The sequence below is a fragment of the Elephas maximus genome, chromosome 1 (genome assembly GCF_024166365.1).
Source record: "Elephas maximus indicus isolate mEleMax1 chromosome 1, mEleMax1 primary haplotype, whole genome shotgun sequence".
Taxonomy (NCBI): domain Eukaryota; kingdom Metazoa; phylum Chordata; class Mammalia; order Proboscidea; family Elephantidae; genus Elephas; species Elephas maximus.
The window spans coordinates 198,588,588-198,876,945 of NC_064819.1; the positions used below are offsets into that span (position 1 = coordinate 198,588,588).

At 38.6% G+C, this 288,358-nt stretch overlaps 2 protein-coding genes across 14 annotated transcripts; one reads left to right on the forward strand and one right to left on the reverse strand.

The window, feature by feature from the left end:
• Positions 1-47,299: 47,299 nt before the first annotated feature.
• On the forward strand, positions 47,300-171,634 carry L3MBTL3 (L3MBTL histone methyl-lysine binding protein 3). Of its 8 annotated transcripts, none has more exons than XM_049900565.1 (24): positions 47,504-47,892; positions 49,201-49,384; positions 50,906-50,979; positions 70,896-71,013; positions 78,230-78,341; positions 78,707-78,781; positions 80,219-80,378; positions 81,520-81,652; positions 83,471-83,555; positions 85,547-85,638; positions 88,018-88,122; positions 100,248-100,383; positions 101,576-101,667; positions 105,002-105,153; positions 114,611-114,687; positions 119,262-119,347; positions 122,492-122,602; positions 130,811-130,925; positions 132,551-132,653; positions 138,213-138,368; positions 154,620-154,705; positions 165,956-166,125; positions 166,345-166,407; positions 169,825-171,634. In XM_049900565.1, exons 4-24 carry the CDS (start codon positions 70,912-70,914, stop codon positions 169,966-169,968), a joined length of 2,355 nt encoding a protein of 784 aa, XP_049756522.1. In that variant the 5' UTR covers positions 47,504-47,892; positions 49,201-49,384; positions 50,906-50,979; positions 70,896-70,911; the 3' UTR covers positions 169,969-171,634. The 8 variants fall into 8 exon arrangements, with proteins under 8 accessions (XP_049756513.1, XP_049756522.1, XP_049756541.1 ...); XM_049900584.1 differs by having other exon boundaries at positions 47,504-47,715; XM_049900575.1 differs by lacking the exon at positions 47,504-47,892 and adding an exon at positions 48,142-48,207.
• Positions 171,635-173,944: 2,310 nt separating this feature from the next.
• SAMD3 (sterile alpha motif domain containing 3) lies at positions 173,945-242,477 on the reverse strand. Of its 6 annotated transcripts, XM_049900625.1 has the most exons (12): positions 227,513-227,552; positions 227,196-227,295; positions 226,293-226,482; positions 222,543-222,650; positions 210,406-210,510; positions 210,108-210,293; positions 209,766-209,850; positions 203,386-203,553; positions 183,241-183,441; positions 175,462-175,633; positions 174,672-174,754; positions 173,945-174,444 (listed from the first exon to the last, which is right to left on the reverse strand). In XM_049900625.1, the coding sequence occupies exons 2-12, from the start codon at positions 227,272-227,274 to the stop codon at positions 174,166-174,168; spliced, it is 1,656 nt and encodes a 551-aa protein (XP_049756582.1). In that variant the 5' UTR covers positions 227,275-227,295; positions 227,513-227,552; the 3' UTR covers positions 173,945-174,165. The 6 variants fall into 6 exon arrangements, with proteins under 6 accessions (XP_049756582.1, XP_049756595.1, XP_049756573.1 ...); XM_049900638.1 differs by lacking the exons at positions 210,406-210,510; positions 227,513-227,552 and adding an exon at positions 242,189-242,477; XM_049900616.1 differs by lacking the exons at positions 227,196-227,295; positions 227,513-227,552 and having other exon boundaries at positions 226,293-226,624.
• Between the last annotated feature and the right edge of the window lie 45,881 nt (positions 242,478-288,358).

Below are 288,358 nucleotides of genomic sequence, written 5' to 3' on the forward strand. Positions count from 1 at the left end.
ATGATCACAGTTCACCCCTTGTCAACAGGGCATCTGTACACATTTCCTTAAACCATATATAATCTCTGAATAAAGGCAACTATAAAGTCATACTTGTGCCTAACATGACACAACTAACACATACACAACCCAAAATGTACTAGCCCTGTTTACATCTTATATTTACATCTCATGTTTACATCTTATATTTATATTTATTTATATAAATATAAAGTATATTTTATATTTCTGTTGTATGTGTGCATCAAATATTTTTGTTTTCTTCACTTATATTTCACTAATATTTATAAGTGAAGAAAACAAAAATATTTGATGCACACATACAACAGAGATACAACAATTACAGTCCTCATTTCTGCAACTGGTCACGTGGTGGTAACTGGTATTTAGAACTATCTTCTTCCAACACCCATTCCATATTCCCTTGGCCCTCAGCAAGCACCTCAGCTGGTCGTGGTTCTTAGCCTAGTGGGGTGATCCAAACCTTCATTTCTGAAGGATTTGAGCCATTACTAGTCATGTTGGAATTGGGTTGCTGTAATTTTCCATTAACTTTAATCACACAGCATGGTAGTACTAAGAGACGCCTGAAGGGATCTCCTGCATTTCAGACATACTCTTCTTTATCTTCATTATGTAACACCAATCTGATTTTCACTTGATAATCAGGATCAGTCACACCAGCCAGTATAGTAACTACCTTCTTTGCCTGTTGATCAAGAGCCATAAGGAGCACAAAGTGGCCAGGTAGCATTCTTAACATCCAATTCAATGGAATCAGTGATGTGTCACTAGGTGGGAGCATTCCCTCCTTTGGAACTAAGACCTCTGGACCCACAGAGCATAAAGTCACAGGGACAAGAAACAAAAATTTTGTGAGTGGGTCACTAAAGGATAATAGAGTGAGTGGTGCCACTGCCGTTTCTACCCCTTGATTCCTGGACTCATGAATCCTGGCTATGCGAGAAACAGCACCATATATTGGAAGCTGGTTCAGAGCATATACAGCTCCTGAAGAACACTGCCCCAACCCTGAAAGGTATTGTCACCTCACTGGCACTGTAATTGTGTCTGTAGAAGGCCATACCATCATTCTATCAAGCCAGCTGCTTCAGGATGATGGGGAACATGGTAAGACCGGTGAAATCCATGAGCATGGGCCCACTGCCACACTTCATTTGCTGCGAAGTGAGTCCCTTGATTTGAGGTGATGCTGTGTGGGATACCATAATGGTGGATAAGGCATTCTGTAGGTCCATGGATGGTAGTTTTGGCAGAAGCATTGCATGCAGAGAAGGCAAATCCATGTCCAGAATGTCTATTCCAGTAAGAACAAAATGCTGTCCTTTCCTTGATGGAAGCGGTACAGTGTAATCAACTTGCCACCGGGTTGCTGGCTGATCACCTGGAAGGATGGTGCCATACTGGGGACTGAGTGTTGATCTCTGCTGCTGGCAGATTAGACATTCAGCAGTGGCTGTAGCCAAGTCTGCCTTGGTGAATAGAAGTCTATGCTGCTGAGCCCGCACATAACCTCTATCCCTGCCATCATGGCCACTTCGTTTATGAGCTCATTGAGAAATGATGGGAGTGGCTAGTGAAGGAGGATGACTGGTTTCCACAGAACATGTCATCCTGTCCACTTGATTATTAAAATCCTCCTCTGCTAAAGTCACCCTTTGGTGAATAGTCACATGTGACACAAATATCTTCACTTCTTTGGCACATTCAGAGAGGTCTATCCACATACCTCTTCCCTATACCTCTTTGTCACCAATTTTCCAATCATGTTCCTCCCAAGTCCCTGACCATCCACCCAAACCATTGGCCACAACTGATGAATCAGTATACACTTGCACAACTGGCCTCTTCTCCTTCTAAGCAAAGTGAACGTCTAAGTGCACTGCTCTAAGTTCTGCCCATTGGGATGAATTCCCTTCACCATGTCCTTCAGGGAGATCCCAGAAAGGGACTGTAGTGCTGCCACTGTCCACTTTTAGTGGCACCTGCATATCATGCAGAACCATGTATTAACCAGGTACTAGTTTTCTCTTCCTCAGTCAAGGATCATAAAGAACTCTCCATGAGGCCATAGGTGCAGACTGGGAGATGGAAGGTAATGTGACAGAATTGGCAAGTCAGACAGGAGGGCTCTGGCTTATAGGCTGCAAAGACCAACAAATCCCAAGATTGGCTGGAAAGATGGCAGGTAAGCTGCTAGCTCAAGTTCCAAGAACTGGAGGTCCAAGGAACAGGAGCCGGCTGCAGGATTCAGAGTGAGCAAAAGTCCACAAGCCTTGCCAGAAAGTCAATTAGTGAATGCAGGCAACGCTGCCCCGGAAGCTCCCTTTCAACTGATTGGCTACTCACAGCAGAATCCATCATGGAGGTGACCATATTATATCAAATTTCATCATGAAGGTGATCACATCATCATACAACTGCCAGATTATATCATAACTGCCAAACAACTGAGGATCATGGTCTAGCCAAGTTGACCCACAACCAAACGATCACAATTCCGAAGCTAGAATGTATAGGATTCACTGAGAGGTTGTAGATGGGTGTGAAGAAAATGATTCAATGATGACTACAGGTTTTTTGCCTAAACACCTCATTAAATGGAGGAACTCTTTATTGAAATAGGTAAGGCTATAGGAGAATCAGGGTCTGTGGAGAGGGTAGGGTAGGGGATTGCTAAGATTAAGAATTTTATTTTGGACTTGTTAAGTTTAAACATCAGGAGGAAAAAGTGAGCATGCAATTCTATGTAAGAATATGCGGTCAGGGAGAGGCTTAGGCTGTTGATATACATTTAGCAGTCACCCGAGTTTGGATGATATCACCACAGGAGTGAGTAGAGGAGACTGAAAAGGGGCAGGCAGCAGAAAATTGAGGGAAAATCAGGGGGATTTGGAAGCCAAGTGAAGAAAGTGTTTTCAGAAAGTGAGACTGATGAACTGCGTCAAATGCTATTGAGAGATTAAATAAGATGAGACCTGAGAACTGACTATTGGACTTAGTAACATGAAGGCCATCAATGGCACTGACAAGAACCATTTCGATGTAGAGGACAGCGTACATTCAGGAGAAAATTGAATGTGAAGAAGATGAGAACTAGTATAGGAAACTTTTTCAGGGGGAAAAGAGAAATGAGGTCAGATGCTGGACGGAGATGTGAAGTTAAGAGTTTTCTGTTCTTCTTTTTTAAAATTATTGGAATTATTACAACATATAGTTGTGGTTGATTATGATGCGAATGATCCAGTAGAGAAGAGAAACTGAAAAGAAGAAATTTCAGGAGTGGGTAAAAAGAAATGGGATTCTATGAACAAGTGGAGAACTTGGCTTTTGAATAGAGCATGGACAGTTCAGTCACAGAGGAAAAGGCAGTGATTGTGATCCAGATCCAGATAGCATTGGGAGACAATTCTCCATGGGTGTCTTGTGTTTTTGCACATCTTGCAGGCAGTGGCTGCCTTTGTTTCCACTATCTTTTCAAGGTTGCTGGTATAACAAACAGCCTTGGAAGACAGAGATAGTGTCTTCTTTTGGAGCAGAGAGTAGGCATGCTGACTGCCCATTATAAAAGATATAGAAAAGTTATAAAATAAATTTGTATAAAAGTGAAAATGTGATACAGGAAGATATACAAATATGGAAATAAATTTTATAAAAGGTCCCTAGTTTCAAGATTCCTCTCCTCTTACACAACATATAGCATGTGCAGGCATTTGTCTGTATCGCCCCTGTGGGATTTGGGGTAGGGGAAACCAACAGCAATTATACTGATGCTCATGTTGCTTGATATGCCGTGAGTAATACAGTTCTTTTGTCTCTAACCCAAGAGTCTTACGTCTCCTGTCAGCATCCATGAAACTGTGGCAGGCTAACATTCTGGCTTACAAAGTAGGGTAAAATCTCAGGCCATTCACAGCTTTTAATACAGGCTGTTGTTTTTGTGTGCCGTGAAGCTGATTTTGACTCACAGTGACCCCATATGACAGAGTAGAACTGCTCACGGGGCTTTCTAGGCTGTAATCTTTACAGGAGCAGACCACCAGGTCTTTCTCCCACAAAGCTGGGGTAGGTTAGAACCACTAACCTTTCAGTTAGCAGTTGAGTGCTTAACCATTGTGCCATCGGGACTTTTTCTCTTAAAATATACACTGGTAAATCTGGCTATGGAATAGTGCATAATCTCCCAGCTGGCTAAAATAGGAAGCAAAGTCATAAGCTAAAAGTGAGAATGGGAAAGACATCTTGAGAGGTTAAGAGACAGGTGGTGAAATAGACAGCAGTGAGAGTGAAGATAACAGGGAAATGTAATAACATTGCTGAGTCTCAGTGAGCGCATATATCAGCATTTTTTGGCATAAATATAAATTCACCAAATAAAGTGCCATCAGTTGGTGTACTAGTCATTCTTTCCCCAGCCCTGCCCCCAGCCATTTTCAGTCACTGGTGTCCAAAGGAAGAGACAGAAAATTAGATTTAGCAAGGGGTTGGGGTTTTAACCAATGTGAAAATGTTGATGGAAGATCCTGGTGAGCTTGAAGAATTGTTGAAATAGGTATACTAGAAGGTATGAGCTGAAAGAGTAAAAAGGGAGTGGCTTAAGAGTAGGATGCTTGATATTGAAATTTTTGAAGTGGTAATATTATTGTTAAGTAGCCCCTATGTGAATATTGAAGGAGCCCTGGTGGCACAATGGCAAAGCACTTAGCTGCTAATGGAAAGATTGGTGGTTCAAGCTCACTTAGGGGCTCCCTGGGAAAAAGACCTGGTGATTAGCTCCATAAAGATTACAGCCTAGAAAACTCTACAGAGTAGTACTACTCTATCACATTGGGTTGCTATGAGTCAAAATTGACTCAACAGCACCTAACAACCACAAGAACATATGGATATTGAAGTCACCAAGAATGATAATCAAGGTAGTAGTGAAGAAAAAATAGTCAGGGATAAAACCTCTAGTGAAAGAGGGGAGTACGGTAAATGACTACAATAAGAAGGTGATATAGTCTGGTCAGGGTGCCGCTAGTCTACAGTGGGTGTCTTCACAGAAATTAGAAAAGTCACCGCTGAGTGAATGTGCAGCCTTACCTCAAGCTAGGTTTGGCAAATGCCTTGTGCCTCTGTGCAAATTAGAAAATGGCACCCTTCCTCTGGCCTGAGGCCTCACCCATGCAGCCTTGAACAGGCTATCCCTGCCCAACACTGTGTGGTAGCCCTGAATCAGATGGCATCTGTTTCTGAAATAACAGATTTTTTTTTTTTTTCGGTAATATTTGTATGTTGTAAGGAAGAAGGGGAGTTTTTACCAGAAATGGCAATGGCAAGCAAGAATGAGGACCTCTATCTTACCTCAAGACCAAGTAGTCTGTGGGGCTCAGGAGAAAAAACAATCATCACTTGTTAGGTATATGGGGGAATCAAAGTCCTAAAGAGAGTCAGGCTATAGGCAGAGAAAGAAGATTCACAGAATTAAAAGGTACAGTGTATATAACTGATGGCAGACTGTATTCCAGAGAGTTAAAGCGGTGGGGATCCTGGGAGGAGTGAAAAGCTGGGCAAAATGAGAGAGTCCTATGAAGGAGATAAGAACCCCAGAGATGGTAACAGATGATCTAGAAGGCTTAGCAGCGTGATAAGATGTAGAGCCTAACAGAATTATTCTTAATGGTCTGTTAGGGCTTTCAAACCTTTTTGACTACAGTAAAAATACATTTTACATTGTGACCTAGAAAATACATACACACCTGCCAAAACAAGTTCAATGAAACTGTACTTATCTTTTCTATATGCGACACACACTGATATTTTCTATTTGATTTTATACTATTACCAAAAATACGCCAAACTCTCCCAGACGTCTATAGATGGTCAAGAGCAGAAAACTGTAGAAACTTTGGGTGAGATGAAACCCAGGCATAGAGAGAGAGATGAAATGTAAGCATCATGTCAATCTATAACCGCCTTCCAATCACTAGAGCTTTTGGTGGCCACTAGGGTTACTGTCAGGAGCCCTGCTGGTACAGTGGCTAAGCACACCACTGCTAACCTGAAAGGTCAGCAGTTCAAACCCACCAGCTGCTCTGCAAGAGAAAGATGCAGCAGTCTGCTTCCAAAAAGATTTACAGCCTTGGAAACCCTAGGGAGCAGTTCTCTTCTGTCGTATAGGGCTGCTATGAGTCAGGATCTACTCGACAGCAACGTGCAATTGGTAGGGTTACTGTTGGATGCTCAACTGTAGTAAATGCTTCCAGCCGGCCTTCATGAGGCCAGCTGAGATTGTTTCTTGATGTTCCTTCCTTTCTTCCTTGGTATTTTTTACAGTAAATTCTTATTATCTAATGTAGGGACCAGGCAGCACTTTGCTCCATTGTGCATGGGGTTTCACGAATCGGGCTGACTCATGGCAGCTAACAAAAACAAAAATCTAAGGTACATCAAACATATCTATGACCTTTGAAAATGGAAATAACTAATTATCAATGACTGTGAAGCACAATGCCTGACACATAATGGCGGTCAAACAATGGCAACATAAACACAGTAACAAAACAGGCTTTGCCCTAGAATGAGACTTAAACCTCTCTGAAGAATGCTATCCCAGCTTTCCTGTGCATACACATCACCTGGGATCCTGTAAAAATATAGATTTAGATTCAGTAGGTTTGGAATGAGGCTTGCAGGTGAGGCAGATGCTGCTGCTCTGTGGACCACACCTTGAACAGGAAGACTCTAGAGCAGAGGGCCAGACTGTAAACATTCTAGGGGCTTTGGAGACTGTATTAGTTTCCTAGGGCTACCATAATAAAGTACGACAAACTAGGTGGCTTATTAAAACAACAGAAATTTATTCTCCCAGCATTCTGGATGCTAGAAGTTCAATCAACATCAAGGGGTCAGCATTGTTGGTTTCTACTGGAAGGCTCTAAGGGAAAGTCTGCACCATAAGTCTTTCCTAGCTTCTGGTGGTCCCAGGCATTCCTTGGCTTGTGGCAACATACCTCCAATCTCTGCCACCATCTTCACATGACCATCCTCCCTCTGTGCCTGCCTGTCTGTGTCTCTTCTTCTTTGAAGGACACCAGTCTTATTGCATTAGGGCCCACCATACTCCAGTAAAACCTCATGTTAACTAATTGTATCTGCAAAGATAGTTTCCAAATAAGGTCATAATCATAGGTGCCAGGCTTAGGACTTGAACATATCTTTTTGGGAGACAAAAATCAACCCACAACACTGCCATTGTAGTATTAAAGTAGCCATAGTCAATACATAATTGAATAAGCATGACAACATTCGAACTAATATTTATGGACATTGAAATTTGAATTTCACATAGTTTTCATGTGTCAAAAAAGATTTTTTCTTTTTCTTTTTTCCAACTATTTAAAAATGTAAAAAACCATTCTTAGCTCACTAATACAAAAATAATTTGGCAAGCCAGATTTGACCCACAGACTATAGCTTGCTGGTCCCTGCTCTAAAGGACATCTATTGGTTTTCTTTGGAAACCCTGGTGGCATAGTGGTTAAGTGCTACAGCTGCTAACCAAAAGGCTGGCAATTCAAATCCTCCAGGTGATCACTGGAAACTCTATGGGGCAGTTCCACTCTGTCCTATAGTGTCGCTATGAGTCGTAATCGACTCAACAGCAATGGGTTTTTGGGTTATTGGTTTTCTTTGCCCAGAATCCGTTGCACTTTCCTGTAACAATAGCTCATTTTGCATGGGCAGGGGGCAGGAGGGGAACTACCTTGGTGCCCATTTCATGAAGTTTTAGTAGGGCCATCAATCAACCATTATAGCCTGAGGTACATGACTCAAGCTAGACAAATTACGTACTTTCTCCCAACAGTTTGGCTCTTGGGTGAAGTGACCCAAGGACTTTAGATGCTGATTTCTCCCATGGTGGTGCCCAAAAGAGACTATCCAATAGGCTATCCTAGACCCAGGAAGCAGATGAGATAATCTACAGAATTGTTGCCCAGCAGCAGGGTATATCCATATGAAACTTTTCTAGGTATAATCTATGCCAGTTTGCTTATTACCTCTTAACTCCAAAGTCAACCTTTTTGTCAGCTCAGCAAAACTGAATCTGTGTGCTATAAAAAGTTTTCCTTTGCTATCTGGTATATTGTCTGGTAGTTTGTTGTGTCTGTCAGTTGGTCGTACTGTAGGGGCTTGCATGTTGCTGTGATGCTGGAAGCTATGCCACCAGTATTCAAACACTAGCAGGGTCACCCGTGGTGGACAGGTTTTAACTGAGCTTCCAGACTAAGATAGACTAGGAAGAAGGACCTGGTACACTACTTCTGAAAAGAATTAGTCAGTGAAAACTTTATGAATAGCATTGGAACATTGTCTGATATAGTGGCAGAAGATGATCCCCTTAGGTTGAAAGGCACTCAAAATACAAATGAAGAAAACCTGCCTCCTCAGTGTAGAGTTGACCTTAATTGACATGGATGGCATCAAGCTTTCAGGACCTTCATTTGCTGATGTGGCACAACTCAAAATGAGAAGAAACAGTTGTAAACATCCACTAATAATTGGAACCTGGAAGGTACAAAGTATGACTCTAAGAAAACTGGAAATCGTCAAAAATGAAAGAGAAAGCATAAACACTGAAATCCTAGATACTAGTGTGCTGAAATGGACTGGTATCAGCCATTTTGAATTAGAGAGTCATAGGTCTACTATACTGGGAATGAACACTTAAAGAAAAGTGGAGTTGTATTTATCATCAAAATGAATATTTCAAGATCTATACTTAAGTACAATGCTGTCAGTGATATGATAATATCCATATGCCTACAAGGAAGATCAGTTAATACGACTATTACTCAAATTTACACACCAACCGTGAAGGCTAAAGATGAAGAAATTGAAGATTTTTACCAACTTCTGTAGTCTGAAATTGATCAAACATGCAATCAGGATACATTGATAGTTACTGGTGATTGGAATGAGAAAGTTGGAAACAAAGAAGGAACAGCAGTTAGAAAATATGGCCTTGGTGATAGGAATGATACCAGAGATCTCATGATAGAATTTTGCAAGACCAATGACTTCTTCATTGCAAACACCTTTTTCCACCAACATAAATGGCGACTACACACATGGACCTCGGTAGATTGAATATACAGGAATCAAATTGACCATATCTGTGGAAAGAGACGATGGAAAAGCTCAATATCATTGGTCAGAACAAGGCCAGGGACAACTGGAGAACAGACCATCAAGTGCTAATATGCGAAATCAAGTTGATACTGAAGAAAATTAGAAAAAGTCCATGAGAACTAAAGTACAACCTTGAGTAAATGCCACCTGAATTTAGAGACCATTTCAAGAATAGATTTGATGCACTGAACACTAATGACTGAAGACCAGACGAGTTGTGGAATGCCATCAAGGACGTCATATATGAAGAACGTAAGAGATCATTTAAAAGACAGGAAAGAAAGAAAAGACCAAAATGGATGTCAGAAGAGACTCTGAAACTTGCTTTTGAATGTCAAGTAGCTAAATCAAAAGGAAGAAATGATGAGGTAAAAGAGCTGAACAGAAGATTTCAAAGGGTGGCTAGAGAAGACAAAGTAAAGTATTATCACGACATGTGCAAAGACCTGGAGATAGAAAACCAAAAGGGAAGAACACACCTGGCATTTCTCAAGCTGAAAGAACTGAAGAAAAAATTCAAGCCTTGAGTCACAATACTGAAGGATTCTATGGGGAAAATATTAAATGATGCAGGAAGCATCAAAAGAAGATGGAAGGAATACAGAGTAACTATACCAAAAAGAATTGGTAGACATTCATCAATTTCAGGAGGTAGCATATAATCAGGAACCGATCGGAATGAAGGAAGAGGTCCAAGCTGCATTGAAAGCTTTGGTGAAAAATAAGGCCCCAGGATTTGATGGAATACCAACTGAGATGTTTCAACAAATGGTTGCACTACTGAAGTGTACTACCTGGCCAACAGACTGGAAGAGATTCATATTTATGCCCATTCCCAAGAAAGGGGATCCAACATAATGTGGAAATTATTCAACAACACCATTAATACCACACACAAGTAAAATTCTGCTGAAGATCATTCAAAAGCAGCTACAGCAGTATATCAACAGAGAATTGCCAAAAATTCAAGCGACATTCAGAAGAGGACATGGCAAGAGGGATATCATTGCTGATGGATCCTGGCTGAAAGCAGAGAATACCAGAAAGATGTTTACCTGTGTTTTATTGACTATGAAAGGCATTTGACTGTGTGGATCATGACAAATTATGGGTAACATTTCGAAGAATGGGAATTCCAGAACACCTAATTGTGCGAATGGGGAACCTATATATAGATCAAGAGGCAGTAAGAACAGAACCAAACAAGGGGCTACTATGTGGTTTAAAGTTAGGAAAGGTTTGTGTCAGGGTTGTATGCTTTCACAATACCTATTCAATCTGTATGCTGAGCAAACAATCCAAGAAGCTGGACTATTTGAAGAAGAACAGGGCATCAGGATTGGAGGAAGACTCATTAACAACCTGCGTTACACAGATGACACAACCTTGCTTGCTGAAAGTGAAGAGGATTTGAAGCATTTACTGATGACAGCCTTCAGTATGGATTACAACTCAGCATAAAGAAAACAAAAATCCTCACAACTGGACCAATAAGCAACATCATAATAAATGGAGAAAAGATTGAAGATTTCATTTTACTTGGATCCACAATTAACAGCCATGGAAGCAGCAGTCAAGAAATCAAAAGATGCATTGCATTGGGCAAATCTGCTGCAAAAGACCTCTTTAAAGTGTTCAAAAGCAAAGATGTCACCTTGAAGACTAAGGTGAGCCTGACCCAAGCCAAGATGTTTTCAACTGCCTCATAGGCATGTGAAAGCTAGACAGTGAATAAGGAAGACCGAAGAAAAACTGATGCCTTCGAATTGTGGTGCTGGCGAAGAATACTGAATATACCATGGACTGCCATAAGAACGAACAAATCTGTCCCGGATAAAGTACAACCAGAATGCTCCTTAGAGGCAAGGATGGCAAAATTACATCTCACATACTCTGGACATGTTATCAGGAGGGATTAGTTCCTGGAGAAGGACATCAAGCTTGGTAGGGTAGAGGGTCAGCAAAGGAGAGGAAGACCCTCAGTGAGATGGATTAACACAGTGGCCCCAACAATGGGCTCAAGCATATCAAGGATTCTGAGGATGGCGCAGGACCGGGCAGTGTTTTGTTCCCTTGTTGCTATGAGTCAGAACCAACTTTACAGCACCTAACAACACAACAAACCTGGTATATTATTAAGCTTTATCAACAGAGGGTGATACAGAGACACTGCAAGAGGATAGAGTTTTGCTTCTTGGTTTGGTGTGCCTATTTGGCAACTCCTGCAGTGTGGACAGCTTTTTCAATGCCAGGCTTCTGCAGCACAGGCAGCTTCTCAAGCAACAAGCTCCTGAAGTGCATGACAGTCAACAGCATCCAGCACACAGCAGCTTTCCCCAGCACACCCCTCAGGTGGCTTTGTAGCAGAGTGCCTCCGGTAAGACACCGCACCATGAATGGTTTTCCCCAGCAACCTAGAAGGGGGATTTCCAGTAAGTAGCAAAGTGCAGATTTCCAGCAAACTTCACCAGTGTGGCATCACAGTCACTTCTGTGTTATCTATGAGCCATGGCCATACTGTCTTTGACACAGTCTGGGTCTCAGTCTATGGAGTGGAGGCTCTTCCTTGGGTGTCTTTCTCAGCCTCAGAGACAGTGGCTGTTCTTTATACCTGCTATTCCTGTATTCTTTAGAGTTATCTTCAGTTCTTACTGCTAATACCTTGTCTCTCCAATTCCCTGTTAGAATGAACAATCCTTTATATTAAACTTTCCCTGTTCAAATATCTGTGTGGTTTTTGCTAATTGGACCGAGACTAATATATAACAAAATTAATCTCCACAATCATTATACCAATTCACCATTTTACACCAAGAACATATGGGTTTTCATTTCCTCAACCTTTATAATTGAAGATTTTTTAACGACTGCCCATTTAAAGTGAGTATTAAATTATATCTTATTGAAGCATTAATATGTTTTGTTCCTGATCCTAACCCCTCTTCGATCAATCTCCTAAAGTATTACCTGCACCATGTTCTAGTATACAACCAGATGCCTGGCTCCTCTGGGATTTAGCTGATCATACCCTAGACACACTGCACACCATGAAGCAATAGGCTCTTTCTTTATAAACTAAAGATTCTAGGCCCAAAACTGATTACCATGTCAGTGTCTCTCAGATTCCTATGGCCTATAATTTCGAAAACTCAGATTCACCAATTGTTAACATTTCTCCTTATTTGCCTTAGCACACACACACTATCTTTCCATATATGTATGTTTGTATATGCATAAATATGAAAAATACATATGCATATATACATACTTTATTGTTATTTTTTGAAACACTTAAGGGTAAGATGCTGACATTATGCCTCTTTGTTGTTGTTAGGTGATGTTAAGTCAGTTTCGACTCATTGTGACCTTTTGTATGACAGAAGAAAACGCTGCCTGGTCCTGCACCATCTTCACAATCGTTGCTATGCCCGAGCCCATCGTTTCAGCCACTGTGTCAATCCATCTCACTGAGGGTCTTCCTCTGTTTTGCTGACCCCTACTTTACCAAGCATAATGTCCTTCTCCTGGGACTGGTCCCTCCTGGTAACACGTTCAAAGTACGAGAGATGACGTCTTGCCATCCCTGCTTCTAAGGAGCATTCTGGATGTATTTCTTCCAAGACAGATTTGTTTTTTCTTCTGGTAGCCCACAATATATTCAATATTCTTTGCCAGCACCATAATTCAAAGGCATCAATTCTTCAGTTCTCCTTATTCATTGTCCAGCTTTAACATGCACATGAGGCGATGGAAAATACTATGGCTTGGGTCAGGCGTACTTTAGTCCTCAAAGTGACACCTTTGCTTTTCAACATTTTAAGCAGGTTTTTCACAGCAGATTTGCTCAATGGACTACGTTGTTTGACTTTTTGACTGCTGCTTCCATGGGTGTTGATTGTAGATCCAAGTAAAATGAAATCCTTGACAACTTCAATATTTTCTTCGTTTATCATGATGTTGATTATTGGTCCAGTTGTAGGATTTTTTGTTTTTTTTATGTTGAGGTGTAATCCATACTGAAGGCTGTAATCTTTCATCTTCATCAGCAAGTGCTTCAAGTCCTCTTTGCCTTCAGCAAGGAATGTTGTATCAGCTGCATATCACAGATTGATAAAGAGTCACCCTCCAGTCCTGATGCCATGTTCTTCATATAGTCCAGCTTCTTCGATAATCTGCTCAGCATACAGATTGAATAAGTATGGAGAAAGGATACAACCGTGATGCACACCTTTCCTGACTTTAAACCATGAAGTATCCCTTGTTCTGTTTGAACTGCCTTTTGTTCTATGCATAGGTTTCGTATAAGCACAATTAAACATTCCGGAATTCCCATTCTTTGCAATGTTATCCATAATTTGTTACTATCCTACCAGAATGGTAAAATATAAAACAATGAAGACACCAAATGCTAGTAAGAATGTAAAGCAATAGGAATTCTCATACATTGCTGATAGAAATCCAAAGTGGTACAGCCACTTTTTAAGACAGTCTTGCAGTTTCTTAGAAAGCTAAATATAGGCTTACCATATGATTCATCAATCATCCTTCTAGGTATTTATCTAAATGCATTGAAAACATATGTCTACATAAATCCTGCATATGAACATTAACACCAGCTTTATTCAAAAAGGCCAAAAACTGGCAACAGCCAAAATGTCCTTCAATAGGTGAGTGAATAAACTGTGGTACATCCATACAATGGAATACTATTCAGTGATTTAAAAAAAAAAAGAGCTATCAAGCAACAAAAAGACATGAAGAAACTTCAAATGCATATTGCTAAATGAAAGAAGTTAATCTGAAAAAACTGTATACTGTGCTACATAGGATACTATTCGAACTATATGACATTCTAGAAAAGTTAGAAGTATATACAATATAAAGATCATCGGTTGCCAGAGATTCAGTGGGAGGGAGGGAGGAATGAATAGATGAAGTACAGGGCATTTTAAAGGCAGGGAAACTATTCGGCCTGATATTGTAATGGTGGATACATGACTTTGTATATTTGTCAAAATCCATAAAAGTGTACATCAGAAAGTGCTAAATCTAAAGTAAACTACAGACTTTAGTTAATAATAATGCATTAATATTGGTTCACCAATTATAACAAAGGCACCACACTAATGCAAGATGTTAATGATAGAAAAATTGTTAAAAAAAAAAAAAAGGTTTAATTCCGAATGTCCCAGTCGACCCTATAATTGTATTCATATTTCTCGTATGAGGCACTCTGATCTTTTGCTTAAAAATAGGTGATTATGTTTATAAAGCAAGCAGCTTAAAGGTTTATTTCACTTTTGTTACTAAGTTTAAAAGTTGGTAGTCACTGGGTTAATAACATTTACTGATCACCCATATGTGACAGGCACTTTTGTAGGCTCTGTGGATACCACTGGGGTGAGTGGTTAGGTAAATAACCAAGATGTTTTCAGTTGGTGATACAGATACTCACTGAATAAATCTTAAATAGATATAAACAGGTGATGAATTTAAAAAAACTGATGGCAACAGGTTTTATACACACATGCATGGGCACACGCGCACACACACACACACAAAGTGTAGTGAGCCTATACACAATGTTGTAGCATCTTGGAGAATTCTGCATGGTAACAAGACACTAACTTCCTATTCCAGCTCTGCCAAGACTGGTGTCATATCGGGCAAGTAAATTAACAGTTTCTCATCTATAAAACAAGAAATCTGAACTATTATGCGTGTAAAAATGTCTAAACTCCCTTTCTAATCTTCAAATTATTCACTACATATATTATTTCTTCCAAAAACTCTGGGTGGATATTATCAATCAATTATAGATCTTTAGGTGAACTACCATTTCAATCAGAAAATGACTCATTCATTTATTAGATGTCTACTGAGTAATCAGTGAACACTCATTAAATGTTTATTAAATAAATACACGGAGCCCTGGTGGCACAGTGGTTAAGAGCTCAGGCTGCTAACCAAAAGGTCAGCAGTTCAAATCTACCAGGAGCTCCTTGGAACCCTATGGGGCAGTTCTACTCTGTCCTATGGGGTCACTATGAGTTGGAATTGACTCGATGGCAACGGCTTTTTGGTTTTAAGTAACTACACTAGGTTCTAGGTATAAAGTCATGATCAAAACAATCTTGGTCCCTGACCACAGGGAATGTACTAGATGTAAGGGGTAAGGAAGACATTTTCTGATTTATAAAGAGAATTAAAAATTCCATTTAGACAGGTTAAGTTTGAGATGCCTGAGAGACATCCTAATGGAACTTCCATTTAAGATAAATTAGGAAGATTCCATCAGATGGATAATATTTAAAACAACGAGACTGATTCAAGTCAACCTGAGAGAATGAGTACAATGAGAAAAACAGAGATCCCAGGTCTAAATTTTGAAGTTAAGATTTAAAGGACTGGGCATACGAAGAGGAGCTAATAAAAAAGATTAAGAAATGGGGAAGGTAGAATAAAAACCAACAAGAGTGTCGTATATCAAGAAGAGGGAATGATCAACTGTATCAAATACAGCTGAGAAATTAAGTGAGCCAAGGATCCATTAGAGTTGGAAAAACTAATTAATACACTTAGCTAGATGAAGTGGAAGCAAGATTGGAATGGTTAAGAAGTTACGCAGAGTAAAAAAGTAGAGACTGTGTATAATATTATAAAGAAAAACTATGCTAGTTGGAAGACAATACAGATTTGACAGGTTTTTTTGCTTGTTTGTTGCTTGTTCTTTGGTGTGATTGCTTTATTTGTTTTAAGATGGGTAATACTCACAGGATAAGTAGGTTTACATAAGATGGATAAAGGCAGAAGAGGTTAGGAGCACAAACTATGGAACGAGGCTCAAATCCAACTTCCTCCATTTGCCAGCTTGATGAAATTACACTCTTTCTGGGAGAAAAGAGTATATGACAGTTTTTTATGTGGATTTTTTAAATGAGTTAACATTTATAAAGTGCTTGAAAAATATCTGACCCAACCAAGCACTATATACCAAAAAAATCCACTGCCATGGATCACTTCCAACTCATCGCAGCCCTTCAGGATGTAGTAGAACTGTCCTATACGGTTTCCAGGGGAAACTGGTGGGTTTGAACTGCCCATCTTTTGGTTAGCAGCCTGAGCTCTTAACCACTGGGCCATCAGGGCTCCAAATGCAATACAGATGGTAGCTATTACTGGACAGTAGCTAAGAACACCATTATTATATCAGGTTAGGATGATTAAGAAGGTCCTTTTTAATGACTTCTATTTTCTCCATAAAATGGGATGAATATGAAAAAATCGTCGACCTTTCTAAAATCTAGAGTCATGTAAATAAACAACGAGAAAAACTTTTCCATCAAATTGCCAAAGATTTTAAACCTATAATGCCCACTATTGGCGATCTATTCCTCCACTCCTGGTGAAAACATAAATATGACACCCCAGGAGGCAATTTGGTAACGTGTATCACAAGGTTTTACTATGCCAATAACACGGAGGTCTTCACAGGAGGGGTGAGAGCTGTAAAGTAAAGGTAGAAAGTCTTGCCCCTGAGAAAGGTAGTTACTTTTGACTGTTTCCATTGCCCTGGTTGGTAAAATTCAAGTTCTCCCATGTTTCTGTTAATTCCCAGGTGTATCTTCTGTGGTGTAATCAGCCTCAGGCTCCAGTATCTGTATGTAGTCATTGTTTCTCTATATAACAATTCGATCTCAAAAACAAAACAAAAAAAACGATTCATTCAAAGGAAGGAGATCCATTCCTGGAGCACACAGTCTACACCTTATTTCTCTCTCTCCCTCTTCATTGTTGTTGTTAGTTGCCAGGGAGTCTATTCTGACTCATAGAGGCCCCATGTGTGCACAGTAGAACTGCTCCGTTGGGTTTTCAAGGCTATGACCTTTCAGAAACAGATTGCCAAGGATGTCTATGGGTTCAAATTTTTCTCTATTGTGCAGAACAATTCAGTTCTTCCAAATTTCTAATTCCAAACCTGCATATTAAACCCTTGAAGGCTCCCAGGAGAGTATTCTGAGACCTGCTCTTTTTAGAAGGGTTATCAATGGCAAAATTTTACAAAATCTGACTCAGCAATTCCACTTCCAAAACTCTATCTAAAGAAATAATCAAATACTCATTGCAGTATTATAACCGCCAAAACATTATCAACAATTTAAATGTTCAACAATGAGGGTTAATAATTTACCAATGTGTCATATGATGAACATACAATTTTTAAAATATGACTTTGAAAATGATTTAATTTGGGAAGCTTGGGAAATTTTTTATATACTGAGGTACGAAGAATAAAACAACCAAAAAAAGGATAGATCTTAAGTCTCTCTGTCTACCAATAAGTTGATAAACAGTAATACATATATAAGATTACAAAATTTAAACTATACAGAAAGTCACAAAATAAAAAGTGAAAGGCCTCATTTTCCTCTTTCCTCTCCTTTCTCCTCTCTCCCCCACCACCTTCTCAAAGTGAACAATTTTTATTATACTTCCTAATTTTAAAAAACGTAAATCTGCATAAATCCACATCTATCTTTAATTTTATTCAAAAGGAAGTATAATACAAATATTTGCACCTTTTTTACATTTGCTTATGACACATTTTAGAGCTTTTTCCATATCAGAACATATATGTATATATCCATTTTTTTAATGCGGCATAGATAATATACCATATTATTTCATTATATGAATACACCAAAATTTATTTAACCAGTCCTCTATTTTTGGAAACTCTAGTTGTCATATTTTCCTCCAAAAGATTGCTCCAATTTACACCCCAACCTACAGGGTTTTCCCACATCTTCGTTGCATTCGTGCTGAGTGTCATTAAAATGGACAATATAAATAAAAAAGAAAAAATAAATACAGCCCAATATACAAATGTAAATAAAATCCTTCAGCTACCACTTAATGAGGGCCTACTATGTCAATAAAGAACCATGGCATGGCACTGAACTATATATAAAAGTTAGAAAGATGAATAAAATATGGTTGTCTGGCCCTGTCTTCTATCTAATAATCTAGAGAGGAAGAACATATAAACAACTGGCAATAATAAATGAATGAATGAAAAATGTCATACAACAACTAAAATAAAGGACAGAACATGGAGAAAGAAATAATTTATTTCAACTATGATTAGGAAAGTCTTTGAGATAGAGGAGCCATTTTACTTGGAATTTAATAATGAAGCAGCTACCATTCGCTAATGTTTAATAAGTACCAAGTACTATGCTGACTTAAGGTACATTTCCTAATTTAATCTCCATAACAGTGTGAGGTAGATATGATTTTCATAGACATTTCATTGATGAGAAAACTGAATCTGAGAGAAATCAATTGCCTAACCTCACAGCTGTTACCATACACCTTCTATCTACAACAGCTCATTTAATTCTCATGACGGTGCTAGGAGGTAAGTACAGTTAATACCCCTTTAACAGATGATGAAAATAAAGCACAGAGGGTTTAAGTAGCTTGCCCAAGGTCACACAACAGGTAAGTGGCAGAGCTGGGACACAAACCCAGGCAGCCAGACTCAGAACCCAAGTCCTTTACAGGTTCCTTGTGGGGGGGAGCAGGATGAGGGAAGGGCACCCTAAGAGTTGAAGAAGCAGTGAGTGTGAGGACTAGAGTGGATGATCCAGACTCTGGAAGCACGGTGACCAATAATTGTTTTGGGGGGGCTGTACTGGGGCAGTGGGAGTGAGAATGGAATAAAGTGAATGGTAATGAGATACGATGCAGAGGTAGAATAGAGAAGGCTTGATGGCTAATTGGATGCTTCAGTCACAGTCCTCTCAGCCTTCACCTCTCTTAACTAAAGCGTTTTACTCCTTTTAGTCAGAGCTCACAGCAAGCCTTTTATTCCTTTCCTTTTGATTATTTTAGAGGCCTGTTTCGGATGCTTCTGTGAGAAATGTGATCATTCTTGTGCAATGTGGACTTGAGAAAGGATGATGCTAATAAGCTCTGCAGTTCAAATAGTACTTCTCCATTCCTCAATAATGGACCAATCAAATAAGGTTAGGACAGTGGTTATCCAGCAGGATGCAACGAGAGAAAAGGCATCTCACCCTCCAATGGTTTCTAACCTGAATGAAGAGATATGTCCAACTGACATTGTTCAGTTATCTGACCACTTCTTCCTGCAGCATTTGACACTGCTAATTTTTCCCTCCTTGAAATTCTCTGAGCCATTAACTTCTATAATACCACCCTTACTGATTTCCCTCCTACCTGACTTGCCTTTCCATACTCTTTACGTGGTATCTCTTCCTTTGTCTGCACTTTAGAGGATCACGTATCCCAGGTTTTCCCACAGCTTCCTTCATTTCTTCCTCTGTTTGCATGCAATGGAAACCCTGGTGGAGTAGTGGTTAAGTGCTACAGCTGCTAACCAAAAGTCCACAGTTCAAATCCACCAGGCATTCCTTGGAAACTCTATGGGGCAGTTCTACTCTGTCCTGTAGGGTTGCCATGAGTCAGAATCGACTCAACGGCACTGGGTTTGGTTTTTTGGTTTGGTCGCATCCGATACAATCTCAAATAAGCTAACTTCTAATCTTTCAGCAATCCATCCCCAGAAAAGAGAGGACCTGGATCTTTTATTTCACTGTTTCTATTCGGGAGAACATCATTAAACTTACAACATCTTTACAGCTTTGAGCTGTAACTCATTTCTGAAAAGGTCATGCAAGTCAACTTTACCTTGCCTCCTTATCCTTAGCAGATCTGACACTTAGGGCTCTTCAGTTCTGATCTAAGACTGATCTTTGACTATATTAATGCCTAGTCATTTGACTATACTACTTCAGCTGCTGTGTGTGAACACTTCACTTGGCCCAATCGATAAGTAATATACATCAGTGGTTCCACCTGCACGTTGGAATCACCTAGGGATCTTTAAAAAATACTGATGTCTGGACACCAACCCCAGACATTCTGATTTAACTGGTATAATAAGATGGGACTTGGATATTGGGGGGGGGGGGGGGAGGGTTAAAAGCTCACCAGGTGATTCTAATGTGCAGCAAAGTTTGGGAGCTCCTGCCATATTCTGTGGTTCTCAAACTGAGTTACTCAGCAGAGTCACCTGAGGGAATTAAAAAAAAGTTTCTGGATCTTATCTTAGCCCTGGTGACGCAGTGGTAAAGGGCTTAACTGCTAACCAAAAGGTTAGCGGTTTGAATTCACCAGCTGCTCCTTGGAAACCCTATCGGGCAGGTCTACTCGATCCTATAGGGTCACTATGAGTTGGAATCAACTCTACGGCAGTAGTTACTACTTTAGACCTCAGACAGCAAGCCCAGGAATATTTACTTTTTATAAGACTCCAGGTGACTGGAATGTTAAGACCTACTGCCATATATGCAACTTGGAGTGACCCTTGATGGCCTAGTCACCTCTGCATTCATTCCAGTCCTTTGAATGGCTGAATGGCCCCTGACATAACTTCCGCCTATATCTGGAGGATCTAGGTCCCATTAAAATCTGGCTGCATTCACTTGCACTTCAAGTTCAACATGACCAAAATTAAACTCATTGTTTAATGAGTTCTTCCCAGTGAATGTCACCCTTACCCACACAGGGGTACAATCCCCAAGCCTAGCCACCATCTTTTTGACTCCTCTTCTCATTACCTAACCCATAGTCAACAGTTACTAAGTCTGCTACACTCTGTTCTATCCAGTTGATTCTGTCATGCAGATTATAACCTTAGTAAGATCCTATTATCTCCCATTTAGAATGCTTCTAATAACCTAACCGGTCTCCCTGCTACCAATCATTTTCCCTCTTCCAATTCATCTTCTTTACGCTGTTTGACTGATCTGTCTAAAATGCAAATCTGGTCTTGTCACAAGTCTGTGTAAAATCCCTTAATGGCTCCACCTGGCCTCTAACATAAAATTTAAACTTCTTAGCATACATGGCCCTCCATGAGTTTTGCCTCCAGCCTCATTCCTTGGAACAAAGTTTCCCAGCTTTGCCCTTTCATGTGAATCACCTGGGCCCACTACAGACCTACAGAATGAGGTTCCCTGGAGGAGGTACCCCAGATACGTAGATTTTAGCAAGCCCTAGGTGATTTTAATGAACACCTAAAATCATGAAGAACAGCCCTCAGACATGCCCATTGAACTGGTCACTGTAGAAAGCCAACTTGTTTTCAATTTTAGGCCTTTACTGTCCTTGACTTACACCCTTCCACCTGGCTCAATTCTACTCATTCCTCAAAGTCTTTCCCACACCCTCTCCTTCCCCCACCCTCTGTGAAGTGGAGTTTCCTGAATCCTTTCAAATACCACTGTTCGGCGCTCTTTGTATTTCTATAACACAGAGTGCCCATCCCTATTGTACCATTTGTTACTGTTGTTAGTTCCCTTGAGTCAGCTCCAACTCATGGCGACACCATGTACAGCAGAAATAAACATTACCCAATCCTGCACTATATTCGAGATCACTGGTATGTTTAAGTCTGTAATTTCAGCCGCTGTGTATTTTGATTGCCTTCCAGTCCCTAGGAGTCAGAATCAACTTGATGGCAACGGGTTTGGTTTGGTTTTCCAACCTAGGGGGCTCATCTTCTGGCACTATATCAAAAACTACTCTGTTGTAACCAGAGGGTTTTCATTGGCTAATTTCCAGACACAGACCGCCAGACCTTTCTTTCCTAGTCTGTCTTAATCTGGAAGCTCTGCTGAAACCTGGCCACCATGGGTGACGCCGCTGGTATTTGAAATACTGGTGGCATAGCTTCCAGGATCATAGCAACACACAAGCCACCACATTATGACAAACTGAAAGACAGCTGGTGGATTATACCATTTATTACCTTGTTGTTTTCTTATCTTCCCCACTAGAATATGAACTCCTTGATGGTAGACTCAGTGTCTTGTTTTTATCCCCAGATCTCAGCACAACACTTAGTACTATAAATGTTTATTGAATGAATTCCTAGAAAATAAAAACTGAGGAGTCCATTATTAAGTTCATAAGGTTTTTCAAAAGCATAAGCAGAATTAGCAATTATCAGATTTTTAACTTAAGGCTGGAGATCCTATGCCAATAATTTAAAATACAAATAAATATACACAAACAGAATCACAGCGTAAAAAGTATCAAGGGTTGTATTAGTCAATGTGGTGGTTAAGATTATGTATCAACTTGGCTGGGCCATGATTCTCAGTGTTTTGGCAGTTGTGTAATGTTGTGACTACTCCCCTACTGAGATTTAATATGTGATCACCCCCCTGTTGGGATCTGTTATGAGTAGCCAATCAGTTGAAAGGGAATTTCCTCGGGCATGTGGGTTGCATTGAATATACGTGAATGTTGTGGCAAGGCTCAGGGGCTTTTGCTCATTCTGGTCCTGCAGCTGACTCCTGTTCATCTGACTTCTGATTCTAAGGACTGGACCTAGCAGCTTACCTGCGATCTTGCCTCTGGATCTTGGGATTCGTCAGTCTTCGCAGCCCATAAGCAAGATCCCTGCTCTCCGACCTGCTAATCTTGGGTTTGCCAGCCCTTCTGGCTACGTGAATCAGGAGAAGCCTCTATCCTGACTCACAGACTTGGGATGTTCCAGCCTCTACAACCACGTGAGCCATCTCCTTGACATAAACCTCTCTCTCTATATATATTTATACACTTTACTGGTTTTGCTTCTCTAGAGAACCCAGCCTAACATAGTCAAAATTTTTAATTACAAGCAATAGACTAACTCAGGCTGATTTAAAGAGAAAAGAAACTTATTTAAAAGTTGGTGAGTAGGCTACAGAATTTCCAGGAAGGCTAAAATACTAGACTTTGAAAACAGGCGGGAACAAAGGAAAGCTAAGCACCTAGAATCACAGCCACAGGTGAACAATGGAGACTGCAGCTCACCCACCTATCTCCACCAGTTCAAGACACGGGTGCTGCCATTGGCACTGCTTCTGGTAGCTGTGGCTGCTGCTACCAAAATGAATTCTCTGCTTACCCTATTTCTTTGCATCACTCACTCTAGATTCAAATCTCGGACTGGTTTAGGGGACTGGGCAAGTAGGTCTGGGTGTGCATGCGAGATGGGGTGCTGGGAAAACACACTTCTGGACTTTTTAGCTTTCATCCCCACATAGAGCAAAGGTTCTTACCTTGGGGAATTCCCCCAAACAAAAGTAAAGTTTTAGATGCTAGATAGCCAATAAAAAGAACAAATGTGGAATCTATTTTTTATAGTGTCATAAGTATCATTATTATTATTAACAAAACCTATGCCGTCGAGTTGATTGCGACTCATAGCGACCCTATAGGCCAGAGTAGAACTGCCCCATAGAGTTTCCAAGGAGCGCCTGGCAGATTTGAACTGCCAACCCTTTGGTTAGCAGCTATAGCACTTAACCACTATGCCACCAGGGTTTCCATTATCATTATTATGGTAAAATTAATTAAAATCTTGGTACCCAAGTGGAAAGTCAGAAAAAATAAATATTTCTAAATGGTCACAAAATACAACTGTGAACAAACCCTAGGGCTCAGTTAATTTCTAGTAAAATAACAACAGTCATTACATACTGTCACATGAAGCTGAAAGGAGGGAGAGATGTCATTAGGTAGCAAAAACTGGAGCACGGGTTTCTCCAGGACACTTGGAGAATGAACACAAATCCAAGGGAAAAAGTGAGGAACCAAATATTGGGTAGAGAGAAGACAGGAGTAAGACTCAAAATGGGGATTGCAGAGTCAAGAGTTTGTACCTGGGGAGATGAAACTGAATCATAAGAATCTGAAAACAAGCATAGGTTCTGGGTGATTGCCTAATACCCGGGTGTGGATTCAAGGTTAATTCAATTGTTCATTTAAGTCATTTAAAGAAAAATCTTAAAGTAAATCCTTATTCAAAAATTTAATAATGAAGAATGCAAAAGAGAAAATTTAAACAGTCTCTTCCAATCCTGCCACCCAGAAACACCCATTGACGCTAGGGGACCATCATTCTAACCAACCCTCTACATATACAGGCAGTCCCCAGTTTAGGAATGTCTGACTTACAGACCACTTGTACTTGCCCTTTAATATTACATAAATTTGCCCTACCTTTCAAATATCTGAACCAGCCCCTACTGGGGCAAAAAATTCTTCATCACGATCACCTTCACTTCCTGGATACGCAGCTTTTAAATCATTAAAAAGGCTTCGAGCCTTTTCTTGCACTAACCAAAAAACCAAAGCAAACTCAGTGAGTCGATTCCAACTCATAGTGACCCTATAAGACAGAGCAGAACTGCCTCACAGGGTTTCCAAAGAATGGCTGGTGTTATCCAATTGCCAGCTTTTTGGTTAGCAGCTGTAGCTCTTCACCAGAGCCTCAGAGCTCCTTCTTGCACTAAAGTAAGGCTAAATAAGAACTGTATACACCTGTTCTGACTTACCTACAAATTCAACTTAAAGACTTAATGATATAGTTAGGATCTCCTCATAACCTGGGGACTGCTTGTATAAACACAAAGAAACATAGGGGTTGCCACACTGTACAATTCCAAGGAGCACCATTCAAACCGAATACATATGAGAAGGTAAACAACTGAATTGATGAATGGATGGATAAATGGAAAAAATGGATGGATGGACTTTTGTTAAAAGAGTCTCATTTTAAAAACAAAAAGTTAATTTTACTCTTATTTGATAAGAGGAAAAAATTAAAAGGATGGCTGAACTTCAAATATTTTTCTTCTCCAAAAAATACATTATTTCCTTTGAAAACATTTCTAGCATTAAGAATAAATTTATTTTTAAAAAAATAGGCAGTTGGGATCATTTTTTATTGTTGTTTCAACTAAATGTTTTGGTTTTAGACAGTATCAACTGACTCACTGCTATGAAAAATAAGGACATGAGCACTCTTACATTTCTTACCACCTCCCCCTCCCAAAGTTGCCATGCTTGTGTGTTATTTTACTTTTACACTGTCAAGATTTATTACAGTTATATTCAGTTGGTATTAGCCAGTATTCCATACGGAAACAAATTAATTGCAAACCAATGCGTTCCTCTGCCACCACTTACCCATTCCTGTTTTAAATTTTGATTTATTTCTTCATCGGATGGATTTTTGTTATCAAATCTTTTTTTCTTTTCAAGTAGGACTCAGTGTCTCATATTCCCTGAGTTTGTTCTTGTTTAAGAATGTTTCATTTACTTACATGATACCATGCCTGGGTGAAATATCCTTTGGTCCTACTCTTTCCTTCCGAAGTCTTGCTACATTTCTCCATTTCTGGCTTGGATACTGCTGTGGAGAGAAGTGGGAGGCCAGTCTGATTTTGCCCTTTGGAGGTGATCTGTTTTTTCAGCCTAGATATTGGACTAACTCATTTTTTACACTTTCTATAAGTGAAACAGGATGTGTCTTGGGGCTGGGCATCACTTATCTAATTATTCTTGTGATCTGAGGTGCAATTATTGCTCTCATGACTTTGGTGGCCCTGGGAAGCAGTCTTCCAGCAACTTTGAAAAGTTAAAGAGTATGAATGTGTCAAGAAGAATGCTAGATAGTATCTCCAAGTCTGATTTTGTCTTCTAAGTCTACTGCCTTTAGTTTTTGCTTCTTGTCAGGTTGAAATAAGTCCTATAGCTCTTCTTGGGCAGCTTGAAGTGATTGATTTCATATACTCAATAGCTGCTGAAAAAGGGCAATGCAAAAAAAAAACAGGAATTGAAACCATTTTTACTATGGAGGAGAGTGCTCTTGGAGATTTTGTAGTGAATTATATACATGAATTCTGTAGTAGCAGGTGTGGTAGACCAGACATGTTGCCAGGAAAATAAATTTTGAAAGATTGTCTCTGCCTGGAAAATAAGTTTTGAAAGATTGTCTCTGCCTGGCCAATAGTCTGCGATTTGCTGTACATAGGTAAGTAGGCAAAAAAGAAAAACAAAAAGCTGTTGTTTAGTCAATTGCACATCATGGCAACCCATGTATATCAGAGTAGAACTGTGCTCCATAGGGTTTTAAATGGGTGATTTTTCAGAAGTGGATTGCCAGGCCTTTCTTCCAAGGTACCTCCGGGTGGACTCAAATCTCCAACCTTTCGGTTAGTAGCCAAGTGGGTTAACTGTCTGTACCACCCAGAAACTCTAGGTAGGTAGGTAGGAATAAAAGGGTTTGAACCTAACTTTCTAGAAAGGGTAAAGTGACTGGGTAAAGTCTGAGGAGGCAAAACACTTCTATGGTGAATAAAGAAGCATTTAAACCTCCCATGAAGAGCTAACACGTTATTTTGGTGAGAATATCTACTTCTACTGCCTCCATATATGCAGGTGACATACCCAACCCAGTGCTGTCAAGATTGGAATTTCTATTCTGAATGTTAATACACCAAAGGCAGAAATCAGAAATTCTAGAGTCACTTGTTTTTAGTGGACCACAGTGACCTTGTCTAGCAGAAGCACAACATTTGTGGGCAGGCAACCCCTGTCAAGACATATATTTGATCAATCTCATTAAGAAGGCCTCTCTTTCATCTCTATACCACACTACCAGGGGCAACCCGCAAGGTGGCTCTAGATACTGACCAAGTGCTGTGCATATGGGCATTGGTCGGCTTTCCTTGGATTGTCTTTCTTAGCTCTAACCAATGCTGAAAGATTGCAAATTTTTGCTTTGGGATATTCTGGTGATGAGCTGGTATTGTCCTTTACTGATAAGAGTATGGATGTGTGGGCGTCTGTGCTCCCATTTTTTACTGAGAACAAAACAGAACTCCCTTCATCTGATGCAAGCAGCAGTTTCCAAGTTTACCTGAGCTATTCACAGCCTTTGAATGTGGTGCTGAGGCCCTTTAATTCAGTGTACTGCCAAGGGTCCTTTAATTGTTGCCAGTTCTTTTTCCCTGAGTGGGGAGTTAGTCTTGGCTGGGATGAACCGCCCTGATGAAGAGAAACAGGTCTGCTGCGTTGGAATCCTCTTTGGGATCAGATGGTATTCACTAAGATATTAGAAAGTTAATTTGTATCAGAGAGGTCAAGCTATAAGCTAGGGGTCTGCAATCAGCCCACAGGCATATTTTCTTTGGCCAACGTATTGTTCACCTGTGTACAAAGATTGCATTGTCTTTAAAGAATTTTTTTTTCAATTTGTTGCCTGTTTTTAAAAATTGGGAAAGGTCCCATGAAAATTCAGATTTCCATTTTTTCTTGCAAAATGGAAGATATGACAATAATACTGAGTGTACATTTTCAATGGCAACACCCAATCCAAGGCTGCTAAGGAGAGCCCAGAAGCAGGTGCCCTCTTGACACAGGCCTGTTCTCTCCAGCTCACTAGGGTCCCCACTGGTTATTATCCTTATAGGCAGCCAGTTGTCAGTTTCCATTTATTAGCACACCTGAGATTTTGTTTTCTGGTGGTAGAATCAAGAGGAATGACACATGTTTTCTATACCAATACCTCTACCATATGCAGGAATGTGAAAGATACAGAGAGGAGCATAGATTTCTTTTTCTTGACCTGCCTTATTCATTGATATTACCTGCTGATGGCAGCTGGGCATATGAATTTATACTCCTGTTTTAGGGGCAAGTAGGCCAAGATTAGGGTCAGAGGGAAATGTCTCACCTTCAGTGCAAGAAGCCTGGGCTCGATTCCCAGCCAATGCACCTCACATGCAGCCACCATCCATCTATCAGCGGAGACTTACATGTTGCTATGATGCTGAACAGGTTTCACCAGAGCTTCCAGACTAACACAGACTAGGAAGAAAGGCCTAGAGACTTCTGAAAATCAACTGATGAAAACCCTATGGATCACAATGATCTGATCCACAACCAATCATGGGTATGGCGCTAGATCAGGCATGGGGTTGCCATGATTCAGGGGCCTACTCTAGGGCAGCTAACAACAATAAAAACAAACATGATTGTTGGTTTATGGAAAAGGGAGGCCCTTCTGTGTACTCAGTGCTTACCTTTCTTATGTAGGGAAATGGAATATGATTGTTGGGGGTAGAAACATCAATGTTACTCAGAGACTACTGGATATCCTTAATCATTTACAGTCACATGTAACTTTCTGATTTTCCTCCCTGTGTATTATTATTATTATCAGATTGTGGCGTGATTTACTGCCTGTCTCCTGCTTACTCTCCAGGCCTGACCTTCCTACTTTGCTAACTATCAGCTTGTGTGTGAGCCTAACCAATGACTCTAGGCTAAGTATCCCTATGAGCCATGGTTCCAGAATCATCTCAGTACTGTACCGACAAACCATTGTGGAACTATGCATCCTTTATAAATCTAAGTCATTACCCCCACTGTCCTTGGTCCAACTTTCAAATTTCTTATGCATTTTAAAATCCTTTTGAAATATATTTATTTTGGAATGACTGACACATTTTCTTGGCTCATGTTCAAAAAGTAAAAAGAATATATAGTAAAACATCTTCCTCCTACACCTGTTCCCCCAATTACCCAGTGTTCACTGAAGGCATAAAATATTATCAGTTTCTAATATATTAAAAAAAAATTTTTTTTTAATATATTACTCCAGGAATAGTTTATGCCAATGGTTCTCAGAGTGTTCTCTGTGGATCCTTGGTAGCTCCCCAAGACACTTGCAGGTGGTTTGTGACATCAAAACTATTTTCATATAGTACTCAGACATCATATGCCATTTTCACTGTGCTGGCATCTACACTTAGAATGCAGAAGCAATGGTGGATAAAGCTGCTGGCACCTTGGCAATAATCATTATATTCTTTCTGCCATGTAGTCACAAGTAAAAACACTCAAATTTCACTTAAGAATGTCCTTGATAAAGCATTAAAAACTAATGTATTGAATCTTGACCTGACCATGTGTCTTTTGAATAGTCTGTCTGATGCAATGGGAAGTACACGTAAAACACTTCTATTGCATACCCAGGAGCTGTGGTCGTCTCAAGGAAAAACACTTGTGGGATTGTTTGAGCTGCAAACTCAACTAGGCGCTTTGTTCACGGATTACCATTTTTACTCGAAAGAATGACAAACTATGGTAATTCACACTTGAATATCTGCCAAACATTTTCTTGAAAACAAAGTGAGCCTGCTACTTAAAGAAAAACAAATAATATGAGATGCAAATGATAAAACTGAAGCTTGTAAGAAAGAACTGAATTTTTGGAAAACTTGTATCCACCACTGTGAACTTGAGAGCTTCCCAACACCTAACAGCATTTCTGATGAAATTGGTGGTGATATTTAAAAAACACATTTTTTTGATATTGTAGAATGAAATGTGTTAATGTTTGGCATATCTGCATAGCTCAATAGACCAACATTTTCCAAATGACCAATGCATGATCTAATAAAATCATGCATGGAAAAAAAAAAAAAAAACACCCATTCAAAATGGAAGACCGACCAATGGACTCTAATGTAACAGAGGAGGAAATGATCACTGATAGAGTTTCAGGTTTCACATTGCAACCAGATTTTAAGAACCTTGATGTTAGACGCCGTCGAGTTGGTTCCGACTCATAACGACCCTATGCACGACAGAACGAAACATTGCCTGGTCCTGTGCCATCCTCACAATTGTTGCTATGCTTGAACCCATTGTTGCAGCCAATGTGTCAATCCCTCTCATTGAAGGTCTTCCTCTTTTCCGCTGACCCTCTATTTTACCAAGCATGACATCCTTCTCCAGGAACTGATCTCTCCTGACAACATGTCCAAAGTATATGAGATGTAGCCTCATCATCCTTGCTTCTAAGAAGCATTCTGGTTGTACTTCTTCCAAGACAGATTTGTGCATTCTTTTGGCAGTTCATGGTATATTCAAAATTCTTTGCCAACATTACAATTCAAAGGCGTCAATTCTTCTTCGGTCTTCCTTATTCATTGTCCAGCTTTCACATGCCTATGAGGCAACTAAAAATACCATGGCTTGGGTCAGGCACATCTTAGTCCTTAGGGTGACATTTTTGCTTTTCAACACTTTAAAGAGGTCTTTTGCAGCTGATTTGCCCAGTGCAATTCGTCTTTTGATTTCTTGACTACTGCATCCATGGATGTTGATTCTGGCTCCAAGTAAAATGAAATCCTTGACAATCTCAAACTTTTCTCTATTTATCATGATGTTGAAACTACTAGTTGTCAAATACTGATGTAATATCAAAGAAGAGCATCCATAACTATATGAAAAGGATATATTCTTTTCCAAACTTATGCCTGTGTGAGGCCATATTTTCTTCATGTACTTCAACCAGAGCAACATATCATAACAGACTGAATGCAGAAGCAGATATGAGAATCCAGATGTTTTTTATTAAGGCAGACATTCAAGAAATTTACAATAATATAAAAATATGCCACTAATAAACTTGTTCTGGAAAACCTAGTTATTTTTCATAAAAATGTTGTTTATGTTAACGTGTAACAGGTTTATTGCCATTTTTAAATACAAAAATACATATTCAAAATTATTTTCAGTTTTAACTTCTTACATAGTAAATATTGATAGATATACCCCATGTAACAAAAGTTCTTTGGAATTCTTAATCTTAAGGGTATAAAGGGGTTCTGAGAACAACAAAAAAAAATGAAATATGAGAACCATTGGTTTATGTATACATAAATTACGTATTTCATATATACATTTGTATACATATACCCATTGCTGGTGATTAGGTTCCAATTCAAAGTGACCCTACAGAACAGGGTAAAACTGCCCCATAGGGTTTCCAAGGCTGAATCTTTATGGAAGCAGACTGCCAAATCGTTCTCCTGCAGAGTGGTTGGTGAGTTCGAACTGCCAGCCTTTTGGTTAGTGGCCAAGAGCTTAACCATGGTGCCACAAGGGCTCCTTCATATACATATACATATGTACATATACACGTACATACATACACATTTGACATTGATGTAGCCTATTTTTATAAAGGTGCAATAGATTCTTTTAAAAAAATGAGCTTATAGCTTTTGTAATACAGATCAAAATTATAAATGTACTTAAATATTTCACCCAGTATATATAGAGAAAGGAGCCCTGGTGGTGTACTGGTTAAAGAGTTTGGCTACTAACCAAAAGACTGGCCGTTCAAACCCACCAGCCACTCCTTGCAAACCCTATGGGGCAGTTCTCCTCTGTCCTATAGGGTTGCTATGAGTTGGAACCAACTCGACGGCACCTAACAACAACAACATATGTAAAAAATATATTGCCGTTAGCTGCTGTTGAGCTGACTCCAACTCACAGTGATCTTAGGTACAACAGAAAGAAATGTTGCCCAGTCCTGTGTCATTCTAAAAACTGCCAGCATGTCCAAGTCTATCATTTTGGCCGTTGTGGCAATCCATCTCACTGAGGGTCTCCGTCATCCTCATTTGCCTCTACTTCGCCAAACATGATGTCCTCTTCTAGCAATTGATCCCTTCTTATGAAAAAAAAAAAAAAAAATTTTTTTTTTTTTTTTATGACATGCTCAAAGCAAGAGAGCTGGACAATGTTCTGTTGTGATCCATGGTTTCATTGATTAAGTTTTGGAAGTAGATCACTAGGCCTTTCTCCCTAGGCTTAGTCTGGAAGCTCCACTGAAACCTGTCCACCATGGGACAAAGCGCTGGTATTTGAAATGCTGGTGACACAGCTTCCCACATCATAGCAACACAAAAGTCACTACAGTATAACAAACTGACAGAGGTAGTATAGTGTATATATACACTACGTACAGAATATATGTATGTAGTACATAGTACATATAATGTGTGTATATATATTCATATATATTCTCTATGATATATGCATATATATTCTTGATGTATTCTTATACAAGGCATACTAGACTCATTAATCCTACACCTTACTTTCTTCACTTAACAACGTGTCTTAGGAATTGTTTCATATCAATACATACAGAGCTTCCTTTTTATAACTACATTATCTCCTTGTGAGAATGTACCAGTTTTCTAAACCAGTTCCATATTGATGATTTTTTTAAGTTATTTTGTCCTTACAGGCAATGCTCTAGTGAATAACCTTGTACCCATGTCATATCACACATGTGTGGAAATATCTGCAAAATAGAAGTAAAAATGCTAGGTGAAAGATTAGGTACATTCATAATTTCGATATATATTGTAACACCTATAAGATCATTTTTTAAAACAATCTATTGTAGCTTTCTACAAATAGGCTACGTCAATGTCAAGTGTAACTGTGGTCAGGTGAATGCAGTAGGATAGAGTCATGAGTATGCTCATACCCATGCACATACAATTTACATGTTTGGTAGCAAAATTGACTTTACCAAAAAAAAAAATTTTTTTCCTTTAATTAAGAAAGCTGCAGAATCTACTGTAATATATAAGATGTATTGTTGATTGTCAATAAAAGTAATATATAAGATGTATTGTTGATTGTCAATAGATCTCCTATATTACAAATGTTATTGGGGAGAAGTCATAAGTTTTTGGCATTTGTCTGGTATATGGTTAAAACAATTTGGCAACTTTTGCTAGAGGCCCTGAAGCAACTCACACTAACTGTATTGTGAACACGAGGTCCCAGCATTTGTAAATTTCACATTCATGGTGGCCAGAGAAAGGCATGGTGCTTATTACAGAGGTGAGGTTTCAGAGCCAGATGGAGATGGGTTCCAGGCAAAGTCCAAACTGAAGTCTTGTTTGGATGCTGCTGGTAGGTCTATAGATAGGGCTGGGAAGGTGACATAATGAGGAATCTGTTTACGGTAAGGATTTTTAAAAATTCTATAAACATTTTCAAATAAAAGAAATGAAAGTCCTTACTTAGCTATCCCCTTTTCATCCCCTGGCAACCATCACTTTTTTTTTTTTTTTTGTATTTATTGATCTTTCGCTCATTTTAGCATGTCTCACGCTCCCCCAGACTATTGTCACATATTAATGTAGATGTCACAACCTCCAGAAAACCTCATGGAATTCCCTAACATTCCACAAAATTCATTTCTTTCATATTTCCATAGGACTTTGTATTGTCATGATCATTATATTGGCTGTTTATTGACAACATCCCCACTATACTTTAAATCCTGAGAAGAGTGATGATATGTGTCTTATTCAGTGCTTTATTCCCAGAATTTAGTACCTGGCATATAGCAGGCACTCAATAAATATTTGGCTGGAATATGGGCACTGGATAACTGGAAATTTTAATTTAGAAAAAAAAAATCCTAACCCTCCTGGTACATACTTCAAACTGGGACTGTTTTCATGTAATTTATTCACTGCTTCGTATAAAATTCCTAACAACACAGATACACAAAGTACTTCTGGTGTGGATGTACTATGATTTGTTACGGTAGAGTGCTATTTCCTCTCCCTTACCTGATAATCCTCAATGACGTCTTGGGCCCAAGGAAAACACGAATTCTCCGAGGAACAATAGGATAAATTTATGTAACAAAAGTAGCAGTCAATAAGCGACTATAATACATACATAGTAGCTCAGTGAAAAAAATGCTTTAGATGATACTATTAAGTCTGAGATTATTTGTCTATATTTTGAACAAAATTTATTTTTCTTGGTTTCTATATTGCCCGAGGCCAACCACAGAAAACAGAATCCCAAGATGTGAGGTAATTTATCATCCTTTAATTATGAAAAAGCTTAGTGTGTTTCCACTTACCCCAAGCAAGGATAAAGTGAAGAGAACTCACTAAAGGATAGAGGCCCAGGAAGGCTCTCCCTCTCTGCATCCTAACACCTCCTTACTCTTACTCCTTAAGGCAAAATCCTACTCATGTCCTTTTGTTATCTTGCACAGATTACATAATCTCTCTAAACCTTAGTTTCTTCGACTGTAAAATGGACATAATAATAGAAGCTACCTGTGGTTGGCAGAATTCAAAGATAGCTCCCTGGTATACAAGCCCTGTAGAAACTCTTCCAGTGTGGGAGAGTCTTCTGATAGAATTTTACTCATGATGAGGTTATACCATGTGACAAAGGTGAAAGGATTTTGCAGGTGTAATTAAGGTCCCTAAACATCTTTGAGCTCATCAAAAGGGAGAGTACTCCAGGTGGGTCTGACCTAATCAGATGAGCTCTTTAAAAGAAGGTCCAGGCCTTCACTGAAGAGAGAGATTCCAAATGAGAGAAATTCTCTTGCTGGCCTTAAGTTAGTTGCCATGCTGTGAGAAGCCTATGACTAGAATCATGTGGCAAGAAATTCAGGAGCCTCTAGGAGCTAAGCACAGGCCCCAGTGGGGAGCCAGCAAGAAAAGAGCACTTCAGTCCTATAACCCACAAGGAACTGAATTCTGCCAACAACCATGTAAGCTTGGAAGAGGGCTGAAAATCTCAGATAAGACCTTCATTGTTGTTTGGTGCCATTAGTCAATTCCAACTCATAGTGACCCTATATACAAGAGAACGAAACATTGCCCAGTCCTGTGCCATCCTCACAATTGTTGCTGTGTTTGAGCCCATTGTGTCAATCCATCTAATTGAGGGTCTTCCTTTTTTCGCTGGCTCTCTACTTCACCAAGCATGTGTCCTCCAGGGACTGGTCCTTCTTGATAACACATCCAAACTTTGTGAGATGAAGTCTCGCCATCCTCACTTCTAAGGAGCATTCTGGCTACGCTTCTTCCAAGACAGATTTGTTCATTCTTCTAGCAGTCCATTGTATATTCAATATCATTTGCCAACACCGCAATTCAAAGACATTAACTCTTCTTCAGTCTTCCTTATTTGTTGTCCAGCTTTCGCATGTATACAAGGCTATTGAAAATACCATGGCTTGCGTCAGGCACACCTTAGTCCTCAAAGTGACATCTTTACTTTCAACACTTTAAAGAGGTCTTTTGCAGCAGATTTGCCCAGTGCAATACTTAGTTTGCACTGTGGATTCAAGTACAATGAAATCCTTGACAACTTCAATATTTTTTCTATTTATCATGATGTTGCTTATTGGTCCAGTTGTGAGGATTTTTGTTTTCTTTATGTTAAGGCGTAACCCATACGGAAGGCTGTAGCCTTCGATCTTCATCAGTAAGTGCTTCAGGTCCTCTTCACTTTCCACAAGCAAGGTTGTGTCATCTGTATATCACAGGTTGTTAATGAGTCTTCTTCTAATCCTGATGCCCCATGCTTCTTCGTATAGTCCAGCTTCTTAGATTATTTGCTCAGCATACAAACTGAATAAGAATGGTGAAAGGATACAACCCTGATGCACACCTTTCCTGATTTTAAAACATGCAGTATCCCCTTGTTCTGACCTTAGCCCTGGCCAACACCTTGATTAGAGTCTTATGAGACAATGGACAAATACCCAGCTTAGCCATGACCCATGGAAACTGTGAGATACAAAATGTATGTTTTAAACTACTACATTTGTGATAATGTGCTATGTAACAATAAAAAACAAATATACTACATTATCAGGAAGACTTTTAGGTTACTTCCAACTGATTCAGGCTAACGTTAAATAAAAAGAAAAATTTATTGGAACAAAATTTGGTATGTCACAGAATTAAAGGAAAAGCTAAATAATCAGGACTTGGGGATAACGGGAGTCCCTGGGTGGTATAAACACCTTGCTCAGCTGCTAACTGAAAGGCTGGAGGTTCGCATCCACCCCAGAGCTGTCTCAAAAGAAAGGCCTGGTGATCGACTTCTAAAAAATCAGCCACCAAAAACTCTACAGAGCAGTTTTTCTCTGACACTCGGGGTCTCAATGAGTCAGAGCCTACTAAATGGTAACTGATTTTCAACTGGGGATATGTAACCGGGATACTTTGGGAATATCGGGAATTTTGGGTGTGCACTTTGAAGTATCCTGCCTACCCCTGTCCCTTGCTCCATGAATTCTATTCTCCTGACAAAGTTTAACTGGCCTCATTTAGGTCACCTACCTATTCCTAGATATGAGGAAGATTTAGAATTGACAGGCACCCAACACCACATGGAATGAGGAGGTGGAGTTCCCTAAAGGGAAAGTGCGTTACTGTTATGGAAAGAAGAGGAAAGGGATCTGGGGCAGGCACACACAAAAGAAATCCACATTGCTACCCCATAGAGTTGGTAAGAAGAAGACATGAGGGAATACATACAAAGGGCTTAACACAGTTCTTAGCACACGGTAAGTGCTCGGTAAATTTGAGCCTGAATTATAAGCATCAGGGGCCTATGCCTTTACTCTTGAAGATGAAAGGAGAGAAACCCCATATTGATGAAGGAAAAGTAGTTTTCCTAGTGCTTAGGAAGGCAGGTTTAAGTGTCCGTTGTAACCTAGATGATTTATAATGAGGAAGGTTACCAGAGGTTAGGAATAACAGATTCCTAAATGCTACTTTTGTTTCTTATGACCTTGTACTCAAAACCAAACCAGCTTTGAGAGAGACTCATCTAAACTCCGGTGGATCAGGGAAGAAACCCAGTCTGTTGGAGGCTATATGTCTTCACACAAAGCTCTTAAAGGTTGGCTCACAGATCTGAGTGAAAATATGCTGGACATTTAAATTGTGACTTTAAATTTGTAGTCTTTAGAAAGTTAATTCAGATATGAGATGATAGCCATATTTACCATGGATCATAAACAGAATTCCTAATAGTGAGTACCTGGTATTGAGAGAAGTAGCTATGTTTGTGAGATGAGGCTTTCCTTTGATTTTTTTGTTGGAGGATGCCATCGGTTAGTACAACCATTCTGAGAAAGGCCTGTCTTTGAGTGGTATCATTTCTAGCCCAGAACATTGTTTATGGCTGAAATGAACTTCCATTTCATTCTGTTCTAATCCACGAGTATTTACTGAGCTCCCATTATGTGCAATGAACTGTACTAAGTGCTATGATAGATACAAAAAGGAAGAGATAAGACAGAGCTCCTGACCTTTGGGTACTTTATTATCTTAAAAACAGGCAAACATTTACAAGGACTAGACATGATACGGAGCCCTGGTGGTATAGTGGTTAAGACCTCAGGCTGCTAACCAAAAGGCTGACAGTTCAAATCCACAAGCCACTCCTTGGAAACCCTATGGAGTAGTTCTCTGTCCTGCAGGGTAGCTATGAGTCAGAATCGACTACACTGCACACAACAAGATATGATACAGAACCGGATGTGACAAGTGCTAAAATACATACAAAGACAGAAGAAATCTTTAAATTTCATGTTTGGTTACCCGGAATTTTTCATAGTGGAGAGAGAACTTGAGCCCTTCTCAGTTAGATGCCTCTCTAGGGCAGCAAGTAGCATTTTACTTGTTTCTGTATTCCCAAGTACCTACCACAGTACCTGGTACTTAATATATGTAACTAAAGATGGCATATTTTGATAGGTCAAGAAAGGGCAGAGAGAGGGCATTTCAAGCTGAGGAAACATCAACAACTAAAGCAAAGATGGGTGACAATGCACTGTTCTTGCTTGGTATGGCTTACTCATGGATTTGTGGGGTATGCTGGCTGAAGACAGAAAGGTCCATCTATTCCAGTGCTTGAGCAGCACTAAGTATCACGCCAAGGAGGCACGCTTTTTCTAAAGGCATGGGGAACCATTTAGAGATGTGGAGCAGGAGAATAACATTACCAACTGTATATTCCAGGAAAAAAATTGCCGTGACAAGGAATGTAGTTAGAAAGCGAGGGTAGTAATTCTGGCAAGAGGCAAAGTATGGCCTTGGCAAACAGAATACTTAGAAGTGGGAGAGAAGAGTGGTGGAGAGATATTAAGGAGGAATAATTAATAGAGTCTGGTGATTAACTGGAAACCCTGGTGGCATATTGGTTAAGTGCTGTGGCTGCTAACCAAAAGGTCGGCAATTCAAAACCACCAGACACTCCTTGGAAACTCTATGGAGCAGTTGTACTCTGTCCAATGGGGTCGCTATGAGTCAGAATAGACTCGATGGCAATGGGTTTGGGGTTTTTTGTGTGTGTGTGTGTGTGTGTGATTAATTGGATTGCGTGACAAAAAAAAAAAAAAAACAGGAAGAAGAAATTGTTAAATCAATGCCAGAGAGCACAGTGATATTATAACCTGAGATGAAGAATGCAGATGGAGGAAGAAACAGGCAAAAACAAGTTACCACCTAACTGAGCACTTACATGTTAAAACCCCGTGCATATACTATCTCATTTAATGATAGTGCAACAGTTAAGTGCTCAACTGCTAATTGAAAGGTTGGCAATTAGAACTCACCCAGTGGCTCCATGGGACAAAGACCTGGCAATCTGCTTCCATAAAGATTACTGGCCAAGAAAACCCTATGGGGTTGTTCTACTCTGTCACATGGGGTCGTTATGATTTGGAATCAACTTGATGGCACCCAATGACAACAATAACATCTCATTTAATCTTGATAAAGGCCCAATAACCTGAGGAATATTGTACATGGGAGGAAATTCAGTTAAGGTAGATTAAGTTTCTGTCTAATATCTAATTAAGTGATAGAACTGGGACTCAAACCAAGGTCAAATGTCAAAGTTCAAGCTTTAAAACAACATATCATTCCATTGTCTTCAAACACACAGAATATCCACATGGATTTATCCCTCAAGAAATTGGAAATGTAAGTCTAAAGCTCAGTAGGATGCTTAGGATTAAAAACATAGTCTAGGAGTTCTTTACGCAAAAATAAGATCAAGCTAAGTTGAGGGAGAACATGAGTTCACTCAGGAGAGAATGTATACAAAGAAGGGCAGAACTTAATTCCGGAAGCACATATATTTATCAGGTAGAACAAAGAAGAGGGGCTCTTGAAGAAAGAACCAAGTGGTCTGAGGGACAAAAGGACAGCCAGAACAGTGAAATGACAAAGCGATTATATGAGAGGGTAGTTTCAAGGAAGGGATTGGTCAACAGTGTCAAATGCTTCCAAAATCTTAAATAGGAAGTGGACTGTGGCCACTAGATTTGACACTTAGGAAGTTATTCGAGAATTTACAGAGAAGAAAGCAGGTACAGCAGCAAGTAAAGCAATGAATAAGCTGTAGGAGAATGAAGAAAGTGGATGTAAACTACTTTTTTCAAGTTTGGTGGCAAAGAAAAGGAGAAATTATGGTGTAGTGTTTGAAGGAATATAGAATTGAGGAAAGATTTTCTTTTTTAGAACTAGGGAGATATGACTTTTTCTTTCTTTCTTTTTTTGTCTGTGAGGAAAACGCCAGTAGAAAATAACAGACGAAAAAATATTGGAAGAATGAGGAAAATAGAGATAGGGTATGGTCAAGAGCATATTTACGAGAGTTAGTCTGGGAATGATATTCTTTCCTCAAAATGGGATAAGAAGAGGGAAAGATTTGGAAGTCAAAGGGAAGAGCAGGAGTTTGCATTGGGATACAGTCAACCTGTGGAGGCTGAGAGAACCTTGAGTGGGGGTGAGGGAACCTTGAGTTAGAGTCTGGCCTTGAGACTACTATACAGCTGGTGTGGACTGCAGAACAGGGAGCCAACTAACTTTAAATTCATGGATTGTCTAGCTTTATGGAGGGCCCCTCTGAGTTAGGATTGTTTTAATTTGTAGTGAAGCCAATCAGCTGAAATTGTAACCTAAATTCAATCTCTTTTCTGTCCAAATACATTTTCAGACTTCCCTGAAATTCCACAGGGGCACCTGATTGGATTTGGGTATTGCCCAAATCCTCTTAGCCCATTTATAGGACCTTAAATTAGATTACTCTTGACTGATTTCAGAGCCCTGGTGGTGTAGTGGTTAAGAGTTTGACTGTTAACCAAAAGATCGGCAGTTCGAATTCACCAGCCTCTCCTTGAAAACACTATTGGAGCAGTTCTACTCTGTCCTATAGGGTTGGTATGAGTCAGAATCAACTCAACAACAAGTTTGATTTCACTGATTTCAGCAGCAAAGGATTTTTATGCCGACTTTGGCTGCTAACCAAAAGGTTGGCAGTTTGAATCCACCAGCCACTCCTTGGAGGCCTTTGGGGTAGTTTTACTCTGTCCTATAGGGCTGCTATGAGTCAGGGTCAACTTGGTGACAAGTCTGGTTTTTCAGTTTCTTTATGCTGATTTTTACCAGTTTTATTCTTCACTATCAACAATTTCTAAGAGCACCATACAGAAAACCCTGACAAACCGACTCTAGAAAGGAACTACTTCCTCTAAGAACTTTTCATAGAAAGAGATTGGGAAATTACTGAGATATTGAAAAGATTTTTTTAATACAGAATTTCAAAATTTTGTTTTTTAAAGACTTCAAACTCATTGAGAAACCTTAGTTTAAAAAATTTTTCTATTGATTCTGAAATAGAACCAAGTGCAAGGCAAAACTAGTATAATTTAGTGTAACAGATTGTCTTCTTCTCATACACCGACATTCTATTCACCATTCTACGTGAACACTGTGCCGTTCCAGATTTCATATGTATGTGTATATATATCTACACAGTTAAATTTACTGTATTTATGTGACAAATTCTATTCCAGGTATAGGTATTAGCGACTGGAACCATGCTTTAGCTCCATCCCCTATGAAAGATAATGTAGGAATGTTATAACAAATATTTAGTTAAAAAATTGAAAAGGGCTTTGAAAATGTAAAAGCGTAATATAAATGCTAAATAAAGATAATATATTCTGAACGGTAGGCTTCTTTGAAATAGGTCCTATGAATTCTATTAGCACTCTCTGTTTACATACTTTGAGGAACTTTCAAGAGGACATTGCCCGTGAGATTATGTGTGATGTGACACCTATGGCCTAGTAACCAGCTGGTGAAAGGAGTAAATAAAAGAACTGATGTAATAACTCTCATATTTCTTAGTCTTCAATAAATTATTACAAGCTTATTATGTGCAGGTACAGCTCTGGGTGCTAGGAACACTGCAGAGAACAAAACAGGTGTAAGTCTCTACTCAGAAGCTAGCATTTATTGATGACTTACCATGTGCCAAAGATTATTCTTCCATTAACTCATTAAACCCTCCTAACAACCCCATGTACAGTTAGTGTCCTCATTATACAGATACAGAAACTGAGCAAGAGAGGTCCACCCAGTAACCTGCCCAAGACCACACAGTAGCAAGTCGTGGAACTGGGATTTGAACTTCTGCTGTCTGGCCTCTATATTCCAATAATGAGAAAAAAATGATTGGGCACTGGGTTCATTAAATTAGCTGTCTAACTTGGTCATATTTAATTTTAAAAGACCAAAGAGAACACGTTATACACACTTGCTTACGTGAGTCTTTTGTTTATCTTTGAAAGATACTAAGCACTTAATTTTCTACAAGGGATAAGAAGTTATTGTAGGGATACACGAATGAAGACAGGAAAGCAAGCTACACAGGTTTCTTCATGGTAACCACCGAGTGGCCAGGCCTCTGAATACCTGGCATGACATTTGGGAATAGGGAGTCATGAAGAGTCCGGTGCAGCTCTGGTACCTGAGAAATACCTTTATCTTTTGCTCCTCCCGCTAGCTAACTTCTGCTCTTCTCTACCTATGGTTTCTACTTTTGTATGGTTTCTAATGCCTCATGGCTAATGCAACCTTAAGGCAACTGCATTCTATCTTTTTCTCTCTGTGAATCTTTTAATTTTTGCAATGCCTACTTTGGTGTCCTGGTGCTACAACAGTTAAGCTCTTGGCTGCTAACCAAAAGGTTGGTGGTTCAAACCCACCCAGCAGCTCTGTGGGAGAAAGACCTGGCAATCAGCTTTCATAAAGATTATAGCCAAGAAAAATCCTATGGGGCAGTTCTACTGTCACATGGGGTCTCTGTGAGGCAGAATCTACTCAGTGCCAGCCAATAACAAGAGCAACCAACTGACTTTATCTCTGGTATCTTCAGTTAACATGGTCAAGTCTGAGGATGTGACTGGTCCATTTCACTGCATTCATTCACACGGCGGCGGGGGGAGGGGGAGAGGGAGGACACTCCAAGATGACTCACAGGCACCTCCCTGCCACTTGATTCCATCCTTGGATTAAATGCCCACTCCTGGGCCAATCAGCTGTGGGTAGAGGCTGGGTGAAATGGAAGGGATAGCTTAGAGCCAGGGAAGGGTATTGGCAGAGATAATGATCTGAAGTTTGGCTTGTCTGCTCTAATATTCTCCAGTCCCTGGGAAGGACATCACGTTTGGTAAGGAGAGAGGAAGGTCCTCAACAAGATGGACTGACACAGTGCCTACAACAATGGGCTCAAACATAGCAATGATTATGAGGATGGCACAGGACCGGGCATTGTTTCATTCTGTTGTACATAGATAGGATCACCATGAGTCAGAACAAACCTGACAGCACCTAACAACAACAATAATGCTTCTCAATTTAGGTTTTAAATAAGTAAATGTGTTATGGAAAATTAATATAAATTATCTTTTGCTTTTTAGAAGTTATTTTATAGTCCCATATTATCCCACTCCTTTGAAAATTTCTGTAATATTTCAATCTTTATTTGATATCTTCTTCGTACCTAAATGGAGCCCTGGTGGCACAGTGGTTAAGAGCTTGATTGCTAACCAAAAGGTTGGCAGTTTGAATCCACCAGCCGCTCCTTGGAAACCCTATAGGGTCGCTATGAGTTGGAATCGATTCAATGGTGACCAGATTGGTATTTGACTTTTGCACCTAAATAAAATGATAATAAGTATTCACATCTATCCAGAACCTCCTTATATATTTAATTTCCTTGAGATGTTTAGAATGTGATACACATCATAAGTCTTTCCTTACCTGATTAGTAATATACCCTTTTCCTTTCACCCTCAGCATTTCAATTACATTTCACCATCACAAGCTCTTTGCTAAGAATGTACACAGATGTGTCACAGGAAAGGTAATCAGGATTCAGATTAGAGTACCTATATGAACATTTTGGTGTTATCTAGAACACTAATAGGAAGATTAGACTCAGCTCTTACAAATATCAATAATAAAAATCTTGGTCAAACCAACAGTAACATCATTTTTATACTTAGAAAATCACAGAGTACATATTAGGTAGGTAAAAAATCAATTTGACTCATACTTAAAAAGTAAGATAATACATTAAAAGGATGATTTCAAGTATTGTTCATTTAGAAAATCCTTACGGATAGATTCAATTTTACCTTAAGACTTGTGACCAATAGCACACATTGCAACATGGGGGACTGGGTTAGCAAAGTTCGTGGCTATGAAACAGATCAAAACTAACTAGCCATTAGGGAATAGAACCCATGACCTTCATCTCATTAGTGTCAGGGTTAAACCAACTAATTGAGCTATTCATTGATAATATCCTGGTATCTAGCAGATAAATAGGATTTTACTCCTTACTTAAAATTCCTTCTGTGGTTCTATGTTATTTGTACTAAAATGTGATGGTGTTCCTCCAAATGGATTGGGTGGGCATGATGCTCAAAGAGAACTTAGAAATCAATTATTCTCTTTTCTTTGTCTTACAGTGAGAGAACTGGGGCCCTAATATGTGAGGTGACCTGCCTAATGGTTCCCAGCGGGTGGTGACAGAACTAGATTAGAATGCAAATCTCTTGGACTTCACTCCTGGCACTTTCAATTTGTGAGGGGCTGGCTCATGGAGAAGGACCTCCATGAGTTGTACCAGGTTAGGGGAAGTGACAATGGAAGGCAAGTGGGAGAAGTGTGTCCTAGGAAAGCAGGACAGGCTTAGTGTTAGGGAAAGGAAATGAGGGTTTCTAAATTAAATTATTGCAGAGTGGAGGTTCCAGTATGGAGTGCAGTGATAGGTTCTGAACGACCTTTGTCTGGGGAGGGGGGGTGGTAGTGAGGAGCAACCTCATAAAATCTCTGAAGAGTGCAATGATTCGTTTAAAACACTTACCATGTGAAATGATGTTAGCGTCAGAACACACACACGCATCTGTATTTACATACATACGTACATATGTATATAGCCATCAAGTAGATTTTGACTTATGATAATCCCATGTGCATAAGAGTAGCAAGAATAGAACTGTGCTCCATAGGGTTTTCAATAGCTGATTTTTTTTCCCCAGAAGTAGATCTCCAGGCCTTTCTTACAAAGTACCTCTGAATGGCCTTAAACCTCCAAGTTTTAGGTTAGCAGCTAAACAGTGCACCACCCACAGACTCTTCAGGGTATATAGGCCCGGAGTTATTGGAAATAATTTTGGGAGGAACATGTTTGGGTATAAAGAAAAATAAAGGAGTGAGCTAATACATTATTTGGGACATCAGGGAAGTTATAGACCATCGGACCCTGGATCTGAAAGATAAATTTGGCATGTAGTGTGGTAGAGTAGGACAGTGTAGGTTGGTGAGTGGGGGAGTGGTAGAGAATGATGAAATCATGTGATGCTAGAAAGAAAGAATTCATCATGAATTATTAACTAGCGACTGAATGGTAGAAGGGTGAAGGAAAGTCAAAGAAGCTTCTACTATTGTCTTAGCATTTAAGGCACTGGTGGAAAGGGTCTTGTAATTAGTATCTGTTTATAAGAAGAATAAAACAATGTTATCTAGGTTCTAATACTGCATTCTGCCTCTGTCTCAGATGGTGGCACCAAAGGATTCTTTGTAGAAAATTTGGCAGCAGTCTTTAGTCTTTAAAGTGACTATTCTTACTGGTGAGTACCTTCAAAATCTTTCTTATCCTGTACCACAACATCTTGGGAACAAGTGAGATGAAATCTTTGAGGTTTTAATGATGATATAAAAAAAAAATTTTTTTTTTTTTTTATCTGGAAGAGAAAGAAAATGAGTTGTGGAGACCTCAACTCATGTTTATTTTTGTTAGTGAATCTTATTAAGCTTACAGTTCCCAGGGAGGCCTTGCTCTCCACAGCCTTGGGCCTTGACTAAGACTTTCTAGGACTGGACCACATTCCTCGGCACCTTCTGGGAACGAGGGTGGGCCCATAAACCCTGGGCATTTGTCCTTCAAGAATCAGCTTAGCTATCACTTTTTCTTGAAAGCCTTTCCTTATTACCATAGGTATTCTTTGATTGTGCTTACTTTACATACCCCTACTATGGGGCAGTTCTACTCTGTCACATGGGGTTGCTACAAGTCGAAAATCAACTCAATGACACATAACAACAATGACAATTTAGGAGTTCTTCGGTGGTGCAAACAATTAAGCGCTCAACTACTAGCCAAAAGGTTGACCATTCAAATCCACCTAGAGGTGCCTCAGAAAACAGGCTTGGTGATCTGCTTCTGGAAGACCTTGAAAGCCTCATGGACAGTTTTACTCTGCGTACGTGGGGTCCCCGAGCCAATACTGATTCAACAGCACCCAACAACATCAACACCTATAACGTCTACCTTCCTGAAATGCAGTGGCTGTTTGATCAGACACTCTCTCTCTCTCTCCAGACTAAGTGTCTTGTGACCAGGCTCATGATTTGATCATCTGTTTAACCCCAATACCTTGATAGGCCTTGAACATATGTTCATACAACGTTGAACCGGTATCTCTGAAAACGTGTATGCAATAAAAAAATCATCTCAAAATTATCTAGTGAGAATAAATCTAAAACATTTTTGGAAAGAGGAATCTAAAATTAATTTTAGTTTTTTGGGAGGCAGGGTCTTAGATTTGCACATAGTTCATGGCCTTTCTTACCTTCTCCTGTAGTCTGCCATTGGTCATTTCACTGCTCATTATTCAAGAGCTAGGGAGAAATGAGGGAGAGAAGCTGAAATTCAGATCAGTTAATTAGGCTGTTGGGGAGCAGCTCTGAAAAGGCTGGACATGGTAGGTGAAATCAATAGTTACCGGAGGTTAGGGAGTATCTACAGTTCTCCCCAACCCAGCCTTCTCCACTAAACCAAGGGCTGCCCGACATACACAGCATATTTTATAAGTTCATTTTAGCATCACAGGGCTTGTCCCTTTGTTCCCAAGTACATGTCAAGCCATATGTCCTGATTTTGGGTTTGGAGAATTCAGTCACTATATCAGCAGAACAAACAGTCGGTGGTCGCTTCTCTAGCTTAATTTCATGCTTCTAAGGCAAGAATTTAACAGTTTGTTTCCTGAAACTGGTTCAAGGAGCATTCTTTAAGTGAAAAAATCCAATCAAGATAATAGGACTTACATTTTGGAGAAGGGTTTTTAATACAAAATTTCCATCTGTGATATATTTAAATTGCTGCCTGAGGCAGCAATTTCAGAAAAAGGGCCCCTTTACTCTTTATTAGGTGCACAATAAATAGTCCACTCTGGAAATGGGGGGTTTTCCTTACCTCCCGACCCCAGCAAACATAAGACTTGCCTGCACCATTCCTGAAATGACCAAGCTACTTTTGGTTTTTCCTCGCACAACAAACTGTTATTGACATGAAAATGTTTATCACAACTTCAGTCACTTGAATTATTTTGTAAGTACTTGTACCTCATAGAAAAGGAGAATGACCGAGCCGTCAAAAGGAGGCCTGCAGTCAATAAGTGAGTGGAAAGCTGTCAATACCAAAATACGATACTCCCTTGATCTAGTTTTGATTTGTTAACAAAGACAGGTTTTGACGTTTACAATGGCTCAGCCATCTTGACTGAATACATTAGAAGGATACTCCACCTGCTTACTGCCAAGGTGGTTTAACACGGATTTCTGGGTTGATCTGGGAATCTCAGCATGTCTCCTAACGAAGGCCCAACATGTTTAAACTGTCAGTAAAGATCCACACAGAAGAAGAGGAAAAAACACGCAAGTTTTAAATCCATACTTCTTCACGCATTCTTCGAGTCCTAAAAGAGGGGGAGTTTTCTGCTGCGTTAAAGCTTAAAACTTTATTTCTTTATATTTTATGACCTGTAGCACAGGTTTAGCCTATAGGTAGGGTTTGTGTAAAGACTATAGGCCCACTCTTTAATGGCTGAATGCATACATTCCCCAGCACATGGTGGATTAGCTGCTCTACGAATGGCCTTAAAAAAAAGTAAAGTGGAAAATAGACAAAGAAATCTATAACCTTTACAGTCTTTCATGTTTGTTTTGCCTGTTCTTGAACCGGCTTTGAGTCGGTGACGAGGATATTGAAAAGATGCACCTGAAACGGTATCTGCCGGCAGCTGCATTTGCCAAGCGGCTCTATTGCTGCTTTCCAGCGGCGAAGGCGCAGCAGCAGTAACAGGGAAGCCAGCGCGAGCTTCCCCGGCGGCGGCGGCGGCGGCGGTGGCGGCGGCGGCACCGGCACCAGCGCAGTTTCCCCTCTCCCCAGCCCTGACTCTACGCGCACATGCGCACTGCGCCCGCAGCCCTGGACCATTTGTCAGGACTACTCGTGAGACGGAGAAAAAAAAAAGAAAAATTTTGGGGTAAGAAGCGGTTGATCTGATCTAATATCTAATTAATCTGAAGCTGTGTACATGCAAAAGCCATTCATTTATTTTTCTGGGTGAGGATGAAAGTTAAGAGCCCTACAGAGGGAAGGAAGCGCACCCTCCTCTTGTGAAACAGATCGGGGAGGGGAAAGGACAGAAGGGGTTTCTCCCCCACTTCTCTCCGCCTCTGGGAAAGAGGCGAAAACTTAATCCCGGGGAAAAAAGTGGGCAAGTGACTCTGAAATGGCTGGAGGGGGAGTCTCTGGGCATCTCACTCTGAAGTAGTGAGTGTGAGTGTGAAAGAGGAACAAAAGAGAGAGAAAAGAGAAAGGAAAAAATGGGGGGAGGAGAGACTTGTATTTTTTTCTTTGCGCGCACACGGAGAAGGGTGTGGGGGGCTGTGCGGAAGGGAGCCGGGCGAGGCGGCCGCGTCGGGCTCTCGCCCGCGCGCAGGCGGCTGGATGCGTGTGAGCCCCCTCCCCTGCGCCCCCCGAGAGCTTGTCACTTTGGTCTCTTTCATGACACCGGGAGCGGGGTGGGGGAGCGCGGCGGCGCTGGGCTCCGGGTGCGTGCCCGTGTAGGCGCCGCGGAGCCGCAGCCTGGGCGGCGAGCGCGGCCACCGAGGCTGGGGGCGCCGGCGGGGGGCGCGGGGGCGGCCGGGGCCGCGGATCGGTGCAGCGGGAGGCGCGAGCCCCGCGCGCCGCCCCTGCGGCCCCCTCCGCCCGTGTGGCCTTTGTGCCGGCGCGCACCGGAGAGCGAGCGAGCGAGCGCGAGAAGTACAAGTACGGGAGACCGAGGCAGTGGGAAAAGAGGCCGGGGCACTTTCTCGCCACTCGGGCTGCGGAGAATGGACTGGTTGAATGTGCAGGCGCGTCTTCCCGGCGTGTGCTGTGTGTGTGCGCGGCGGAAAGGCCTCTCCGACTCCCACCGCGCACACGCACACTCACACGCACGCACACACACACGGACCCACGGCAGGCTCCGCGGCCGAGAGTTTGCGTTTTCTTCTTCGCCTCCTCCCCTTTCCCGACCGAGTGTGTGAGAATTTAATATAGATCAGCTCCAATTTCCGCCATTTTGGGAAAGTTGCACAAAAATAAACCCTCCGGTTTATTTCTGCCAGAGGCAGGAAAGTGCTTGGGGAAGCGAGGCGGCGGCGCGGGCCCGCGGCTGCCGTCCGCGCTGGGGAGGGCTCGGGCACGGGCCGGGCCGGCTCTCGTGCCGTCGCGGCCACCCCGCGCCGTGCGGCGCCGGCCCGGGTGCGGGCGTGTGTCGGGAGGTGGCGGCCGCGGTAGCGGCGGAGGCAGCGGCCGCGCCAGGGCGTCGGGCTGGGGCGGTGGGGGGGGGACGCGGGGTGCCTTTTCCTGCAACTTGTTTACGCCTTTCTTATATTGGGGAGCCAAAGGGGTTCGAACAGGGGCCGCTGCCAGCCTCACGCCGCGTGCGTGTGCAATTCCGGAATAATGGGCTTTGCACACTAGTGTCCTGGGCCCGGCGGGCCATCCTCGCGCCGCGGCGGCCGGGCGGGTGGGGGGGGAAGTAGAGGCCGGCGGGGGTGGGGATCGGGAAGCGCAGGAGCCGGGGCATCCGCTGCGCGCCCCGGAGCTTGAGGTGGGGGGGAGGGAGGAAAACTTGTGAGCCCTTGGAGGGGTGGGGGCACGGTGACATGGGCGGGGGGAGGGCGCAACTTTTGTGCTAGTGGTAAAACTTTAATTACCTTGAAAGAAAAAAAAAAAGGCCCAATGATTTTTTTTCTCCCCCTTTTCTGGTCAAAGCTCGGCCCACAGCGTGACCGTGAGAGAAAGTTTAAAAGCGGGTGGTTTCCTCCCTGCTTTCCCTTCAGAGGGGTAGAGGTGTCTGTCTGTCCGTCTGCGCTCAGAACGAGGTAGGGGTAACGAGCCGCCCACCGGGGTCGCGAGGACGGTGGCACTTACCCCACCCTGTCACGGGGAGACGAAGGTAAACGTCGCTTCGGTTTCCCTTCTCCTCCCCCCAACCACCCTGCTTCCTTTTCCTCCCCCTCCCCGCCGATTTTTTTGAGGGGACCCGAAAAAACGGAGTCTCTTTCCTTATGCAACTTCCTTGGGCGCAGTGAGCACAGCCCTTCCCCCTCCCTGCATCCCTTGGCCCGCTTCTATACCACCTCGGCCCTAAACCCCAGAAACATGCATTAGAAATCTTTCAAAGTGTACAGAAACAAAAATAGATTTTTAATTGTTTTAAGTTTAGGAAAATGAGATGAGAAATAGGAATTTTTTCGGGGGGGGGATGGCTGGGGCGAGTGCGTCGAATTTTAATTTTGATTTTCCTTGAGCATTGTTCGTGATGTCTTTATTGGTCTTGGAAGCTCGAGAGACTCTGTCCTGCCTATCTTGGTCGCGTGGATTTTTGCGCAAGTTTTTTGAAAAACACTGACTCGAGGAGAGAGCATTTCTCCGTAAAGTTTCAAGTGCAGCAAAATAGCGAACGTGCAAAACTGGCCAAGGGGAGACCTCTAGTGGTTAAACGCATCTTTAAGTTCGGAAGGCCGAGAGCAAAGTTTGGCCTGTACTTGTAGCTACGTAGTCCATTCAGACGTGGAAGTAATTAGACGACCTGAGTGAGCAGCCAGATGTTGTGTGAAAGGATGCTGGTCAGGAATAGAAAGTTTAGTAAATCGGAGAGCAGTGAATCCTGAGGACTCAGACTATGTAACTTCCATCCATCATTAGTTACATGGAAAACCACTTCGCTTTTATTCTGGGATTTGAGGTTGGTCACCCCTTGTATTAGGAACAGTTGTTTTTATATTTGTGGTTGTCTGTACAACAGCAGACTGGTGTACCTTTGATCACGAGGAGTGGATAATCTCATTTTGAATGTTTTTAAAATTACAAAGTGCAATATTTGTTTCAAACTTTTAAAAAACGAGAAAGGCCTTTGGTTGAAATTTGCATTTCAATGAGCTGATCATTTTATTCTCTAATAAATGTAACTGAAGGGTAATATTGAGTTTCTTAACTGCATAGCTGTAGGAATAGATTTAGTATATGTACTCCATTCTGGTTCTGAGAGCCTGTTATTTTGTTTCACTGGGTAAGAAATTGTTTCTGAATACTTTGTATAGATCATGCTTTAAATACTTAAATATATGGGTAAAAACTGCTTACATAATATCTATTCTTTTGCCAGTGTGTATTCTGTAAAAGGTCTTTTAATTTTAAAGGTAAAAACAATAAAGAAAATTAAAGTTGAGTCAAATGATCCCTCTTTCACCTGTTTATCCCGCAATTGGAGAGACTTTATTGGAGGAATTTAGGATATGGGAATGATTAAATTCCATTTTACCTCATCCCAAACTAGTTTATTTTAATATATGGTATGGTTTGAAATTATGCATAAGTGACTCCAAACTTAAGCTGTTATTGTGTGTGGATTTTGAAACCTTTTTTGGACAACAGTGCTTTGATTTTACCTTCCCTCTCTTTAAATCAATGCTAGACCTTCTGAAGAGGACTTGGGGGTAAACGACATTCGTAAAGGCCACCAGAAATTTCTCTCTTCAAGGCCACAAGGTAAGATTTGCTTGTTGAAACAAATTGCTTGATATTCTTGCAAATGTTAAAAGCCGTATTTGAGAATCAGGAAGAAAAGTGTGGGACAGAGTTTAGAAAAATCACCATTTTGAGGGCATTGATTTGAATATATGAAAGTATTGACCTCAGGTGTGATTGAGGCTTGAATAAAGCATTTGGAAAGGTTACTAGATTGTCCTGGATAATCTTTGGATCGGAACTGCTTGCCAGATTCTTAGTTAGCATTTCAATTATACCTGGTTTCTACTGAAAGTAAATTGTTTTATTCTTTGGAATTGAAAAAATGGGAAAGATGGACCAAAAGTGATTGTAAATTAATTTAACAGTTATATAGATACACAGAAATATCATGGAAGATTCTGGAACTTTAAATGGCTTTGGAGCCCAGTAGTAGAATTTTGTAGGTGAAACTTATAATAATGAGAACTTTTGGGTATTTAAGTAAATTAACTCCTGTGACTTCAATCCAAGGTGAGCCAACTTGTACTAAATATCAGGTCATAGTGTGATAGTGAAGTTCCAGGATGTTAGTATAGACTTGTCAACCTGAATGCATCTCCATAGGGAATACAGCTATTGTTCAATAAAGTCCAATAAAGTAACTTTGGAGGGTGCTGACTTGTCTTCAATAGTCTGGGACCTCCTATCAGGACCAAAGACATTCTCAGGCAGAGGGATGAGACATCTCTGAGACAGAGCATATAAGTACATTTGTGTCACGCTAGCACTGACACTTCACTATTTATGCCTTTGTTTTGTTTTTCTTATCTTAATTTCTCCTTAATCCTTCCACCTTTTCTGCCTCTTTTCATTTTCCTTCTTTCCTTATCTGGAGTTCTAAAGGATTGCTGATTTTTGTTTGGATAAAACAAAAGAAAAAAATTAGCCTTTTATGAGCAGGACTAATAATCCTGACTGGGTCACCTTATAATCAAGGAAGGTGTGGTCTAGAAGTGCAAACTAAACAATTACAGGAATAAAAATGATTATTAAGTTTATTTTCACTTTCTGCTTGTGGGTCATCTTGAACAGTACATTTAGCAAATTAAAAAGATGGGTTCTTATAGATAATACAGCGGAGACAATGGGACAAGAACATCATGCAGGTGGAACAGAGTTCAAAGAGTGAAGTGCCTGTCTTGGGATGTCAAGTTCCTTGTTTAGACATGCTAAGTTGAAGGCTAGGGTTATTTTTCTTCATTTGGAAGGTCATCATGTTTATGGATAGAATGCTAGACTAGAAAGCAGAAGACTGAATTTAGTCAATAGATGTGTTACCTTGTGTAAGTTATTTCACCTCTTTGAGCTGAGATGTCCCCATCTGGAAAATGGGAGCAACCTTACTTGCCTTGTTTTGTTAAAAGAGACAAGTAAAATAATGTTTGAGAACTATCAAGAGTTATTCAAATGTTTGTTGGTTATATTATCATTTTTAACTTAGGCAGGCTTTGTAGAAGATAAAAGGTAGGTTGTCTAGGGCCAAACATAGTGATTTAATTCCTGGCTAAGATTTTGAGATAGGTTTCTGGTATGTATATTATATGGACTTGTCAGAATACTTTCAGGAGATAATTCTTTTCTTGAGGAAAAAAGTAATTTTATCTCTAATAAGGTTAATGTTGAATTTCTTAATTGTTTAGCTGTAGGAATAGATTTAGTATATGTCGTCCCTTTTAGTTTTGAGAGCCTGTTGTTTTGTTTCACTGGGTAAGAAATTGTTTCTGAATACTTTGTATAATTCATGATTTAAACACTTAAATATGAGCAAAACCTGTTTACATAGTATCTATTCTTTTGCCAGCATGTATTCTGCAAAATATCTTTTAATTTTAAAGGTAAAAACAATAAAGAAAATTGAAATTGAGTCAAATGAGCCCTTTAACTTTTACCTGATTATCCTACAATTGGAGAGACTTTACTGGAGGAATTTAGGATATAGGAATGATGAAAATCAGTATTTTACAGTATTGGGCTCTTGAGGGAATGGGTCATGTTTTATCATGGTCCTGAGTGCAAAACCTTACATTTATTTATCCCAAATTGGTCATTGAATAAGTAGGAGTAAATGAAATAGATACATCAAGTTTAAAAAGATGCCTAATTGTAGAAATAGTAAAATAGTAGGGTGATGAAAATAGAAGGAATTGTGTGAGGGGAATTCGTATACTGTAATTAATATTTCAGTTGCATGAGCCTGCTGGGAGATGAGCATGAAAAAATAGGTAACTGGGGTAGTAAAAATTTTAACTCTAGGGGCTAGAGAAATGAATCCTGTGAATGACAGTGGATTTAGGGAGAGGCCCATGTGGGGCTTTTTTTTCCCCCTGTATGTTTTCTAGACCCTTTTTCTACTTTATTCTAATTATAGCCACTGATCTATAATCTATATTTAAAAAATTACAAATGCTATGTTATTATTTTCAATTTGATGGTACTGAACCTGACAAAATAAACATGTCAAGTTCTAGTTTTATTTCATCTCTCTTGTAGGTTATCGGTCAATGTTCTAAGAATCCAAAAACTCAGTAGGTGAAGGAAGGAAAAAATATGCCCTGCTTAATTAATCATATAGCAAAAAATATATGCCCTGCATAATTAGTCCCTGAGTAATTGCGAGTTGGCTCTTACTAGTTTGTTTGGTAGTTTATTACTAATAATTATATACTGCAGACAAGGCTGTTTAGAGTAGATGGAGTTAGCATGCCAAATTTATAAGAGAAGTTATTTTATGTGATCTGGGACAAGGGCACCCTTGGGGTCCCAGGATGGGGAACCTGTGTGACCTCTTCAGCAATGTTTCTACTATTGACTTAACCAGTTTTCATTGAGCTCCTACGGTGCTGAACACCCTTGAGAAGTTCGCTAGACCCTTAACCCAGGAGTACACACAACTCTGAACTCTACCGGTAAATAATAGCATAACAGTTGCATCTTCTACCAGGAGAAATGAATAAGGGCTCTGACATTCTTTGGAACCAGTGAGCCAGGAAACATAGATTTTGGGTTAGCTGATGCAGGACCATGGCATATAATTATATACCTGTAGCATAATGCATTATATTCTTTTCTAATACTGAGACTTCAGAGATTAATAAGGAGCTGTTCACCCACTGTCACGAGATACCTGATTGTATATCTATGGAGGGTGATGGATTGGGGTTGATTCTTTCTTTGACCAGTGTGTTCACAAGGTGACATTCTGGTGAAAATCTGATCTACCACCAATCTCGACTTGGTATTGTAGAGGAACTCACTCCTTAAAAGAATTTGAGGTTATTGTGGTATAGGTGGAGCTACTGTATTTAGAGAGAACTCTTTAATGCCTTTTTTAAAATTTTTTTTATTGTGCATAAGGTGAAAGTTTACTCACCTACAGAGCAAATTAGCTTCTCATTCGATAGTTGGTACATAAAATGTTCCAGAGAATTATTTAATGTTTGTGTGTGTGTGTGTTTATGTATGATGTCTTGAAGTTTGGGATCATTAAAAGATAAATTTTGTAAAAAGTCTTCATTGTCCAATGGGAATATTCTCCAGTTATCTCTCTGTTGTGTTAAGTGAAATTGTTTCATTGACACCTGCAAATGAGAGTCAATAGTGGCAGATTATGGACTAGTATGTATTGACTGTGGAGCCAGTGGATGGGTATAAAGTAAAACACCAGGAAAGGGTATCTTTGAAATTTTGATTTATGAAGTCATGTTGAGAAAGAGCCCTTTGGAAGTCCCCATTTAGGAGATTGTTTGTTGGAGGTAAAAATAAGGACCTTTGAGAGGAAATTGGATAAAGCTGGGTCATGTTGGATGAGGGACTTTTTCTGATGATCCTCAGTCTATTCCTTGGGTGTAGACGTAGAATCACTGATCTGAGAAGTGACTGTGAGGGTTACCTGTGTATTGTATGTAATATGTATGGTGCTTTCTGTATTGTTATTCTTTCTCCCATTTATACTGCAAGACAGTTTTCTCTTGTGTTCATTCAGCAAATTTTTTTTCTAGAACAGATATTGAGCATCTATTTTGTATAACTGTAACTAGGAAATGCTTCACATAGTCAGCACTTAGAACAGGTTTGAATGAATGAATGTATTGGGCTACAAAGAAGTAAAGGAGCAGTCCTTGGCTTCAATGTATTCATAATCTAGTTTAGTGGTAATTAATCTAGTTTAGTGGTAATTAACAAAACAAAGCCATCATTAAATGGGAGTGAGTGGTAGAGATAAAGGTAGTAGGTCAGTGGTACAGCTAGATGTAGTGGTAAAACATGCTGTGGCGATAGAGACCTGGGAGATATGGTGCCCTCTGCAAAACATAAGTGTTAATACATTAGGTACTATAGCATATTGGGAAATCCTGGTGGCGTAGTCGTTAAGACCTACGGCTGCTAACCAAAAGGTCGGCCTTTCATATCCACCAGGTGCTCCATGGAAACCTTATGGGGCAGTTCTGCTCTGCCCTGTAGGGTGGCTATGAGTCAGAATAGACTTGAAGGCAACTTTTTTTTTTTTTTTAAATAGTATATTGAGTACTTTCAACTATCAAGCACTAAGCTGTATTCATTTATTCACTATTATATTCATTCATTCAGCCAGTACTTACTGAGCATCTTCTCAGTGCCCAGATACTGTTCTAGGCACTCAGTATTAGCTCTAATACTCAGTAATCTTGAGCATTTGCTGTTATTACTTTTCTATTAGCTTAAATTGGTGCTCAGAAATACTAAGTAACTTGTCTGACATCATATCATGCAGTTCAAAAGAGGTGGAACTGTGGGAAATGATACTGATTTATGATTATTTGGTCAAGTTTCTGATTCTCATAATAGTAATTCCTAGAATATTTCTGAGAAAACACATTTTCAAATTAATGTATCTGTTCTTAAGCACTGGTTTTCTGGTACATGAGCAACAAGTAAATACAGGAAAAAATGGTAGAAGGAAAACTTTTACCTCCTATCTCTCTTTTTCTTCACCAAGAATTGGGAAAAGACCTAGTTATTGAGTTAAACTGGACAGAAAACCTTGCTCTAGCTCATGGCCTTGAAATGATCATAAACTATTAACAAAATATTACTTACATTAGGTTTGTGAGTTAATGGGATTATTTATGTAAAATATTTCACTTGCTCTTTGTAAAAGAGACCTGTTAAGGCAGTAGAGTTAGTTTTCAAAAAAAAATAAAGGACAAGACGTGGATTTCCATAAGTGGATTCAAAAGATCTTGGAATTTACTCAGAAGTCTAGAAGGAAAGAAAAAAATTTGCATGACAGATAGAGGTAATGGAAGGGGGAAAGAGGAAGGGAAAGTAGTTTTCTAGAGTCAAAATAAAAAATTGAAACAGGGAATATGACTAAGAAGATAGTCGACAACAGTGCTGCAATTACTGTTGTAATACTCTATACCCAGAAGAGTATGCCCCATGTTTGTAAAATGAAATGAAGGTTTTTTTTGATTCATTGGGTGATTCCATGTTGCAGTGGGAGTTACGTGATATCTCTGTTGATACAGTTCGTACGGCAAAATTTTAACCTGATTTAGAAGTATGCGATTGAATACACTTATTATAGAGCAAAGTACTGCTTCTTTATTAAAGCCCTATTATTCAGTAAAGGAACCCTGGTAGCACAGTGGTTAAAGCACTTGGCTATGAACCAAGAAGCCGATGGTTCGAGCCTGCCAGCCTTTCTGTGGGAGAAAGGTGTGACAGTCTGCTTCTGTAAAGATTAACAGCCTCAGAAACCCTATGGGGCAGTTCATTGTCCTTTAGGGTTGCTATAAGTTGGAATTGACTTGACGTCAGTCAGTGAGTTTGGTTTTTTCTTTTTTGGGGACGAGGGTTAACTATGTGCCAGGCCTTTTCATTATTGACCCATACCTCTATGTGTGTTAATTTTATGGAATGAAATTAGTTCAGTTACTAGAAAAACATTTGAGTAGGATTATTCAGACTCCAAAAATCAGTTATTTTTTGTCAGCTGTAACACTGGTTGAACCCTGAACAGTGAATTGAAATTCTTAAGTGGTCAATTTTGTCTGGTTGTTAAATGAGCTAAATAATTTATCCTATTGCTTTGTGGTCTTGTTTGGCAGACCTCATTGAAGCTTAGCTGTTCAATCTATTGTTATGGAGGTTAGCTACAAATGGTTATCGAGATAAGCCTGTAGACATGAGAGAAGTAAAATCTGGTCAAACCTAATTTATTATATACCAAAGAGAAATCCAGTGTTATATAAAATAAATGTCATATAAAAACTGTATGTTATATGAAAATAGGAAGTAAAATAAGAAAAAAGAACAAGATACTACTTTTTTTAAAAGCTGGAGTCCAGGTGGCACAGTGGTTAAAGCGCTAGGCTGCTAACCGAAAGGTCAGTGGTTCAAACCCCCCCCAAGCCTCTCCACAGGAGAAAGATGTGGCAGTCTGCTTCCATAAAGATTACAACCTTGGAAACCCTATGGGTCAATTCTGCTCTGTCCTACAGGGTTGCTGTGAGTCGGAATTGACCTGATGGCAATGTGTTTTTTTTTTATTTTAAACTACTTATTAAAAAAAAAAAAAAAACTTACGAAGTGAAATAAGAAAAAAGAACAACAACACTACTTCTAGTAATTTTTTTTAAAACTAAGTTTATATTTAACACAAGCGTAGAAATATCTGTGTCTGAACAGGTTCTTGGTCTCTTATGGCCTCTGTGAATCTCTCTAAGGGGTATAGAATTTCTGTTATTATCCTTCTAGTGTAGAATGTCGACGATATGGTAACACTTTTAAGGATATTTCAGCTTCAGATTGAGGTATTTTTTTTTCTAGTCCGTACATTGAACATGAGCTTCAAATAAAAGCATTAAACAAGAGTATAGTAAATATGCCGTAGACCCCGTTAATGTCAGTTTGTGATTTCAGTTTCTATGTGCTCTCTAACGTGTATATATATTTTTTTTTCTTGAAAGGCATTTTTCATTTTCTGTTCCTACTTGAGAGGAAGTAGGTTACGCCTCAGAATCTCAAATAATTCATCCTTCTTACAGTAACAAACGTAGGGCAGGAAGTTGAGATTTTGTAAAGGTTGCCTCTGGCGACCTTTGCATATAATCTCTATGGCAGAAAAAATAGCAAATCAGATAAACCATTGGTACGATGTAAATAAGGTAGTTCTCGTTAAAATATGACCAGTAGATAAAGGGGAAGTGTTTCTTAGAAAATGTAAATAAGAAGGAAACATCTTAAAAATGGATTTCATGTTTCAACAAAGGATGAATTAATTGCCACTCAAGTATCTACTTGATGTGGACAGAAGGCCTAGACTCTCACGGATGTTGTTTTTGTTGGTACCAAGCTTTCAGTTCTCAAGTTGAAATGACCTAGAGTTTTGCCTACCTCAAATCTATGAACTTGGACCCTCGGCAAAATTTCACATCTCTCCAGAACAGATTTCAATTCCAATATGTGTGCAATTCAGGGTTCTTATCAGGCAGGGTGAGTAGAATATCAAAGCTGATATCTGTCATGCTTCATTTGAAAGGAAATTTTTTCTTCGTAGCAATATATGTTTGTTGAGAGATGCTTCAAGTGCAAGTTTAGATTTTTCTCTTATCCTTATTGAATAAGCCTGTTTAAGAGGTTTGAATTTAACTTCTTTTGATGTGTTCTACACTGATGCTTAAATAAGGAGAGTTTCTTGGAGCGGTAATGTTATGCTTCTGCCAAAGAGGTAAATAAATGCTTAGCAGCCTAGTTGTTAGTTAGAATTTACACTGGAAAATATGAGATAAGTGGACAAATGGGGATCTTTCTCTGATTCCTCCTCTTCCCATCCTATCCCCCAATTAGTCTGTTGCATTTTGCCATCTTTTTTATTCTTTCATTTGATAAATTTTATCGATACCTATGGTGGCTATTCAGAGAGGAGGAAGAAATTACTAAATCATAGTTTCTTCCAAAGCCTCTTGTATGTAGATGATCACAATACAGTGTAATAGGTATTCTAAGGGGGTGCAGGGTTACCCAGCCCTCTCCAAGCATCTTACATGCGGGTATTTCAGGGTCTCTCTCTCTGTAGTATTCTAGCCCCTTTTTAGGGGAGGCTCTGTTGCTTTCATCTCTCTCCCTCCTCTCCTATGGGCCTTTTGGCCCAATCTCTTACAGTGCTTTCTATTTGCCTCTGTACCAAGCATTCTTGAAAGCAGGTCTGTGAACCACAGTTGGTATGTGAGGAAGTTTTTTTATGCCTCCTCAGCAGAAATACCCTAGTAAGGTTGCCAATGGCTTATTCTTGGGCAGTTATTCAGAGATGACATTCTTCTTACGTTTTGTGTTTGTTAAAATGTTCTTTTCTTTAAAATTACTTGGCAAAACTAAAAGTTACTGACCTTACATCAATCTCCCAGATTCCATTTTGAAATTTTTTTTTTGTCTGTTGATCCAAGTCTTGGGTCGTCCTTAATCCTTGTTTTTCCTACCTTCATCCTGGGACTCCTAAGAAATCAAATAGGGCCTTTTGGAGCAAAGGTATTGGAAGTTATAACCTGCTATCCAGTGTGATTGCTTTGCTTCTCATACCTCTGCCTCTGGGAGCTTCGGACATCTGGTAAGCTGGTGCTTGTTGGGAATGTGGACTCCACAGAGCAGCTTGTTTTCTTTTCTTCAAAGTAACTGTAGCTCTCATGTTCGGAGTGTCCACTGTTTACAAAGCACCGCAACATACATTATTTTTAAAAACGCTTACGTCTCCATGAAGTAGATATTCCTATTCTGTTTTACAGATGAAGGCGCTAAGGCTGAAGAGAGGTTAGATATCTTGCCCAAGGTTATACAGCTAGTAAACTGTGAAGCCAGGATTGAAATCCAGGCACTAGCTTCAAAATCTATGCTTTTCATCATTATATATATGTTGATTAAAATACAGCGTGTTGGGCACTGTAGCATAGTCCTAAAGGGCAGTGTCTTTGGAGGTTAAAGTCTGTTTCTTAGCTGGGTGACCTTAGTTTTCTCATCTATAAAATGAGGGTAAGAATACCTATTAGTTTTAAAAGGTAGTTGTGAGGGTCAAACCGGCTAATATTGATGAGATCTTTTTAAAATGATAAAGCAGTGACGAAACCATTCTGCTAGAGTATGTCTGTATCCCTTTAACGTGTGTTAGGCTTATTGGCTTTGCATGATTTCCTCTCCATGGCTTTGTATTTGTGGATATTTGAGTTCTCTCTTTAGAGCCTGTGTACGTACCTCTCTGGTGTCCTAGAGGTATTAGAGAGCAAACTAGACAGCACTAAACAGCAAAACAGAAAACAGTAGGCAGGCCTTAGGAGGCAGGGGCCACTGTCTTTTTCAAGTCTGGATTTAATGTCATAAGAATATTCCCAGTACTCAACACTGCAGGTCTCTACACGTGGAGGCAGGCTGGGATCTAGGTCAGAAGATAGCATCCCTGTAGTCCATCTAGCCTGAAGCTGAATCGTATCTTATCCTGTAAAACGCTATCTACTTTCATGTCATTTCCAGAATTTATTTTCCATGGCTTAGCGTTTTCCAAAAAGCAGTTCTAGGGAACCTGACTTATAGTAATAATAGCATCACAAGTTGTGGTGTGGGAAACACCAGCTTCGAAAGCAGCTCGCAGGTTGCTTTACTCCACCAGCACATTCTGTGCACCTCACAGTTCTCAGAGGTTACTGTGGTATTACACATCTTTTTCATTACTGTCATGGATTGAATTATGTCCCCTGCAAAAATGTGTGTATCAACTTGGTTAGGCCATGATTCCCAGTATTCTGTGGTTGTCCTCCATTTTGTAATTGTAATTTTATGTTGAGAGGATTAGGATGGATTATAACACCACCCTTACTCAGGTTACCTCCCTGATCCCAGGCCTGCACCACCTTTTATCTCTCAAGAGATGAAAGGGAAGCAAGCTGAGAGTTGGGGACCTCATACCACCAAGGAAGAAGTATCAGGAGCAGAGCCCGTCCTTTAGACCCCGGGTTCCTGCGCAGAGAAGCTCCTAGTCTAGGGGATAATTGCCGAGAAAGACCTTCCTCCAGAGCCGACAGAGAGAGAAAGCCTTCCCCTGGAGCTGATGCCCTGAATTTGGACTTTAGCCTACTTTACTGTGAGAAAATCAACTTCTCTTGTTAAAGCCATCCACTTGTGGTCTTTCTGTTATAGCAGCACTAGATAACTAAGACAACTACCAAACCTTTTTTTCATGGGGCACGAATAAATGGTCTGCTAAAAGTTATGTTTTGGGGAGCGGAACGTTGCCCTGGCCATTTAATCAGGTCTTATTTAAATACCTTCGCCTGGCCTCAGCCATGCAGTGTGATGATGTGGGGGTAGTGTGACCACTCGTGAGGCTTCTCCAGGAAGGAGCACCCCGTCGACTGTAGGTCCACCTCCCTCCCCACGTGCCAAATTCTTCTCCATTACTTCAGAGGTATTGTTTTACTATGAAAGCTGGCAGTCCTTTCAGGAGCCATGTAAATATGATGAATTATTATCATTATTAACAATAAAATATTTACTTTTCATCTAGCAATCTTGACATCTTGTGATAGATATGAACAGAAGCGGTCTACTATAAGAAATGTTATTGAAATAAAGTGAAAAAAAAAAAAAGCCACTGCCTAGTTTTTTAAGGTCACTCAGGGGGTCTCATCAACTTGAATAATTGTTAAACCAGCTATTATAATAAATTAACATTTTATTGACTGATTACTACGCGATAGGCATTGTGCAGAGGTATTTCCTGGCTTATTTAATTCTCACCGTTGCCCAGTGAAGAAAGGTACTGTTACTCTTCACATTTTATAGATAGATAAATTTTCATTTTGAGAGACTGATTTGTCCAAAGTCACCAAATAGGCTCTTGTCAAACTTTGTGGTGTGAAATGAAAAGGAGGAAAGGAAGGAAGTGGTTTTAGGGAAGGGTAGGGGAATGGAAAGAGGAACTCCTGAGATGTGGCAAGTTTTGAAGATAATCCATGGAGTATTTGATTTGCGCCTATAGAAGGGTGATGTGGAGCAGAATGGGTGGTGGTGGTGGGATTCAAAGCAGTTTATATGCCACATTAATAAGGTCATTAGCAGTGGGGAGAATCCTTTTAGGTGATATTTCCAAAGAGTGACATTTAGGACTTTTGAATATATGCCACTCTGCACCAGGTACATAGTTACCTGGCTAACCAAACCAGTTCCCATAACGTTTATTCCAACTCATGACAGTGATTCCATGTGTGTTGAGAGTAGAAATGTGCTCCGTAGGGTTTTTAATGGCTGATTTTTCTTAAGTTGATCACCAGGCCTTTCCTCCAAGGCACCTCTGGGTGGACTTGAACCTCCAACCTTCTGGTTAGCAGTGAGGGCATTAACTGGTTTTACCACTCAGGGACTCCTACCTGCTTAAATTGGTTGATAATTTCTACAAAGTAGATGAAAAACCAGCTTAAGTTGATGGTGTTAAAGTAGGTGTCATAGAGCACCAAGACATTGGAATCCCACGGTGGAGATTGACTTTTTTCATTGCTCTATTATTCTTTTGTCTAGTTATCATTTCTATTTGGTTCATTACTGTGATTCTAGGGTTAGTATTTCTAACTCAGTCTTGATAAAAGACACGTTGCCCTCCTAACTGAAAACTGATAAACTTTTGCCATTGCCATTAGGTGCTGATACCTCCGTCATGTCATGTGAATGACAGAATTTTAATCTGATACTCGGATGGTATTTTGGAAGTAACCCAAACTCAGTTACGATTTCTGTACCTTATTTTTAAAAAATGAACCTGTTTAAAACCATAAAATACAACTATAAGCCCAGAAACTATAAGAGCAACCATAAATTATTAAAACTATTTAATTTGCCTTGATGAACATTATTCAGACATTCTTTTAAATACATATTTTGAAAACAATTGTTTGAGCAGAAATGGCCCAGGCTCCTTTCTCACTAATCCTTATTCCTCCTTTTAACTGCAGGCACAGACTTTTGGGCTATAGGCAAAGGCCCACTCTTTAGCCTTGTGTATGAGCACCTTCAGTTGGGTTGCTTATCTTTCTAAGGACTGTTATCTCCTGTTCGTCTCAGCCCTAGGCTTGCTCTTCACCTTGAATATGCTGTAGGAGCTCAGCGCCAAGGTGTTCCTCTGAACCTCAGTTTTATCCACTCATGGCAGATAAGAGCAGAGTTATATGAAAAGAGGATTATGGAGGTTGCACAAACTCTGTTTCTAGTGAAAATGAGATACAGTTTATTCTTGACATATCTTGATACATCCCAAGACCGTTGCAGATTTTCAACTTGAGAAGATCATTGTTGCACATAATTCCTTCCTTAAAATTACTAAAGTATAACTCAAAAATTTAAATGAACTCTCTAGATCCTTAACTACATATCTCACTTGATGAGCAATTTTTGTACTGTCTGAAGTACTCATTGAAACAAATTCACACATCTTTTCTACTTATTTCCTTTTGGAGCATTTGGTAGTTTTGTTCACAATGTGTCTGAGTCATCAGTGTATTTGACATTTCAGTCTTTAATTTATCTGAAATTTCTATTTTGTGGCTAGGACCTATCACTTTCGGAAACATTTCCATATTCCCCTCATTCTGTCATCAATGCTAGCATTGAATAGCAGTTAATTGTGTTTGTTTTTTATTTCCTAAAAGAACCAGAGTTTTTAACCACCTTATTTACCATGGTCAGGGCATACCTGACTATGCGCATCCCCGGACCTTGGCCAGGCCAGGAGACCTGTCCTCCTTAACCCTCCTCTGCATGGCACAGGTGATTCAGAATCATGTCTCTGCAAAATGACAAATTACTAAATGTCATAAGAACTTTAGGTGGCACTCAGAAATGGCAGAAGCCGCAAGTATTCAGTCTGTGAGTGCAAAGGATCTACTGTGTATTTCTGATACCCGAGCTGTGGGGGAGTTTACATCACTCTGCCCCTTCTGCCCATCTGTTCAGCTGATATATTTGCATATACAGGTAAACTACCCAGCAGGTATGGGAAAGTTGATTTCCCTTAATAACTTCTTAGCGATAGGTTCTTGCTGGTGTCAGTGACACATGGAATATTATCACGGGAAGACATAGTTTTCATAACAAAAAAACTTAAATTTGAAACAGAACTTTAAAAGTACTGGCACAGTGGTTAAGAGCTAGGCTGCTAACTCAGAGGTCAGCAGTTCGAATCTACTACCTGCTCCTCCGAAAACCTATGGAGTAGTTCTGCTCTGTCCTATCGGGTCGCAATGAGTCGAAATTGACGGCAACAGGTTTGATTTGGTGGTTTTTCTTCTTTTTTTTTTTTTTCTACTAATCAATAGGTACAAAAGTGTGTCACAGAGAAGGGACGCTTCCAGGACTGTCCTTCAGCAAATGATTGCCCTTTCCTAGAGACAACCAGTGTTAATTCATTTCTGATGAATCCTTTAACAGATAGCCTGTATATATGTACCCAATGCACAGATTTATTTATGTATGCGTCCTTTGGTTAACACAAAGGGTGGCACACAGTTTGTGTACCTTGCATAAAATCAGTAGCATTAATATTATCTTGGAGCTATTTCTGTATCAAAATGCAAAGACTTTCCTCATTGTTTTTTTTACAATAGCTTTGTATGTCGTTGTATGGATGTTGTTGTATGGATGTACCGCAGTTGTCTTCTGTTGATGGTCCATTGTGTTGTTTCTGATTTTTTGGTATTACAGACAATGCTGTAGTGAGTGAATAACCTTTTACGTATGTCCTTTTATACGTATTTGCAAGTATCTGTAGAATAAATTCCTAGAAGTGAAATTGCTGAGTCATAGGATATGCTGTTAAAAATTCATCTCCATAGAGGCTGTTCCAATTTATAATTCTCCCATCAGTATATGAGAGGGCCTGTTCCCTTATATACTCATAAGATTTGAATTTTGAACATAGAATGTCAACTAATTTTATCACCATCTGATGTTTCCCTGGAAACCCTATGGTGCAGTTCTACTCTGTCCTGTAGGGTCGTTATGAGTCGAAATCGACTCCACAGCAATGGTTGTTTTTTTTTTTTTTTAATGTTTCAAGATGACTAGTGATACCTGGTAGTTTGGGGCTGCCTGGGATTTATTTACAGAGGAGTGAAGAGGTTCGTCCAGTAGATCCAGTATCTGAAGGGAGAGTCGGATTGCACAGCCGTTGTTCGGAAACAAGGAACAGTGCAGTGCAGAGGTAGAGGAGGGAATTCCGAGGACACTGTTATATGTCATTTGGAGGCTTGCACAAGAGGATTATAATAAAAGTGAGTAAAAGTAAAACAAACTATTTTATTGAAAGATGACTTTGGGAGCATAATACAAATTGCATTGGTGCCAGCAGCAGTGGTCTCTGCCTTCTTCTTGATGGTCCATCCACAGTTGGCATTGGCAGAAGCACATTGGGCGTCAATGCCCATGATTTAATTATCTACAGATGTGGCATATACGTTAATGGGAATCAAAAGCCACTTTGGTGCTTTTGGTGGCCACCTGGATCCAAAAGCTGCCCCCTTTGATATGAGCAGTGGCTGAAGACAATTAGAACTTGGGGGTTAGGAGGAAAATGGTGTATCTTACCTGGTAGCACAGAGCACCAGTCATGGTACACTTTCAGATTCTGCTATAGAAAATTTTAGCACCATTAACAAGAGATTGGTGTGGGATTTTTCTACAGAACAAGAGATACTGTTTGTGACTTGTCTTGTGAGTGACTTTTCCCCACCTGGTTTTTGTGGCCGATGGTATACAGGCTGTATTTGGGATTATGGAATACTACCAGGGAATAGTTAAAGAAGAACAAACAAGTAAGAGAATTTCTAAGTACTAAAAACAAAATTTTCTTAACTCTTACCAATGTGATTTGTTGACGTGAAAAGACTGTACATTTGTGTGTACACAAAAACCAGGGAGGAAAGACTTGGCAGTGTTGCAGAAGCATCCGTTATTGTTTAAATAATATTGGTTCCTGTCCTGCCTGATTAGTAGATGGTAGAAAGACACCTAATCTGTTGTAGACTTTGGTGATACTAAAAGTAGCCACTGACTTCAAAATTTAGATGAAGGGAAGACAGCATAATAAATACCTTGGTGTTACAGTATTTTATATAAAATGTCCACAAACCGTATGAAAACAATTTTTACAGATTTTACATACCAGACTACAAGCAGAGTACACTATGTAACATTAGCAATATTTTGTATAGGGAAAGTATGTTCTAAGTATTTTCTAAAACATATAATGACCACATGCTGCAGGTTTTGTACAGCGCTAGCTTTTCGATTTCTCCTGTTTCTGCCCCTCTTCCTAGACATAGACAGGATTGTTGCTATTGTAAATTTTATACACTTAGGATTTTTAGATAGGAAACTACAAAATATATTTGTATGGTATGTATCTCTTGATGACATTTTGATAGTGTTTAGGATACATGTTGTACTGAAATGCATAGAATAAGTTTGACCCTAGTGAACTGGTTTCTGTGTTTGCCATATTTCAGTGTTTTAACATAGGGGAAAAGTAAGTTTTGCCAGATTCTCAGAGGAAACAAGACCCTAAAAAGGTTAGACACTTTTTGAAAAAAAAGCTCAGGGTTGGGATCAGAATGACCCAGGTTCACTCACGTCCTGACTTTGCCGCTAAGTATCGTTTTGGGTAAATTACCCAAGCTCTCTGTACCTCACTTTAGTCAATATATACACTATACTACCCACTGCCACTATACTAGAGGAGTAATAAATAGATTCTTTCTTTTTGTGAGAAAGAAATAAACGATATAATGTCTAAATTCTCTACTGCTTTGAATCCTTCTGTGGAAGAAGATGGGCTAGAATTAAAAAACAAAAAGTGTTTTGTATTATGTCTGACACTTAGTAACTGGTGAGCAAATGGTATCTATTATAATTATAGAGAATGTAACAACCAGGATAGTCACAGAAGGCACAGCCGAGGATTTCAGAAAATTTCCTTAAATTTCACTTGCCAAAGAAAATATTGGAACTGAAACTCTGGTTATCTAGAGATTTTACCAGAAATAACAGTATAACTTTTCTTTTTGAAGGATCATTCAGGTTTTATCTAGTTCATCCACTGGGGGAAAATCACCCCATCACTCTACTCTATCAGGAAAAAGCTGCCACTCCTGTACCACTTAATAGAGCAGTCAGTTTTGTTGCTAATCTTTATTTAGTGAGGTAGAAGCATACAGAACTTAAGTACAAGTCTTAATTCATTTAACATTTTCACTGTTTCTTAGATTAATTATTCTTAAGGACTTCACATCCTACTTTCTGTTTGAGGATTAAGTCTTAACACTAGTGACATCTGATGTGTCTTCAAATTCAGACTATAAATTTTGAAATGATGAGAAGTAGATTTTATAATTATCTAATATTTGGTGTTTTCTTGATGTAAAAGGAAGGAAGATTATTGAAGTATTTCATAAATGTCAACAGAAAACAAAACAAACAAAAAACCTCAAACTCATTGCCATGGAGTCCATTCCAACTCATAGCAACCCTATAAGACAGAGTAGAACTGCCCCTATAGGGTTCCCAAGGCTGTAACCCTTTCAGAAGCAGACTGCCACATCTTTGTCCTGCAGAGCAGCTTTTGGGTTCAAACTGCCGACTTTTTGGTTAGCAGCCGAATGCTTAGCCGTTGTATAACCAGGGCTCCTTAATTTCAGTAGGACATAGCCATCATTAACAAAAAAAAGGTTCTTTTCTAGTAATTATTTAAAAATCAATATATATCATATATGTAGAAAGACCACTTAAAAAAACAAAAACTTTTTATTATACAATTTTTCAAGCATATTCCAAACTAGAATATGACATAGAGAACCACCATGGACTTTTCACAGTCTTGACATTTACCAGCTCGTTACTGGTTTTACTTCACCCTACTTCCCCCCTAGAATTATGTTATAGCAAATTCCTCACATTATATCATTCATCTGTCAATTTCAATATGTATCTCTAACATATGAGGAAGATTTCTCCTTTTAATCATTACTCCCCTAAAAAAAGCCAACAGTATTTCTCTAATATCATCAAATACTAGTTAGTATACATTCTTCTCTTCCTGTCTAATAATACTTTTTTAAGTGGTTTAAGCCAGAGTCCATACAAGATCTATGAATTGTGATATTGTGATTGGTTAACATAGTCTCTTAAGCCTTTTTTTAGTCCAGATTTCCTCTTCCATCTCCCTATTTTTTTATTCCTTGAAAAAAAAATTTAGTGGAAAAAAGTTATCCTGTACAGCATGATTTTAAAATATTTTTATTTAAAATAACAGTAATTAAACCTGTCATTAGTATACATAAGCATAATTTTTTATGAAACAAAACCATAGGTTCCAAAACAACAAGAAGAACAGAAGTGGCATGGTTTCACATTTTTGCAAATTTCTTTAATGTCTGGCTTAATAGAATACAGCTGAATATCTGATAGTCTGGATTATGTCTTCATGGTGTGATACTCCTTTATCTTTGGTATTTGTTGTAAATAGGCTTGATCAGATTAGGCTTGATTTTTTTTTTTTTTTTTTCCTGGCTGTACTACTTCATAGATGGTGTTCTTAGTTGTGTTTGTGTTCTTAGTAGCATTAATGATCCATGTCTAGAGCCATTAATTTACTAAAGGTTGCAAATGGTAACATCCTAGTTCCTCATGTGTTTGCTGGAATCCTTCCTAAAGAGAAATTTCCTCTGATCAACTACTTGGTTACCCTGAGATATGATTTGTATGGGCAAGACATGATAAATCCTTGATTCTTTTTGTTTTTCCAAATAATGAGTTGGTACCCTTGAATGTTCAAAAGGTAATAACTATTGTGGGTTTGAGTGTCATTATGAACTCATGGATTTACAATTAATTGAAGTTTATCAGTTCACAGCAGCTGTTATCTGTACTTTGGCCAGCAGGAGCCTCTTCAAGTTGGCTCCTGCGTTCTTTTGATATGACCTCTGTTGTCTTTGAAAGATCCTTTGCTTTCTGGTTTGATAAGATGTTCCAAGCTCATCTTGCATATTTCCTGCCACTGACCAGAAATCAGCTCTTTCTCTGTGGAGACTTGGTTCTTTTAGTGAGAAATGGTATTTAGAGACCACAGTCTGGGCATTAAGCTGTTCATTATTATTGATTGGTCATTGTTTCTAGACTTTTACAGTGAGGAAATAGGCATTTTTAAAAAAGAATGAAATATATCATAAATTGATATTGTCACTTCCATTCATACCTAGGACCCATGGATCTTATATCAGTTGTTGGTGACGCCAGCATAATCGCTCCTTTCTTTTATCCCATACTGCACAGACAGCAAGGAACCCTGGTGGTGTAGTGGTTAAGTGCTCAACTGCTAACCGAAAGGTCGGAGGTTCAAACCCATCCATTGGTTCCTTGAGAAAAGACCTGGTGATCTACACCCATAAAGATTGTTGTTATTAGGTGCTTATGAGTCGATTTTTGACTCATAGTGACCCAGTGTGACAGAGTAGAATTGCCACATAGGGTTTCCTAGGCGGTAACCTTTACAGGAGCAGATCACCAAGTCTTTTCTCCTGTGTGACCCACTGGGTAGGTTCAAACCTACGACCTTTCTATTAGCAGCCGAACGCTTAACCATTGTGCCACCAGGGCTCCTCCTAGTGAAGATTACAGGCTAGGAAACCCTGTAGAGCAATTTTACTCTGTCATATAGGGTTGCAGTGAATCGGAATCAACTTGACAGCAGACGACAACGAAAACAGAATCAGAGTATAAATACTGCTACCAGTGGTATGATTATAGGAAACAATATAAACTGCAATTTTTAAAACAATGAAAATTAAAAGCTTTATCACAGTTAAGCTACCCAAATTTATCATTTTAACATTGGTGTTCACGGTACATTTTGAGACCATCTTCTGACTTCACAAAACAGCAGATTGGCAGATATCTCAACTGAATTGAATAAACAAATTTACTGAAAGAATGAGTCACATCATGCATTCCTATATCGATAGAACAAACAATTCATAAATTTGGTGTAGGTGACAGCCAAAAACGGACGGAAATTTCTTGATATTTTTATACAAATATCTCTTTTGTTTTACTGTCACAATTTTATATTGATTCTCTATCTTATTCCTACCAACTTTCTTTTGGGTATCTTAAAACTGGAAAAAAAAAAAAACTACAGAGAGGGCAAGGAATTGTACCTGTTTGGCATCATGATTTTTTTTGTTTCTTCATTTTAATATGCTGTGAAACACTGAATTCTTTTTTAAAAATATAGAATTTTACCATGACACTTTGTGTTTAACTTCAAAATTATATTAAGATTTTTTTTTTCTCATGTAACTGCACTGGGAAAAATGTAAATTATATATATTTTAATTTTATGGTGTTTTTGGTGAAAGTTTACAGCACAATTACTTTTTCTTTCAAAAACTCGTACACAAATTGTTTTGTGACATTGGTTGTAATCCGTGCAATGTGTTGGCGCTCTTCCCCTTTCCCTTTCTACCCTGGGTTCTCTGTGTCCATTCGTCCAGTTTTCCTGTCCCTTCCTGCCTTGTCTTTGCTTTTGCACAGTTGTTGCCCATTTAGTCTTGTCTACTTGATTGAACTAAGAAGCACGTTCCTCACGTGTGTTAGTTTTATAGGCCTATCTAATCTTTGGCTGAAAGGTGACTTTCGGGAGTGGCTTCATTCTGAGTTAGCAGAGTTCAATCGTATTTTGAAGCATTTTCAGATCTATAGATACAGGATATTGATTTTAGGAAAATTATATAATTTAGGGAACTTAAGTAATGATCACTTAAATAAAAACTGATTTGTATTTGAAATAGTAGTGATACGTTTTTGTTTTGTTTTTTTCTCCCTTTCAGGTTAAAAAAAAAAAAAATGACTGAATCTGCCTCTGGCGCAAGCGGTCAAGAGTTTGATGTGTTTAGTGTTATGGACTGGAAAGATGGAGTAGGCACATTACCAGGAAGTGATTTAAAGGTAGGCTATCTGTATTATACATAATTGTATGTGTGTATGCATCTGCGTGTGTGTTTTATTTAAAATAGATTTGAGGACATATGATAAGATTTAAAAGCATTACAATTTAAAGCATTGTGCATAGTGTTGTAGGTTTTGTATGATGTTTAGACTTATAAAATAAACTCTCAAAACAATTCGAAATCCTGATGGATTAGCAGGAGCTTTTGTCACTTGGGTTGGGGATTGAGGAATGTTTCTACAGTATGTGCCAGTTAGCAGAAATTGATTTATAGCTTTGAGGAGGGTTGTCTCAGTTTTGACTGTATGACGGTGGGCGAGAAATACAAATGGTAGACTTAGAAGACCTAGCTTCTTATGTTTCGTGGTCATGGGGCTTTGTAACTTTAAGTGAATAATCACACTTCCTGTGTCTTATTTTTCTCGTTTAAAAATTGGATAATGTTACAATATTGAAAAAACAAGACTGTTTACCTGCCTTAAATTATTTCTACTGTAAATGTGTATTTTTGTATAATCAATTGTTTAAAAGCAGTTCCCTCCTAGAAATTAGACTGCATTTGTAAAGATGAGAACTTTCTTCAGAGAATGATGGCCGCAGTCTTCCGTTTTGTATGTACTTGTCCTGCATCTTTTTCCCAGGACCCCTGAACCCACTCCAGGACCACATCTGCTGCCCCATGAAACATGATTATGCAAGCACCCACCTGGGAAGTCAACTGCCCCCATCCCTTATTTCTAATTTGCTTTTGCTGTGATCCTGTCTCTGGGACCTTGACCCTATCTGAGGCCCTTTAGACTTTATGTTTACACTTGGTCGTTCAGGTGTTTGAACTTCCGATTGCCCTAACAGGCTGTGACTTGGCTTGTCTCTCTAATGCATTTTGTTCTAGGCTCTCTTGAATAGAAATTCCTGCCCTAATATTGACTTCTTGGAATTCATTCCCTTTTAGTGCCTACTTGACGTGTATCTTAGCCAAGCCTGCCCTAGCTCATCCTCAGTGGTGAGATTTGGATAATCTGCCTGTTGTTAGAAAAAATACTTAGATTTTAGTTGGATTAGGTTTAACTACGTACAGTTGCCAACATATCTACCTTAGTCTAACAAAAATATTGCAACAAGGTTTAGTGAAGTCTGGAGAAGAGATTTGGTTTTTCGTTTTAGTCTTGTGTGGCCTTGAACAAGTCAGTTAATCTTTTTGGACCAAGATTCCTCTTTTTTTTTAAATGAGGAAAGAAATGAATACTAAGGGTTTCACGTACTCAGACATTCTCCAAATGTCCACATGGTACAGATACAGTGCTGAAACTCATACATTTCTTGAGAAAAATATTTTTTGAGAAAGAGAAACTGTTTCTCAAACTCTGCTAATGCTAGCCAATGTACTTCGTCAAGTTACTTAAATTCTCTAAGCTTAGAAATCTTTATCTGTAAGATGGGGATATTAGAATCTGTATTGTAAGGTAGAAATTCTGTCTTTCTGGTTTTTCTATATGTTATTTAAATGCCTTTTTTATTGCTTCATTCCTTTATTTTTCTTATACATTTTTTACCCTTTTTCTTATAAATGCCAGGTGGATGATAAAATTTGTAATTTTTGTGCAGTCACCTTAGACAATGGAATGAACTTTCCATCCCTAAGAAATTTGGATTGCCTTAAAGTTTTTCTAAGCAATGGATTTTAGGAATTAGTTTATTACTTTTGTTAAAGTAATCAGGTGTTTAAGTCATTTAGTGGGTGTGTTATAATCTGAGCTATTTGATACACTTTTAGACTCATCTAATTACCTGGGTAATTGCTGTATTTCCAACTCCGTGTGCTGTAGACAGTTTGACATGCCATCTTTTTAAAGTTGATTTTTTGAATTGTTTTCTGCTTTATAAACCTTTTTATCTGAGGAGATTCAGAGACTAGCCAGTTAATTATTACTGCTTAGGATTTTTAATTCACTTGCTCTTTATATTAAAATTCAAGTTGCCTAAGAGGTCTTCTTGCGAGATTGATCTTTCACAAAATTAAGATACTAGAATTTGAATAAATTATGAAATTTCACATGATGCTTTCCCTGTGCTACACTATTGAGGCTTCTGTTTTTGATAGGTATAAACCAAAAACATAAAAACCTTTGCCAATGAGTTGATTCTGACTCATAGCGACCGTATAGAACAGAGTATAACTGCCCCACAGGGTTTCCAAGGAGTGGCTGGTTAATTTGAACTGCCCATCTTTTTAGTAGTAACTGAGATAGGTATAGATGTGTGGATTTCCTAACAAACAGCCTATGTATTATCCGAATACAAACAGCTGAAGTTAGTTGAAGAAATTGGCTGGCACATAGAAGTCCATTTCTCATCGTGGGAGCAAGTGTTTATATGCTTCAGTTCGTGTTGCTGTTTTGAACGAGTTTTTCTCTGTAAGGGCTTCATGATTGCCAGCCAATTGAGTTACCTTACTCTTCTGCCTAAAATTCTTTAGCAGTTGCCCGTATCTTTCATGGTGAAGTTCAAACCCCTTAGTTTACCACAAGAGTTTTTTTGGTGGCCTGTGTTCTGCAGTTCAGATCCACCAGCCGCTCTTTGCAAACTCTGTGGGGCAGTTCTACTCTGTCATTTAGGTTTGGTATGAGTCGAATCGACGCAATGGCAACGGGGCCCTACTTTGATCTGTTGCTGCCTCTTGTTTCAGTCATCAGTGCCACCCTGTTTTCTACCCAGCCTAAATTTGCTAGTTGAACACTTCGTACCTGGGCCTTCTTTTACTGTGCCCTGTTGCTAGAATCCCCTCTTTTCCACAGGAGACTAACCATCTCATATAAAGCGCCATCTTTGGATGCGTTAAAGGGAAGAATGGGGAACTTACTCTGCGATCAGCATTTTACTTGCATCATTTTATTTAAGCCCCCCTCTTTTTTTTTTTTTCTTTTTTTAATCCTTTTGAGGTTGTTTCTATCACTGTCTGCAGTTTTCAGAGGGGAGAAATGAAGGTTCAGAGTGGTTAAGCCATTCATTCAAGGTCGAAGAGGTGATTATTGGTAGAACTGGATCTCAAACCCAGACTTTTCTGATCTTAAAAATGGATTCTCTTAGCCACTACTATACTGTGGTCTAAAGTGAGAAAAAAATTTCCTATCAAAAGAGATGCAAAGAAAATTTTACAGGGATTTAGAGGAGGTAAAATTGATTTCAGCTGGAGGACTCAGTCAGGGTTTTGAAAAGCAGATGTCATCTGAGTTTCAGGTGCCTGAAAAATAAGTGGTTTGAGTGTAGACCTTTTGGGGGCTGGGACCAAGGAGGGATAAAGAAGTGCTTCCATAAGAGGGAATCCCATTGCCATGGAGTCAGTTCCACTCGTATAAAGAAAAGAAGAAAAAAAATTTTTTTTTATCCACTCGTATAAAAAAAAAAAGTATAGCACACAAAAATACAGGGTGTTAAGGGAGAATGGCAAGTGTCCACAGGCATCCTTGAAGATATCATGATCCTTAACAAGACATTTTTGCTTAAGCTAGGTTTGTAACTTTACTATTGCCTAATTTGTTTCCTTCAAATGCAAGTTAGTACGTGGAGATTAATGTCTCAGGGCCAGCTGTAAGGATTGGCAGGCAACTAGGTAAGTGGTAGTGGAAAGGTGCATGGGAGGGTTCCCTACCCTAAACAACTTCTCTACCTGAAATTCTAGTGGTATCTAAAACTCACCGACAGGGATTATTTTTTTTGCATTGTAAAGATGTAGTCTTTAGGAGTCCTTTCATTAAAATGCAGAGTACCTGGGTGGCGAAAATGCTCAACTACTAGCCAGAGGCGCCTTGGGAGATAGCCTGGTGATCTGCTTCCTAAAGGTCACAGCACTGAAAACCCTAGGGAGCAATTCTGCTCTGAACACATGGGATCGCCATGAGCAGAATTGACTCGACAGCAACCACAACAGTTCAAAGGCGGATACACTTAAGAGAGCAGTGACATCTCGTCTAGTAAGAATAGCTGCCGCTTAGCAAAGAGCAAGACCGTGCAGCAGGGATGCAGAAATCCAACTATAAAATGGACCTCGTTCTTTGTGCATAGTTTTACCTTTCTTGATTTACGTTAAAAACAGTTTAGTTACCAAACTATATTTGCCATTAAAACAGATTGCTGGAACTAAAATTTCAACATTTAAAATAATGAAAACAACCTCAGCAGTGTCTTTTATTGATTTATTATTAGGGTTTTCAAGACATTAATTTTTATGGAAGTAGACTGCTGTATTACCTTTTTCCTGAGGAGTGGCTGATGTGTTCAAGCCACCAACCTTCCGGTTAGCAGACAAATGCTTAACCACTGTGCCACCAGTTGCCCCTTTAAAAAATTTACCTGGACGAACTAGGCAAAAGATCCTCTATAAGCAAAGGTAAAGAATTGAATCAAATCAGCTAAAGGCAATTTTAAGTCAAACCAGACAAACAAAAACCTTTGCAACCCCTTATACATTGCAGGCATGGTTGTAAACTGACTTTAATACTTTAATTGACCGAATACATCCACCTCCTGAAAAAGCTACAATGTCAACGGATGTGGTCGATTTGCTTAAGAAATCCATTTTGTGAAGTTTATAACTTAGATATTTTTGGTTGTAGGACTGAGTCACTTGATGAGCTTTTGGAGTGCTTTTTAGCATTGTAATTAAAAGAAAAAGTCATTTTTTTAAATAAAGTTGATTTTATCAAATTTCCATGCTTCCAAAGCCAGTCATAAAAAAAAAAAAAGTCATGAAAGCATTACCAAAATTCAGAACCTGAGTGTTTTGTTGAGAGAAAATGTTAGAAAATGTACTGGTCTTTGTGGAATTCTCTTTGTGGAACTTCCGTACTGGTGTAGAGTTTTCAATATCCTATCTTGTCTAATATTTTCAACAAAAATAGTAATAGAGTGGAAGACACAGTAAGTCCTAATCGAGATGCCAGACAAAAATTTGATCCTTGTATCTTTAGTTAGATGATAGGATACTTTGAAAAAGCTTTTGGTTTTTAATTTTCGAAATAAAGTACCTTTGGTTAGGGCAGATGTTCCTTGTCAGGGGTATAGGATGTGTTTGTGAATATGATGAATCCTGTGAAGCCTATCCCCTGAGAAATTCATATGTGCAAGTAACATAATTTTGCATATAATTTCAAAGGATTCGTCAGTGTCGGAAGCCCATGCAGGATCCCTGGGCTAAAGGAGTTATCTGTGTCCCTAAGGGGCGTTATGTCTTTACTTTGTACTTAGACCTTATGTTAGTTATTGGTAATTAATATTAGGAAAAGGGAAAGGTGATTGGGATTAAGTGTTGTATTGTAGGAATAAGCTTTTCATTTTGAAAATATTTGAGTTTAAAGCTTCCAGATGTTACAAGTCTGAAATTTTATGTAAAGATTCCACTCAGTGGTGTTACGTTTGTCAGTGTTCGAAAAGCAGGGTGGTTTGCAATTTAGCAGCAACTTGAAAACTTATAAGCCACTGGTGACTTTTTGTCTAACGGAAATGTTTGGTGCTGCTTTTCACATTTTGTATTCATAAAAACAAATTCACATAAAAAATATACAATAAAAGTAAAATTACTTACGTGAAATGTACCTATTGTTTTTCTTACTTTCATTATATTTAGTATTAATTTCTTTAATACCTTTAATAATTATTGTGATTGCTTGTTTTTTCTACTCTTGCCCAGTAGATGGTACTGTCAGCCTTATTTTGAAACATTGTTTTCAGACTTGATGGTTTACATTTTTCTTTCATTTAAGCCTTCTTTTTCTAAGAAAGTGAAGTTATTTTAGCCTAATTGCTTCCAATTAACTTTTTACCACTTCTAGACTAACAATTCTAGGTGTGTATTGTACTAAATATAATTGCCTGGGAACTTGTATCTGGAAATGTGGAGTTGTGAGAAAATATTCTCCCTTAGTTTAGAAAGCAAGTGCTTTCTAATTATGGAGCATGTGCAGAAAATTGTGTAAGGTACTATTTTCATTTGGTGGAAAGAATAATTTAAATAATTGTGCTATGTTTTGCTTAAGTTTTTTTTTTTTTTTAAGCTGCATATAGGTTGATAATGTAAATAATTGTGTTGACATAGACCAAATAGATTATTTTGATTGGGAAATGGAGGACTTTATTTAAATAATCTGTATTTGGATGCTCATGTATATTTTTGTGAAAGACATAAAACTTTAAATTGTATTATCTTTTTGAATTTTGAGCTTTCTAGCTCTTCGTCATTTGTTAAAATTAGTGGAGCCCTAATGTCATTCTGCTTTTAAGGAAAAATAGAATACAGAAAACTGTTTGAGGACCAGGCTCTTGCATAGATAGTGGCTGAGCCTTCCATACACATGAAAGAACAAGATTGTTGCAGAAAGATACTTAGTTTGCAGCTTCCCATGAGGTGACAGGGAATGTTTAATTATTTTGAACTGAAATGGCCACAAGATCAAAATGTGCTTACTTTTTGGTGGTAAAATTTGTCTATAGCTAGTAGACTTATTCAGATCTCACAGATATTTCCAGCATTCTAGAGAGCAGTGAAAGAAAAGAGTATGTGTGAAGCCATGGGGTGACGTGGCTCATGTTTTGGCCTTCCAAGTTCAGTCCTGGAATATAAGGGTATGGATGTTGTTGTTAAGTGCCATCGAGTCAATTTCAACTTATAGAGACCCTATTTGGTGTCGTAGAATTGTCTCATAAGGCTTTCTAGGCTGTAATCTTCATGGGAGCAGATTGCCCTGTGTTTTCTGTCGTGGAGCTGGTGGGTGGGTTCGAACTGCCAACCTTTGATTATTTCTCAGATACTCCTTTTTTCAGAACTAGATGAGCTCGGATGAGCAAAGGTGATTCCTGGAAAAATAGTGTTTCTCCTTTTACTAACTTTGATTATTAGTTCAGCAGTAATGTGAAATGTAAAACAGATTGTATCAAAAAAAAAAAGTGTTTGAAATTAAGGCCATATAAGCAGACTGACAGCTCTACAGGACAGCAGAGGGTTATTTTATCTTTACATGTTTGTTCTGTTCCCCCTTCCCTGAATTCTCAAATGAGTAAAATATAAAGGTCTTAATATTCGTAGGAGGCTTACCTAGATAAAATTGTTTAAATTAACTTTTAATACATAATTTACTTAAAATCTCTCAGTGTCAGCCATTAAATGATGACTGTTCTGAGCACTTTTGTAAGTTTTGCCTTTTTCTACTGTGTTGACACTAGTTTCGGGTAAATGAGTTTGGAGCCCTGGAAGTGATCACAGATGAGAGTGAGATGGAAAATGTTAAAAAAGCAACTGCCACCACCACTTGGATGGTGCCAACTGCTCAGGAAGGTAAGAAAGGGCCGTCTGCCTTTTAATTTCTTTCTTTTGAAAGTTTTAAAAGGAGGACATTTAGCTTTTTATGATAGGATGAAACTCTGAAAATCCTGGGTGATTTTTGTGTCAAATGTTCTTATGTAAATTTCTATAATGAAACTGACATGAAGCCAGCTTTTATTTTAAAATAGCTATTAACTGTCTTCTTCCCGAATGCCAGATCTGTGATAGCATGAGGTTAATTGGAAATTATCAAGTAAAACCATGTTATAATAGCCTACCCAGGTGATTTAGTCAAACGTCTGCCACTTTTTTCTCATCTACTGCGACGGTTGTAACTAACACCTATATGCTGATGACTCCTAAATCTATATCTCCAGCCCCGACCTCTCCCCCGAGCTCCAGGCCCGTATTTCCACCTGCCTACTGGACATCTCCACCTGGATGTCCCACAGGTACCTCAAACTCCACATGTCTGAAATGCGATTCATTTTCTATTTCTCTCTCCCCTCTCCCCAAACCTACTCGTTCTTCTGTATTTCATACTTCCGTTGACAGTTAGCACCATCCACCCAGTGTACAAGAAATCTAGGAGTCATCCTGAATTTGTTCTTTCCCACTCCCATATCCTGTTACTTAATCCTCTTGGGTTTTGCTTCCTAAAAGCTCTCAGATCTGGCCTTTTCCTACCTGTTACCACTGCCATTTTCTTAATGTAGGCCCTTATCAACTCTCACATGAGCTATTGCAGAATTCTCTTAAATGAACACTCTGCTTCTGATTTCACCTTTTCCAATTCATTCTGCACACTGAAGTCAGAGGAACTTCTGTCGATCGCTTATCTGACACTTCAGTGATTTCTTTTTGCCTCTTTAGCAAAACATACAAAGATCTGGGTGACCTGCACCCTTCTGCTTTCTGTGCCTGCTCAATCTCTGTTCTGTTCTTTGTACATCGGATTCTGGCAGCGCCAGCAACACTGAATTACATGTAATTCTCCCAACACATCCTGTGGTTTCATGCTTCTTTGCCTTTGCTCATGCTGTTTCTTCTGGCCTGAATGCCATTTCTTCCTTTGTCCAGTTGATCAATTCCTATTTGGCCTTCAAATCCCTGCTGAGGCTTTATAGTAGAAGATCTTTTCCTGACCTCACCCCAGGGTGAATGAATCACTTCTTCCTCTGTACTACTTCTGGAACTTGTTCATGCTTCTATGGTTGCATGTATCACATTTTATTATAAATACTGGTTTTCTTGTCTGTCTTCTAGACTGTGAGCTCTCTTGGGCAAGGTTTGTACTATCATTATCAGTGTCTAGAGTAAATTGGTGCCTAATGAGTGTTTGCTGAATGAATGATTAGTCTAACGATTCAGGCAAAAGGAAATGCGAGTTCCTAAATGATGTGGATCATTATGACTCAGGATATCTGCCACTAGGCATTAAAAGTAAATTAGAGGGATGCTGACTTAGCCAGTTAAACAGATTGACTCATCAAAAGGTTATAAACATGAAGCAACGTAGATGACCCTTTTTAAATTTTTTAAATTTTGTCAAAAATCTTTTGAGAAGGATTTTATTGTTTTCATCTTCTGAATTTAGTGATTAATGAAATTTTTTTCGTTTTACTTTGAGCTCTGTAGAAAAAGATTTGGACAAGCTTTCCTTTATCTTTTCTGCAGAATATATGTTTTTGGTATGTGAGCAATTCAAGTGGTTCCTGCTAAAGCCTACCCCCGACTTTCTGAAATGCTACAGTTTAACCATTCATTCATTCAACAAGCATTCTTTTGTTGTATTGCTAACAAAATTATTAGAAGAAAAGGTTTAAATGTATTTTGGAAAGGCTGTGTCATGCTTTTAATTTAGTATTGGTCTTCTTTTCACCTTCTAGTCTTTTCAGAGAAGACTGGGATGCCTTTCAGGTTGAAGGATCCAGCGAAAGTAGAAGGGCTTCAGTTCTGTGAGAACTGTTGTCAGTATGGCAATGTAGATGAGTGTCTTTCTGGAGGAAACTATTGCAGCCAGAATTGTGCTCGGCATATCAAAGACAAGTAGGTTTTTGCCATATTCCTTTTAAAAAATGGGTTTTAGAGTCGAAGATCACAGTGCCTGGGATTACAGAGGTTTTGTGCTCTACGACCTCTGTCACCATTTCTTCCCTATTTCAGAGATGTTCCCCTTACCTGCACGTGGACCCTGTTCCCTTTACTGGGTTTAGTGATGTCTGTCATATCTGGCCTGACTTGGACTGCTAATGTTCTGCCTGCGATATAACCCCTGCCTCTGTTTTCAGCCTTTTGTTTACATTAACTGAATTGCATCCTAGTTAAGAGTATGTGGGTTTTTCTGGGCTACATGTTTTGATGATACTGATCTTTCTGGAAATGCAGTTTGTTTATATTTTGGGTGTTTCTTTAAGTCAGCTGAAACTCCCTATTTGGAACAAAGCTCCCACTGATTGGGAATCAACTGAATGAAGATGACCAGGGTAGATAGTGTAGTGAGTCTCCTTACTGCTGATCTCAGTGCAGATTGAGGATTATGAGACTGGTCTATCAGCTGTGACTGGCAGTGGTATGACTGACAGTGCCATTTGGGGAATAACTGACAAAATGCAGTTCATCACCAAGAAGGTGTATTTCTCGCATGTCATTGTGTACTACAAATAAGTGACTTGACATTTATGTTTTAGTGGAGTTTCCTATGTATTTTAATCAGCACAAGCTTGGGAGTCCTCTTGTTTTTATTGGCCAGCAGATGTTTTACAAAGCTGTACTTGGCCTCTTTAAATTGGACTTGTCATTCTTAATAATTGCTAGATCCTTGCTTTAAAATCGCCCTGAAGACTCAGATATCTCTAAATAATCGATTCTTTTATTATGTCGATGGCAGATGGAAATGAAAAATAATTTGAAATTTGTTAGAACCTGTTTCACGTATATCGCTAGTCCCCTTTTGAGATGAATATAAGGTTGTTTCCACTTTCTACCTTGACAGCTGTCATATATAATAGTGTTTTTTGAGTGTTCCTTATGTATGATGCTCTGATGCCTGTGTATTTCTCCTTGTGGTTAAATGTTTTTCGTTTGAAAGGTGATTTTTTAAAATAATTTTTCCATTAGTAATCAACGACATGTAGTTATCTGATAGGTATTGCTTCCTGTCACTATTTTGGGTTTATAAACACAACAGAGATCAGAAAGAAGAAAGGGACATAAGAGATGACAACGAAGAAGAAGATCCTAAGTGTAGTCGGAAGAAAAAACCAAAATTATCTCTGAAAGCTGACCCCAAGGAGGATGGAGAAGACAGAGATGATGAAGTGGTCAGTATCTCTTATGCAGCTACCAGTGAGCACAGGGATGCATGTTAAATGGGTAGCATCGTGGTCATAGCGCTGGATCTGGAGCCAGTGACTTGAGTTCAAGTGCTGGTTCCATGCCTATCTGTGTTATCATTAGCAAGTTACGTAGTCTCTCTGCCTCACTGCCCTCTTGTACAAAATGGGAGTAATAGTATCCCTTCCTTGGGCGAGAGAGGCAGCAGGCATATCTTCCGTTTTGCAGATGAATCTTAAATTCCTCTTGACAGCAAAATTCTCATTCCTCTTAGGTAAATTGCAGACAGATCTCATAAAACTCTGGAAAGGCTTAGAAAATGACAGATGAATATCAGGTATATTTGGGGAGAAATAATTCAAAATGTGCAATTTGAATATCTTACACCAAAAGTATAAATTAATAGCTCTGTGTGAAAAGAAAATTTTGAGGTCATGAGGTATTTCCCTTTAGATCAATATTGAACAACTCCTATTTTGTAGTTAACTGTTCTGGGGCTACAGAGATGAATAAGAGAGAGAGGGCAAAGTCTCTCCTTTCAGGTATATTACATTCTTATTGGGGGGGACGTAGAAAAAAAGACAAACAAAATAAACAGTTAAAAAAAAAAATCAGATAGTGATAAGTGCAATGCTAAAAATTAAAATAAGAGTCTTAGGATTGGCCTTAAAGCTAAGTTGGGTTATCAAGGAAGGCATCCCAGAGAAGGTGACATGAGCAATGTGATCTGAATAATGAGACGGAGCCAACCATGTAAAGGTAAGAGTGAGGAGCTCTCTGACTCTAGGAATCACTTGGGAAAAGTTCTTCAGGTAAAACTATGGGTAGCATGTTCTGTTCAAGGAATTCAAGGACAATATAGTTGAACATTGACGTTAGGGGAAGAATGGGGTAAAATGAGGTTGTGTCGGGCCTTAGAGTAAGGGATTTTCATTTTATTCTGTGATGGGAAGCTACTGGAAAGTTGAAAGCAAAGGAGTACTTCAATTTCTGTTTTAAAATGATCAATGTAGCTCTGATATGTGGGAGCAAGAGTGGAATCAGAGAAACTAGTTAGGAGTTTAGTACAGTTAAAAAAAAAAAAAGGTAAATGGTGAAGACAGTGTGGACTAGGAGATAGAAGTCAGTGGATTTGGAATGTATGTTGGAGATAGGGTTATCAGGACCAGCACAATCCAAGAAGTATGAGGGGAAAAGAAGAATCGGGTAATTCTTAGATTTTTGGCTTGAAAGTTGACTGGATGACCATGCAATTTATTGAGAAAGGTGGAGTACAGAATCAGGAGTCCTTTTGGCCATAGTGAGTTTGAGATGTTAATTAGGCGTCCAAGTGAAAATACCAGCTAGGCAGTTGGATACACAACTGTAGAGTTCAGATAAAGAGGTCAGGGTTAGAGATTGTGATTGGGGTATTTGACATACAAATGATCTTTAAACCTAAAAAGAATGGTGAATGGCTAGATAGAGAAGAGAAGGGGGCCAGGGATAGAGAAAACATCAGCAAAGGAGACAGAGTAACTGGTGAGGTATCAGGAAAACTAGAACAGAGTGGTCATGGAACTAAGAGCAGAAAAGAGGAGGGAGCAGTATCTGTGCTATTCCAAAGTGTAATTCTTGGAAACAGTCTAACTTTGTATTGACCTCAGGCCAAAGCCAACACAGTTCTCAAATGACCTATGTTCTCATTTGCTTTAAAAGTTATGAAGTGAAATTGAAGGAAGGTACAAAAAAAAAGAACTCTCTGAGTTTTCATTGGTGTCAATTTCATGAACTTTTAAAGTTGTAATTTTTCTTTCTTATTGTAGGAGAACAAACAAGATGGAAGAATCCTGAGGGGTTCACAAAGAGCCCGAAGGAAAAGACGAGGTGATCCAGCTCTGTTAAAGCAGGGTGAGTTGACAAAAGGGAAGTTTTACTTGTAATGTTACGAAATGGAAAATAGTTCATATAGGTAGAAGTTTTAGCCTAATTGTAATGCAAACTATTAAAATATGGCTTTGAGTTTTTCTTTGATTAAATTTAGTCAATAAAAATTAGAATTTTAAAGAAGTAGATAAAGAAATAAAGAAAAATTAGTAACTTTTAAGTCATTTCAGGGCAAGTGTGAGATCACCATTTAGTTTCCATCAAGTGGACTTCTACTTCCTCACCTTTACTAAAACCCCTGTTCTTGGGCTCTGTTTCCCAAAACTTTAGGCTTTTAATAATCCTCTCAAACCAGAACCTCCTAATGTGGTACATTTTTTCCTTTCATTGTTCCTCAGGCAGCATTTGGTTCTCATGGGGAATCTAGTCCGTAGGCCCTTTCTTGTTCTTTTGTACTTGACTGGATAAACTCACTGTCTTGTCCAGTGTAGACCTTACGTTATTCCCCTAGAGGCCTCAGTGTCCTCTCCACCTGCCACATCTGCTGGCCAGTCCTTAGTTTTAGGTCACTCTACTTAGCTCAGCCCCACTGTCATTCCATGCAGTTATCCTGTCTCTACAAATCAGTGTCATGAATCTAATTCAGCCCTTCAGTGCTTGTATGAGTCCTCTCTTATTTATCTGTATATTAGTTTCCTAGGGCTGCGATTACAAAGTACTACAAAATCAGTGGCTTATAAGAACAGAAATGTATTGTCTGACAGCTCTAAAAGCTAGGATTCCAAAATCAGGGCATTCGCCATATTGATTCCTTCTGAGAGTACTTGCCTCCCTCCTAGCTTCTGGTGATGACTAGTGATCCTCAGCATTCCTCTACTGTACATTGCTCCAAATTTTTGCCTCCCTCTTCACCTGGCTATCTTCTTTCTGTGCATGTCTCTGTGTCTCTTCTCCTTTTTAAGGACACCACACAAATTGAATTAGGACCCACCCTACTCAGGTATGATTTCATGTTAACTGAAAACCAAAGATCGTATTTCCAAAGTCATGTTCACAGATGGGAAGTAGGATTTTAGCATATCTTTTGGGGGCGGGGAGGGACACAGTTCAGTCCATAACAATATGTCAATTGCTCAAAAAGAGTTGTAAATATTTTCTCCTGCCTCAGGCACACAAGCCTTACTTTTGTCTTTTGGCCTATGACCTTCTATTTTAATTCTCTGACATTAAAGACAGTAAATTCCTCAGCTACCCTTTACTTTCTCTCTAAATGCCTATTTCTTTCTGCCTCACTCGATGAAATTCTAGGACCCTGGCTCTTCTGGGACCTTTTTCCTTCAGTCATCTTTTTTTTATTTCTTAGGTGTTCAGATTTTTTTTTCTTTGTGAATTTTATCTTTGCCTGCTAAATCTCATTCCCAAAATACCTTCTCCCAACATTGTTACCCTTCAAGCTATTACATTCTTTCCTTCGTTCTCATCATTTGTTAAATTAATCCGATAAAATGGATTTTAGCTGCCTCCATATCTTTATCACTGACATATTCTTTTGCATCTCAGAATCTGACTCTCGCTTTTGTTTGATTTGTTTCCCCCTCTTCAAGATTAACGGTCATTTCCTACTACTCAGTGCACTGGGCTTTTCTTAGTCCTCAAGCTCTAGATTGCCCAGGAAAAAAAAAAATGGAGCCACCCTGCTTCTAGAAGCTTTTACTTCCTATAGTTTCCATGATTCTGCTCTTCTGTAGTTTTCTGCTGTATCTTTTTCATGTACTCCAAGTTTTTCAGCTCCTTTCTTCTGCACTCATAACTGTGGATTATAGCACACTTCACTTCTCAACTCTTTTTTTTTTTTTTTTGGAAGAGGAGCCAGGAAAAGTGACAGAGAAATACCAGGCATGGAAGTAAGAGAAGAACCAGGCATAGTAGTAGTCAGGGAAGAGAGAGCTTACAAAATATATCTTCGATTTCTTTGATTTGGAAATGATATCATTTTAGTTTCACTTGCCTTTCAGGTTTGCCTCCTAAAGGAAAGAAAGCCTGGTGCTGGGCATCCTACCTGGAGGAGGAAAAAGCTATAGCCGTGCCAACAAAGCTGTTCAAGGAGGTATGGGCCTTCTAGAAAGCATTGTTTGTAAGGGCGGAGGAGCCTAGAATACTGATCTGAAATTGGTATTGTCATTTTCATTGTCTGTTTAGGAAATATGGCTCGTTGTAATTTCTCAAACATACTGTTTTTCATGTGTGTATTTATGTGGAGAGATCCCCAGGTGGCACAAATGGTTTGTCCTTAATAAGTAACCTAAATGTTGGTGGTTTGAACTCACCTAGTGGTGCCGTGGAAGAAAGCCCTGGTAAGCTGTTTCCATAAAGATTACAGCAAAGAAATCCCTGTGGAACAGTTCTACTTTGTAACACACAGGGTCACCATGAGTCGGAATCTACTTAAAGGCCATGGGTTTGGCTCTTTTAGTTTTATTTAGGTGGTAGAGGCATTTCTGAGGGCAGCTGACCTTAGTATATGCATATCTTCCCCTAGTTCCAGACACATGGGCACATGCCCACACACACACACACTTTTTTCTCAGTATCTACTGGGATTTCACTTGTTAATTTTAACAGGGATACTTCTATTACTGAAAAACTAGTAGATGAAGAAAAACTGGCATGAAATCATGTCAATACTATGGCTTTGGGATGATAAAAATGAGTTATTAAGGTGTAGATGATATCACCACAAAACATCTAAAGTTGGGTTACAACATTGTATCATAATTAAATATTTCATTATAAGTGATTTAAAAATTACTTAAAAGTATAGACATCAAGTGTAGTTCTGACCAGGCGCTCCTCTCCCTGGATTAAAACAGGTCGACAAACTTTTCCTGTGAACGTCCAAATAGTAAATATTTTAGGCTTTGTGGGGCATATGGTCTATTGCAACAACATAATTTTGCTATTGTAGGGTGAAAGCACCATGGACTCCACCTAAAAGAATGTGCATGGCTGTGTTTCCGTAAACGTTCATTTACAAAAACAGTGGGCCGAATTTGGCCCCGACTCAAATTATTAAAGTACGTTTTGTCACGGTATGTGATAAATCTGTCATGTTGTTATTAGTTGCCAGAGTCAATTCTGACTCATGGTGACCCCAGGTGTTAGAGAGTAAAACTGCTGCATAGGGTGTTTCTTGGCTGTGGTCTTAATGAAAGCAGATCACCAGACCTTTACTTCTGCGATACCCCAGGTGGGTTTGAACCTTTAGGTTAGCAGTTGAGTGCAAGCCATTTGTGCCACCCAGAGACCTAAATCTTACCTGCATACCTTTTTATGTATGGATGAGCATAAGGAGTTTTTAAAAGTGATGAATAGGAAATGTTAGGATGATTACATCTACATTAAAAATATTTAACAATTACATATGAGTTTGTTCTATAAAATCATTTTCTGTAGCTTTGGTCCTTTACAGAATAGGCTTTTTCATTTAAAAAAAAAAAAAAGTTTGTGTAGAGCTAATTACTTGAGTCGGTAATACATTCATGTGATTCAAAATGTAAAAGGTACTGAAAGAATACGAAGCATGTCCCTAGGCATCAGGTTTGCCTCTCTGGATCAGTCACTCTGTCCAGTTTCTTACACATACATCCTTCCTGGGAAATTATTTTGGCAGCTAACCAAAAGGTCGGCAGTTCAGATGTGCAGCTGCTCCTTGGAAGCCTTATGGGGCAGTTGTACTCTGCCCTGTAGGGTCACCGTGAATGAGAATCAACTCAACAGCAACAGGTTTTACAAGCAGCATGTACACAGATCTCTCCCCGTCTTAAACCAAATGGTAACATATGTTACATACTGTTTTGACTTTGCTTTTTTGTTTTAACTTGACAGAGATTATTCCATTTCAGTTCATTAATACCTTCATCATTCTTTTATGCTGGTGCATAGCATTCCATATTAGGTCCATTCCATAAGAATTTACACATTTCCCTATAGATGGGCATATATATGTATACACACACATATTCAAATCTTTCACTATATAAATGTTTCAGTGAATAATCTTGTATACCTGTCATTTTGCATGTGTGACTATCTCTGTTGGATAATTTCCTAGAATGAGAATTGATGCATCAAAAAGAATGTTCATTTTTTAATAGATGTTATGAAATTGCCAGAAATCGTACCAATTTATACCCTAAATTGTGCATGTCCGTTTCCCTACAGTCTTTCCAAAACAGTGTGTTGCCCAACTTTTTGATCTTTACCAACCTCATAGGTGAACCGTGTCTTAGTTTAATTTTACTTTTTATGACTCTTACAGCTGAGGTTTAGCATCTTTTCAAATATGTAAAAGACTTTTAAATTCCCCTTTATGTAGCCTGTTTTTAACCTTTGTATTTGGTTAAATAGTCTTTAAGAATGGTGATTATTCACGTTTTTAACTTATGCCCACGAGGTAAAATAGTGTTGTATTTATTTTGTATTTTAGCATCAGTCCTTTCCGTATAACAAAAATGGGTTCAAAGCTGGCATGAAACTTGAAGGCGTGGACCCTGATCATCAGTCCATGTACTGTGTCCTCACCGTGTCTGAGGTAAGCTTTGCTTCACCTTTTTTTTTTTTCTTTTTTAAGTAGAAGGGTTAGTATGGGGTTGTAATAATTAGAAAATGTGCCATTTGCTCACTTCATGCCAGGCATGATGGTTAGTATTTTCTACACTGTATCTCATCTAATCATCACAAGAATCCTATGCAAGCCATGGTTTTTAATCCTGTTTTAGAGATGAGGGAACGGAGACTCAGAGAGGTGAAGTGATGTACACAAGCCCACACAGCTTCACAAGTAGAACCAGAATTTGAACTCAGGCCCAACTGACTCCATAGGTTTAGCAAGACCGTGTTCCTTAATGTTACATAGAATTTAAACGTATTATTACTTTTTTAGTATTTGAAGGTGTCATTGTGAAATGTTTCAGGAAAAGATACAAAAGTCAGTCTAATACATTAATAAAGAGCATTTCTTAGAACATTTTTCCTCCTGTGGTAGTCTCCTAAACCTGAGAAATGTTTTTTTCTTTCCCCCTTTTTTTTTCTCTGTTACTCCTTCCTACCTCCCTCCCTTTATTCTGGGGAAGAAACTAGAGAATTTTGAAATTCTGAAGAAACCATTGAGGAGTAGAGTGTTAGAAGGTTCAGACAGCAGATAATTGATAAAGAGAAGATGGAATCCAGAGTATATAAGGAGACACAAGCCTTAGCCAGAGAAAGGAGTCGATTTTATTAGGTGGAATGAGGGAAGGGATGGGTGCAGGCAAGTTTGTCCGTGTGGAGGCAAACATTTGAGGGAACTTCTTTAACATAGAAGATAAATATTGGCCGAGAGTGAGAATGGAAATAGTAGGTTTAGAAGCTGAAGAAGGGAGAGGATTTGAAAAGGCTGTGAAGAACAGGGCATTGTCTTAGTTATCCAGTTTTACTGTAACAGAAGTATCACAAGTGGGTGCCTGTAACAAACAAATTTATTTTTTCACTAGAAGTCTGAATTTAGGGTGCTGGCTCTAGGAGAAGTCATTCTCTCTAGGCTCTGGAGGAACATCCTGTCTCTTCTGAGCTTCTGCTCCTGGGAGATCTTCATTGGCTTGACATCTCTCTTTTCTAATCTCTGCTTCCTTAAACTCCTTCTCTTATATTTTATAAGAGATTGACTCAAGACACACCCTACACTAATCCTGTCTCGCTAACATAACATGCCAAATGACATCATAACTGCAAGCATACAGGTCAGGATTTACAACACATATTTTATATTTTGGGGGATACAGCTCAATCCATAACATTCCACCCTTTGGCCCTCAAAAGGTTATGTCCTTGCCATATGCAAAATACATTTACCCTATCACATCACCCAAAAATCTTAAATCAACTCCAAGTACAAAATCGCATCTTCTGAATCATCAAAGTCAAATATGAGTGAGGCTTTAGACGAATTCCATCCTTGGGCAAAATTCTTCCTCATCTGTGAACCTGTGAAATCTAGACTACTAGACTATCTGTTTCCAAAGTATAATGGTGGAGCAAGAACAAGGTAGACATTTCCATTACAAATCGGAGAAACTGGAGGGAAAGAAGGGATGACAGGCACTAAGCTAGTCCAAAACCCAGCAGAACAAATTATGTTAGCTCTCAAAGCTTGAAAATAATCCACTCTTCTCTGAGACCATCTGGGCAAGGGCCCTGCCCTCCAGACTCTGGGTATTGGCTAAGCCCTCTGGATTTTGGGTGGAGGCCCCTCGTCCCTGGGCTTCAGCTTTGCCTCCCAGGCCCTCTGGAATAGCAACTTTACTTGCTCGGCTTTAGGTCATCTGAGTGGTGACCCCACATCCTGGGCCCTGACAAGCCCCATTCTTCTACCCCTTAGCTTTGGGTGGTGGCCTTATCTCCCTGGCACATCTTAACAGTAGCCCCACCGTCTATAACCAAGTTGGTGAAGATACGACTCTTTGAAATCTAGGAGGCTGTGGCACCACCCTTTGAAGTCCTGGAAACTGTGGCTCCACGCATTGGAACGGAGAATGCCTTGCTTCCCATACTCTTTCCAGCAGTTCTGGAGGACAACATATGTAGCTCCTTTGGCTTGTTTCCTGCTTGTAGATTTCCAGGAGGCAGACGGCGTTCTTCCCTTTCGTTCTTTCTCCGTCCCCTTCAGTCTAAGCTGATGGGTTTTATAGTTGATTAGATCCATCAGTCACAGGCTTAATCTCTTTTAACAAAAGATTGTGTAGTGTAACCACATCCTTGGTGAACATTCTAGTACATGTGTACTTAGTTTGTATAACAGAATTTTACGAATCTTTAGGTTCTGTTTTCATTTTGGACAGTTCATTTTTAAGTCTCTTTCTTTCATCTCACATTTTACTATAAGTGGCAAGGCGAAACCATGCGGCCCCTTTAAGACCTGGCTTAGAAATCTCATCAGCCAGGTATCCAGGTTCATCACTTAAAAATTCTACCTTCCAACAGATATTTGAACATAATTCAGACAAGTTCTTTGCCACTGCATAAAGAGCATTGCACTTTCTCCATTATCCAGTCATGTTCATCATTTTCTTTTAAAACCTCTCCAGAAGCACACTTAATGTCCACATTTCTAACAGCATTCTGTTGCTGGTACCATATGTATTCTCTAAGACAATAGAGACTTTTCTCTATAGCTCTCCCCACATCCTTCTGAGTCCTCACCAGAATGGCCTTTGACGTCCATAATTCTACAAATAGCCTCTTCAAGGCAATCTAGTCTTTACTATTAGGCACCTTAAAACTCTTTCAGCCTCTACCCATTACCCAGTTCCAAAACCACATCTACATTTTAGGTGTCTGTTAGAGGAGCGTCCCACAATTCTGGCACCAAATGTCTCAGACTGGGTTCTCTAGATGATCAAAATTAGTGAAGCGTATATATAGAGAGAGACATATAAATGCAAACACACACACACGTCTACAAATTTCTTTCAAGGAAATGGCTTGCCAGTTGTGGAGACTGGCAAGTCCCAATATCATAGGTCAGATGTCAGGCTAGGGTCTTCTTATAACTCACGTGGTTGCAGGGGTTGACATACCCGAAATCAATAGGTCACATGACAGTCTGCTGGCTCATGGGGCTCCAGGAGCTGGCGAATCTCAAAATCTAGAGGTCAGACAGCAGGGTCCAGGCTCACATCCCCAAAACTGGAGACCATAGAATGACAAGTGGAATGCAGGACTGAGACCAGGAGAGCTTTGAAACATCCATATGTATTGGATGAAGACTACATACCCGCAAGGAAACTCCCCTTGCAACTGATTGGCTGCTCATGTCAGATCACAAAATGGAGGATAATTATGTAATATCTGCCGAACCACTGAGAATAATGGCCTAGCCAAGTTGACACATAACCTTAACCATCACAGTCCATTCCTTGTCAACTTGTCATCTGTACACATCTGCCTTAAACCATACGTAATCTCTGAATAAAACAACTATAAAGTCATACCTGCACCTAACCTGGTACAAATAACATGTGTACAACCGAAAATAGACGACCCTGTTTACAGCTTATATTTTATAATAAGTAATGGGATAAGGAAGAGAAGAGAACAAAGATATTTGCTATGTGTATATATCTGTGTATCTATATAACACACACATACACACACATATATAACAAAATAAGGAAGAAATATTAAAAACAGTTAATAGTCCTTGTTTCTGCAACTGTTCACGTGATTGTAGCTGGTATTAGAACTACCTTCGTCCACCATGCATTCTGTAGTCCCTTTGCCTTCAGCAAGCACCTCAGCTGGCCATGGTTCTTTGCCTGGTAAGGTGACCTAAACCTTCATGCCTGAAGGTTCTGGACCATTAGTAGTCATGTTGGAATTAGGTTGCTGTAGTTTTCCATTGACTTTTATCACAGGGCATGATAGTACTAAGAGACGTCCTAAGGGATCGCCTGTATTCCAGACATACTCTTCTTTACCTCCACATGTAATAGCAGTGTAATTTCCCCTTGGTAATTAGGATCAGTCACACTAGTGGGTATGGTAACTCACTTCTTTACCTGTTGCTTGAGGGGCATGAAGAACCCAAAGTGGCTGGGTGTCATTCTTAAATTCCAGTTCAGCAGAATCAGTGTTGTGTTTTCTGGTGGGAGCATTCCTCCCTTTGGAACAAAGACCTCTAGACCACAAGAGCATAGGATCATGGGGACAGAAAGCAAAAATTTTTGTGAGTGGGTCACTAGGGGTAATAAGTGAGTGGTGTCACTCCCATTTCCACCCTTTGATTCCTGAACTTGTGAATCCTGGCTAGGGGAGAAACAGTTACCTCATTGGATGCTGGTTTAGAGCACATATACCCTCCCTGGAGAACATTATCCCAACCCTGCAAGGTATTGCCACCTAACTGGCTCCATAATTGTGTTTTTAGAAGGCCATTCTGTCAAGCCAGCTACTTCAGGATGGTGGGCAACATGGTAAGATCAGTGAATTTCATGAGTATGGGCCCCACTGACACACTTCATTTGCTGTGAAGTGAGTTCCTTGATCCAAGGCAATGGCTGTACCATAACAGTGAATAAAGCATTCTGTAAGTACACAGATGTTAGTGTTGGCAGATGCATTGTGTACATGCAAGCCAAGTCTGTATCCAGATTAAGTGTCTGTCCCAGTAGGACAAAATGCTGCCCTTCCATGATGGAAGTGGTCCAGTGTAACCAACCTGTCACCAGGCTTCTGGCTGATAGCCCCTAGGAGTGGTGCCATTTTGGGAACTCAGTGTTGGTCTCTGCTGCTGGCAGATTGAGCACTCAGTAGTGGCTGTAGCCAAGTCAGCCTTGGTGACTTGTTCATGACTTTGTTCATGAACCCATTGGGCAATGACAGAAGTGGCTGGGGAAAGAGGCTTTCTGGTATCCATAGAACACATCACCCTATCCAGTTGATGATTAAAACCTCCTAACCCTTTGGTGAGCATTCACATGAGACACAAATATCTTCACTTCTTTGGCCCATTGAGAGAGGTCTGTCCACGTGCCTCTTCCGCATAACTTCCTTGTCACCGATTTTTCAATCACGTTCCTTCTAATTACCTGGCCATCTAGCCAAACCATTGACCACAGCCCATGAGTCAGTATACAGTCGCACATCTGGCCATCTCTCCTAAGCAAAATGACAACCAGGTGCATTGCTTGAAATTCTGCCCACCAGCAGAATTTTCCTTCACCATTGTCATTCAGGGAGGTCCCAGAAAGTGCTGCAGCTGTCCATTTCCGAGTGGTACCTGCATATCACACGGAATAATCTGTAAACCAGGCAGGAGTTTTCTCTTCTTCAGTTAACTGATCTTAGGGCTCATCCCCATGAGGCCATAAGCACAGACTGGGAGAAAGAAGGTAATGTAACTGGAGTGTGGACCGTGGGAATTTTGACCACTTTCTCATGTAACTCACTGGAGCTTTCACGTCCTGCTTGAGCCTGATCTTGTATGTACCACTCCCATTTAACAGTGGAGTGCTACTGTGCATGTCAGATAACATCCAGTTCGGATGGGCGTCTCAGGCCACTGCTGACTTGGTGGCCCATAGTTAAGCATTCAAAGTTTACTATGGGCCAGTAACAAGCCAAAAAGCTGTTTCTCAAAAGACTAGTTACCTGCAGAGGATGGCAGAGCTTTACTACAAAATCCTAAGGGCCTGTGTTTGATTCACCAGTTGGGGCCTGCTAAAGACTTCCAAACAGCATCTTTGTCTGCCACTGACATTTCAAGAATGATTAGCATCTTGCATGGCGGCCCGAACCTGTTGCAGAGCTCCTTTTGTTCTAGGTCCTACTCAAAACTAGCAGCTTTTCTAGTCACTTGATAAGTGGGCTGGAGTACCACACCCAAGTGAGGGATATGTTGCCTCCTGTTACAGACTGAATTGTGTCCCCCCAAAATATGTCAACTTGGCTAGACCATGATTCCTAGTATTGTATGGTTGTCCTCCATTTTGTGATATGATGTGATTATCCTATGTGTTGTAAATCCTGACGTTTGTGATGTTAATGAGGCAGGATTAGAGGCAGTTATGTTAATGAGACAGGAAGCAAACCTACAGGATTAAATTTTATCTTGAGTCAGTTACTATTGAGATATAAAAGAGAAGATCGAGCAAAGAGAATAGGGACCTCCTACCACAAGAGAGAAGAGCCAGGAATGAATGCATCCTTTGGGCCCAGGGTCCCTGCACTGAGAAGCTCCTAGACAAGGGGAAGATTGATGACAAGGCACTTCATCCAGAGCGGACGGAGAGAGAAAGCATTCTCTGGGACCTGGTGCCCTGAGTTCAGACTCCTTGCCTCCTAGACTATGAGAGAATTAAATTCCCATTTGTTAAAGCCATCCATTTTTGGCATTTCTGTTATAGTGGCACTAGATAACTAAGACACCTCAAAATCTAAAGAGGTACACCAGGCATTGTTCTTCCTTTTTAGTTGCAGAAGGGGCCAGATCTAACAATTTATCCTTCACTTTAGAAGGAATATCTCGACATGCCCCACTCCACTGGACCCCTAGAAATTTCACTAAGGTGGAAGGCACCTGAATTTTTGCTGGATTAATTTCCCACTCTCTAACATGCAGGTGTCTTACCAATAAGTCTAGAATCATTGATACTTCTTCCTTACTGGGTCCAGTCATCATAATGTCATCAATGCAATGGACCAGTGTGACGTTTTTTGGAAGGGAATGGTGATCAAGATCCCTGCGGACTAAATTATGACATAGGGCTGAGGTGAAACAGTGAAGGTGTATTGCTGGCCTTGCAAGCTGAAGGCAAACTGCTTTTGGTGTTCTTTTGAAACCAGAATTGAAAAAAAGGCATTGGCCAGATCAATAGCTGCACACCAGGTACCAGGAGATGTATTAATTTGCTCAAGCAGTGAAACCACATCTGGATCAGCAGCTGCAATTGGAGTCACCACCTGGTTAAGTTTTCCATAATCCACTGTCTTTCTCTAAGATCCATAGGTTTTTTCCACAGGCCAGATAGGCAAGTTAAATGGGGGTGGGGTGGGAATCACCACCCCTGCATCCTTCAAGTCCTTAACAGTGACACTAATCTCTGCAGTCCCTCCAGGAATACGGTATTGCTTTTGGTTTATTATTTTACTAGATAGGGGCAGTTCTGATAGCTTTCACTTGGCTTTTCCTAACATAATATAGCCCTTACTCCATTTGTCTGGAATCCAGTGTGGGAGTTCTGCCAGTTGCTGAGTATATTTACTCCAATTATGCATTCCTGAACTGGGGAAATCATTACTGAACCTACTGTAAGATGGACATAAGCTAAGACTTCATTAATAACCTGTCCTCCATTCACCCCCATCTCTAATTGTTCAGCTACAGTGACATTTTGCATCTCCTGGAATTAATGTCAGTACAGAACCATTGTCCAATAATCCCTGAGATTCTAATTATCCCCTTTTCCCCAGTGACCAGTCATTCTCTTAAAAGGCTGTAGATCCATTTTGGAAAGGCTGAGAATAAGATTAACAGTATAAATTCTTGATAATGTATTGGGTCCTTCCTCAGGGGGACCTGGCCTCCTCTTTATTCACGGGTTTGTGGGTCTGTAAATTGGCTCAAGTCTGGGAATTGTTTGAGGGACTGTGACTGTATTCTGGTAATTCAAGTTAGACTGTCATTCACTTGACCTAGAATCCTTCTGCTTATACAGATCAAGTAAATGTTTAGTAAGTTTCCTATTTATTCCACTCCTGTGGACACCATGACTAAGTAGCCAATGCTGTATTTCCATGTGAGTCAGTCTGTTCTGATTACTGCTTTGACTCTTATGTCCATTGAGGTAACCACCCTACCTTGTCTTCTGTTAAGTGTTGCCACTTGGCCCCTGCCACCACGGAGTAAAATCAACCCCATTGTAGTTAGGTATCTCAGTTCAGTTAGGGCAGTTCCCACTCTCAAATCTGACTTACATAAAATAGCAATCACAGCAGTCTTCAAGGATGCTGGGGCTTCCTTCACAAATTTGTGCCTCACCATTATGGTAAAATGTGTGTCGTCTCTATACTCCATGAATGGGTCTCTGGGTCCAACCTCATAAATCCACTCTAACATGCCAGTTTCCCTAAGCTTTTGGATACCTTCTTCTACAGGATACCAAGGCAAGTCTGGCATTTTACCTTGATTTAGTGTAGGCCACCACTTAATCCATGCTTCACTGGATGAACCAAATAAACTATTAAATCCTTTTCTAACCTCTTGAGCTAAAACATTGAATGAAGAATCTGTAATTAGTGGGCCCATATCAATAAACTCAGACTGGTCCAACTTTATGTTCCTTGCAGCATTATCCCACACCTTTAATATCTGTTCCTACACATATTCCCCAGATTTCTGTTTGTATAAAAAAAATCAACGAGTGCTTTTGGAGTGTAGGTACCTCTTCCTGGATCACACTTTTTACTTTACCTCTTGGGACTCACTGGGACTTTAATCTACTTATAGGTCTAGAACCAAAAACTGATGGTGGGATTGGGTCCTGGGGACATCGGCAATATCTTATAAGGCATCTGCCTCAGGTGCTGCCTCAGGCAGTGTATCACAGACTCTTCAGGCACAGCTGGGTTAATCTCATCAGATGGGTGTAGAAGGGACCATGGTTTTACTGGGGAGGGTGGCTTAGCAGACGAAGATGGAGTAATCTCTTCAGATGGGAGTTAGATGGCTGGTTCTGTTGGCAGGAGTTATTCAACAGAACTTAGGAGCTCAGTGTCCCCAGCTTCTTGATTATCTGCCCATATGTCCCCATCCCAAGTTTCAGGATTCCAATTCAATTGGTGTTGTAATGTACCACTCTTACCATAAGACTCTGAGTCTGGTTTTCAGCAATATGAGCTCTGTTACTGCAAGAAATAAGACTTTCTTTCAGGACACAAGTGGCAGCTTTCAGGTATTGTATGTGGTGCCTGAGCTGTGACTCTGAAGCTTTGAGCTTGTCCCTTTCTTGGGCCACTTTGTCTAGTGAAAGTAGGACCAAGCAGCCAGCTTCTCATTCTGACGGTATTATAGAAAAGTATCAAATATGCAGTCACCCAGAGCCTTGTCTCTCATAAATATTTGATCCATTGGTGGTAATAGTTCATATATTTCTATTGCCACCTCATGCCATGGATTAACAGTGCTCTCTTTACTACTGGAGGCAGTCATCAGTACCTTTAAGGCTAGATGGACTGGAGAACCAATTCAGAAAACTCATCTTTATGATTTTCTTCCTCTAGAACCACTCTCAGTACCAAATTATGTCTTAGTTATCTAATGCTGCTATAACAGAAATACTATAAGTGAGTGGCTTTAACAAACAAATTTACTTTCTCACAGTTAGGAGGCTAGAAGTCTGAATTTAGGTTTCCATCTGTAGGGGAAGGCTTTCTTTTGCTGTCGGCTCTGGGAGAAGGTCCTTGTCTCTTTTAAGCTTCTGCTCCTGGGTGATTTTCATGTGGCTTGGCATCTTTCCCCATCTCTGCTTCTTTAAACTTCTCCTTTTATATTTCGTAAGAGATTGATTCAAGACACACCCTACACTAATCCTGACTCACTGACATAACAAAGACAACCCATTCCCAAATGGACTATAACCACAGGTATAGCGGTCAGGATTTACAACACATATTTTGAGGGAACACAATTGAATCCATAACAGACATGTAGGAGGCGTGTAGGAGGATTGCCCTGTAGCATGAAGAGCCCAGTACATAGGCACAGCATGTTTTCTTTCTTAGCACCCTTCACTAGACCAGGTATAGGTGCAGCATAGGTGGTTAGTTACGTTGATGGGATTTTGCCAGTGACTTGTTTGAAAAGGACCAGAAAACCTGTTGCTGTCAAGTCAATTCCAACTCATAGTGACCCTGTAGGACAGAGCAGAACAGTCCCATAGGGTTGCCAGGGAGTGGCTGGTGGATTCAAACTGCTGACCTTTTGGTTAGCAGCCGTATCACTTAACCACTGCACAGCCAGGGCTCCTTTGAAAAGGACATCAGGACAAAAATCTAGAAATGTAGTTAAATGTTGAAGAGATTGCTAAAGAAGGATGACTTAAGGTGAGGGGAGCTGAGAAGGAGAAAGGAGAAAGATAAATGTGAGATACTAGAGTTTTCACAGAGGTTGAAGAAGAGGGGTATTGGGAGTCACTGGCTTAGCAAAACTGGAAGAATAGAATGATCTCTTTCTAGGGATGGATGTTTAATATTCATGAGGCAAGCAGCTTCTGATGGGGATAAGATCCATGTGAGTGTGTGTTTGAAATGGAGAGGAGAAGAGGGAGCAAAGAAGTCAGGGCATTGAATGAGTCATCCATGTGGATGATGACATTACTCAGGATGGAAAGAAAGAGGGCAAGCAGGGCTTACGTGTTTGATGAGTGAGCGAAGATGTCTGGAAGGTTAGCATGTGGAATGTTGAGCAGGAGAGATGGTGCAGCCACATGGCATGACCTCAAGTGGGCCAGGGCCGAGAACAGTCCTTGGAGCAACCCCTCCTCAATCCTCTGGTAGGTGGGTGTGTGAGAATGAGCAGCCTCCACTTGAGGGAAGGCTTGAGAGGTACAAGTCAGGTATGTCTTTGGGCAAGGAAGTCGAAGAAGTAGCAGATTATTTATCAAAGCATAGAGTTCCAGAGATCATAAGGCATAGTAAAGTGTGGTGGATGCAGAGACTGATTCGTGGAAGCAGAAGCTCAGAGCAGTGTGACCATGAGGAGACCAAGTGGTCTTATAGGCATTGACCAGAGACACCTGCATAAAAGGCAAGGTAGGATTGGCTAGCTGTAGGGCTGGCAAGAGAAGCAGCCCCAGAGTTCCTGCTTGGAATGAGGCGGACATAGAACATGGGACAGGCACCTCCCCTTCCTGAGAGATTGCACTTCCCAAGGATCCTCCCAACAGAGAGACTCTAGATTTTGAAGTTAGCTTTCTGTTTTGTTTTAATTTTAAAAGTAATTGTAAATTTTATATAAGTATACATCAATACATTGAAATTGAAAGAATCATATGTAAGATAAAGTGTAAAAAGTCTATCATTCCATCTTTGACCCGCTCATCTCACTGCCACTTCTCAAAAGAAATCATTAACAGTTTGACATATATCCTTCCAGACTTTTTTCTTTACCTTTTTTAATGTATATATACATACACATGTAAACATATACATATATATGTGTATATATGCACGTGTAAATATGTGTGCATACATTTATAAATGTGTGTTTATTTGTATAACTATGCATATATACGTATGTACACACACGCATACATTTATATACACACACGTAAATACACGTACAGACTCAAAACTAATTTTATTCATAAACTGACCTACACTATACAGTTCTGCCGCTTGAATTTTAACAATGTAGAGAACATTCCATGATAGTAGCGATGCAGCTACCCCAGTATTTTTGCATTATTAATGGCTTTGTGCTGTAGTCTCAAGCGTCTTCTCCGGCTTCTGCAATGCAGGTGCTCACGGAGTGATTAGAGATGTGGTGCGTGCTTCCACTTGAACACATCTGCTGTGCTGGCATTGAGGCTAGTGGGAGGAAAGAGTCACAGGCTGAGCTTACTCTCTGGGAGATTAGGGGAGACCTTTTCTTTCTCCCAACCTAGCTACTGTTGGCCTCTCTCCATGTCTGTACCATCCTTGGCCTGGACAAACAGACTGCCAGGTGCTGAGTTTATAAAAGGACAGAGAGCTGGCATTCAGACAGTGGCCAGCACAGCATCCACTTGGGGGCCTTGCTGGAGCTGTCTGCAGTGTGCTAGTCTGGCTGTTTCTCTGCTGGCTCTCCTTGGTGCCACACAAGCTGATTTGGTAAAGGGAATGGAGAGAGGATATGTCTATGTGGGAAAACTATTCTTTGCCCCGTATCCATGTGCTCCCAATGTAGCTGGGGTTGTTGCTAGAACACTGTAGCTCAGCTCTTCCCAATATAATGCCTTTGCTTTTAGGTTTTGCCATTTGGTTGTTTTTGTTGCTGTTAAGGCAGGTGGTTTGGTTAACATAGGTTGTATCATACCTGATATTCGTGTTAATTGTATTTTTATTTGTGTACATGAGTATTCTGGGGTTTTTTGTTTGTTTGTTTATTTTCTTTAATCAGTCAGCCTACTTTACCTATTGCAGGTTTCTGGATACCGGATAAAGCTTCACTTTGATGGGTATTCTGATTGCTATGACTTCTGGGTAAACGCAGATGCTCTGGATATTCACCCAGTTGGGTGGTGTGAGAAAACCGGCCATAAACTTCATCCACCAAAAGGTGCTGTCATTTGTTTGTTTTATATTTTAAATTCAGTTAAAGGCTAATTTTCTTACGTGCTAATTTAGAATTTTTAGGAATTCAGACTGTGTGATACTTCGGATGGACCCAAATTCAAGCTTATTGTTCATGAAGGAAAAAAAAGTAGATAAAAGTGAAAGAAATTTAAAAAGAAGAATCGTACTTAAGAGAATAAACTGCTTGTGTGTTTGCATATAAAACATTTGGATGTTATTTTCCTTTGACTACAAATAGCGTTTAGCTGTAGATTTCTATTTTTATTTTATGTGTATATCCTTGAAAAAAACTTATTTCAAGAAATTATTCCTTGTAGTTTACACAGTCAACTGATATTTAAGTACATAGAAAATCCTGAGAAATTATACAGCTAACTTGCTTAGTATTTAGGAGTTTGAAAAGGAGACTATAACAGTAAAATTTGCTTAGGTGGGAGTTTAACAATTACTTTTTCTTATAATCTGAGTCATAATATTACAGTTTGCCAATGATTGTTCCTGTTTCATGTTTACGTAAAAGTTCAAGAAAACAGATACTGTCCATCTTTTTCAGTCCATCATTTGTGTTTAATACTGTCTTGTTTCTTCATTTTTAACTGGTATATATAGTATTATTATTTTCTTGAGGTAAAAAATTTAGGTTACTAGTTTGATAGTTTTTGGCCTGCATCAGGAATATTGTTTTTTAATGGACTAGCTATCCTCTGGTCTTTGAGTGAAAAAGTTAAGGGCAGAATGATATTTACAGAGGGCTGAAGGATTAAACAAAAACAATAGGGAAGAAGAGTGTGAAAATAGGAAAGCCATGAGCCTTTCTATAAACTGAACTCATATATGGTGAATTATTGACTGTTCTTTCCATGCAGGCTTCTGGTCTTTAGTGGAAAGCAGCTCACACGTTCACAGATAAAATAAAATGCTCAAATTCCTTTTGTAAGGAAATGTTGGCTTTAATGAGATTCTGAAAATTAAAAAAAAAAAAAAAGAACATTTCCCTTATTGAAATTTGCCAACGTGCTTACTTGATAATCCTTGATTATTTAAAAAAAAAGAAATCGCTTGGTGACTTGATTTGGGGATGTACATGTAGGAGTTACAGATAAAAGTGGGAGTAGAAAACAAAGTATAAAATACTTTGATATTTCAATAAGTTTGTGGTTGTGTGCTTGCTTTAGGATATAAAGAAGATGAGTTTAATTGGCAGACCTATCTCAAGACATGCAAAGCTCAAGCTGCTCCCAAGTCATTATTTGAAAATCAGAACATAGTAAGTATGTGCAAAATACTCTTTTCTTTCAAAGGAGGTGATTTATGCATGCTTTATAGGATAAATTACAAGTGATAACAAGGAACTGTATTTTATTGCTTTGGTAAGTGGAGTAGCCTTATCTTATTGTCAGGTGCCATTGAGTCTTTTCTGACTCAATGTGACCCCGTGTACAACAGAACAAAACACTGCGCAGTCCTCCTCCATCCTCACAGTTGTTGCTATGCTTGAGAACATTGTTGCAGCCACAGGTCACTCTATCTCGTTGAGGGTCTTCCTCTTTTTCGCTGACCCTGTACTTTTCCCAAGCATGATGTTCTTCTCAGGGACTGGTCCCTTCTGATAACATGTTCAAAGTATGTGAGATGAAGTCTCACCATCCTTGCTCCTAGGGAGCAAGCATTCTGGCTGTACTTCTTCCAAGACAGATTTATTTGTTCTGGCAGCACATAGTATATGCAAGATTCTTCGCCAACACCGTAATTTAAAGGCATCAAACGATGTATTGCTTCGGGCAAATCTGCTGCAAAAGACCTCTTTAAAGTGTTAAAAAGCAAAGATGTCACCTTGAGGACTAAGGTGCACCTGACCCAAGCTGTGATATTTTCAGTTGCCTCATGCATGCGAAAGTTGGACAGTGAATAAAGAAGACCGAAGAAGAATGGATGCCTTTGAATTACAGTGATTGATGCCTTTGAGTCTTCTCTTAATTATACTTAAAAATTAGTTTAAAATTCTCATGAATAAATATCCTTTCTTTAGCCGTGTCATGGTTATCTTTTTTTTTATTGAATGGTAGGAGGCAGCATAATACAAAACCCAAGTCTAATTTACAATTAAGGTGCGTAAAAATTAAGTTTTCTGGGATATTTTATTGTCCCTTATTGAAGAATGCTGTTCAGATGTGATTCACACAATGAGAGGAATGTAGACCTGTTTAGATTTGCATCTAAGATGTAGCTAGAGACTATGATTAACCTTTACTCCAGCTTACAGCTTTATCTTGCAGTATAACAGAAACAAAGACTGGATATATATGTATTTTCTATCTCTTGGGCTGTATTCCTACTTTCCATTGCATGTTCTCTATTGGCATCTCTGAGAGAAAGTTACAGTTCTTTGCCCAAGTTCTGATCTAATTGGAACGAAGAAAAGAAAGCAAGGGGATGAAAAACCAAAATATCATCTGTTTAACTCATAAGGGCTAGGTTAAAAGACATGACCCATATCTGCAGAAAAATGAGCTTCTCGGTTCTGAGCCCAACAGTTTAAGAGATTTACTGTCCCCCCTCCCCCACCCCCACCCGCACGCCATGGCTATCACACCAAGCCCAGAAAGCCCTGGACCATGGCAGACCTGCCCTCCTGAAAGTGGCAGAGTAGAAATCACATGCCTTGCAGGCCAGCTTACCTCAAGACTATGACTAGTTTCTCCTGCCACATTTATTAGGTTACCAGTGAGTGAGGGGGTGGGAAAAAAACCCAAAACCAAACCCAGTGCCATCGAGTCAATTCCAACTCATAGTGACCCTATAGGACAGAGTAGAACTGCACCATAGAGTTTCCAAGGAGCGCCTGGCGGATTTGAACTGCTGACCGTTTAGTTAGCAGCTGTAGCACTTAACCACTACACCACCAGGGTTTCCGAGGGGGTGGCAGATGCCAGAAATGTTTCGCTAATGCGATTCCCTCCAAATGGAAATAAATATCAGGAGTGGGGAAAAACCATCTCTTTCATTCCAAATACCCTCCATTGGGAAAACTATGTTAACCAGTTAGTTGTTGGGAGGACATCAGTCCAACAGGTGAAACATTCTCTGATGAAATTGACCATAAACAGAGTTGAATTAGAGAACGAAGAAGAGTGTGTATGTGTGTGTGCGTGTGCGTGTGTGTGTGCTTTCATTTAGAAAACCAATGGAGATAATGTTCCAGGTTATTATTTTAAAATTAAGGTATTTAATTGAGAGGATAGCTTAACTTCTAAAATATAAATTCTGTGTTGTCCGTAGGTCTTCTCTGTCAAGGTTTGCCCCAGGGGAGAAGATCAATTAGGTGGGAACGCAGCAGCCTTCTGTTGGTGCTCCAAGTTTCCCAATCCCTGTCTGGTTCTCTGATGATGAGTTCAGTCAGGAATTTGATTACCTGCCTTGAACTGTTTTCTTAAATTCTGTGCATTGCTAGCGCACAACTTAATCTTGGGCTGTGAGTTCAGTCTCCAAGAGGCAGTTAATTTTCCTATGTCTAGATGCATCTACCTCCAAATACTCAAATATTGAGGATCAGAACTTTGATAAATAATTTCAGATTTACATGTATAGTGAAGAAGATTTCTGGGTAGCATTAGTGCCTGCTCCTTCAGTTCAGACAGGACTTGTTCTAACATTTCTGGATATATGTGGCTATCTAGAGTTATGCAGTCGTAACTGTGCAAGTACAGTTAACAGATAACATCTATTTGCTCGAGGTAGTTAGAATAGTGTTTACACGTCAGTCTGAACAGAAGGATTTTTTTTAAGAAGGGCGGACATAATTTATAACGAATTAAGATTAGCATAATTGATATCCAAATCCACTACCCTGAGATTAGGATATTTTTCCCCACAAAAGATTGTAAGTGTAGATTTTATTGTACCTCAAACACTAACTCTTACTGAACTTTTATTGTTTTAGTCCAAAGTCCCGGATGACTGATAATCTGTGTATTTCCTTAAATTACAGACTCTTTTGTTTGAATGGCTTTTTATATTATCTTTTTTTTTTTTTTGCTGCTGTTGTGAATAAGAAGCATCTGTAGTGTTCAGTAAAAGTTGAAGTTGTAATAAGTTGCAGCCTCTCATAGAGGAAGATGACCAACTTTCAGTAGAGCACTCTTTGAAAGAGCTTTTTAGAAGTGGCCGTGAATTTGTATTACTGACTCATGCACATTTTTAACCTGATTAAGTGCACATTTTGTACGAAACAATTTTTAATAATTGTTAAGTCTGTAATCAAGGAAATGAGGGAGAAAAAGTGAACTATATAGTGAATAAAACTTGCCTAACTGGTATAGTTTTCTAAGGTATGAAAACATGCTAAAATTATTTTAAACTCTGTGAGGTTGTGGATGTTTTCATTTTGAGCCCAGATAGTTAACTGAGTGCGGCAATAGGGCATTTTTTTTTTTTTAATTGTTGCTTTTGGGGAAGCGACCATGCTGTGAAATTGGCACACGATTTTTAAATTATATGAATACAGTAATGTATGCAGGCCTTTGAGCAGAAGGTACAGGGAGGGTGGAGGTGTTGCTGTTAAGTGTGTGCTTATCTCTAATTAAATCTGTATGTTTGTGTAGACAGTGATCCCATCAGGCTTTCGAGTTGGCATGAAGCTTGAAGCTGTAGACAAAAAGAACCCTTCATTCATCTGTGTTGCTACGGTAACCGATATGGTGGACAATCGTTTCCTGGTGCATTTTGACAACTGGGATGAGAGCTATGACTATTGGTGAGACCTTTTCCATTGGTGTACACTTTTTTAATTTAATGTTTATACAAGCAAACCAGGTACATGGTTTTAAAACAATAATAATGTAAAGCTTACAACAAATAGTGACAGTACTCTGCCCCACCCTTTCCTATTCCAGATTTTTAACTTTTTAACTGTTTCGTATGGCATATATTTCTGTTGGGGGGGGCGGATTACACACAGCAAAGCATACACAGATTAAACAAATTCTACATGTACAATTCAGTGACATTGATCACATTCTTCAAGTTGTGCAACCATTCTCATTGTCCTTTTCCAAATTATTCCACCACCATTAAGATAAACTCAATGCTCCCTAGGACTCTCATCTAACCTTTCACGTTACTGTTGGTCAGATTGATCCCATGTAGATAATCTTTGAAAGAGAGCACGAGGCAGACTGTCTTTACTGATTAAGCTAAACTATTGGCTTGGTTTAAAGATGGCTTCAGGGGAGTTTTGGTTTAAGCTTTAAAGATTACATCAGAGCAATAGTTTCAGGGGGCCATCCAGCCTCAATGGCTCAAGAATGACTGAATTCCGTGATAATTCGAAATTCTGTTTCACATTTCCTCCCTGTTGTCCCGGATTCTCCTATAGATTGTTTGATTAAAATGTTTAGTTAACGGTAGCCTGGCACCATCCAGTGCTTCTGGTCTCTGGACAAAAATGGCAGTTGCTCGTGGAGGCAGTTAGACATGCATTGCAGTTCCTCCTCTGATTCTTGACTCTCCTTCTTCCTCTGCTGCTCTAGGCAAATAGAGACCGATTTTTGTGCCTTGAATGACTGCTCGCAAGCTTTTAAGACCCCGGGCACTACACGAACAACTAGGAGAGAAAACAGAAACACTAACAACAGTATTAGGCCCATATGGCATATGTATCTAAGTAACATCCTTCACTTCAACTGTATTGTTTGTATTTTAATTGACTTCCTGTTATAGAGGAGCTCTGGTGGTATAGTAAGAGCTGCGGCAGGCTATGGCTACTAACCAAAAGATCGATAGTTCAAATCCAACAGCTGCTCCTTGGAAACTCTATGGAACGGGTCTACTCTGTCCTGTAGTATCCCTATGAGTCGGAATTGACTTGATGGCACTGGGTTTTATTTTTATTATAGAAGTGAGGTTTAATTCCTAGACGCTCACATTCCCAACATATACTCACATGCATGTGTATGCACAGACTCACACTTTCCCCCTCATTTGGTGTGCCTTGTATCATTTTCTAGGAAATTATTTTAAGCTTCCGTTCATATTTTTATGCCCAGTAGCTGATTTAACCAGTCATAATGTACATGTACGTATTTATCAATTGAGGAACATTGTTTTTAATCCTCTCAGTTTTTAGATATACTGCATGAAGTGGTTGGAGTGACCTTTGTAAAATTATATAATTACAAAATAATTATCATAATCAAAGCCCTCATACTTAATTAAATATTTGCAATAATGGTTTTCCATACCTAATTCATGCTCAGTGATTGCTGTGATTCAGTTTCCTGTTGAAAGGTACTTCTGAAGTATTTTGTTCTTTATAGAGAATGCTTAGTGTGAGAAAATTTTAGAGAAAGGGAACAGATACCTTTTTGAAATGTGGCTAATGTTACAGCATCAGATGAATATTCACTAAAATAAATGTTAAATCTCAGGTAAGCTTATTTCTTGACCTTAATTATTAGTGTGCATACATTTGAATATTCAGCATACCCATCAATAATTTTCTTTACTTCTGAAATTGAATTTTTAGACACTCATAGATTTTACTTTCATTGCTATAGGAGGGAGAGATACCAAAAGCCATTTGCTATCCAGATTTTTAAAAACTTCGTATTATATGTATATACACTTTTACAGAATTTTTTAAAAGTATAGGCAAGTAGTTACAGTATTAAATCATACAGAGTCAAGTACATATTTTTGTGTGTTTCCACCAGGCTTTATTCTGTAAAGCAGAGTGTGTCTTCATTGGATATCTTTTTATTTGCAATAAGGGATTTCTGTTGAGATAAGACAATTTCAAGCATATACGAAAATAGAAAGAGCAGTAGTGACCCTCATATAGCCATCAGTTAGCACCAACAATTTTCAGTTTATTTCCAGTCTTGTTTTCTCTTTATTCCTACTCCAGGATTGTCTGGAAGCAAATCCCAGATACCATAACATTTCATCTGGGAATATTTCTGTGTTACAGAGACTTTCTAGACATATCCAAACACCTTGCTGGATTGATTTACCAGGTTAAGAGGCTTAGGACTGCAGTCTCATGGGACAGCTCAGTCAGTTGGCATAACATAGTTCATAAAAATAATGTTCTACGTCTTAGTTTGATGAATAGTGTCTGGGGTCTTAAAAGCTTGCTGGCAACCCCCTTAGACAACCAGTGCTCTACTCATCTGGAGCAAAACAGAATGAAGGAAGCCAAAGATTCAAAGAAGAAACTAGTCCACAGGACTAATAGCCCATATGAACCGCGGCCTCTTCTAGCTTGAAACCAGAAGAACTAGGTGGTGCCCAACTACCACTACCAACCATTCTGACTAGGGAAATAATAGAAGGTCCCAGATAGAATGAGAGAAAAATGTAGAACAAAATTCAAATGCCGAAAGAGACCAGACTTACTGGACTGATAGAGATTAGATGAACTCCCGAAATTATCACCCTAAGATACTCTTTGAACTTGCAACTAAAACCACTCCCAGAGGTCACCTTTCAGCCAAATAATAGATTGGTTTATAAACAGTGTCACCCGTGAGTAATGCGCTCCCTTAAACAATCAACTCCGTGAGACCAAATGGTCAACATTTACCCAAAAGCAGAGATGAGAAGGCAAGGAGGGACAGGGAAGCTAGAGCAATGGAAACAGAACAAACAGAATGGAAATAATGAGAGTGCTGACACATTGTGAAAATTATACTCAGTGTCACGGAACCATTTGTATAAAAATTGTACATGGGAACCTAATTTGCTGTGTAAACTTTCACCTAAAACACAATAAAAAAAAATTTTTTTTTAATGGAGAAATCTAGACAAATTTGCCATGCCTATTTCACTGTGATGCCAAATTCCCAGTAAAGAGGATTCTGGGTTCTTTTTTAGGAGGAGCAAAAGAATGGATCTGTTTTAGCTCTGATTTTACACTGTGATGAGCACAAACTAATTTGTAGGATGGAATATGCTTGTAGAATTTACTTATACTTCTAACTGTTAGCATGAAGTCATATTTTCTCGTTTGTCAGAAGGAGAATACAGCACATTTTCAAAGGGTCAGCAGTTTGAATCTGCCAGGCACTCCTTGGAAACTCTATGGGGCAGTTCTACTCTGTCCTATAGGGTCGCTATGAGTCAAGAATTGACTCAACGGCAATGGGGGGTAACATGCAATTAAAGCACATTGAAAATTGATTAGGTGCACTGGAATTTCTCCGGTCTTACTAAATATTTCTTTGATCTTTGAATTCTGGAATTATTTTCATCTACAAAAATTACTTAGGTATGTAATAAGGTTTACAAATTGGATTGCCTTTCCCAGTTTAATATACTATAGAAATAGGAATTCGTTTCTCTGAATTTGGATAGTCATTTTATATCAGTGGGAATTTGAAAACAAACATATGTATGTCTTTGTAAATTTGTGGTACTGCATATTTAGTTGCAATAAAAATTTTCTTCTTAAAAAGAATATTATGAAAATGTTCTACAGGATTAAAGAAGTAGTTTTTTATTAAAAGAAAATAGTAAATGTTGATATAAAAATATGTTTTACCTCTTGGTTTCCTTTGTGCTTTGGTTACTGGTTTTTTGTAGCTGTATTAAATTATCTCTTTGATGGTCATAAGGAGTCCATAGGTGCTTCAAACAAGCACTTGACTGCTAGACAAAAGGTTGGCGATTTGAACCAACCCAGATCTTCCTCAGAAGACAGTCCTGGCAGTGTACTTCCAAAAGGTCACAGCCTTGAAAACCCTATGGAACGGTTCTCTGCACAAATGGGGTCATCATGAGTGGGAATAGACTTGAGGGCAACTAACAACAAGAGACTTAGAAATAATCCTAAGTATCACAGAATATTAGAACTCAAAAGAACTTCGAAGTTCTAGAAAAAAAAGCAAGACTGTTGGATATTGTCCTGCACACAGTCATTCTCCATCCCGGTCTCTCACTGCCTGAGGGTTGGGCTCTGTGGCAAACACACAACGAGAGCAAGTCACCACCTCTTCTCCCCCAGGCACTGAGAAGTTCAGCCCTGAAGGGGAAAGAGGATTTAAATTGATTCCTGAGGGAAAGTTAACTTTTGAGAATGGTTTGCAGCACCTAGGGTTTCGAGCTTGGTTGTAAACTAAAGGAAGGAGACCACTGGGAGGGAGATAATCTGAGATTATGGATAAATGGTGACACCAAATCCCATAAGAAGGTCTAACCTTGAGGACTGCGTTCACTTTTTTATTGGCTTGGAGAATATGAGAGGAAATTTTGACACCCGAGTAATGAGATGGCATCACCCCAATCTTTTCCAGGTAGGTGGTGCATTAGTAAAAATCAAGTTTTAGACTTAAAGCAGATTAATAAGATTTAAAACCATGACTATGGGCAATGGAATTGGAAATTAATTTGCGGATGAGGAGGAGAACTCAACCTGATCAAGTATAAGGTTCAGTAGTGTTAACTAAAGCAGCTTCTGCCCAGGCTTCTCGTTAGTAAAGAAAAGACACACCAAGGTGAGGAGGGAAGTAGAGTGTTTATTGCAAGCACACAAGCAAGGAGGTGTATGCCTCAAATCAAGCTCCCCAAATAAAGGGAGAATAGAACCTTTTATATGGTCTCTCAAAAGGAGTACATACAAACATGGACTACATAGATTGTCAGGGCAAGCAGAGGCAGTAAGACAAATTGGATTTTTTTCTTCAGCGTGTGGGCTAGTAAACTGGGTTTGACTGGCTTGAGCCACACCCAGTGCTTTGAGGACAATGGACAAGAGGGGCAGGTTCTGCTTTGTCTGAGCAGCTCCCAATTGAGCCACACCCAGTGCTGTTCACTTAAGGCTTTGTTTGATAATGGCTAAGCAAGTCCTGGCTGCTTTGGTTATCAGTAAAACACAGATTAATGGAGGCCTTGACTAGTTAGCACATAATGGGGATCCAGGAAAATGAGGTACTGAGTAATAAATCAGCAGAGTCCTCATGCTCTGGATTTAGGGAGTGAGAAAGGCCAGGTATTCTGTATTTGTGCAAAGAATCTGAACCACTGTTGCTTGAATTGATTTTGATGTTTTCTTTTAGGGTTTGTTTTTTTTTTTTTTTTTTCCTCCCAGTTGTTGTTGAGTTGATCCCATCTCATGGTGACCCTGTGAGTGTCAGAAGTAGATTACCAGGCCTTTGTTTGAAGATGACTCTGGGTAGACTCAAACCACCAACTTTTCAATTAGTAGCCGAGTGGTTGTACCACCTAGGGGCATTTCTTTAAGTAAGCTTCTTGAATGTTCTTGTTTGACTCCCTGCCTAGACCTGCAGAGCCGGGCATCTGCGCATTCGTTTTATTTAGCTTTGCCTGTGACTGATGAAACAAAGATCTCATCCTTTTCAACCTGAGAACTTGGTAAAATCACTTAGCCTCTGTGCTGCCATAAAACCAGGATCTTAATGTTTGCTTTCTTTATCCTTGTATCATAAATATGCATTTTTCATGCATCATTTCTTTGGTTTCTGACCCTTTGAAAAATCTACCAATCTAGGTCTGATTTTATCTTAGCAGCCTTACTTGTGAAGTCCAGAAAAAAACTATGGATTTCTTTCTTGACACACATAAGAACCCAAAAGAAAAGAACAGAAAAGTGCAGTGATCAGGTGTTTGTCACATTTTCACCATTAGTTCTTCATTATATATGTTTTGGGGGTTACATTTCTACTTTTGAACGCTAGATGGGACTAAGAGATGACTTCTTTTTCAGTAGTAGCAGAAAGGATTTCACAGCCTTCAACTTTTAAATGCGGGGTTGTTTGTTTATGGAGAAGAATTGCCCATTTTTATCTTCGCTATTGAGATGGCTTTGTTGTTTATATTCAATGGCAACTTTGACCAATATTTATATGTTATTAAAACCTTATTTAAGATTCAGGGAGTACAGGAATGAGTGGCTATGGTATGCCACGATATTTTCCTCAATGACTGTTCATGGAGAACTCCAGTAAAATCAAAAGAGCTCATAATGTCTAATGTTCTTACTTTAAAATAACCACTATGAGGCTGAAAAATAATTTAAAAACTATAAATGTGTGTATAGTAGCTTTATTAGATTGGGAAGGAAACCATTAAAACAAGCATTGTATTTGTTATTTTTTTAATTTTTAATGAAGCTGTGTATAAATTAACACCTTTCCCTAAAATAAAGGCAATGCCTCATTAGTAGTAATCCATAAGCAAAATAATTGTCTAGGAAAAGATATATATATATAGCTTAAAATAAAGCTCCACAACCTTGTTTATACAGTTTATAGCAGAATACATCTTAAGGAATTGCATATTGAAATATCTTTCATGAAAATATATATTGTAGGAAATCTGTTGATTGCTATTTGAAATCAGCATTGACCTGGCAGTGCTTATTTTTCTTTTACATTTCTAGAATAATGACAGACGCATGTATCCCTATTATATAGTTTAAAGGAAAAAAAACCAGTGTTGGGGACGGTGAGTAGGAGATAACAAGTGAATAAAGGAATAAAAGAAGAAACCTTTAGCTACAAAGTTAAAGGTATTTTCTACTGAAATAAGTTAGGAGAAAATCATCATTAAATTAGACTTACATCAACTCACCATGTGTTACTGTCCAGAGCTGCTAACTGGAAAGGTTGGTTTGGAAATTGGTGACTATGTGCTAACCTCATTCACTTAGAACATTTCTTAGAAAATTCTGTTTTTTACTACACATTAGATTTCTTTGTTCACCAGAAACTCCAACCACTGTTACCTTCCTGGCTTTCTAGTTGTCGTTTCCCATCAAGAGGGCTATGTTGAGATTTCCCGATCTCTCAGCGCAGACTCCATGGATTTTGTTAATAAAACCCCAAACCCATTGCCATCGAGTCGATGCTGACTCATAGCGACCCTATAGGTCATAATAGAGCTGCTCTGTAGGGTTTCTAAGGCTGTAAATCTTTACAGAAGCGTACTGCCACAGCTTTTTCTCCTGTGGAGTGGCTGGTAGCATTGAACCTCTGACTTTTCTGTTAGCAGCCAAGGGCTGAACCGCTGTGCCACCAGGGCTCTTGACCTGATTAATAGGGCAAGACATTTACCAGACACTGTGTTCCACATGTTGTTAATAGATTGCCCCCAAAACAGTGTTTTATAATCAAGGGTCTTTAGGAAATGCTTGTATAAATGATTTGAAACTGGTTTGTTTACATTAGAATTTCACAGTTTTTAATATGCTAATGATGTATACTGTAAATCTCTAAAAGGGAGATGTCAGATGGCTGTGTTTTTCTGAAATTTTTTGACTGTTTTTTGTTGTTGTCTGGTTTGTTTTTTACTTAAGCATGCCTGTTACCCTAGGGCACACGGCTTGAGAAACATTCTAAATTAACTTTTTAGTTTTTTAAGATTTTAATTATATGGTATATCTCTAAGTACTTACATATTTTATAATATTATGATAACTTCTCACCTCCTTAAGTTATGTTTGCCTGGCAAAACCCCAACCCCAGTTGAGTCCAACTAACTGCCTACCTTATCCCTGTACCTGAGCAGCTGAACGTAGCAGGAGAAGGACGCACAACATGGTGGTTGGTCTGTTCGCATTTGCAACTGCTGACCTCAAGTGGGCCCTTAGTCCTGCCCTACTATCCTACTATAGCTCCCTTGTCTGTTCTTCCAGACCATTAAATTTCACAGTCCTCCTTTTTTTTCTCTCTCAAACCTCTCACACTTCCTTCCCTATCCTCCCTGTCATCTGATAACCCTGCTACCTATTGCCGCAACCGAAGAAAAAGCCAGTCAGAAGAGACTGCCACAGGCTTGGACCCCCACGCCTACCTGCTTCCCTGATCTGTAACAGACCGTACCTTCTTCTCCCCTGTAACTGCGGCTGACGTGCCCCTGCACCGGACTCCATTCCCTCTCACCAGTTCACGTCTACCCTCTTGTGCGTCATCAGTCCATCCCCCTCTCTTGGACTGTTGCTACCAGCACACAAACATGAGAAAGGGCATAAAACACATAAAAATGTGTTTTGATGCCTGTTGTATCCTCTGGTCCCTATAACAGTGCCTTGCGCATGGTAATTGCTCAGCATATATTTCTTGAATAAATGAAGTGTTGTTTTCCATCTTTTTTAACATTTATTTTGAACCAATTTTAAACTTAAAGAAAATTTGCAAAGGAGTACCGAGAATTTCCATGTATCCCACCCCCAGCATTTTCTAAATATTTCCCAACTTAAATAAATAAAATTTCTTTTTTGGAGTCAAATTCCCACTTCTCTTCTTCATTTTATAACCCAAACCCATTGCTATAGAGTTGATTCTGACTTACGGGACCCCAGGTGTGACAGAGTAGGACTGGCCTGTAGGGTTTTCTCGGCTGTAATCTTTATGGAAGCAGACTGAATGAGTAAGTGAATGAGACATTTCTTACTGAAGCGAGGGATACAGAGAACAGTTTTGCTTAGGAGCTAGATGTGCCAGATACGCATGATTCTAAGAAGGCTTTGGAAACCCTGGTGGCGTAGTGGTTAAGTGCTACGGCTGCTAACCAAGAGGTCAGCAGATTGAATCCTCCAGGCACTCCTTGGAAACTCTAGGGGGCAGTTTTACTCTGTTCTGTAGGGTCGCTATGAGTCGGAATCGACTCGACAGCGATGGGTTTTTTAAGAAGGCTTCGAAAAAACAGCTGTTTGACTGAAATAAAGATAACAAGGATGAGAAGAGCAAGGTGAGGAAAAGGAAGGAGTTCTCCCTCTTAATACCTGGTCTCTGCCATTCTCATGAGTGATAGAGAGTATGTTTGTTTTGTGAAGGCAATTGAACTTCTGCTTGTGGGCATTTGTTTGCACTTAGGGATGCTGGAATAATTTTAGCTTTCTTGTGTACGGACAGTGTAAGTTTATAATTCTGAATTTTAATAACACTACCTTGGAATTTTTGCTAAATTTGAAGTTACATAAGAAATTTTGGCGAGGAAGAAAACTGCTTGGTGTCAACCACATGTGATAAAAATCACCTAATAAAGATCTTCTAGGTATTATATGTTGGAAAAATGAAAGATCCTTTGGTTTAGCAATGTTTCAGTGTTTTTTTTTTTTCACAATTAGCTTGATTATAATAAACAGAACTCTATGTAATGTGTTCACAATGTCTAATTAACCTTTTTTTTTTAATTTCGTTACTATTTGTGAATTTATCCTTACAATTAGAATTTTTGATTTATGTATCCTACAGGTGTGAAGCATCTAGTCCACACATTCATCCAGTTGGTTGGTGTAAAGAACATAGAAGAGCCCTTATTACCCCACCAGGTTTGTGTTTGTTATGGTTGTGTCTGAGAGTATTCACATACTTCAGGAGTTGGCAGACTTTGTAAAGGGCCCAATATTTTAGGCATTGCAGACAATATGGCCTCTGTCATATCTACTCAACTCAGCTGTTGTAGCACAAAAGCAATCATAGATCATATGTAAATGCATTCCAATAAAACTTGGTTTACCAAAACAAGAAGCTGGCCTGAAGGCCATAGTTTGCCAGCCCCTAATCTAGCTTAAACTATTTTAAGCATTGGTCTAGCTCATAATAGAGTCTCAAATTTTGTCTTTGGAAAAATAAGAAGTTACGTGTTAAGAGATCTTGAATTTCTCAACTTGAAATTCATTTCTAGACTTTGTATTACTGTGCCCACATAAATAATGCACTCACACATATAACATGCAAAATAATGGTGCCAGCGTTGCATGATCGGCAAAACATATAACGCATGTTATTTGTGTGAAAATACAGTAGTGTACGTTTAAATATATTGCATAACCATAGAAGTGAATTGTCTAAATCTATGACAAGTATTGACGAAGATACAGGGGACAGCATTTGTGGATTGAGCCATGTCTATTTGTGTCAGGTTCAGTTCTGGCAAAAGCATAGTGTTCATATTTAAATGAGAATTTGGGATTTTAAATTTTTACCTGTATGAGAACTTATATATTCTTTTTCTTTTTTCTGTATGATTTGGTATTCTAAAATAGATTTTGCACCTTTATGCTAGGAGTACCTTTCTGTTCTCTGAAGTTTGCAAGCTCTTTACCTGTCTACCTTTGGCCATAGAGCCTTCCCAGCTTATTCACTTTCCCTTTGTTGGCTACCGCTATACCTGCTGATTGTCTGTTTTCTCTCATTTTGAGTTTATTTTCATGTATTAAAAAGCAGAGTCTGTGGCTTCATCATAATCAACACTTTTTTTGAGCACATCACTCTTTGCGGTACCGTGGCTACTACTGATAGGAAAAGGCAGGGTTATCAGTTAAGAGAACACATAAAGTGCACTATAGGTGGTTTCTTGGTGGATACTGTGTCAGTAACGAAGACTATTGGTATTGCAGGAAAAGGATGAGAGAGTTAAACTTCTAACACCTTGGTTTAGCGCGAGTTGTTTTGTGGACGTAGTCTGTAGAAACCACTGAGGTTGGAGTTTCAGATACTTTTCTTACTCCATTCTAACAGCTGGTTTCATTTTCAGGCTTGTCCCTAGTTCCTCGTTACAGTGTTTGAGTGTCTGATTGGGGAACCAACCATTCACGTGGTGGTCATGGCCAAGTCTCTTCTCTGAGTTTTCTCATATGCTAAAGGGAGAAAAGTGCCTGTCCTGAGTGATTTATAGAACTGTTTTGAAGCTCAAAAGAACATTTACATAAACCCTAAAATGTTAAGGCAAGAGAGTTTAATGGTTTCATGGCCAAAATGTGGTATTACACTCAGGACAAATTGCCTGGAAGATTTCTGATGTTAGCCCACCTGTGTCCTGTCACTTGTATATGTTACAGCTGGTGAATATTGATTGCCCTATCCCCTCTTTGCTACTTTCACCATCTAAACTGCTGTGAGGATTCCCTTAGATTTCCCAGGTTGGTATTAATTCCCTTTTGTCCCTCAGCGCTTTTATTGGCCATAACCAGGGATCTGGTAAATAAACAAAGAACTAACGATAAGCAGACTCCTGGCCATACCTTCACAGCATTGTGTTAGATACCCTGGAAGGGGTGGTGTGAAGTATTATTACTGACTTCTGTGAGGCAATCTGATCAAGTCATCTATCCCCTTTAATGAATTTTTATAATTCAGTAGAAGAGGAAATACATTGTTTTTTGAAAATTTAAAGAAAAAAGCCATAATTGTGTGTTATTAAGTGCCACATAATGAGGCTGATTCATGGGGCACGTACTGATGTATGTATACTCTTTGGCTTCATGATGAAAAAGATACCCTTCAGCCCCCTCTGTCAGCCCTCTCCTCTTGGCTCTTGCCTTCTGCCTTCTAAGCACAGGTTTTTGACTCAGTTCAGATCTACTCTCTTAAAAGAAGTGGTCCTAATCACCTAGTCTCCCTAGGCAGCAGTCCTTGTCATGTTCCAGCTACCTCATGGATCAGTCCCCCTGACCAGCCCTGCTGGCCAGCACCATGCTAACATTTTCTCTAAACATGCAGTTTATTGTTCTTTTTCTAAAATTAAAATCTTGCAGATACGTATTTTGAATTATCCAGTTTCAGTTATATATTAATTATACATTAATACACGCTTCTTTTTAGAAAATGAGTGAAAATAGAGATAACCACTGTTATCCCTGTTAATAGTTTACCATTGTATCTTTCTAGAAAAACCTTTTGCCCATATGTATGCATGTATACACAGTGTTTTATTATAATGTTTTAAATTGTGTAAGTTATGATCCTTAAAAATATGTAGTAAATTTTGGCTCAAGTGAAGACACATGAGACTATGTGAGCTGCTCCTGTCTGGAGGCAAGATGAGAAGGCAGAGGGAGACAGAAGCTGGCTGAATGGGCACAGGGAATACAGGGTGGAGAGGAGGAGTGTTGTGCTGTCTCATTAGGAGGAGAGCAACTAGGAATACATAGCATGGTGTATATAAGTTTTTTTATGGGAGACTGACGATTTATAAACTTTCACTTAAAAAATGTAAAATGTTTGTATGCATGGAAATATATTTGCCTATTTATTTAAAAGAATTGTTTTGAAACTATTTCAAATGTTGAGAAAATTTGTAAGAATAGCACAAAACTCATCTGTATCCTTGACTCAGAGACCCATTCAAGTTTTGATAATTGCCCTAATGATGTCATTTATAGCAAAAGGATCCAATCCAGGATCAAGCATAGCACTCATTTGTCATAACCTTCAGTCTTAATGTTCATGACCTCAGTATTTTCGAGGATTACAGACTAGTCGTTTTGTAGAATATGAGTTAATTTAGTATGATTGATGTTTCTTAATGATTAGACCAGGTTATGCATTTTTGGCAGGCATATCACATAAGCAGTGCTGTACTCTTGCAGCATCTTCCCGTGTGGCACCTGATGGCAGTTTGTCTCATTACTGTTTGATTCTTTTACTATTACTTAGTCAGAATAGTGTCTAACAGTTTTCTCTACTATATAGCAGTTCCCCCCATCTGTCGATGTTTCTAATATGAGTTAATTATTACTCTTTCAGTTGCTAAATGGTAATTTTTCTAATTCTGTATTATTTTTACATTTATTAGTTGGCATTCTGCAGAGACTAACTCCTCTTCCCATTTACTCATGCAATTAATTACTCATTCAGTGTGATTTCTGTTTTCATCAGTTGGTTGTAATCCATTACTATGTTATTTATTTTCATGTCCAGGTCCAGATTTTCTCAGATTTGACCAGTGGGAACTTCTTTAATTTCTTTAAGTTGGTTTCTGTGACATTTTTACATGTTCTTAATGTATTTTGAAAATTCTTCTTTTCTGGCACAACTTTTCTTATTTTCTGCTTTCGCTGACTCAATCCAGTAGTCAGTCTTTTCTCCAACGATCCATTCTTCTTTTTGGTGGCAAACAGTATTTAGAAACTAAGATATGACCACTAAGTGTGCTCATTGCTGCATCCAGGCCCTCTTAGCAGGCATAGCTAGAAAGCTTATGTATGTAAATATACACACAAATTTATATTACTTCATATCTATTTATTTATGTATATTGAAAACCTAGAGTTTACACCATTACTTTCAGGGGAAATCCAGTACGTAGTTCATTCTAGTTTTTTTCTTTCCATACTTATGCCTCTCTTCATAGTTGATGAGAAACCTGGTTTCTATTATTTCCAATATATTTACTTATTTTCTCTGTTGCTTTTATGTAGCCCGTGTCCACCCCACTGAGCCACCATTACAGGCTGCCAGTAATTCTTGCTTGTGCCTACCTAATGGATTTTGGACTCTGGGGGAAACAGAATGTGGGAGAAAAGACGAAGGATAGTTGGTTTTACACATTTCAATACTGTTCAAGAATTCATTTTTGTTTTTGACCTAACAATATGATGATGTGGAACATTGTACGTGATAGTATATACAAATCTGCCTCCCTTTTAATAAATCCTGTAGATTTCATAGGTACTGTGTGTTTTTTGCACATTTCTGTATTAATGGTCATTAAACTTTTTTCCACATTTTCACTTATAAATTGGTGCTCTGTCTTTGCACACATAAGAGATTTTTCTAAATTAGTGCAGATAAAATTGCTAGATTTGAAGGGTTTTTATGGTTTCTTTTTATTATTTGTCTTGTGTGTATCACTATCCTTACCTGAAGATATAAATTATCTACATATTATGCGTGTGTATATATACATACATATATATTTTCTTAATTTTCATTTAAAAACTAATAAGTCATAATTGAGGTGAAAACAATTAACAGGGATAGTTCTGAATATGTAACGTTTTAAATTCTTACGTGTAATATGAATGGTTTCTTAGATTATGAGTTTTTGTAGGTCATTTTATGATTCTCACAATCATTTTGGTTAAACCTCTTAGGATTTACTTTTTTCTTTCTATTTTAGGTTACCCAAATGTGAAACATTTTTCTTGGGATAAGTACTTAGAAGAAACCAATTCTTTACCTGCCCCTGCAAGAGCATTCAAAGTGGTGAGATAATATATTTTACATTATTTGATTAATTTGCATTGAAGATATCATTCATTCGTTGACATGTAAGAACAGAAGGATATGGTCCTGGTGAGCCAGAATAGGAATGGGAGGGGAACAGAAGGCTAAGTAAAATGTTTTTGAATTTTTATAATTTTGAAAATCAAACTCTTGCCAGAGTCTTTATTGTGACACCTAAAAAATACTTTCATTTTGCACTTTAAAGCTTTTTGGAAAATAATCTTGCTTGAGGCAGCATGGGGTAAGTTATTGTCATTTTACAGTAAACCTCTTTTTTTCCAGCTATTCTGGGAGACCAAAGTAAGACGGGGAATTGTTGTTTTTTTAAATAAGAATTACGTTTACTACTTCCTTTGGATTTTTTATGGCAAGCTGAGATGCTATTTTTTATTTTATTCCTGTAAATCAGTGTGTTCAGTTACCAACATACAAGTTCATTTGCTTTTATTATAGTATTTTGCTAAACCAGGGTCATTGATAACTAAGATTTAGAGTAAACTTCATCCTTATACAAGGAAAAAATCAGAAATGAAATATCTTTTTTTATCTCAAATAGTTTATAATTCAAATTTTCCTATGAATTTAAAGGAAAAGAAAGATACATTAAATACTTAAGATTGTTTCCTGGAGGATTTGAACTGCCGACCTTTTGGTTAGCAGCCGTAGCTCTTAACCACTATGCCATCGGGATTTCCTTGGCATAATTAAATATTAGTCTAGCAGAAATACTGCTTTTCATTAACTAATCCTTTTGCATATAAATTACTTGTATTTTAAGTGATAGAAATAATTAGAAGATATGGGCCCAAATTTAGAAGAAAAGATTAAAAAATTTTTGAAAGAAATGTATTAAAAAAAAAAAAAGAAATATATTACATGAAGAAAAAAAAAACACATGAAAGAGTACGTATGAGCCCATCTAAGAGTAAATTCCAGATTTAAAATGGAATAATTTTTAGAATTATGCTGTATTTACGAAACAGTGTTACACAAATCATTACACAAATAGTTGGCCCATAAAGTAGGTTATTGTACAGGATTCAGTAAAGATGTTTTATACCTTCAAGTGTTTGAGTAATAATCCCCCTTCCTACCCTGAATCAATATGTAAGGGGGGATTGAGATGTTCCTATAACTCAGAATAAAGTCACACTGACAGTGTGGAGGAATCAGTTTGTGAAGGGTGACCTCAGCCTCCTCTAAAAGTAGCACAGTCACAGAGAGGAGATATTCTATGTGTGTTGCTGAGATCTACGTACTAATAGGGTATAGTTAGAGAAATCTGATACTGTAACCTATTGTATGAAACTGATGTGAAGAGATAGTACGTTAACAAGATGGAAATGTTCTGCATAGAATGTTTAAAAACAGGCCAAAGAAGAATGATTTGTTGGTATTAATCAAGCAATGCCCAGAGAAGAAACCCGATAGTCATGAGTAAACATCCTTTGGATGCCATCCAGTGGCTTCTGACTCATGGTGACACCGTGTGACAGAACCACCCCATAGAGTTTTCTTAGCTGTAATCTTTACAGAAGCAGATCGTCAGGTCTTTCTCCCTGGAGCTGCTGAGTGGGTTCAAACCACCATTCTTTCATTTATCAGCCAAGCACTTAAATATTGTGCCACCAGGGCTCCTTAAACATCCCTAGAGAGGTTTATTCTTTTTAAGGACTGGGACAGTTCTTTAAACTCACCCTTGACTAGATGACTTATCCCTCACATCTGCTCATTTTCCTCTGCTTGGATCTCATACTCACCAAGGAACGTTTCAGTTATTAGCATGGCCTCCCAGGTGTTATACTCGGAAGGGGGTGCAGTGGTGGATTTTGGCCACTATAAATAATCTAATCAATTATTGTCAGTTTAGATAGCAAGTCAGACTTCAAGAGCCAGTCCATTCTGAATATGATCATATCAAGTTTATAGGTCTATAAAACTAGGGACTGTACTTTGAAATGCCCAAGGCCTTCTGATTTGAAACCAGGTTGCATCCCTTCAGGAGATTTTTTTCTGACTTTCTCTGACTTGAACTTTGTCTAATACAAAGCAGAGCTACATTACCCCCAGCTTTGAACTGGGCAAAATTACATCAAATAGGTCTACATATATAGCATCTTTTATATCAGACACAAAACTAAGATTTCTCTGGTTTGGCCTCTTAGGTCCCTTGCATTGATTGTTCTGCATTTTTTACATAGTTTTTAGAGCAACAATTTTATTTCCCCCATTTTACAGAGGAGAGACCTCTGTTGAATTGGCCCAACATCACCAATTCAAAGGTGTTTTTTTTTTTTCATACTAAACAATTAGCTTGCCTCCCAATGCCTCTAACTTTCTTGGTGGCTTAAGGGTGTCTACTGAGTATTGAGATAGCTGTAGGTCCTCCTTTCTCATTCCTGTTCCATCTTGTATGCTTTGATTGCTGATTTTCTTTTTTACAGACATCTGCTTTTTGCCTTCATTACCATTTTTAACTCTGTGTCTCCTCTCTGTCACATTAATATTCTTCTCTCTTTTAAAAGTAATTTTCGTGCTTGTTGATTTTTGCCAAGTCACCACCGGCCAAAGAAAGATTTCTTCCCTATGGCTAATCAAATAACCACAGAATTTTAAATTTCATCTTAAGGTCTTCTGCTTCAGCCTTTCTTATTTTCTCTTACCACTAGGTGCCTGCTTGTTTCTAGTGCCTGAGAGCCTGCGCATGTGTGTTGGGATTGTGTTTTTTGATGGAGAGGGTGAATACCAGAGCTCCTCTAGGAACTTGAAAGTTCTGATAGGCTGGTTCTCTAAATAGCGCCTTTTTTTTTATTATTCTTTGTAACAGGGAGCCCTGGTTACGTAGTGGTTAAAGCGCTTGGCTACTAACCAAAAGGTTGGTAGTTTGAACCCACCAGCCACTCCGCAGGAGAAAGATGTGACAGTCTGCTTCCTTAAAGATTTACAGATTTGGAAATCCTATTTTTTTATGGGGCAGTTCTACACTGTGCTGTAGGGTGGCTATGGGTCCGAATTGATTCGATGGCAGTGGGTTTGGGTTTGGCTATCTTTATAACATTAAGTCCCCTTTTTGCACTATCATTTCCTCTAAATATCACTGTATACAATTTTATGTTATGGCAGAAACCTCCACATGGATTCCAGAAAAAAATGAGGCTTGAGGTTGTAGACAAAAGAAATCCCATGTTTGTTAGAGTAGCAACTGTTGCAGACACCGATGATCACCGAATAAAAGTAAGTGTTCTCTGTTGTGGTATGCTTTTGTTCTGTCTATTGTAAGATATCTTGCATGGAGAAAATTTTTGCAGGTACTGAAATTGCAAAGTCTTATAATTAGTAAAACCAAAGGAATATGTAACTTAAATTGCAGTGCCATTTTTATAAGATGGTATTCATCCAGCTTGCTTTTTTCTTCTGTGTAAGAAGTTTTCTCTTTAATTACAACTGACGTAATATTTTGAGTATGTGTTTGGGGAAAGAAAGGAAATTAAACACATTAAAACAATATTTCATTCAGAAAAATTATAATACTTGATTCTCTGATACTCTTGTCTGTTTTAAAAAAAAAAAAACAACTTGTTGTTAGGTGCCATTGAGTCGCTTCCGACTCATAGTGACCCTGTGTATGACAGAATGAAATGCTATTTGGTCGTGTGCCATCCTCACAGTCATTGTTATACTTGAGCCCATAGTGGCAGCCACTGTGTCAGTCCATCTCGTTGAGGGTCTTTCCTGTTTTTCCTGACCCTCTACTTTCCCAAACATGATGTCCTTCTCCAGGGACTGGTCCTTCCTGATAACATGTCCAAGGTCCATGAGATGAAGTCTCACCATCCTTGGTTCTAAGAAGCATTCTGGCTGTATTTCTTCCAAGACAGATTTGTTCATTTGCTGTTCTGGCAGTCCATGGTATATTCAATATTCTTTGCCAACACCGTAATTCAAAGGCATCAATTCTTCTTCAGTCTTCCTTATTCATTGTCAAGCTTTCACATGCATATGAGACAATTGAAAATACGTGGCTTTGGTTACTGTTTTTCTGAAGTGTGTCAAATATAGACTTTTCTGAAGAATATTCTGTGTTAATACAGGAGAAGTGAAAATCAATAATTTTATAAATAAAATGGGATTGTAATCAGAGTTGAATTTTAAAGTCAGATCTTCTCATAAGCAAATGTTTGGGTAGATGGGTTCAGTTTGTTATTTTCAAGCGTGATAAAGTGAAAATGAAGTAGAGAACTTCCAGATAAGGAGCCAAAAGGCTCGTTTCAGGCTTCACCATTAACTTCACTCTCAAACCGTAACAACACCCATTCTGCTTACTTCATAGGATTGTTAAGGGTTTCTATTAGGAATAATAATTTTATAATAACAGGAAAATATTGGATTTACATAGTGTTTTACAAAGTAACAGTGTTCTCACATTTGGTATTTGTGGTAATGGTATGGGAGGTTTCTATTACTAGCACCGTTTTATCAATGAGAGACTAAGGCACAGAAAGATTGAATCGATTAATTATTAATTGCTGGCAATGGCAAAATTAAGTCTCAGTTCTAAGCTGTAGGAATCTAAGTTTATATACTTTTTTGGAAGAAAAATCACATCCTTAGATATCTAATGAAATAATATCTAAAAATAAAAAGCATCATCAAAAACCTATAAATGTGGTATTGTTATACAACAGAATTTTAACATTCAGTTCACTATTTTTAAGATTATATAACCATATAACATTTCAGAAAATTTTATGGTAATGCAAGGCCAGCGTTAACAATGGTAAAGTACATTTTCTTGTTAACTGCCCTTTATCGTTACTGGTGCCGTGAGTTTGGACTCATAGCAACCCCATGTGACAAAGAAGAACTACTCCATAGGGCTTTCTCGGCTGTAATGTTTATGGAAGCAGATTGTCAAGTCTTTTTCCCCCAGAGCCACTGGGTGAGTTTGAAACATCAACCTTTGATTAGCAGCTGAGTACTTAACTTTTGCACTACCAGGGTTCCTTGTTAACTGCCCTACCTGGTAGTAACGTAAGTCATAAAGCTATCATTGTATTTTAGAATTAGAAGTATTTTTTAAAAATAACCTAGACTAATAGTCAAAGAACTGTAGGATTAAGCAAGATGATACTGTTATAAATCAAGTTGATATAGAGAAAAGAAAAAACTTGTTTTGGGTTTGGTGCAGGGAAAGGTTATTTGCATATGCTGCTGGTAGGAATGTGAAGTGCCTCAGCCTTTCTGAAGCACGGTGTTTGGCTGTAGTTATCAAAAGCCCTAGAATATTACCCTGGTTTTATAGTGGCTAAGTGGTACGGCTGCTAACCAAAAGGTCAGCAGTTTGAAACCACCAGGCGCTCCTTGGAAGCTCCATGGGGCAGTTCTACTCTGTCCTATAGGGTCACTATGAGTCAGAATAGACTTGATGGCAACAAGTTTGGTTTTTTTGGTTTTAATTCAAGATTTTCAGTCCTAGCAATTTATGTTAAGGGAAAAACCAAAAGAAATACTCAAATTAAGTTGAATATTCCATTTGGTTTCTGGTGCCTTTGGGCCTGTGCATGTGTGTTGGGATTCAAAGGTAAACGTTCCAAGGAAGATGTGGCAATGCTGTTGATAGGATTTACCATTGGGAACAGCCATATTAGGAGATGAGTAAAATAAATTACTGTCTATTTAATGTTAAAATTAAAATTTTAGGAGAATATTAAGTACTGGTAAGTGAACAATTCAGGTTTAATATTATGATATCTGATATTATTCTTTAATATAAGCATAAACAGTTCTGGAAAGAAATGTTCCAAAATCACAGCAATGCCCCTCTTACGATGCTGGGACTATAGGTGATTAGGGTCTGTTTGTGTGTTTAGCTTCATGAACACATATTACTTTTGTAATAGAAAAATACTTAGATTCACTCCTCTATTTTATGTGTGGGGAAATAAGGGCCCCAAAAGATTGAGTACTCTAAAGTGGGATCATTCAGTTACTGGCAAAGTTTAGTCCCCCTCTTTTTGCTGCTTGCTGAATTTTCCCTCCAATATAACATCCTAGTGAGTCCTTAACAGCCAAAAAAGAGCTGGCCATGAGATGTACAGTGGACGGTCATCTTTTTATAACTACCAGAATGGTTTTCAAAGCAAAAGGTGAACCCACAAAGAAATATCTGAGTGTTTATGAAGTTTTCAAAAGGTCAGTAACCAGGTGACAATGACTCAGTTTCAGGATTTGTCAGAGACCTCTGACAATACAGAAAAGCTTTCAACAGAAGTTCTTCTGATAATATGGGAGATAATATAACAATAAAGCATATTTTTCTTTCTTTGGAAGGAAGAAGAGGAGGGTAAAAATAGGGTCTATGTTATTAGCATAGCTTAATATTTTCAGTTTCTCAGGGATTAAACAAAATACATGTCACACTTTGAGCTATTACAGTTTAAAAACTTGAAGACGGTTGCCTGTTTTGTCAGATGTTCATGAACGCAGTTGAAGAAAAACAACCAGAATGTTTTTGCCCTCATCCTGTGTTTTTGGTGTCAGCTGTCCTCTTACTAAAAGACAACAAAGACTTTGCCCGTAGATCCGTATTCTTCCATGTATCACCCACCTCTTCCTAATATTTATAAATTCTAGATTTTTTTGATGTAACACATAATTAAGAAACTCAACTGCCACTGAAAGACTTAGAATATAAAACCCTGTCCGTCCTCAACCACCAGTTTGACTTCCCATAGGCAACTAGTTTAAACCCTTTTTGGCTGTTGCCTATGACATTTTATCTTTAATTTTCTTGATAATACCCATATACTGCTGTTATTCAATTCATCCATTTTAAGTATGGTTTATTAATTTCCTGTTACAATAGTTCTGAATTTAGGTCTTACAACCCCCCCTGCCCTTATCCTTTCATTAGTTATTTCACATTTTTTTTTACTCTTCTCTGTGTGTACCGTTATGAGTATATAAATTATTCACTGCTCAGCAAAGTAGTCTTTTTCTTATGACTTTGTGTTTTTCCTGGTGTCAGTAATTTCTTTGTATTTTGATTTGTTTTATTGTGTATCTTCGTATTATTAGATTTTTGCAACTGTGTCAGTGGATTCGATTTTCTAAAAGCTCTAGTATATTTTAAAATATTTTGTGTCTTGTTTTTTTCCCCTTGAATTTGTTTCCCTGCAGGTCAGCAGCCACTTACACCAGTCTGGGTGGTTGTACTTTAAGCCTGGTACAGAGCTTTCATCCCAAAACTTCTCTTTGCTGACACACTGTGTTATATCTTTTCTGGATCCCATACTTTATTTTCCTTAGTTTATTTTTGTATTTTTCTGAAGTGAATCATTTTGCATCTTCCTAAGAAAGAGTTGGAAACCCTGGTGGCATAGTGGTTAAGTGCTACAGCTGCTAACCAGAAGGCCAGCAGTTCAGATCCACCAGGCGCTCCTTGGAAACTCTGTGGTTCAGTTCTACCCTGTCCTATAGGGTCACTATGAGTCAGAATCGACTCGACGGCAACAGGATGTTCACGGATTAGGAAAGAGTTATGAGAAGCATATTTTTTAGAGTCATCGTACATCAAAAAATGTCTGTTAGCCTTCCATTTGATTCATACCGTGACTAGGTGTTGAATTCTAGGTAGGACCCATTTCTCCTCAGAAATTAATAGCATTGGCCTGCTGTCTTTTCACATTGGTGTTGTTTTTCTAGTCATGTAAGGCCATTTTGATTGCTTCTTTTGGGGTGATGTACTTTTTTTCTTTGGCAGCTCTCAGGATCATCTCTCTGTTCTTGGCATTCTCATGTCTCATAATGCTGTGCCTTGGTGTGAGGGTCTTTTTCATTTACTGTACTGAGTACTAAAGCCTTTTCATTATGGGGTTTCATATCCTTCAGCTTGGGAAACGTTCTTGCATTATTTTTTGCTGATTTTCTCTTTTTTTCTGTTTTCTTTCTGGAAGCCCTGTCACTCTGGTATTGAACCTTTAGATTGACCCCCTGATTTTCTTGTATTTTCTTTCTTGTTACACGTTTTTCATTTTTTTAATTCTGCCTTCTTAGAGAAATCTACTTCATCTTCCAAACTTTATATTGCATTTTTAATTAAAATTGATATTTCTAAATTTTCAACATTTTTTTTTAATTTTCTGATTTCCCCCCCCTTTTTGTTTCCTGAAGCAATACCACTTCAAACTTCCCTGAGGATATGAAAGGTAGTTTTTCTTCTGTTCCCTGCTTGTTTCTGTTTCATCCAAATTTCTCTCTCAGCTAATTAATATGGCCTTCTGGCTTCGTATTGGAGGCACTCCTTCCACGTCAGGCAGTTGTGACTGTCACTTGCATTTAGAAAAAGCCAGTGAAAATAAGCTTTTTTTGTGAGTGGGACTTGTTGACTGGTGAGACTCACTGTAGGATAAGAATGCAAAGAACCAGATTTGCCACAGGGAGATCCCCATTTGTCAGCCTCAGAGGTCCTTTCTCTGGTGTCTTTCCATTTCTGCCATTCTGTCTCTTCCCTGGGGAATCGTGAACCTGGTACCTGCTGTATGAGACAGGTAAAGAGCCTGGTTGAGCATCTGCAGACTGTTGCTTAGCCGCCATGTTTTTAGTTCACACATCATTGCTTTCTTTTTGCCCTGGAGTTCAGAGCCTCACTGATTGTATTTCTCCAGAGCAGAGCAAGAACCTGTACTCTTCTGCAGGGTTGTCGAAGGGCTATTTAGCTTGGTGGGTGGGGTCAAGGAGCAGATCTAGGGATCTAACCACTCCATACTCAAACATTGAACCAATCCTGCTGTTTTGCAGTCCCTTGTCGTCGTTCCCCCCACCCCGCCCCCTGGTCTTCTGCAGTACCCAGTCCCTCCAGAGTGAGCTGATTTGCTTCTAGTCCTGGTCTCCCTTCTCTAGGCACTTAGGTTTCAACTCACTCTGGTCTTTTAAGTAGTTTAGTACACTTCTAGCCGCTTTTACCCTCCATAAACACAATTGTCATTTCTCAGCTGCTGTTGCTACTTTCCTTTTCTGTTTGCCCTTTCTGATTTATAACTTTTTAAATACAATTTTAGTAGAATTTCAGAAGAAAGTGGAGATAAACATCTGAGCCTAAAACATCTTTCACTGATTTGATTTTTATATGAACAAAAAATCCAACCAGATTATTTACAGTACTGGGCGTTTTATTTATTACCTTCTAAGCTTGAGAAAATGGATTCATTGCAAAAGAATATTATCTTGACCTGACAGTGTGGGTAACAAGAGTGAGAGTTTCATAGATAGGTGCTTAAGAAGCCAGTAAAAATTACGAGAGGGCAAGGGATAATACTATATACAGATAGTCCGTGAGTTATAATGGGGCCCTGTTGCTAAGTTTGTACCTCTTTTTTAGTTTTCATTATTATTGCCTTTTATTATCAATAGCATTATAAATTTGATCTTTATTTGTCTTTGGGGGTTGGAAATATTACACATAAACTTAAAGATAAATTTTAATGCATTCATACATAAAAAATACACAAATCATAAAAATTTACTCTGATGATGAAGGCAAGTTTGATGCCATTGGCAGTTTGTCAGGTGTGGTAGTAACTCCACTCGTGGAAGATCATGGACCGTCTGGATTTTTCCTGGGAATAAGGATAGTGTTTCTAGTCAGAAAATTAGTGAGAGTTGCCTGTATGGTCCTTTTCTTTTTTTCTTGATCTATTTCTGGGTAACATCTCACTGCTTCCTGAATCTGCCTATCAACTTTAGCAAAGCGATCAGCCCCTGATTTACTTTAAAAAAACCTCACCTAATCCTTTCAGTGTAAATCATGGCATTGAACATCTACAAGCGAACCTCTGAGACTGACGATATCAGCAAATTGTGCACTGTGTCATTTAGTACATATTACCAACAATAAGATACACAGAAAACAGAGTTGTAAGTACAGTGTGTTGTAACTCAAATACGTCGTAAATCGGAGACTACGTGTGTTAATAGGTATAGTTTTTTAATTATAGTCTCTGTAATATAGAGAAATAAGGTAAATAAGAGAAGATAGCTCTTATTTTCACTGGTAACCTATTTTAAAGAATACAAGCAAGCATTTATAGTTAGAAAATTTAAACAGTATGTAAAAATACAAAAGGAAAGGTCTTCTACCCCCAGCCATCCTCTAGTCCCTCTCTGTAAAGATAACTACTTAGGAATTTTTCTAGAAAAAAAATTTTATGCACATTAGGTCATATATACGTACTTTTTAATATCTACGTACTATTCTAGCATATGAAAATAGCATAATTTACTTATTTGGTCTCCTGATTATAAGTTAAATGATCATCTTTTCATTTGTTTTCTAGCCATTTATATTTCATTTCTGGGTTTATGAGTCATTTGTATCTATTTCCCATCTTCCTGCTGGGTTTTCTTCTTTTTCATGTTGGTATATAAGGGTTTTATAAATTAAGGAACAGAATGCCTTCTGACATGCGTAGCAGGTGTGTTTTGGGGGTCTTGTTGTGGGTCTTCCATCCTCCTTGTGGTAATATTTAATACTCTGAAATTTTTAATTTTTATGTAGCCAAATTGATCACTTTTTTTCTTTTATGACTTTTGAGTTTGGGGCATTGTTTACAAAAGGTACTCCATTCTAAGATTACAAATAAATTCACTCATGCATTCTTCTAGAACTTCTATGGTTTAGTTTTTAAATATTTCAATTTTTTTTTTTTTTTTATCTGTCTGATATCTGTTGTCTTGTAAGGAGTAGAGATTCATAGACCTTAAAGAAATCTAGCTGGAGAACTTGATTAAAAGGTAAAATATATATAGCGTTAGCGGCTTATCCTTTCATCCTGAAAGATAAGAAGCTGATTTCTGTTGACCATGCCTAAAAGATCAATTGCCTTTTCATGTGGTGGCCAGTAAAGATTGTAGCACTAACCTCTCTATAAAATCTCTGAGAAGTATTGAAATTATTTTAGGAAAAAAAAATACTTAAAAATGTGTTTGGTGGAAGAATATTTTATAAATTGGACGTGTTTCTAGTAAGGCATTGGTTAAAAAAAAAAAGCGTTTTCAGCACCATTCTAGTAGATTTGACCTCACCTCCTCATTTGCCTGCCACCCTCCCTCCCTCCCGTTATATTAATTCAGTGATATTTATTGGGTGTTTGGTGTTGCGCATGTGAAGATGTTATAACACATGCCTGCGCTCAAGTTGCTCATATTGTTAAGAGATACATGTAATATATCTATAGAACTATTGCCCAAAAAAAATGCCTTTGGAAGGCCTTTTCTTTCATAATACTGTGCACAAAATATTTAAATAATTAAAATAATTTATTAGGTACTAAATCTATAATTTAAAAAAAGAATAAAAATGGTTACTGTGGGCAGAAATTTTACTGTAGGAATTATTGTGACCTGCACTGTACTGTTAATTTCCTTTTTCCTTTTGTCCTACAGGTTCACTTTGATGGCTGGAGTAGTAGTTACGACTACTGGATAGATGCAGACTCCCCTGATGTTCACCCTGTGGGCTGGTGTTCCAAAACTGGGCACCCTCTTCAGCCTCCTTTGAGTAAGAGATACAGGATAATTTAAAAAAATGTCTCCATATTGTTGTATAGTGAGCTTAATATTTCCTTGCCCCCGCCCCCCCCCCCGCCCCGTACTTCTCTCTAGTGTATGTTTTCTTCTCTATGTAATTTTTTCCTTTTTCTACATTTTCAATTACCTGGTAGTCACAAACATATAAAAAAAAAAAAGTAATGCCTGAAGAAGTAAAGTGGTGTATAGCCATTCTGTAACTTTTATTTTTTAAAAATTTGGAAGATAATTTAGCAGACTTAAATTCTAATGTGCTGATGGTATTACTGCCAGTATATTGATTTTGATATTATACTATAGATTTTCAGAATGCTGCCACTGGAAGAAATTGGACAAAGTGTGCAGAGTCTCTCTGTATTATTATTTCTTAAAGAAAATCTACAATCTCAATAGAAATTTCAGTTTAAAAAACTTCAATTTCAATTCAAGGGAAAAAAAAAAAGTATACAGAGAACTTTGGGTACCATGATCTCAGTTTTAGAAGAAAATATGCATATTATAGAAAAAAATTTGGTGAAAATATAATAAATTATCAGGGTTTGAAAAAAGTAATGTGCCTCTTGTTACAGTGTGCTTTCTCGATATAGCAGTGTCATTTCTTGATCTTAGATCCTATGTTTACAGCTGCATAGGGACACAAAAATACATGTAGATGGATGGTGTTCATTGCAGCATGTTTAAAATAACAAAACTTAGAAACAGATATTGGTTAAATAAAAGTACACTTGTACTTTAAATATGGAAACCCTGGTGGCATAGTTGTTAAGTGCTACGACTGCTAACCAAAAGGTCAGCAATTCTAATCCACTAGGTCTTCCTTAGAAACCGTATGGGGCCGTTCTACTCTGTCCTGTAGGGTCGCAATGAGTCCGAATTGACTTAACAGCAGTGGGTTTTGCGTTTTTATACTTCAGTAGATGCTATGCAACAGTCATAAAGAGTATTGAGATGGGAAGGTTTATAAGAGGTTATGAAGTTAAAAACAAAAGAAGAATGTTTCTGAACAGGACGTATCTATGTTACTCTTTTTATGTGGCAAAACAAAACCAAAAACATGATGCATCTGTACATACAAATATAAGTATGTATCTAAGTGCTTAGAGCAAGGACTGAAGGGTTTGCATTAGCATAGCAGTCAGGGCTGAGGAGGGTAGTGAAATGCAGAGGGAGGAGCAGGAAGGTGCCTTGTGCTGTGTTACTCTGTATTCCACTGTATTGGTTGAAATTTTCCCAGTGCTCAAATATATATCACTTATGATGTGTACTTCATAAAAATTTTTTAGAATCTTCTCATTAATTAGGATTTAGGTAACTCAAATTTGTGACAGTTTGAAAAAGGATTAGATCAAAGTTAACTATTTCACTATTGGAGAAAGATAAGTTAATAGTATGAACAAAGTCATAGGAGAAAACCAATAAAAGCAGAAATTGTTCAGATATTTTTAATTTTTATAGGATCTACTTGTTCTGTATATGTGTTGATACAAAAATTGGATTTTTAGGGATTTTTTCTTCCCTATTCTGATTCCACACATTTGACTCTTGAAGCACTCTGGTTAATTTTTTGCCCTTTTTTTTTTTTTCTTCTTCCCATAGCCCCTATGGAATTAATGGAAGTTTCAGAACAGAGTGGATGCATAACACCAGGATGTAAAGGAATTGGCCATTTTAAGAAAGGAAGGCAGCCAGCCCCTCAGAGGTATGTGGTTGCTGCCACTTACATTACACCAGGATTTGGTCAAATAGAGGGTTTTTATCCCACTTTTATGTGTAAGGTAATGCTTTCCATGCATAATAGATAGATGTGAACTTAATATTAAACTCAGATCCATACTAAATGTGGTTACCATGGTGATCATGTAAAAATGAAAGGGAATATCTATATTTGAAAATCTTCCTGGGAGAAAATACATTCACAATTCCTAAAATAGATAAACTCTAGCTCTCTTGCAACCCAAGTAGTTTTGAGTATAGATTCTGAGGGAGTCATTTTGGATTGACCACTGGTAGTGAGAAGGAGATGGCCCTGTTCAAAGTATTTGTTTGGTAAAATATGATATTGGATAACTTGACAGGTTGAATAATTGACATTGCTGTAGAATAGCAGCCAGTGTTGTAAAAAACACACATGTAGTCAAATGTGAGAGTGCATTGGTCAGAAAAATATTTTCCAGTATGTTTCTCTTATCCCTAAATAACTTTTAAAAAGAAACCAAATATATGCACTAGAAATTGGATATATTGTTCAGACAATTTTGGAGGCTTTGTAGAAATTTAAAAACGTTATTGAAATACTAAGAAATTCCTGTTACCTAACTGGGATTTTTAAGAAAAGTATTTATAAAATAAAATACCTTAAAAATAGTTTAAAAAAAATTTTTTTTTAGAAAAATGATACCTATTTAGGTATACAATTCTAAAACCCCAAACTTTTAAAAAATGATTTGGCAGTATTAACTATCCTAGCTACAAGTTAATTGGATTGTCCAGTAAGAAAAATGATTCTTTGTTACCTGGTTAGTATAGATTGTGAATCTAGGTCATTTAAAAAAATCTGAAGATTGCACTACCTTTTTGCTCTAAGTTGACATTGCAAAATTATTGCAATTATTTTCGTCTGGATATAGTTTCTCTCTTTCTTCACTGCAACCTCAAATGCTGCTTATCTTCCTTATGCAACACTCTTCCCTAGTTTTCTTTAATGAGGTTGAGTATGTTCCAGAGTAAAAAGTCTGAGCACAGACAGAATGATGATTCTCTTTGCAAATATTCATTTAAAAATCCTTTGGTTGCTTGTATGACTGCAAGCCAAAAGTTACATGATTAATTTAAACTGGGTTAAAAGCCCTACATCTTAGAGTTATTAAATATTGGCTACCGAAGGCAGCTGGGTTATTTTTCAGACATTATATAAATCTAAATGCCAAAAATAATTCAGTAGCATGCTGAATTTCCATTATATGTTCATAAGTTCTTTTGTTCAATAAATATTTTTGAGCAGCATTTTCTTTTCAATGATAACAAACATATTGAACATTTATTAACTCGGTGCTAGGCATTGTTTTAATTGCTTTACAAGTATTGCATAACCTTTAAAACAATCATGTCATAGAAAAGCTATTATTTTCTCAATTTCTGATGAAGTCACCATGGCATACGAGAAGTTGAATAACAAGCCTGACTTGACAGCTATTGAGTTGGGGAGCTGGGAAGGGCACCCAGTCTAGTTCTTGAGTGTGTGCTCTTAACCTCACCTCTCTGACTCCCGTCTCAAAGCAGTTCCGTGCTGCTCCATGAATTCGTCACAGACCCAATTTTCAGAGAACTCACAAACTAATAGAACCATAAAAGCTGTATATAATCCAATTAAAATATCAGCTGCAAAGAATAATAAGGAAACTTTACAACCCCAAGACATTCATTGGGCTAAAGGCAATTTATTCAGATTGGGAAGAAAAAGAGCACAAGATTGAAAAATGGGTATATATGTTGTTAAGGTGCAATTGGAGTTTCAAAAAAATTTTTGACCTTCTGGGGAAAAAAAAGCCACAGTATAGCGTTGTCCATTGTTCCTTTAATGCTTTAGGTTGGAGTGGAGAGACTTGCCTATCCCAGCAAGCTCTATGGTAACAGCCCTGCCTCCTTCCCAGTGACCCCAGCCATTTATCAGGATCACCCTCCCCAAATGCACAGTGTGCTTCTCAGGGTCCCTCAACTGGGCTGCACCCATTTCCCAGAATGTCAGCTCTAGCCTGGAATGATTATCTTTGGAGCATTTGTTCATAGATACAGTATTGTGTTTCTTAAGAGAAGGAAGAAATCATGGGATGAATCATGGAAGATATGGAGAAATGTGGTTAAAAAAAAAAAAATTCTTTCAGTATAATTGGACCCGTTAGTAGAGAATTACTCATTTTCTTGGAATGAGGCAGAAGTAGACCTTTTGACTTAAAGGTGTGCATTGATAAAGAAGCTATATTTTCTTTTCACGTACAGGCTGTAACAACTAGCAGTGTCTGTGCGTTGGGCAGAGTTACTGGTTGACTAGGACCTCAGAAATGAGGGATGCCTTTCAGAGAATCAGTGGAGGATGTCACCTCCTACCTGAGTGCTGACTTCTCCTCAGCCCTTTGCCTTAGTCTCCCTGCCACCACCTTCCTGTTGACAACTCTCAGAACTCTTCATCTGGCAGGATATTAATCCTTCGCAGGCATAGCCTGTTTTCCATTTCATTAGGAGACTTGTGGAGTAGCTGCTGTGTCATGGATATTCTTTGAAAGGTTCATTTCACTGGCATTTATTTTTGTCCTTGCTGAGAATGCTGTGTTCAGAAAAACATAATGAGAAAATTCTCTTTGGATTAATTTACCGAGAAACAGCATAAATCAAAACATGCGTTCTTTGCTTAGCTAACAAGGAAGGTTGCCCTTAAGCAGGAATAATCAGTTTTGTGAAGACATAAACAAAAGACTGTTTGGGCTAGCATTTATTATTAGCTTCTCTGAAGATTACCGTAGTTTAATTTGATCTAGAAAGTGTTAGAGAGTATGTGCCTCAAAGATGAAATTTGAGGTTATGATTTTTTTTTTTTAATGTTAAAATGTCCATGATCAGAGAGAAGGTTGGATATAATATTCTGATCTCTAGGGAAGTCAGTGGCCAGATTGCTTAATTCTACCTTTCCAGCAAGGGGACATCGTACCATGGCATTTCCCTTTGTTTATTCATTCATTTGACATATAGAGAGGTCAAAGAACGGAGATGGATTAAAGGAGAACGAAAACCAGTCAGCGCTGACTCATGGTGGCCCCATGTGTGTCAGAGTAGAGGTGTGTTCCACAGAGTTTTCAGTGGGTGATTTTTTGGAAGTAAATCACCAGGCCTTTCTTTGGAAGCACTCCTGGATGGATTCAGACGTCCAACTTTTTGGTTAGCGGCTGAGTGCATTAACCATTTGCAACTATGATTACATAAAAACAGGTATTCCACATACTTAGTGTCATCAGAAATAAATCTTTCCTAGAAGAAATTAAGAAGAATAAGTATTTCTAACAACCTCTAAAGGATATTTATAAAGTACACATAAAGTTTGAAAAATTTAGTGACTTTGGATACTGTAACTGTAAACATCATTTTAATTAAACTTCCATGCATCCAGCAAACACTGAGCACCTGCTTTGTGCCAGGCCCTGGGATAGGTGATGGGCTATACAGAGGAGCGGGCCCCCTATTTTTAAGAAGTCCACAGCCTGGTATAAACCGATTTGCATGGAGGCTTGAATGGAGCACCATGTGGAGTAGCGCTTAGAAGGAAGCATCAGCTTTTCCTCAGGGAGGCAGAGTCTTCATAAAGAAGGAATAGTTGAAGTTTTTAATGCTTGCTTGTTTTTTGTTTTGTTCTTAAGGGTTAAGTATTACCATTTTTAACCTTTTTAAATAGAAGTAATAAAAACCAAAAAAACCCAAACCCAGTGCTGTCGAGTTGATTCCAACTCATAGTAATATGTAACATTTGTTGATGACTTACTATGTTCCAGGCATTGTTCTAAGTACTTACATGTATTATTTAATATTCACGTCAACACTATGGAGTAGGTGCTGTTTTAATCACTTTTACTGATGAGAAAACTGAAGCTTAGAGAGGTTAAGTAAGTGCCCAAGAAAATATAGTGGCAGAACCAGGATCCAACCCAGGCAGGGCCTGTATTGCACTTAAATCAGTGCTCTTAGCGGCTAGGTTCTCATGCAAAGCACAGTAGCATGATAAAGCCTGCCTGGTGTTTTATTACAGGCTTCTGCCCTGACAAGGGATGAAAATGATTATGTGAGCACCAAGAAAACTGAAAATGTCACCTTAGTGTTTAAATAAATGTATTTATAATTAAAAGGGTTTTAAAGTTGGCACTAGGGTGCAGTGAACAGGGCAGTTCTTCCATTTTCCCTAATGAGTTAGACCAGCCTTTCCTAGGAAAAACAGCCTCCTTAGAGGGGCCATTGGGAGTATTTGTGTGTGTGTATCTATGCGTATATATATATGTACATATGCATACATATATATGTGTGTGTGTGTGTAGCCCTGGTTGCTCAGTGGTTAAGCGTTTGGCTGCCAACTAAAAGGACAGCAGTTCAAATCCACCAGCTGCTCTTTGGCAACCCTATCCTCTAGGGTTGCTATGAGTCAGAATAGACTCGCCGGCAAGGGTGTGTGTGTGTGTGTATAACCAAACTTGTTGCCGTACAATATGTATATGTACACACATATATGATACAGAACAATTTGCTAATAGAGTACCCCTAATAAAGCCCACACAGTAGAGAACAGTGTAATCATATGCAAATCTATCCCTCTGCTTTCCAAGGAATTAAATAAAGGTAAAGAGGTGTATGTGTGGGTGTGTATATACACATGACTAATGTATTGTCACTGGAAACATGTCATGTCACATGAGAAACTAAGAATGATTCTAAGAAGTTTGATCAGCACTGGTGAATTCATAAAGTTCGTGTGTACTTTTAATGTTATTAACTTCGTATTTATACAAATTTTTTCATCACCCTCAACAGAAACTCAATGGCCTTAAGCAATAACTCCATTTCCCCCCTCCTGCCTGCCCCTACAAACCACTAATAAACTTTGGACTCTTATCTATATGAAATATCCTTTGCATGAGACATGAAAGACCAGTAAGTGGGCACAGGTGGAAGGAAAGTGAGTTAGATGAGTTGTTATCCGAGTTGGCTTCTGCCCCTTCATATTAGGTGCAGAATTAGCTGCAGATGGATACACATACTTGCCAGAATATCAGGTATGCTGTTGGGCTAAGAGACGGGAACATAGGAGAACCAACTTCCTTTGGAGAGCAGCACCTGGAATAAAAGGAATTAAAGAACGAATGGCGGCCCTGGGGCTGGAAGATCACAATAGGGAACAAATGTGCTCCATTAATCCTTGCCTTGGACAATACAGAGAATCCTTCAGTGGCTGTTGCTCAGTTTCAAAGATTGTACCATGTCGCTTCTTAAAATCTAGTGCAAAGAGATACTTCTTTCTGAATATACTTAAATTATGTTTTAAAGATAAAATAGTTCATACCATATGTTTATTTAATCATGTATATGCGCCCTCACACATAAAAATATATATGATATATGCATTTAAATTTTCAAATTTTGTATTCTGTAGGCTGTCATTTTAATTGAGAGAAGTGTGTTCTAATGGGAGTGTTCCTTTCTTTTTTTTTTTTTTTAAACCTTCTAGTTTTTCCAACTGCCCCTATTCAGAAGCCAATTTGAGTAAGGACCGTGTTTTCCCAGACCGTTTAAGTGGTGAGATGTCGCCAACTAGTCCATCATTTCCAAGAAATAAAAGAACAGACACAAATGAAAGCTCTTCAGCTCCTGGTCCTGAAACCAGGTAATTAAAGTGATAATATTAGTGTTGTTTATAGTTCCCTGATTGAAAGAGATTTTCTATTTTGATACTGCATGATATATTTTAGTTTTGAAAATGGGCCTGATTTAATGTAAAATGATCATGGGGCTCAATACTTAGAATTTAAAAAAAAAAAAAATTGGGCAGAGGGATTATAAAAGCGTGTCTAAATCAGGCAGAATTTCCTCTTTCTTGTTCATCTTTCATTTGAACTTGTTTGGTGTCAGAGGTTTAGAAATTCCAGCCTTTTTACTGCGTGCCAGTTCACATTTCTGAATGAAGTGCTCAGTGTTTATGAAGAACCATCCTTTATTAAATATATGACAGACTCCTTGGGAAGGATGGCCATTATTTTGTTTTAGTGCATGCTCTATGCCAAGGACTTTTATACACATTATTTCATTTAATTATTAATTGTACTGTAAACCCAGCCATTTAGTTTTGGTTACATTTGTAGAGTTGAGTTAGAATGTCGTAACTTCAGAGGATCCTGAGGCAAAGAATTACATTTTATTACATGTAGCATCAAGTAATTAGTTTGTACTCTTACTTCAGCTGAGGGTTGTACTAAAAGAAAGGAAGAATTAATAGATGATCCTTTAAGTTTTGGGGATTTTGTTTATGGAGTACTATAAAATCTAAAAAAAATTTTTTTTTTTTTTAATAAAATCTAAGGTAACAGTTCTCTGTTTATTTTCATATTCTATAACTTCCATTATTTTGGATGAATCAGGTAGACATTTGAATGATTAATAGTAGTGATGATCTTTTTACCTATAAAACCTATAAACCAAATGTAACAAAGACTCATTTAACAAATTGCAGCACCCTAAAATGAGGGTATTATCTTTTGAAGAAATTTAACTTTGGCAAATAAAAGTAAGTATTAATTTACGTAGTAGTAATTACAGATACAGAATTCAAATTCAGATCTTCAGTTTAAGATGAATGATCCAGAAAACCTATGTCAGAGAACAGAAAGCAGGCTATGGAAGGTATATCTCCTTTCAAGAAAACTTGCTGCATAAAAAAAAACTCATCTCTTATCTCAGGGTACATCTAGGTCAATTGGCATAACATGGTTCATAAAGATAATGTTCTACATCCTAGCTTGGTAAGTAGCGTATGAGATCTTAAAAGCTTGAGAGCAGCCATCTAACATACAACTGTTGGTCTCCTCCCTTCTGGAGCAAAGGACAGTGAAGGAAACCAGAGATTCAAAGAAGCAATTAGTCCACAGGACTAATGGCCCACAGGAACCACAGCCTCCTCTAGCCTGAGACCAGAAGAACTAAATGGTGCCCAGCTACCACTACCGACTGCTCTGACCGGAGACACAATTGAAGGTCCTGGTTAGAATTGGATAAAGATGTAGAACAGATCTCAAATTCATGAAAAGACCAGACTTGCTGGACTGATAGGGACTGGAGGAACCCCCAAGACTATCACCCTAAAATGTCTTTTAACTTGGAACTAAAGCTACTCCTGGTGGTTACCTTTTAGCCAAATAATAGATTGGCCTATAAAATACATTTTTATTCAAATAACATATGTCTTTTATGTTTGTTTGCCAGTCACTTATTCCCCCCACAAGGTATTTTCGTAAGCACCACTATGCTGTGTAAAAAAAAAAAAAAAAAAATTGGCTTGCAAGGTGAGGGAGTGGTTGGCAAACAAACACAGAAGGCATGTGTTATTTGTGTAAAAATACAGTAAACAATATCATCTGTGAGGAATGTGCTCCTTAGAACAATCAGCTATATGAGACAAAATGGGCAACATTTGCCCAAAAGCAAAGACGAGAATACAAGGAGGATTAGGGAAACTGGACGAATGGAAACAGGGAAGGCTGGGTGGAAAGGGCGAGAGTGCTGACAAATTGCAGGGATAGCAACCAGTGTCATGGAACAATTTGTATATGAGTTGTTGAATGGGAATCTAATTTGCTGTGTAAATGTTCAAAAACAGAATAAAATGTTCAAAAACGAATCTAGATAATTTCTGCAGCTTTTTCCTCAACTTTTTATATTGATTATAGCATATTAAATTAAAATGAACACCTTTATTTCTCACGTCAGATTCAGCCATAATGTTTTGCCACATTTTATTGCCTCCATACACACAAACACATGTGCATAGATGTATTCTTTTTCACTTGAACTAGTTAAAGGTAGATTACAGACTTCGTGATGCTTCATACCTAAATATTCAGTATGTATAACCTAAGAAGAAGGGTATTTCACATAATTATAATACCATGACCGCACCTAAAAAAATTAATAATAATGCCTTAATGTCAGCCGGTGTGTACTCCATGGTCATATTTTTCCACTTACCACAAAAATGGAACACTCATTGATCTTTTATCTAATGATAGTAGTGTCCGTTGCAAAATACTGGTTATCTTATTCAACGTTTCTTCTACATTATTTAACTGTCATTCTGCTTTAATGAAAAGCTTTTCTCCTCTCCCGTGGTCATTTTTGAAATTTGAATAATACTACGGACTCTTGGATTTTTTTTTTTTAAGTTTAATATGCTATAATCAGTTACAGCCTATATGTATATATACACACACATTTCATATAGATATAAAAGGTATGTGTGTATACATATATGTATATGTATCTATATATAACATAATACATGTGTATGTATATATATACATGTGTATATATATGTATAAATATATATATATATATGTATACATATACACAATATTTTTTACACAAATAACATGTGCCTTCTACGTGTGTTTGCCAACTGCTCCCTTCCCCTACAAGGTATTTTCATAAGTGGGGCTATACCAAGCTGGAAAAAAAATAAAATTGAGATAGCAGCGCTCACGAAAATACCTTGCAGGGGGAGGGAGCACTAACAAACTTGGAGGGCATGCATTATTTGTATAAAAATATAGTGTGTGTGTGTGTTTTTTTTTTCTTTTAATGTTCAGTGTACCCCAGATTTGGCCAGTGGGCAATCCTTTAAGCTGGCTTTTCTTTGATGTCTTTCAAAATAGTTGGTTATAAAGTTAGTTGCTTAAGTATAAATAGGATATGCCAATTAAACATCTATTTCTGTTTGCCTGAGAATTTTACAAATACATCATGTAGGCAAAGAGTTGTATCCTTTGAAAAGAAGTTGCATAAGATGGAGGAAGCACTACCAAGTTTTTTTTACTCAGTCTCACATTTCACAGGATGGGGAAGTAAAGGGAACTGGTCCATTCTGTTTAGAATTTACTGTTAAATCTAGGATAATATAAAATACTGTATGTCTTTAGGAAACCCAGGTGGTATAGTGGTTAAGAGCTGTGGCTGCTAACCAAAAAATCAGCAGTTCAAATCCGCCAGGCGCTCCTTGGAAACCCTACGGGGCAGTTCTACTCAGTCCTTACAGTCACTAGGAGTCATAATCGACTCCGCGGCAGTGGGTTTGGTTTTTTTGGTTTGGGTATGTCTTTAATTTCTACAGTCTTACTAGCACTGTTTCAGTATACAGTTGTAGAGAAAACTTTTCCCAGAAATTATAAAAAGCAAAAACAGAGCAGAGAGCTTCTTTCTCTTTTCAGGAAAAAGCATGTTTTATAACTCTTGGCTATTTTTGGATATTCTTATGAAGCTAAAATTTAAGTAAACACTTGTGTTCACAATGCTGCAATTTCTTTGTGAGGTGAAGCTGCTCAGAAGGGCTGGCTGTTTCATCTCTCAGGCCTTCATACCTGGGGCCATACTCTCCTCATAACAGAAACCAGCAGTTGGTTTGAGCGATGTCTTGGGTTCCCTTATAGTTCTAAATCCACGTAAGAAGAGAGTAATTCTTATACAGAATCTAACCCATGTTCTGTCTTCTGTTAGCATATTGTTACTGTTCTTCATATCATTGCCTGTGATGAAGGAATAATTCCAGTCATTTTAACTTTTCTATGAGTCCATTGAAAATATTTTACATTTAAATATTTTTTAATTATACATAATTTTTATGAGTACCACCTTTTGAATCAATTAATTCTGTACCTATAATTATTAGTATGTGAATTAATACTTTTATTTGTCTTAAAGTTAAATTTCTTCAAGTATTATGTCCTCATTTTTGAAAGCCAAGATTTGGTAAATGAATCTGTTACATTAGTAGTCTTTAAATGTAGGGGTTAAAAGAGTTTGCTTAGATGTCATCTCATCTTTGTCTTTCCAGAGTTAATCTTTTATCTTACTTATTATTAATTTATTTTTTGAGGCTAGGGGTAATATGAGAGGTTTAATTAGTTGCATGCAGTCAAAGGGAATGTAAGGGAAACAACCCAAATGACCCCTAAATCCTGTTTTTAAGGTGGACACCTTTGACGAAGACTTTTTGCTTCCTTTATTTTTTTAAATGATGTGTTTTAAAGAAGAAATGATAAGACGTTGTGGTAGTTCAACCTAAACACTTTATTATGCTTAAATAAAAAATAATATTGTCCCAAATAACATAGATTTATTTCCTCTTTTAAAGTTGGCCTTAGATTATTTCATTTTTTCTTCTCTAGGCAGTACTGGTACCCACAACAGTCAAAATGAACATGGTATTTTAGGTGTAAATGAGCACAGGGTGACAAGCATAGAAGCGCCTAAGGCCTGTTCTCGAGAGTTCGGGGCTGAAGATGTATAGAGATGTTCATTTGTTTAATTGTGTCTTCTTAATTTTCTGAACCAGCTGTGGCCAAAGCTACAGTTGTAATATGTAGGAAACGTAAAAGAGGTACAGTTTAGGATTTCTAGCTGTTTATACAGAATTCTACATTTCTTCTTACTTCTTCCCACATAAACAAGAAGCAATAAGGTGGTTTCCACCTTCTGTTAATCCGTAGTACACCAAAAGGTTGACTAGGAAAACGATCATGAGGGTTATTGAAGCTTCCTGCTTAATTATAAAGAGCGTAATCCCTTAAAGCCTAGAGGGTAGTAAGTAGTCTCGCGTTCATTAAAAGTGTTCATTAAAGCTTCTGTAATTCCTGGCAGAAAGGCAAAACTAAATGAAAAATCATTTACAGATATATTCAAAAAACATTGTGCATTTTCTACATGCCAAACTAGGCAGTGTTCTAGGATGGTTCTTATTTCTGTTAGATATTTTTCTTAAATGTTATATGCCTGAGTAAATGCTGCCAAGGATACAAGCTTTTCTCTGTGTCGTACTTTCCTACTTATAGCTTAAAACACAGAAACCAAAGAGCAGCCTTAAACACTTTGAATGTAGAAAGCTGATGTAGGTCAACTTTCTCACGTTGCCCACGTCTGGCCATCTAATCTCTGACTGTAGCTACAGCTCCTAAGGCTAATGATGTTCTGAGGCAGATCCAGAGAGCCAGTGTGTAAGTAGCCTAGGCCCCGCACTGGGAGGATACTGTGTTTTCTGCTGTTGCCTGGGTGGATGGGCGCCAGAACATACTGATTAAGCATATGGGAGTGGAGTCAACTGCTTGGATTTAAGCTTGACTCCCTGACTTGTTAGGTATGTGACTTATGACAAATTACTCAATAGCTCTTTGCTTTTAATCTCATAGTTTGTAAAGTTTATATGAGAAGAAAGATGTAAAGTGCTTAGGGCAGTGACTGATAGGTAATAAACTTCAGTAAATGTTAGTTTTTATTATTGTTGAAAGAAAAAAAGATTACTTACTAATTTCACAGATATGCTGAGGAGCAAAAGAATGGCTGGCCCATTTCTTTGATATCCCTAGGATAAACTTAAATATGGCACTCAGCTACAATGATTCTCATAATACTGAATTATGTTTTCTTTTTTCCCTTAACATTGTTTACCTGGATATAATTTCCCACTCAAGTTTTCACAGATTTTCTTTGTACTGTTATGAATAATTTACTAACATTTCATTGACAGACTTGACTTGTCTTTTTTTTCCAAATGGACTTTGGCACATCAAGAAACAATTTGCTCCCCTAGAAGCAGACCCTGAGACAAGAATTTGATTGCAAGTGGTTTACTTGGGAGGTGAAGAAAACATCCGTGGGGGAGTGAGGAATTGAGACAGCAAGGAGAGGCAGCCAGTAAAAGCTTAGGTGTCACACACTGGTTACCACCAGGGGCAGCTGAGCATTTGTAAATTGGGGCAGTGCTTCCCAAACAATTGTTGTTTAGTTTCCTGGCTCACGTGGAAAATGATAGCACAGAAATGACATTCGTATGGCATACCGAGGAAATGGATGGGCTGCCACCAGGTACCAGACAGGGGCTCTGGCCTGTGGGAGGGCTTCAGGGATCAATAGTTCAGAGCACTTGTAGCTTAGGTGTCAGGGCATCCTAGCTGGAAAGCTCTGTCCCACATTAAGATGGCTCCCACCTTGAGTCCTTTCTTAGTTCTGCTGAGTGTCTGGATCTTTTTTCCTACAGAGACTTGTCAAGTGGATGGTCACATTGTTAGTGAATTCCCAGTGTCTATTGTCTTTTTTTTTTTTTTTTTTTTATTGTCTTAGTCATCTAGTGCTGCTATAACAAATACCACAAGTGAATGGCCTTAACAAAGAGAAGTTTATTTTTTCACAGTCCAGTAGGCTAGAAGTCCGAATTCAGGGCACCGGCTCCAGGGGAAGGCTTTCTCTCTGTCGGCTCTGGAGGAAGGTCCTTGTGATGCATCAGTCTTCCCTTGGTCTGGGAACATCTCAGCACAGGAACCTCAGGTCCAAAGGACACGCTCTGCTCCTGGCACTGCTTTCTTGGTGGTATGGGGTCCCCACTCTCTGCTCAAGCCATACCCCAGGGAAACTCCCTTTGGTTTGGATCAGGGATGTGACCTTAATAAGGCTGTTACAATCTCACCCTAATCCTCTTTAACATAAAATTACAATCACAAAATGGAGGACAACCACACAATACTGGGAATCATGGCCTAACCAAGTTGACACATATTTTGGAGGAACACAGTTCAATCCATGACATCTATTTAGTTAGAAATGTGAGTACACGTCCTTTTGCAGTTAGTCCTTCACTCATCAGAAGGGTAAGGAGAGACTGTGTTGTGTGCCTAATGCCTTCTGTGAGGAGATGTATCCCTCAGCCTGGAGGGTGGCAGCTCACTTCCACCGTCAGTGCCCTTCTGAGGTGAAGCAGAGGCTCTCCAAGTCAGTAGAATACCTTTCCCTGGTGATTAGTAACCTCAGTCTCTGTGTCTATAGCTGAGTAAAAGAATGTATATATTTCTCTATATGTCTTAATAAAACACTGGGTCTCAAATTTTGTTTTGCATCCCAGTCATCTGGGTTGCTTGTTAAAATGCAACTCTGGAAACACCACCTCCAGAGAATCAGAATCAGGAAGGTTAAGATGTATCCCAGGAAACCTTATGTTTAATGAGCGTCCCTAGGTGATGGATGCTGGTGAAATGTAAACCAAGCTTGCAAAATCAGTATTGAATGAAAAGACCCTTCTCTGGGGTAGCAGTTTACAGTGTTGGGAAGCATTGGACATCTGCCGTACATAGTCTTATCCTCATGAAATTGTTCTATAGCTATTTGTACTTGTGTGTTTAAGTTAGGTGATACAGCTATTAAAAATTACTGCCTTAAGCATCCCATGTTGTTTATGCCTGCCTAGACATACCACATAAACACTAAAAAACCCATTGCCGTGGAGTCAATTCCAACTCATAGTAACACACTCAAGCATCTTTTAAATGCCTGCCAAATGCTTGTATTACATTACAAGGTGAAACTGACCATTGCTAACAAAATCTAATGAAAACGTTGTTCAGTATAGGCCATTAAGATGGCTTCAAGTTGTAGGACTAGTGTTCCTACTCTGAAAATTACATAGAGTACTTGCAGGAGTTGCTGCCATCAACCTGATTTATATTTCAGGATGACTCTTATAATTTTGTCTGTCATAGCAAGCCAGTCTGTATCCTTTAATCCCTGTTAAACAGATGGAGTCCCTGGGATTAAGTTCTGGGCAACAAACCAAAAGGTTGGAAGTGTAAATCCACTTAGACGTGCCTCAGAAGTAAGGCCTGGTGATTTACTGCTAAAAGATTACAGCCATTGAAAACCCTATGGGGCGCAGTTCTCTTCTGAGACAGGTGGGATCACCATGAGTCGCAGTCAATTCAATGGCAGTTTGGCTTTTGGGGGGTTAAACAGAAAGTAAGCTAACACAAAATATGTAACTAAAAGCGCATATATATCTATTTATTTGCAAAACTATAATATCAAATAGAATAAAATTAATTTAGAGCCAAAAGCTCTAAAAGATTTCAAAAGTTAATTAGTAATCTTTAAGGACTTCGTTTTTCCTTCTAAGATATTTGGCCTGGAGGGCTTGGTGTTGAAAATTAGAGGAAGTCATTTTAGTAACTAGGTGTTCCCTGGCCATTTTAAAGCCTTTTCCCACTCTGTTGTTGATGGGCTGCCAGGTATGAATTAGGAACTGGGGAAGTTTTTGAATATTCCAGCTCTTGGGAATCTGAGTCAAATCTGTGTGCACCTGAGAGAATCTCAGTTTTAGTTAAAAACTCACAGGTGTTATGCCAACCACTGTGACACCAAGGCAACCACTCGAAGTGTAAGGAGATGATGACTCTTACTGTTACATGCCTATGAAGTTGTTGGAACAATATTGTAACAAGATCTTATTTTATCTCCTTGAGTAGCACTAATTCCTGACTTAGGAGATTTCTCTTATATAGTAGAAGAGCAATGACATCTGTTCCCTTTCCTGCAACAACAAGAAAGTAACAGGGTTTCATTCTTCTTATGATACCTGATCTCTATTTCCCAAGTCTTACCATATTGGTTACGGCCTTTCAGTTCATTAAGAGGATTGATTAATTAGTTGCTGAATTAATTCTTTTTTGCTAAAGGGTTTTTCCTTGATATCTCAATAGCACCCACCATATTTATTCATTATAGTCCTTTTCCCCACTAATATATGTTTCCTAAATTATAATTTAACAGATTTATATTAAAATGTTTCATTTTTAGTCATAAGTTAAGTAGTAAAGCATGTTTGTCTCTCCTGGGCCATGTTTATGAAAACACAATTAAGTAAAACTATTGCAAATGTAATAGCTTTTAAAATCTCAGAACCCAAAACCAAACCCACTGCCACTGAGTCGGTTCTGACTCATAGCAACCCTATAGGACAGAGTAGAACTGCCGCTTAGCGTTTCCAAGGCGTGCCTAGTGGATTTGAACTGCTGACCTTTTGGTTAGCAGCTGTAGCTCTTAACCAGTACACCACCAGGGTTTCCTAAAATCTCAGAAGAAATTTAATTTTTAAAAACATTTTATTCAGATATTAACTACAGATTAAAGGTTTTAATCCCACTGATTTTATTTGCTGACTTTTTGGAATCCCTTTGAAAAGATGCCTTTCAAGCATGGTCTCTTCTTCATGGTAGGAGGCACTTTGGAGGCAGTTAAAGTACTCTTTACTTTTTTTTTTTTAAATATATATACATATAATATTTTATTGTGTTTTTGGTGAAAAAGTTTACACGGAAAATTAGGTTCCCATTTAACGATTTCTGTATGTATTGTTCAGTGACATTTGTTACATTTTTCCCAATGTGTCAGCATTCTCATTATTTCCATTCTGGGTGTTCCGTTTCGTTTTATCTAGCTTCCTTGCACCCCTTTTTACTTTCTCATCTTTGCTTTAGGGTAACTATTAACCATTTGGTCTCATATAGATGATTTTTTAAAGAAGTACAATACTCACAGGTGATATTGTTTATTTTATGAGCCAGTCTATTTAGCTGAATGGTGACCTCCAGGAGTAGTTAAAGTTTAAAAGGTATCTCAAGGCAATAATCTCAGCAGTTCCTATAGTCTCTACTGGTCCAGTAGGTCTGGCCTTTTTTAAGAATTTGTGTCTTGTTCTGCATTTTTCCTACATTCTATCCAGGACCATCTATTGTGTCCCTGATTAAAATAGTTGGTAGTGGTAGCCAGGCACCATCTAGTTCTTCTGGACTCAGGATAGAGGAGGCCATGGTTCATGTCGGCTATTAGTCCTGTAAACTAGTTTCTTCTTTCAGTCTTTGGTTTCCTTTTTTCTCTTTTGCTTCAGAGGAATAGAGACCAAGAGTTGTATCTTAGATCAAGTACTATTTTAATATACCTTTAAAGTTAAATGTTGAGTTTCTGATTCTCTGATCTTTTACCTGTGAGTCATCTCAGCCCCAAAATTTAAAAGAAAAATATTGGGGACATGCAAACAGACAGCCTTTTGACATTCAGCAGAAAAACCTCAGTTTTTTACACCTCTCACTAGTGTTCACTGGATCCCCACTTGTTACTAGGGGACACAGGTACTTTTCAGCCTCACCAAGGCCCTGATAAGACTGCTGTTGTTAGGTGCCACCGAATTGATTTCTACTCATAGCGACCCCATGTGACAGAGTAGGACTGCCCCATAACGTTTTCTAGGATGTAATCTTTACGGGAGCAGATCACCAGGCCTTTCTCCCACAGAGCCTCTGAGTAGATTCGAACCGCCAACCTTTGGGTTAGCAGCCAAGAGCTGCCATCAGGACTCTTCCTATAAGATTAGAATAAGCTACTTTGGGAGGAGAAGGGTGGGGTCATTTTAGGCAAGAGCCAAGCCAAACTAAAGAGTGGACCTTTTACATTTGACCTATATAAGATAAGCCATCTCTGATGCTGAGTTTACAGTAATTGTTTAGCCCAAGCTCCCTAACCTGTATCATATGTATTTCTACCTACTCTTTGTATTCTACTGCCTACTTTCATGATGGAGAGGTGGCTGAAATCAATAAATCCCGTAATTGCAGCAAAGTAATTTACTGTTTCATCTTTTTTCAGTATTATTTTTAACAGAGTGGTTGAAACCTAATTGGTTAGGGATTGTTTTTAAATGAGAAATAAATGAATTTGAGGAAATATAGTTGTACATATTCAAATGTCATCATGTTAACATGTATTTACTCTTCTAAGGTTTGTTTCACCAGTGTTTACCATAAAGCATAATTAGAGTAAGGTAATAAGACATCTAAAATGTGACACATAATTAACAGAGAGAAAAGAATACTGACTCATAAAGAATATATTTTTCCATTTCTGTGGATTCCACTGTGTTTTAATTAGAAGCCTAAAGAGGATTCTTGAGTAAGATTTTGCTACAATTCTGTGAATTCATGCTAAAGAAATACTGAAGTAAATTGACTCTTCAAAATTCTAAAATCCCCCCAAAAATTTCTTATTCCAGGTACTCTTCTAGGTGTTTTGGCCTACATGACCTCATTTATCCTCATAACAATCTTATGTGGGTGTAGAGGTGCTTTTCTTACATCCCTAACCCACCCTGTTGGCACAGTGGTTAAGAGTTTGGCTACTAACCAAAAGGTCAGCAGTTGGAATCCACCAGGCACTCCTTAGAAACCCTGTGGGGCAGTTCTACTCTGTCCTATAGGGTTGCTCTGAGTCGAAATCGACTTGATGGCAATAGGTTTTCTTTTTTTTTTTCTTAACCCACCCAGCAGTACCGTGAAAGAAAAGGCCTGGTGATCTGCTTCTGTAAAGATTACAGCCAATAAAACTCTATGGAGTAGTTCTAATCTTTAACACAAGCGGTTGCCTTGAGTCTGAATCAATTCAACAGCAACAACATTCCAGCAGTGAGGAAATGTGGATACCTCACTTGGTTACAGGTCACCTCCTACACTCTAGTAGACCTAGATGGTAGGGTAGTCTGGCTACGGAGTCTGTCCTCTTCAACATTATTCTAAAAGCTGCTTTAATACTTGAAGACTACAGATGTCTTAAAGAAATCAGGTATCGGTAGAATAGTTTATCCTAAAATATAAATAATTCCTAAATAGTAATAGCTACCATTTATCATGCTGTGACATGTGCTTGGCACTGTGCTTAGCACTTTCTGTACATTATTTTATTCCGTCCTCAAAATGTCTGTGAGGTAGGTACATGATTCATTAATCTCTGTTTTACAAATGATATACCTGAGAATTAGGAGAGTTAAATCATTTGCTGACGGTCATGAACTAGTAAGTAGTAGTACCAAAATTTGAACCTGGTCTATTCACTTCCAAAGACTCTGCGTGCAGTCACTATACTGAGCTACTTTGTCCATATTAAAATTCACTGTTCCCATGCCTCTTTTGTTGGTGGTGGTTGTCAGCTGCCATCAAGTTGGCTCTAACTCATGGCAACCCCATGTACAGCAGAATGAGATATGGCCCGGTCCTGCATCATCTTCACAATTGTTGGAATCCATTGTTGCAGCCACTGTGTATTTTGAGTGCTTTCCAATCTGGGAGGGAGCCCTGGTGGTGCAGTGGTTAAGCTCTCAGCTGCTAACTAAAAGGTCAGCGGTTAGAACCTACCAGCCACTCTGGGGAAGAAAGATGTGGCCGTTTGCTTCCATAAAGATTACAGCTTTGGAAACCCTATGGGGCAGTTCTGTCTTATTTTTTTGTTCATTTCTTGGTTTTTCTGTTTGTCTGTCTTATATAAATAATGTAAGAGCTATAAGTCAGAATCAATTTGACGGCAACACGTTTAGTTTGGTTTTGGCTCCAGCCTAGAAGGCTCATCCTCCAGCACTATATCAGACAATATTCTATCAACTTAAGGTTTTTATTGGCTAATTTTCAGAAGCAGACCAGGCCTTTCTTCCTAGCCTGTCTTAGTCTGGAAGCTCCGCTGAAACCTATCACCATGGGTGATCCTGCTGGTATTTGAAATACTTGTGGCATAGTTTCCAGCATCATAGAATATGCAAGCCACTGTAGTAGGACAAACTGACTGACAGATGGTAGCCTCAGGCTGTGTAGCCCCTTCCTAAATGAAATTATTGGAAATGAAAAATGTTGGTACAGAAGAGTAGCTGGAGGTGTTTTTATTTAGAGGGAAATTATTAAAATGTAGCATCAAAATATTTCTGGGTATCATAAAAAAAAATTTTTTTTTAAACCTCTTGAGCATGCCTGGTACTGCGTTCCAGAGTGTATTGTCATATCATCACAGTGTTGACAATCTGATTTAATCATATTTCATCTGTAATTAGAAGATATGTAGCTAGAATAACTTTTTCTTAGGGAGGAAGTTGAAATCCTAGAACAAGGATTTAGTTTTTACCTAGAAAAAGAAACCCTTCACAGTACTTTTAAAATCAAGATTAGTATAATGAAATTCCTCCTAGCCTTATAAAAAAAATATAGAAGAGAAAAATAATGGTTGCCCAATTGAGAAAACATTTAAGTAAAATAACGAGAACAAATAAGAATGTTAATGAGTTCAGATTCTTTATTTCTGACCATTATCAGTAAAAGACAAGTTTGAAAATAATGTCCTGGCACAAGAAGTCAGATTCCCTTTAACTTTATATAACAAAGATACATACTTTGTCCTGGAAAAACAGTGTAAAAGTTATCAAAGTGCAACTTAATATTGCAGTTCTGTGCCAGGGAGACGTAGTGCCCAAGGTCACAGGGCAAGTTAAACTTACACCCTGTTTCAGTGCCTGCAATAATAGACCCTTTCTCCAAGGACGGAAACCCTGGTGGCATAGTGGTTAGGTACTACAGCTGCTAACCAAAGGATCGGCAGTTCGAATCCGCCGGGCGCTCCTCGGAAACTCTATGGGGCAGTTCTACTCTGTCCTATAGGGTCGCTATGAGTTGGAATCGACTCGACGGCACTGGGTTTGGTTTATGGTTTGGGTTCTCCAAGGACAGTTATAAGAGACATGTAAAGAGCCCAGCCAGTCTTTGGCTCATAGTATGTTCTTAAGAATACTTTTCTTTTTAATACTAACTTGCTTCCACATTTCTATGTGCTTCATGGGGATTCTGTTCTCTTCATTGGTTCTATTCCCCTAGCTATTTCATCGTACCTGTTCTAAGAGACTGCAGAGATTAACCCTACTCCCACTCACATGCACACATTATCTCTAGCTAAAGGAAAGTGCATGTAGAACCACACTGGGGTTAGCCATTTTGCATTTTAAGAAACTAGCAGAGTCAATGCGTTCAATAAATAAAGCCTTCGGTAAATATTTCTTGTGGAATCCTTGACCTGAAATGTGTTTGGTAAATATAACATTTGTGTTTATATACTCCCAAGTTTATGTGGGTACAATTAAATAAAATGCTATAAACTAAAATATAGAAAAGGAAAACTGAACATACTTCTATGATGAAGCAACATAAATAGTATAAGAGCAAATAACTTGTGTTTTGCTTCTCTTTATGGGATGTATTATGGCAGATCCAGGCATGAAGAAACCTTTTGGGCAAAGGTTTTATCTTCCCTTTCTATCTCTGTTTCTGCCTAGAAAATGGTCTTTTTCCGACATTTCAGGAAATACATAATTGGCAGCTTTATTTGGGCATAAGAATACAAAGGAACTTCTAAGTATTAGACCTTTCTTGTAGCAAAGCTTACCTTACTGAAAAGAAGAGTATATACTCCATTAAAACTACAGAAGTCTAACTTGATTAGCAGTGATGAGATCAATAACTGATCATGAAAACTGAAATATACAAAAAATTCTAAAACTTAATTTTAACCCCTAGTATCTTTTTTTTTTTTTTTTTAACCATTCATCAAAACTGCTAGAAAATCCACAGTAACTAGTTGTGAATTTCTTTTTTTTTACTCTGGGAATGCCAATTTTAAGTTATATCACTGTAATGTATGGTTGTTTCTAATATTAATGTAGCTATCTATAAGCAGATTTTTTTCCATTGACAACGTTACTTATTGGGATAGAATTTGAGACCTAAAAGCATTATGTCCCATTTAATATGAAACAAGTTTGTAAGATCATATAAGCTATGTAACATATTAAGCTGATGTTAACATGTTGTAATTATCAAGTATAATGTCAGCACTGCTTTACAGAGAAGATAGAAATTTCTGTCTAACCCTCAGTGGTAGTATTTATCCAGTAATCAGTGATTTTCTTATATTTGTTTTCACTATTGCTCCATTACCCCCACTTTCTATAGAGTAAGGACTTCCATGGCCATTTGATTGGCTTTTCTTGGAAAAATATTTTTTTTATTGCTTAAATAACGATCCTTCCCTATTTTGAGACTAGCAGGTATCCTTCAGCAGTTGTGACGGTTAGTTATTTTCCGTATGAACTAAGCCAAGGAAAACTCAGGTTCAAAAGAAGTTGCACCTTTACCCTTAGAAATTATCTTCCTAAAAAATCAATGAAGATTTATTTATTGCATACTTACTGTGTTAGCGTCATTGTGTGAGATTATTACAGCTTCTGATGGACAGTGTGTTGGTGCTATTCTGTAGTTCTGAAGTTAAAACTATAGAATTTTTATGTTTTGTTGGAATATTTTGCTTATAACATATTTGTCCTAGTCTTAAAACGTAACAGTAGAAATATGGTCTAGATCCTCAAGAAATTTAGGATATATTTATAAAGGTAACAACATATATGAAATGATGGAAAACCATACATAACAGATTATTTCAAACCACTAAAGTGTGTAGGCCAGATATCATGTCTTGTGTATTCAGACAAAATCGAGATAGACTAGAGTAGGTTGAAAACTTTTAAACCCCAGAAATATAGCTTTGAAGAAAATGTAAGTAGCCTATATTTAGTTCCTTTAAAGCCGTTTTTGTCTCTAGTTTATGAATAAAGCTCTGAATTAAGACCAGAATGGAACCATTCCACATAGAGCATCCCTGGAGCGTTTAGTTTAGCCTTAGGTCATCCCTAATCAGACAAAGGTAGGCTCACTTCAGCCCATGGATTTGACCTGATAAAGCTGAAAAGCTTCCTGGAAGTGGGACTGATTCCCCTGGGCCAGCTTCAGCCTCAAGGCCAAATCCTGGTGCTGAGTAGTATAAAGTGACTTAAGTAAATGGTGTTCACTTTCAAAACATGTTTTTTTTTTATATTGAAGTCTTATCAAACAATACAAGTAGAGTTACTCATGAATACACATCCCACTTTGTAATTGAATTATTCAATAACTAACTTTTTCCAGAATAGTTCATCTTAACATCATTTTAGGTTTTAAAATCTCCTTCCTGAAATAGTAAATGAAAATTGATAATGAAGAAAATTGGATTTACAGATTTTACGAGAATCAGTTGCCTTCTTAGTAGAACTACATACCGTTTCTAATATTTTAGTTGTGCCATTTATTTTTAAATTGAGAGAAACTGTTGAAATGCAATTTTGAACCATTTTTTTAAATGATATTCTTGCAAATATTTTTCTCAGAGACCGGCATGGCAATGATGCTCCTGTCAGAGAGCACGCTGAAGAGAAAACTGAAAATGAAGGGAAGACATCACAGGAAGCCAGAGGTAGCCATATTGTTCTCCTGTTATCGATAGGTTTACTATTAATCCTCAGTAATGAAAAACTTTGCTGGGATACAGCAGTCACGTTTAGATTAAAGACACAGTACATTTTGGTTTATCCATTACAGCAGACGATAAGATTTATTGTCCAGGATAAATATGTAATTCATAATGATACAGATTCAGCTGTAGCCTGTATTACACACATAGCTACATAATAGTCCGTAGAAAGTTTGGTAAGACATTCTATTTGATCTTATCACCTGTTTTCATATATTTGGAGATTCCTTAGGTATTGAAATCCAGATCGAATTAATTTGGTCTTAATCTAATACCTCAAAAATGAAAAAAATTGCTAGAACACGTTTAAAGTTGTATTAGAGAAATTAATTTTTCTTACATCTTTGTTTTGAAAAGACATTACAGTGATTTAATTAAGCAATGAAATCGTAATGACTGTTAGTCATAATATAGACTGCATTTATAATTCACACATAACTATATAATTATTATTTTTTACAGGAAAATGACAGCATAATTATGTTTTTAATGACTATCCCTGGGGATATTGCTTTTCATGTGCATATTTTATGTTTGTGTCAAGTATATAGGCCTCGAGAATGGGGCCTAGTGACTCTGCCTATAATGACCTATTTCATAAGTGATGTGTTGATTCCTGTATCTAATTTTATTAGAGCAGTAACTTATAATCAGTTTAAAAGTTACATTCTCTGCTGTCTTCAGCATGTTCCTTGGTGTTTAATGTAGCATTGTGTAGTGGTTAAGAGTACATGATCTAGAGCTACGCTACCTGGGTTTGAATCCTGGCGTGACACCTGTTGACTTGTAACTCGGCACACATCACTGAATACCTCTCAATGCTTCTGTTTTCCTGATTTATCCAGGAGGACGATGTTGGTAACTCACTGATAATGTTGAAATGGGGATTAAGTGAGGTCACATTTATAGCTTGCTTAGAACAGTGCCTGGCACATAGTAAGTGCTTTGAAGTATTTGATACTTTAAAATGTTTCTGTTCACTTAAAAAGGAAGAAAACTACTTTATTAAGGTTTTGTCATCAGGGTTATGTTTGGTTTTTAGACAAAGGCTTCATCCTTCCTTTGTGAATGGTGGTTTAGTGGAGAGGTCAAGCACCTTTGTTTGTTTGTATCTCATCTCCACCACTTACTAGCTGTAAGGCTGGTTGTGGGCAAACCTCTCTGTGCCTTAGTTTCCACCTGTGCAAAAGAGACTTAGTTATAATATCTGCATCACTGGATTATTGTGATGATTAAATGAGTTAGTGGCTGGAGCATTGGCTAGTAGTAGTAGTATTGTGGAATAAATATCTATCGCCTGAAATAATCTGACACTTTGAAATTCAAATAGATTCATGATAAAGTCTTCTATACTCAAAACTTTCTGAGGGAGTGATAATTTGATAACATCTCTTTTTTCCTAATTTAGTAGTTTGTCTGACTTTATTTGCTGAGTCAATTTTGATAATTTTTTTCTGAAAATCATCTAGAATCATCAGGTTTATTAACATATGATATGCATGCTATTCTTTTTTATAGTTTTGTCTTTCCTAATATGTATTTTTTTCAATTTTTCTTGATTTGAATTGCCTGAAATTTTCAGTTTTATTATTCGTTTCAAAGAAACAAACACTTGGATTCATATATAACTCTTAAGTTTGTGCTTTTCCAAGTCATTTAATCTTATTGTTTTTCTTATATATGCGTATTGAACTATATGCATATAGTTCTATATGCATATTTTATTGTCTTATTTTTTTAGTGAAAGAGAGCTTCATAAAATAAGTTGTTTTGAGAATTTTTGCACATATGTGATTGACTTATAATTTTCTTCTTTAATGTCTCATCCAGCTTTAAAAAAACCAGCTTTAGCCTCCTAAAATGAATTTAATAATTCAGATTTTTTTTTTAAAACATTTGGTATGACGATTTCATAAAACTAATTTTATCTGTAGTGAAATGTTATGATTGTTGGGTTTCATTTCTCGTATTTCTTAGCTTTAGATTTCCTTTACCTTTTTGAAATTCTTGTTTCTAGACTCATTTGTACAGGAGAGATTTAGATTTCTTCTCAACTTTCTCAACTTCTCATTTAGTAATTTAGTAGTTGATTGGTTCCTATCACTTGAACCCCAGGACCTTCAGTCCCAAACCTGGTCTTACAGTGGTATCTGAAGGCTCCTATTTCTTGGTAATATTGAAGACACCTCAGATCACAGTCAGCAGATGGCCGTGTTCAATTTTTTCAGTCCCCTGCCTCTAACTCACAGGTTTTTTTTGGAGCTGTGACTTACGATCTTTTAATTGGCTTCTCTAGAAACAGATTGTAAGAGTGTTACATGCAGGAGGTTTGTTGGTGATTGCTCTTGGGAACAACATCGATAAAGGAGTGAGAGAAGCAGGATTAGGCAGAATGAGAAAGAGCTGTGATGTAGTTACCACAGAGGCCTCTGTCTATCCCAGGAGAGGCTCTGGAAGACTCTTCAGAGTTGTCCTGAATGGGGCAAGGGGGTCAGGCCTTTGTACTTCTGCATGGACCAGTTCTGGGATGTGGGCTGTGAGAGGAATATGTCCTTGTGCAAGGAAGGTCCTTTTGGCTTAGGACAGTTCTGAAGAGGAAGACAGTTCTGAGCCGTCAGGCAACACCAGGTAGAGAATGAACGTCTCGGTCCTGAAGGGCGATTTGGGTAACACACCATAATACCTACTACATCCAACTGGTTGGTGGTTCACTGATTTTCCTTTAAAGAAAGTAAAACAAACCAAAACATACTTTCACATATGTGGGATTCTCAAGCCAAAACCAACCCGTCGCCGCCAATTCCAACTCACAGTGAGCCTAGGCCAGCCCAGTTCACCCCGTTCTTTTGGTTTTGAATCATGAGGCTGACCCCTAAGTTTAACCTTCTTTCATTAGTTTTGCCCAGAATGTAATGAGCCTTCTTGGTTTTTTAAACTGAGGTTATTTTTAAAGCCAGAGAGCTTCTTTCACTGACAGTTTTGATTATGTGCTACATTTGTTCTATTTCTTGATTGCTAATAATTATTAGAGACAAGGGATGATATTCAAAATATTTGACCACTGGCTTGGCAGCAAACGTGGCACAGGACATCTAGAACAAAAACTGGACATTAGTGTTGGTGCAGGGTCCACCCCCTTCTGTATCAGGAATTAGCCTTAGTTGCTAAATAGGTGACTGTTACCAACCAGTATGGTAGTCTTTAAATATTTTAACAACTTGTATATTTTTTGATGTTCTAGACATATTTCTCCAGTTGAAAAATCTTACTCAGCCTTTTGCTCTGTAAGCCTACTATTTGCTGCCTTGACTATGGCTTGTAATTCCACAGTGTTTTCTATTTTCCTGTAATCTCTTACACTGGCTTACTGTCTTTTCAGAGCTTCTTTTTTTTTTTTTTTTAAATGGAGATCGTGTCCCCTTGTGCCTTACTAAAATTTTGAGGCTCTTTCTATTAATAAATCAATGTTCTTCTTCCATTATTTTGCCGAATTTTTTTATTAGAGGCAATTATTTTCTATGTTATCATTTTCAAATCTAGATAAATTTACCCAGGCCTTTTGTGAAGAACATTCAGATGACCCTTTATCTCTCTTACTTGAACGCTGACAGAATTCCTCTGTCAGACTCCACTCGGGGCCCACTTTCTTAAGCTAAATGTGTGTGTTCACCAATGTCCATCCCCAATTCCATTCCCCTTGTGGCAGCAGCAGCCCAGATCAACCCTGGCTGGGGGATGGTTCAGGGAACTGGAGAGAAAGCATCGTTCAATGTGAGGAATATTTTGCTAAAAGGATTTAAGGCTCAGTGGAGCCTTGGTGACGCAGTGGTTAAGAGCTCGGCTGCTAACCAAAAGATCAGCAGTTTGAATCCATCAGCCGCTTCTTGGAAACCCTATGGGGCAGTTCTCCTTTGTCTTATAGTTGTTGTTAGATGCCCTCAAGTTGGTTCCAACTCATAGTTACCCTGTGTACAACAGAACAAAACACTGCCCGTTCCCACGCCATCCTCATAGTCATTGTTATGAGCCCATTGTTGAAGCCACCGTCTCAGTCCATCTTGTTGAGGGTCTTCCTCTTTTTCGCTGACCCTCTACTTTACCAAGCATGATGTCCTTCTCCAGGGACTGGTTCCTCCTGATGTTATTTATTGTCCAGCTTCTGTCCTATAGGGTCCTATGATGCGGAATCAACTCAATGGCAGCGGGTTTTAGGCTCGTGATAACTATTTTATTTGGAGTCTTGGAGCAAGTTGATTAAAATATATATATATATAGTCCCCGCCCCAAAAAAAAGATCTTCCTTCATGTTTCTTCAGTTCAGTTTCATTTCGATCTTATTCTTCAAATTTAGCATAAAAAGTCTCCATTTCATTTTTTTTTCTAGTGAAGCATTCTGATCTTTATGGCTCCTGTACATGGCTAAAGGACCTTCAGTGTCTCAGCTCTGTCTGTCTCTTCATACATATATACATGTTTCACTAAAAATAAATTTAAAGGAAAAATTAGTGATTATTTGATTATTAGTCCAAGTAGATTGATTTGTCAATAAATGTAGTGAATATTATTCTTTTTCTCTGCATTGTACTCTTTCTACTTGGACGCATTATAAGGTTTCTCTTAATTTTTGTCCTGCTACTTTTGAGAATGACAACTATAATTCTAAAAATTGAAATCTGTCTATTGTTGGATCAAGAATCAGGAAAAAAAAAATTTTTCCCACTATATATTAATTTTAGTCATTCTGTGTCAGCCTAAAGCACATTTATCCACATTTGCTTAAGCATTTCTACCGAATTCATTTACAGTCTAAGTAAACTAGAATAAAAACATTTTTTGAAGAGAGAAAAAAATACCACAAAAAGACATTGCATTTTATTCAGGCATGGGAGGCATTCATCTATAGACATACCTGCCTAAAACCTATCTCAATTAAAGAATTTCAGTATCTCAGTTACTTTTGTTGAGAACGCTCCTTTTTCCCTCTTCCTCCTTCCTTTGTTCCTCAGATTACACTAGAAGCATGTATATTCTTGATGTTTCAAAAACAAGTCATACAATTTTTAGGCAGATATAAAGTGTCTAAATGGTAATATGTTACCTTTTCAAATATTAGTGAGCACTAGACCTAGAAATCAGTCCAGTTCCGTGTCCAGCACAGAACTGAATAGAACTGAAGAAGTGCAGACATACAAAACCTGAAACCAAATGGGGCAGATGAAGAACAGTTTGACAGTATACCTTTAGTAAAGTTTCATTTGAGGAAGCTTCACAAAATATAGACTTCTCCTTTAAAAAGTAATACTTTTCATGCAGGTGGATAATTTGAAGGGAATGCCAGAACCATGGCCCTAGTAAAATGATAGTGCCAGAAATGTCCGCCAGAACAAAGGGCTGTGTTTTGTGAAGCATGTTGTACACATTCAAACCTATTCTTCCTTACCCTTGGCACTGAGCTACTTGAGACAAAGTTGATTTGCCTTTATTTTAGTCTATATCACATTGAAATAAAAACTTGGAGTCATTTTTCTGTGCAATTCAAGGAAGCAAATATGAATGAAGTGGCTTTCTTTTATCCTTTTTGGATTGGAATCATACCTAACATGCTGTTTTGTTTCTGGGATGGCACATTTCTGTGGGTGTTACACACTACAATTGCCCCATTTCTCAGATAATAACTCTAGGCCTCCAGAATATCTGTCAGCCCAGAGAATCAGCAAAAAAAAAAAAAAAAAAAGGTGAGTCTTAAAGTGAAGGATACAATGTTGAGTTTTAGAATATGACTCATGTGTGTGTGTATGTGTGTTTGGACTTATTTATAGCATTAGGTTCAAAGACATGCAAAAACTGCCACATATATCGGAGCTTTGGGATTTTTTACTTAGTCATTTTTAGTCATCTCTCTGGTATTTTTCAAAGGAAAATGTAGGACCATTAGAAATGAATTGTGAATAATGTAACATTTAGTAGAAAATAGAATGAGGCTACAGTTGCAGTGAACAGTGAAAGTATAAACAGAATAATGTGTATCACTTTGGAAAAGATTGACATTTATTATGTGACAAGCAATCAGAATACAAATCATGAAGTAAGCTCTACTATTTTATTCTGTTGTGGAATTGGAAATTAGACCATCTGATGAAAGATTTATAAATACAAAGTATTTCAAGTAATTGCTGAATTCTTGGGGATATCTGAGATTAAGGGAATGTTTTTAATTTACTGTATGTTTATGCTAAACAAAAATAAACTGTGGGCAATTTAAAAAGAATAAAAAACTGTACTAGTTTATAATACTTGGCTCATAATAGATATTCAGTAAAATATGATGAGGATTTAAAACCTTAAAACCAATTATATGATATTGGCCGAATGAAATAAGGAAAAAGGGACCATGATGGCTTTTTTTAAAATATTTGAAGAATTAAATGTTTCATGTGGAGCAATTACTAAAATTTTTCAATATGAGCTCAGTGAAGTAGAATTAGGACCAGTGGATGTTACCCTCCAGTAAGATAGATTTTGACCCAACACAGTGACTTTCTAACATTCGGAGCAATTCAAAATTTAAATTAGGCTATCTTAAGAGAGTTAAAACTGCAACAGAGAGTAGGAAATAAATATTTTTTTTAAAAAATACCACTTATGATGGCATCAGAAAACATCAGATACATAGGAATAAATTTATCAAAAGATATCAAGACCTCTACATGAAAATCACAAATCATTAATAGGAACTGTTAAAGAACACCCAAATAAATGGAGGGATATACATTGTTCATTGATTAGAAGACTGGATGTTTTAAAAATGTCATTTCTCACCAAATTGATCTATGTTATTTTTAGGGGCCATCAAGTCAATTTCAACTCATAGCAAGCCCATCTGACAGAGTAGAACTGCCCCATAGAATTTTCTAGACTGTGATCTTTATGGGAACAGATCACCAGATCTTTCTCCTGTAGAGCCGTTGGGTGGGTTTGAACCACCAAACTTTTGGTTAGCAGCCATGCACTCAGCCATCGAACCATCAAACCAAAAAACCAAACTCACATTGCCATTGAGTCGATTCCGACTCATAGCCACCCTATCACGGCTCCTTAAATTGATCTATAAAACCAAAAGCCAAATCTCTCGCCATCAAGTTGATTCCAACTCAGAGCAACCCTAGAGGACAGAGTAGAAGTGCCCTGTAGGGTTTCCAAGACTGTAATCTTTAAGGAAGGAGACTGCCACATCTTTCTCCCGCAGAGCATATGATGGATTTGAACCACTGACTTTTCCGCTAGCAGCCGAGCACTTAACCACTGTGCCACCATGGCTCCCAAATTGATTCATACCCATAGCCTTTGAGCCTATTCTGATTCATGGCCACACTATATAGTCCTTGGTAATCCCAGTCTAAATCCTATCGTATTTTTTTTTAATAAGCTGATTCATAAATATATATGGAAATGCAAAGCAATAAGAATGGCCAGAGCAACCACAACCTCGAGCACAGCCATCTGTACGTATACAACATGACAGGCTCTGGAAACACACCACATTTATATTAATGATAAAGCTGTCAATGCGTTATGGTAGGAAATAGTGATCTTTTCCATAAACCATTTTGGGAAATTAGAAATCCATGTGGAAAAAAATGAATATTGATCCTTACCTCATACCATACACAAAAATAAATTTCAGATAATTGTAGATATATGAAAGGTAAGACATAGTGGGTTTTTTGTTGTTTTTTTTTTTTTTTAAGAAAAACAGAGGAGACTATCTTTATGACTTTGGGATAAGCAAAGATTTCAATAGACATGTAATGTCAATGTATTTTGCACATCGTAGGAATTCATTGAGCTGTACACTTAGGATTTACACACTTTTATGTAAATCTTATTCTTCAGTTTAAAAACACCTTTAAAAAATCCTTAGTGGTAGGTACAGAAGCCTAAATTAGGTAAACATTTGGCAAGAATTTGTGCTGGAATAGAAATATCACTGTAGCTGGGCTGGTGTATAAGGGGAGAGAAAACGGGGAGGTGCCTTCCTCTGAGGTGCTTTGAGTATTTCCACAAAGATTTCTGTTCTGAATAATATTAAGGGGTAATTATTGACAGACTTTAAGTCAGGCCTCACAGACATCAGTCATTCACTAGCAGATGGCTATTCTAAGAGCACAGCAATAAAACTAGGTTTGGATTAAGAAGATCTAGCACATAAATAGAATGTTTTGTAGTTTTAATGTTTTTCTGTATGAACAAAGGATGACAAAAATGTTTGCTTTTTCAGTCTACAAATACAGTGCATTCTCGATCCAAATACCAACATCATTCTTTAAAGAGATGGAAAAACTAATCATTAAGTCTATATAGAAAGGGAAGAGGCCCCAAATAAGTAAAGCACTATTGAAGAAGAATAAAATAGGAGGGCTCACACTACCTGACCTTAGAACCTGCTATACAGCTACGGTAGTCCAAACAGCCAGGTACTGGTACAGCAATATTGACCAATGGAACAGAATTGAGGAACCAGGTGTAAGTCCATCCACCTGTGGTCACTTGATCTTTGACAAGGGCCCAAACCCCATCAAATGGGGGAAAGACAGTCTTTTTAACAAATGATGCTGGCAAAACTGGATATCCGTCTGCAAAAAAAAGGAAACAGGACCCATACCTCGCATCACACACAAAAACTAACTCAAAATGGATCAGAGACCTAAATATAAAGCCAAAAACTATAAAGATCATAGAAGAAAAAATAAGATCAATGCTAGAGGCCCTAATACATGAATACAAATAACAGAATACAAACCATAACTAACAACACACAAACTCCAGAAGGTAAGCTATATCACTGGGGCTGTCTAAAAATTAGACGTTTATGCTCATCAAAAGACCACCAAATGAGTAAAAAGAGAACCTACAGATTGGGGGGAAAAAAATTGACTATGACAAATTTGACATAAAATCTATAAGAAAATCCAACACTTTTACAACAAAAACACAATCCACTGAAAAAATGGGCAAAGGCTATGAACAGAGACTTCACTGAAGAAGACATTTAAATGTCTAACACACGAGCAAATGGTCAAGATCACTAGCCATTAGAGAAATGTACATCAAAACCACAATGAGGTACCATCTCACCCTGACCCTACTGAAACGAATCAAAAAAACAGAAAATAACAAATGTTCAAGATGCTGTGGGGAGATTGGAACTCTTAAGCACTGCTGGTGGGAATGAAAATGGTACAAGCATTTTGGAAAATGATACAGCGCTTCCTTAGAAAGCTAGAAATAAAAATACCATACGATCCAGCAACCCCACTCCTAGGAATATATCCTAGAGAAATAAGAGCCATCACACGAATGGACATATGCATACCCATGTTCATTGCAGCATTGTTCACAATAGCAAAAAGATGGAAACAACCCAGATGATGGATAAACAAACTATGATACAGACACATAATGGACTACTACACAATGATTAAGAACAGCGATGAATCTGCAAAGCATCTCACAACATGGTTGAATCTGGAAGGTATTATGCTGAGTGAAATAAGTCAATCACAAAAGGACAAATATTGTATGAGAGTACTACTATAAAAACTCATGAAGGGTATACACACAGAAAGAAACAACCTTTGATGGTTACAGGAGAGGGGTGGGGAAGGAAAAACACTAAATAGATGATAGATTAAGTGGAAACTTTGGTGAAGGGTAAGACAGTACACAATACTGGGGAAGCCTGCACAACTTGTGCAAGCAAGGTCATGGAAGGCTCCATAGACACATCCAAACTCCCTGAGGGACCATATTACAGGGCTGTGGGGACCATGGTCTCTGGGAACATCTAACTCAATTGGCATAACATAGTTCATAAAGAAAATTTTCTACATCCTAGTTCGGTGAGTAGTGTCTTGGGTCTTAAAGAGAGTGGCCATCTATGATACTCCACTGGTCTCACCACTTTGGGAGCAGGGGAGAATGAAGAAAACCAAAGACCCAAGGGAAAGGTTATCCAAAGGGCTAGTGGGCCACAAGTACTACAGCCTCCACCAGACTGAGTCCAGCACAACTATATGGTACGTGACTACCACCACTAACTGCTCTGACAGGGATCACAATAGAGGGTCCTAGACAGAACTGGAGAACGATGTAGAACAAAATTCTAACTTATCAAAAAAGAAAAAAAAGACCAGACTTATTGGTCTGCCAGAGACTAGAGAAACTCCAAGAGCATGGTCCCCCAATCACCCTTTTAGCTCAGTAATGAAGTCACTCCTGAGGTTCACCCTTCAGCCAAAGATTAGACAGCCCCATAAAACAAGATTAAATGCGCACACCAGCTCAGGGGCCAGGGCAAGAAGGCAGGAGGGGACAGGAAAGCTGGTAATAGGGAACCCAAGGTCAAGAAGGAAGGAGAGTGTTGACATGTAGTGGGGTTGGCAACGAATGTGGTAAAACAATATGTGTACTAATTGATAATGAGAAGCTAGTTCTGTAAACCATCATCCAAAGTATAATTTAAAAAAAAAAAAAATCACCTGGACTAAACCACGTTCTATCCTGAGCCTGGCTCCTTTTCCATCTAGATACTAAAGCACTATCTTAAAAATATAATATTTCACTTTTGGACCTGACATTGGGTCTCCTTGAACTGTTAAGCACTGAAAAATAAATAACAGAGCCTCTCAAAAAAAAAAAATTTTTTTTGCTTCTGTGCCATTTTCATTTATTGAAATAATTTCATATACTTTCAAAAATGTCTGTTTAAGAAATCAATACAATTAGTAAATAGAAATTGAAAGAACAAACCAGGGCTGAGAAAAAAGGGGAAAACAATTATAATAACTGTAATGGTAAATAGCTACTGGACTTGTTTCATTTTTTTGTTACTAAAACTGAGGTAGATTTCTTTCCTGAAGTATTAAAAAGGCAACATTGAACAACATACTGAAACATGGCTTCAGTAATGGGTGAGGTAGCAAACACATGAGTTGAATGTATGAGTTGTCCTTAACAGTGACCTTTATTCGTAAAGGCAGAGAAGGGTATAATCCATGAACATCATGCTGAAAGGAGTCAGTGCTGTAACTACCCTCAACAAAAAGCAAATCTCACTATTTTGAAAGCTTCATGACATTTGAAGCCTTTGTTGCTGCTTTTCAGACAGTGATTTCCCATTCGTTTCAATCGAAGGTACCCGGGAAGAACCTGCTGTACAACAGGCACAGCGTCGGTCAGCTGTCTTTCTTTCCTTTAAGTCCCCAATTCCATGTCTGCCCTTGCGCTGGGAGCAGCAAAGCAAACTTCTTCCAACTGTAGCTGGAATCCCTGCAAGTAAAGTCTCCAAGTGGAGCACAGATGAGGTATGTTCCACTTTCTTTCTAAGAAAAAAACAGGAGACCTGGGTTCACGAGTGGGCATGTTGAATGTGTGCCAGGGTTTAGTCTTTTATTGCATGGGAAGAGGTCATGCTGAAAGGAACTACTAAAACATATGGGTTAAACACTTTGAACTTGTATCATTCAGATTCTGACTTTTGTTTTTTTTTTTTAACCTGAGTATTTTGATATGATTTTTGACAGGTGTCAGAATTCATACAAAGCTTACCTGGGTGTGAAGAACATGGAAAGGTATTTAAAGATGAAGTAAGTGTTCTGCTAAATTGCAGTATGTTACTCTAAAGGATCGAGTACTGAAACACAGTGGATGGTGAAATGGATTGGCAGAGGTGGAAGGAGCTAGGTTATATGGAAATTGACAAACTGATATTTAAATGTCTAACAAGCAGCCTTAATCAGTTTTATAAAAATGTCTTTGAGTAAGATGAAATACTAAGAAAATGTTCATAAGTACTATTTTATGATGCCCCATACTGGACTCATTATAAAAAATCAAAACGTAATAGCATTCATTTATATACTTTATAGCACATAAACCAAAGAAAGAAATGAGCAATATTTTGTTTTTTAATAAAGTGAAATAGTTCCCATTATTTTATGTTTACACATCATGTTTACATCAAACTGTGTTTGGTGCTTTAGATAATATTACCATTATTGCTTTAAAAAAAATCCCTTTGATCTTTTGTATCTCTCAGTCAAGTTTTTAATACTTGATGTTAGTTGCAGGCTGCTTTAGAAAAATTATTTTCTATGACCTGTCCAATATTTCTGTGTAATGGATAATTGCTAGTGATACCATTTATATCGTGCATTAGAATAAAAAAGAATTTGACTTCTAATTATACTTCTAATTATAACTATCCTATCTCTTTTTACTGGAGACCTTTAAGAATAAGGCACTCACCTGTCATCTCCAAGCAGAGAAGTCAGTTGTCACTTGGATCTTGGCTCTGTAGCACTGTCAGAAGGCAGAAAGTAGACTAATCTCAGAGGCTTCTTCCAACATCTACTGTCTGCAGTTGTAGATGCATACACCTTGTTTGCCCCATGTTTAAGCCTTGACTGCTAGAACAGCAAACTTTTGATTGAGAACACAGCAAGCGTGCAAGGACAGCTAAGAACCCAGCCACTGGTAGGCTCTGCCGTTGTATGAGGAGACGCCATAATACTTTCGTTCTCTGCCTCTTACAATGCACATGAATCTGATACTAGTCATCATCTTTCTGACCGAAGTTCCTATCTCAGAACTGTTATACTGCTCTTCAGTTGGCAGTATTTATATTTTGACTTTCTTCCGCCAACTCCTAAGCCATAAATGCCTTTGGGAACCACTCCCAGTTAAATTTTGATTCCTGAACAAACTCAGGTACACAAAGGAGCCTATTGCTCTTCCTTTGAAAGAGACATGTAGCCATTATCTTTGTAAAACTATAAGGATTTTTGAAAATAAAATTATAGTGCACCTATTTTATAAATTTCTATTTTTGGTTCTGTTATTACATAGACAGTCCGTGTAGGTTCATGTTCCTATTTAATGTAAATAAGATTCAGGTTCAAATTCAAAACAGTATGTTATTTGTGTGGATAATTCTTTCTTCATGGCATATTACCTTGGGAGATGCTCCCCAAGCACCAAATCTTCTTAAAGCCAAAATCCTTCTGCGAGGAGTGTGACAGCCAACTTGTCTGTCTACGTGTGTCATTCGTGTATTCATTCATTCCCTTATTCATCCTGTGAACATGTGTTGTGTTCCTACCGTGTGTACGTTAGTTCCTCTGTTTACGCTCTGGAAAAGAATGATTCAAAGATAATAAAACACGATCTTTGCTCTCAATTGCCTCACAAGATCAGCAGGCATTGGTTTTGAGTCCTGGAAGTGAACCATAATACAAATCTAACTAAATTCTTATAAGTCACTTCTAAAAGGTAAATTATTAATAAAACGATGGGCTGTTACTGAGTTCTCCCTCTCTTACACACACTCAAATGTAATCTGTTCAAAGTCCTCTTGGATGTTTTTTCAAAACATATAGGGATTCTGATATATTTCTTCACCCCTAATGCCTCCATCCTGGTCCGAGCTACTATCAGTCTCCCACTTGGGTGGAATAAGCTCCTAAGTGATCTCAGAAGATGGTTTCCTACAGTAAATGTGTGTGGGGTTTTAGTCACCTTGCTTCTGTGTTTGTTGCTTTACAGTCTAGTCCCAACACAGACAGGTGAACCTGCTAAAACATAAGTCAAATCATGTCACTCCTCTCTTCAGATATTTCTAGTAGCTTTTTATCTCGATTAGAGTAAAAGCCAAAGTCCTTACAAATGCCTGCAAGACCCTACAATCTGACATCTGTTACCCCTCTCACCTGGTGACCTCTTTCTGCTCTGCCCCTTACTTATGCTGTCCTGGCCACACTGGCCTCCTTGCTGTTCCTCAGAATTGCCGGACATGCTATGGCTCTTTCTTCTCCCTGGGATGCTGTTTCTCCACTTGTTCACATGGCTTGCGCCTTCTGCTCAGATGACACCTTCTCAACAAGGCCTGCCCTGATCATCCAACTTGAAATTGTCACCTGCTGCCACACACATCCCTGCCCCTGGTTGCTAGTCCAGCAGTCTCCCCAACCAGCCGTTTTTTCATAGCTCTAATCACCTTCTAACTTTCTCATTTATTTGCATATTTAATATGTTTATTGCTTAGAGTCTGTCTCCCACTACTGGAGTGTGAACTCCACAAAGAGTGTTTTTCATTTTTGTTCTTAATCTGTTTTGTTCTCTGCTGCATGCCCAGGCCCTAGACTGTCAGAACATAGTAGATGATTAATGAGATTTTGTTGAGTGAATCTGTCATGTGAAACTCTTGCACAGAATCAGGGGAAGACTCTGTGGCTGTTGTAAGACTTCAGGAGGACCAAGGGTTGTAATTAAGAATCAGTTTTTGTAGTGAGCTCCCAAATGTTGACATTCTCATTAATGACTTAAAAGACTTCTGTCAGACTGTCCGTTCTGCTGAGTGAAGTGTTGATAGATCTGCCTCTCTGCCTGGCCTCGTTTTATCAGCGAGCTGTAATCGCAAAAGCAAATGAGACCAGAGCAAATATTTCCAAAAAACAGTGGTACATTTCTCATATTGTCACTTAACTCGTGTTACACTTGAAAACTAGGATTGAAATGTCTTAAGAGTGTGATTTTTTTTGTGCAAAGTATAAAACTGAAAAAGAAGGAATTTTCTTTTTAATTGTTAGCACGTGGCTAGTGTTTACCTGAATTCTTTTATGTCCACAAACATTTGTGTACCTTTTCTCTAATATATAAACTTCCCATGACGTGAACTGGATTTGGGGCAACCCCAGATTTTTCCATATTGTGCAACCATCTTGACTCAACACCTGAGTCAGAGTAATCACAAAAAGGTATGGGCACTTTGCATTTTCCTGTTGGCAGAGTTTTCAAATGAGTGAGTTTTTATTTTGCTCCCAGTTCACAGTTGTGATGTTATAGGTAAAAAAAAGATGAATGTATCAGGAAAAGTTCCCCAGTCAACCCTTGTGTGTGACATTTTAGGGCTGCTATGTAGAAGACAGCTGATAATTTAACTTTGAGCATTTCCCTGAACACTGCATCACATTAATCCAGATTCTTTTCTTTTCCCTCCATTTTAGCAAATTGATGGAGAAGCATTTCTGCTGATGACCCAAACGGACATTGTTAAAATTATGAGCATTAAGCTGGGCCCTGCTCTCAAAATTTTCAATTCTATTCTGATGTTCAAAGCTGCAGAGAAGAACTCTCACAACGAACTCTGAAGGCAGTGAATTCTGTACACCATCAGCTTTCCGCATTAAAGCTTATGTTTATTCAAAGCACAAGGATGGTTGTAACTCTTAAGTGAGAAATCTCCACAACCCAAAAGAGCAAGGCTTACCGGATTATTTATATTTCTCAAGAGACAATATATGAATTTTTCTGAAAATGCTTGAGCTTTTAAGCAAGTACTGTCTAACAACAGTCATCTTTTTGGTTCTGTTCACTGAGCTAAATTAATCTTTGTAAATCTTTTTGAGGCTGGGGGTTGGGGGAAAGGGGAGCCTTCATTAATTATTTATGGTAAAGGGGGGCAGAATAAGAAATTTTGGCATTTTGTAAACATTGTCGAATTCTCTTTCATGTACACCGTTTTCCTTTTCAATACTTGCAGGAACCTTTTTATATAATCAAAATTCATCTTAAACCAAATTAGTCAAAACCTGGCTAAGTTGAGGCAGTTGGGACTGTTCTCTGTATTGTTAATTTTGTGCCATATTTTGAATTGCAGCATTATGCTAAGTGTAACTTTGCAAGTCATGATATTGCCTAACTGCTTATAATAATTTGTTGGAGCTGAATAGTTGTAAAAATTACTTTTCTTGGAATCAGTGTTCTTTCTTCTGCACGAATTATGAAATGTTAAGCAAATTACTTTTTCACCAGCATCTTTACTATAATTACCAAAAACATGTATATAAAAGAATGAAATTGAAAAATAAAGTATATAAACATAAATAAATTAGGTAATGTATTTGAATGGCATCACTCTCATACATCATGGTGCCCTGTGTGTTTACGAGAATCAGATGGTATCAAAGAAATATGCAGTTAGATTTGGGGCGGGGGGTTGTTTGTAAGGATCTTGAACTATTTATGAGATTATCTTGAGCTTTTCTCTAATTGTCATTGATGTAACTGCGGTGCTTTACGGAGATGAAAGGCTCGGTCTAGTCTTTACTAGTTCATAAAGAGCTGTCTCGGATCTCACAGTGTCCTCCAAACCCAAAGGCTTTCTTCAGGGTTGGCTAAAGAGAGAGTGTAGAGTGTATAGATTTTACTGAAAAGGCAAGGTGTGAGGGAGCAACACCCGTAGACAGAGATTCTAAATGCTCACAGATCAAGGAGGCAATTTCCCAAAGTGGCCATTCAAGTTCCCTCCATGTTGGAAGGGTTCCTTTTTCTGTAGAACACTTTGCCTCTATTTATAAAGCGTACAGATGCACTTTAAAATGAAAACCCTCAATTACCTAGTAACTGATAGCTGGTAGCGTTAGGTTTTGTTTTTGTTTGCAAGATTGCATTTGCAAGGAAAAGGTAAATTATTTCATCAGCCTTTTGATGTTATTTCTAATTCCAGGATTGGAAATTTACTCAAGGACTGTTTTAAAAAATAGAAAAGTAAGTTTGTAGCATGCTCTCAGAATTCTGGGCAGTTCCACCTCTCTCCTTAGTTGATATCAGTTTTTCAGATATAGAACTCCTTCCATATCCCCAAGTTCTGTAGTCCTGTCAGAAGGCTACTAACAGTCCTTTGCATTTGCCATAATTCCAGGTAAAACAGGGTCAGTGACATCTACAGTGTCCCATTCTTTTCTTTGCATGAATCTGTTTAATAAGTTTTTTTTTTCCTTTTTTACATTTTGTTCAGTATTTGTACATTCAAGTTGCACTTGTTATATCTGATATGAATGAAATAAAATCTTAATTGGAGATGCCTTTTTTACATCTGTATGATTTTTAAGAAAGCTTGTCACATAGGAGAGGCAGAACAAGAGCAGGAACGACACCGAGCATATGGGTACTAGATGGCTCTGTCATGCATCCGTAGGATTCAGAAATCATTTGTCAAACTATGTCCCACATGATATAAAAAATGACCAAAAAAAACCATTTTTAGGTCAAGTAGGATTCATACCCACTGGGGATTTTTCCATTGTAGTATAAAGTATATATTATAATGAAAGGCATTTTCAAAATCTTACTGAAAACATCCATTCATTCTAAGCACCAGGCTGTTACGTGTTAGAGGCAAGGCATTAAGCATCCTAGGGTGGCACAGGATTTAGTGTATCTCAAGAAGGGGTTGTCTTTGCCACTCCAGCCCTGAAATACAGTCTAAGTTTTAATAAAAAAAAAAAAAAAAGTTTTAATGGAATAAAAGCCATGATGGCAGAGAGGTAGATCACTGAAAGGAGAGGAGCAATCTTGAGGTAAGAGAAAGGAAGGATGGAGGATGTGGAACTGGATAGCCCCTATCCCATCTAACCCAAAATCCCATCTAAAGGCACTGAAAAAATTACAAACATTGTGCAAGCCAGATGAGACCTGTCTGTAGGTTGAAATGTGTCTGTAGGCTGCCATTTTGAAATTTCTAGATTCTATGAACTCAACCTGCAAAGAAAAAAGGTTTGTATTAGTCAAGCAATGTTAATTTTACCAAGTGGCAGGGCTATGGTGGGCACTGAGGATAGATCCACTGTTGAAGGAGATAGTGTTCATGGATCTGCCGTCATGGTTAGCTCATGTCTTTGTCATGCTTGAAGCCACACTTCACTGTAGTTTCCCTGCAAATCTCCTTCCATCACTATGCTCCAAAGAGGCACTTTCATTTGATGTCAGCCGTGGAGATTGTGTACTTTGTAAGGAAAGTAATCTTGAAAAACGTTGAAAATTCACCTCAGCAAAAAGGACTAAGATTGTGAAATTTAAAAAGTGGGGGAGGCGATTTGAGAAAATAAAAGTTTATAAGGAACAATCCAGTAAAAGTGTGGGATAAGGACTAGTTTATGTGAAAGTGACAAGTGCCAAGTGGTTACTCTGTCCAATCTGCTGTAAGCAGTTCATGAATAATCATTATTCAGATTGGCAACTGATCTTTCATTTTATCTCCCCAACTTAAACATTTTAATGACTGAGCAGTCCTTAAAAAAAGAAAAGTTGTTATCCAGCAGACTAGTTATCTCAGTGGTACAGTAATTTGTACTATCTCCAAATATGTATGTTGTAAAAATATTTCTTTAATGATTTACATGAATACCTTTCTTCTTACAAACATTTTTTTAATTTAAGGTGATGAAATAAAATAACCTAGGAAATGCTTCTTGCAATGTGATGCAGGTATTATTCACAGACTTAAATCTCTCTTTGGTCCCCAAACTGACTTGTGCTAGCTTTCAAAACTGAGAAGTAGGATTTATGCTTTGATGATGGCTTCAAAGGCACCTTAAATATGTGGTTTTTCCTTGTGAAATCCTTGCAAAAGAGTGACAGAGCACTGAGTCTTGTTAGGCCCCAAAAGTACTTGTGCAGCCATCGTTAAGAACAAAATGAAATCAGAATGTGATACTCAGGGCAGCAACAATTTGTGCAGATGGGATGGGGGCTCCAGGACTGGGACTGCTGAGAGAGATAAAAGAGCAGGTCTAGGAAGGGGCCTAAGCGGAGCACTTCAAGCTGGTGCCCAAATGGCTCTGGAAGAGCTAGGTCAGTATTCCAAACCAAAACATGCTCACCTGCTCAAGCACCAATGGCACATGTGCAGACATAAGCCCTGAAAGTCAAGACAAGGGGACACCAGAAACCACACGGGGAGACAAAGTACCAGGCAATTGCTGAGTTTCAGATGGTCAGAAAATGTGCCAGCAAGATCAGCTAGCAATAAGGAGACCTCAAGAACGAAGCAGCCCTTGCTCTGAATAAGTGTGATTGACTGAATCTAAAACACCTGGAGCCAACCAGGTCTTACGGAGGAAAGGAGAATCAGAGTATGCACCCCTTCTCAAAATGGTCAAGTTCAAAACATTTCCAAGCAATGTTTAAATCAAAGAGGCAGCCCACAGGCCCCAAGTCTGCCATTCCTTGGCATTAAATCTATCTGGTGATATCATAATCCAAAGGATTTGAGTAAATCTGAAATGTAATGTTTTTTAAAAACTAATGCACCCTTGAAAGTATAACTTTGACCATGGAATTCTTGGAACTCGAAATAAATAAATGGTTCTGTAATTAAGCAGTATTTTATTAGAGAATTTCACAAAGAACTTTATCTAAATGTAATGATCGAAGGCATTGGAATTCCTTAACATCTTTGCTTCAAGGTGATTTTCTAATCTGCATCTACCACCCTAAATCAAAGCAAATTTTTATAAAGTTTCAGTGGTCCCAGAGATAATTCTGATAGAACATTTTGGACACTATTAAATGGCTGAGTGTTGAAATCTTCCTTTCTTTCCTGTTATAGGGGGAAAATAGGGGTGATGCATATCAAAAATCAATGTCTTTAGGAATTTGAGGGTTTGGCGCAGTCTTTGTGGACACTTAATCCCAAATACATGAAAGGCAGCGATGAGCGCAGCCAAAGCCATGACACAGTCATCCACCTTTGTGAGCCTCTCTTTTTCTAAATACAAAGAAAATTCACAGTCATTGATGTTGAAAGGGTTTTTAACTTCTAACACGGGCGTTGACACCTGCACCTGAAATAAAAGATAATGGAGTCACTACCTGATAACATGCAAAATAGCTAAATAATAAAACATACCTGAACTTAACCATGATATTTCAATAAATTAGCTTGTTGCAGTTTAGCTTATTTGAAAATATGACAAAACATACTTCAAAACAGACCTCCATGCTACTTTTAAATAAATGATTCTATGAAAATGGGAAATGTCAAACCAGTATTCATTGGCAGATTGCATACCTTCTCATTCACAACAACAAAAAGGCTGGGGTCATCCCCAAAAACATCTGGTAGGAGTAAACATGTAGCTGTCATCTTCATCTCTGTCAAAGCAAACATGTTTACAATGCCAAGTAAAAATAAGCTTTACCAAGTATAAACAAAACCAGTATTAAAATAACTTTTTTTTTTTAGCTGTTACCTACTACAGACAACAAGGAGCTTTGATGGCACAATGGTTAAGGGCTTGGCTGCTAACCAAAAGGTTGGAGGTTCGAACCCACCCAGCTCCTCCATGGGAGAAAGACCTGACTATCTGTCCCATAAAGATTACAGCCTAGGAAACCCTATGGGACAGTTACACTCTGTCACATGGGGTCTCTATGAGTCAAAAATCAACTCAGCACCCAATACCAACAGAGAACAAGCGAGTCTTCTTAGATCAGTGTTTCCCATTTGTATTTAACCAACATCCCCTTCTAAATGTTAAAAATCTCATGTTCTGCCCTCAGAATCACTGACAGGAGAAGATAACAGTTTTATACTCTCTGTCCTATAGCCAGGATGATTGTGCTCTGCCTTACTTTGTGATTTGTATTATAAAATTAACAGTTTATTGGTTTCCTAAATATAATTTTACAGTATTGGGTGTGGTTTTAAAATCTATGCCTACATCCCTCATTTGAGAAATTCTTCTTTCCCATCAGCTGTTTCACTGAATTATACTTATTACTCAAACAGGAGTGCTTCCAATTATCTTGAATTACACAGATGGTTGGGACCAGGTCACCCCTGTAGCAGGTTTACTAACGTTTCAACATGTCTTCATCTGTGTACTGTTTCATTTTTTCTTGCAAGGCAATATTGATTGGATTATCTGCCACTATAAAAGAAGTCAGTATATTTTCTGAATAGGATTCCAAAATGTGCTGTGTTTTCTTATAAATATCTGTTCTTGTAAGAAGTTGGAATTCTCTGAAAATCTGATAAAAGAAGAAAAAAAATGTATATATCAAATCACAAGTACAAAAGCTAACATAAGAATATAAGGAAGTAAATAACTAGGATTTTAAGCTTTGAATGGTAATTTAAAATATATACTAGATATTTTTAGTAGCTCTGGTAGAGAAGTAAAGACTTAGGATGTGGGAGGAGAAAAGAATGAAAGCCTGAAGTGAATGGGAAAAAGATAAGTAGTAGACATGGAAATATTCTAAGCCCAGAGAATTAAAACTTACAGACTCAACTAAATGAAAAGTCCAAAGTGTATATGCCTAGTTTGGCTATTTGAGTAATCCAGGTAAGATGCTAGGACATTATAGTTCTTTAGACAATATTTTGGCAGTCTCCAATTAAAGGCAAAAGAAAAAAAACTGTTAGATTTTATGAAGCATATCTTGAAAAATACCCAACTAGTATCCAAAGGTAGAGAGGGGAGGTTTTTTAGATGTCAGATCAGAAGGAAATAAATGGTGAAAAATGATATTGGTGTAGGAGATTTGACTCCAAGATCAAAGCAAAACCAGTTTACCTTGATGGAAGTTTCTTTACTCAAAACTACCTTTTTCTGCCATTGCCTAAACTCTTTCCCTCAGAGAATTCTACCACCATTGCTCCACTCCCACTTTTTCCTGACAGGGTCACACAAGGCTGTACCTACACTAGTATGAATAAACTCAATCATTGTTTTCCTTCTAAAACTATCTGTAAACACCAGTGACATACCACCTGCTGAGCCTCATCATTCCTTGAGTATTTTGGTAGATAATAAATTGCCGAAATATTAGGTACAAAAGTTAAGTTATTGGAAAGCTGGAATGTACATTCTTATAAAAGCATAGTGGCTCTGTCATCAGGCAACACTCAGTGAACCACCAGTCTAGATAAATACTCTCAGAAACAGGTTCTGTCAGCAGGGAATCATGAAATGAAGCGTTAAGAAAGTGAATATCCCCCACTTTCCTAAATGCATAGCCTAAGAATTCTCTGAACTTTCTATTTTGAAATAATGTCAAGCTTATATTAAAGTTACTCAACTAATAATAAACAGATTACAAGACCCTTCACACAGCTTCCCCTAATGCTAAAATTTCTGATTCATTTTGAAATAAACCACAGACATGATGCCCCGTTACCCCTTAATCCCTCACACGTACTTCCTAAGTGTAAGGACACTGTCCCGTATAACCACAGTATAACCATCGAAATCAGGAAAATATAATCCACAGATTCCATTCAGGTTTGCCAGTTGTTCCAATAATACCCTTTACAGGTTGACAGTCTAATCCAGGATTACATGTGAGATTTACATACCCTGTCTTATTAGTCCCTTGAGTCTGAAACAATTCCTTGGGTTTTTCTTGTATTCTCTGACAGTTTTGAAGAATAAAAGTCGGTTGCTTTGTAGAATGTCCCTCAATCTGAGTTTGCCTGAGTTTCTTCATGATTTAGGTATTTTGGCAAGAATACCATAGAAGTGGTGCTGGTATTTCTCACTGCATCAAGAGGCACAGGATGGTAATTTGGCTCATTACAGGAGATAATAACTTCTATCACTTGGTTAAGATGGCATCTTCCCAGTTTTTCCACTGAAAAGTTAATTAGTATACATAAAATACTTACTAATTAATATATAAAACTCATTGCCGTCGAGTCAATTCTGACTCATAGTGATCCAATAGGACCGAGTAGAACTGCCCCAAGGGGTTTCCAAGAGCAGTTGGTGGTTTCAAACTCCTGAACTGTTGGTTAGCACCTGAGCTCTTAACTACTGCACCACCAAGGCTCCAATTAATATACAGTTAATAAGTATTTTGTAAGAGATACTTTGGCTGTATGTAAATCTTGTTCTTCATCCAACTTTCATGCACAAGATTCTTGCTTGATTATTGCCCGAGTCCAGTATTACTATGATAGTTGCCAAATTGTGATTTTTTTTTAAATTCCATCATTCTTTTTAAATGTATTAGTTGGCTTTTGATTGTAAGGTAGAGCTTCTGTTTTCCCACACTTATTTACATATTCATTTACTTACTGTCTTGGTCATCTCGTGCTGCCATAACAGAAATACCACAAATGGATGGCTTTAAAAAAGAGAAATTTATTTTCTCACAGTCTAGTAGGTTACAAGTCCAAATTCAGGGCATTGGTCCAAATTCAGGGCGTCGGCTCCAGGGGAATACTTTCTCCCTCTGTCGGCTCTGGAGGAAGGTCCTTGTCCTCAATCTTCCCCTGGTCGAGGAGCTTCTCAGGTGCAGTGACCCCATGTCCAAGGAATGTGATCTGCTCCTGGTGCTGCTTTCTTGGTGTTATTAGGTCCCCCACTCTCTGCTTGCTTCCCTTTCCTTTCATCTCTTGAGAGACAAAGGTGGTGCAGGCCACACCTCAGGGAAACTCCCTTTACCTTGGATCAGGGAGGTGACCTGAGTAAGGGTGGTGTTACAATCCCATCCTAATCCTCTCAACATAAAATTACAACCACAAAATGGAGGACAACCACACAATACTGGGAATCATCGCCTACCCAAGTTGATACACATATTTTTGGGGAACATAATTCAATCCATGACACTTATATTGAACTAATAGATTCATATTTTACTAAAAAGCTTACAAATCTGATCCTTTATTTATATCAATGCTGAAATTGTCCAGATTTGGCCAGTGGGAGTTGCTTCAAATTGACATAAATGTCTTCTTGGCATATCTCCTAAGTCTTTGAGCTCTTCTTTAATTTCTGGTCCTGCACAATATTTCAGGTTCATCTTTTATTTTTTCTGTCCCAGCCCTGGAGTCAGCTATTTCTCTAAGACCTCTGGTTCCTTTGAGTGGACAATGGTATTTAGAAACTAAGATTTTAGCCATAGATGTGCTCATTGCTATAGAAGTGTTACTGGTCCAGGCTTTCTCACAGAACACACACACAGACATGCAAGCATCTATATCTATTTGTATATCTATATATAAATATTACAACCTATGAGTTCACATTGATATCTTCAATTTGAATTTAATACCACTGAACTTACATGTAGCCTTCCCCCGTCCATATTTCTCACTCTTCAACAGTGAGAAATCCAGCTCCCATTATTCTCAGTTTATTTCCTTATTTGCTCAAACTTCCTCCATGCTCCATGTAGTGAAACTCCAGGCCATGAAGGATCAACCATAGACAGCTCCCCTTCCTAAAATCCTAGCCTAGCATGCCACCCAAAGATAGACCTTGGACACACCTCTTCCCCACCTGGGACATGCTAGTGCCTACCCTCTACCCACCTCCTACCTCAGTCCCTTACTGGTGCGCTAGTCATAAGCTTGGCCCCAATAAATGGGAAGAGAAGGAAGGAGTGAAGGCCAATGAGAAAGCTCAGGCCTAGGCACATTGGTCCTTTCTCCATTGTTTATTGTTTTATTGTCATATATTTTATTTCTACATACTTTATAAACTCCCAAAATATTATATATATATAACTATATATATTTTGCTTTCACCAGTTATCTTTTAAAGAAACAAAGAGATGAAAATACGAGATAATGTTTTCTAATTTCCCACATATTTACCATTTCTGATCTTCATTGGAAACCCTGGTGGTATAGTGGTTTAGAGCTACAGCTGCTAACCAAAAGGTTGGCAGTTCAAATTCACCAGGCGCTCCTTGGAAACCTTATGGGGCAGTTCTACTCTGTCCTATAGTGTCACTTTGAGTAGGAATCGACTCCACAGTAACGGGTTTGGTTTTGGGTTTGGCCTTCATTACTTGCAGTAAATCTCTGCTTCTCTCTGCTATCATTTCCTTTGAACCTGAAGAACTTCCTTTAGCATTCTTTGTAGTGTAGATTTGCTGGTGACAAATTATCTATCGCATTGGTTACTGAAAACTTCTTTATCTCACCCTCATTTTAAAGGGATAAGCACTGGATATAAAATTCTGATTTGACACTTCTTTTCTTTCAGCACTTTGAAAACGTGGTTTCATTTTCTTCTGGTCTCTGCTGGTTGTGATAAGAAGTCATATTCCCCTGTATATAAAATATCTTTTTGTTCCTCTGGCTTTTTTTCTAGATATTCTCTTTTATCTTTGGTTTTCAGCAGATTGACTATATTATGCCTAGATGGGCTTTTCTTTATATTTATTCTATAATTTACATCATTCTACTTATTCTGAGCTTTTTTGATATACAGTTTGGCATTTTCAACCAAATATCAGAAATTTTCAGCCATCGTATTTTCTTTTTCCTGCCCATTCTGTCTCTTCTTCTCTCCTCTCTTCTTTCATTTCCTTTCCTCTCCTCTTCTTCTGGGACTCCAATTACATATATGTTAGGTGGCTTGATACTGTCCCACAGGTGGCTAATCTTAATCTTTTTTCTTTCTGTTATTCCGATAAATCAGATTGGACAATTTCTAGATCTATCTTCAAATTCACTGGCCCTTTCTTCTGCATTTTCCAATCTGCCATTATGCTTATCCAGTGAAGTTTTCATTTCTGAAAAATGTTATTTTCAGTTATGAATTTCCATTTGGTTCTTTTTTTATATTTTCCATTTTCTGCTGAGATTCCTCATGGTGATTATACATTGTATGGAGTCTAGATTAAATTGTGTTCCTTTAAAATTTTGTTGATTTTTTGTTCTGGCAGGCAGTTAAATTATCAGTAGATTCTTCTGGTCTTGTCAGACTTGGTTTTATCATTTGTTGGAGCAAGTCTATTTTGGTTTTGTCCTTATTTCTAGGTTATGGCCCATACTTTAGTCTACAGCATGGTTCCCACTGAGAAGGCGTGGACTTTTTGGAGTCTCTAATGGATTCCTGAGAAGCTCAGTAAGGTCTCTCCACTTTGGCTGAGCCAGAGCTCTTTCTTTCAATGATGTATGACCTCTGATATCAGCAGCCTCTCCCTTTCAGGCACTGTGGAGTCTCACACTACGTATGCACACTCCACCGGGTTCAGTTCTCAGCCAAGGACCCATGGGGGCTCCTATGCAGACTTCTGTGCCCCCTTTTCTCTGGTACTTGCCCTACATACACCAGCTGCTTCATCATCCCCAAGCTCCAATCTCTGCCTACTCAGCTCAGTGAGACTGCCATATTCTGCTTGGCGTCTACCTTTCTGTGGCACAATCTAGAAAGCAACTCTGAGGCAGAAGTCTAGGGCAATCATGAAACCCACTTATGTGTTCCCCTTTTTTCAAGGATCCTATTGCCCAGTGCCTAAGCACTTGAGATATACATATATATATACACAATTTTGGGGGGGGGGTTTATACATATATAGTCAGTTTTATCATTTGAACTGTGGCAAAGCAAGCCCAGTACGAACTATTCAGTCATGGCCGAAAGCAGAACTTAGATTCTTTTATTTTGTTTTCTTTTAAGACTTTATTAGCTGGTGATTCATATGTACTTCAGTGAAGTTTTAAGAGATGATTGTTGAAACAGTTTCTCAGTAAGGTGAAAATTATACTGCCTCAAAGGATTTTTTGGGAAATTTTTGAAATTGTTTACATTCATGTTGAGCATCTTCCTCCTCCTCTCTCAATGCATACTTGCCTTGTATCATATCCAATAGATCCCAGTGACAAATTCCTAGTGGATAGTATTTTAAATAGTATAATGAAGTGATTTTTTACATTTTAATTTTTTTCCTTTCCTGCTGAAGAAAAATTTTTTAGGGGAAGGCAGGTAACTGAGGGCCAGAGGTAATGAAGGTCAGTGTCAATGGCTAGGACCACTTTCCCACACCTGCTGCTTCTCTTCCTTCGTACCTGTATCCGCAAGCTTGCTAAAAGCTCCAAGTGTTTTCACAGTGATTTCAACAGCAAAAGTAGCTATTCTGTCATAGGGATTGTTTGTTAGCTGGGTATTTTTAACTAAGGTCAAGCTTACTTTTTATTTTAGGAAGCACAACAAGATTAAAAATCCCAGCTACACGGGGCTGAGTTAGGTAGGCACTTCTGGAGAAACATAAATTGTTTAAAGCAATAAATGTACAACTCTATTCAGTAAGTGTAGTCATTACAAAAACCATACTGTAGTCGATATTTTGGATACAAAGGGTGAAATACCTAAAGAAGCAAAGGAGAAAGACATACAGATGCCACAGAGAAAGACTTAGACAAAGGATGAAGATACAGAAGACATAGCTTCAGGTCTGAAATCTCTACTCCTTACTCAAGTCACAATGGATCTCAGACTTACTATGGTCGCTATGAGTCAGAATCAACTCGATGGCAACATTGGTTTTGTTTTTGGCACTGCTCTTAGAAAGGCTGCTTAATCATGGTTCATCTTTTTAATCTTTAAACTTTTGTGGGCTGCACTCCAAGGAAGACCCCTAAGGCTGCAAATCAGTGACCAGAACAGCCTTATCAACCATTTACTAACGCATTCAGCATTCAACAAATCAATAATAAATTTCTACTTCACAGAAAGTACTCTGCTAGGCACTTTAGAACTACCAAGATGTTTAAAACATGCTCCCTACATTTAAAGAGTTTATAGACTTACCAATTCGACAAGCTTTTGCTTAAAACTACGTTTTATAGCTTTGTCAATCTCGCAGGCTTTTCTAATAGCAGAAACTACTGCCTATAACTGTTCCTAACAACAGACAAAAGGAACCCTTGTGGTGCAATGGTTAAAGTGCAAGGCTTTAACCAAGATCTGAGGTTCAAACCCACCGCTGGCTCTGTGGGAGTAAAGACTTAGTGATCTGCTCCCGTAAGGATTATAGCCTTGGAAACCCTACAAGACAGTTCTACTCTGTCCTATAGGGTCTCTATGAGTCGGAATTGACTTGACATCACACAAAAACAACAACAGCAACAGACAAAACCCAAAGATTAAAAGAAAAGAACCAGTAACCAAGGAAGGGTTGCTGATAGGATTAAAATAAAAGCACTGAGAACATTCCTGCCACATAGTAAGCAATCATATGTTTGCTATTGACATTATTATTAAAATGAAACATAATGCAAATTTTTATGAAGAAATATATATATATATTTTTCCAATTGCACCCACGTAATTCTTCAATGAAGCCCATCTCCAGGTAAAACTTTCATGAATCATAAACTAGAGCTAAAATTACACTAAAATTGTGATAATACCCTTTGATGGCCACCTGAAGTAAACTAAATGGAAGGGTATTTGATTTAAACATTTAACTTTGTATATTTTTAAGACCATTATTATGAAATGATTTAGGATCATAAAGGAAATACATTTTAAGTAGTGTTGCATATTAACAATTCCATAGACTATATGATTGTCTAAATGCGTGCAAAGGGAAAATGTTTTGCACTGTCCAAATACCCCTAAGTAGTTGTACCCCAATCTCCACAACATGTCTAATAACAGGGACTCTAATTCTGAAGACAGCCATTCCATCTTCAGTGCCTGTTAGCAGAATGATGTGGTTCCTGAAATTCTTAATGAACGGTCATACTTGTAGCCATTTGGACTCATACACCTTACTGAGATTCACACCCACTGTCTTGCCACATAGTCTTGTTACGACTCTAAAAGGAAAGAGGGAAAAAGTCAATTTGAACAGTATAGTCAGAGGGTATTGTACGTGAATAATGATACCTGATGGGGGCACTTTAAGAAGGGAAACATTTTAAGAATGTCCTTCAGAGGTGTTCTGCTGTCAATCAACTTTCTTCTTAATTCCAAAGTTTGGGTCATCCTGTTGTCAATTTCTCTCCAGTCCTTTTCTGTTTTTACATATTCTTGCTGGAACCAGTTAATATGTTCATTTACCTCAGAATCTAAACAAACAGCTTCTTTCTGCAAAATATTTTCAAAGCATCAGTATGTTCCATGTTTCAAATAACAGTTTGACACTTCATGAAAACTTGAATTACGGGCTGTTATTACACACTCCCTGAGTTGTGCGAGCGCTTAATACACTTGGCTGCTAACTGAAAGGTTGGAAGCAAGGCCCTGGCAATCTACTTCTGAAAAATCTGCTATTATGAGCACAGTTCTATCCTGACACATATGGGGTCACCATGAGTTGAGGTCAACTTGATGACAACTGGTCTGGTCTGATTTGGTCATTACACACTCCTAACAATGCACTCATAAGGCAAGCATCACCATGTGTAATTTACACTTGGCCTTGAAAGTAGCTGAAAATGGACAGTTTTTAGCACTACAAACACACTAGATAGTTCATCACTTACAATGAAATTATAATCTGTTCTCTTGACAGATCTAAAAGATCTGTCACTTTTTTTATGGAAACAAATAACCTGAAGGTTCACATTGAACAGGAATGTTGTTTAATCTATGCATTTAAGTTTTAGAAGGCAAAATCTTAAAGAAAAGATAAAAAGTCTTTTGATTAAAGTTTTGTTTTTGTTATTGTCTTTTTTCTTCAGAAAGTACCACTGCACATTCAAGAGCTAATGCAGATTTGAATTTTTACAGCTGTTTTAATGCCTTTTTATACCTGCAATACTATGCCATGTAATCTAAATTCAAATGCAGATAATAACAATGGGTATTTTGTGATGCCAAATCATCAAACTATCAATTATATTCACCATACAGTTGGGTGTATTGGGTACTATGGGGCAGCTAAAAAATACCCTACACAGTCTAGTTAAAAATCTAACATACTCAGCTTTAAGGAAGCAAGAAAAATATCTTTTGAGAAAAATCAGTTGAAGGTCACTCAGCTGAACTGCACTTGAAGTAAAAGAGCTGGCGAACTGTCTAGCTGACCAGAATGTGCAAAGATGTTCCCAGTAAAAGATGAAGCACATTAGGGAAGCTCCAGGTCGACCCACTTTCTACAAACATAGGATGAATAGCAAGACATGGACCAAGTGACAATTTCTTAGAAAAATATAACTTATCAAAACCAACTAAAAAGTAATTTCTAAAAATTTTGCATTCACTTAATTAGAAGATAAGAGTCTTTCCATACACACACACACACAAAAAAAATGCTGACACTTTGACCTTAGAAACAAATTCTACTAAATTTCAAAACAGCATTCCAAATGTATGTAATTTTTTCCATGGAATTGAAGAAAAGGAATACTGTCCAACCCATTCTATGAAGGCTCTGTAACACTGATCCCCAAACCTGAAAAAAGTAGTATGAAAGAGAAAAATTATAGGTCACTCTCACTCTTGAACAAAAATGCAAATATTAGGAACAAGGAACAAATAACTTGATTTATCCCAGAAATGCAATGGTGGTTTGACATTAGTAAGAAAACTTTAGTAAGCTAAAAGGAAAAATGATTGATTTACCCACTACATTTCACGTGCTTCCTAGTAAAATCTGAATTACGGGACCACTAAAAATTATAGAAAGACTTGGAGCAGAAAAGTAGATTTTGAGAAATGAGGTGTATTAACAGTTCTGTAATCTTCCTGGATTATCTAAGTACATATAAGTAATAAAAGAGAACATATGATCATTTCAAAAGATGCAGAAAAAGTATTTTATAAAATTTGGCATCCCTTTCTAATTAAAGGAAAAAAAACTTTTGTCAAAATAGAGTAAAAATTTTCAAAAACCTTTAAGATTATCTACCAAAAACCTAGAGCAAACATCATTTTTAAGGGTGCAATTTTAGAAGAATTCTCTTTAAAATTAGAAACAATATAAAGATGCTCTATAATATTCTTATTCAGCCTTGTACTGGAGAGCCTAGAAAAGTAGTAATATAAGAAAAAGAAGTAAAAGGTATAAAAATTAGAAAGGTAGAAACAAAACTGTCATTATACATACATGATGTGATTGTGTAAAAGAAACCTCCAAATATTGTACACATAAATTATTAAAATTAAGGAGCTTGTCAATGTACTAACTGCATACCAGACCTGACTTTGCTACCCAGTGCTGCCATAACAAAAATAACCACCAGTGGGTGACTTTAAAAAACAGGAATTTATTGTCTCACAGTTTTGGAGGTTAAAAAAAAAAACACGTTGCCATCGAGTCAATTCCAACTCACAGTAACCCTATAGGATAGAGTAGAACTGCCCTATCAGGTTTCCAAGGAGCACCTGGTGGATTTGAACTGCCAACATTTTAGTTAGCAGCCGTAGCTCCTAACTACTATGCCACCGGGGTTTCCTTTGGAGGTTAAGAGTCCAAATTCCTGGAATTGGCAGAGCTATGTTCTATCTGCTCTAGAAGACCATTCCTTATCTCTTCCAGCTGGTGTCAACCTCAGCATTTCTTGGTGTTCCTTGGCTTGCAGACAGATCCTCACATGGAGCCTTCCTCTGTGTGTGTGTTTCTCTCCATGTCTGTTTTTCCTTTTTACAAGGCACCACTCAGAAGGAATTAAGTGTAGGACCTACCCTACTCCTGTGTGACCTTATTAACATAACAAAAGAAAAACTCTATTTCCAAACAGCATTCCAATAACAGGTACAGGGGGTAGGACTTCAGTGTATCTTTTGGGGGGACACAATTCAATCTGTAACAAGATCAATATACAAAATATAATAACAACAAACAGAAAATGTAATTTTTAGGATAATGCAATTTACAATTATAACAAAAACTACAAGTTACCTAGGAATACAACTAACTAAAGATGTGTAAGAGATTACTGGAGAAAATTGTAAAGTGAGACCTAAATAAATGGATGTCTTTCATGTTCAAAGGAAGAAAGATTCAATAGCATAAAGAAGTCCACTCTTCCCAAATGGAGCTATAGATTCAATACAATTTCTATGAAAATCTCAAAGAGTTTGTTTGGTTTTGTTACTGAAAAACTTGACAAGCTGATTCTAAAATTCATGTGAAACATTAATAAATTGCTCAAGAATAACCAAGGCACTTGTAAAAAACAATAAGGCAGTGATGGGGGGAAGCATCAAAACTTATTTTACAACAGTGTAGAAAAGGAAAGTTGGTATTCACGCAAGGGTGAATTACTACTAATGAAACACAGCAGAAAGTCTAGACAGAGCCCTGAAAACGAAAGATGGCATCACAAATTTCTGTTGAAGAAAAGGACTATTTTATAAAAGGTGCAGGAAATTATTTATCCATCTAGAAAAAAGGAAGGAAATGGATCCCTACCACAAACCTTACACAGAAAATAAATTCTGGATGGCTTAAGGACTTAAATGTTAAAGGAAAAACTTTAAATTTTTTAGAAGAAAACATAAGAGTATTTCTTACCACTTCAAGGTGGGGAAGGATTTCTTAAAAGCACTAATCCTAAGTGAAAAACTGATAAATCTAACTGCATTAAAATTAGGATCTTCTCTTCATCCAAAGACACTAGAAAGGAATTTAAAAGCAAGGGACAAACTGGCAGGAGATATTTACAACATGTATAGCTGGTAAAGGGGTAAGATACAGAATATATAAAAGATTCCCATAAATAAATAAGAAAAAGTGCAACCTCATAGAAAGGCAAAAGAGATTGTCTTAGTTACCTATTACTGCTGTAACAGAGATAGCACAAGCGGGTGGCTTTAATGAACAGGAATTTATTTTCTCATGCTAAAAGTCCAAATCAGGGTCTCAGCCATGTCAATTCCTTCTGTGCCCTCTGTCCTAGTTTTGGGTGATGGCCAAAAATTCTTGGCATTCGTTCGCTTGTAGATGGGTCCTTACATGTCTCTCTTCCCTCTGAGTGTGTTTATTCTGGGTTTTTGTTGTTGTTGTTATTGCTGTTATTACTCAGAAGTGATTAGGTTTAGTGTCAACCCACAGTGGTATGACCTTATTAACATAACAAAAGAAAGCCTCCTATTCCAAGCAACGTCGTATTTACAAGTGATTTTCTATTTACAGGATTTCAACACATATTTTTGGCGGGCACAAGTCAATCCATAACAGACATGAACAGGTGTCTTGTAGAAGAGGATATTTGAGTTGTTCATAATATATGAAAGGATGCTCAATCTCATAAATATTAAAATGAAAATTAGGACCAAATAAGGTACCATTTTATTCCCAACAGATTGGGGAAAAAATGAAAAAGAGATGATAAGTGTGGCTCGAGGGAATTTAAATGTTCCAATCATTTAGGAAATCAGTCTGGCACTGTTATAAAACTCAATATCTGCATACCCCAAAAACCAGCAATTCCACTCCAAAGTATATACTCTTGAAAAACATTTGCACAACGGCACCAAGACATGTATACGAGAATGATCCCAGTAACAGCATGATCTATAACAGCAAAAACTGGAGACAAACTTAATATCCATCAACAGAAGAATAGCCAGATAAACTGTGGTCCCCTGTCCCAGTAGATTATTAAGCCAACGTGAAATGAATAAACTACACAATTGAACTTAACAGCCTGGATGAATCCTTGAGACATTAAATTGAATGAAAAATAAAAGTCTTTTTTCATCAAAGACAACATATAATTTTCATATCATTTTCTAAACCTCAAAATCAGGCAAAACTAAACAATGCATTCCTGAGGAATGGATGCATATGTGACAAAATCTTACCTTTAAAGAACTGGTGAATGGTAAACATAAAATTCAAGGTTGTGGTTACTTCTCAAGGGCAGTGGTGCTGGGAAGGCGGTGATGAGATGGGACGAAAACAGGCAGACACGATGGTATAGGCAGTGTTCCAGTTTGAAAGCTGAATGTTAGGCTTACCATGTTCATTTTGTTTCAGACATTATATATATATGTTTTATATATTACTTTGTATGTCTCAAATGTGTATCATGATTTTCTTTAAAGAAATAAAAAGAAAAAATTCTACCTTTTAAAAAGTAAAGAAAAAAGTTTTAATAATTTTATATATAAACAGCTTTCCTTCTACTGAAATATAGTGGAAGTTCTGTAATTGCTGATGCTGATGTTTATAGACATGAAGGAGCACTGGTGGCACAGTGGTTAAGCACTCAGCTGCTTACCAAAAGGTTGGTGGTTTGAACCCACCTGCTGTTCTGTGGGAGAAAGATGTGACAGTCTCTCCCATAAAGATTAAAGCCTTAGAAACCCTATGGGGCAGTTCTGCTCTGTCCTATAGGGTTGCTATGAGTCGGGATCAACTCAATAGCAGTAGGTTTTTTTTGTTTTTTTTTTTTTTTGAAGTTTTACATGCATGATGAGGTCCCTGGGTAGCAAAAATGGTTTGCTCTCAGCTAATAATGTAAGGGTTATTGGTTCAAACCCACCCAGCAGCACCACAGAAAAAAGGCCTAGTGATCTTCCTCTGTAAAATCACAGCCAAGAAAACCCTATGGTGGTTAGTTCTACTCTGTAGCACACGGGTCACCATGAGTTGGAAACCAATCAACGGCAATGAGTTTGTTTGGTTTTATACACATGATGTATTGTTTCCTACAAAACCTCAACCCAATCTGAAATATCACAGAAAGTAGTTTCCAGGAAGCTTCTAATTCATGATCGGACTAGCACAATGCTGGTGGTTTGTATTCCAGATTGAAGTGACCTTCCTTATAGAAGGCTGCATCAGAATTAAAATTTTTTAATGGTGCATATATTGTTGGCACTAAAAGGAATTTAGAGATAGTCTGGTCTGTGCTTCTCATTTTACTATGAGATGAATGAGATTCACAAAAAGAAAGTGACTTTTCCAAGCACAGAGAGGTCCTGCCATTGGGGGATAGCGGTAAAGCTAGGTCCCTGTCTTAGTGTAAACCTCTGCTTCTCTCAGGAGATGGATGGCCTTGTTCCAACAGGCTGGTTTCCTTAGCAGTGCACACGGAGGTGGGGGAGCTAGTGGATAAGAGCAGTCTGAATCTTCCAGGGCAGCAGCTGCAGCAGAGTTGGCTGCATAGTGTCTGTCCCAGTACACAAAGGTAGTAGGGGGAAGTGATCAAGGAGCAACCCAAGGAAGATGGCACAATGCAGGAAGGAGATCATTCCTGGTCAAGGAATGCTAATAAATGGATACACTGAAGGGAAGGAGTCACCTGTGGTATTCGTGACTTCAAAGGAATCAGCATAAACTAACTAGAACATAAACTACGTTAAATTGGATCAAAACAAACCACATAAAAAGCTTATGCCACGCCTCCTTTATCACGCTAGTAGTGGCCACAGAGTCATCCCTCTACGCCAACACCACAGTGACCTACAGCTCCTAGAGGGTGCGTGGGATACCAGAGAGCTCAGCTCTAGTCGGTTTTTAGTCTAATCTGACAACTAAAAAAAAAAAAAAATCTGACAACTGGAGCAGAAATAAGGAGGAGGCTATTTCTAAGTTAGAGTTTAACAAAGAATTGGCACTGCTTTTGAAGTTGTAAGACACAGCATGATTTAAAATACATGGTTAAATTTCTGTCCCCAGAAATAGATAAAAACTCACCTTGACTTTTTGAAAATATAATTTTGTTCTATATCCTGCAAAAAAAGTTTACAAATAAAGCATCTTGCTATGAGGCACCATGCAAGAGTCCTGAATGTAAGCTTTGAGGAGTATAGCTTCTGAACATCATTGGTAAATAGCTGGTCATGCTCCCTCTAAATCATGATGCTCCCCCTAGACTGTCATCTCACTAGCTCTCTAATTCCTCTAGGGTATGTTATCTGAGCTGTCCTGTAGGGTAGCTGCTACCCACACGTGGCTGATGAGCACTTGAAGTGTAGCTAGTCCAAATTAAGATGTGCTGTAGTGTAAAATGGAAAGCCTGGTGGCATAGTGGTTAAGTGCTACAACTGCTAACCAAAAAGTGAGCAGTTCGAATCTGCCAGGCGCTCCTCAGAAACTCTATGGGGCAGTTCTACTGTGTCCTGTAAGTCGCTAGAAGTCAGAATTGACTCAATGGTAATGGGTTTGGTTTTTTGGGTAGTGTAAAATACAAACTGGATTTCAAAGATTTAATACAAAAAAAAATAATATAGCTCATTAATCATTTTTTATGATGATGGCATGCTGAACTGACAATATTTTGGATATATTGGGTTAGATTAAATATATTAGTAATGTTAATTCCACCTGCCTCTTTTTACATTTTTTTTATTGTGGCTACTGAAAATTTTAAAATTACGTATGTGGTTCATATTATATATTTATTGGACAACACAATGTTAGATGCTAGGATTTTCTTATACCAAATTCCAGTCTCTGTTTTTAATTCTATTGTTATTAAATTAACTTTGGAAATGACGTTTCCCTTGTGTAACTTGAACAGTCTTTGAGTTTAGCATTCAGGCATTTGTCTCAGTCAATCAGCAGTGAAAATTTTCACCCATGTGAGATTGTGCCATGTTTCCAAGTACGCAGCTGACTTGTAATACTTCTCAGTGCCACCTGCTGACGGCAGTAATTGCATTACACCCAGAATGCAATTAACTGACAACTTTTTTTCCAACTTCTGCTGTCTTGTTCAGTTTTGCACCATGAGAAAAACATCTGTGGGAAAGGCTATAAAAATGATTAGTATTTACACAATAAATCATATGTGTCAGTTGTACTAGCAAACAAACAGTAAATGCCTTATGAAAAATCCAAAGGAGCTTAGTAAATAACTCTTAGCATTTGACTATCTAAGCAGTTTTTGCACAACTTTCAATTCCACTTTATTTCTAAGCCGAAGAAAGCTAACTTGTAAAACTACTTTTGAGCTTTCAAAGCTATATGGTATGTATATACCCAAGAAGAAGAAAGAGAAAATGATTGAAAAGAGAGGAATGAATTTTAAGAATATTATTAGTAATTTAACATCTGGTGGTTAGTTGATTATTCAGCAAATATTTGGTAAGCCTTGAGTTACTCAGAATAGGATGAAAAGAACTCCCAGGCCCTCTGACTCTGTTGCATGTGGGTAGAAAGATGCTGGTATGGAACTCTGCTTTCTTCTGATAGTGCAGACATGGGCTGCCTGTCAGTCACAGAGAAAAGGAGTTAACAAGTACTTATTGTTGTTGTGGACTGTTGAGTCGATTCCCACTCATAACAACCTCACAGGAAAGATTAGAACTGCCCCGTAGGGTATCCTATGCTCTTACCTTTACCAGAAGGAGCTTTGGTGGGCAGTGGTTAAGTGCTTGGCTGCTAACAGAAAGGTTGGAAAGGTTGGAGGTTGAACCCACCAGTGGCTCTGTGGGAGAAAGATGTGGCAGTCTGTTCCCATAAAGATTATAGCCTTGGAAATCCTATGGGGCAGTTTAGAGTCCAACTCGTGGGCACCTTTTTTCTTTTTAATTCTTTAATGAAGAGCACCAGGCTTTTTCTCCCACAGAGCCACTAGTGATTTCTCCTGTGGAGCCACTGGTGGCTTTGAACCACTGATCTTTTGGCTAGCAGTTGAGTGCTTAACTACTGAGTCACTAGAACTTGTAAGTATTTACTAGATGTCCTGAAACCTACCTTCCAAAATCCTACAGCTCCCAGAAAACCAGTGCAGACCAAACAACTGGAAAGAAAATAAGTGCTAAAGTGGGTGGAGCCAAATGCAGTAATTCAAACTCTGAACACTAAAAGATGTTTTGGATGAAAATTCCAACCTTTAGGGAAATAGAAAGCTTCTTCTACCAGCTAGAGAATGGAAAGAGGAGGCAAATTTATCCAACAGAATACAAAAAAAAAAAAAAACCTCAAACCTGTTACCACTGAGTTGATTGCAACTCATAACGACCCCATAGAACAGAGTTGAACTGCCCCATGGGGTTTCCTAGGCTGTAATCTTTATAGAAGCAGACTGCTACATCTTTTTCCCATAGAGCAGCTGGCAAGTTCCAACCACCAACCTTTTAGTTAGCAGCCAAGCACTTAACCACTGCACCACTAGAGCTCACTTATTAGACAGAATAACTGTTAGAAAACTCCAAAATGTGTGTGAGAGAAACTCTAAGTGATAAACTCAAATCAAGCCTCTTGGTGAATGCTGGTTAAAGATGACAATTGGGCTGCTTTTCTTAGAGAAGACAATATGAATTGTAGGAATATTGTAGATACAATATACAAACCCAAAAACCAAACCCAGTGCCATCGAGTCGATTCTGACTCATAGCGGCCCTATAGGACAGAGTAGAACTGCCCCATAGAGTTTCCAAGGAGCGCCTGGTGGATTCGAACTGAAGACCCTTTGGTTAGCAGCCGTGGCACTTAACCACTATGCCACCAGGGTTTCCAATACAATATATACTTGAGAAAAAAAGGAGACTTATTGGAAGATGCAATCAAAAGGAGCTTTGAAGAAATTGACTGTTATGACTGAGTTAAATACTTTTTTTAAACTCTTGAAAAAAAGAAACCAAATGTACACTTAATTAATGGACAAAGACAAAATATTCAATACACTTAAAGATCATATTAAGAGTCTCCAAACTGAGAAAACTTCACTGCAGATAGAAAAAAACAAGCAAAACAAAAAACACAGAAAGCTGCAAAAGCCCACCATAAACTTCAAGTCCTTGCTGTATTGCATTGAGAAAACAAAATGAATTTTTGCCAAATATCCAATTTAGAGCAAATTATCCCACAAAGATAGAGGGGAATCTTTTTAAAAAAAATCAGCCTTGAATATGATGAGCTGGATACATATAAAATACAAGCCAAAAAGTTTTCAGAAACATTCCAAAGAAATTTACAAAAATCATCTTATTACCCATGAGAGAAAAGCTTATAATAATAGGCTGAGAGCTCTACTGGCTGAAAGAAACCTCAATATCTTAAGAAAACAAAACGCATGCATTAGTCAAAAAAGTATTGAGGAAGAATTTAAGCACTGCAAAAAGTGTGTGTTTCTGTGCTAATGTTTCAAAAGACATTTGGCAGAGGCCAGAGGACCACCAGGGAATCCTTGGGACGACCAGATCCCCAAGGAAGGATGCACATAAGGCTGTAATGGTGTGGGGTATTGGGGTCCAGTGCCCAAGTAGACCAGAGGCTCCCTATGACCTGGGGTTAGGACCATATGATTAGGCTCCTTCCATCGAGTCAGTTCCATCCACAAGAACAAGACAGAGCTTGTCTTCCTGTCCTTTGCATTGTCAGATGCTCAGAACCTTCTTTTGGCCCAACCCTCCCACCTAAACACAGCACTCCAGCCTGGGATCTAGTCCTCCTGTGAGAGGTCACATGTAACAAACAGGCCCCAGGGGCCATTACTGAGAAAACGATTTTCCCTTTATTCTGGAAAATGAGGATAAAACTACCCTGAATCATCTCCACTGAGGGGCTTGCCTGATACAGCACATGTTCCACTGGCAACAAAAAAGCCTCTACACTAAGTGTTAAGAGATACTAAGTAATAAAATACAATGAGGTAATGTCATAAGAACAGACTGATAGACCAATGGAATAAGAAAGAGCACTCAAAACACACTCAAGTCTATTGAGGAAGTGAATATACAATGAAAGTGGCACCATAAATCAATGAGAAAAGAATAAATTGTTAAGCAGTTGGCTTAACAATTGAGAAAGTGGCTCACTATATGGATAAAAATAAAAACAATCTCTACTTAACAGCACAAACAAAGATAGACTCCAGATGCCTTAAAGATCTAACCATGGAAGCTAAACTATAAACTTAATAGGAGAAAGCGTAGAATAAGAAAGCAGGCAAGGAAGGCTGCTTCTTCAAAATTAACAAAAAAAAGATATCATTCCATTAAAAACTGGCAAAGGATTCAAAGACGTAACTTTACAAAAAAAACCCAAAAGACTAACAAACGTGAAGAGATACACTCATCAGTTATCCAAAGAAATGAAAATCACAGTAAGAATGAGATTACACTTTGCACCCATTCCAAAACCAAACTCAATTCTGACTCATAGTGACCCATAGTAGAACTGCCCCACAGGTTTCCAAGGAGCGCCTGTTGGATTTGAACTGCCAATCTTTTGGTTAGCTGCCATAGCTCTTAACTACTACGCCACCAGGGTTTCCGAACTCGGCAAAATTTAGAAAGCTGGATAATGCGAAGGACTGGTGGGAATACAGGGATATGGACTGCTGCTGGATTGAGAGCAAAGTCATTGTTGACAGTAATTGGTCAAATTAAGTACATGTATGCCCTGTCCCATCAGCTCCACATCCCAAAGAGTGTTCATAACTAGAAATGTATCATGGCGTTCTCTGCAGTGCAATTTGTGGTAGGGAGGAACAGGGATTGAGGCAAGGAGTACTCTACAATAGTTAGAATCAATGGACTAGAAAGACCCATAGTAACATGAATGGACCTTAAAAACTGTCAGTGAAAAGACAGGAGGGAAATACATAGAATGCCATTTACGTAAGTCAAATATATATACGAACCTAAGATGACAGCGAACGTTTTAGAAAGCTTACAAACAAAAAATACATATAAATACATATAAAATACTTTCGAATGGTTGTCCAAGGACAGAGGTAAGGGGAGGGAGAATGGGAATGGGGAATGGCATAAAAAACAATGAATAAAACAAGAGAAAAGCTTTGCACAGGACAATGTGCCATTTGGACAAAAAGGAAGTTTGATTAATTGAACTTTCATCGACACCTAAGGCTTGTTCAAAAAAAATAATAATAATACCCTAAAGTATAATACTAGAACACTACCATTCACTTCTGTATAATACCTATAAACTTTTAAAACCTATAAAACTTTTCATCCATCTCTGGCTCTGATTGAAATAAGGTAATACTGACTACAATTTAGTAAATTACTGGATTAAATCTCTCTTTATAAATTGAGATGAAGTAGAGTCAAAGATGATGAAGAAAAGGAAATAGGTTTATCAATTCATGGGGCTACAAATTATTTGAACACCAAATTAAAAGACAAGCTAGCACAGTTTCTGCATTTGACTTGATGACTATAGACTATACAAACGTCAACATGAAGTCCTGAGGTTGAAAGGCATTTTTTTAAACATTGCAGAATACCCAGTATTTTCCAGGATTTGGTCTGGGAACATAGTTTCAGATTTTGTCTAGTTGTCCATATAACCTGATAACAAGTCTTTTTAGCAGTGAAATACAAGGAGCTTTTTTTTAGGTATGTTTACTACCAGGTGGGTGGTTTGGTGTTGCTGGTACATCAGGATTTATAGCCAAGGAGAACATAATTTAACATGGTTTCAGGAATGCTACACTGGCACAGGAGGCTGGAGGAGGAGGAGGGTTAGGGACAAAAGGACTGCAGCCTGTGCTCAGATCCACACAACTTCTGCATGGGCCTGGGCTATCTGCAGAAGCCCACATGACAGGAATTTGAAATCTACATTCCTTCGCAGTGGTTAAAGCGATCGACTGCTAACGGAAACGTTGATGATTCAAAACCACTAACTACTTCTCAGGAGAAAGATGTGGCAGTCCGCTTCATTCTGGAAACCCTATGGGGTCGCTATGAGTGGGAAACAACTCAACGGCAGTGGGTTTTCCTTAATGGAGGCATCCATCTTTCTTTGGTACCAAAGGAAAAACAACCTTCCAACTACCAAAGGAAAAACATCAACAACGATTTTTTTAAAAAATCCTTTCTTGTCTCTCCCCAAGGTCCTCCAAGTTTAGCAAACCCACTTCGCTGCCGTTGAGTGAATGGCTGAACTCCTGGCTTCTTGCTGCAGCAGCATTCTCCACCTCTGTAGCGTGTGAAATATATATATATATACTTTTTTTTTGTATTGTGGAAGCATTATGCCCAACTCAGGAAATTTTTTTAAAGATGTGAAAGATGTCAAAATGTCTTAATCCAAACATCTTTAATTTTCACAAGTCTTAAAGAAAATAAAAAAATAAGATTGGGAATAACTTAGGCAGTTTGTCTGAATGAGATAAAGTGCATATTAAACGTATTGTGCCCCCATCCTTGTTAGTGTTTTAAAATTTGCTTAAACACCGTACAGGATACAAGATACAAATACACGTTGTTTCTGTAATATTCTAGTGTAAATTGTTCCCCATCCTCTAAAGTTGGGCCTTACAGAGCATTGGTTCATAAATGGGTCTTTAAAAGATCAGCAATTTGCAGCTTCATTTGTAAGAGGGAGAAAAGTAAATCCTTACCAATTAGATTTGTATGCCGGCAAAAAAATTGCCTCTTCAGATGTGAACAATGTCCACTCTATAATCTCTTTTGCCCCAGCTGGCAGGAACATCAAAACTAAATTCTGTTGCTGCTTAAATAACTCATCCAAGCTCTGGTACATGCAAATTCCATTCTTTTTGTAGCAAAGGTCCCTGCATAGGAGTAGAATTTAGGCATGTCTGGGGGACTAGTGGAGCCCTGGTGGCCAAAAGGTCAACCGGGACCAGCAGCTCCTTGGAAACTCTATGGGGCAGTTCTACTTTGTCTTATAGGGTCTCTGTGAGTCGGAATTAACTGCATGGCAGTGGTGGCTTTTTTTTTTTTTTTTTTTTTGGCTTTAGGGGACAAGTAAGGAGCCGTGGTGGAGCATGGATTAAAGCGCTCAGCTGCTAACCAAAAGGTCAGTTGTTTGAACTCACCAGCCGCTCTGCAGGAGAAAGATGGGGCAGTCTGCCTCCATAAAGATCACAGCCCTGGAAACCCCATGAGGCAGTTCTGCTCTGTCCGGTAAGGTCACTGTGAGTTGGAATCAACTCTACGGCAATGGGTCTGGGGACTAGTAGGGAAGAGCTATGAAGGGTGTAGCTACATGAAGAATTCATTGAGGTGTTTCTTAGAAAGAACAGGAAATGTGAGTGTAAAAAACTGGTTTAAAGGTGATGCATCAGCACAATAGAGGAGCTGCTATTTAAACTTGTGTCCCTCAGCCTAGCCCTGCTCTGATTCCTCTGAGTCTAGTACTGGAGACAATTTGTTAATTTCACAATTTTTAAGATTAACCAATTCCAGTGAATTTTGTCTGAAGTCATAAATTTTCAGTTCTTCCCTAAAGGAACTCCATTTTTAGTATATTAAAAATCAATGTCTTTAAGAAAAATCAATTTATGAGTAATATAATTAAGTTCTTTTACAAGTGACTTTATTTTAAGAATATAAAAGATATTTTTAAATAAATACAATTCTATCTTATCATGATTTTATTTTATAATTGGAATTTTGCTGTCAAATTTTCTAAAAAGTTCTACCACTAATTCTCGGGCACCTTTCAGATGCCTTGCTATTTTTGATCAAACTACAGACATGTTGCTGTTGTTGTTAGGTGCCGTCTAGTTAGTTCTGACTCATAGTGACTCTGCAGGACAGAGTAGAACTGCCCCACAAGGTTTCCAAGGAGCAGCTGGTGGATTTGAACTGCTCACCTTTTGGTTAGCAGCTGAGCTCTTAACCACTACGCCACCAGGGCTCCTTTTTTTTGATCAAAATACAGACATAGAATGATCTATCTGTATTATCTTACCTATAATTATATTATCTTTTTTTTTATCTTATATATATAACCTTAGCTGACCTATCATTTGAAAAACCTTACTGAAAATTATAGTCAAATATTTAAAATATACATATTTGTCCAAACATTTTCATTATGTATGCTGCTGGAATCAATGGTTTACAAAACATGTTAAAAATATTCATCGCCTGAAGTTTATAAATAGTACTAATAAAATGAATGGGACTAAAGAGCAGTTCTGTTAATATCAAATGAATATACCAGCTGAAAAAGGAAACAATATTTACATCAAGTACATACACTACTAAAAATATGTTTGTGGTAAAGAGTTAAGATTTAAATATTCATGTTGGATTAAGGTGGAAATAGATTGGGTGGGCAAGAGATCTAGCTTCTATACTTGGTAGTTTGGAAAGCATCCCTAAGGAGTTCAGTCTTCTCTATTGTTGTTAGGTGCCGTCGAGCCCATTCCAACTGATAGCAACCCTATGCACAACAAAATGAAACACTGCCTGGTCTCGCGCCATCCTTACAATTGTTGCTATGCTTGAGCCCATTGTTGCAGCCACTGTGTCAAACCATGTCATTGAGGGTCTTCTTCTTTTTCACTGACCCTCTACTTTACCAGGCATGATGTCCTTCTCCAGGGACAGATCCCGGCTGATAACATGTCCAAAGTATGTGAGACCTAGTAGTCTCACCACCCTTGCTTCTAAGGAGCATTCTGGCTATACTTCTTTCAAGACAGATTTGTTTGTTCTTTGGCAGGCCATGGCATATTCAATATTCTTTGCCAACATCACAATTCAAAGCCATCAATTCTTACTCAGTCTTCCTTATTCAACGTCCAGCTTTCATCTGTGTATGAGGCAATTGAAAATACCATAGCTTGGGTGGGGTTGGTTTGGGATCAGGGACACCTTAGGCCTCAAGGTGACATCTTTGCTTTCCAACACTTTAAAGAGGTCTTTTGCACCCAATTTGCACAACGTAGTGTGTCTTTTGATTTCTTGACTGCTGCTTCCATGGGTGTTGATCCTGGATTAAACTAAAATGAAATCCTTGATAACTTCGATCTTTTCTCCGTTTATCATGATGTTGCCTATTGGTCTAGTTGTGAGGAATTTTGTTTTCTTTATGTTGAGGTGTAATCCATACTGAAGGCTGTGGTCTTTAATCTTCATCAGTAAGTCCTCTTCACTTTCAGCAAGCAAGTTGTATCATCTGCATAACACAGGTTGTTAATGAGTCTTCCTCCAATCCTGATGCCCCATTCTTCTTCATATAGTCCAGTTTCTGGGATTAGTTGTTCAGCATACAGATTGAACAGATATGGTGAAAGGATACAACCCTGATGCACACCTTTCCTGACTTTAAACCATGCAGTATCCCCTTGTTCTGTTCCAACGACTGCCTCCTCATCCATGTACAGATTCCTCGTGAGCACAATTAAGTGTTCTGGAATTCCCATTCTCTGCAATGTTGTCCATAATTTGTTATGATTCGCACAGTTGAATGCCTTAGCATAGTCAATAAAACACAGGTAAACATCTTTCTGGTACTCTCTGCTTTCAGCCAGGATCCACTTGACATCAGCAACGATATCCCTGGTTCCATGTCCTCTTCTAAATCCGGCTTGAATTTTTGGCAGTTCCCTGTTGATATACTGCTGCAGCCGCTTTCAAATGATCTTCAGCAAAATTTTGCTTGCATGTGATATTAAAGATATTGTTCTATAATTTCCACATATGGTTGGATCACCTTTCTTGAGAATAGGCATAAATATGGACCTCTTCCAGTAGGTTGGCCAGGGGGCTGTCATCCAAATTTCTTGGCATAGATGAGTGAGCACTTCCAGTGCTGCATTCGTTTGTTGAAACATATCAACTGGTGTTCTGTCAATTTCTGGCGCCTTGTTTTCTACCAATGCCTTCAGTGCAGTTTGGACTTCTTCCTTCAGTACCATCGGTTCCTGATCATATGTTAACCTCCTGAAATGGCTGAATGTCTACCAATTCTTTTTGGTATAGTGACTCTGTATATTCCTTCCATCTTCTTTTGATGCTTCCTGCATTGTTTAATATTTTCCCTGTAGAATCCTTCTGCATTGCAACTCGAGGCTTGAATTTTTTCTTCAGTACTTTCAGCTTGAGAAATATTGAGCTTGTTCTTCCCTTTTGGTTTTCTATCTCCAGCTCTTTGCATATGTCCTTATAGTACTTTACTTTGTATTCTCAAACTGCCCTTTGAAATCTTCTGTTCAGCTCTTGTACCTCATCAATTTTCCTTTTGTTTTAGCTACTTGATGTTCAAAAGCAAGTTTCAGAGTCTCTTCTGACACCCATTAAGTCTTTTGTTTCTCTCCAGTCTTTTTAATGACCTCTTGTTTCTTCATGTATAATGTCCCTGCTGTCATTCCACAACTTGTCTGGTCTTTGGTCATTACTATTCAACACATCAAATGTATTCTTGAGATGGCCTCTAAATTCAGGTGGAATATACTCAAGGTGGTACTTGGCTCTCATGGACTTGTTCTAAATTTCTTCAGTTTCAACGTGAACTTGCAGATGAGTAATTGATGGTTTGATTCGCAGTCAGCCCCTGGCCTTGTTTTGACTGATGATATTGAGCTTTTCTATCATCTCTTTCCACAGATGTAGTTGATTTGATTCTTATGTATTCCATCTGGTGAGGTCCATTTGTATAGTCACTGTTTTTGTTGGTGAAAAAGATATTTGCAATGAAGAAGTCATTGGTCTTGCAAAATTCCATCATGCAATGTCTGGCATCATTTCTACCTCAAAGGGCATATTTTCCAACTACCGATCCTTCTTTTTTGTTTCCAACTTTCACATTCCAATCACCAGTAATTATCAGGGCACCCCAATTGCATTTTCAATCAATTTCAGACTGTAGAATTTGGTAAAGTCTTCAATTTCTTCATTTTTGGACTTGGTGGTTGATGAGTAAATTTGAGTAATAGTCATATTGACTGGTCTTCCTTGTAGGCGTATGAATATTATCCTGTCACTGACAGCATTCTACTTCAGGATAGATCTCGAAATATTCTTTTTGACAATGAATGCAATGCCATTCCTCTTCAACTTGTCATTCCTAGCATAGTAGACCATATGATTGTCCAATTCAAAATGACCAATACTAGTCCATTTCTGCTTCCTAATGCCTAGAATATCGATGTTTATGCCTTCCATTTCTTTTTTGATGATTTCCAATTTTCCTAGATTCATACTTCATACATTCCAGGTTCCAGTTATTAATGAATGTTTACAGCTGTTTCTTCTCATTTTGAGTCATGCCACATCAGCAAATGAAGGTCCCAAAAGCTTGATTCCATCCACATCATCAAAGTTGACTCTATTTTGAGGAGGCAGCTCTTCCCCAGTCATCTTTTGAGTGCCTTCCATCCTGAGGGGCTCATCTTCCGGCACAGTGTTCTGCTGCTATTCATAAGGTTCTCACTGGCTAGTTCTTTTCAGAAGTAGACTGCCGGGTCCTTCTGCCTAGTCTGTCTTAGTCTGGAAGCTCAGCTGAAGCCTGTCCGCCGTGGGTCATCCTGATATATGAATACTGGTGGCATAGCTTCTAGCATGACAGCAACGCACAAGCCCCCACAGTACGACAAACTGACAGATGCATGTGGGAATCTACTCTATTACCAAACCCAAAAAACCACTCATTGCCATCAAGTTGATTCCGACTCATAGCGACTCTATAGGACAGAGTAGAACTGCCCCACAGGGTTCCCAAGGAGCACCTGGTGGATTCGAACTGCCGACCTTTTGGTTAACAGCCGTAGCACCAGGGTTTCCTCTATTAGCAGGGGAAAAATCTGTTTCTAAGGATATTAGGGGGCTCTAAAGTGGGTTGGGTAAGGAATATCTTAGAGGATGCCAGATTATGAGGGCTCATATGGCTATTTATATACAGCAGAACCCACAGATACTGAGGGAGAAATCTCCAGACCCTTCCTGGGATCCCTGGCCTGATGCTCCTCAAAAGTCTCCTCTGGGTTGGTAGGGGAAGCCTTCTGAACCAAGGAGACCAGAGAGGGGCAGTATGGAGTGTTGTATCCATACATGTGGATTACCTTCCTCCCTGAAACCTTGCGATTTGAAGCTATCTAACCCGTACAACGTGAATATTAAAAACACTCTGTAGTGATAAGAACAGCAAGAACACCAGATGCATTTTAGGGTAAGAAAGAAGAATTATTCAAGGACACATATCTTATGGGTTTCCCTAGGTTTTTTGAAGGCTGTGAACAATGAACATGAAATGTTCTATAACACTCTCTGTTCAAACTGGTTTTGGAAGCCTTCTCTTAGAAATACTATCCAGAATGTTTCTTAAAGGCAAATACGGTGAGACTTCGTCTCACATACTTTAGACATGGACATGTTATCAGGAGGGGCTAGTCCCTGGAGAAGGACATCATGCTTGGTAAAGTAGAGGGTCAGTGAAAAAGAGGAAGACCCTTGACAAGATGGACTGACACAGAGTCTGCAACAACGGATTCAAGCATAACAATGATTGTGAGGATAGTGCAGGACTGGGCAGTGTTGTGTTTTGATGTACATAGGGTAGGCACCTAATAACAACAAAATCATTCATATTATCAGTCACGCAAACAAATAGATTTTGTTAGTTTCTGATCATACTTCAAGTTAAAAAAAATAACTTACTTTGTTTTAATGACATTTAAATGCTATTATTTCTCAATTAATCAATCAAGAAGTCGTCAGAATGAGGCAGGCAGCTTCAGAGGTCAACTCTTCTAAGAGATACCTGCTCTGGCTTATCCTCCTACACTGAGCAGAACAGGCTGCACATTCTTCTGAAATTGTTCTTGACAAGATAACCACAGAACAGCTATAGTGGGTCTCAACCAGTTTTAGTAGGTTTTCTACGCCATCTTAACATTTCATGTGACCTATCAGCTCATTAAGTGAAAAATACACATTGGCACCCAACTCCTGGATGAAGACTTAACATGTTAATTAAAAAAAAAAGACCTCTTCCTCCATCCCAGAGAATCCTTGTCTAGAGCAAATGCATAGTCATCTCCAAGCTCTGCGTGAAAGTCGATCTGGAATATTCATGATTAATTTGCATTTCCTTGTCTGTAAAAGCCCACCTCCCCAAGCTGCCTGCAAGCAGTCTTGGAGGCAACAGCCTTGACTGCTCCTTCCCTTGCTCAAAGAAATAAAGGCATCTTTCTTCTCTAGTGGTTAAGTGCTACAGCCACTAACCAAGAGGTTGGCAGTTCAAATCCACCAGGTGCTCCTTGGAAACTCTATGGAGCAGTTCTACTCTGTCCTATAGGGTCGCTGTGAGTTGGAATCGACTCGATGGCAGTGGCTTTGGTGGGTTTGTTTTCTTCTCTCCCACTTGGCCTCTTGTTTATTGGCTGTAGCAAGTGACAAGGACCAGAACCTGGGGTTTCCACCCAGCAATAAGAACATTTAAAGATCCAATCTTACTTTCATCTGTACACTATGAATTTCATCACATTTCAGATCAGCAAGAGATTTCCGTTTCTGGCCTCTTCGGTGTCCAAATTTACACTTATTTCTCATCACTTGTTCATCATCTTCTATGGGTCTTCGAACATATTTAAATCGATCTTTGAGGGCTCGTTTCCATAAAAACTGCATAAGGAACAAAATGGGCTAGTTAACATTCAAGGAGATTAGAATAATCCTATGTAAATAGAAAAATATTAATTTGTCTATGACCTTTGGACTTGAAATTATTTTCACATCAAAGTCATAGAAATAATGTATCTGTCCTGTCGTTTATCCTCACAACAATCTTGCAACCTGGCTATAAAAATTATAATCCCTAAATTATAGCCAAGAAATTTGAGGGCTAGAGAAATTAAAATACTTTCCCAATGTCATGTAGCTATTGAGTAAATATACTGGCTCTTGAGCCTAGATTTGCTAATTCCCAAACCTGAATAGTTTCCACTATGATTCGCTGTCTTCAAAACACATCCTACTTTTCTAATAGGCTCTAGAAAAGAATGGCTTATGAACGCAAGCACTGACTATGTGGATTGATGCATTTCCTTTAACCTTTTCTGTCATCCCTTGAGATTCACTTAAAAAAAAAAAATCTTTGCCGCTGAGTGGATTAGGAGATTCACTTTGGTGAATACTTACTGGCATTCATGGCCCAAAATACTTATGAAGGATCTACTGTTTCAAACACAAAGACCTGGTCCCTGCCCTGGGGGTGAGCAGAGAAGAGGCAGGCAGATTTTGCTTTTAATCTAGAAGAGGGATGAATAATTTCAATATACAGTAAAAGTGTTACAATAGGGGAAGACGTGGCATTATCTAGTATCTTTCTAGGAGATCACAAAAGTCTTCTTGCAGGAGGTGCATCTAAACTGATAGGGATGATGACAGGATGGGGAATGTCAGGTGGGTGGGTGGATAGAAGTTCCAGGCAGATAAGGAGAGGGAGAGCTGGTGACTTTTTGAGAACTGCCAAGGCTTGTGCATGGCTGGGGTACAGATGTGAAGATGTGGGAATGACAGAAAATGAGGCTGGAGAGAGAAGTCAGCCCTATTCTGAAATGCCATGGTTCCCCGTAAAGGAGCGTCAATGTAATCCTGAATCAGAACTTCTCAAACCTATCTCTGTGGACAGGCTGCATCAGAATCAGAATCACAGAGTCCTTCCCCTAAAGCTGTGGTTCTCAAACTTTAGTTTGCATTGTAATCCCTGGAGGACTCCTTAAAACACAGGTCTCTGAGCCCCTCCCCCACAGGCTCTGACTCAGTAGATGTGGGGTGGGGCTGATAATTTGCATTTCTAACAAGTTTCCAGGGAAGCTAAGGCTGCTACTTCAGATCCTAAAGATTCTGATTCAATGGATCTGGGTGGGGCCCAGATATCTGTATTTTTAAAAAGCTTTGCAGATAATTGGGCTGCAGAGCCAGTTAGGAAACTCTGCTAGGCCACGTTGAGGGGAGACAGCAGTCAGATTTCAGCTCTGAAAGTATCTGTGTGACATGTGGAGAGTGTTTGGGAGACCACAGACATAACAACAGCTGGGTGACACACCTGGGCTTCTTTTTCCAACACCTTCTATCTCCTCCCACACCCTGCCCACATCGAGTTAATTCTTAGTTGGCCTCCTGAGCCTCCTGAGCTCGGCTCAGCCATCGCTCACTCTCGGAAGGCCTCTCAAACAGCTTATTTCTTTTGGCAATTGAATCTCAAGTTTCCTTCACACCCACTGTAATGTACTCTCACCTATGTGATTTTTTTTTCTTGCCTTCCTCTCTTCCTCTTTCCCTTCCTCCCTCCCCACTTGTCTGTAAGTACTTAAGGACAGGGTCTGTCTGCTGTGCTCACCAAGCCCAGCCCAGTGCTTGAAAAATGGAAACTATACGTATTTCATGCCTTGTGTTAATCCTCTGTGAGGCTGAGGGACCCAGGTGTTGAAGCAACAGTCTAGAAGCTGACTAGCTGAGTTTGGGCCTTGCCTGGGAAGTAACTCCCTGTGAGGAAAGGCTCAACACTTCTTACAGCCTGAGCCTTCAGGCTGCTTCTCAGCTCCTCATCTTCCCTGGAATGCCACGTTTGACAAGATTTGATAGTGAGTGCCGGAAATGGAAAGAATTTGCTGGCAGACACATCAGTGTTTGCGTCAGCCCTGGCCATGACAGAGGGTAATAAATAGCTGGGTGATTTTGGGCACAGCTTCTGAGCCCCATCTCCTCATGGGCAAATAGGAATGCCACTGAGGTAATATTGTCTAGTACTTATTAGACTTTGCTCCATGAGTATTATACCATTCTTGGTTAACTGGCTTAAGTTCCAATAATTCATCCTTCACCTTTAGGAAGTTGGAGCCCTGGTGGCGCAGTGGTTAAGCGTTATCTGCTAACCAAAATGTCGGCAGTTCGAATCCAACAGCCGCTCCTTGGAAACCCTATGGGGCAGTTCTACTCTGTCCTAAAGGGTCGCTATGAGTCAGAATTAACTTGGCAGCAACGGGTTTGTTTTGTCTTGGTTTTCTTCAGAAAGCATAGTGACCTAACTTGGAAAGACCCAGGGTCTAGTACTAGCTCTAGTATGTATTAGCTAAGTAACTTTGAACATTTACCATCTCAGTCATAGTTTCTTCAACTCTGAAATGGAATAATAATATCTGTCCTGTCAACTGCACTGGGTTATTGGAAGACTCAGTGAGTAGGTGTTTCTGGGAGATACTTGTAAACTGAAGTGCTCTTCATAAAACCTTTGGGCAGCCCTGGCAAGGAGTGGTTTGGGTTAAGGGTTGGAGGATGGCTTTGGCACTGACTAAGCTCCTGGGTATGTGTGAGTCAGAGTCGAGTCTGAACTCTACCATCGCTGTCTTATAACTCTCTGGAAGTGAAAACCGAAAAAACCAGTTGCCATAGAGTGGATTCCAACTCAGAGCGACCCTATAAGACAGAGTAGAACTACCCCATGTGGTTTCTAAGGAGCAGCTGGTGAATTCGAACTGCTGACCTTTTGGTTAGCAGCCATATATATCACTTAACCATTGTGCCACCAGGGCCCTGCCCGGAAATGAAGGATGCCTTTATATGAACTAGTGCATATACACTGTTTTTCCCCTCATGCTTCCTACAGTTCTGAAGAGCTCCTAAACCTGCTGAACCTGCTGGGAGGTATTATAGCAACTGGCTGCTTTAAAAAAAAAACCCAAACCCATGGCCATTGTGTCGATTTCGATTCAGAGAGACCCCACAGGACAGAGTAGAACCGCCCTATACAGTTTCCAAGAAGCAGCTGGTAGATTTTGTACCGCCAACCTTTTGGATAGGAGCCAAATGGTTAACTACTGCGCCACCAGAGCTCCAATTGCCATTTCTTCTTCCCAGCCTAACCCTTTCTCTTCTTATTAACTGATAGAAACAGAAAAAGGACAAATCCAATCCAATCTTCCACATGGGGATTCATTCAATCAACAAGTATTTACTGAGCATCAGCTACTTGCCTGGCCTTATGATTTCCTTAACAAACCTCAGGTAGACAGAATCAATTAAAAAAAAAAGTTTGCCTTTGAATTATCATCCCCCTTTTCCATATTTTTCTAGCTAGAGAGGGTGTAGAAAGTTCTTCGTGGGTATAGCTCTCTTCCAATCATTCTGAAATAAAAAATAGTCCTAAATGATGAGCCTCCAGGTGTGATACATGAAGCAGGACAGGTTTTCACTGGCATTATCATTGCCCAGCATTTGAACCCTAAATGTCGTCATTAGGAAACATTCAGGCAAAACCAGATTGTAGAGCATCCTACAAGGCAGGGGTATTAGTTCTGTCCAAAAGTAAATATCCGGAAAAACAAAAGGGCAGGAAGACTGCACTAGATTAAGAGACTAAAGTGACATAAAAAAGAAATGTAATTCATGATACTTGATTAGATTTTACATTAAAAAAATCAGTTTTAAGAATGTTTTTTGAATAATTGAATAAATCTGAATACAGATTAGCTATGCTATTACGGAATTATTGTTAATTTTCTTAGGTATAAAAATGGTATTGTGGTTATATAGAAGATTGTCCTTATCCTTATGAGATATATATTGAGGTTTTTAGGGATAACATCTGTAACTTACTTTCAAGTGCTCGGCCAAAACAAACTATCAACCAGGCAACCAAACAAATACGTATGAGAAAGATATAATAAAGCTGGCAAAATGTTAACATCTGATGAATCTAGATCAGTGATTTCCAACAAGGGGTAGTTTTGTCCCTAAAGGACATTTGGCAATCTCTGCAGACAGTTTCGGGCATTTCCTGGGTAAAGGCTACATACCTTACAATGTGAAGGATAACACCCACGATAAAGAATGAATTATCCAGTTGAAACAAGTGCCAAGGCTGAGAAACCTTGATCTAGATGAAGGTGTTATAAATGTTCACAGTAGCATTCTTTCAATATTTGTGTAATTTAAAATTTTTCAAAATATGTTGAGAATAAAACTAGCCCTAGAATGATAAAAGTTCCTACACAGACTCACACGCACAGTAATGTTCTCAGGAATTTTCTATGACCTCCCCTGTAACATTAGAAACACAACCTTATACATGGTTACAAGGAGGATTTGGGTACCACACACAAGTTTCCCCTTCTGCACACAAACATCCTCAGCAAGTCTGTATGTTTCTTTATTAGTTACCTATCTTTAGTTAATGCCATTGGGAACAGATGTGGGTAAAATGCACACAAGAGCAAGATCAGCATTATTCATCATTTTCTGTGTGCCTCACATTAATAACCACGAAACTAAAGGTCAGAATGTAATTGGATGGATATGTGTTTGCTCATATGTATATGCAAAGGTCCTCTGAAAAGGGTTTTTAATCACATTGGTTATTTCTGGGGAGGAAAACTAGGCAACTGGAAGGCGGGAGTAGGAAGGAGGCTTTTCCCTTTATACTCTTTTATAGCTTTTGAATCATGTGCATGTATAAGTGACTCAAACAAAGCATTTAAATTATTTTTTAAGAACACAACTAGTTCTGCGCACAGTAACAGTGACTAGTTGGGAGATATTATCTCTTTGGCGCAGAAGAAATTCTGAGTAGTGTCAGCTACACCACCCTAACTACTGTAAGGACTCCAGGCTTCTTGGCCTGAGAGGCAGACAGATCCAGACAGAAAGGGTTCTGTTGGTTGTGTTGGTAGCAATAATTCTCAACAATGACTGCACATTAGAATCATCTTGGGGACTTTAAAAGTACTACTGTCAGGGCCCCATCCTCAGACCAATATAAATGAGATGCTCTGGGGATCCAAACACGTAGCCAGATTGAGAACTGCTGCCCCAGAGAACCTCAGGATCCTTTTTTAAATCAGGATAGCCCTTGGTATGTGTGAGAGGGCAAGGTGAGAGCAGAAGTCAAGACCTCAGCACCGGACAGCTTCTCCACTGGGTCTAATCAGAATACAAGAAAAGCTTACTGAATACCACATCGATTTAGCTGCAGTACCATCATTTTATTTCTATGTGTCACACTTCCTAAAGACCTTCTCCATAGACCCACTGTCAAACATTAGCTTCCAAATAGCTTTGAGAGAGAGAGAGACAGAAAGATGACAACAGAGAGGGAGAATGAGTAGGCAAAGAAACACTAGGTAGAGAGAGAGATAAACAAGGAAGGTATAAAAAGAACAGAGACAAAAATAAAGACAGACACCAAAACAAAGAGAGAAACATAGTCTGACATTGAGAAAGAAAGATACCAAAACCAAAACCCAATGCCAACGAGTTGATTCCAGCTTATAGTGACCCTACAGGACAGAGTAGAACTGCCCCCACAGGGTTTCCAAGGTTGTAAATCTTTATAGAAAGAAGCAAACTGCCACATCTTTCTCCAGTGGAGTAGCTAGTGGTTTCAAATCACCAACGTTTTGGTTAGCAGCCAAGTGCTTTAACCACTGCGCCACCAGGGCTCCTCTGAGAGAGATATCAAACCAACCAAACCTGTGGTCGTTGAGTCGATGCCAAGTCACAGCAACCCTATAGGACAGAGTAGAACTTCCCCATAGTTTTTCCAAGAAGTGGCTGGTGGATTCGAACTGCTGACATTTTGGTTAGCAGCCAAGCTCTTAACCACTGCGCCACCAGGGTCTGAGAGAGATTTAGAGCTGTGGAAAGAGAGACTCAGAGATGACAAAGATAGAGTCAGAGAAGGAGAGTCAGAGAAAGAGAAACAGATAGACCTAGATAGGCTGAGAGAGAGACCAAGGGGTTGAGGACGGGGGTGAGGCATAAAATCACTAGATGATACAAGAGTATCATTTTAAGAAGGGCTGGGATTAACAGGATGGTACCATATGACCACTTACAAAGCCACAGCCATCTTCGTCCAGGAAAGGGTGGGCCTGCAGTAGGGCGTTGACCACGTTGTTGTACTGCTGGGTACTGGGATACCTGTTTACCACAACAAGGAGGACATATTTACTTCAAACAGCCCACATTTCTTCCCTTCAGTTGAGTGTAAATCACACTTTTCTTCAAATCTTTCTATATAATAAAAAATAAATCTAGGCAACATTCAAATATTGGGCAATGTTGAAATTATTACCAATACGTCACAGTTGGTGAAAAGAGTTGATTGCAAATGATTTCTACTCAACTCTGCAAACAGACCCTCTTCGAAAACAGTAAGTCCACCTAATATTACTCACAGTGACCCTTCCAGATACTTAGTCATGTCTGCCTGGAGAAACTCAATCATCCTTATCCTCATGCTATGATCAGGACACTTCTGCTCTGCCAACATGCATTTGACATCATAGGGAAACTCTGGTAAAACATAGGGCTTAGTCCACTGTAATGCTTTATTCCTTGCTAGAACATACTTCATAGTCCTTCTGTTAAAAAAGAAAACACACACACACAGAAGAGTGAGATTCTATTCCAATATATGCAAGTTATTAATTCTCTACACCCTGAGAATGTATGATATAAACTACCTCCTGATACCTAACGATATGGAAGTCATCTATGCATCTTCCATCCATCTGTCCATCTATCCACAAATATCTGAGAGCCCACTGTCCCTTTGCACATGCACAAATAGTTTTAGTTCTGGAAAAAAAAAATGTCATAGTAATATAGACTTTAGAATAAAGCCTGAAGTTGGAAAGAATATTAATTCATTTATCTTGAAGAGATAATAGGTAATGCATAGCTCAAAATCGGACAAGATAATCTAATAAAAGGAAAATAATAAGTTGCAATTCAGCAATGCGAATGAGGCATATGATAAAAACTTGGCACCTGATTTAAAAAATTCCTCATTTAATTAATTTATTCTGCTGCTGTTCATCATGAAATCTAAGATCCACCTGATTTAGTTGGGCTTTAGTGATTTTAATAAGGCAAATTTAGTTTCTAAATTAAAAATATGCATCAGATATTCTATGATTCCATTCAGATGAAATTTCTAGAAAAGTTTATAGGAAACTATAGCTATAAAAAGCTGACCAGTGGTTGCCTAGTGTCAGAGGTGGGAATGGAGATTGACTGCAAAGGGGCATAAGAGAACTTTTTTGGGAAGATGAAACTGTTCCAAAGTGTATTATGGCAATGGTTGCCATCTTAGTTTTTTTTTTAACAGAAAGACAAGCGGATGGCTTTAACAAACATGAGATTTATTCTCTCACAGTCTAGGAGGCTAGAAGTCTGAATTCAGCATGCCAGCTCCAGGGGAAGACTTTCTCTCTCTGTCAGCTCTGGAGGAATGTCTTTGTCATCAATCGTCCCTGTCAAGGAGCTTCTCAGAACAGGGACCCCGGGTCCAAAGGACGCACTGTACTCCTGGCACTATTTTCTTGGTGGTATGAGGTCCCCCTGTCTCTCTGCTTGCTTTTCTCTTTTATATCTCAAAAGAGATTGACTAAGACACAACCTAATCTTGTGGATTTGAGTCCTGCCACATTAATATAACCGTCTCTAATCCTACCTCACTGACACCATCCTCCCTCCCTCGAGCCCTTTTAGAGGTAGGATTTACAACACATAGGAAAATTACATCGGATGACAAAATGATGGAAAATCGCACAATACTGGGAATCATGGACTAGACAAGTTGACACACAAATTTTGGGGGACACAATTCAATCCATAATATTTGCATAACCATATGTTTGCTAAAATTAACAGTTCTACACATTAAATGGATGAATTTTACATTATGTAAATTATAACTCAAAAAGGCTGTTTACAAAATTAAACATCAGAACCACTTCAAAACTTTAAATGTAGTGATTAATCATTGAGTATGTAAAGCTAAGAAGAGTCTATGATAAAATTACAGACTTGGTAGCTTTCAAATAGGTTGATTGGGATGGAAATAAAGGAACAGAGGCAAATCAGAGTAGACTGAAAGAACAGAGACACCTTTCCTAAATTAGCCTAAGAAGGTTAAGTACAACCATGGGATCCTAAGTGGTCCAAAAAAAATTCTAAGGAGTTTTGAAAGGCTAGGCTGCCTTTAGAATTTTAGGTTGTACTTACAGGAATGCATAAGCTATGGTGGAATATGGGAATAAAGAAAGCAAGAGAAGGCATTCTTCTTACAATAAGCTCCCTCTCTTTTTCCCCTCTTTGGCTGTCACTTTATCAGTGGTGAAAATATGTCCTGGCTAAAATAAGCACACTAATAATTTAATGCTTGATTTAATAGAGCAACAGGCTCTCTTCCCAAATATAAATTTCTACTTCAGCCCACATTATTTTCCAATATGTTGCTTTCTCATTTCACCCTGGTGGCATGGCAGTAAGAGGTTGGCTGCTAACCAAAAGGTCAGCAGTTCAAATCCACCAGCCACTCCTTGGAAACCCTATGGAGCAATTCCACTCTGTCCTAAAGGGTCACTATGAGTCAGAATTGCTCGACGGCAGGAGGTTTTTTTTTTTTTTTTTTTTTATGCTTCTCTCCCATTTCATTCATTCAACAAATATTCGATACCTGCAAATATACCAATTGGAGTCCCTGTGCGGTACAAATGGCTAACGCACTTGGCTGCTAACCAAAAGATTAGAAGTTCAAGTTCACCCAAAGGTACCTCAGCAGAAGAGCCTGATGATCTACATACTTGCCAAAAAAAAAAAAAAATCAGTCATTGAAATGGCTTTGGAGCAAAATTCTACTCTGATACACATAGGGTAGCCCTGAGTCAGAATCGACTCAATGGTAACTTTTTTTTTTTTTTTAGCATATAGGAATTGTTTTTCTACAATCCTCACATCCCTCCACATTCTATTATCTTTTTTTTTTTTTCTCCCATGGCCAAATCATCTCTCCCCTATCTGCTTAGACCACAGATTATAAAGTAATGATGGGTTTTGTTTGGTTGTATTTTGTGCCTTCTCAGAGGTTTTAAAGGTGTTAAGATAAGCTTCAGTACAAGAGCTTAGCATCTGTCTCCTTTGCTCCAGCTGCTTTCAAGTAGTTAGTTAGCTGCATACTCCCTGCAGACATTTGAAGCTGCCATCTCTTACTTAGATAACATCATCTCTTTCTTACATACCAATAGATAACTTTAATACCTCAATACTATAAAATAGGGTTTGGTACAATTTTTACCTTATTGTTCTAGAATTTTTTTTCTATATATTTCTTCTATGCAATGTGGTAGCCAGAAAACCAAACTGACTGCCATCAAGTCGATTCCTACTCATAGTGACCCTATAGGACTGAGTAGAAAAAAATCCCCATAGGGTTTCAAAGGAGTGGCTGGGAGATTCGAACTGCTGACCTTCTGGTTAGTAGCTGAACTCTTAACCACTACGCCATCAGGGCTCCATTGTGCTAGGGTAGAGACTATATCAACCAAAAAATAAAAAAAAAACATTGCTGTCAAGTTGATTCCTACTCACAGCGACCCTATATATTAAAAAAAAAAAAAAAAAACTGCCATGGAGTCGATTCCGACTCATAGCGACACTACAGGACAGAGTAGAACTGCCCCATGGAGTTTCCAGGGATCGCCTGGATTCAAAATGCCAATCTTTTGGTTAGCAGCTGAAGCTCTTAACCACTACCCCACCAGGGTTCCCTATATAGAATGGTGTTATTTCTACCAAACACCTAGAACGTAGCTGACATATACAGGCTTTACTGAAGCCAGGTACTCCATCTTTCTCCTAATAGAGTCATTTGGCAAAATCAGAGGAATCAAATTTTCCTTTTGATTGCATTGAACAATTTAACAAAGTATTCTAGAAGTGGCAAGAATCAAAACCATGCCAACTAATACAAATTAAAACAAGTATTACGCAAGAAAATGACTCATTGGAAATTAAAAATATAATCTAATTTGGAAGCAGATGACTACAAGCATAACTGTTTCCCACTCAAACTAACAACAACAACAAAAAATCTTTGCCGTGAGGTTAAGATTATTCATAATAACTTTATTAAGCTGTGAAATGAGGCAGAAAACCAGTCACAGTCACCCAAAAGTAGGTGCAGTGAATAGAAAGCACACCCAGCTGAAAAAGCAGTAATGTTTTTGTTCTCATCTCAGGGCAAGCACACTCAACAAAGCCACCACCACCAAAACAACAAATGTCTAATCCAGTGAATCTCAAGCCAGTAGAATCAAATGGAAAGCTTTTAAAGCAAGGTAATTCCTATGTTGGTCCTGGGCTAAATGAATCAGAGTCCACTGCACTAAACACACAGTTTAAATGTAGAGTTTATATCTGTAATAAAACTTAAAATAAAGTTAAACTGACAGATTTGGTAATTGGCAATGTTATTGCATTTGTCATGGATTGAATTTTGTCCCCCCAAAAATGTGTGTATTAACTTGGTTAGGCCATGATTCCCAGTATTCTGTGGTTGTCCTCCATTTTGTGATTGTAATTTTATGTAAAAGAGGATTAGGGTGGGATTGTAACACCACCCTTACTTAGGTCACCTCCCTCGTCCAAGGTAAAGGGAGTTTCCCTGGGGTGTAGCCTGCACCACCTTTTATCTCTCAAGAGATAAAAGGAAAGGGAAGGAAGCAGAGAGTTGGGGACCTCATATCACCAAGAAAGCAGCACCAGGACCAGAGCGTGTCCTTTGGACCTGGGGTCCTTACACCTGAGGAGCTCCTCAACCAGGGGAAGATTGATGACAAGGAATCCTCCAGAGCTGACAGAGAGAGAAAGCCTTCCCCTGGAACTGACACCCTGAATTTGGACTTGTAACCTACTAAACTGTGAGAGAATAAATTTCTCCTTGTTAAAGCTGTCTACTTGTGGTATTTCTTTTATAACCCAAAAACCCACTGCCGTCGAGTCCATTCCGACTCATAGTGACCCAATAGGATAGAGTAGAACTGCCCCATAGAGTTTCCAAGTAGCGCCTGGCAGATTTGAACTGCTGACCTTTTGGTTACCAGCCGTAGCACTTAACCACTATGCCACCAGGGCTTCCTAGCACTATTTCTATTATAGCAGCACTAAATGACTAAGACACATTACACAGTAATTTTTTTTTAATGTTGAGATGGGAGTCCTAATAAAAATGCTCATTGACTCTACAACTTTGTCTAACTTTCATAAGAGTAGAAAATTCCCTAGCTATTCTCCTGCTCCCAGAGAGGCTGGGGCTTTTCTCAGGTGAGAAAGACCAGTCTGTTAAAAAGAGGTCCAGTTGAATACCAGCTCTGCAAGCAAAAATCTCAATGAACAGAAGAACAGAAGTTGAGCCTTGGTATAGGGTCCCTATGAGTCAGAATAGACTCAACTGCACTGGGTTTGGTTTTTTGGTTTAGGGAACAGAAGAAATGCAGATGCTACATTAGGACAGGGACTATAATCAAGTCCCCTCTCCCCCAGTGATTCATATGAGTCTAGTGTCTTGCTACTCAAAGTGAGGTCCTAAAGCAGCAGTCATTACTTGGGGGATAGCTAGAAATGTAGACTCTTAGGCCCCACCCCTGACCTACTAAAGCAGAGCTTGCATTTTAACAAGATTCCCGAGTGATTTTTAAGTACGTGAAAGTTTGAGAAGCTCTTGTCTAGGGCACTGGTATTTTTTTAAACTTCTCCACCCAGGTGAATCTAATGTGGGGTCAAGGTTAAGAAGCACTGCCCAGCAGGATTCAGTTTGAGTTCATCTGGATGGCATAGAAGGCCCGTCGTTACGTCTCTAGCAGCATCTCTCACGGTTTTCATCAACTCCATCTTCTCTGTCATTTATTTCCCACATACAAAAATACTTATTTATGCATAGTCCCTTGAATCACCTGTTTCAGGTGCTTGTTACCTTTGCACGTGTTGTTCTGTTTGCTTTGTTGTGATTGTCCTTTACTCTCCCCCTCCATTTCCCTTCAGGTGAATTTCTGATCATCTTTCAAAATCCTCCCTCGGTATTTGTGAACCTTATCCCAGAGGCCATCTCCATACTCACTTCTCTGAAAGTCTTATTTCTCCCTCCTTCTGTGCCCTGTGCATTTCTCTTTGTGCATATCCTTCTCAATATTGCAATTATTTGCTTACATAACTCTCTCCTCTACTAGATGCTGCATTCCTGAAGGCAAAGACTAGACTGTTCCCCCCACCCACCACCCCAATGTCTAATATAATACTTTGCTCGTGGTGTATATTTAGTAGCTATTGGGCCAAACCGAAGAGAAAAAATAGATTAGAAATCAGGCTTACTTTGGATCTCTCCGAAGAATGTATTAATATTCAGATATTAGAGTTAATGGGAATGGCCAGGAGTAGAGACTTATTTGTCAGTCATGTCCAAACCAAAACCCTTACGCCCAATTTCCCACGATCCTGCGATTACTCTTTGGCTGGATGAACAGACACCCTCCACTCAGGGGTGGGTTAACCAGTAAGCAAGACGTGCTCAGGCTTACTTGTGCTTACCTTCTAATCTGTAATGTGCAATTTCAAAACAGGTGAAATTGTGCACTACAGATTGATAAATAAGCACAAGCAAACCTGTGTGTACCTTGCTTATTGGGTAATCTGTCCCTGCCACTGCTGAAGTAGGATTCCGTCCTAGCTCAGTGAGGTGATATTCCTCACTTCATTTGGGTCTCTACTCAAATGTCACCTAGTCAAAGTCAAAAGACTTCACTGAAAACACCATCTGAAAAAGAGGCCTCCGGTTTACTAATATACTCGCACATACACACACCCCTCGCTCTATCCCTGCCTCCCCTTTTTGTTTTGTGTTATTGGTCTTCATAATAATACTTAAAATTTTATAATGTAATGTAACATCATTTGTATTCCTTATTCTTCTCCCCTGTTAGAAAGTGAGCTCCATGAGGCAGGAGTCTTGGTCGGCTTCTCTCATTGCTATATCTTCAGTGCTTATAACAGTGCCTGGTGCATGGGAAACTCTCAGTAAATATTTCTGTATTGAATGAATGAACAAGCCCTGACTTGGGTAAGAAGGCTTTAAGTCAATATTTTCTAAGGTGTTCCTTGTAATGTCAATATATGTTACAGAATGAAAGAGTTCTGGGTTAAACACTATTAAATGTGTTTTCTTATTGTAGGACTTCTCATAGCCTTTACTACGTTGATGTATACTGGGAGTCACTAATCAGGGACTAGAGCTAATGTGTAATACTTCCAAAACATAGAACCTTTAGCTGTGAGTATTCTAAGCACCCATGTGTTGGGAGATGGTAGGATCCTGCATTTCACTCTGAGGGATCCTTATCAGTCCATTGACCTAAGATTCAGCATCTAAATGTGATAGTTTATCACCGTATTGTCCCTTTCTTTAAATGAAAGAACAGATGTATTGAGCAGAACATAAAATGCTTAACACATCCGTTCCTTCATGTAATGAACATCTGTTGACCACCTACTCTGTCAGGCACTGCAAAGGTGAATATGACTGGATTCTGACTCCCCAGACCTCTTAGACTGCAAAGATATAGATGGGTAGGAAGTGAGAAGAGTTATCATACATCAACTGGAACTTGTAGAAATGGACCCAGAACTAGGCTGGCATACTTCCTTGAGCTTTCCCTCTAATAATTACTGGGATAGGATGCATACACAATTGTGTCACCCTACATCTGAGCTGTGTGTGGTGTTGTGCATGCAAACAATATGTCAAAAGTGTTCAAGATCAGCCTGTTGAAATTTTCCCTATTTAATGAACATTAGGCAGAGGGTAAGCCCATTCTACAAACTTTCATAGCAGTGGCTATGCCAAGAAAAAAAAAATTCATCATTAAAAATAATTTTTAAATATGCATGAAACCACGACTATAACTAGTCATGGTATAATTATGCCCAAAGGCACAAGCAAAACATCTGCATACATATATTTAAAGCTTTAGTGAAGTATTTTTAGAGTAACATTTAGGAAATCTCTACCTGTTTATCTGATTTCATGCCTAATTAGGTACTAAAAGAGAAAGGACCTGTTTCAAGCAGTGTAGATGAAAAACAGAGGATAGCTTTGCAAAGAAAGGCTTTCCCCAAAGGACCTCCAACACATGCTGAAGATGAAACCTAATAATCCCTCCATCAAAAAAGGGCATTTTAAGCAATTCAGTAAAGAACACAGTGTCACCTGTCACCAGAGAAAACTGTAGTGTGTCACAGGACACTAGTGTTTCCTTGGAATGCCAAATTCATCCACTGGGACACGCACACCTCCTTTTCACTACTGCTAGAGACTTTTCAAGAGCCAAATCAGATGAACTTCCTGGCTTAAAATCCTTCCTTTTCTTCCTGTCTGCAAATAATCTGGATGGAAGATATATGTTCACTTTAGGGGACAAGAGGCAAAATATTACAAGAATAATAACTGCCACCTTGTATGTTGTAATAATAGCTTCCAGGTACTTAAAATGTTGTCTCATTTGGTATAAACAAAAAGGCTTGAAAGTAGGAACTCAAACAGATACTTGTACACCAATGTTCACTGCAACATTATTCATCATAGCCAAAAGGTAGAAACAACCCAAGTGTCGATCAACAGGTGAATGGATAAACAAAATATGGTCTATATGTACAATAAAATATTATTCCATCATGAAAAGGAATGAAGTTCTAATACATGCTATGACATGGATGAACCTTGAAAATATTATGCTGAGTGAAATAATCCAGACACATAAGGACAAATATTGTATGATCCTATTCAGATGAAATATCTGGAATAGTCAAATGCACAGAAAATAGATTAGTGGTTACCATGGGCTGAGGGGAGTGGAGGAGGAGAGCTATTGCTTAATGGGCACAGAGTTTCTGTTTGGAGTGATAAAGAAGTTTTAGAAATAAAGAGTGCTGACAGTTGCAGAACATTGTGAATGTGATAATACCACTGGATTGCATACTTAAAAATGGGTAAAATGACAAATTTTATACTGTATATATTTTACCACAATAAAAGTTATCTCATTTGGACCTCATGAACTACATATTAAGGTGGGTGCTTCCATTTCCCATTGTACCACGTGGATGGCAAGTGGAGGAGTCAGAATTCAAAACCAGGTATGTGAAACCCCAAAGGCTACACTCCTTTCCACTACCTCTCCTTATTTCTTGAAACCAGTTGGCTTCAGGAAAGACCTGTGGCCAAACTCCTTCAGCTTTCTAGTCTCTTTTATGTGAGGGCCTTATAAACTCCTTGAGTTTTACTTTGTTTAGAAAATTAGCATATTTAAGATTGATTGTCGCCTTGAAGACTAAGGTGTGCCTGACCCAAGCCATGATATTTTCAATCGCATCATATGCACGTGAAAGCTGGACAATGAATAAGGAAGACCGAAAAAGAATTGATGCCTTTGAATTGTGGTGTTGGTGAAGAATATTGAATATGCCATGGACTGCCAAAAGAACGAACAAATCTGTCTTAGAAGAAGTACAACCAGAATGCTGTTTAGAAGCAAGGATGGCAAGACTGGTCTTACATACTTTGGACATGTTGTCAGGAGAGATCAGTCCCTGGAGAAGAACATCATGCTTGGCAGAGTACAGGGTCAGCAAAAAAGAGGAAGACCCTCAACGAGATGGATTGACACAGTGGCTGCAACAATGAGCTCAAGCATAGCAACAATTTTAAGGATGGCTCAGGACCCAGCAGTGTTTCGTTCTGTTGTGCATAGGGTTGCTATGAGTCGGAGCTGACTCGACGGCACCTAACAACAACAACAAGATTGATTGTATCAAAAGTTCTAAAAGGAAATCGATGCAATTAAAATATTTATCCTGCTTCCTGAAAATATATTGAACCTTTCATTGGCTCATACATCCTTGTTATTGCTGTTGTTAGGTGCCATCGAGTCAGTTCCATTCACAGAGACCCTATACGACAGAGTAGAACTGCCCCATTGGGTTTCCAAGAAGTGGCTGGTGGATTTGAGGTGCTGACCTTTTGGTTAGCAGCTGAGCTCTTAACCACTGTGCCACCAGGGCTCCCATACATCCTAAGTTCAATTTAAAAACTCCTATTGAACCTCTATGTTCCAGCGGCTGTCCCAAATGCTAGGTTTACCATGATCAAAAAAGGGAATCGTTTTTGTCCTTGAGTTGCTTATAGTCTAATGGGGGAATACCTACTTTAAAGAGATCAATTTCAAAATATAATTTATGGGTGGAGCAAGAGATAGTGTTCCCTGGCCATAACTGCCTATTGAGAAAACTAGCTACAAACTCCTTGACTTAAATGTCACTTTTCCTCATCTATAAATAAAAGGGAGAATACAGTCCATCTTGCAGGACTGCAGTGTGGACTGAAGGAGAAGACAGTGTAAAGAGTTTGTGAAAACTGTGAGGACCAAACCTTAGCTTGAATATTGCCTGATTTCTCTTTCCTGTGGGAGCTGGCATCTCCCCTTTAAATGCTCATACATTTACTAGAATAAGGACAGACATATAGATCAATGGAACCAAATAGAAAGCCCAAAAATAAACCTTCACATTTACAGTCAATTGATTTTCAACAAGGGTGCCAAGTCCATTAAATGGGGAAAGAATGATCTTTTCAACACATGGTGTTGGGACAACTGGATATCCACACGTAAAAGATGAAGTTGGATCCCTGCACCTCATACTACATACAAAAATTAACTAAAAAATGGATCAAAGATCTAATGTGAAAGCTAACACTGTAAAACTCTTAGAAGAAAGCAGGCATAAATCTTCATGACCTTGGAGTAGGCTTTCAGAGATATGACACCAAAAGTCCAAGTAATGAAACAAAAATAAATAAATTAGACTTCATCGAAACTTGAAACTTTTGTGCTTCAAGGGACATCATCAACAAATTAAAAAGGCAAGTCCAGAGAGAGATGAGAGACTTGTATCTAGAATATATAAGGAATTTTTGCAACTCAACAATAAAAAGACAAATCAATTTAAAAACAGGCAAAGGATCTGAATAGACTCTTCTTCAAAAAAGGTATACAAATAACCAATAAGCACATAAAAAGATGCTTGACATTATTAGCCATCAGGAAAATGCAATTCAAAACCACAATGAAGTACCACTTCACCACCATTAAAACACTGGAGTGGCTATAATAAAAAAGGAGAACAACAACAAGTGTTACCACACGTGTGGATAAATCACTATTGGTAGAGATGTAGAATTATATGGCTACTTTGGAAAATAGCCTGGCAGTTCCTCAAAATGTTAAACATAGAGTTACCATGTGGACCAGAAATTCCACTTCTAGGTATATACCCAAAAGAAATGAAAACATATGTCTACCTAAAAACCTATATGTGAATGTTCATAGCAGCAATATTCATATTAACCAAAAAATGAAAACAACCCAAAGTCCATTAGCTGATGAATGAATAAACAAAATGTGGTATAGCCATACCATGGAATATTATTTGGCAATAAAAAAGTGATGAAGTACGGATATACCCTACAATATGGATAAACCTTGAAAACACTATACTGTGAAAAAAGTCAGTCAAAAAAGACCACATACTATATGATGAAATGTCCAGAGTAGGTAAATCTATAGAGACAGAAAGTAGATCAGTGGCTGCCTAGTGTTGAAGAGAGAGAGAAAGGGAGTGACTACTATTGGGTGCAGGGTTTCCTTATAAAAACCAAAAACCAAACCCATTGTCGTCGAGTCTAATCTGACTCATAGAGACCCTATAGGACAGAGTAGAACTGCCTCATAGAGTTTCCAAGGAGTGCCTGGTGGATTCGAACTGCTGACCTTTTGGTTAGTAACTGTAGCTTTCAACCACTATGCCACCAGGGTTTATGGGTTTCTTTATAAGGTGATGAAAATGTCCTAAGATTGATTGCGATGATGGTTGCACAATTTTGAAAATACTAAAAGCCACTGAATTGTACAATTTAAATGGATAAACTGTATGCTATGTGAATTATATCTTAATAAAGTTGGTACCAAAAATAAACAAAAAACTATGAAGTAAAAACATGATAGTGTATTGAAGGAAAAGCATTTGCTTGCTAGGGACTGAAAGCAATATGTCTTATGAGTGATGTTGTGAGCCACATGGGCTGGGTGGCTGTGAAATGCTCCAGAGGCTGCTGTCACTCCTAAGCCACATGGTACCTACGGTCATCCTCAGGACTTTGAGCTCCCCTTGCCTGAGTCTGGTTCTCTAGCTCTATAGTTATCCTTAGTTTTAACGTAGCGCATATAGTGAAGTATCACGTCATATAAAATACAGTGTAAAAACACAAAGAAAATGCTTACCCAAATAGTGCCTCCATCAGGAACAGTCAAGTCAAAACAATAAAAACTACAAAATTCACAAACACAAAGACTGCACCAAAGGCAAATTCTATGGGAAGAACATCATTCACTGAATAAATTCCATCTTTATGACTAAGGCCAACCACCCTGGACAGTTTACAACATAGAAACCCTCTTCTTTAAGAACTTGTTCTTGAAAGATATGCAATGTCATTTTGGAACTTCTCTTTTCCAAAACAAAGATCATAAAATTAAACTTTTTTTTTTTTTTTTTACCAAGTATCTTCATCACTTGATTAAAAAAAAAAAAAGTTCTTCCAGAAATACAAAAAATTTAAATTTAAAACTACTTTTAAATACAAGAAATCTAATAAATAGACAGATAGATAGAAAAGAATATTATCATTTGACTTTGAAATGTTTTAAAGTTGGCATCTCCACCTCTGTTTCAGTACTCTTTGGTCAATCGGTTCATTATCAAGGTTTTCTGCTGGACAGAAAGATGGCATCTGCTCCCCACAACTGGCTGGACTGGAGGACTGTTCATTCCTGTCGCCAAGAAAGCAATACAGTATGTCAGTAATGCCCTATCACAGTCCCAGGAGGTGAGTCAGTGACTATTCAACAGGAGCTATCACCACTGATCTTACTTCGACTCTGTGGCAAGTGTCAGCCTATAACAAACACTATGGTCTGTGTTTACTTCCAAACGCCACATTAGACTCCTGACTTAGAGAACTGAAAGAAGGATCTCTGGTGTTACCTTCTCAGTTGTTCCCATATGCCAGCTCACAATGCTTTCTGCTAGTCTATCCTACATACCTTAGTGCTAAGGTTATCCTTTCCTTCATGAAATGATGTTGACAATTGAATTTTTGGCTAATATTCTTATTTGGAAAAAATAAAATGGTTAGTGCTGTGTGAGACCTGACCTCCATGTTCTGCTATTTTAGGGACATTTTATTATCTGTGAAATCGCATGGTCTTAGAACCAACACTTCACTAACTCCCTCATTTTCTGAGTGATGCAACTGAGGCCCAGAAGAGAAAGCAGCTTGCTTAAGGCCATAAGCTCCTGAGTAGCAGTGCCAGGCTGTGACCTTCGTTCTCCCGGATTCCTGTCTGGTGATTTTTCTACCAGCTTCAACAAGAAAAGACAAAAAGCAGCTGCAAATACACCCATTGCATATTCCTATCATTTACCTAAATCTGAATTTACTGGATGCCAAATACCCTGCCCAGATGTGGCCTACAAATCCTTTTCAAAATCACATACCGGACAACCACTAGCCATTAAATAGAATTTGCACTCAAGTGGAAACCCATGTGACAGACCTGGAATGCCAGTATTGACTCTTAGAAGGGACCTTAAGTATCATTTACTCTATTCACCTCATTTCAAAGTTGAGGAAACTGAAACTACAGCAAGTCAAGCAAAATCTCCAAGCATTTTGTTACCTAGGTTCAGGGTTCTTTCTACTATGCTGAGTTGTTTCTCTTTATTAAGCACTTTCTGAAAGGGCTTAATTAAATAGCCTAGCATATCCTCATGCCTCCTTCTGTCATCATGATTCTCACTTGACGATAGACAAACCGACAAAAAACAAACCGTTGCCATCGAGTCGACTCTGACACATAGCAACCCTATGGGACAGAGTAGAAACCATTCCTAAGGTTTCCAAGGTGCAGCTGGTATATTTAAACTGCTGACCTTCTGGTTAGCAGCCGAGTGCTTAACCACGGTGCCACCAGGGCTCCTTTACACCCCAATAATTTAACCTAAATACGAGACAGCATAATCTTTAATGTGAGCCAGCTACTTACTGGGTAGAGTTTAATAGCTCCTTCTCATAAATCCCTGGAGAGCCTGTGTTCCAACTCTTGGTTAGCTTTGAAACTGGTTTTCTTAACCAGGTTAACCAAGCTTAGTATTTAACACAGGACCGGTGGTGTAGCGGACAGCTGCTAACTAAAAGGTCAGTGGTTGGAATCCAACAGGCGTTCCTTGGAAACCCTAGGGGGAGTTCTACTCTGTCCTCTAACCCACTGCCATCGAGTTGATTCCGACTCATAGAGACCCTATAGGACAGAGTAGATCTGCCCCACAGAGTTTCCAAGAAGCGTGTGGTGGCTGTCCTATAGGGTCCTATAAGGTTGCTATGAGTTGGAACCGACTCCACGGCAATGGGTTTGGGTTTGTTTTTTTTTTTTTAATTTGGTCTAGAAGAAGGAGGAGAGATTTGCTCAGTGATTATGAGACCCATGGCATCAGTATGAATTAACATGGCGTTAGGTACTGTGCTACTTTTCACAACCTACACATGAAGAAACAGTAACGCCAGCATTTAATATAATCAGTCCAATCAGTGGTAGAACCAGGAATGAAGCCCAGATTTCCCAGCAGTCCAGCCAGTTCTCATTTACTGGAGAACATTATAAACTGATTTGCAGTGGAAACAAGGCTGCCTGTTTTCTTCCAAACTGTGCCTAAGGCAATATCAAGATGCCAGTCAGTTGTAGGGAACTTCCAGCTTAAAAGCCCTACTCTCCCAAGAATGCTGGGAAGTTACTTTGAGCTGCCTTGGAGGCTCACACCATCCCTTTGTGGAAAAGGGTAAAAGCGTGGAATGGGAACTTCATCAAAAGTCACATGTTGAAGAATGTGCTTTTACATAAACCAAAAAATGAAACCCATTGCCATCGAATAGATTCCAACTCATAGTGACCCTACAGGACAGGGTAGAACTGCCTGTAGGGTTTCCAGGGCTGTAAATATTTAGCGAAGCAGACTGGCACATCTTTCTCCCGAGCTGCAGCTGGGTGGTTTCAACCACCAACCTTTCAGTTTGCAGTTGAGTGCTTTAACCACTGCCACCAGGGCTCCTTGTGCTTTTATATAGAAATGTCAAAACAATGTTTAGGAGATACGTGTCAAAACAAGTGTAGGAAAAATTCCTCAAATAAATCAGATGCTAGAATCTCTAGTACTTATACCAGGTTTTTTTCATTTTATTGTTTATCGAAGAGAAAAAAATATATTATCAAAGTTATAATCTAAAAAAATTAGAGTGAAAGCATACAATGGATTTTATTAAACATCACAGTATTATTTAAAAAAATTAATGACTAACTGATCTGCAGTAATTACTTAACCTTAGAAACCTTGTAAAAAAGGAGTCCTAGCAGTGCAACGGTTAAGCGCTTGGCTACTAACAGAAAGGTTGATGGTTCGAACCCATCAGCCGCTCTTGGGGAAAAGAACTGGCGGTCTGCTTCCATAAAGATTACAGCCAAGAAAACCCTATGAGGCAGCTCTACTCTCACATGGGGTCACTATGCATTGAAATCGACTGGATGACACACAACAATAGAAACCTTAGAAAAAGTCTCTAATACGTAAAACTGAAGCAGCAAAGCCTGAAGTGTTCCTAGGCAGAGATTTTTAGGATGAAATGTTTTATAACTCCTGTCATCATTCCTTTTCATTGCAGAGCTCAGTGATTAAAAAAAAAAAAACAAACTTCAAAGCTTTTATCTGCCACCACAAATTTGTCTCCATAATTTTGAGTGATGGTATCATAGTATTTAGCATTCTAAAGATACTATTAATGAGTTAAAAAAATTCATAGGGCAAGAGTGTTTAGCAAATTATATCGTGACTGTCTCTAGAGGAGAATATAAATTCATTCCTGCAAGGAAGCCTTGGCAAAAATAGCTAGATGGACGGATAGATTGATAGATAGGTGATAGAAAGATAGATAGTTTTAGGAAAACCCCCAAAACAGCCACGAATGCCTTTACCAAAACTCCACTTTTTAAAAACTAAGCTACAGGAGTCCATTTCAACTTCTGTTTTATGTATATTTCAACTGCTTCCTACAGAGCATTTTACATAAGAACTGCCTGCTTACATAATTTCCCTAACAATCAAAGTCAGTTTTTAAAAAGTGGCAAATAATAATAATAATAATAATCACCCCATCAATTAAAATACAAAATGTACCTTGATTCATAAAACTTTGCAAAAAGTGACCTTTACACAAGTATCAGAAATACCATACGCACAATCCGGCTGGAAAGGGTCCTAGTTTCCAAAGAGGTTTAAACCCAAAGCTCCATGCTACAGTCATCCCTAAAGGGTTGTTGGGAAAGCACAGAATCCAAAATAAGGCTATTTATGAATATACTTACTCTGGGGCTGCTTCTGTTTGCCTTATCAGGGCTGTCTGTCTAGGACTTCCAGGGGACTGCAGTGCTTGACTGTTCTGCTTGTATTTTTTAATTAGATCCATCAGAACAGCCTGGTGCCCAATTTTCTTTGCCAATTGCTGAACCATCCGATCGTTAAGTGCTAGAAGAGCGGCCCCACTTACTTCTTCCTCTGGGAAAAAGAAAAAAAAAAAGTTTCTACATGGCTTCCCAGCAAAACACTGCAAAACGCAGGCAGTCTGAACAGGCAAAATCACTTCTGCTCTTAAAAGGCTCATCTAAACTTCTCTCCAGCTATAAAAGTGTCTGTGTTTTTTTATAAAGATGAAGCTGATATTGCATAATTCCAAATCTCTACCTGCTCCTAAGGAAGTACCAGAACATGGAGCCACAAGAAAAACTTTTTACTTCCATATTAAATGCCCTCCCCATTCTGATTCTTTCTAACAGGCATTGTTTTTCCATGGGGAAGGAGGAAAAAAAAAAAAATCTTGGGAAATTATTCTTACCAGTTTTTTTAGTACCTCCCAGCCAACTCCAACAGTTGTAAATTTAACACTGAACAAAAAACATGCTGCATTATTTAAGGACAAAAACAATACAAAATGCATGTATCAAATATGTATCTTAAAGAGATCTTAGGATTTTATTTTATTTCAGTTCTCCTTGAAATATTACATTCTTCTGTGGATTCTAGATCAAATCAAACTCTCTGACATTCAATAAAAAGAAAAAACAAAAAGAGGAAGTTTCCTACTGCAGCAACTCCAGGTTTACATTCCATGCACACAGACATTAGACAACAAAGGCAATTTTCACCAACAGAGGACACTCAGAAGATCTAGGCTGCTCAATTAAAATTTTTCGAAACGGTAAACAACTCACCTTGAAACCTATGCACTAGCTCTCCTAAATTTTTTTCCACCAACCAACTGCAGACCTGATCAACTGACCAAGTTTCCATTGCGGGATCGTGCAAATACACCTGTAGAAGAAAAGGTCAGAGAAGGAGTCTTCAGTTTTTCTTTCTGATTGTTGCTCTTTTACCTTTTTTTAAACAATCAGCTCTCTAATGCAGTTCCCTTCTTTACCAGACTTCTTTAGACTCTCAATATTACGCTTCCTTAAAATCACTATTTTTAGAATACACATTTAAAAGTTGCTAATAAAACATTCACTTTTAAAGTAAAGCCAATTTTAACCTGTATGTTAGTCTGGCTTCTCAAATTTCTTCACCTTCTCCTACTTTTTTTCCACAGGCATCCTCCAGTTTTACTAACAGACAGCTACAGACATACAATGGTACCCAATCCTCTACCATTAACACCCAGCTTTCTTCACAAAGAAAAGAAAGGTGTGAAATTCACCACTACCAGGCTCATCAGGAAGTGGTTGACATTTACAAAAGGGGTGGGCAAGGGAGGAAGAGTGGAAGGATCAGATAAAAGCCTGACTGAGATACTTAGTAAACCAAGGCTGATTAACCCTTGCTGCTCCCCAGCTAGAAGAAAGCTTATAACTTCTAATTGCTTTGGTTTAGCATGAGGAGGAAATAGGAGTCAAATTTCTCAGGAGAATTTAATGTTTCTTTCCTTCCTTCCAATAATACTGTTACCTATCCCATTTTGTTGTAGACTTTTCTTGAACCCTATTATGACTGGTAAGATAACCAGGAAAGACTGGCATGATGAAAAATTTCTTTTAAAAACAAAATCAGTTGGGGAGATTCAAAATGGGAAAAATTAAAATACTTTTATGATTGTCTAAGTGTAACATGTGTATACAGGGTTTGCAAAATAAGTTCTTTAATTATTCAGTTAGTTTTTGCATATCAGTATTCTTCTGTACCCACTTGGAAAACTCAAAATGAATATATCAATTGCAATAATTTTTCCCCTTTCCCTTAGGCAACTCATCTTTTTTTAATAATCAAATCAAAAGGATTTAATGCACTGGAGGGAAACTGAAAATTTTAAGACATTTTGGTCTTTTAACATTACTTTTCAATTTCATCTTGCAATATAAAATGATACAGATTTACTTGTGCATAAGATACTGACTCTTTTATACAGACAGGAAAAAGCTACTTTCGGAGAAATGGAACCATAAGGAAAGACAAACACTAAGTCACATGTTTAAATTCTACCACTAGAAGCTCTAGAAGTAAATATTACTATATTTTTCATCTGTGTGTATTCAAGTAAATTACAATTTCCAATGTCATGGTCAGGATGATGGAAAGCAAAAACATGTTTACCATTTCATACTTGACAATGTGAAAAGATAACAGCCTTCAAAAATCATTTCCTAGAAAACAAGTAGACTTCAAAGCATTAAAGCCATATTCTCCTGCGTATTCACAAGCACCAAGTTGAAAAATTGAAAACAAGGGTTAATATAGAAAAGAGAAGAGTTTCTGAATTACAGCAGTGGGTTTAATTTGCTCCTATAACAGTAGCCACAGAAGCCCTCCCCTAGGCTAAGCAGCAATAGCAATAGGTGTGAAAAGTCATTATTTGCGAGACTTTGGTGTAAATTAAAAATCACACCTTCCTGTCACACTTCTGGCTTCTTTGTGAAGAGTAGGACTTAGGAAAAACAAGAAAAAAGAAAGAAAACAATTCTCTAAACTCCGAGATTAAAATGTATGCAAAGCAGAAGAGGCTGCTTTGAAGTCAGTCCTGGATAAACGGAAATTTGAAAATAAAATGAGCACTCGGGAATCCTGACATATTTTTAATTCCCTGAGTTTTACTCCAAATCTATTTCTGGGAAACATAAAACAGTTATGAAATTACAACCTCATAAAAACAATAAAATAAAGAATAATAAGGGTTTTGCTCATTTGTTTTTCTGAATACATCATAAAATAATACCAGGCTCTAGACAATGCAACATCTTTAAATCTAGCAGCAGCCTTACAACTTCCTCACAGATGAATGATGGATTTATTATTTATGATCATCTATCCCATAAAAAAGAAATCATACATCAAATGAGAAAAAAATGTATTCGGAAGCCTTACTCTGAGACTCAGGAACGTACGAAAGATTTCAGAGTAAAACAGCTAGTATTGTACCTAAATATTTTAAGACAAAAATGACAGAAAAGAATTAATAATAACTATCTATCTTTTTTTTTTATCTTAGTTATCTGGGACCCTGGTGGTGCTGCGGCTAAGAGCTCAGCTGCTAACCAAAATGCTGGCAGTTTGAACCCACCAGGCACGCTGTGGAAACCCTCTAGGGCCGTTCCACTCCGTGCTACAGGGTTACTATGAGTCAGAATCAACTCAATGGCAATGGGTTTGATTTTTTTGGTCTTAGTTATCTAGTGCTCCTGTCTGAGGCTGGGTTCTCTCCAGAAGCAAAACCAGTAAAGTAAATAAATATACATAGAGAGAGATTTATATCGAAGAAATGGCTCACACGGTTGTAGAGGCTGGAACATCTCAAGTCCGTGGGTCAAGATAGAGGCTTCTGCTGATTCACATAGCTGCAGGGGCTAGTGAATCCAAGACCGGCAGGTCAGAGAGCAGGGCTCTTGCTCACAGATGTTGAAGATCAACAAATCCCAAGATCAGAAGGCAAGACCACAGGTAAGCTGCCAGCTCACGTCCCAAGAACCTGAGGTCAGGTTCCAGCATAAGCAAAAAGCCCATGAGCCTTGCCAGAATGTCCACTTATATTTGATGCAGGTCACGCATCCAAGGAAACTCCCTTTCAACAGATTCACTACTCATAGCAGATCCCATCATGGAGGTGATCACAACATCATACCACTGCCAAACCACTGAAAATCATGGTCCAGCCAAGTTGACACACAACCTTAACCATCACAGCTGCTATAACAGGAATACCACAAGTGGGTGGCTTTAACAAACATAAATTTATTTTCTTACAGTTTAGAAGGCTAAAGTTCCAATTTCAGGGTGCCAGCTCTAAGGGAAGCTTTCTATGTTGGCTTTGGAGGAAGGTCCTTGTCTTTTCAGTTTCTGCTTCCTGATTCCTTGGAGATCTCCATGTGTCTTGGCACCTGTCTTACCCCCTCTCTGCATTCTTCTCTCTCCTCTTATCTCATAAGATAAAAAGTGTGACTCAAGCAATGGTGTGACTTGAGTAAGTGTGTAACTTGAATCATACCCTCTCATAAGGCTGTGACTCAAGATACACCCCACACTGATCCTGCTTCATTAACATATAGAAGTTAGGATTTACAGCACATCACAAAATGGAGGATAGCTACATCAGATCATAAAATGGAGGGCAACCACACAGTACTGGGAATTATGGTCTAGTCAAGTTGGCACATGTTTTTGAGGGACACTGTTCAATCCATGATAATAACATTATGTGAAAATACTCTAGCTAAACTCATTCCCATTATTTGGTTAAATTATGCTTTAATAAAAGAAAATTATTTTAAATATTAAAGAATCTCATCTAATTAAAGCCACGAAGAAGTAAGACTTTTAGCTAAACCAACCTGAGATGAACAAGTTTTATTTAATAAATTTGTTTAAACTCCAAAGGGAGATAATAGTACAAACTGCTGTAAATGTGACTTATAATCTTCAGGGGCAATGTAACATATAAAAATATAAACCAGAAATAGAAAATACTAAAATACAGTTGCCCATTTTCTATTTGTTTGCAATTTTGTTTTTATTTTTGTAAAGCCCCAAAACTGAAATAACAAATAAGATTCCTAAGAGCCTTGCTGATGGCATATGCCCCATCCTGGTTCAATGCCTCATTATGCTCTGAGAAAGAGCATCTACTACCAGGGCTGTATCTGAAGGGATAAGCCATTTGGTATAAGCGCTTAGCTGCTAACTGAAAGGTCAGGGGTTTGAATTCACCAGCTGCTCCACAGGAGAACAATGTGGTGGTCAGCTTCCATAAAAATCACAGCTGTGGGAATCCTATGGGGCAGCTCTACTCTGTCCTACAGGGTCGCTGTGAGTCGGGATCTACTAGATGGCAATGGATTTTTGGGTTACTGGTAAAAGAAAAATTGAGGTACAAAAATAAGGATGTAGCTGTCATGTTGAGCCATAGCCAGGTAATTCTGATGGGCAGTCTTGCTACAATGTGAATAGAAGCAATGGAATAATAGTACTGCTGTGGAGCATAACATTTCATCCACTTTGGGCCGTGTTCATTCTAAACGTTACCAGACCACGCAGAATGAAAACTGGAGTATTCAACCGAAATACATTGGATACTTTGATCATCGAAATCTTTAGTGCCTGCATAGCTCAGAGCTGGATGAATAGTGATACATTAAAGACATTGTTGTTATTGTTAGGTGTCGTTGGGTCAATTCAGACGTAATGATCCTACATGCAACAGAATGAAACACTAACCAGTCCTGCTCTATCCTCAAGATCTATGTTTGACCCCATTGTTATAGTCACTTTGTCAATCCATCTTGTTGGGTTTTTTTCTTTTTTTCGCTGACCCTCTACCTTACCAAGCATGATATCCTTCTCCAGGGACTAGTCCATCCTGATAACATGTACAAAGTATGTGACACGAAGTCTCGGCATCCTTGCTTCTAAGGAGCATTCTGGCTGTGTTTCTTCCAAGGCAGATTTGTTCATTCTTTTGGCAGTCCATGGTATATTCAATATTTTTGCCAACACCACAATTCAAAGGCGTCAATTCTTCTTCGGTCTTCCTTATCCATTGTCCAGCTTTCACACGCATATGAGGCGATTGAAAACATCATGCCTTGGGTCAGATGCAGCTTAGTCCTTAAAGTGGCATCTTTGTGTTTTTAACACTTTAAACACATCTTTTGCAGCATAGTTGCCCAATGCAATGTGTCCTTTGATTTTTTTTTTTTACAGGTTTTTAATTTTTTTATTGTGCTTTAAGTGAAAGTTTACAAATCAAGTCAGTCTCTCACACAAAAACCCATATACACCTTGCAGCACACTCCCAATTTCTCTCCCCCTAAATGAGACAGCCCGCTTTCTCCCTCCACTCTCTTTTTGTGCCCATTCGTCAGCTTCTAACCCCCTCCACCCTCTCACCTCCCCTCCAGGCAGGAGATGCCAACATAGTCTCAAGTGTCCACCTGATCCAAGAAGCTCACTCCTCATCAGCATCCCTCTCCAACCCATTGTCCAGTCCAATCCATGTCTGAAGAGTTGGCTTCAGGAATGGTTCCTGTCCTCAGCCAACAGAAGGTCTGGGGGCCATGACCACCGGGGTACTTCCAGTCTCAGTCAGACCATTAAGTCTGGTCTTATGAGAATTTGGGGTCTGCACCCCACTGCCCTCCTGCTCCCTCAGGGGTTCTGTGTTGTGTTCCCTGTCAGGGCAGTCATCGGTTGTAGCCGGGCACCATCTAGTTCTTCTGATCACAGGATGACGTAGACTCTGGTTCATGTGGCTCTTTCTGTCTCTTGGGCTCGTTATCACCTTGTGTCCCTGGTGTTCTTCATTATCCTTTGATCCAAGTGAGTTGAGACCAATTGATGCTTCTTAGATGGCTGCTTGCTAGCGTTTAAGACCCCAGACGCCACTCTTCCTTTGATTTCTTGACTGCTGCTTTCGTGGGCGTTGACTGGGGAGCCAAGTAAAATGAAATCCTTGACAACTTCAATCTTTTGTCCATTTATCATGATGTTGCTTATTGGTCCAGTTGTGAGGATTTTTATTGTCTTTATTTTGAGGTGTAATCCATACTGAAGGCTGTGGTCTTTGATCTTCATCAGCAAGTGCTTCAAGTCCTCTTCACTTTCAGCAAACAAAGTTGTGAAATCTGCATAACGCAGGTTGTTAAGAAGTCTTCCTCCAATCCCGATTCCCCGTTCTTCTTCATATAGTCCAGCTTCTCGTATTATTTGCTTAGCATACAGATTGAATAGGTATGGTGAAAGAATACAACCCTGACACACACCTTTCCTGACTTTAAACCAATCAGCATACCCTTGTTCTGTCCGAACAACCGCCTCTTGATCTATGTAAAGGTTCCTCATGAGCACAATTAAGTGTTCTGGAATTCCCATTCTTCGTGATGTTATGCATAGTTTGTTATGATCCACACAGTTAAATGCCTTTGCATAGTCAATAAAACACAGGTAAACATCCTTCTGGTATTCTCTGCTTTCAGCCAGGATCCCTCTGACATCAGCAATGATATCCCTAGTTCCATGTCTTCTTCTGAATCAGGCTTGAATTTCTGGAAGTTCCCTGTCAACGTACTGCTGCAACCACTTTTGAATGATCATATGCAAAACTTTATTTGTTGTGATATTAATGATATTGTTCGATAATTTCCACATTCTGTTGGATCTCCTTTCTTTGGAATGGGTACAAACATGGATCCCTTCCAGTTGGTTAGCCAGGTAGCTGTCTTCCAAATTTCTTGGCATAGATGAATGATTACTTCCAGTATTGCATCCGTTTGTTGAAACATCTCAATTGGTATTCTCTCAATTCCTAGAGCCTTGTTTTTGCCAATGTGAAGACATTAGTAGCCTTCTACATAAGCAGAAGGAGCTATTGAGCCCTTTATGACAGTGTGCTTTAGAAAAGACAGTGGGGCTTGATTTCCCCACAGTCCCCTGGAAATGAATGAATCTTATCTAGAATTTGAATGATAGATACAGTTTAGATAGGAAGGAGTTCGAAGAAGTGAGATCAATATAATTAGGTGATAAGTCAAAATGGTTAAGTCACATTTTGGCAACTGAAAGTACGCCACACTGCCTGGAATGGTGAACCCATGATAGAAATAACAGGATACGAAGTCAGAAATATCATTGGAGAGCTTGGGCTAAGAGTTTATAGATATACTTAAAGGGATGCTATTGAAAACCTGGACAGACACTGAACCGATTATACGTTCCATGCTATCCAAAGATTATTCAGGTAGCTGAGTCAGATAAATTACAGAAAGGAGTTTTTTCTTGAAGTAAATTGTGTATGAGAAAGAGGAATCTTCCCTTATAAACATATGCGTATTTACTAAATATATATGCATTATTTTCCATTCATTTTAGGAAACATAGATGTTTATATTTCAAACACAGTCTGCTTATATTTTTACAGTTACATACATGTACACACACACTCAAATACACACACAATTCACTTATTTGTGTCTTATGAGGAGCCCCAGTGGCACAGCAGTTAAGGGCTTGGCTCCTAAACAAAAGGCTGACAGTTCAAACCTACCCAGCTGCTCTGCAGAAGAAAGACCTGGCAATCTGCTCTGGTAAAGATCACAGGCTAGAAAACTCCATGGGGCAGTTCTGCTCTGTCCCGTGGGGTCACTATCAGTTGAAATGGATTCAATGGCACCCAATAACAACGACATTTGTGTCTTAGTTTCCTGACCTATAAACTAAGAAATAAACATAAATGATCTCTCAAAATCTCTTCAACTATTAAAAACCAAACCTGTTGTTGTCGAGTCAGTTTTGACTCATACTGACCCTATAGGACAGAGTAGAAATGCCCCATAGGATTTCCAAGGAGCGACTGGTGGATCCGAACTGCTGACCTTTTAGGTTAGCAGGTGAACTCTTTTAACCACGGCACCACCAGGGCTTCAGCTATTAGTGTCTAACTAATATGTTGTTCTTTATACTTTTATGGAAATAAAACTTTTTTTTTTACCCCGTTCATCATGGGCAGAAAGGGGGTTAGATTTATAAAGCTAGCTGACATCTCACAAGTGAAATACACCAGAAGGGCCTGTTAGCACACATTGAGCTGAACCATCTGAAATTGTCATTTTCGTACATTCAACTATGTTTCATGACAGTTTCTCCATATTGCTATTTTTCTAAAATGCAATTTTTAGTTACTTCAAGTATTTCATTTTATATTTATGTTTTAGAAAAATAACAATATGGAGAAACTGTCATGAAACATAGCTACATGAAAGAGGTTTTTTGAAATGAGATGATTCAATTTGTGGAAAGAAGGAAAGTAGGGCAAAATATATGAGTAGTAGAAAGACAGAAAAGAATGTGTCCCAAAGGTAAAAGTGGTTATCTCCATTTGGTGGAATTAGTGCATTTTACTTTCACATTTGTTACTCTCAAAATTTTCTTGATGAAACAATATTTCTTTTATCATCAAGAAAGTTATGGTCTTAAATGTAAAATGTAAAAAGTGATATTTATGGACCATTTATGTACCACCCATCTGTAAATTTGTCATATTGTAGTGGCTTACATTTTGCTATGATGCTTGGAGCTATGCTAAAAAAAAAAAAAAATTAAAATACCAGCAAGGTCACTGATGGTGGACAGGTTTCAGTGGAGCTTCCAGACTAAGAAAGACTAGGAAGAAAGGCCTGGTGATCTACTTCCAAAAATTAGCCAGTGAAAACCCCATGGATTACAACACAATATTGTCCAATGTGGTGCTGAAAGATGAACCCTCTAGGTTGGAAGGCACTACATATTACCCACAGCAATGGACTCAAACATGCCAATGATCATGAAAATGGCACAGATCTGGGCAATGTTTCATCACATTGTACATAGGGTTGCCATGAGTAGGAGCTGACTCTATGTAACTGACAACAACAGCAACCATTGCTAGGAAGGTATTAAGTTCATTCATTCTTTTTTTTTTTTTATAACCAGAAAATCAAAAGAGAAAGCTCTAGGTCACATATGGCCCATGCAAGTGGTTTTGGTTTGATCTGCAGACTCTTCAAACTTTTTAAAGTTAGTTTTTTTCATTTTAAAAATGTAATCTTTTACCTACAAATCTGAATTCTTGGTTTTTCTTGAAAAATAAGAAGCTCTGGCAATGTTGCTCTTGTTAGTTGCCATTAAGTAGCATGTATCTAAAAAGTTTTTTGTGACATTTTAATATTAAAATGCAAAATGAAAGATATTAACATGTTTACAGAAACTAGGTATGTTTTCTTAGAAATTGAACTACAAGTTTTCTGTTGTATGTCAAAAAGGTGTATGACTCAAGTTCTAATCATTACTAGCTGTAATTAAATTTTCTACAAGATGATTTTTTTGTTTTTTACACAAGAGAATACATAATTCAGTCACCAAATTCTTGGTTGTTTCCAAATCATAGGGTCAACCTTCCTTTAACACTTTAATAAAATGTTTCATAACTATATCTCTTATATGGTGGGAAACTCAGTGTATTTCCAGGGATTCTCAGAGGATCACAACTTTCTCTCAATCAATTTTTGTTCTAACATCTGATTTCCTTAGAATTCTGCATTCATTTGGTTTTCTTTATTTTCGATCTATTCCTTATAAAGGCTATTGTCTCTAGATGCCTCAGTGCTCTAAAAGGCACTTCTTACTGAAGAACTAGTGGAAACATAAGGCTTTTTGTTTTGTTTTGAAAAAAAAAGATATTATTATAAACTGGTACAGGCAAATAATAATAATCCTCCCATAGAATGTGGGAAAACCTGTATGAGAAGCAAAGCTTTGGACTCTGCATGATCTCTACCCGTAGTCAGAACCAGAAGCTTTGCCGGAAGGCCAGACTTCCTTTTGGCACTGATTTTACAGCAAGACCAATCGTGCATCTTTTCTGCCTCACAGGGGATAGCAGGCCTGAAGCAGATCTGAATCAGCCTGAACCTTAAATAGCTAACTGTAGTCAGTTCTTGAAGGAAGAAAGTTTTGAGAAGTGTGATCTGTATCTAAATATGTATGTATGTGGAATCCCTTGGTGGGCCAAATGGTTAACAAACTCAACTGCTTACTGAAAGGTTGGAGGTTCAAGTCCACTCAGAGGTGCAGAAGAAAGGCCTGGCACTCTACTTCTGAAGATCAGCCACTGGAAACTCTTTGGAGCACAATTCTACTTTTGCACACGTGGGGTTGCCCTAGGTCGGAGTCAACTCCACGGCGACTGGTTTATGTACATATATGTATGTGCTCAATGATACGTCTTTGAATACTTAATTCTATGTGAATTGACATTTCTCGAACTCCTAGATGAAATAATACCAATCAGAAAAAACATTTGCAATAGCAACATAAAAGCAGAGCTGAAAATTTATATTTTAAAATTTAGGTGTTTATTCCAAAGTCAGTAACTCAAAGGTTTGTGTTGCAGAAGCAGTGTGCTGGGGCTTTGGTTTTCCTGCCAACCACATCCTTTAATTAAAACGCAGGAACATTTATGGTAATTTATTTAGCATAGACACCAGCTTAGTGTAATTCCTCTTATGTACTTGAGGAGCACGTGATAGCACAAGTGAGAACTGCTTATTTTGTAGCTCTGTATGGTGGCCAGAACTTATTAAAATACTACAGTTATCCAACCGTTTCTCTGGAGCTACTCATCTTCTGTAACACCATGACAGCTGACTTCTGCTCCCTCCCGTAATACTCATCGGTAGAGTCAAGCTGGGTTCTCTTCATCTCTTACATCAAGGACTGGTCCGAATTTGTAGACAGCTCCAGGAAGAAGAGGACATAACGCGGTGGACTCTCTTCACGCGCTGTTACTCAAGCCACAGATGGGAGGTGTGGGGAAGGAAAGGCATGGGACCCTGTAGTTCTCCCACAATATTAGTACAGGATGAGTGACAAACACTTGGGCTTTGCTTCAGTCAGCCCTGACAGGACCCTGATTTGTCTGATGATGGGCCATGGTGTTTAAACTTTTTGTTGATACAAAGTATCATAGTTAGGGTTCTCTAGAGAAGCAGAACCAGTAAGACAAGAGACAGATAGGTAGATAAATAGAAATGGAGAGAGAGATTTATTTTGAAGAATTGGCTCACTTGATTGTGGGGGATAGTGAGTCCAAAATCCATAGATCAGGTGACAGGCTGGAAATTCTGGCAACCTTGTGTTCCAAATGGTAGGTCAGGCATTGAAGAAGAGAGAGAGGAATTCAGTCTGGCAGAGTATCTATTTATAATCTGGAGGCAGAACTCTCCCCCGGAAAAACCTCCGGATGAGGCCCACCTACATTATGAAGGGTAATCTGCTTTACTTAAAACCAACCTATTTAAATGCTAATCACATAGGAATACTTCCTAGCAACATCTAAACAACAACTGGGCACCATAGCCTAGTCAAGTTGACACATAAAATTAGCCATCATACAAAGCTACTCTTTTAAAAAAAATTGAACAAAACGAAGTAAAAGTGGTACCAATTGTTAGGCTATAGCCTATTGCTATGTCTGAGTGTGTGTGTGTGTTTGTCTTTAAGACAGAGGGAGAGAAAACAAGTGAGTGCATGGGGAAGACAGTAAGAAGGAGAGAAAAAGATCAGTATGAAGGATAACAAATAAATGTTAAGACAATCATGGAAAATAAAGACAAAATTTTAATGACATGTATCTCCTTTAGACATGATTTCATGGTAAACAGATTTTATAAAATTGCTACATTTCAGTCTTAACTGTTATCCTATGCACTTCTACCATCTTTGATTACATTTGGTGACAAATATAGCATACTGTGGGTCAAAGAACTTTGGCCCTTTGACTCTGGTTTCTGGAAATAACCCAAGCAATCAAGATGCCTTTATTTTCTACAATAGCTGGGCAGGTAGAGGCTACACAGGCCCCACATCTGGCCAACTAACTGCAGGGAGGAAGGGGAGCATGACACAGTCATGCATTTTTATCCATTGGATTGTCATGACTATGCATTAAGGCTCAAGTCATGAATATTCATTGAGGTCCAATGACTAGGGATGGGACCTTGGAGTGCTCGCTTTGGGGCCTCCTGGATTGGTGAGAACATCCATGCACAGGAGAAGGTGGCATGTCCCTGGAGACAATGGAGGCCGCATGCTGGGAACTCTCCAAGACCCTGCCAGATATGTCTCTTTGCTTGTTTTCTTTTTAGTTATAATAAATGGGTAACGTAAATGTAAGTGTAGGTAACAGTCTCCATGAATTTTGCCAGAGGCTGGCAGCACAGAGTTGATTTGCATAGACCCAGCTCTGGGTAGCTATGTGATAGAGAAAGGCTACACAGGGACTAGATAAAGAAGGATAGAGTTCTGCTAGCTTGTGACCTAGTCCCAGCGGATGAGAAAGACAGAGAGAGGCCAGCTGGTCTGAAGTGTGGGGAGTTGTGCAGAATCCTGAGCCTATGGCCAGTACCCAGTGACCTGGCCTCAGGTAGCCCGGTATGTTTTGACCTGGTTCAGCGTAGCCGGGGAGGAGGTCTGATCTAACACTGGGTGGTTAGGGTCAGAGAGAGGAATTGCCACAGAAGTGGAAATGTGGGAAGGTGAGTCCTGGATCCACTTCCAGCTGGGAATTGGATTCATGTTGATCTTTGCTATGCAGTTAGTGATAAAGGTGGGGTTTGCCCACCTGGCTCCTTTCATAGTGCAGTTAGTAGCAACAGCATCATCCGTTTCCTACATACCAAGGTAAAGACAGAGTATTTTGGAGAATGAGGGAGAAAAATTAATTCGATTCAGAAATTAGGTCTTCAAAGAAGCTTAAAATATGAAAAGAAAGATCAATATTCTACAACCAGGCCTAAAACTAGTGATTTCAATTTGCTCAGTACTTAAAACAGCTTTAAAAATGTTTGGGCACATGTTCCTGGTAAAACACTAAGAGGAGAAACTCTTAAGTGAATTAAGTGATCGCCCTGCTGTTGATCTAATCCTGGCTTCTTTGTCCACTGATCACCAAACCCCAAAACCAAACCCAGTGCCATCGAGTCGATTCCGACTCATAGCGACCCTATAGGACAGAGTAGAACTGCCCCATATAGTTTCCAAGGAGCGCCTGGCAGATTCGAACTGCTGACCCTTTGGTTAGCAGCCGTAGCACTTAACCACTACAACACTGATGACATTACCCTTTTAATCCCAATTGTCCTAATCCCAGTTGGGTTATCCACATCAGGTTGTTCTCTTCCCAGTACAATTTTCTACCCACAGGAAGTATTTCCACTTTATGACTATAGTACACCTTCTCCTCACTCATCGACTATCTTGTTATCTGACATTTCACATTTATGACAATAGTAAAAAATCTACTATCTAACTATTTTGCACATTAATGATGTATGTCTGGCAGTAACGAACACCGAGGTGTGAGGCAAGAGCAACGCTGGCTGTGATGGTTAAGGTTACGTGTCAATTGGGCCATGATTTTTTATGGTGTCAGTTATGTAATAATGTAATTTGGCAGTTATGTAATGATGTAGTCACCCTCCATTTTGTGATCTGATGTGGTTGTCCTCCATTTTCACATAACACCAATTTTGTGTAACAACCTGATCTTTGGAAACTAGCTATGTCAATAGGTGAGAAGAGGGTGTAATAATATTATCATCATGGAAAATATGTGAGATGTAAAGAAAAGTGCTTAAATGTTTTAATATAGTTGAGACTATGGTACACAGTTATGTCTATTTTTTACTTCTGTCATTTCACATGCTATCAAAAGAATTCCCTCATGTCATTTTTTAAATATAATTTTTAATGTCTAACAGTCCAATTGTGGAGGTATAATTTAATTAGCTTTTCCCCTAATGTTGGATGTTTACGTTATTTCTATTTGTGTGTATGTGTGTCTGTGTTGTTATTAAGAATAACCCTATGATGACCACCATTTTGGTTCATAGATGTTTCATAGATAATTCAAAGATTATTTCCTTGAACAACCAGGATTATTTGGTCAAGAAGTATGAACAAATACAAAGTTTTTGATATTTTGTGCCAAATTGCTTTCTAGAAGCGATATTTCCAAAACCCTTCCACATAGAAGTATAGCCTAACACTGAAAAATAAAACTTCCTGTGTTAATGGGCATGTTCAATATCTGCATTGTCCAACTCAGTGGAGTCCCCGGGTGATGGAAATGGTTAGCATGTTCAGCTGGTAACTGAAAGGTTGGCAGTTCAAGTTCACCCAGAGGCATCTCAAAACAAAGGTCTGGTGATCTACTATGGAAAAATTAACGACTGAAAACCCTGTGAAGCACAGTTCGACTCTGACACATACAGGGATGCCATGAGTCAGAATCAACTGGAGAACAACTTCTTTGTGTTTTAGTGTTATCAATTGTTATTTTATTAAGGGTGTCAAGTGACAGGGACACCTATTTGCTAAGTGAGCCAACTTTGCTTATGCAGGACCGAGTTATCTTCCAAGACACTTATGGGATGTATTGGTCAGGGGGAAGATAAAGAGAGCATTTCACGGATGTGGCACAAGTCTCAGGTCATTTACTGTGACACAAGCTGAGTTTGCTGTGCCTTGTCTCTGCCTGGCAAAGCCAGCGTGGCAGAAGCTCTGGGAAGGACTGCAACAGGACTGAAGTGCAGTGAGTCTATGAAATCTATAATTGCTGGGGGGGAGGGTGGAGAGTGGAGGGAGAAGGCAAGAGAAAGCATAATGTGTGAGACCCAGTGCTCTCATCCTCTCTGACCGCTCTGAAAGGTTTTGGTTTCAAAACCAAAACGGGAAATAAACATGAGGAAGACTCTTTCACAGTCCGTGACAGGCCACAGCCATGGAACGCTTCATAAACTCCTGAAAGTCATCTAAGTTTGCCATGTAACATATGGCTGAACTGACCCAGAACAGAGCAGGGGAAACGAGAGAATCTTCTTTATATTCCACATCCCAATTTTCATTTGATGTTCTCTACACACAGGAAAGGAAACAGACAAGTGAGGAAAAGAAGGAGCAGGGAGCAAAATAGAAGACTTCCAGAGAAATTTTTTTCTTTCAAAGAATGAAAACCGATTTCTTTTAAAGAAATAAATACCTTCTGACCAAAATCAATCTATTTGTTTCTAAAATCAAACTGGAGTATAAGCTGAGGTAATGGGTATTTTGCCTTCATATATCACCCTTGGTTCGCCTTTACCTGTTGAGCCTAGAAGCCATGTCAACACATGAATTGTTCTTATAGAGTTCTTACCTTCCATTCAGGAGATCCAGGTTTGATTCCCAATAATGCACCTCACGTGCAGCCACCATCCTTCCATCAGTAAAGGCTTGCAAGCTACTGCGATGTCGAGCAAGATTTAGAGGAGTTTCAAACTAAGATGGGCTAAGAAAGCCCTGGAGATCTACTTGCAAAAACCAGACAATGAAAACCCTATGGTCACAATGGTCAGTGTTTAGTTCCATTATGCATGGGGTGGCCGTGAGTTAGGTCAACTCTGTGGCAGCTAACAACAGGAACATGGAGATGACAAAAGCCAGTTAGGAGTTTTGATTCACTCTGAGGAAGTTGCTAGGAAAGAGAAACTCCTCAAATGGATTCGTCATTCTGGTATAAAACTGCTGATGATTAAATAACTTTGACTTTCTGCCACAAGTCTTAATGATCATTAATGCTTTAAATTTCAAACTAAAAATGGAGAGGCTTAGATTTAAATTTCAGATTAAGGAAAGTTTCACCCTACCCTCCCAGCAACGTTGAATGAAAAGTAAATAAGGTCATCAAGGAACCCAGGTTGAATGGAAGAATAAATGTCAAGCATCTGGTTGAGCTTCTATTCAGCAGTGACTTCTTAAGGAAGAAGCATGCAAGACTAGCTGAAAGGTGACATTTGGGACACTGGTTTTTCTCTTCTAATTGAAACCCTGAAGTAGAATCATTTGATTTCTGTCACCATGGAAGCAGACTTGTTGAATATAAGATCAATCTAGTGCTTAAGATGTAAAAATCAACTTTATTTTAAAAATTAACTTTACGGAACATTACTCTCAAATATAAACTAATTGCTTTTGCAGTTAAGCTCAAATCACATCCTTTTAAAAAGTGGGGTTTGTGGGGCAGTCTCTTCATCTGCATGAATGAAAAAACATGAATAAAACCCCATACATTTAGAAGGTCATTTTAGAATTATTCCGCAGGTTTTTTTTTTTTTTAACTGAGTTTTGTTGTTTCATCGCATATAGACGTAAATATAGGTCAGTTGCCATCGAGTCGATTCTAACTCATGGTGACCTCGTGCATGCAGAGTAGAACTGCTCTATAGAGTTTCAAGGCTATGACCTTTAGGAAGGCCAGTCTTCCAAGGTGCCTCTAGGTAGGTTCAAACCACCAACCTTCATTTGTGCCAGCCAGGAACAAATGAAGGTATGTCTTTCAAAATACCCAAATTCCTAGGGTATCTTTGGCAAACAAACCGTTTCAGCAGTGATTGCAATTACATGACTTTTCAGTTGGTACTGATAAAATTATGTTCCCTGGTTACTAAGAAAAACCCACATAACAAACACTTGACGTAAAAAAATCAAAACAATTTAAAGAAATGTAAAGACAGTTCTTGTTCCTATTTCTGTGCCTCTACTTTTTTTTTACCCACCAAATTTCCCCTCCTTTCAAGCAATCCTGTTTCTTTATTTTTTAGTACCCTTTCATTATTTTGATATACAAATCTAATGCAATTCAAATGTCTATTCTTATTTTTCCTCATTCCAGGAAAGGTAGTGCACCAAATATATTGCTTTTCTTACTTAAAAATACCTTTTGGAAATATTTCCCTGTCGGAGCAGACAGCTTCCTTATTTTTTTCCCACAGCTGTGTGGTATGTTGTGTGGAAGTACCGTTGCTTCAGTAACCAACCTCCTAGTGACTGACGTGGGTAGTTTCCAATCTTTTGCTAGTAGAAACATGCTGTATGTTGGTATGTGTCATTTACTGTGAGTACAGGAGTCTGCAGAACATAATCCCCGGAGAACAATGCCTAGATGAAAGGTTACACACATTTGTCAGTTTGGTAGAACTTTTGGTATAAATAGTCAAATTGCCCTTCATAGGGTTTTTTTTTTTTTTTTTTGAATTCTTACGAGCAATGTTTAGTTGGATGAAATTTAATTTTTTTTTCTTTTGTGTAAGAAGTTAATCATTTCTTCGTATGTTCAAGATCCATTTACATTTATTTTTTGTGTAAAGTTTATGCTTCTCTATTAAGTTGTTTAACTGTTTCTTCCCAATATCAAAGAAGTTCTTGATTTTTGTAAAAACAACTTTACTAAAGTATAATTGATGTACAATAAACTGTACATATTTAAAGAGCCCAATTTGATGAGTTTTGATGTGTGTGTGTATCCATGAAACTATTGTCATAACCAAGATAAACATTTTCATCACCCCAAAAGTTTCATGTCCCCTCATTACTACTAAATCCCCGTCACAAACTTGACCTGAGATGGTTGGCCATGAACACACAGGAGAAAACTGCTTGAAGCCTACCCTACTACTGGTTTTCCTGCCCTACAGGTGGTGAATGGTTGGTCCAAGCCATGAGTGTTCACTCTTTGTCATATAAGAGATTGAAAGCTTGGTTTTTCTTTGAATTGTAATCCTTATTTGTTTTTCTAAACCATTTGAAACTGTAATAAATTTTAAAAGGAAATGGAGACATAATAGCTCTTCAAATTAACAAATTGAATTTCTATTCTGGATCTATTATAATGAATATGGGAACATCTAAGTTTTTCTTAGATCAGTCTAATAAATTGCTAATGGCAAAAGTATATGTATTTATGCTGAGCAGCATTGTGCGTGATGCCACGAAATGCAATACTTATTAAAGCTATATAACTTGCTTATATGTAATCATATTGTCAAGAAGTAGAGCTAAATCATATTCTATGTAGTATTCTCATCGTTCAACTCTAATAGAGTATTCTTATTTTGAAAGTGCTTTTTAAAAACCAATTCCTAGTCTTTGCACCGAGTTTGAGAACAATAATTTGATTTCCTATTGATCTTGAACATTGCGGTGAATTTTAAATTTCATAGCGGTTTCTTTAATGAAGTTTTTTTTCCTCTTAAATTTCTGTTCATTGCTCTGTAATCTAGATCTTTTGAGTGTAACGTTGCTTTAATATTGAACACAAAGTATCAGCAGTCAAGAAAATTAAAAGGAAGGTTTTCCACTTGCATTATGGTCTGAGGTTTGTAAAACAGACAGCTAATGTTATATGCTTTTAGACTCCCGGGCAGTAAAAAGACATTTGAACCAAATCTAAGTCAGTTGCTTCCTTAAAAATTAAAGAGTAAAGTAATTACTTCTCAGTACTTGAAAAAGTTTGGAACATAAGTAAATATAACATTTGGTTAAAGTTCAAATTATGTAATAGAGGCTATTTTTTTCACTTTGTATTTAAGAATAATGATAACAGTTACAAAAGTAACATTTATCAAATAATTGCTACATTCCAGGAACTGGTCAAAATTACTTACAGGCATTATCTCATTTAATCATCTCTGTATAGAACTATTATTATGTTCATTTTGTAGTTGAGGTACAGAGATTTAAAGAAACATAATAGCCAGTAAGTAAAGTTGCTGACTTTCCAGTCTAGCAGTCAAACCCTAATATCTGCAACCTGAACAATTATTAAATTGTTGGTTTTAATTACATTTTCAGAATTAGTGATTAAGAACACTTATTACAGATTTAGAAAAAATGCATTGATTTTATTTTTCCCAGTCTTTGTATACAAGTTATTAATCAATTTTATTTTACAGTAAAACACTCAATTTTTTAGTTTTAAAAGGCATGCTGTGAAATTTTCAATTAAATATGATAGATTTCACATGTGTCTCAACCTCTGCTTCCATTTGGAAACTCAGAAAAAGTAAACAGGAAATGAAGAAAAGGGTTGAAACTCATGAGAACAAAGGGAACAGAGAAGTTAACAGTACGCCACACATTCTGAACGCTGGAAAGGGACTGTGAATGGTAACTGACATCAGAGAGAGAAAGAATGCCAGCCAAAGTGCGCCCTCCACCCCCACCCCGGGTTGGGTATTAGGGGTGCGGAGCAGCCAGAAGCCAGCTTCCTGACCCTGCAGAGTGGAGGAAGGTTCGGGAACTGGAGTTTCTGTTAGAAGGCAGAAATGGGGTGCGGAGTCAAAAATGGGAGATTTGTTGACAATCTAGACAAGTGGAAATTTAAACCCCAGTTCTAAGAGTCAGAATTGACTTGACAGCAACAGGCTTTGGGTTTTGGTTTCTTTTCCTGCTCTATACAAATTACAGATAGGGAGAAAACAAGATAATAATTAACTTAAAAAATTACCCATGCTAATATAGCCAATTTACAGAATAAAATCAGTATTTCTGGTTACTTGTCTATTTCATTAGATGACAATTTTGGTGTCATGTCATTTTCATAATCAATAATTTTAGCATGATAACTTTTAGATATTTTGGTTAAGTTTTGCGATTTTTCTTTTTGCTGTAGATTTATTATTCTGGAAGACTTTTCCTTTGTATTAATTAGATATGGCCAACTTAGTCAAGAGTTTGACAAAGAGAAGATGTTTGTATTACATTGCAGTCAATAAACTATTGCCTGATTTTACCCAGGCCTGCTAATAATGGGAAGCAAATATGCTCCAACTTAAAATTTAAAAAAATTCATCATCGTTCTTAATTTTATTATGATTTATTATAACCAATGACTAAGATGTATACTATTAAATAAAAAATAAGTTGTATTGATTTTTAAAAAAAGGTTTCAATCACTAAAATCACTAGCTGAGGCTAAAATAATGTATGTAAAGTGTCTACTACTCTAACACAAAAATATGTCTCAATTAATAACTTATATTGTTATTTTTGAATACACTTATTAGTTTTATGTTTCGAGCTCCTCTCTGGTCTGTTGTGTTTATATAACCCTGTGTAGAGATCTTTCTAGCACTTTCACATTTTGGTCTCCCTTAGACTTTGGCTGGCTTACTTTGGACATGTCATCAGGAAAGATCAATCACTAGAAAAGGACATCATGGTAAAGTAGAGAGTCAGTGAAAACAAGGGAAACCCTCAATGAAATGGACTGACGCAAGAGCCAAAACAATGAAGTCAAACATAGCAACAATCATGAAGATCACGTAGGCCTGGGCAACATTGCCATTTGTTATCCATAAGGTTGCAATGAGTCAGAGCCTACTTGACATCCCTAACAACAATGCTTAGCAAAGAGCTTGTATTTAGTACTTAGCAAATTTTAAACTGATCTCAACTTCGAGCTGTCTTGAATTGCTTGCTTTTACCTAAAGCTGCAGCCAGTGACCACACAGAGGATAGATATAAATCATATATATATATATACATATTTATAAAGGTCAGAATTTTTATGGTTTTAAAAATGACTAGAAGTTAAGCAATAAAAATAGTAGTTGTCATTATTGGCTGCCAGGCACTTCATATAGATATATGCATTTGCACTTCGTCCCAATCCACTGAAGTAAAAGGTATGATCCTTACTGCACAGCAAGGACAATGAGGCTCAGAGAGGTGACTAATTTAGCCAACTAAACAACAAATAAATAATCTGAACCAAGGTTTGAATGTAGGTCTATCTAATCCCAATAAGGCATCGACCTAAAAGTCAATGCAACCCCAAAAGTGTTGATTGGGAAGATATCTCAGATTAGTTTATTCGTAGTGAGGATTAAACGAGCCAATGTTTGTAAAAGTGCTTGTTAAGAGGAGTGCAGATGTTAAGTGTTTAAAATGTTTATTTAGTAACGGTTCAATACCAAGTCTAGCAAGTTAAAAAAAAAAAAAAGTTCAGTCACTGATTTTGCCAATTTAAATCACAATTGAAAATTGCAGTTAGCTGAAGCTAGAAGTGCGAAACATTTTAAATCACACTTTTAGTTTATAGTATAATTCGAAGAGCGTTACTGTTAGCATGACTGAATTGTTATAATGTTCAATATATTGTAAGATTAATTTTATGTAACTGAAATCACATGCATAGAAACTATACCCCAACAGTCTTATGATTAGGGGGTTAATATTAAAGTGCAGTTCATGCCCTGTGTAGTTTATAGATCCTGCAATGCAGCAGTGCTAAGGCATTCGTCAACTAGTCTCAATCAATCCTACGTCTCAGAGGTAAAGAACAACAGCCTTCTTCCCAGAGTATCCCTTTCCTACCATTCAAGGAACTTTACCCTAGCTTAAGAGCACCCCTCGCATGAGAGGGCACATAGTTAAAGGGGGACACATGTTTGCTAGTTCTGTCCATGCCTGAGTCCCTAACTACTTTGCTGTCCTGCTGAGCTGGGTTGGAAATATGGAAAGGAATTTTAAGCTCCTGTCTTTGAAAATTCGAATCTAAGTACTTGGTTCTCCACTTCCCCTTCTCCGCACACCAGGCCTTAATGAGTTCTTTACAGAGAAAGGCTTTTGTTACGGATTGAACTACATCCCCCCAAAATATGTATTGAAATCTGAAATTCTGGCCGCTATGCCTGTAAATAGAGGAAGGCTGATGTTGCAATGGTTAAGTGCTTGGCTGTTAACCAAAAGATCAGTGGTTCAAATCCACCAACAGCTCTGAGGGGAAAAAGACCTGGTGATTTTCTTTTTTTTTTTTTTTAAATAATTTTTGTTGTGCTTTAAGTGAAAGGTTACAAATCAAGTCAGTCTCTCTCACAAAAACCCAGATACACCTTGCTACACACTCCCAATTACTCTCCCCCTAATGAGACAGCCCGCTCTCTCCCTCAACTCTCTCTTTTCGTGTCCATTTTGCCAGCTTCTAACACCCTCCACCCTCACATCTCCCCTCCAGGGAGGAGATGCCAACATAGTCTCAAGTGTCCACCTGATCCAAGAAGCTCACTCCTCACCAGCATCCCTCTCCAACCCATTTTCCAGTCCAATCCATGTCTGAAGAGTTGGCTTCAGGAATGGTTCCTGACCTGGGCTAACAGAAGGTCTGGGGGCCATGACCACTGGAGTCCTTCCAGTCTCAGTCAGATCATTAAGTATGGTCTTATGAGAATTCGGGTTTTTTTTTTATCCCACTGCTCTCCTGCTCCCTCTGGGGTTCTCCGTTGTGTTCCTTGTCAGGGCAGTCATCTGTTGTAGCCAGGCACCATCTAGTTCTTCTGGTCTCAGGATGATGTAGTCACTGGTTCATGTGGCACTTCTGTCTCTTGGACTTGTAATCGCCTTGTGTCCTTAGTGTTCTTCATTCTCCTTTGATCCAGGTGAGTTGAAACCATTGATGCATCTTAGATGGCTGCTTGCTAGTGTTTAAGACCCCAGACACCACTCTTCAAAGTGGGATGCAGAATGTTTTCTTAATAGATTTCATTTTGCCAATTGACTTAGATGTCCCCTGAAACCATGGTCCCCAGACCCCTGCCCCTGCTACACTGGCCTTCAAAGCATTAGTTTATTCAGGAAAATGCTTTTGGTTTAGTTCAATTGTGCTGACCTCCCCTGTATTGTGTGCTGTCTTTCACTTCACCTAAAGTAGTTCTTATCTACTATCTAGTGAATGCCCCCCCCACCCTCCCTCCCTCCCGCCTCTCGTAACCACGAAAGAATGTTTTCTTCTCAGTTTAAACTATTTCTCAAGTTCTTATAATAGTGGTCTTATACAATATTTGTCCTTTTGCAACTGACTAATTTTACTCAGCATAATGCCTTCCAGGTTCCTCCATGTTATGAAATGTTTCGCAGATTCCTCACTGTTCTTTATCGATGCATGGTATTCCATTGTGTGAATATACCATCATTTATTCATCCATTCATCCATTGATGGGTACCTTGGTTGCTTCCATGTTTTTGCTATTGTAAACAGTGCTGCAATAAACATGGGTGTGCATACATCTGTTCGTGTAAAGGCTCTTATTTCTCTAGGATATATTCCAAGGAGTGGGGTTGCTGGATCATACAGTAGTTCCATTTCTAGCTTTTTAAGGAACTGCCAAATCGATTTCCAAAGTGGTTGTACCATTTGACATCCCCACCAGCAGTGCAGAAGTGTTCCAATCTCTCCACAGCCTCTCCAACATTTATTATTTTGTGTTTTTTGGTTTAATGCCAGCCTTGTTGGGGTGAGATGAAATCTCATTGTAGTTTTGATCTGCATTTCTCTAATGGCTAATGATCATGAACATTTCCTCATATATCTGTCAGTTACGTGAATATCTTCTTTAGTGAAGTGTCTATTCATATCTTTTGCCCATTTTTTAATTGCATTATTTGTTTTTTTGCAGTAGAGTTTTTGCAGTATCATGTAGATTTTAGAGATCAGGAGCTGATCAGAAATGTCATAGCTAAAAACTTTTCCCAGTCTGTAGGTAGTCTTTTTACCGTTTTGGTGAGGTCTTTGGATGAGCACAGGTGTTTTACTTTTAGGAGCTCCCAGTTATCTAGTTTTTCTCCTACATTTTTTATAATGTTTTGTATACTGTTTATACCATGTATTAGGGCTCCTAATGTTGTCCCTATTTTTTCTTCCACGATCTTTATCGTTTTAGATTTTTATATTTAGGTCTTTGATCCATTTTGAGTTAGTTTTTGTGCATGGAGTGAGGTATGGGTCTTGTTTCATTTTTTTTGCAGATGGATATCCAGTTATGCCAGCACCATTTGTTAAAAAGACTGTCTTTTCCCCATTTAACTGTTTTGGGGCCTTTGTCAAATATCAACTGCTCATATGTGGATGGATTTATGTCTGGATTCTCAATTCTGTTCCATTGGTCCATGTATCTGTTGTTGTACCAGTACGAGGCTGTTTTGACTACTGTGGTGGTATAATAGGTTCTAAAATCAGGTAAAGTAAGGCCTCCCACTTTATTCTTCTTTTTCAGTAATGCCTTATTTATCCAGGGCCTCTTTCCCTTCCATATGAAATTGGTGATTTGTTTCTCCATCTCATTAATGAATGTCCTTGGGATTTGGATCGGAATTGCATTAAATGTATAGATCGCATTTGGTAGAATAGACGTTTTTATAATGTTAAGCCTTCCTATCTAAAAGCAAGGTATTTTCTTCCACTTATGTAAGTCTCTTTTGGTTTCTTGCAGAAGTGTACTGTAGTTTTCTTTGTATAAGTCTCTTACATCCCTGGTAAGATTTATTCCTAAGTATTTTATCTTCTTGGGGGCTACTGTAAATGGCATTGATTTGGTGATTTCCTCTTCGATGTTCTTTTTGTTGGTGTAGAGGAATCCAACTGATTTTTGTATGTTTATCTTGTATCCCGATACTCTGCTGAACTCTTCTATTAGTTTCTGTAGTTTTCTGGAGGGTTCCTTAGGGTTTTCTGTATAAGATCATGTCATCTGCAAATAGAGATACTTTTACTTCTTCCTTGCCAATCTGGATGCCCTTTATTTCTTTATCTAGCCTAATTGCTCTGGCTAGGACTTCCAGCACAATGGTGAATAAGAGTGATGATAAAGGGCATCCTTGTTTGGTTTCTGATCTCAGTGGGACTGTTTTCAGGCTCTCTCCATTTAGGGTGATGTTGGTTGTTGGCTTTGTATAAATGCCCTTTATTATGCTGAGGAATTTTCCTTCTATTCCTTTTTGGCTGAGAGTTTTTATGATGAATGTGTGTTGAACTTTGTCAAATGCCTTTTCTGCATCAATTGATAAAATCATGTGATTCTTGTCTTTTGTTTTATTTATGTGGTGGATTACATTAATTGTTTTTCTAATGTTGAACCATCCCTGCATACCTGGTATGAATCCCACTTGGCCATGGTGAATTATTTTTTTGATATGTTGTTGGATTCTATTAGCTAGAATTTTGTTGAGGATTTTTGCATCTCCATTCATGAGGGATATAGATCTATAATTTTCTTTTCTTGTGGTGTCTTTACCTGGTTTTGGTATCAGGAATATAGTGGCTTCATAGAATGAGTTTGGTAGTATTCCGTCCTTTTCTATGCACTGAAATACCTATAGTAGTAGTAGTGTTAACTCTTCTCTGAACGTTTGGTAGAACTCTGCAGTGAAGCCGTCTGGACCAGGGCTTTTTTTTTGTTGGGAGTTTTTTGATTACTTTTTCAATCTCTTCTTTTGTTATGGGTCTGTTTAGTTGTTCTACCTCTGTTTGCTTTAGTTTAGGTAGGTAGTGTGTTTCTGGGAATTCATCCATTTCTTCTCGGTTTTCAAATTTGTTTGAGTATAGTTTTTCATAGTAATCTGATATGATTCTTTTAATTTCAGTTGGGTCTGTTGTAATATCGCCCATTTCATTTCTTATTCAGGTTATTTGCTTCCTCTCCTGTTTTTCTTTTGTCAGTTTGGCCAGTGGTTTATCAATTTTGTTGATTTTTTTTTTCAAAAAACCAGCTTTTGGTCTTTTAATTCTTTCAATTGTTTTTCTGTTTTCTATTTCGTTTAGTTCAGCTCTAATTTTTATTATTTATTTTCTTCTTGTGCCTATGGGTTTCTTTTGTTGCTCTCCTTCTATTTGTTCAAGTTGTAGGGATAATTCCTTGATTTTGGCCCTTTCTTCTTTTTGCATTTATTGATATAAATTGGCCTCTGAGCACTGCTTTTGCTGTGTCCCAAAGGTTCTGATAGGAAGTGTTTTCATTCTCATTGGATTATCTGAATTTGTTTATCCCATCCTTAATGTCTTCTATAATCCAGTCTTTTTTGCACAGGGTATTGAGTTTCCAAGTGTTTGATTTCTTTTCCCTGCTTTTCCTGTTATTGATTTCCACTCTTATGGCCTTATGGTCAGAGAAGATGCTTTGTAATATTTCAGTGTTTTGGATTCTGCTAAGGCTTGCTTTATGACCTAATATATGGCCTATTCTAGAGAATGTTCCATGTATAGTAGAAAAGAACGTATAATTGGTTGCTGTTAGGTGGAGTGTTCTGTATATGTCTACGAGGTCAAGTTGGTTGATTGTGGCATTTAGATCTTCCATGTCTTTATTGAGCTTTTTTCTGGATGTCCTGTCCTTCACCGAAAGTGGTGTGTTGAAGTCTCCTACTATTATTGTGGAGCTGTCTATCTCACTTTTCAATGCTGATAGTTTGTTTTATGTATCTTGTAGCCCTGTCATTGGGTCCATAAATATTTAATATGGTTATATCTTCTTGGTGTATTGTCCCTTTAATCATTATATAGTGTCCTTCCTTATCCTTTCTGATGGATTGAACTTTAAAATCTATTTTGTCGGAATTTAATATTGCCACTCCTCTTTTTTGATTGTTGTTTGATTGATATATTTCTTTCCATCCTTTGAGTTTTAGTTTGTTTGTGTCTCTAAGTCTAAGGTGTGTCTCTTGTAGGCAGCACATAGATGAATCTTGTTTTTTAATGCATTGTGCCACTCTCTGTCTCTTTATTGGTGCATTTAGTCCACTTACATTCAGGGTAATTATGGATAGGTATGAATTTAGCTCTGTCATTTTGATGTCTTTTTTTGTGTGTTCACAGTTTCTTTTTCCCACTTGATTTTATGTGCTGAGTAGATTTTCTTTATTTATATTGTCCTTTCCTCATATTTGTTTCTGCTGAGTCTGTATTTTTCCCTTGTATTTTATATTGAAGAGTAGGATAGTTTGTCTCCTTTGTGGTTACCTTATTATTTACCCCTATTTTTCTAAATTTAAAACTAACTTTTATTTCTTTGTATTGGCATATCTTCCTCTTCATATGGAAGGTGTGTGATTACATTCCTTAGTCCCTCTTTATTATTTTAATGTTGTCTTCTTTTATATAATATCATCTCCGTTACCCTGTGTTGGGGTTTTTTTTTTTTAATCTTGCTTTGTTTTTTTTGGATTTCCCTCTCTGGGTTGACTTCTGGTTGCTCTGCCCAGTCTTGGGTTGATACCTGATATTATTGATTTTCTAACCAAAGAACTCCCTTTAGTATTTCTTGTAGTTTTGGTTTGGTTTTTACGAATTTCCTCAACTTGTGTTTATCTGGAAATGTCTTAATTTCACCTTCATATTTAAGAGATAGTTTTGGTGGATATATGATTCTTGGCAGGCAATTTTTTTTCCTTCAATTTTTTAAATATGTCATCCCATTGCCTTCTTGCCTGCGTGATTTCTGCCAAGTAGTCCAAGCTTATTCTTATTGGCTCTCCTTTGTAGGTGACTTTTCGTTTATCCCTCGCTGCTCTTATAATTCTCTCTTTATCTTTGATTTTGGCAAGCTTGATTATAATATGTCTTGGTGACTTTCTTTTAAGATCTACCTTATGTGGAGTTCAATGAGCATCTTGGATAGATATCTTCTCATCTTTTACAATATCAGGGAAGTTTTCTGCCAATAAGTCTTCAATGATTTTCTCTGTATTTTCTGTTATTCCTCCCTGTTCTGGTACTCCAATCACTCATAGGTTATTTCTCTTGATAGAGTCCCACACGATTCTTAAGGTTTCTTCATTTTTTAAAATTCTTTTATCTGATTTTTCTTCAAATATATTAGTGCCAAGTGATTTATCTTCAAGTTCAGAAATTCTAGATTCTACTTGCTCAGTTCTGCTCCTCTGGCTTTCTACTGAGTTATCTAATTCTGTAATTTTATTGTTAATATTCTGAATTTCTGATTGCTGTCTGTCTATGGATTGTTCCTGCTTATTAAACTTTTCATTCACTTCCTGAATAATCTTTCTAATTTCTTCAGTTGCTTTATCTGTGTGTTTGTTGGCTTGTTCTGCATATTGCCTCATTTCCTTCCTGATGTCTTGAAGGGTTCTGTATATTAAACTTTTGTATTCTGCATCTGGTAACTCCAGGAATGCACTTTCATCTAGAAGATCCCTGGATTCTTTGTTTTGAGAGCCTGTTGAGGTGATCATAGTCTGTTTGTTTATGTGACTTGATATTGACAGTTGTCTCCAAGCCATCTATAAGTTATTGTATTAGTTTATGCTTGCTTACTGTGTCGTAGCTGCTTGCTTTGTTTTGTTTTGGTATACCTGTATGCGTTACTTGAGTGAGCTAGCTTGATTATTTTCACCTTTGGAGCTCTGGTGTCCTGTCCCCAGCTGGATAGAGCTGTTATCAGGTATGTCAGTCTAGGAGTCCATTCAGTTTTCTTGTATGAATTCAGCTTAGGTGTCCATGTAGCTGATCATCAAGTGTGTGGCACAGGCTCTGTCCTACAGTCTTAGAGGGGCAGGGGTGATTGGCGTATATACCGGTATCTGATTGCAGCATGGGGTCATGCTCTGAACAAGGCAGGGGGCTGAGAACCGACCCGCGAGTGTCTCTGAGGAAAACGCGTCTCTGTTCCCTAGAGCATGCTAGTGGGTGGGTTCTGCAGAGGGATCATGGGCAGCCAAAGTTTTTGGTTGTAAGGACTGGGAGGCACCAGTTATCTTTGGACCTCTGTCGCGGGTGGCTGGGTGACCTGAGTGGAGCTACCATTCCTTAGGTCCCTGATGTGGGTAGGCGAGGACCTTGTTTAATAGGCAAAGGAATCTCAAACATCAAACAACAACCTCTCCATTTCTCCAACCAGCTGAAATGGTTGGAATTTGCCAACGAGTGCCTATTCTCCTGAAATAGGCCCATACAGGTCCATGCAGAAGGGAAAGGTGCTCAAGGTCCATGGACGGTTTATGCCTGGACAGGAGCTGCTTCTGTCCTGACCTCCCCTGGTTAATGGAGGTAGCAAATTATCTTTGTCCCCCAGTTGCAAATTTATTCCTTCCCCAAGGCCGGGAGGACTGCTCCAGGTGCTCACCAGGGTCTATCTCAGGCCCAGGGATTCAGCTGCTGAAGCTGGCTTGGGGGTGGGGGGGGCACGGTAAAATATATGCAAGTACTTAGCTTTTGCCGAGAGCATTGTTCTCCTCAGGTTCTAGAGGTGTGAGTAGGCTGTGTGGCTGGCTGCTTCTCCCTGAGGAAGCTGCGGCCAAACGCTAGTACCAGCCTGCTGCCACCACTGCCACCGCCGCCGCTCCAGGAATGGTACCTGAGAGCTCCTCCTGATTCAGGTCCAGTAAATCCTCTCCACTTCTGAACTGCCTCTTCCTCCCCCTGCCCCTCAGTTCCTTGTCTAAGCTTGCCTTTGATGCTCAGGGCTCCCAGCTTGTCACAAATATACTTGTTTCACTTGTTTTTTTGGGTCGTTGTTGTTAAGAGGGCTCAACGGAAGCGTCTGCCTATTCTGCCATCTTGGCTCTGCCTCTGGTGATTTTCCTTTGTAAAGATTACAAAAATCAAACCAAACTCAGTGCCACTGAGTCCATTTTGACTTCAAGTAACCCTATAGGACAGTGTAGAACTGCCCCATAGGGTTTCTAAGTCTGTAAATATCTACAGAAACAGTCTACCACATTTTTCTCCCAAGGAGCTGCTGTTGGTTTTGAACTGCCGACCTTTCAGTTAGCAGTCTAGTGCCTTAACCACTGTGCCACCAGGACTCCTTTTTTCACCATCTTTTTTTTTGTGTGTGTGTGCTTTAAGTGAAAATTTACAAATCAAGTCTCCCTCTCATACGAAAACTTATACACGGCTTCCTATGTACTCCTAGTTGCTCTCCCCCTAATGAGACAGCACACTCCTTCTCTCCACTTTGTATTCCCTGTGTCCATTTAGCCAGCTTCTGTCGCACTCTGCCTTCTTATCTCCCCCTCCAGACAGGAGCTGCCTACATAGTCCCATGTGTCTACTTGACAAAGAAGCTCACTCCTCACCAGTATCGTTTTCTGTCTTATGGTCCAGTCCAATCCCTGTTTGAAGAGTTGGCTTCGGGAATGGTTCTAGGCTTGGGCTAACAGAGGGTCCAGGGACCATGACTTCCAGCGTCCCTCTAGTCTCAGTCAGACCATTAAGTCTGGTCTTTTTACAAGTTTGAGTTCTGCATCCCACTGTTCTCCTGCTCCGTCAGGGATTCTCTGTTGTGTTCCCTGTCAGGGCAGTCATTGGTGGTAGCTGGGTACCATCTAGTTCTTCTGGTCTCAGGCCGATGTAGCCTCTGGTTTATGTGGCCCCTTCCGTCTCTTGGGCTCATATTTACCTTGTGTCTTTGGTGTTCTTCATTCTCTTTTTCTCCAGGTGGGTTGAGACCAATTGATGCATCTTAGATGGCCACTCGCTAGCTTTTAAGACCCCAGATGCCACTCACCAAAGTGGAATACAGAACGTTTTCTTAAAACATTTTGTTATGCCAATTGATGTAGATGTACCACAACTCCTTTTGGAAAGGTTACAGCCTAGGAATTCTTATCGGGCAGTTTTACTCTGTCACTTGGGGGTGCTACTCAATGGCACACAACATACCTGTAAATACAAATCCGTTTGGAAATAGTTGTCACTGTTATGTTAATTAGATCATACTTAATAACATAATAGGTCATTAGGGTGGGTAGATACAGTAATGTGGATTCTAAGTCTAATCACTTCACACATAGAGACACATACACATGCAAGGAGAAGAGGAAGACAGAGGACAGAGATGGATAAATCTGCAAGGATTGCTGGCATCTACTAGAAGCTGAAATAAACAAGGAAGGACTTCCTCCTAATACCTCCAGAAAATGGACTTCTGGCCTCCCAAACTGTGAAAAAATAAATTTCTGTTCTTTAAAGACTCCCGCTTTTGGGCTTTTGTGTCATGACAGTGCTAGGTAGCTACAACAGCTTCTTTTAAGCAGAAGAACCCACTACTTCTAAATTTTACCTTCCCATGTGGTACAGGACTGGGTAACATTTCCTGTTATACATAGGATCCCTATGAATCAGAGCTGACTCCATGGCATCTAACAACAACAGCAACAACAACATGTCTTACCACTCCTTTTCTGATAGAGGAGAGAATGCAAAAGTGAGGGGAAGAGAGAACTGAACTTTTATTTATAGTGCAAGATGCTGTGTGCTTTACATATATTATTTCATTAAATCTTAATTACTTCCGTATAAAAAAGGTGGTATTTCCTTTTTTTTTTCAGGTTAAAAAACTTAGATTCAAGAAGATTTAATGTCTTAAAGAAAGTCACGTAACTAGTAAGTGCAGAACAAAGATATGAACTGAGTTCTAACCAAAATCTGGGTTCTTTCAACTATAGAAAACATTGACTGTGTTAGACAGCACATGTACCTCCCACATGTACCTAATCTGATTTAATCCTTTAAAAAATCTGAGGTTCACTTAAATTTAGTAATTTCCTCCAAGTTCCAATAGTTGGAGAGGAAAATGTCTCCTATCCATGTCTCTGTCTTTCTGCCTCTCCGACACACATCCCACAGACACACCATTCACTGCATATTAAAAAAAAAAAATTAAAAATATAGCTGCTGCTGCTTGTATGTTGCTTTATTCTCTAATAATTTCATGAGTATATATTGTCTGTGACTTGATTTTGAATTTCTTGTTTATGACCCTAAGAAAAAAGAGTAGATAACCATTAAATTCTCATTAGATAAATGACTAACACAATTTTAATTAGCTTGAAAATACAAAATAGAAGACAGATTTCAAATAACTGTTCTTTTTATGTATAAATAAGACTCTTAAATTTGTTCTTTGCAAATCAGGATTATATTTTAATTGGGCTGCATAATTTCTTTTCATTGGATGTTTTGATTCAGAGGAAAATATTTCAAGCCTTTGACAAAGACAAATAAAACTTCTATGCAGTAAACAATTTATAGCCTCACTAACCTTGTACAACGTGTCAAAAAAAACCATATAAATGATTGAGACACTTCTCTGGTAGTGTTTCCCATTAGGAAGGAAGCAAGTATAGTAATTAAGAATGAGCTCAAAAGCCAGAATGCTTGGGATGCCTTCCTACCTCCTTCATTACTAGATATGTAACTTCAGGCAAATTACACAATATCGCTGTGCCTTGGATTTTTCACTTGCAAAATAGCAACATGGCAAGACAATTTTATAGGCTTGTTGTGGCAATTAACTTAATGTTTACAAGACTTTAGAACTGTGCCTGATACCTAGTAAGTCCAAACCAAACCCACTGCTGTTGAGTCATTTCTGACTCACAGCGACCCTACAGGACAGAGTAGAAGGCCTCACAGGGTTTCCAAGGACTGGCTGGTAGACTTGAATTGCTGACCTTTTGATTAGCGTCGAATGCTTAACCACCGCAGCTAGTTTTAATTCCAAGCAATGTTCTTGGGGAGCATTGATCATGAAAAATAAGATTCATTCCTGGTGTCTTAGTTATCTAGTGCTGCTATGAGAGAAATGGGTGGCTTTAATGAACAGAAATTTATTTTCTCACGGTTTAGAAGGCTAGAATTCTGAATCCAAGGCACCAACTCTAGGGAAAGGCTCTCTCTCTGTTCATGTGGGGAAAGGTCCTTGTCTGTTTTCAGCTTCTTTGGTAATCATGTTGCATATATCTTCCCCTCCATTTGTGCTTGCTTCTCCTGCCTAATCTGCTCAATTTATATCTCAAAGGTGATTGGCTTAAAACACACCCTACACTGACATGGCCTAATTAAGATAATAAAGAAAACCCTACACCCACAAGATAAAAACAAACTCATTGCCCGTGCAGTCAATTCCAATTCCTAGTGACCCTACAGGATAGAGTAGAACTGCCTCATAAGGTTTTCAGGGAGCAACTGGTGGATTCGAACTGCTGATCTTTTGGTTAGCAGCCGAGCTCTTAACCACTGTGTCACCAGGGTTCCTCCACAGGTATAGGGGTTAGGATTTACAACATAAAATATACAATATATTTTTAGGGAACACAATTCAAGTGGTATTTTTGGCTGAAATGCTCTGATATGCTTATGGGCTGTATGAATTCCCTTATAGCGTGAACTCTCTGTAGCAGTTCCCAAATTCATTTGAATTTGGAATACTTTGCATAAAAAAAAAAAAACTAATAAACCAGTAAAACCAGTTGACATCAAATCAACTCCAACTCATGGGAATCCTATGTGTGTCAGAGTAGAACTGTGCTCTGTAGAATTCTCAGTGGCTGATTTTTTGAGAGTAGATCACTTGGCCTTTCTTCCAAGGTGTCTCTGGGTGGACTTGAACCTCCAACAGCATTAACTGTATGCGCTACCCAGGGACTCCTACCTGCTAATACCCCTAGGAAAGTATTCCACAAAATATTTAGAGTTACAGTCTAAGGCATAACCATTTTCTATAAAAACTAAGCTTGTGTGGAAGGTGCTAGACTGATATGAATGGTGTTTAAATGTGTTTCTGTTGCCAAAGAACCAGTAGAAAATACACCGTGATCAGAAGATGAGAAGTCTGCAAATGGACTCATAGTGTGGAAAAGGACCACATAATACTATTTTGATATGACAACTATATATTTCATCAGCTGATCCAGTTCATAAGATTCCATTCTCTCGCTTTTGCAGGGAGATATGTGTTCCTGAGTATAGAGGAGAGTAAGTGTACCCTCTCACAACTTCTCTGCCAATTCAGACTTGCACTGGATGTGAAAAAAAGAACACTTAGATCAGAGGTCACTGGCTCCTGCCAGAAGGAAGGGCACCACAGTATTATGTGTTTTATAATCTAATAAAGGAAACTACCCTCTGAGAACACATTGGTGGCCACTACATGGTAAGGGGAAGATTTCCATGAACATTAAGCTTCTTTGGAACAGAACCATGAATAGGCCTCAGGGAGTTTATGAACCTCTTGAAGTGTGTATAAAATTGCACATAATAAAATAAGGCAGAAATTATATGATGTGTAAACTCAGGTGGATACTTAAACTTATGCAAGCCTCTCCCCTGTTTAGGGGTGGGAATCAAACATTGTCCTGAAACGTGTCTCTCTTGTTTCATAACAAATCACTTGTGTGGTCTCCCTTAATTACACAAATGTAGGCCAAGGTAGGAGGATGGGAAAGGTGTACTAGAAAATTTAATGATTCTCAAGCCTGACACTCACTGAAATTGCATTCATGCAAAGTTAGTCACTGAGGAAATATAGACCAATCTGGAGAAGGGGTTGGTTGCCTACCCAACAGCCATTGATATAACCCTGACGCATACCTTTCCTAATTTTAACCCACACAATATTCTCTTGTTCTGTTAGAACGACTACCTCTTGGTCTATGTACAGGTTCCTCATGAGGACAATTAATTGTTCTGGAATTCCCATTCTTTGAAATGTTATTCATAGTTTGTTATGATCCACATAGTCAAATGCCTTTGCATAGTTAATAAAACACAGATAAACATCTTTCTGGTATTCTCCGCTTTCAGCCAAGATCCATATGACATCTGCAATGATGGTCCTTCTTCCATGTCCTTCCTGAATCTGGCTTGAATTTCTGGCAGTTCCCTGCCGATGGATGTTTTGTTACCAACAAGTTTGAAATACTTTCAGGAAAATTTTACTTGCATGTGATATTAATGATATTGTTCAATAATTTCCACATTCTGTTGGATCATCTTTCTTAGGAATGGGCATAAATATGCATCTCTTCTAGTTGGTTGGCCAGGTAGCTGTCTTCCAAATTTCTTGGCATAGATGAGTGAGCACCTCCAGTGTTGCATCTGTTTGTTGAAACTTCCATTTGTTTGTATTTGTCAATTCCTGGAGCCTTGTTTTTTGCCAATACCTTCAGTACAACTTGGATTTCTTCCTTCAATACCATTGGTTCTTGATCATATGGTACCTCCTGAAATGTCTGAACATTGACCAATTCCTTTTAGTACAGCGACTGTGTATTCCTTCCATCTTCTTTTGATGCTTCCTTCATTGTTCAATATTTTCCCGGCCGAATTCTTCAATATTGCAACTCAAAAGTTGAATTTTTTCTTCAGTTCTTTCAGCTTGAGAAATGCTGAGTGTGTTCTTTCCTTTTGGTTTTTTACCTTTGCATAAAACAAAAAAAAACCAAGCCCAGTGCCGTTGAGTCAATTCCGACTTAGTTCATCATAATACTTTACTTTGTCTTCTTGAACCACCCTTTTGAAATCTTCTGTTCAGCTCTTTTGCTTCATCATTTCTTCCTTTTGCTTTAGCTGCTATAAATCAGAAAAGGAGCTATTAAAAAGATATTCCAGGGCCCATAGAAACACTGGGAGGCTAGAGATCCAAGATCCTGAAGAAATAGTAAAAATCATAAATATATGAAATAATATGCATATATGTATATAAACAATTGATAATATAATATGTAACTATAGTATGATGTTAAATATTTCTCTCTACCTACCTATTTATCTATCTATGACTAGAAATGCTGGTGGCATTGTGGTTAAGAGCTACAGCTGCTAGCCAAAAGGTTGGCAGTTCAAATCTACCAGGTGCTCCTTGGGAACTCTATGGGGCTGTTCTATTCTGTCCTATAGGGTCACTATGAGTGGGCAACGGGTTCAGGTATCTATTGCTGGAATCCACGCAAATGTCAGTAAGGGCCTGCTTGAATAAACACTAGAAAATCAATATAATAGGGATACTATGCAAGTCTAAAGAACCCTGGTGGCACAGTGGCTAAGTGCTCCACTGCCTACCAAACAGCTGGTGGTTTGAACTCACCATCTGCTTCTCAAGAGAAAGATGTGGCAGTCTGCTTCCGTAAAAATTATAGCCTTGGAAACCCTATGGGACAGTTCTACTCTGTCCAGGGTTGTTGTGAGTCTGAATCTACCCAACAGCAAGGTTTTTTTTTTTTTTTTTTTAATGCAACTGTATAAAAGAATGAGGGATATCTCTACATTTTCTGTAATGTAAATACCATAATATATTGTTAAGTGAAGAAAGTAAGGTATAACATGGTTTATGGTTGTGTTCTCATTATTTAAGAATGATATGTGTGTGTATATATATATAATATGCATATGTATATACATATATATATGTTATGGCAGAATTAAAAAAACACATTTTAAAAATGATTATCTATTGGGAAACAAGGTGGTGGGCGTGGGAATAGAAACTAGACTTCTTTGAAGATACCTTGTTTTGTAGATTTAACTTCAGAACCATGTAAGTATATTACATAATTGTAAAACAAAATAAAGTATTTTAAGGAGGTCCCTAAAAACTGGAAGCAAAATGAAACAAAGAAACACAACTCTATGTCAAGTTGTTAGCGAAAGTGGAATTATTTCAACCGAATTTTAAACACATCAGTTTGGCTATAGGGGACCCCTGGGCGGCACAGATGGTTAAGAGCTTGGCTGCTAACCAAAAGATTGGAGGTTTGAATACACCCCAGGGGATCTTGGAAGAAAGGCCTGGGGATCTACTTCCAGAAAATCAGCCGCCGAAACCCTATGAAGCACAGTTCTACTCTGACACATGTGGGGCTACACCATGAGTCACAGTTGACTCAACAATAACTGCAGAGGCATAGTGGGTGGAGGGGGGAGAGGGAAGCACTTGCCCCCAGGTCCAAGTCCAAGGGAGCACCAGACAAGGTGTGGAATGACTTTCCAAGGTGCCACAAAAATGAAAGTTGCCTGACTGGGGCAGCAGGACAAGAGTGGGGAAGGTGTTTCTGCTGACCACATGGCCGTTATTAACGTCCATTCATTTTGAAATTGGGAGGTGATGCAACTTAGAGATTGCCCCTGGTACCTCCTTACCCTTGCTAGGCCTCTGAATAACTGGTGTGCTTTTGTTGGTTAATTTGGTTACACATCCCTAGTGAATATACCCTAAGAAAAAAAGAGCCCCCCTAAAAACCATAAACTGTTTTAAGTAATTGTATCTTTGGTGGAAGTATTGATATTTTTATTTAAGACTCTTGTATGTGTATTAAGGGATAAAAGGAAAGGAGTAATTACATTGTTGGAAAGTGTTGATCCTTTTAAAGAGCCAACTTTTGGTTTCATTGATTTTCTCTCTTCTCTATTTCATTTATTTCTGCCCTCATCTTTATTATTTCTTTTCATTTAGTTTGCTCTGTTTCACACTTAGTTTCTTAAGAAACTAGAAATTATTGATTTGAGACCTTTTTTTCTTTTTCAGTATAGACATTTACAGCTATAGTTTTCCCTCTAAACACTGCTTTGTCTGTATCCTGTAAGTTCTGGTATGCTATACTTTCATTTCCATTTGTCTCAAAGCAATTCCTGATTTTTTCTTTCACACATTGGTTATTTAGTAGTGTGATTAGTTTTCATTAATTTTTAAATGTCCCAAATTTTCTTCTGTTGTTAATTTCTGATTTTATTCCATTGTGGTCTAGAAACATAATTTGTGTGATTTCAAACCTGTTAAATTTATTGAGGTTTGTTTTATGGCCTAACATCTGGTTTATCATGGAGAATGTTCCTTGCATGCCTTAAAAAATGTGCATTCTGCTGCTTTGGGGAGGAATGCTCTATTGATGCCTTTTAAGTAGTTGGTTTATAGCGTTGTTCAAGTTCTTTATTTCCTTGCTGATCTTTTGTCTAGTTTTTCTATCCATTATTGAAAGTACAGTGTTGAAGCCCCCTACTATTATTGTTGGCTTGTCAATTTCTTCCTTTAGTTTTTGCTTGAAGTATTTTGGGGCTTTGCCATTACATATGTATATGTTTATAATTGATATCTTTTCTGGATGGATTGACCCTTTTATCATGATAAAGAATTTTAGACTTAAAATCTATGTTGTCTGGTTTTAGTATAGTCACTCCAGCTCACTTTTAGTTGCAGCTTGCATGCTGTAATTTTTCCAACCATTTACTTTTATTCGTGTCTTTGAATCTAAAGTGTGTTTCTTGTATGCAGTATATAGTTTTGTTATTTTTTAAAAAATCAATTCTGTTAATCTTTGCCTTTTGATTTGTGTGTATAATCTATTTATACTTGACTCAATTACTGATATGGTAGAATTTACATCTCCCATTTGGCTGTTTTCCGTACGCCTTATGTCTTTTTTTTTTTTTTTCTTGATTCCTAAATTCCTGCTGTAAATAGATGTTTTCTAGCATATAAAATTTCCTCGTTGTTTCTTTTACTATTTTTTTAAGTTATTTTCTTAGCGATTGCACTATGGATTACAATTTAGCATCTTATCTGAAAATAGTCATCCTTGTTTATATTGCTTTCATTTTGTGATGGATTAACTTTTCTTTGAACTCTTTTTTGTGCTCTTATCTCTTATATTTCACTTCTTGTTTTCTCACAACCTCTTTGCTAAAATTTTGCTTCAGAAAAACTATTACTTTAATTCATGAAGAAATATTTGGTCATAGTTTTTATCTGAGCCAAAGTCAGCATTCTTTTTTTTTTATTTCCCTTCTACTTTTTAAAAAATATTCTCTTTTTATAGATTTTGTACCTTTGATTTTTAATTACCCGTTATGGAAAGAGGTTTTTTTTTCACTGGGCCAGCTATTTGCAGGAAGCTTATGCAAAACAAGTTTAGGTGATATTCCTTATAGGCTGCTAAAACCAAAAAAACCCAAACCTGTTGCCATGGAGTTGATTCTGACTCATAGCGGCCCGCCCTATAGGACAGAGTAGAACTGCCCCATAGGGTTTCCAAGCAGTGGCTGGTGGATTTGAACTGCTAGCCTTTTGGTTAGCAGCCAAGCTCTTAAACAGACAGCGCCACCAGTGCTATCTGGTTTCTTTCGTGTATAAATTTATGTAGGCTTTATTTCCCCTCAAACAATGGCAAAGGCGTATCAATCAATATTAAGGCTCTCTTTCCTCCACTGCCCCAGAAAAGAGACCGCTGCTGGAAATGTGATTGCCTGTGTGAATTTGCCATTTTGCCTCATCCCAATGGCACAAAAGGTTAGCAGTTGAAACTCACCCAGCAGCTCCAATGGGAGAAATATCTGGCAATCTGCTTCTGTAAAGATTACAGCCTAAGAAACTCTATTGGGCAATGCTACTCTGTCACATGAGGTCTCTGTGAGTTGAAATTGACACAAGGACACCTGATAAAAGCAACCAGCTCTGTTTCTCACAAACAAAAAGGGTCCAGGGATGCTCCTGCCAACAGCTCTGCACTTCAGCAATGTCTGTCATCTTCAAGAAGTGTAGCTCATTAGCTACTTTTGATATCTTCAGCTGCTGGGGTTTCCTGCATGTAAATTATCTTTGTGTGGAATCTGCTCTCCAGTTCTTCCCAAGTGATTCTTGATCAGTCTTAGCTATTTTCAGCATCCCTTGCACCTATTTTAAGGTCTGCAAAATTTAGCTCGTCTTAGTTTCATAAAAAATGTGGTTTGTTTTATTTTTCATTTTCTTTAAGCTTTGAGATGATTTCCAGGAATGAAAGAAATCTTGACTCAATCTCACCATGTATGTACGAGAAGTCTGCTAAAAACATTTGCCATGTTAAATTAGTGGTTTGTTCAAAGTCATTATTCTCCTTGAACTGCAATATTCAGTTACTAGCCATAGGAAACTCACTTTGCCTCTTTGGACTTTATTCATGTACTTGAGGTCATTAAATGCCTACTATGTGTTGTTGATCCTGTCTTAGTAAAATGAAGTTTGAATTTCCATCACTAATATTTTGCCAGTATGTATATTACATATATGTTGATCTTATTATTGCCAATTATATATTATTGACCAAACCAAAAACCAAACCCGCTGCCGTCGACTTGATTCTGACTTACAGTGACCCTATAGGAAGGAGTAGAACTGCCCCATAGAGTTTCTAAGGAGGAGCACCTGGCAGATTCGAACTGCCAACCCTTTGGTTAGTGGCCGTAGCACTTAACCACTACACCACCAGGGTTTCCATATTATTGACACTTTTATGTAAATAATAAGAAAATATTTGAATATATAATTGGACAGAAATGTTGTCCTGTTAATAATAGTCACGTGTTAATACCAAAAACCAAAACCAAACCTGCTGTTGTCAAGTCGATTCCAACCTATAGTGACCCTATAAGGAAAGATTAAAACTGCCCCATAGGGTTTCCAAGGCTGCCTGCTTAAATGTAATAATGGGATCCATTTATTCTGTTCCAAGGATCAGGCGCCATATAAGGTTTATATGTCCTTTAACGCCTTCAGCAATTCTGTAATAAATGCATTATTTATTCTCTTTATGGATAGGCAAATTAAGGAGCAGAACTATTAATCTAAGTTTTGACAATGAGTATATGGTACATAGCCAAGATTCTAATAAACTCTGTAAGATTCATTACCTAGGCCCATCCATTCCATGGTATTCTCTCACCTACCCGTTTCCTCAGATTTTTACAGCGAGGCCATAGTAGTCATCATTGGTCATATACCTAACATTTATTCCCCATCCTCAACTGTGTTCCTTAATAACAGAGATTCTCTTCCTGCCCCATCCTCTCATAATAAAAGACATGGGCACAGGACCTAATTCTACTCAGGTGGACTGAGGGGAAATTTGATGGTAAGTTCCCAGGAAAGGTTTTCTTCCTCAACAAAACAACAGAATGATGCATAGGAGAAAGTACTCCTTTTTTTCCCCAGCCAAATGTGTGTCTGGGACTGTAGCAGCCATTTTGAAACCCTGGAGGCAAGCGTAAGTACCAAGCAAATAAGCTGAAGATGGGAGACTAGAAAGACAGAAAGAGGCTGGGTCTTTGATGACATTGATGAGCCACTTAATTAGCTTTGGAACTTCAGGCATCTTGTATTTTAGCACAATTTCAGAATGAGATCCTTATACTAGATTCTCTTCTGTAGCCAAAATTTCTAACATTACAACTATTTAAACTATTTATATGCCCTTTATGCATTCCTCTAAGACAATGATCTGTAACTGTACTTCTCTTTCAAAACCAATGATGACTCTCCATTAAATCTTTTTTTTTTTTTTTTTTTTAATATTTTATTGTGTTTTTGGTGAAAGTTTACTCAGGAAATTAGATTCTCATTTAACAACTTCTAAACATATTGCTCAGTGACATTGGCTACATTTTTCACTATATATCAGCATTCTCATTTTCATTCTGTCTGGTTTCCCTTAATTTCTGTTCCCCCTTACCTTCTCATCTTTGGTCTAGGGAAAATGTTTACTCTTTGGTTTCATTTGGATGATTATTTAGAGGAGCACATTACTCACGGTGGTATTATTTATTTTTTGGGCCAATCTGTCATTTGGCTAAAAAGGTGACCTCTGGGAGGGGTTTGAGTTACAAGTTTAAAGTGTATCTGTCATAGTCATCTAATGCTACTATAACAGAAATACCACAAGTGGATGGATTTAACAAAGAGAAATTTATTTTCTCACTGTCTAGTAGGCTACAAGTCCAAATTCAGGGAGTCAGCTTCAGGGGAAGGCTTTCTCTCTCTGACGGCTCTGGAGGAAGGTCCTTGTCATCAGTCTTCCCTTGGTCTGGGAGAATCTCAGCACAGGAGCCTCAGGTTCAAAGGATGCACTCTGCTCCCAGGCTCTGCTTTCTTGGTGGTATGAGGTCCTCCCTCTCTGCTAGCTTTCCTTTTATCTCTTAAGAGATAAAAGGTGGTGAAGGCCACACCCCAGGGAAAGTCCCTTAACTTTGGATTAGGGACGTGACTTGAGCAAGGGTGTTACATCCCACCCTAATCCTTTTAACCACAGGCAGAGATTATGATTTACAACACATAGGAAAATCACAAAATGGAGGACAACCGCACATGGTTAACCAAGATGACACATATTTTTGGGGGACACAATTCAATCCAGTACAGCATCCCAGGGTGATAATCTTGAGGGTTCATCTAGGCTCTACCAGTCCAGTAAATGTGGTCTTTTTTTTTTTTTTTTTTAGGAATTTGAGCTTTGTTCTACATTTTTCTCCCATTCTGTCCAGGACCAGCTATTGAGTCCCTGGTCAGAATGGTCAATAGTGGTAGCTGGGCACCATCTAGCTCTTTTGGTCTCAAGGTGGTGAGGCCACCGTTTGTGTAGAATATTAGTTTTGTAGACCAGTTTCTTTCTTGTGTCTTTGGTCTCCTTCTTTCTCTTTTGCTCAGATGAGTAGAGACCAATAGTTGTATCTTAGATGGCTGCTCACAAGCTTTTAAGACCCCAGATACTACCCATCAAACTAGGATGTGGAACATTATCTTTATCACCATTAAATTTTGATGATTTGCTGCTATGTGAAAAAGAAGACTTTATTTGTCCCTAGCCATTACCATTCTTTGTAGAATCTTTCCTTGCTTGCTATAATTCTTCTGGAAACAAATTTTCTTTCTCAGAGAGCTTTTTGATTTCTGCTGCTGAATGTTGTATCATTTTGAAGCTAGAAGGGCCTTTGTCCCCTGACTTACCTATTTATGATTCTATGTTTTGTCTCTATGTACTTGTTCATGGAAACAGATGTTGTTGCCTAAACTCTTTCCTCAGTGTAATGATTGAAACAGGATTGAAATAAAAAACAAAACAAAATCTCTTCTAGTTTCAAATTGATTTTAAACATCAAAACCAGATGTTCCATCTGATCCAGATGTCATTAAATGGATGAGTTCATTTTTCTATCAGTCTGTAGGTTCAGCTTTTGGAAATAGCCTGGAGCAACTGTATTTTATAAGCATTCAAATATCATTATTTAGTTGTCTCATATTCTTTTGCAAATAGCTGTCCTGTAAAGGACTCCGGAAATTTTTTTTTTTTTTTTTGTCCCATGGCTGCATTAAGAATAATAGAGAACTTGAGTTAAGATAAATAGTTGCTATTCATTTAATCCACTTTAAAAATAAACTAGAACAATTTAACTGCTGACAGAGTAAGAGAAACAATGAGTCAAAGACCATTCATTCCTTACCTTTCAACTACTATTCCTACACTTCTCCATACCAACTCTTTTCTCCAGATGCATTAAATATTCTAGTAATCACTTGTGCTTGACTTGAATATTATGAAATTATTGAGATTTTATTTTTTAGAATCTTATTGACTTAAAATATTTTTATTAAAGTTATAACACAGCAAAATGTACACTGTTTTAAGTGTACAGCTCAAATGAATTTTAACATAAATGCATGTATCCAGGAAACCAGCACCCAGGTCAAGATAATAGAACATTTCCATCTACCTAGGAGATTGCCTGGTGCCCCTTCCTGCCAAAGCCCTTGAGGTAACCACTATTCTGACTTGTACGCCACATTAGTTTTGATTTTTCTTGAAGTTCATATAAATAGAATCATACTATCCGTATACTTCTATCTGTGAAAATCATCTGTTATTGGTCGTAGCAATATGTGATATTTTTCATGTTCAGACAGTACATATTATTGTGTTATAGCAGTGCTTTTTTATTGTTGTGAGTATTCCACTAAATGAATATATAACAATTTATTTTCCCATTCTACTATTAATGGGCATGTAGAATTTTTTTTAGTATTTCTAGTTTTTGTGTATTATGCATAAAGTTGTTATTAATAAGTTGTTATGAACATTCTTGTGTATGTATTTTGGTGAATATATGAACATATTTCTCTTGGGTATATATCTAGGACTGGAATTGCTGGGTCACAGATGAGGAGTCTGGCTCCTAGATAAAAACTTGTGTGTATGATTTTCAAGCCTGCCCACGGGCAATTACAAAGCCTTTATTTACCTGGTGATGTGGCGGGCCTCAGGGAGAAAGACCCCCTCCCTAACCAGGCTTGGTGCACAGCCCAGTGGCCTCACTAGGGAGATGTTTGGGGAGGGGGAGGTTTGCAGACCATACCCCCAACACTGTCAGAGGAGGTGACAACAAAATGACCCAAGGGTCGTGGTGGTGGCAGGTTGGCACCATGGGGAGAGGGGCCACCAAGGCAGTGGTGCCACTAGCCTGGTGTCACCCATCGCCCAGTGCAGAAACTTGTTACCACCACCACCACCACCACCATCCCCATCCCCCACCACTGCCACCTCACCCTCCACCCCCCTCCCATCACCCCTCCATTAGGGTTGGTGTCACCCAGTGTGGTAACACACTGCCATCTCCCTACCCCCCACACCCCCTCCCCCACCTGCCAGTCACTGTGAGGTGGGGGAGCTGTGGCTGGGGCCATTGGGTGGAGAGGAGGGACTCCGCCTTGACCAATGGGAGAGGGGGAAGCTGCAGGAAGCCACGGAGGGCTGCATGGGGATGGGGCAGCGTCAGTCAGCTCTTCACCAAGAGGGGATTCCCTAGATGGCCTCACCTACCCTATGTGGGCGGTGTGGGAAACACCATGAGTTACCGCACTAGGGTGACACCACTCTAGTGAGCCTCTAGCATAGCTGATGCATTGCAATCTCTGAAGGGAGTTATAGTCAAGGGCTCAGGCTCCTCCCAATGGCACAACTGGGGTATTGCACCAGCTCTGGGCACCACTGAGCAGTTTCTATTAACCCAGTATGGCCCAATGTCCTTCCTCAAGGACACGCATCCTTCCTCAAGGATGGTGTTAATGAAAAGATTAATGAGCTTCACTTGTATTTTTGAACTGATATTATGGTAAAGTTATCTACAAGAGGGATGTCAGATGTTTGGACAGGAGCACAATTTCAGTGCTTGCTATAGGCTCCATTTTCCATAGACAAGCAGAAGGCTGTACCGGGCTAATTGAAACTGCTCAGTGGTACCATGCACCCAGAGTCAGTGCAATACCTGCCATACTTGCCATACCCCAGTTACACCTCTGCTCCTCCACCCCCTCCAGCAGTGCTCTTTCATATATCTGCATTACTAGCCCAGGTACCTTCCTACAACCATCTCTTTGTTGGGGACCTTTGGCAGAGGTCTTCATCAGGCTCCTCTACCGAAGCCTCCTTATGAGGGGGAAAGAAGGAAACCTTGAAGGCACTTTTCCCAACTCTGACATAGTGGGAACTACTTTTCCACTTTTACCACTTCCCGCCTCTCTCTTCTTCCAGCCCTGTGGTTCACAAAGGGGCTCCTTTGGCAGTGAGGTGGTCCCTACATCTGTACTGATCCACCCAACCCTCACTCAGAGGCTGTTCCTGGAGAAAATATGAAACAAAGAGGAGCCAGCACACTTTCTCCAGGTATCTCTTGCTTCTACTATCACAGCAAGTAATTAAAGGCTTTACTGTTACTTTCATTTTTTCTTGCTGTCTTAATTGGCTACTGAGATGCCTGGCATGGGAGAATGATGTGGCAGTTTACTTCAGTAAACATTACAGCCTTGGAAACCCTATGGGGCTTCCAAACCCTATTCTGTCCTATAGTGTCACCATGAGTGGGAATCGACTCCACAGCAACAAATAGGACACCTGGCAGTTCGGCTCAGCTCTCCCAGCTCAGCTTGGCTGGGCTCCCTGACAATAGGGCTTATACAGAACGTACTGTGGCTCTTGCTTTTATACCCAGTCTGACAATCTCTGCTTTTTAAATGGTGTGTTTTGTCCAGTTACATTAACATAATCATTGAAGTGTGTGGTTAAATCTGCCATTTGCTAATTGTTGGCCACTTGTCCCCCCCCCCCTTTTTTTATGTTTCCTGTCAACTTTTGGGTAACTTGACTAGTTAAATAATTTCATTAAGGTGTAATTAACTTACAATAAGCTGCCCATATTTAAATTGCACAATTTGATAGGTTTTTGCACATCCCCCAAGGACAATAAGTTTTCTGGAGTGTAGCCTGGGCTTCGATTTTTAAAAGCCCCCCAGGGAAATACGAAATGTAGCCAGGGTTGAGTTCCACTCACATATGGGGAAGAATACCCTTTAATTATTAGCAACAAATCTCTGATAATTTAAACAACTCTTTTTCAAAGTGTTTCTATCATTTCATAGCAAAATGCAAACCATTCCATGAATTATACATGTGATTTTTTTTACCACCTAGAAAGTAAAATTAAATTACTTTAAAGTGTACATATTCCAAATTTGTTAACACTGTATGCATTATGGAAGTGAGCACCAAGTATTACTGGTTTCATAAGAACTCTTGGACTTTAGGTTCTACCTCTGTATAGTCTGGTGGTGTGATTGAATACTTAATAGTACCACCATACTATGACTAAAGCATACAGGTTAGCTCCTAATGTGAGATGTTTTCTGGGACTCCATTGGCCTGAGGCAATATTTTCCTTCTGTTTCAACTTCAACAAATATATATATGTATATATTTATTTATATATAATGTATATAAACCAAACCAAACCCAGTGCAGTCGAGTATATGCATGTACAGCAAATTCTGCTATAATCCTTGTTTTAAAAATGCAAGTTTGTTCCAATGCAACTGATATATTAGGGAAAAATTTGAGCATAATATGAATTTCACATTTGCTTATATGTGATTTCAACTGTGAGAAACTGGTAGGCAGAATAATGCCCCCCCTCCAAAATATACCAGCTTTCCTGTTTCCCCCTGCCTTCTCCTCCCTGCCCCTGAGCTGCTGTGCCCATTTACTCTCATTTTGTTTTATGGGCCTGTCTAATCTTTGGCTGAAGGGTGAACCTCAGGAGTGACTTCATTACTGAGTTAAAAGGGTGCCTGGGAGCAGATTTTGTACTAATTCTTGTCAAGAGTCTATGAACATTCCTTTTCCCCTCAACCTCACTAACACTCTGTACTATCAAACTATTCAATGTTTACAAATTTGATTGGGTTTAAATGTTTTCTCACTGTAATTTTTATCAGCATTTTTAAAATTGTGAATAAGCATCTTTTCTCATATTTTTAAGATTTTGTTTATGTTCTTTACCTATTTTCAACTGAGTTATTTTTATTACTTAATTTATAAGTACTTTTTTATGTTCAGAAAATAATCTTTAGTCTGCCATATTTTTTTTTATGTGTTATAAATATTCTTGCATGTTTTTTGTCACTTTTTTTTCCTGAGCAGAGTCTTAAAATTTTATATAGACAAATTTATTCATCTTATTCTTTGTAGTTTATTGAGGTTTGTGTTTGGCCTTAAAAGATCTTAACCTTTCCAAGATTATAAATAATTCTCTTATGTTGTTATGTTGAAATTATTGATCCAACTGTAATTTATTTTTGTGAAAGGAGCAAGGCAAAGGTCCAGTTTTATTTATTTTTCAAATGACTGACCATTTCCCCATTTCCATTTATTAAACAATCCATTGTTTCTCTACTGTTTTGAAATGCCACCTTTGTCATATTATTTCAACCCATGTATATTTATCATTCTTTTATATAATGGATTAGATTTGGAAATGGCTAAAATCAATTGCTTTTCTAAGATTCTCTTAGAACTATGGATCAGATTAGCACAACCACCTTACAAAATGATATATTTATTTATCTACTTATTCATTTAAATTATTTCACATCTAATTTATAGCTTTATAGTGTCCTAGAGCAGCTCCCAAAAATGGCCCAATGCCTCTAGTTTTCATAAATATTAAAGAAATATATAAGGAGCCAGGAATGTGTTCCCTTAAACTGCAAGGAGGAATAATTGGCTAGTGATAAGATATTAAGTCTTCAAAAAAAAGATAATAAGTCTTCAACTGACAATTAAATACCATTATACTTTTTTTTTTTTTTTTATGCTTAGTGAAGATGTAGACTAATTCCATAATGTTTCCAAAGTGGCATTAATTTTGTTACTTTATCTGTAGTACAGCATTGGATCTCAAGTTTTAATTATCACCTACTCATTTACGGTAGATTTGCAAAACCAGAACCAGTAGAATGCATAGGAAAAATAGCATACACTGGTAGACATAGATATCTGCAACCTTATCCTCAGCTGCCATAGATAGATGAAATTTTTTACTTAAACATGTTTCAATTTTTTGAAAATTGTTTCCATTCTTTCTACACAAAGACAAAAGAAAAATAGCGTGTTTCCATTTACCCATCACTCAGATCTAACAATTATCAATATTTTTCTTTCTTTTTTTTCTAAAGTATTTCACTGGTATATCCTTCAGTATGTATCCCTAAATTATATGTGTATTATCTCATACAACTGTGAAGCCACACCTAACAAAATAAATAAGACTCCTGGGTGTTGTGAAAAACCCAGTTCAAAATCAAATTATCCAATTGTCTCAGGAAACTTTTTTTTTTTTTTTTTTACAGTTCATTTGCTCACATCAGGATCCAAACAAGGACTATCCATTACATTTGACTGTAATATCTCTTAAGACCCTTAATCACTGCCTCCTCCCTTTTTTTTCTTCATGTCATTGACTTGTTGAATAAACCAGATTAGCTGTGCTTTGCACACTTACTCTTCAAAATATAATCTGCTGACCAACAAACTGTACTGGCATCACCTGGGAGCTTATTTGAAATACAGAATTTCTGGCCCTTCCCCAGACCTGCTGTATCAGAGGCCTCACTTTAACAAGATCTCCAGGTAAGCTGTATGCCCACTTGGAGAAACACTCCTCTAGAATGCTTTGTTTCCTTATGCTGTTTTCCACTTGTTTCTCTACTGCCATATTTTCTATAAATGGAAATTACGTCTATATCAGTAAGATCTCAACTTTGACTGCAAAGGATTACTCTCTGATTTCTTTCACTTCTTCAATCAACCTGAGTCCCATTATCGATATATTTTAAGCCCTGTTAAGGAATAGATCAAAATAGATCTTACCTTCTTACCCTGTCCACTCTAGGTTTACACAACTCTGTTGAAAGACTCAGGTTAACTATAAAGAGTTCAGAAATCTGCCTGTCACAATACTTGGTGGTGTCGTATTACATGGATTTTAGAACAACAAAAAAAATGTATATTTAATTTATAATGACTAATTTGACACTACACAATTTAACTAGAGTTCACAGTTAAAAAACAATTATATACAGGAATCTATTCATAACATGAATTTAATTTTATTTACTAATTTACTAACCCCCCTCACTGATAATTTGGGGAAAAAAATCAATCTTTAGTGTATTATGACCAGGAAATTGCCTATTTGGTCCTGATTTGGGTTTTTCTTTCCCTAATCTTCAAATCTTGCCCCTCTTCTCTGTGCTGCATGTTATCTTTATTCTTTGCCTTTATGCTCCAGTATAGGCGTAGTCTTATTTTAGGTTTTTTTATTTTTTTCTCATTTTCTGAGTATGATCTTGCTCAAAATTCCTTTAAGTATTGTGATAGACTGAATAATACCTTGCCCCTACCCCCAGTATATCCATGCCCTAATTTCTGGAACCTGTGAATATGTTACCTTAGAAGGTAAAAGGGATTTTGCAGATGTGAATAATTTATGGATTCTGAGATGATCCTAGACTATCTGGGTGGGCCCAATGTAATCACAAGGATCTTATAAGAGGGAGGCAAGAGGATCAGAATCAGAGAGATGACAGAAACAGAGGCTGGATGTGTGCTTTAAAGATGGAGGAAGGAGCCAAGGAACGTAGGGGGCTTCTGAAAGATGGGAAACGTGGAAAAAGATGCTCCCCTAGAGCTTCCAGAAGGAACTCAGGCTTGCTGATACCGTGATTTTAACTCAGTGAAACTAATTTTGGACTTCTGATGTCCGGAAATGGAAAATAAAAAGTTCATAGTATTTTAAGCTATGAAGCAACTAAATTTGTGATAGGAGTCCTTGGGTGTCACAAACTGTTAAGCGCTGGACTACTAGCTGAAAGACTGGTGTTTTGAACCCACCCCCAGGTGCCTCAGAAGACAGGCATGGCGATCTGCTTCTGAAAAGTCACACCCTTGAAAACCCTTTGGAGAAGTTCTACTCTATACACATGGGGTCACCAATGGCAACTAACAACAAGGAGTTTGTGGTAATTTGTTACAACAAGGATAGGAAATTAATACAATGATAAACATTTTATCAGCTCACTGATGCTAGCTCCCAAAATTTGTCTGAAAGAATAAATAAGAAAGTATAGCTAAGCAAAGAGTAAGTGGAATAAACAGAGTACTTATACCAGATATTAATCATATTGATAAAATAAAGCTATAGTATGAAAGAAGTGTGTTATTTGAACAAATCGGAACACACACACCAAGGAAGCAGAGTGGGTAGCACAGAACAAGAACCTCTGTGTGCATACATACTTACTCTATGATAAAGTCAGTGTTCTTTTTTTTTTTAAAGGCAGTGTTCATTAACGATGAACAACCTGCCATGAGCCTTTCTGAACAGTCTGTGTTGTTCCTCCTACAGACATTCCTATATGGTGTACCTTTTACTTGTTCTGCTTGTTCTCTACTTGTTGCATCTCTTACTTCTGTTCATCCTTAGGAATTGACTTAGTTGTTACCTCTTCTAAGAATCTTTTCCTGAAAGCTCAGGTTTGGGCTGCAGGTTCTTCTTTGGTTCTGCCATAGCATACTCTAGGCCTAGAACATGAAAACAAGCAATCACCAGGTATTAGTGTCTTAACATAATATAAGAATGTTTCTTTTTAACACAAAATCCACTGTAGGTCCTGGTCAGCTCTTAAGAGTCACTGTCCTCCATACAGTAACTCTGCAATCCAGTCGGCCTCAAACTCTTGGCCCTGGCAATTTAATTCAAGGCCTCCTGTAGAGGGAGAGGAAGGTTGGAGAATCATGCTTTTCATTACCTCAGCCCAGAAAATTACTTTTGCTCACTTTTCATGGCCTTGAACTATTCACACAGCCCTGCCAACCACAAGGGGCTGAGATATGCACTCTTCCACGTGCTTTTGTGCATGTGCCTGGAAGGGAAGGAGAACTGAATGTTGGTGAACATAGCAACATCAACCACACATTCTGAGCTTAGCGTGAGCATATCACTTACTACCCACCCACCCACTGCCGTCGAATCGATTCATAGCGACCCTGTAGGACAGAGTAGAACTACCCGATAGAGTTTCCAAGGAGCGCCTGGCGGATTTGCACTGCTGACCTCTTGGTTAGCAGCCGTAGCACTTAACCACTACGCCACCAGGGTTTCCCTATAACACTTACTACAGTGTGTTATAATTAAAGAGAAGGTGGAAAACATGGATATGATTGCACTCTTTGCAATTCTATTGAACTTTCTCCCTTGTTAGGATCAAGGTGGTAGAGGGGTTAGAATGAGCCTAGGAGTCAAGTTAGATCTGGAATTTTAATTCCTAGCTTCACCATTTAACTTACTATATGGCCTTGGACAAGTTACTTCCCCATTCTGAGTTTCAGTTTCTCAAATTATATGATAAGCTTACCAATATCTATCTCGTAGCGTTGTTGAAAAGATTACGTTATAGAGTGAATGTAAAATTCCTAACATTCTACTTGTCACACATCAAGCATTAAATAAATAGCAGCCTAAATTTATTATTAATTGAACCTTTGAGATGGCAGTCCTTCAGAGACCCTCCCTTATTATCTCTTTCTCAAATTTTAATCTCTTTCTCTTTGACCTTTGTCTTCAGTTGCAAACAATAGTTATCTTCCCTCAGCGAAAAAATGAAACCAAATCAACCAAAACAAGCTAAAAAGCCTTGCCCTCAAGGACAATGTTCTTTTAGGTTTTTTTTTTTTTTTTTTTAATCTCACTCTTTCTTATTATGGAACTTCTCCAGTGTTTTATTTCATGTTGTGCTGTTTTCTCACTAGCTGCTTTTACTTTCTAAGTTCCCACTCACTGCTCAGCTGATCATAATCTTACTTTCTTCTTCCTACACACTGAAGTCATTCTCTTGCAGCATATAAACAACTTCATTATGTCCAAGTTATTAAACTTCACAAGCATTTCACGTTGCCCGTCTTTCCTCCGGCTTGACATTTGTGTTTCCTTTACCTTTAATGACAGTACACAATCCCATGCTTCTTCCTCTACTTAGCACTCCCAAACCTCTTTTCCTGACTCAGTTTCTCTTTTTGTCCTCTCCAGGGGTGCATTTCAGAAGGTTCACTCCTTGGCCCTCTTCATCTCTCTCACATGGTTCCTCTCAACACTCTCACTCACCTCCAAATCTTGAAAATATAATCTCTAGGTGGGCGACTTCCAAAGGTAGACTGCAATACCAGCCTCTCATCTGAGCTCTGTTCCAGCTTCCCAAATGCCTCATCAAATTTTCACATGGGTTTTGTTACTGCACCTCAAATTTAATGTGTTCTAAATTGAATTACGTGCCCATTTGGCAAATGTCCACTCTCCTACTTTGGCACACAGCACAAAGGGTTTTCTATTGTAGTTATTGGGAACATTGGATTGCAGGTTGCAAACTCCTTGGGGACAGTAATTCTGTAGTCTTTATCTTCTTGCCTCCTCTTCTGACTTTCCTCTTTATTCTTATATTATTATTCAGTGGCCATTCGTCTCTATAACCATCAGTATCTATTTGATCATTAAAATATGTGCAATATCATACTTTGATATAATCGTTTGCATTAAAAATGTGGTACAGCGTCATTGAGCACAGTAGGAATCACCACAGTTCAAAATGCTAGAAAAAGGAAATATCTCTGTCTTGTTGATTCTATAATACAAAATTATTTTCCCCCTTTATTTAAATTTCAGGGCCGGCAGGCATGTACGCATGTGGTTATTTAATTAGGGTTACAGGTGTACTGCTGCCCAGATGGGGAAGACACAGCCTGCATTTCCCAAAAGAGCAGGAAAGGCAGGTAACAGCAATCCCTTCCCTAGAACCTCACCAGTTAGAGCTCATCACGTGGGGTAAAGCGGATTTTGTTTCAAATTTGGAATATGACATCATCCTGCTATTTCTCTCCCTTTGGAGCAGGAATAGAGCGATAAACACCTGCCAGGCATCCAGAGGTGTGCCAGATTCCTCTTATAGAGAAAATGGGGATCAAGGAAGCCCAGATTGTTTCTTCTGGCCAGAACACTGCTGCTTTGCTTAATGTGATATGTCTATCTGTGTATTCCTAGAGATACAGCGAGAGCTGCACTAAAGAATTACTTCTCTCTCTTCAAACCAGTGCGATGCATTATCTGCACATCAGGTATTTGTTCATCCTTTTTCATTGTTGATTGTATTTAAGACTGCAGTTTCCCATCTGCCATGGTTAATGTTATGTGTCAGCTTGGCTGGCCATGATCCCCGATATTGTGTAATTGTCCTCCATTTTGTGATTTGATGTAATTGTCCTTCATTTTGTGGTACTGTGTAATTATGTGTTGTAAATTCTAAATCTCTATATATTAATGAGGCAGGATTAGTGTGGGGTGTGTCTTGAGTCATGCCCTTACTAAAGGGAGTGACTGAAGTTATGCTTTTACTCAAGTCACTGCCTTGCTCAAGTAAGGGGAGTTTCCTTGAGGTTGTGACCTGTATCCAGTATATATGTGTGCTCTGACAAAGCTCACTCTTTCTCTGGATCCTGCATCTGACTCATCATCATCTGACCTCTGGTTCTTGGGACTTGAGCCAACAGCCTTCCATCTGACCTGCAAATTCTGGGATTTTCCAGCTTCTGTGACCTTCTGCAGCCCTGTGAACCAGCAGCCTGTCATCTGACCTGTAGATTTGTGTTTGTCAGCCCCTGCAAACGCATGAGTCAGGAGGAGTCTTCAGGCTGATGCCTGACCCATGGATTTGGGCCTTGCCAGTCTCCACAACTGTGTGGGCCACTTCCTTTATATACATCTCTCTCTCTATGCTTCACTGGTTTTGCTTCTCTAGAGAACCCAGCCTAAGACATTTGGTACTGAGAGTGGTTCTAAAAACCCACCCACTGCCATTGAATCAATTCCAACTCATAGCAACCCTACAGGAGAGAGTAGAACTGCCCCATAGAGTTTCCAAGGAGCGCCTGGCGGATTCAAACTGCCAACCTTGTGGTTAGCAGCTGTAGCACTTAACCACTACACCACCAGGGTTTCCTCAAGAATGCTTCTAGACAAACAAAATTGTAAGAATGAATTTTCCAAATTGGTTCTCAAGTCTGGCTAGTCTTTTTTTTTTTTTTTTTTTAATTGTGCTCTAAGTGAAAATTTACAGTTCAAGTTGGTTCCTCATACAAAAATTTATACACACATTGTTATGTGACCCTAGTTGCTCTCCCTATAATGTGCCAGCACACCCTTCCTTTCCACCCTGAATTTCCTGTTTCCATTCAACCAGCTCCTGTCCCTTTCTGCCTTCTTATCTCACCTCCGGACAGGCACTGCCTGTTTAGTCTTGTGTATCTACTCAAGCTAAGAAGCACACTCTTCACAAGTATCATTTTATGTCTTATAGGCCAGTCTAATCTTTGTCTGAAGAGTTGGCTTTGGGAATGGTTTTAGTTTTGGGCTAACATAGAGTCCAGGGGCCATGTCTCCTGGGGTCCTCCAGTCTCAGTCAGACCGTTAAATCTGGTCTTTTTACTAGCATTTGAGTTCTGCACCCCACTTTTCTCTTGCTCCATCAGGAACTCTCTGTTGTGTCCCCTGTCAAGGTGGTCATTGGTGGTAGCTGGACACCATCTAGATCTTTTGGTCTCAGGCTGATAAGGGAGTCTCTGGTTTATATGGCCCTTTGTGTCTCTTGGGCTCATATTTTCCTTGTGTCTTTGGTGCTCTTCATTTTCCTTTGCTCCAGGGGGTTTGGGACCAATTGATGCATCTTAGATGGCTGCTTGATAGCTTTTAAGAGCCCAGACACCACTCACCAAAGTGGGATGCAGAACATTGTCTTAATAAACTTTTTTATGCCAGTTGACCTAGATATCCCCTGAAAGCACAATCCCCAGACACCCACCCTCACCGCCACCCCGCTACTCTGTCCCTCAAAATGTTTGGTTGTATTCAGGAAACTTCTTAGCTTTTGGTATAGTCCAGTCGTGCTGACTTCCCCTGTATTATGTGTTGTCCTTGCTTCACCTAAGATAATTCTTGTCTACTATCTAGTTAGTGAATATCCCTCTCCTTCCTTCTCCACACTCATAACCATCAAACAATGTTTTCTTCTGTGTTTAAACCTTTTCTTGAGTTCTTATAATAGTGGTCTCACACAATATTTGTCTTTTTGTGACTAATTTCACTCAGCATAATGCCTTGCAGATTCATCCATGTTATGAGATGTTTCGCAGATTCATTGTTTTTCTCTATCATTGTGTAGTATTTCATTGTGTGAATATACCATAATTTGTTTATCCATTCATCTTTTGATGGGCACATGTTTTGTTTTAATCTTTTTGCTATTGTGAACAGTGCTGCAATGAACTTTGGTGTGCATATATCTATTCGTGTGACGGCTCTTATTTCTCTAGGATATATTCCAAGGAGTGGGATTGCTGGATAGTATGGTTATTCTATCTAGCTTTTTAAGGAAGTGCCAAGTCAATTTCCAAAGTGGTTGTAACATTTTACTTTCCCACCAGCAGAGTATAAGTGTTCCAGTCTCTCTGTATCCTCTCCAACATTTATTATTTTATGTTTTTTGGATTAATGCTAGCCTTGATGGGGTGAGGTTGTATCTCATTGTAGTTTTGATTTCCATTTCTCTAATGGCTAATGACTGTGAGCATTTTCTCACGTGTCTATTAGCCACCTGAATGTCTTCTTTGGTGAAGTACCTATTCATATCCTTTGTTCATTTTTTATTTGGGTTATTTGTCTCTTTGTTGTTGAGGTTTTGCAGTATTTTGTAGATTTTAGAGATTAGACTCTGATCAGATTTGTTGTAGCCAAAATTTTTTTCCCAGTCTGTATGTTTTCTTTTTACTCTTTTGGTGAAATCTTTTGATGAGCATAAGTGTTTGATTTTTAGGAGCTCCCAGTTATTTAGTTTCTTTTCTGGTGTTTGTGCATTGTTAGTAATGTTTTGCATTCTGTTTATGCCATGTATTAGGGCTCCTAGCATTGTCCCATTTTTTCTTCCATAATATTTATCTTTTTAGATTTTATATTTAGGTCTTTGATCCTTTTTGAGTTAGTTTTTGTGCATGGTGTGAGGTATGGGTCTTGTTTCATTTTTTTGCAGATGGATATCCAGTTATGTCAAGTCTGGCTAGTCTTAAAGGCACCAGTGACTCCCCCTGTGGTAGTGAAGAAGGGACTGCTAATCCACGGCATGAGGTGGCGATAGAAATAAGCAAAATATCACCACAAATAGATAAAATATTTGTGAGGAACAGGGCTCCAGGTGATTGTGTATTGGATACTTTTCTACAATTTGGTCTGAATGAGAAACATAAGGAAGCAAGTTGGTTGGTCTGACTTTCTCTAGATAAAGTGGCGAAAGAAAGAGAAGAGCTCAGGGCTTCAGAGTCACAGCTTGAGTGCCGCATAGAAGACCTGAAAGTGGCCCATTGTGCCCTGAAAGAAAGCTTTGTTTCTTGTAATAACAGAGCTAATATTGCTGAAAATCACCATTCCTCAAGGTGATCAGCCAGCAACCTGGTGGCAGATTGATTACTTTGGACTGCTTCCACCATGGGGAGGGCAGCGTTTCATTCTTACTGGAATAGACTCTTAATTTGGATACAGATTTGCCTTTCATGCACGCAATGCTTCTGCCAAAACCACTATCTGTGGGCTCACAGAATGCCTTATCCACTGTTATTGTATCCTACAGGGCGTTGCCTCAGATCAAGGGACTCATTTCACAGCAAATGAAGTGCAGCAGTGGGCTCATACTCATGAATTCACTGGTCTTACCTGAAGTGGCTGGCTTGATAAAATGATGGAATGGCCTCCTAAAGACACAAGTATGGTGCTAACTAGGTGGCAGTACTTTGCAGGGTTGGGCAATGTTCTCCAGGAGGCTGTTTATGCTCTAAACCAGTGTTCAATATACAGTGCTGTTTCTCCCTCAACCAGGATTCACAGTTCCAGGAATCAAGGGCTGGAGATAGGAGTGTCACCACTCAGTATTACCCCTAGTGACCCACTCACAAAATGTTTGCTTCCCGTCCCCATGATCCTGTGCTCTACGGGTCTAGAGGTTTTAGTTCCAAAGGGAGGAATGTTCTCACCTGGAGGCAAACATTGATTCAGTTGAACTGGAAGTTAAGAATGCCATCTGGCCACTTTAAGGCTTCTTATGCCTCTGGAACCTACTTGATGGCACCTAACAACAGCAAAAACTGAAAAATTTTATATGGTGTCTTCTACTCATTACCCAACCAATTACAGAGTGCTTCTCCCTGTCATCAGGCTGCTAATTAGGAAGGGTTGCAAAGTAACTTAATAATATCCCAAACAAAACATATGTAACAGGGTAAATATGTAAATATTCAGCTGCCTTAAAACTCTGACAGATGTCAATGTTAGCTAAATAGCCAGAGATGTAGGCCTAAGGTTAAGTATTTCATAGAACCAAGAGAGTCAAAGAACCAAGAGAGAGGTTTATTCATTTGCTGAGGCTAAAACAATGGTTTGTAATCATTTGGAATCCTACAAGCCTCTACAAATTTGATGAAATGTCAGGATCCTTTTCCCAAAATAGGCACAAAAACACATACGGACAAAACTGGCATAAATTTTCAGAAATTTTGTTGGCTTCCTGAAGTCAATCTTCTTGATTCAAAGTAAAGAATTTTCGGCTTGTAGTAATGAGACCAACTTGACAGCACCTAACAACAACATATATGATTCACTGGTTTTGCTTCTCTAGAGAATCCAGCCTAAGACACCACCTAATTGCTCCTTTGATTTTTGTATCCTTAATGTCTTTGACAAAAGACTCCCCACCCCTGGCACTGGTTCTATGCACCCACTCCCCACTGCGACATCCTTTGTCTGCTAATGACCCTCTGCAATGTGGAGAATCAGACATGTGGATTCATGCTTCTTTTCTCCCTGCATGGGCTCTCCGTATTGGCACTCTACAGAGGAAATTGAATCATGTCACTCTTCCACTTGAAATACTTCAAGGGCTTTCAGTTGTCTTTAGGATAAAATCTAAGCTTCTTAGCATAGAATTAAAACGGATTTTCATGATTCAGTCCTTGGCTTTGGCCATTTCCCATGTTTAGCTTATGCTCCTGTTGAATGGACCAACACACAGATCTCGAAATAATCCATGTTGCCATAAGCCTTTGAGTCTTTGTACATGTGGTGTCTTCTACCTGAAACAGACTTCCTCTGCCTCTCTAGCAAGCTCTTCTTCTTCCTTCAAGACACAGTTCCTCAAGAAAGTCTTCCCTGATTGAAGCCTTTCATCTAATATTTAAGACATTCACACGTGCACACAGACACACAGAGGTTTGACCTTGCTCTTTGTCCTAACATTGGCTTCTGTAACTAGGGAAATGGCTTTGTTTTCAAGCTCAAACAGATGATGGCAGCCTTAAAGTGATATGATAAATGTAGGACAAAGAGAAAGAGAAAATTCTCCTACTAACAACACCTAGGAGCCCTGGTGGCGCAGTGGTTAAGAGTTCCGCTGCTAACCAAAAGGTCGGCAGTTTGAATCCACTAGCCGCTCCTTGGAAACCCTACTCTGTCCTATAGGGCTGCTATAAGTCAGAATTGAGTCATTGGCAACCAGTTAAAAACACTCAGGAATGCCGAATACATATAAGAAAAAAATATCTTTAAATGCATAGCTGCATATATAAGGAAGAAAAGAGAGGGCTCTGATGACAGAGCGAAGTGTGTGAAAACATGAGCTACTGTGGCTGCCCTGAAGCATTCTTGATCTTGCAGCCCAGAAGCTCAAAGTTCAACGTCCTCATGAAAACAGGAATTAATGCCTTGCACCCAGAAAAACAGGGGAGTTGAAGCTGACACCCTGAATAAATTTGGGACCTTTGAAGTATTAATCCTGAAGGAAATTCTCAGGGGAAAGATACTCTTTAAAAAAAGAAAAAAAAAAAGAGGCCACACACTGTTACAGAGACAAGACAAAAAAGCTGCAAATTCTAGCAGAAAAAAAAAGAGAATTTTATGAGAATTCAAATCCCAGGCTTGTGTTTCATGCAGAGTTAGAACTCCAAATAACAGTTCTCATAAAGCCTGGACACTTTGAAAGAGAGATGTTTACGTAAAAATTGGTCCCAGTGGATGACACTCTTGAGGCATGTGAAAGAAGCCAGTGCAGTACTGCTCCTCAGAGACACACCTTAAACCATGCTATAGAGGAATGATTTATCATGAGTGAGCGTCAACAGGCACAATAGTCAGGAGGACTAAATCCCTAAGAATTTCAGCCACTAGAACAGCCTTGTAGAGCCTATAAAATAGGTTTATACAAAATAAATAAAACATCAAATGTGGAATTTAAATCATAAGAAAACAACAAAACACTGGAAAAAAGAGCACATTTGACAAGAATGAAATAGTTTGTAGAAATAAAAAGTCAGTAGATACACTAAATAGAAAATAAGATACAATTAAATAAAGGGTTAATGAATCAAAGTTAGGACCATTACTCAGATCATAACACTGAGAGATAAAGAATTGAAAAACAGGAAGGAGAAATTAGACGTGGAGGATAGAACTAACATGTGAATTAGAAGGAAAGAGCCTGACATTATTGAGCCACTAGACTAATGCAGAAACTGACTACCTCCAGAATATTTGTCTATAAGATAAGCATCCATTTTTCGAGTCATTACTGGTTGTATTTTCTGTTACTTCAAGCCCAAAGCGTCTTACTTATTTATTTTTTAAATCTATTTCCCAGACAAATGCAGCTCACGTGGAGTAAGAAGTCCCTGGGAGGTACAAAGAGTTAACATGCCCAGGGGTTCCCAGAGGCACCTTGCAAAAAAGGCCTGGTGATCTCCTCCCGAAAAATCAGCCATTGAAAACCCTATGGAGCACAGTTCTACTCTGACACACACATGGGGTAGCCATGAGTTTGAATTGACTGTAGAATAAATCTATTAAGCTGGACACTGGAGTTACAGAGATGACTAAGACAGGCTCTAAATCAAGGAGATCATGGTCTAGGAGAGAGAAATTTACATTTGAAGTAGTAAAAAATAGTAGGGCCTTGAAGACTTCTGATATGAATATGAACTAATAAAGGCAGTGCTGTATGAAGGCTAGTTGGGTTTGACAACAAAAAAGATTGAGCAGCTTATGTGTGTCACATGCAGTGTGGATAACATGTTATTTAATTTAAGGTTATACAACCCAATTGGGAATTATTGTACATAATTTATAGATGAAGAAACTGAGGCCAGTAGAATTTAAGTGATTTGCTCAAGATTGGACAACAATAGGATTTAAGCCAGGGGCCAGGCTCTTGCCCACTTTCTTTCAGGGCACACTGTCCTGCCTTTGGCATCTGCTACCTTTATCCTCCACGTTTTACTGAACGAACCCAGTATGCCCCTGAGGGAGGAGAAATGGGAGTCAAAGAGACCAATTAAGATAGGAGAGAGGCAGCTGTAGGAGGGAAAAAAGGAAGGGTCAACATGGGAAGCATTTATAAGAGAGGAATAACAAACTTTAGTGACAGACTGGGAACATGGGATGGAGGTTAGTGAAGTATCAAAGGAACATTAAAGTCCCTGCTTCATTCCTTTTCCTTGAAAGAATGCTTAGTGTTCATTGTTTCCATTCCTCCCCCAATCCTTAATGTACTGTAATCTAACTTCTGCCTCAACTATTTTCTGGGAGGGAGCTGTTCTGTATAGACTCATCCTTGACCTACTAATCGAAAATTCAATATATTTATTTTTTTTCTATTCTCTCTGATCTCTCTGCATTTTCTTCTTAAATTTTTCCTCTTTATTGGCTTCTCCACAAAATTGGACTTATCCCTGGAGAAACTCATTCTCTCTCTTAACATCTCACCTTCCTCCCACCTTTTGCCTACCTCCAGAATTATTCGTGGTAGCCTCACTCCTTACATATCTTCTTACTTGGATACATTTTTTTTTTTTTTTAATGTCCTCTAATGAGCTCTAGGGGTATGTCCCTTACTCCAATGATCTTTATCTAAGTTTAGTCTCTTCCTAGAAATTTCCTGAACAATCAAAATACTTTAATGTCACATCCCTGTACTTTTTTGCTTGTAACTCTTACACGGTGTTTTACATACGTTCATTTGTACCAATATATGCCTTGTTTGTTTAAGTGAGGGAATTTTCATGTTGCAATAAAAACTGTGTCCCATAGTGATGCCTCGTTGCATCTAGTAGACTCTCCATTCATTTATTTATTCATTCAATCAACAAATATATAAATGGGAGGCACAGAAAAGAGTAAAGCAGAATCAATGTGTAAAGCAACAAAGAAAAATAAGGTATCATCCTTGAGGAGCATGTGGAAATCCATATTCTCTTTTTTTAACCTGAGAGCCTTGGCTTATACAAAAGCCAAAGTAGAAGTAGAACATACAAGAGAGAGTAAGCAAAGGGTTAGGCAGGGATTACCTACCAGGATGCTACAGGTGAGAACTACAGGTGTACTGAAGTTGCGGTCTCTTCATCTCCAGTTGGCAGAAGCTTCCAGCCATGAACTGCCAGTGTGCTATATAAGTATTATTTTTATGTAAGCTACTTTGTGAAAAAGGTTGGGAAGTCCTGGTGTGAGGTTCCCAAGAAGGGAGATGGGGATGGAAGCCACAGAGCCAGGTAGAAGTTTGGCTTTAGATAGATACAGGGTCAGCTCCTCCAATATGAATGGGGAAATGAGGGTGAGTACTGATTTGGGTGGTTTTACAAGTTGGAAAGCAGTGAGTAAGGAAGTTAACATCTAATGGATTCTACTTCCTTTGCAGAGTAGATGAGATCTTCTGGGATGTAA

Bases quoted from the DNA above. Each gene is read 5' to 3' on its own strand.
- L3MBTL3 (XM_049900556.1), top strand. From the start codon at position 70,912: ATGACTGAATCTGCCTCTGGCGCAAGCGGTCAAGAGTTTGATGTGTTT. The intron at 132,654-138,212 runs GTATGTGGTTGC...TAAACCTTCTAG, and splicing joins AGGCAGCCAGCCCCTCAGAG to TTTTTCCAACTGCCCCTATT. The intron at 154,706-165,955 runs GTAGCCATATTG...TTTCAATCGAAG, and splicing joins GACATCACAGGAAGCCAGAG to GTACCCGGGAAGAACCTGCT.
- SAMD3 (XM_049900616.1), bottom strand. From the start codon at position 226,588: ATGAGCCTTTTAAGAGCAGAAGTGATTTTGCCTGTTCAGACTGCCTGC. The intron at 222,651-226,292 runs GTAAGTATATTC...TCTTGGCGACAG, and splicing joins CAAACAGAAGCAGCCCCAGA to GAATGAACAGTCCTCCAGTC. The intron at 174,445-174,671 runs GTATGCAATCTG...CTTTTATTTCAG, and splicing joins TTGTTGTTGTGAATGAGAAG to GTGCAGGTGTCAACGCCCGT.